Consider the following 232101-nt stretch of genomic DNA (forward strand, 5'->3'; position numbering starts at 1 on the left):
CTTGGTGCAGGGATTACAAACACAGCCCATCATCTGCAGCTTTTTTAAAGAATTTTTATTATTAGTGTTCTGCATGTATGTGTACCACATGCACAAACTGAAGCCACATCTTCCTCAAGAACAGGATGAGCTTTTAACTGCAGAGCTCTCTTTAGGCCCCATGCCTGGCTTTCTAAAGTGGGTCAAGGACTGAACTCCTCATGCTTGCATGGCAAGCGCTTTACTGGCTGAGCCATCTCCCCAGCCCTGGTGCTTTGGCTGGGAATGCCTCTATGGGCTCATCCACTTGAACACTTGGTCTCCAGTTGGTGGAACTATTTGGGAAGGACTAGGCAGTGTGGCCTTGTTGGAGAGGATATGTTGCAGGGCTTTGCGGTTTCAAAAGGCTCTTGTAATTCTCAGCTCTGTCTATTTCACAGCTGAGTGAAAAGATGTGTGCTCTTGAATATTCCTTCACTCTGCCATCACGGACTCTTTGAATCCATAAGCCAAATTAAACACTGTCTCTTCTAAGTTGCCTTGGCCATGGTGTTTTATCACAGCAACGGAGAGGTAACTAAGACACCGGCCCAGAAGCTACTTTTTGAATTCCACTTTCTGGAAGCCACCTGGAGCTCCTGGTCATTACCACTTCTTCCCGCTTCAAAGAGCATCCTCCCTGTCACTGTGTCTGCTCTCTGACTCTGGACTTCCTGCCCCCTCTCTAACGACCCATCTGAGCAATCCAGATTAATTGCCTCATCTTAAAATCCCTAAGCCAACCACATCTGAAAAGACCCTTTGTCGCGTACAATGATGGCCCCTTCACAGACTCCAGGGATAAGCCAAGCGCCTCTTTGGGGGGCCACAGCCAAGCTGCACCAGCTGTCTGAGAGCACTGTGACATACAAAAGACTTTCCTTTCAACCAGCGCTCTGAATTTTGTGCGTGCCCACGTCAACGCTGCTGGTCTTGGCTTTTGAGGGCAATTGGACACCACCAGCTATGGTCCTCTGTCTCCTATTTCTTCCTGCATGTTCCACAGTGTGGGGATGCAGCTGGGGAGCCCTTACCCTCATGCCCACAGTGCAGGACAGGGTTGACAGTTTGTTCGTCTTCCCTAGAAGTGTTTTAGCCTGGAGTAGCTGGTCTTCCAGGAGTGAGCTGACAGCGGGACTGAAGTGTGGGCTGGAAGGCCGGGGAAAAGGGCAGGCAGTAGGGGCGCCTGGGTGGGAGTTTGGGTGATGTAGGGAAAAAAAAAGCAAACTGCAGACCCCCAGGGCCCTCGCATGGATCTTCTCCCCACAGCTGATACTGTCCTGAATTTTGAGGCAGAGCTGGAATCCACGGAGATGCTTAGAAGACTTCTTGCGGTTTATTGATACATGAACAAACAGAAGAGTTACAGAGGCAAAGCAGATGTGGGGACCATGCTAACATGGTGCCTTTACCCCATGGGGGCATCAGGCAGTGCTGGGGGCATCAGCAGCGGGTCATGACCTTTGAGACCCAGGAGCACAAAGCAGTGCAGGGAGGAGGAGGAGGTCTGCAGAGTGGCATATGGACGGGAGCTCTGGCGCTGGCTCTAGGGAGGACACTGGTTTGGAGAAAAGGTTCCGACAGGCACTCAGGGCTGCTAGGGCTGCACACTCACATGGCTGCATGTTCACCTACAGATGTTCTCCATCAACACAGTCCCAGGCAGCACTGAGCCCGGACTTGGCTGAGCCACACACACACACACAGGCCCTTGCACAGACACACTTGTCATACCTTGGGGAAAAAGGCACGGACCTCAGGCCGGAAGCACCACCTACACACCAGGGCTGCCCAGAGGGGTGGGCTGTCCACCAGCATCTGGATGGGTACCTGGGCCCTTGCTGAGAAGCTCACTCTTCCCACATCTGCAAACCTGGCTTGAGGGTGAGCGTGTGACACGTGGAGGCACAGACCTGGACCTGCTCTTCTCCATACCAGAATATCAGGACACCCCCTGAAGCTAGAGGAGCCTAGCGCGAACTCCTCAGTCTCTGAGCATAGCCTCACAGATCTCTACAGACAGCTCTGAGCCCCCAAGCTCACCCTCTTTGCTCGGGAGTGACCTGGGCCTCTTGACATAGGCCTGAATGTTGGCTAAACCCCTTTTCCTTTTATTGTGTTTTTTTCATTGCTAAGAGAGCCTAGAAAAAAGCAGGCCACCAAATCTTAACCCTAAGCCAACACTGGGTTCTGCTTTGGTTGCAGTCTCTCTGGGAAGTTTCAGCCCCTCTACCAAGAAACCTGGCTAGAGTCTCAGAGGTACCAGGTCTTCAGCTTCCCGCCTGACCTCAAGCCATGAAGAGCTGAGTTCCGGAAGCCCTGAGCAATGGCACATTCCCACATGTGGAGGGACCCATAGAAGGAGCCAGGATGGACAGCAGAGCCTATTCTGGCCCCCTGTGGATGCCACTCACCATTACACGCACACACACACGCACACACACACACGCACGCATGTACACACAGCACAGCACAGACAAGCTCTCCACTTTAACCTCTCTCCCTTTTGTCAACTAGGCCAGCAGAAGGAGAACGGGAGGGTAGTAGGGGTGACCCGGCCAGCCCTGGCACCCAGGCCTCAGGACCACTGGCAGGCACAGTCCGTGGGCTCCTGCACTGTGTAGGGGACCCAGGTGGCGTTGGTGGCACAGAAGAGCTGCACGGAGCGGCGCTGCAGCCCCACCTCACGGCAGCACTTGCAGAAGCGGGCATAGGTGTTGACGTTGTGGTTGTAGATGCTGGCAGAGGGGCACCTCCCGTCACACGACACCAGGTTCACCTGGGGGCGGGCACGTCAGCACGGGAGCCTGGGCAATGGCTGCCTCCCCATCCCCCCGCCCCTGAAATGCCCCTCTCTCCACGCACAGGGGTGTTGCTCCTGCAGTCATTCTTGCGGATGGTCATGCGGATGGTCACCTTCTTGCAGGAGCGGCCGTCCTCCTTACCTGATAGGGGCAGGGTGGGCAAAACAGTTGTGCCCTGGGCTGGACTCAGGATGGGCGAGCCTGGGGTTAGGGTTAGGCTGGCATCTGGATGGGCCAGCCTGGGGTAGTTAATGTATGTGAGAGTGTTCCTTTTCCAAGTTGGTGCCCACACATTCATGTCCCTCTCCAGCAAGGGGAAACCCTTTTTTAACATGTTGTCTTACAAGGAAGTGGCACCAAGGAAGGCAGCAGCATAAGCTAGACAGAGAAAGACCCGTGGGATACCATCTAGAGCCTCCGAGCCCTGCAGCCTAAGAAGATCTGAGACAGGGTCGGCCGTCTCCACGCCCAAGCCTTAGCGCTTAGCTGTCACCCTGTTGGAGACCCTGGGTGCATGTTCACCCTCTCTGAGCATCAGTGTTCCTGCTCTTAGAGGACATGTGGTAGCAAGATTCTGCCGTGAATGGAAACCTTAAGCCCAAACAGGATGCTTCAAAGAGCAAGCCATGTAGAGTTGAGTTCCAGAAGCCCTGAGCAATGGCATGTTCTCACATGCATGTGGAGAGACCCAGAGAGGCAGCCAGGATGGCCAGTGGAGCCTATTCTGGTCCCCTGTGGATGCTGCTCACCATGACAGGCACACACATGCACACATGCACATACACACATGGGGTTTCCATAGCTCTCAAGCAGGGGCCGGGGTGGAACCTGGCAGCACAGAGGCTTTTCTGCCTGGAACATCTCTCCCAGACAGACAACCGCTCACAAAACTCTCTTCTGCCTCCCCTCTTCAGAATCTCCCACAACCCCCTCTGAGACCTTTCTAGATCCCTCTTCTGGAAACCACAGTTCCCCTCCCCAGCCCTCCCTGATCCCGCCTTGGCTCATTCTGTCGCAGAGCAATCTGTTTGGACAGAGACGTGTCTGTAATAGCGCTCTGGAGGCCTGAGCTTGTAAGCTTGGGAGCCTTCCTCGCTGTAGCGCGAGCTTCGATCTCAACCCAAATGTTCTTTCACACCTCAGGAGCTCAGAGAGGGTGTGAAATGTGCACAGGTCTCCAGCAGTGGTAATAGGTAAGCGCTGGGGCGTGTGTATGGGGCGGTGTGTGGACAGTGTGATGAGAATCTCTATGATGGACTCGCAGAGCTCAAAGCCTCAGCCTCTAATCTACTGTGCGTGCTCCTCCACGCCCCTCAAAGTGACAGCCGCAAAGGCTTTCTCTACACCATGCCCGCAGCTCTCGGGCTAGTGGCTGGCACACAGTGGTGCCAATTAGATGTCTGCTGGAGGCATGGATTTGCCTGGAAGCCCACCGAACCCACCAGAAACCAACTGCGTAGAATCCTTTCTCTTAACTTCTGAGACTCAACACAGAGCGGCAGGAGAATTGAGGGCCGCCCTGACGACAGCCCTGTGGGCCTTGGGAGGAGAAAGGCTGGGTGTCCAGTAGGGGAAGGAATGGTGGCCCAGGACAAGACTGGGTACCAGATAAGTGGGAGCTGCTGAAGCCCGAGAGCTGTGTCTCGGCACCCAGTGTGCATGTGGGCTAAGTAACCTTCACCGGGGGCAGGGAGTCTCCCTTTCCATCACCTTCAGAGTGTAGGGCCACCTAGAAGGGACACTTTAAAATAGCTGTGAGTTTGCATGCTTCCTGTCGTGTGTGTGCTCCAAGTGACTGAGGATCGGTGCAGGAGTGACTAACCATGCAGGAGTGGCAGGTCTAATAGGGACCATGGGAAGTAAGTAAGTCTCCTGGGAAGGAAGCCTCCTGAGGAGGGGCACAGGTCTCAGGGCACGTGGGGGAACACAGGACATTCAGGGAGCATGAGGTTATGGGTCATGGTCAGCCAATTAAGACCTGGAGCGGAGTGTCCTGTAGTAAGTGATGTGGGCATAAGTGGGCTGAGAGCATATCACCCTTTAGACACAGGTGTAAGCATCCTAGAAGGGTAGATATGTGAGCAAAGATCACGAGGCTGGTTGGTCCATTCAAGTACATGTAGTTAAGATGCTGGTTGTGGGGCACTGAGGGTTTCATAAGCAAAGTGAGAGAGAGAGAGAGAGAGAGAGAGAGAGAGAGAGAGAGAGAGAGAGAGAGACAGACAGATGGGTCTGCAAGCCTAAGTCTCCCCAACGAGGCAGCTTCAAGACCAGGGCTCCTGGCTACAGAGGGGAATCAATGAGAGGGACATGTGGGCTGGGGTCTTCATCGGGGACAGAAGGAGGCAGGATGAAACTGGGGAGTCAGGACTTCGGCCTGGAGTGGCTGCTGAAGCAGAGACCTCGTCCTGGGACAGAACTCGTGAACATTTGTCCTCTGGCCGCCTGATTGTTTGTCCCAGTATTTGACCTTCAGCTGGTGGATCACCCTTCGCTACTGACCTTAAGAGCCACCATCATGGATGCCAGGCCCCTTGGCCACCTGTGGGCACCCCCTCCCCTCTGCACACCGCACCCCGGTCTTCACCGTGCTCACTTACAGGTCCTGCAGCATCCCTCCAAGGATGGTACCACAGAGCCGCCGACCTAGAGGGAGCAAAGGAGTGGGTGGGAATCCAGGTTCCAGGCCAGAAGCCAAGGTCCCGGTGACAGGCAAAATCTGTCTTTGGGAGCTGGGCATGGCAAGTCTGTAACTCCAGGAGGATAGCTACAAGTTCTAGGTCAGCCTGGTCTATACAGTGAATTCCAGGCCAGCCAGGAAGGCAAAATGAAATCCTGTCTCAAAAACCAGCGAGATAAATAATTCCTAAAGACTCTAACGTCTCCCTCCCATGGTGCCCCAAAGCGAGCGCTCTGTAGGAGAGACTGGACCGAGGGCCTCCTGCATGCCAGGCAAGCCCTGGCCCACACAGCCGTGTGTGTCTATTATCTAAGGAGGCAGAGACCTCCAAATGCCCATTATTAACCTTCGGGACCTTAGCAGCTCAACTGGAACCCTTAGTCCTCCAGGGATTCCCTGTGAGTTGTGTCCACACTGACAGCCTTTTACACAAGTCATCTGATCATTCTATACACACGTCTGTGAACCCTGGTTCACATATGTGCAAGAGTGTGCCTATCTGCAGGTGTGCCCGGCCTGTGGTCTGTGCATGGCATGCTGAGTGCACTAATGTCCCTGTGCTGTGTGAGTGATTGGTGACTTGAGATGGATCCCGGAACACGTGACAGTGTGCTTGCCTCGGTTCGTGCTCATGTTTGCAGACATGAGGTGTGATTGAGAAGAATGTGCAGGATTCTGACCCAGATTTCTCCCACCCATAAAACAGCCTTGGCTTGAAGCCAGCTGCAGGGGAGGACACTGACCTTGGCACACTCGGTCTCATTAAGCGGAGGGCAGCTGATGGGCGAGCGGACAAGTACTGCGCCCAGGGGTGTGCTGCCGCAGTGATGGCGGGCACAGTCCGCAATCCAGGATGCCCCAGGCTGGAGAACACAAGGGCGGGCAGTGAGGACTTGGGCCAGATAGACAGCACAGCCTAAAGGCATGCACAGTCCCGGACCGGGCTCTGCTGCTGCGCCACAACCAAGTCCGGAGCCCGAGGAGAACCCTGGTCTGAGGGTCTCAGTGGACCCGTCCCAGGTGGACTTAGGGGCTGTTTACCAAGAACAGGGAAGTAGTGCCGTTGGGGAAGGTAAAGAGGCAAGACACATTCCTGCAGGAGCCGCAGCAGGCTGCCAGGTCCCGTGGGTGGTCATACTCCTGGTTCTGAGGATGGAGAAGGCGCTGTCAGCCTCACGCCCACACCCACCCTGCACGTCTCTGCTGGAGCCCATGGCTTCAGGAGAGCACCTACGGCTGCTGGCAAAGGCGATCCTCGGCCTCCCTCCACTTGTGACCATGCAGGCAGGTCTTGCCTGGCTTTGCCCGAAGCCCTATTACCACCACCCAGCACCTAGAGCCAGCCCCAGGGAACGCGGAGCCCCGCCCTTGAAGAGGCAGCATTGCAGCAGGCACCCTGGCGGCAGCACAGGCTGCAGACAGAGGTCACTTTGAATCCCAGTCCCTGCTCTTGATGAACAAGTCAGCTTCCAAGTCTCGCTTTTCTCACCTGGGAGACGGGCCTGATTTTAACCCCTTTTATCCACGCAGTGTTTCTGTAGACCTTGGTAGAAGCCTACCTCCCTGGCTTTCGCTTGGCCCCTCTGCTCTTGCTGCCCCTGCTCCGAGCTGGGCTCCTCTCCCCACACTGCTGCCACCTGCTCTCTAGCCTGGACTTCCGGAGCAGGCAGCAGCCTGCTGAGGCCCCGCCAGCCCAGCCCTCCCGACTACATGCTCTCCCCACTGTTCCTACCGCCTCACAGTGCATGTCACAGAGGACAGAGGTGACGTTGATCTGGTAGAAGCCGGTGAGAGGGTCCAACACGTCAGTGCATCGGGATGTGTGGCACACGCCATCCGCTGAGAGCTCTACCACAGTCTGGCCGGGCTGCATCACCCCCAGCTCACGGCTCAGGCAGACGGGGGCTTTCACTGGATGAAGGAGAGGGGAGGGACGTCCTGGAGAGCCCAGCCGCCCAGCCTGGCCCCTCCCGGCTGGCCCACCTGAGGCCCACCACCCTGACGCTCCCACATCTGCCCCTTTTCACTCACCACATTCGTACTTGGCACAGCCACATACATTCTCTATGCTGTGCATGAACACCTCATCCAGCTGGGACTTTTCCCACTGCGGGTGACAGAGGAGGTCAGTGTCCAGGGTGGGCAGCCCAACCCCACCCTCAGAAACAGCCTGCGTGCAGTAGGCAGGAAGAAAGGGCCAATCGTAAGGTCCGCTGGCAATGAGGAGCTCAGCCACTCTCCACACTGTCCAGGGAAGAAAAATGGATGGGGAGAGGAACAGAAGAGAGAAAACGTACGCTGGGACAAGGCAGGGGGCACATAACCCAGAAACAGCCTAGCGTCACTTTACACACACCATGAGCCATGCAGCCTGAAGATTAAGGGTGGAAAGATCCTAATCCTGCTTCACGCCCTCAGGTTCAGCTTCCTTGTTACATAATTGAGATCATTACAGAATCACTCTCTTGGACGTGTATAGTAATTAATAAGACAATTCATTAAAAAGACCTGGGAAAGTTGAGGCCTATGATAAGGTCTCAGCAGCTGCCACCGTTTATCACCAGCTCCACCACCACCACCTACCTCTGTCACCATTTACATCACCATCATAACCACCTTCATCATTTCCACCATCCTGACCCTCCTCCCACCAGCTCCACCACCAGCTCCATCTTCATTGCCGTCATCACTGCCTCCATCACCTTCACCCTTCCTACCATCCTCCCTACTGACCAGCTCCACTGCTGTCACCACATTCACCACTCACCAACCACAGCCATCATCACCCTCACCATCGTGACCATCCTCCCTGCCACCTCCACCGTGATCACCACAGCCTGAAGGATCAACCAGCACAGTTAAGCTGACTGTCCAAAGAAAGGACATGGTGCTGACTTGTAATCCAGAGCTATCTGCACTAGGTTAAAAAAAAGTCATCTCCAGAAAGGGGGAAAGAGAAGAGAGGAGAAAAAGAGGAACAGATCAGGAAGGCAGGAGAGGGCAGGGTCTCCATACCAGATGGCATCTGGGTACAGGAATTGTGTCACAGTCACACTCTGGAAAACAGAAGAGGCCGGACCTGCCTCACCAGGGAGGTTCAGACACTTGACTGCGGGCCAGTTCCTCCCATGGCACAACTCCAGGCGTCCCCCACCCGAGGGAGCCGAGCAGAGAGACACAGGAGCGCCTGCTTTTTTTTGGGGGGGGGGCAGTCCTGAATGCCCTAACTGGGAATGGAGGGAAATGAAGCAGGCGGGCAGGCCACTTGTACACCGCCCTTTGTCTCCTCTGTCACGCAGGGCTTCTCCAGGAATAAATGCTGCAAAGATGCAACATCCCTCCGCTTGCATTTCCCACAGGTATGGTCCAGACTGGGCAGGGCCAGCTGTGCAGAGTGGCCTGGAGGCAGCCGGGACTAAAGTAAAGGGCACACCAAGGGCCACAGGCCAGAGCAGGTGGGAGAGTCCCTTCCAGGTCACAGGACAAGGGAATCTAAGTGCTCCCCCTCCCCGCCCCCCCGGGAGAGGGGCTGGCTTGTTCTGTGCTCGGAAGCCAAATCCGAGTGTGAAGCTGAGTCTGGTTCTGCCCTCATGTAGTGCAAATTCTAGTGAGGTCTGAAAAAGACACCCAAAAGCCAGAAGCAAGGCACTCTCTGAGCTTTTTAAAAATAAGTTTCAAAGTTCTGTGTGAAGCTCACTGATTCAGTATTGGTCACTAGTGCTCCTGCTGACCTTCCAGGAAAACCCAAGTACACATCCATCCGGCGATGGCAAGATGGTACTCTGAATGAAAACCTAGCTGTGGCGGAGGCTGTCAGGCTGCTTCAAGCTCAGAGTGAGGCGAGAGAAGGGGAGCCCAGCCCTTGGCCAGGAGAGGCTGACCTCAGCAAAGTTGATGGGGGGGGGCTCGGGGGCTCTCCCCAACCCTGTCATACCTGACTGACACTCACCACAGGATTTGTAGGGGCAGCAGCGGTCTGGGCTCCACACCTCCACCAAGGAAGTGCCCATGCCACACTGTACCTGTGGACAGCGGAAGCTCTCGCACACTGGGATGCATGGGGCAGGAGAGGAGACAGGAGACGAATCAGTGTCAGGCCCCTCAGGATGCCGCACTGTACCCCAGCTCTTCCTGACACCCCCAGGGCCGGCGCCTCCCACAGGGCCAGCGCCTCCTCACACACGGCCCTCCCTGAGCCCCGTGGGGACATACCACACTGATACAGAGGGCAGCAGAGCTCCGTGGTGTTCCTGTGCACAGTGAGCGCCTCTCCCTCCTGACACTCAGGTATGGGATCCAGACACTCGCCACAGCCTGCGGGGATGGTGGGAACTGTCATGCAGCTCCCCTCACAGTGAGGGGCGCTTAGAGCCCCTTCCTGTAAGAGCCATGACCCGGAAGGACTTCCCCAGCTACTCCGGCTTGTGGTCCTGTACCCTCGAAGCTAAGACTGCTGTGCGCCTTACTGGAGTCCCGATGCCCCGGCCACTGTCCTGTAAGCTTTCCTCATAGTGAGCAGATTTGGGGTCTCCGGTATCCTGGCATCGGAACCTACACATTGTTCCACGTCTACCCACAGCACGGCCCTGAGAACACACCTGTTTGCTTGTGCCCAGCAGCCCCGGGGGAGCACAGGACCCATTTCCTTTATTGCGACTTCATCCTCTACCCCTCTACCCTCTCACACAGATCCCCCACCCTCTCCATCACCCACAGCATCAGAAACGAGAACGGGGCTGATGCAGAAGCCCAAGCCACCCACCGCAGAAGTAGGAGGTGCAGCAGGAGTCCCCCAGGCGGCCCGCGATCAAGACCTGGTCCTGGCGGCAGCTGGGGAGCTGCTCAGGCTCGCACAGCCCGGGGTCACACTCTGAGGAAGGAACAGAATGTCGGCTCTGACAGCAGGCCCTGCCTGGCCCTGTTGGGCCTCCACCCGGGGCTCGGAAGCGGAGCCCAGCTTCTCGGGCCCACGCACTGTCCCGCCCCCACCTCTCACCGCAGCTGTAGCTGGGACAACAGGAGTCCTCCTGGAAGTGGGTGACGAGACTGTGGCCGGGGCGGCAGGTGGGAGCAAGGCCCTCACACAGCGTCTGGTTGCACACTAGGCAGGACACGCAGCCCGTCACCTGGAGGCCAGTGTCCTCGGTGCTCACCGGTCCCTCTGGATGCCTGGCTCCTCACACTCCCCGCCGCTCCCTCGCCCCACTCCCGAACGGCTGTCTGTGAGGAGCCCACAAGGCCGAGTCTGAAGAGCAACAGACGCTCCTCCAGGTGTGCTGTGTGCTGTGCTGTGTGCTGTGCTGTGCTGTGTGCTGTGCTGTGCTGTGTGCTGTGCTGTGCTGTGTGCTGTGCTGTACTGTGCTGTGTGCTGTCCTGTGTGCTGTGTAACTGTGTACCATGTAACGTCCTCTCGCGGCCAAGCAGCCCCAGCAGAACCAGCAGAACCAGGCAAGTGCGGCTGTGATAGTGATTGATGGCGTCTACACGGAAAGAGCTGACGAGGGTCCCAGCCCCAGACCTCTGCCCACTCCACACCAACTCAGGCCTCTCCTCCTGCCCCACAAGGCCTGGTTCTCTACTTCTCCCAGTGAACACCCCAACAGAGGCTTTGATTTCCAGCCTTAGTCCAGCTGTGGGCACACAGCAGGCACAGCGAGCCTGGTGCTCGCTCACAGCTGCAGGCCAGGTCCGGGCTCACCGCAAACGCTCCCCAGGCAGCAGGGGTCCTCCGTGGGCTGCAACAGGAGCACTTCTCCAAAGCGCGGGCAGCTCTCGGGTCGGGGGCCGGGGCAGTCGAGGGGCACGGGCACAATGCTGTCTGGGGCTCGGCACTGCTGCTGGCAGCAGCCGCTGAGGGAGCTGTTCCAGGTCTCCCCCAGGGCATGCGGCATCCCCGCGCTGTCGGTGCAGGCTGCAGTGGGGAGTGTCGGGGCACAGGTCACTCGGCTAGGACCCTTCCCCCAAGCAGGAGCCACCCCAGGGCAGACCTGGACTGCCATGGTCTGCGGGAAGCCGATGAGGCCCTAGTGTGAGGCTAGGCGGGGGCCCACCCAGGGAGGACGGGGACCTACCACACTTGTCCTCGGGGACACACAGTGCAGCATGGCGCCGGTGCAGAATGGTGCCCTCCGAGCACACACAGCCCTCTCCCAGCACTTGGCACTGCTCTGGGTCCAGTGGGCCCAGGATCCCATCCTGGCATGTTTCGGGGGGTTCACAGGCTGCCACACAGGCCTGGTAGGTGGAGTCACTGGAGCACAGGAAGGCTGTAGGGTGTGGCGGACATCAGGCCTAGTGTAGTTCCCTGGCACGGAGCCTACTGAGGGCAGCAGTGGGGAGGACCGAGAAAGAGCAGAGCAGCCACCTCGCCTCAGCTGAGTGCCTGAGTCTGGGGAGAGGCACCGGACTCATCAAAGGACTGCTCCCTAGCCCAAATGCTGCTTATGGTCTGCTTTTCAAATAAAGTTTTATTAGGACACAGATGTGCCCATTCATTTATGGAAATGTTGGTGTCACTTAGGTTTTATGTTGTTGTTATTATTGCGTTAAGGTCTCATTACTTGAGGCAAAGCTCGTCTCCCAGGCTCATCCTTCCAGGTTACTAGGATTAAGGTGTCAGCTATCACAACCATTCACTCATATAGGGTCTTTGGCTGTTTCTGCACTGCAAGGGTAGAACAGAATCCTTGAGCCGGAGCCCACAGGACTCACAAATCCGGTGTTTGCTGTACGGCCCTTTGAAAACCTTTGCCAATCCCTGGCTAGAGATCCTCGTTTTCCAGCGGCCTTGACTGCAGACGGCGGATTTGGGGTTATGGCCCAGCACACACAGCCTGCAGTGCAGCCCTTTGGGCATTTTGGAAATCCCACTGCTGGGATTCCATCCCATACCAAGTGAACCCGATGGGGCTCAGTGCTTTTCCAAGCTCTCCATGTGGCCAGCTAGATTGGAACTTGCTACTAAGTGGAAAGAAAAAAAATCTCACTATACATGATACTATAGTTTGTATTTTGTTGCCTTAAAAAAAGCTGGTGTTGCCCTCCTCAAACTGGCTCCATACCCTATGTCAGGATTCACGGTCTGAAGATTACTGCCCTGGGTGCTTTGAGCCTTTTCCTTTTCACCTGTCATGTATAGATGTGGCCTTCTCTGGGGCAGTCCCTGTTCTTTCTGGAAATCAAAATGCTCTACCCCTACCTGACCCAACTCTAAGAACAGAGGTGAGGAAGAGGCAGGTCCCATTCCTGTCTGCAAGGAGGGAGAGAGAGAGATCCCAAGATGAGAAAGGTTAAGCAAAGGGAAATCCCAGCCAGTAATGAGGGAGAAATGGGCACCCATTGCCCCTATGGACCCAAGGCCCTTTAGGAGGAAGCAATCATCACTGTGCCCATTGCAGAGAGAAATGACTCCAGTTAAAAGCAATAAATTAAAATACAATTATTGCTTATTTTTCATTAATATAAGCTCACTCGTATAATCAGTGAGGAAAGAACCGACTAGGCTCGGAAAAGCATTGGCTTCAGATGGCCGAGAAACCCCTCCCCCCACTTACGGCAGTAGTCGGAGCCCCGCCACTCAATGCACACGTGGAACTTGTGACACATAGCCACGTACACGGTGAGAGCCACGCAGGGCTGCTGCACGTACTTGGTGTCCCGGATCCACAGCTCACAGAAGGACTCCGGGGAGACCTGCAGGAATGCGTGGGCAGTGCTGCCCGTCCGGCGCCCACATGCCAGCTCTGCCTGACCCTGCCCGGGAGGTCCCCCTGCTGCACCCCGGGCACCTACGAAGCTGTGGCAGGCGCTGAAGGTGCGGTTGGCCACCATGCGGAGGCAGGGCGAGCAGTCTGCCGTGGCACAGCTGTCGGGGCGGAAGCGGGTCTGGCCCTCGGAGGTCAAGGAGCTGGGCACCTGCCAGCTGTCAAGAAAGGGAGCAGGATCCTCTGCCTCACTCAGCACGGACCCATCCTTCAGAGTCAGGTCATTGGCTGCGTCTCCATCACAGATACCTGAAAGGGGCGTAATGGTCCCAGTGGGCACAAGCCCAACGGCTCCCCAGCGCCTCGGCTCTCTCTCAGAGCCACCGCAGACGGTTCTGAAAGGTGTCACTGCTATCTGCCGTGGGACAGAATGAGGAAAGGGCACAGCAAGGCATTTAGGGATAAAGGACACAGTGCTTTGAACTTTAAAATGGTTCAGGGACACACACGCACACACACATATACACATATGTATATACTACACACATGTATGTATTGTATGCGTATATGTTGGAGAGCAAGAGAGAGGCGAAATGTGAACAACAGTTACCTCTGGGGAAAAGGCAGTGGGGATCTTAGGCTACTTTTTCAATGTCTGGGTCTGACGTGTCAGAATGGAAAGTTATCCCCTCGGCCTGCTCCGAGGCAGACTGCTGGCTAACCCTAGCAGCCGCTTCCTTTTCTTTCTGGAATCAGTCATCCATTTCCCCAGATGCTCTAGCAGTTGGATGTGACCGTGTGGCTGCGGCCCAGCCAATGGAGTATGAGTTAAGGTGAAAAGCATTTGCTACCTGCTGCCTAGACCCTGCTGTCTTCCCTGTGTGGAGTGGACGCTCACACTGAACATCAAAGGGCTGTAAGAAGGGAGGAATGTGGGGCCAGGGACTGTCACTAGCCATTTGGGAAGTCACATTCTCAGGAAATATGCTTCCGGTGTGTTGGGCAGTGAGATGGAAGCAAGGACGCTCTCACAGCTCTCGTGGCTGCACCTCCGTGGACTCCCTCCCCTCCAGGTGAGCTCTCCGTGCCAGATACCCACGTGATTTCTTGCCTAAGGGTTCTTTTGTGTTACTTTCCAGCCCACAGCCTCCCACCTACCAACCCAGCTCTGCAACAGCCGCTGGGTTGCAGGATTTTAGCTAAGTGCCAAGGGAGACTCTCCAAGTCTCACTGACCTCAGCATGCCCCTGTTGCCTAGCAGGGGTCTCGGTGTTTGTGTCAGGGGTTACTTCAGATGGAGCAGAGATGTGAAAGACCTGACTTTCGTTCTGACACCTCCAACCACCACGTTTGCGCACATAAAGCATTACTTTGATCTTATTAATTTTCTTGATAGTGACATTTTGGATCTGGGTTTTGAATCACCAAGAGGTATCTCATAGGTATCCTAGGGAGAACATGGCCTGCCTGGATCCTGCCGCCTTTGCCAGAGGTAAACAGAGTATGGTAGAAAGGAAGACAAAGAAGATGTGGTGATGGCAATGGTGGTGGTGCCTGCGGTGTTACTGGTGAGGGCAGTGGTAGTTGAGGTGATGGTGGAAAAAGGAAAGATGTTTCGTCAGTGAGAGTGGAGGCTCTGGAGAACAGAACCTTGTTTGCTTTGTATTCCAGGTGCTGGTACTTAAAGAATGGAGAGAGACAGGCAGGCAGACAGAGACAGACAAAGAGACGGAGAGACAGACACAGAGCCTGAGTCGCCCACAGTCACAGTCACACCAGCCTACCATGCAGTGTCGCTGCAGGGGCAGCCTGTGCCCAGCTGCTCCTGCACCTGTGTTCCTAGTTAACAAGCAGCCGATAGGGTGCTGTCTGCAGCCTTGCTGTGGTCCGAGGAGCCCTAACTGTGCACATCAGAGGAACTCTGCCATGTGCCCTCACACAGCCTCTTGACCTGTGTGCCCCTGCTTGTCTCTGTGAAGATCCTGAGGGCCACTTCCCAGGACCATTGTGTGGGTGACCCGGGGCGAATGATCTCAAGGAGCGGCAGTGTCTAGCAAAGGGCCCCACCCAGCACATGCAGACAGGAAGGATTATCTGGCATTAGGAAGCTGTCAGGGATGCTGACAGAGGAACCTGGCTGAAGTGACAATTGGCAAGGCAACTCTGCAGTGTTCCCTGCTAAGAGCCTCAGCCCCAGGCATAGACATTAAGCCTCTGGGCACTGGCAGTTCTGCTGCTCCCACCTCGGGCCTGATACCCTGTCCCAACATGTCATTGTCCAAGGAAACCTTCCTGGTACCAGAGAGGAACCAGGGAAGCCCTCCCCCACCCACCTGGGTCCCACCTTACCACATAGGCCTCGGCCCTGGGCCTTGCTGGCTTTGCTGGCTTCCAGGATCATGAGTCCTGAGCTGTGGAGCCATTGAATCTGGATGTGTGACGGTGTCCGTACGATGTACATGTGTCCTGTATCCTCAATCCGGAACCCATATCGGCTTAGGGGTGCCCACACAACCTGAGAGTCCACAGTCACCTTAAGGGTAGAGAGTTCAGCATGAGCACAGTGCCCACACGCACATCTGTTTACATGTGTCCATCCATCCACTCATCTATCTGTCCACACATCCATCCATCCATCTGTCCACCTACTTACCGGGCCACCCATCTATCTTTTCATTATCATCTGTCCATCAACAGACAAGCTCTCACTAGGCACTCCTATGTGCCAGGCCCTTTGGAGCACATGCCCCTAGGGCATAGTCGATCAGAACATGGGAGAAATCTATTTTAGTGAACAAAACCATAACTGAAACAGCAGGAGGCAGCTGCATCTCGGTGCCCGCATAAACACAAACTTCCGTCCCTTCTAAATGCATCCTAACTCCCTGGCTCTGCATAGATAGCTTCTCCTGAGCGGTTTTCTCTGCAACCTGGGGACCCCCTTGACATCGGCTCACTTCTGTGCTGACCATCAAGGAAGAATCCTGCCATTCCCAGTTAAAGCTACCATTAGGTTATGGTTGTCTTTGGGCAAGAACTGTCTGTTTCTTTGAATTGTCAGCACCCCATCTTTGGGTTTGGCATCCCCTCAGGGCTCAAGGAATCTCTGTTAAGTGCTCAGCATTCCCCAGTTCTCACATACACCTTAAATTCAAGGCTATAGCTTCTTCTACAGATTGACAAGGCTAACAGTGTGTGTAAGTTAGAGTAAGAATTAAGTTTTATGCCATAAACTATAAGATGGAAAAGATTAAGATTATAAAACAATTATTATTATGATTTACCATTCTCCCTCCAGGAATGGACTGTTCTACCAATCATGCCACAAATTACCCCACGTGTGAATTACTGAGCTACAGGAAAGGGAACCTCAGTTCAGAAGCCAGAAAACCGTGACCTTGGGAAGGTCCCAGATCTCCAATAACCCCAGCCTTTCTATGTGCACTAACCAAGGCCTCAGCCTGGGGTTGTGAGTGTGGCCATCTCTATCTGAAGCCCAGGCAGCCTGCCTTGTCCATGGAGTTCTACAGGCATTAACAGTTCTGTAAGGAATGATGAGATTGAAGCAATCATAGAAAGTCTCCCAAGAAAGACAAAGCCAGGACTGGACAGATCCATGGCCAAATTCTGCCAAAGCTTTAAAGAATTAATGCCAGATGCTCCACAAACTATTCCATGAGACAAAGAGGGAGAGAATGACACCAAACTCATCTTACAAAAGCCAACATTACTCTAATAACACGTTGGCTAAGAACATGACAAGAAACCCCTGCGGACCAATATCGCCCATGACACACAAGGGCAAAAATCCTCAATAAAATGACAAAAACTAATCCACTCACACAACAATAAAAAAGGCGCACACTGCTTTCATTTCAGAGTTGGAAGGATGATTCAATACATAAAAGTTAGTAAATGCAGTACAGTGCATAAAGAGACTCCTGGGTAGAAATTACATGATTGTGTCAATGGGTGCAGAAAGACCTTTGACAAAGTCCAACATCTTCCGATGATAAAGGACCAGAAGAAACCAGGAACAGAGAGATCACCCCTCGACACAACGAAGACTGGATGATAAGCAACATTATATTAAACAGGAAAAAGCTGAGAGTATTCCCTCTAAAGCCAGGAACAGACAAGGCTGTCTACTCCCCCACTCTCATCAAGACAGCATTTGAAGTTACATCCAGAGCAATATGGCTAGAGAATGAAACGAAGGTAATAAAAATAAGAAAGGAAGCACAAATCGCATTAACCTTCCTTGTAGATAACATAACTCTAAATTTAAAATACTCTAAAGACTTCGTCAGAAAGTTCTGAGACCTGATGCTTTCAGCCAAGTAGCAGGAAAGTAATCCAATTCTCAAGAGCCTCAAAAAAAGCAGAAATAAATTTATTCAAGATGGTGAATATTTCTATAGGGAAAACTTAAGCATCAAAGAAAGAAATTGAAGATAGAACATGGGAAGAGTACTTATGCTCATAGATTCTCAGGATTAATAGTGTGAAAATGCTCATATTACCAAGAATGATATACAGATTAGATAGAGTTCTTATAAAAATTTAGGGGACTAGAGAGACGGCTCAGAGGCTAAGAGCACTGGCTGCTCTTCCAGAGGTCCTGAGTTCAATTCCCAGCAACCACATGGTGGCTCATGAGATCTGGCATGCATGCATACATGCAAACAGAACACTGTATGCATAATAACAAAAAATTATCTGTCATTACAGAAATAGAAAAAACAATCCTAAAATATATATGAGGGCACAAAGGTCTCTGTATAATGAAGACAATACTGAGAAAAAAGAGCAATGCTGGAGGTACCACAATACCCAACTACAAGCTATTCTCAGAGCATCGTGGGAAACACCAACAAACCTGCACCAGCACAGAAATGCCATCAATGCAACAGAACAGAGGATGCAACAAAATACCCAGCGATAGCCACCTCATTTTTCACAGAGGTTTAAAGCAGACTTTGAAGGAAAGATGGTGCTGGGAAGACCGGAGAGCCACGTGCGGAAGGTGACGGCCACACTTCTATCTCTCCCTACACAAAACTTAATTCAAAACGGATCAAAAGCCTTAATGTAAGACATGAAAAGTTTAAAGCTGCTAGAGGGAAGCATAGGGGAAATGACCCCTGACACAGGCAAAGACCTTCTGAAATGACTCCAGTGGCCCTAGAAATAATAGCAAATGTGATAAACAAGGTTTCATCAGATTGAAGAAAGCTGTACAGTGAATAAACAATTGCCAAAAATGAAGATGCAGCTTGCCGAAGGGGAGTGAATCTTGCCATTCATCTAAGAGGGGAATCAATATAGTGAGTATATAAAGAACTCAAAAAATTAAACGCAAAACACTAAATCATCCAGTCAATAAATGGGAAAGTGAATTGAACAGACAGTTCTCCAGGGGAGTAAAAGTAGCCAGTAAATATACGGAAAAAAAGTTGAACATGTTTAGTCATCAAAAATGCAAATAAAAATGAGATTGGGGGTCCATCTTATCACAGTTCTGAAAACAAGCAGGAAGCACAGGCACGGATGCAGGGAAGGCTGGTGAGGGGCCTGTATACTGCTCGTCAGAATTCAAATCAGTTAGCCACTACGGAAACCAGTACAGAGGTTCCTCAAAATCCTAAGTTTAACTAGCACACGGCAGATACTCCACTCCTGAATATGTCCCTGTAGGAGCTAAGACATGATGACAAGGAGCCCCCTGCACATCCATGTTTATTGCAGCCATTCACAATGTCCAAGGTGTGGGATCCGCACAGACGTCCAACAATGGACAAGTGGATGAAGCCAGTGTGTGTGCGTGTGTGTGTGCGTGTGTGTGTGTGTGTACTTGTGTATGTGCAATGGGGTTTTATTCAGCCATAGAAAGAATCAGATTATGTCATTTACAGGAAAATGGTTGGAACTAGAGATCGTCATGTTAAATGAATAAGCAAGACTTTCTCTCATACATGGTGCGTGTGTGTGATATATAGCCACACTGACATGAACACTGAGGGGACTGTTTGGAAAGAAAAAGGGTCCAGTGAAGGCAAGAGAGGATAGCGGCAAAATAAATGATCAAAACCCTTGATATTCATGTGTGAAAAATGTCATAATGAAGCCCACTATTTTATACAAATGATATATGCTAACAAGAAGGAAGACTATAGAAATACACTAAACATGATAAATGTTTGCGTGTGAATGATGCCTTTTTAATTGAAGGGTAAAAAGTGAAAATCAAGGAGTGGAACTTGGGAACTTTGATGATAGGCTTCCTTATTTGCACACTTGGTCCTCAGTTCTTGGTGCCGTTTGGGCAGGTTGCGGAACTGCCAGGCAGCACAGCCTTATTGGAGGAAGTGCGTCACTGGGGCCAGCCTTGAGGGGGTACAGCGTTGCCCAGCTTCCTGGCTTCCTGTCCATACACTCTGCTTCCTGTCTGTGGCTGAGATGTGTTCTCTCAGCTTGCTACTCTGGCTGCCTGCTGCCGGACCTTCACTGCCCTCTCTGGAACCATAAGCCAAAAGGAACTCCTCCTCGTACAGCTGCTGTTGGTCGTGGTATTTTTATCACAGAAACAGAAAGGCAACCAATGTAGGGACTTTATTTTTTAAATTTCTATCTCATGATAAACCCATCAACCAAACCTGGCTTTAGGCAACCTTGGCAACCAGGGAGAGAGGGCAGAGTCAAGCAAGAAGGTGTTGGTCTTGGAAACAGAATGAGGGAAATTTGCTGTCATGGACATGGAGAAGAAACACCTCAGTGCCTCTCACTGCCTGTGAAGGGAAGCCCGCACGTGGCTGGTCTTCTGGACACTTCAGCTTCTTTGACTGATGTGACCTTGACCTTGAGTTCATGGCATCTGACTTACACAGTCCCTTTCTTGGAAGGGGCTCTAGAAATGTGTTCCCGTGCCTCTATGTCCTCAGAAACATTGCAAAAGTGACACTTTGACAGCAGTTATTACTGGCAAGACAGCTGTCTTACCAGTCTGACGGCGCCTGTTATCTTCTTCCCCGACACAGAATGGGCAAAGCATCTGACATTAAATAACTTTCATGTATACCTTACTCTGCCTTATTTTTTTATGCTGTATTTTACTTTTTGAGACAGTCTCATGTAGCCCAGGCTGGCAACACAGAGGCAGTGATCCTCCTCTTTGCCTCTTGCTGCTGGGATTACAGGCATTATGCCATCATTTCTTAAAAGAGGGTGTCTTCCCAACCCCAGCCCTAGTTATGAGTAAGCCTCACTCCTTCATGCCCTGGCCCCCTGTGGCTGGTGCGCTGCCTTGCAGGCCATGTCTTTGGCGTGCTCACCTTCCTATTGAAGCGGTCAATGGTGACGTGATGGGCCAGATGAGTTACATTCAGTATCACCAGACAGAATGGGGGCCAGTTCAGGTGTCCCTGTGGGAGAAGACCAGCCTCATCAGTCCAGAACCCTGCCCCAAGTTCCCCTCCAACTGTGTGAGTAGAGGAAATACAAGGCCACCTGCAGGCCTGGGTAGATGGGGCTACCTGACCTCAGGCAAGTCCGGCTGAAGGAAAGTAGGAAGATGAAAAGCAAGAAAGGGAGGAAGGAAAAAAGAAAGGAAGGAAGGATGCTCAGCTCATGGGGTTACTAGCAGGCCAGCCCCAGCCCCCCCAGCTGACACCTGGGACCACAGGCCACGTTGGAATGGCCTCTCCAATCCTCTACACTTAGTGTATCAACTCAAAGGGATCTAAAAGCCACAGGGGCTAGGAATTGTGCAGATCCCAGGAAGGGCCTGGAGGTGGCGCACCCTGCCCCACTTGTCCTCTCAGTCACCTGGCCTGCTGAGCAGAGACCAGTTCCCATTCCAGGAACCTCCTGGGAAGCAGAGATGTGGCCATGACCCTCGCCAAGGTCTTCCCTAACTTCCGGCATTCCTTGAACTCCATCTACTGCTCAATCTCCCCTCTCAGCCTAGTTCAATTTTTCAGGTCCTGGCAGAAAGAAAAGCAAGGGGCATTTACCAGGTTGGCACTCTTGCAATCCAGGACATGCACGGAGATGATTTCATCCGGGCTCTGGCTGAGGACGTAGATGGCCTCCTTGAACAGAGCTGCATGGCTGCCGTCGAAGGTTACAAAGCTCAGGTCTGGGAAGACTGAGCACCGGCCTGGAGGCAAAGAGCAAGCGGTGGCAAGATGGGCAAGCGAGTGAGAGGTCCCGGAGACTGGACAGTTCCTGGGATCAGCAGTCTCAGAGAGTTCAGAGGTCACAGGGGAAGGAAATCTGTCACGTCAGGAGTCACAGTGTGATGGGATTTCCCACAAAAGTGTGGTAGGGAACACACAGACCAGGGGAAGAGGCATGCTGGGAAAGAGGAGGACCAGAGGCTCTTCCCAGCACCATAACTCACAGGCACATTCCCAGAGTGGGCAGCAGCGGTCCCCGCCCACTCGCATGGCGAGGCCCAGGACCCCACATCGAGGGCGTGCTGCACCCTGAGGACAGTGCTGGGTCTGGTTCACACGTATCAGCTGGCCTTCTAGGCATATGTGACGGACGCAGTCTTGTTCCGCGATGGGCTGTGGCACAAAGTGGGTGGGCTTGTGGCATCACCTACCTCACGCCTTCTGGACCAAGCCAAGCGCTAACAGGGCAGAACCAGAGAACTGATGCCCTGTGGTGGCTGGACTGACCCTCCCCCCCAAAAAAAAAATCACCCGGGAAGAGTGTCAGTGAGGGATAGTCTGGATGTGGCTGGACTGTGGGCAGGTCTGCCGTGGGTTGTTTAACTCTTTAGTTGGGGTGGGAAGACCCAGCCTGAGCACGGGCAGCACCCTTTCCTGAGTTTGAGCCCTAGAGCGCCTGAGTGTGGAGAAAGCTAGCCGAGCCATAGCATGAATGCACTCATTCTCTCTTGCAGGCCAAAGCATGCTCTCCTGACCCCTGCAAGACACTCCAAGCCATCCAGTCAGTTCCTGGACCCAACAGACAGGGTGGAACTCTCCTGTGATTTAGGGGGACCAAGAAGACCTGGGGATTTTTGAAGTACCAGGAACTTGAGATAGGGGTAAAATCAAGGACACTACCACCATTTTGCAGCACAAGGAGGTCCACAACTTATGAGCTTATGGTGATGGCCATCTTAGTGGCAGGGAGAAGGCCGGGTCCTGGGGAGGAGTCGCAAACACTGAAGAACCTCACTCACCACACAGGTAGCAGAAATGTTCTCTTCGGCCTCCATCAATCCTTCCGAGATGCTCTGGGCTGGAGCTGAGCTGCCTGACTGCTCCGTGGTGGCCTGGCGCCCTAAATCCTCCTGGGGTTGGAGACCTGCTGGGGTTCCATGGGCCCCTGCCAGCTGGGGCAGCAGAACCAGGGGGCTCTCCCGGGAGGCTGTCCTGGCTGAGACCTGGCTTAGGGAGGAGGATGTGGGCACCACTGGCACCATGCCAGCCTCAGTCACCAAGGGAGTCACAGAATGGCTGAGTGTGGGTGTGAGTTCTGTGAACTGGGCAGAGCCATGGATGAAGGTGGGTGAAGACACCTTCTTGGACAGAATGGCTGCTTTCTGGGTGGTGCTTTTCTGTGGCACAGCAGACACTGTGGGGGGCTCCCCAGCACCCACAGCTGGGGCCCCAGAGCTTGGCAATGTGGCTCCCAGAATCAGGTCTGGAGCCATGCCTGTTACTTGGGGAACCACAGTGCTAGGTAAGTGTGCCTGGTCCTCCACGGCAGAGTGGAATGGCGCTGTCTGACTGAGTGTCTGAGCAGGCGTTGTCACAGTTGTGGCCATGGCCGGAGTCATGGCCTGGTGCTGAGGTGGAGGGGTCGGGATATAGCCTTTGGAGTCAGGTGTGGCCACTGGGGCAGATGTGCCCACCTTAGCTAAGGGCAGGCTGGTGTCGGGAGGCAGGCCAGAGAGGAGCTGAGGTGGCCGGGTGGACTCTAGAGAAACTAAAGCCGTGGCCCCCAGTCTGTGAGCGTCTGTGGGTGGGGTGTGAGTGGCCAGGGTCCCTGGGGACAGAGCTGGAGGCCAGGGGGCTGTGGTAGTATGCTGGGCTGGGTGAGGCAGGTGAGTGGGGACTGAGCTTGGGTGTGGGGACCCTGGCATCTCTGTAGGCTGACTGTGCCCAGATTCTTCCTTCTCTGAAGCTGGTACCTCCTCCAAGCCCTTGGTGTCAAGGGGACTGACAGGAGCCTGCTGTGCTGTGCTCACCACAGCCAGGGGGCGGCTGGAACTTAAAGTGCTCTGGGGCAGGACAGACGGGGACATCACCGTCCTGTTTGTGGCCTTAGGTGTGGCAGTTGACAGGTGGGGTCCCAGGGCACTGGGGGGCCAAGAGCTTGCTCCAGGGGAAGTTGGTAGCCAAGAGGGTGGCAGGGGTGTAGTTTTAACAGGAAAAGAGTCATGGCTCATGACCGTCACAGCCTTGGTCATGAGTGGGAAGCGGGGTACAGGGGGTGACCGGGAGGAGACCGTGGTGTTGAGACTCCCTGCAAAGGTCATGGTCACTTTGGTTGTCTCTGTTGTCCCTGATACAATGCCAGATGTGGGTGTCTGCAAAAAACCCAGGAGGGGTGAGGAGGAGCCTGGGGCGTGAGGGGTGGCTAGGGTGCTGGCAGCCCCTTCCACTCTGGCTGGGGCCTCCGAGCTGTGGGCAGGAAGGTTAGATGTCGTGAGCCCCAGTGGCAGCTGCAGTGTGGGCCGGACAGATCCTGGAGACGGCACTGGCCCCTCGGTGGCAGCCCTCGGGGGATTTGGGGCTGAGGTGAGTGGGGCCAAAGGGGCCAAGACAGGCCTGTGGGTGGGGGCTCTAGGGGGCTCCTGCGGAAGCTGCTGCTTGTCCCCGGGGGTGGGTAGCACTTGACCAGGTGCCAGAGTCTCATTGCCAAGGGCTTCTGTGGGACCCCGCAGGGCTGGCTCCACACCTGGGCAGACAAGAGAAAAGGCTCAGAAGAAGGGTGACTGCCCGAGCTGTCCTCACGGGCAGCGCTGAGGTGCTGGGCTGAAGGAATGATGCCCTAAGTGATGGGACAAGCGCAGCTTCTGATGCCAGACCCCAGGGCCTCTGTCCACAGAAGCCAGCAAGACTGGGCTTCGTCCATCTTGCCTAAGCCTGGCTTCCCTGGGCATTCGGCACAAGACCCAAGCGAGACCAAGTTCACTTTTCCTGTCCCTGAACGAGAACCAGACACAGCCCCACAGATCTGTAGCTCTCTCCTCCCGGGGCCCCGAGCGGACTCTGTTGAAGGATGTGGGACCCTGAGAATGTCTCAGCGACGCCCTGGACTTGGAAGAGTCTGAAGGACAAAGGAGCACACCAGGCTGCTTACAGTCTTCCGGGTAGACACATCTCTGGGTGGCTTCATCCAGCACCTTAGGAGCGGGGCACACAGGGACACAGCCCTCTACCCTACAGACAGAGCAGGGGCTGGCTAGTGACCAGAACACAGCGCTGGTCTCTCTCCTTTACCTAGATAGAGCACAAGCCCCAGCCTTCGATATGGCACGCATGCGCACACGCTCGTGTGTGTGTGTGTGTGTGTGTGTGTGTGTGTGTGTGTATACGCATGCTTATTATGCAAACTCTCACGAGAAGCCTATAAAGACCTCGTCACACGTGTACAGTACCACCCACACCTGTACACGTGAGCTCCGTACTCTTACTCGCTGGCCAACGGGGGAGACACGTGTGAACCATGTGTGGCCATGTGTGGCCATGTGCGCACCTGTGCACATGCTCAGGCTTTCTAAACAGGCCATTCTCACACAGCCCACAGGCTGTCCAAAGCCGTGAAAAGCCAAAACGTACATTGCATATGTATGCAGACATCTATGTAGATGCTTACAAACAAGCATGTGGCGTCAACCACACTCAACTGCAGAGAATCGGCTCACACAGGTGTGTGAGTATAGCTGTGTACAGCCCATAATACTTAATACATACGAGGCTCAGCTACGCACACATCAAGCACCGGTATATAGAGTATGAATATGTAATATTTACACATGGCACACACACTGTTGTGATTTGAATGTGACAAATCCCCATGCCATCCCACAACAATGGGCTGGATCCCGTAAGCTGTGCCCCCAAATAAGCCCTCCCTCTCTTAAGTTGCTCTTGTTGAGTATTTTGTCACGTGAGAAAAATGACCAAACATAAAAGCACATTCCCCGAAACACACATTCCCATACCCCCTCCTGCATACACCCACACATGAACGTGTCCACACACGTGCTCACAGATGTGCTCAAACTCTGTTGACCCCTTGACTCCACACCCTTTGTTCCCTGGTCTTACCTGGGCACATCCCGGCAGCTGGCTGCCTGCGGGTCTCGGCAGGTTTGGAAGCAGGGACTGGCACAGGCATCGTAGTGCCACTCACAGATGGGGTAGGCAGCCCCCGAGGGCTTGGCATCTAGAGAGATGATCCCTCCAAGTCTTGGGACTGAGAGACTGGACTATGCCAGAGTTCTCCAGCTCAGCCCAGGCCTGCCCTGCCCAGCGGGGAGGACTAGGAACCACATGAAGAATAAGAGGAGGAAGCCAGGCAGAGGAAGCTGCATCCACGACTTCAGACAGGGTCTGGGGGTCCTGAGATCCTGATAGCTCCCTGGCCTGGTGTCCCCTGCTCCTCCCTCGGCAGGAAGCTGCAGCCAAGTGCCATAAGAGCCTCCACCAGCCTCACTTTCTTTCACTTCCACATGGGGCGCGTTAGACCCTGGGGAGCCTCCATTCCGCCCAAAGGGTGAATATTCTGTTCCCTGGGGACATGTGGAAGGGAGGAGGGGAGAGGGCAGGAAAAGCAGCTGAGGGAGGCAGAGGCCCCTGACCCAAGAGCAGGGCAGACACCTACCCAGAAGGCGGAAGAGTGCACCACCACGAAATGCCTCTGTGTGTTCATACGCCTGGAGAGCCAGCTCAAGGCCTGATGCATGGAGGAAGAAGCCAGGCTTTGCCAGGGACTCCAGAGCCAGCAGGCCAGCCTGCCATGTCCCCCGGTGCAGGGAGAAGGAGGCGTGCTGGTGGAAGGCCTCGCTGCGGTGCCACTTCACCAGTCCTACGGAACCATTGGCCGTGGTGTGCAGGAAGAAGTTGGGCCTGTCGGCTGCCTCCAGCGACACAGCATCAGGGTCTGCAGAGCCACGGGGAGCGGTCAGCGCACAGAGAGAACCAGATTTGGGGTGCAGCGTGCCAGCATGTGTCCTCACACACAGGGCATGAGGATGACAGCTCCCAGGGGAGCAGGTGGACCCTGCTGCCCTGAGGCTGCCTCGGCTCCTTTGACCTTCTGCCCTGTCTGCCATCCTCCCCCTTCCATTTACACTCAGGTCATCATCTCCATGGATGAAGGCGGGAGGTTGCACAAGCCCTCAACTGCTGTCTCCTGTCCCGTCCCTCCTCACTTCCCAGCAGAAAACCTGTCCTAGTGCCTGCTATGCCTGGCACCGAACAGATAGGAACCGTCCTTCTGCAGAGTGACGGACCACTGGATGTGGGGGTCAGCTGGACCTGGTGACCCGGAAAACTCAGCATCCTCGTAATATCTAATGTTCCCCCTTTCTTCCTGTCACCACAAATCTCCTGCCCCTTGAGGCACCATGCTTCCGGCCATGCAGACCCTGAAGCACTTTGTTGCTGGCCGTCTTATAGGCTGGAATGCCTGCCTGGCAGGGGACTGAGTCTCTTATTATCACTGGTTCCTGTGCTTACCCTGTGCCCAGTGAAAGGAGGGCAGGGAGAAAGGAGGAGAGAGGAAGGAGGGAAATGAAAGAGGGATAGAAAAGGGGGAAGGTAAGGAGGGAAAGAGAGAGGAAGGGGCAAGAAGGGCAGAGAGGACAGAAGAAAAGGACGAGAGATGGAAACAAAAGGAGGGTGGTTGCTGTCTCTGGGGTTCTTTGGAACAGTAGTGGGGGACCTGTCCTGGGCAGTTTGGAGTCACAGAGGTCAAGAAACTAGTCTGAACTAGGAACAGGGGGCAGGGATGGAGCCCTGTGGTGACTGCAGGCTTCAGCGCTCCCTTCTGTCAGCACCGAGAGCGCTGGACAGGAGCCAGAGGGTGGGCCTTACCGTGGGCCTTGGCCTTGTACAGAGCAGCTGTCAGCAGAAAACTTGAAATGTCCCCTGGCGCCAGATCCTCCGCCCTCACAAGGGCTGTGTCACCGTCTACCGCCTTCACGGCAACAAGAGTGCCGCCAGCCGCCGCGCTGGACAGCTGGTAGGGGCCCTTCCCTAGTGCTGGAGAGAAGAGCCCCCGTCACAAGCCCCACCACCCACACCAGTGTCACCAGAAGGTCAAAAGAGGCGCTGTGCTAGAAAGGGGCTTGGCTTCTCATCCCAGATGAGAACCACAGGAACCCTAGCAGCTACGGAGTGACAGGAACCCCAGGTGGCAGCCCCAAAGGAGATGGACCTTCCCTCTGTGCACAGGGAGTCCACGATTGTCACCCCTGTAGGCTTGAGCCATTACCGTGGCCGGCGCTGCTCCATCAGGGTCGCCTTTGGGAGAATACAGCACACTGGTCTCTGCCCACCCCGTCCTGAGGGGTGACACTGAAGAGCCCGGAGCTCAAAGCTTCTATTTGTTTATTTTCTGCACACATCCCATTAGTGTTTGGGGGGTCTTCAGAGTTGTGGGTGCAGGGTGGAAGGGGTGTGGGTGTGAGCTTTAGGAATGATCGTCCTGCTTCTGCTGTGTCTCGCAGCTGCCTGGGTCACCTTGCTGGCTCTCCTCGGGTGTTCTCATCCCCAAGACAGAATCTCAAGAACACAGCTTCAATTCAGAGCGCATCCATACTGAAGCCCTGCTTTGCACCCCACAGGAGCTGCTGTCACCTTGGACTTCCTGCCTGCCTCACTGAGAGAGCCACATGCCTGTCCTAGCTCATCTCCACACTGCCCACTCACTCAGAGAAATCCTGCTCCTTCTGTGCCTGAAAGTCAGTCACTGGAGACCAGCTCATACTCACCTCCTGAGGGGGGCTCTCCCCGCACCCTCTCCTGACACACTCCTCCCCGTGCCCCACTGCCCCTGAAGCAAACACACAGCTCTGTGTTATAGATATGCACTGGGGTCCCCATCTGTGTCCTTCACTAGAAAGAAGACAGTGTGCTGTGATTGTAAATGACCTGGCAAGCAGCTCTCAAAAAAAAAAAAAAAAAAAAAAAGAGAGAGAAATAAGCAAAACAAAACAAAAGATCACGCTGGCTGATTTCAATGGTGTGAACACTCAGGGCAGTGACCAGTTTCAACAAATGCAGGGTGCAGAACACACACATGGTAATGGGGTGCTCTCATGTACCTCTTCCAAGGTCCTTTTCCCAGAACACCATGAGGCCTGGGCCACTGAAAATGCCGGAAGAAAAGTGAAGCAAGGAATGGCTGAGTGGGAGGGGGGAGGGGGAGGATGCTAGAAGCAGCTTGTCCTTTGCAAGTTTCTGACACCCGAAATGCCGCCGAGGGAGAGGACTGCTCAGAGCTGAGCTGCTGAAATGTCTTGCCTGATGTCACCGGGCCGCTCCTGTCCCAGGGACTCCAGTTCTCCCAGAGGCATTCCCTTGGGCCCTGAAGGTGCGGGGCCATCAGCAGCCTCCGGAACCACCATTTGGCAGGACCAGCCCTCTGAGCTGTCATGTTGCAGCCTGGTCCAGCCCTCATCTCACAGACCTGTCTTGTCTCTGTGTCCTTGCTACAGGGCATAGTGGTTAGGTCTCAAACCAGGGACAAACTTCCAAAAGAGACTCCTGCTAACATGTCAAAGCTGATGCTGGCCACTGGGTTCTCTCAGCATCCCTTGGTCCCTACCTGTTACGGGTCCTCCTGACTGCCATACCCTGCCCCCTACCGAAACTTCCCAGTCCAGGTGCTGGGCTGCCCCCCAGCTGCTCTTCCCCATATAATCCAGCCATTTAGATTAATGGTCTTTTTTTGTCCTTTTACCTTTTTGCCTCCTGTCCTCTTGGGGCCCGGCTCTCCCCACCTCGCTTCTCCTCACGTGGCCTGGCTCAGGGTCACGTTCACTCTGGACCCTTTCAAATGCCTCTGCCTCTAGCTATATTCTCCCTCACCTCTACAATAAGCCTTGCTTAGGAACGATCATGTCCTCCCTTTTGTTTCTTTTTCTCATTCAAAAAGCTTCCCTGGAAGGATGCTTCTCAAACCCAAATTGATTCTAAGAAGTGCACAAAGCCTGTGCCCACACCTTCCCTGGCCAGCTCCTGCGGGCTGGGAGAAGACCTAGGGGTTTAGAGGTGAAAGGACCAGAGCACTGAATGCCTCTGGGACAAACTTGACACTAGCAGTTATTTGGGCAGCCATCTTGCCACAGCCCATTCAACCTCTGATCAAATCGGTTAAGTGACTCAAATACTGGACACCAATCTCCCTTGGTCCTTAGCAATGATTTGCTTTTTCATCATCATTATTAACCTAGATGTTGGTGCATATCTCAATTCCCTGAACCCTTGGGGATTTAATGATCCATCTAGGTTTTCAGCATCCTTTCTAGAAAAAGAAGACTGCGCCTGATTTTGATAACTCAGGTCTTCAGAGACCCCCCAGTGACAATCCATTAACTTGTTGCGCCCAGTTAGGAGGGCTGTGGGGTGAGTGCACTGAAACCAATAGATTTCGGGTGCCTGGTGAAGCTGCTGGGTGATGAAGACAGCTGAGGAGGTTCTTGCCCTCCCCAGGCTGCAGGAACAGCTGTGGATAAGGCCCTGGCCACCCCTAAGCCCAGCACGTGGGCTCCACGTCACACAGACCCTCATAGCTTCATGTCTCAGCTGTTCCAGGCAGCATGGGGGAGCTCCGGATTGACACGGCCCTGGAGGCTCTACTTGGGGGAAACGGGCTTACCTTTGTTGAAGAAGTCACAGTCGTATGCTAAAGAGGAAAGAAGAGAGATTTCCCCATGAGCGCGCACTTGCACCCAGCCTCCGCCTCCATCAGGGCTGGGTCTAAAACTTCAGGGTCAGGGGATGGACTTGGATCCATGTCTTTTGTTTGGTTGGGTTTGGTTTTGGAGACAGGGTTTCTCTGCCTCCTGAGTGCTGGGATTGGGATTAAACATGTGCCAATACCACCCAGAAAATCCATGTATCTTTGTTTGTTTTTCAAGACAGGGTTTCTCTGTGTAGTGTTGGCTGCCCTGCACTCACTTTGTAGGCCAGGCTGGCCTTGAACTCACAGCATACACCTGCCTCTGCATCCCTAGATCCATATATCTTAAGGGGAGGAAATATGGTGTCCCTTCATTCACCCCAGCACAAGGCTTGCTTAAAGCCTGGCTTGGAGTAGCACTCAGGAGCAATGTGATAAATGAATGAATGAATGAATAAATGAATGAATTAGTATATGTTAGGCAGAAGAATGTGTTCTGTGCGGCCATAATGAAGGAGTGTGAGTGAAGGAGCGAAGGTGGAGCCCAGTAGAGTGGTTTCCTACCATGTACAAAGTCCTGGGTTCAGTCTCCAGCTTTGCATTTTAGGGTGTGCACACCTGTAATCCCAGCACTCAGGAGGTAGAGGCAGAGTATCAAATTCAAGGTCATCCTTGGCCCTTAGGGAGTTTGAAGTAAGCCTGGACTAGCAGTCCTGTCTCAAAGACAAGAATAAACAGAACCAAAGTGTAGAAGAGCCCCAAAGAAGGAATGCAAGCCTGAGACAGAAGTTCCTCCGCCTTGGATGGAAGGGGACAAAGGGTCTCCCGGACCCCAGGCACCTCCAAAGCCCTCTGTGCAGTCTTTGGCCCCAGCAAAGCGCTCTTGGGCAGTAAAAGCCCCTAACGCATGGACCCATTGCGCCCTCTAGTGGATGAGATCCATCTATTCTGTAGCATCCTCAGTCCACAAGGGGCGAACTCTCGGGGACCTTGCCACAGTGAGACAACCAAGAACAAGGAACCAGCTGGGTGCACATGAGATAAAGGCTGAGGAAGGATTCGTCTCACGCACAGGGATGGTGTGAAGACAGTCACCAACTCCTTTTTATACCCTATACCAACAGTCAGCACATTTGCTTTGCCCTTTGCCCTCTTGCAAGGCCATCAAGGGTCAGGAGATGAAGCCCGGCATGCTAGTGTATGCTTTTAATCCCAGCACTCCGAGAGGCAGAGACAGGGGGATCCCTGTGAGTTTGAGGACAGCCTGGTCTACATAAGAAGCTCCAGGACAGCCAGGACTATTCAGAGAGACCCTATCTCAAAAACAAACGAGTGAGGAGCTGGCTCGCCATGGGGCGATGAGCAAGCGCTTGTTTGTGGACATAGAGTGTTGAACCATAAAACTCTAAGGTGGGGCTTGGGAACACAGAGGCAAGCGTGTCTCTGAGCTTATTGACCAGCCAGCCTAACGGCTACACACTAATGAAGGAAACACTTCTGTCAGGACATCTGTCCCCTCTGTGTTCACCCCTGAACAGGCACCCCTCGCTGTCAACGCCACTCATGTTAACGTGCTAGCCAAGCTCTTTCACTTTAAATTATAGCTACTTATTATTGAGGGTGGTGCACTGTGGCACTAGATGCCAGAGAACAGCTGGAGGGTCCCGCTCGCTCCTTCCATCACAGGGGTCCTGGGGAACAAACTTCGATCCTCGGGCTTGGCAACAAGCACCTCCACCTACTCAGCCGTCTCACTGGCCCAGCATGAGTGATTTTAAGACATTTTGTGTAATATTTCTCACCTTTTCCCTCCTTGCTTCCACTTCTCATAAGCCCATAAGCGCAGTATAGTACAGGCATTTCCACTGTCGCATTTTAATATCCACTAAAAACCTCATTAATCTTTGGGAAAACTGCCTCTGTTTTATTTAAGTCAGCAGCTAATTCTACTTGAATGTGACATTCTAAACATATCAAAACCAATACAAAAAGCTTATAATAAAGATAATATCAAAACAATAAAATAATCATTAATGGGGTCCCACTGAGATATTCTGGAATCTAGACACAGAGGAAACTGATACAAAGAAACCTTCTGTTTTGTTTTTGATTTTTCAAAACACAGTTTCTCTGTGTAGCCCTGGCTGACTTGGAACCCACTCTGTAGAACAGGCTGGCCTTGAACTCATAGAGATCCTCCTGCCTCTGCCTCCCAAGTTAAAGGATTAAAGGCGTGCCCTACCACCACCCAGCTGACAATACAGACCTGTGGTATTTGTTCACCAACAATATTTTTGCAGCAATTTTTAGTTTTTAAAGATACTGCATTAAGATGTCATTTTACTGGATCCCTGTGTTCTCTGGCCTCACTGCAAGTGCCACAGCCCTGGCAAGCAGCCTCAACCGCTTTGCCTCAGTCCTGATTATCGCATGAGACATACAGCTTCCGTGCGGTAGGCCCTCCACAAACAAGCTTGTCCCCCTTCTTCCTGAAGGCTGGTTATCAGGGGCAAGGCCAGAAGAGAGCCCACCAGCGTCTATGCTGAAGGGTCTCAGGGGGAGCAGGCAGGAGAAAAGGGAGGCCAAGGGAGGATGCTCCTCCCTCTTCTTCATGAGGGTCCCCTGCCTGGGGCCTCTGGGGATCTGGATATGCCAACACCCTGTTCCCTCTGTCAGTAGCGCCGTCCAGCACCACGCCAGCGCTGTGAGCCTGGTAACACTGATGCTCTCAGTGTCTGCAGGACTCAGCATTACCCCTGTGCTATGGAGAAAGGAATGGAGCCAGGCCCCAGACTGGAAAAACTGGGGCCTGAACCAGGTTGAGCTTAAGCACTTGCTACTGAGTCCAAAGCAGTGTCAGGAAACCTACTGGCGGACATTAAAATCTAAGGGAAATGAGCAATTAACTTAACCTTCTGCACATTTTATTTCACCTTATTATTTTGTATGTTTTATGATATACATTTGTACTCCCAATAGTATATGACTATTCCTATTTTTCAGATGATAAAAGCTGAGCCTCGGAAAAGTTGGGCAGCTTGTTTGAGGTCAGACAGCATGAAAAGCCAGCCTGACCCTGGAGCCCAGGGCTTGGGACTCTCTCAGCAATGAGATTAAGGACACAGGCCTGCACAAGCTTCTTCAGGGATGAGCTCTAGCTACCCTGCTATCCTGAGTGACCTTGGGCCACGGAAATTGTGTGCACCCTACGGGGTCCCCTGGGGCAGTCTGGCACACTCACGGCAGAGGCGGGGGGTCCGCCAGTCAATGACCACCCCGTGCTGGCAGCACTGGTGGGCGTAGGCAGACACGCTGGCACAGAAGCACTCACAGTCGCCACCGCGGCTGCAACCGCAAGTGTCCGTCAGGCAGTTTGAGTAAAACCAAGTCACATCAACCTAGGATGGTAAAGGATTCGGAAGGTCAAGCCCGCGTCTTTCCTAGTGACGGCACAGCATAAAGACGGTCACAGATAGGGTGAGCTGCCCGTGTGGGGTGAGGGCTGTGGGGAGAGGCAGCCAGCTTGGAAAGCACTGGCAGATACCCACTTGGTGAAGCTCATCCTGACCCCAGGATGTCTCACCCAGGAGACTCGGGAACTGCTAGAGGACAGTGACAGGGTGTGAACTGCCCAGCAAGGCTGAAGACAAAACAGCTGCAATAGTCTTTGAAGCCCTGGAGAAGCCATGTGGAGCTGAGCCCCAATTCTCATCTCCACGGAGGGCAGAGAAGAGGCTGAGGTACATCAGCGCTCACTCTGTGGCAAAGCTCATCATACACAGGGACAGGCAGGCCCACTGGGCTCCCAGAGAGCAAAGACCCAGCAGAGATGTCCTGCTGTCCCGAGGCATCGTGGGAGACTTGGGGAAGGCTCTGCCCAGACCAGAGGCAGGAGAATGGCAGAGATGGGTCTCCCTCTTTTAAGGGAGTCTCTGAACAGAAGGGGTCTGGGAGGGTGGGAGGGGCTTAGGAGGGGCCAGGGAGGGTCTTTATCCCAGGTGGCACTCACCACTGGATGGCAGGCCTCGAACACCTCACCGAGCAGAATCCCACACTCCTTCCTGGCAAACGGTTCTCGGAGAGGGTTTAGGACACATGTGTCCCTGGGGTCAGGGGTATCCGGGCACTGGAGGATAAAGGAAGGACTGAGCCTAGGGCACTGAGCAGAGAGGACCTCCCTGTCCCCCAGTGCCTGCGCCTGGACAGAAAGGCCCTGAAACTGCCCTCTAGCTATCCATCTCCTGCTCAATCCCCTCCCCTGGAGACTGCGAGGAGCCTCCAACTTGGTTCCAACAAACAGAACACTAAAGTACCCGAGGGCACCCTGGTTGTGAGTCTGTGATCACATGGTTGTGTCAGATGAGGTCTGAGAGGCCACCCTGCTGGGGTCTCCCTTGCTGGCTGTGAGGAAGCAGGCAGCTATATTGGGGACCCTACATGACAGGAAGTGGGGACGGCCTCTAAGAGCTGAGGTGGTCCCTGGCTGACTGCTGCGGGAGGCTACAGTTTTCAGGCATACAGGTCCAGGAGTGGAAATGACCTACAGCTATCCAAGTACAGAGCTAGTGAGAGCCCTGGATGTCAGCCCACGGGACACATAGAAGAGAGCCCAGCTTCAAGCTTGGACTCCCAGCCAGCAGGAACTGAGCTATGGCATGTTGCTCAGTAATGCTGCGCTGAACACCACTGTTGCACAGTCGGGGGTCTGAACAGGAATGGCCCCCGTAGACTCAAATGTTTGAACACTCATCCGTTAGGAGTGGCACCATTAGGAGGTGCGGCCTTGTTGGAGTAGGTGCGGCCTTGTTGGAGAAAGTGTGTCACTGTGGAGGCGGGCTTTGAGGTCATATATGTCCAAACTACTCTCAGTGTGGCACACAGTCTCCTCCTGCTGCCTGTGGATCAAGATATAGAACTCTAGGCTCCTCCAGCACCATCTCTGCCTGCCTGCTGCCATGCTTCCCACCATGATGGTAATGGACTGAACCTTGGAAATGGTAAGCCAGCCCCAGTGAAATGTTTTCCTTTATAATAGCTTCTCTGGTCATGGTGTCTCTTCACAGCAATGAACCCCTAGCTAACACACACAGCAAAGGGCAGTTAACACAGATTTCTTCAGAGCCTACTTCCCCAGGCCGACATTTTTATGCACTCTCTACACAGCAATGCCTAAAGCTACCAGCAATAAAGAAGCCTGGGTTGGTGTGGGGGATCACAAACAAAATCAAGCACCCTGCAGCTCTTCTAAAATGAGAATGAGTGCCGTGTCCAACTCTTCTGCCTGCCCCCTCCATCCGCACTCCTGCACAGAGCTAAGATCCACTTAGTGCATGAAGGCGGCATTTGAAAAGGTCGTGTCGCCATTTCCCGTTACTGTACCCAAGGCACATATCACTAATCAGTCACAGTCCTTAGGTATTTCTCGGTGACACTTTGGGGCTGGTGAGAGTTGCCGTGTGTCCCCTCCTGGTACAGACCCCCACTTCAGCAGAAGATGAAGGTCACTCAGCAAGGCCAAAGATAAGACCGGAAGTCAGGTCTCCCAATCTCCGTCCAGTGCTGTTCCTGCGACAGCTCACAACTCGACAGTGCCGGGCGGTTCCGGTACCCTAGGATTCTGCTCGCGCTCTGCCTCACAGAGGCTATGTCTTCCCTACAGCCACCTGTCTAAACATGGCCTGTCTGCTAAATTCCACCCTTGATCTCACCTTCCCCATGAAGCATTCACTGAGGACTGCCTCAATCTACAGTTCCCTCTTCTCTGTGAGCTAGCTAGTGCTAAAAGTGGTGATGGGGGAAGCAAGCCTGTCAGACTTCAACAAGCCCCACCTTCCAACCTAAGTGCCCACCTTGCCTAGGACAGCAACTCTGCCTCTCTCCAAACACTTTACTAGTCACAGAGGTGCCCAAGAGCGGGGGTGGGGGGCTGCTCGCCTTGTGGGGCAGGGACAGAATCTTAGGCTAGGGGTAGCAGTCAGGGGCACGGGCATTCCCAGGAAGAGCCTCACACCAGTGTTGCCTTCCCCAGACGCGGGTCCAGGATCCCAATGGACCATCCGAGAGAGTGAGGGGTACCAGCCACCCGGAAGGCCTCACCTCCACTGCAGCCCAACTGCTGCCAAACTCCTGGGGGTTCGTTAACTCCAGGTTCTCTGGGGTCCGCATCTCATTGATGGTTTTCAGGTCAAAGTTGCCACAGAGGCCCACCAGCTGACCCTGAGAGCAGAGAGGACCACCAGGTTAGCTCATGGTTCAGTAGGGGCTGAACTGCGGCACCAGCACTACTGAGCCAGAAGCCATTTCGGAAACCGCGGTTTAAAGAGGGATAGGGCGAGGCCAGACAAAGACATCAAACAGAGTGGGTAGCAGTGGACGGGACAGGGCTGTGCGCCTCCCGGCCCCTCAGAGAGGGACATCGCAGCCAAGGACAGCAGCGGCCTGCCTCAGCCCTGGGGAACAGCAGGGACTGTGGTGCTCAGCTCTCATGACTACCTGCCACTGAGGGCCCGCCTGGACATGGACAGTGGTTCTCTGGTCCCACAAGAGGGTGATGTGCTCTTGTGGGAAATGCACCAGGGTGAAGAAGCCTGCTCTCCAGATGTGAACTGCCTGCTTCTCATCCAGGAAGCTCTCAGGACTCTAGAGAGACAGAACGAGTCAGTCCTGAGGCCCAAGTGTCCCTCAACACCAGGTCAACCAGAAGTGGCCATAAATCATGGCCCAAGGACTTCACCAACACCTCTTCCTCCCCACACCCTGATGCTGACCTCTGCTCATACCCTTTATAAAGAGTCCAGCCAGAGCATCTGTCTCCATGACACCCTGGATCCCAACCCTTTCCTGCCCTCTTTGCCACCAATCTGTCCACAGCCCACACCATCTTCCCCATTGGGGTCCTTACAGGATCCCCTGACTCGTCGTCAAAGATGATGAGTGAGCTGCCGACATTGATGGAGATGGACTTCCTGCAGACGATGCCAGAGCTGTAGCAGTTCACATTTTCCACCACAACCGAGAAGCTGAGCTCTGAGGTACTCTGAGAAGAAGAAAAAGCCAGTACAACCAGGGAGAGCAACGTCCTTGGAAGAGTACTGAGGGGAAGGCATGTGGGCCCTGACGGCTTTTCCACCCATTTCTTTTCCTGTGTGTGTGTGTGTGTGTGTGTGTGTGTGTGTGTGTGTGCACGTGCGCACGCATGTATAGCTATGCACTGATATGATACATACACACATGCAATGTGGAAGCCAGGTGACAACCTTACGTGTCATCATTGGAGTCTGTTCACCTGGATAGTGAAACAAGATCTTTCACTGGCCTGGGGCTCACGAAGTTGGCCAGGTTGGGCCAGGGGGCCCCAGAGAGATGCCTGTCTTTGACTCCCCAGCACTTGGACTACAAGTTGAGCCCAGCTTTATGTGGCTTCTGGGGAGGGTCTCTGCCCCGTGCTCACAAAGCAAGAGCTCAGTTGCCTGAGTACTCTCCCACCCCTGAACACACTGTCCATCAGCTGTGCGGCTCTGGGCAGCTTACTGCAGTTCTCTGTCACTTCCTCGCTGCCTAGTGCAGTGTTTAGCAGGTGGTGGCTGCCCCCAAGGGTCTGAGGGATGAATAGTGAGTGAATTGATGTAATGGGGTAGAGGGAGGACCCTGTTTTACATGCAGTGTAAGCATTCTATGCTGGAAGCTTGCCAGTATTGAAAAGCATCTTAAATAAACATCATGTTTTTGTGCAAAAATTCCACTCCTAAGAACAAAGTGGCTAAAATGCTTAATCCCCACAGAAGAAGAAAACAGGAAACAAGTTAGGAGCCTGCCACAGAGGGCCTCTGAAAGGCTCTGCCCTGCAGACTATCAAAGCAGATGCTGAGACTTATGGCCAACTGTTGGGCAGAGTGCCTGGAATCTTATGAAAGAAGTGGGACATAGTAAGATCTGGAGAGGACAGAAACTCCACAAGGAGAACAACAGAACCAAAAAATCTGAGCACAGGGGTCTTTCCTGAGACTGATACTCCAACTAAGGACCATGCACGGAGATAACCTATAACCCCTGCACAGATGTAGCCCATGGCAGTTCAGTGTCCAAGTGGGTTCCATAGTAATGGGAACAGGGACTGCCTCTGACATGAACTGATTGGCCTGCCCTTTGATCACTTCACCCTGATAGGGGAGCAGCCTTACCAGGCCACAGAGGAAGACAATGCAGCCACTCCTGATGAGATCTGATAGACTAGGATCAGAAGGAAGGAGAGGAGGACCTCCATTATCAGTGGACTTGGGGAGCGGCATGCGTGGAGAAGGGGGAGGGAAGGTATGTTTGGGAGGGGAGAAGGGAGGGGCTTATGGGGGAATACAAAGTGAATAAAGTGTAATTAATAAAAAATAAAATAAAAATATTAAAAAAAGAACTAAGAGATACAGCCACACAAGTCTCTGCCACAGCACTGAAGTACCACGACCAAGCTGAAGCTCATCTATCCCCATATAGTATAGTACTCTCTGTAGAATGTTCCAGCCAGCATTCAAAACAGCATAGCACAGCCAGGCGTGGTGGCGCATGCCTCTGATCCCAGAGACTGGGAGGCAGAGGCAGGCAGATCTCCGTGAGTTTGAGGCCAGCCTGGTCTACAGAGCAAATTCTAGGACAGACAGGGCTACATAGAGAAACCCTGTCTTGAAACAAACAACAAAAACAACCAAACCAGACCAAACAACAACAACATAAAAATCATAGCATGTACTGACAGTGTGTGATAATACACAAGGGATGCTATAAAATGAAAAAAGAAAACTGTGGAATCTTATTCATATAAACTAAACAGTGTGTGAGAGAGAGAGAGAGAGAGAAATAGAGAGAAAGAGAGACACTATCTCAAAACTGATTAAAATTAGTTTTTTAAAAATATGGGCACCATGGTTTATGTCTGTAATCCCTTTGCCCAGGAGGCTGTGGTGACCTCAGGTTTGAGTGACCTCAGGTTTTGAGCAACATGGCAAGACCTTCATCTCAAAATAAATAGACAAATAACAAAACTAAAAATCAAACTGCACAGATTCAATAATGCATATCTCGTATGGAGTTATTGAATTTACGTGAAAGACTTCAGTACAATATTCATCCAGAGACAAGACCCTTTGCCAGCATGTGCAAACCCTGACCACAAAAGTCAATAATAAATAGATAGGTCCATGTTCTGCTCTGTCATTACAGATAAATTCATATGATACTCATATAAGGAGATAGATGTGACTAAGAAAATCAGTGTCCCCGGGAACATCCGGTCCTGCCCTGACCCTGCCGGTACCCTCTCTTCTTCTGGAAACTCTTGCCTTCACTGTGCTGCCCACATCACCATCCTTCTTCCTCCCCATCAACAAAGAACCTTAATGCATGACTCGTGCAGCCTACCACTTCTAGTCATATTTCCTGGTTCTGTGTCACCTCAAACAGGTTCCCGGAGTTCCCCAGGCCCATGGTGTCACAACTGTCCCAAGCAGACAGCTATCCCAATCTGTCCACTGCTGGGAGCACAAAGATGGCCAGTAGGCCAAAGCTCAGAGGGCACATCAGAAAACACGGGGAGTGGCCAGGCACTCTGACTGACTGCCCTGGGGGCTGCACTTCAGGGCTTGGATCTCCCCTCCCGCCCTCCCACCCACCCATGCCTCAGCCTGGAGTCCAGATCATCCACACATCCGACAGGCGCAGTCCCTGGTCACCCGCGGTGCCCAGAGCGGGCTGGGCAAGCACACCAGGCACTCACCTTCACCAGGTGCACTTTGCAAGCCCCTACAAAGTCGAAGGGAAGCCCATCAAACGTACGGTAGTGCCGGTCCCCGTAGGCAGTGCAGGTGGAGGCACAGGGGTGCAGGGCACACTGGAATGAGCCCCGCCGGCACACGCTGAAACACACACAGACACAGCTCACACAACCCACTTTACCCCATGCTGGAACGCTCTGGGCGAAGCCTTTGCCTCCTGAATGTATGTGGCACGCGCCTAAAGAAGGGGTTCAGCAAACACAGCCACCTCCAAAAGAAGCCAGGGGGACAGTCTGAGGTGCTCCTATTATTACTATTCATGTGCTCATTTCTCCATTCATTCATTCATTCATTCATTCAACAGGCCATTTGTGATGAACACATCTTGGGCACTCTTCCAGGAATTTGAGACACATCAGTAAACAAAACAGAAGAAAAGCCCTCTGGCTAGTGGAGCTTGTATCCACTAAGAAGAAGAAAAATATACCCTCCCTGCTTTAGCAGAAGGGCAGTGCTGTGGCAGGGGTGGGGCATGGAGGGGAAAGGGAGTGCTCAGGAGTGAGTTCAGATTTAAGTGGGGTCATCAGAGCCATGGGAGCAGAGACTTCAGCAAGCCGAAAAAGTCAGTTATATGCACATTTGGAAGAAGAGCATTGTGGGGGGAGGACACAGTCTACAGTGACCTTGAAGAACTCTCAGGTGATAACAGCCAAGATGGACAGCCAAAGGGTAGAAGAAGAGGGCAATCTTTCTTTTGGGGGGCTGAGGGAGCCGAAGCATGCCAAAATTCATTTTATGATGTGTGCTTCAGAATGCTTGTCCGTGTTCAGGATGATGTGGACTCCTTTTTGTTCATTAAAGCTTTGCTTGGGGGTGTGGAGAGATGGCTTAAGGGCACTGGTTGCTCTTCTAGAGGAATGGGGTTCGATTCCCAGCATCCACACGGTGGCTAACAACCATCTATAACTCTGGTCTGAGAATATCCCACACACCACCAAAGGGCAGTGGAGGGCTGCGTGGTACAGGTCCAAGAAGGTCATATGAGCCTGTGACCGCTTCCTAGGAATGAGAGAGGAGGACCGAGGTAGGGATGGCTCCTACTGGGCAGAGAGGAGGGAAAGGCCTCCAGGGAGGTGCCTGCAGCGAATTACAGAAAAGAGGACAAGAGTTCGGTACAGAGTCACGGCAGCTGAAAGCGAGGAAGTGCTCAGAATAGAAGCATGGCTTAAAGGCAGAATCAAGATTCTGTGACAGGTTCGAGTTACTAGACTCAGTACCTTAACCAGTCAGCTCTGGCCACCAGCCATGAGACATCCCCCCCCCCAGCACCCTGTACGGGCTCTGCGCCTTGGCATTTTACCCTGGGGCTTCCTAAGTCAGACGGCCAGGGTTCTGATGGCACACACATCCTGGTGTGTACAGAAACAGTCTGGGAGCTTGGCCTTGACTGTGGCCATACTATTGACGTGGGAAGACGTGTCATGCCCATCCTGTGGGCTGAAGACAGCAACTGGGGTCCAGGTTTCCCAGGTTGGGTGACCTTTCTGCGAGTCTCTGCGAGGCTCCTGGGCCCCAGCACAATCCATTGAAACCAACACAATCCAGGTGCACACTTCTGTACTTGTGTGATACTACTGCTGAATGAACAGTGTGGAAATACACCCACAGACACACTCATCTTGAATATGAGCATTTCTGTACTCATAGGCAAAACACAAATCGCATATTCACACATATTCATTCAAGGGAATACAAATATACATATATTTAATGCACAGTCACTCACTTTGCATGTATGTGTACTAAATAGATGCATTTGCATGTAAATATATATAAACATACCAATATGTGTATGTAAATTCCTAACTGTTGTATGAATGAGTTTATTCAATTCTATGGCACCTGCCTTCTTATGTATACCCATGTATATTCACCCTCACATGCATTTACTCATATCCATGCGTATATGTGCTCATCTAAATAAGCAAACACTGTCACAATTACGAACATGCAAGTGTGTATGTTCGTAGATATGTCTGACCATTCACGTAAGTAGTCATACATATTCTAAGTATTATTTCACATACATATGCTTGTGTACCTATACAGTGTAAATATGAATTTGATGAAGAGAAAATCATATCCTTTCCAGCAAAAAAAAAAAAAAAAAAAAATGAAGCCAGCGTGGGGGACTTACCAGGTGTGGCAGGCAGACACTGCCTGGTCCCCAGGGAAATACTCCTTCCCCTTCCAGGTACACGGACACTCCTCGGGTGGGAAGCATGCGTCCCCATGTCTGAGCAGGCTGGAGGGACACAAGAGTACTCTAAGTCCGCCAGGATGGAAGAAGGCCCGCCCCCCGTGGGCAGCATCATCCGCCAGGATGGAGGAAGGCCTGCCCCCCCCCCGTGGGCAGCATCATGGAGGAAAGCCTGCCCCACCCCACCCTGCCATGCGTAGCATCGCCCCTCGGCAGCCAGCCAGAGGCAAGGCCAGTTAGCAGCATTCCTCCATGGCTTCTTCTTCAGTACCACTTGAGTTCCTGCCCTGATCCCTCAGTGATGGACTGTGGCCGGAAGTACCATCCAGATAAACTCTTTCCTCCCCCAAGTTGCTTTTGGTCAAGGTGCTTCATTACAGTGACAGGAAGCAAACTAGGATAGATACAGACATCCCCCACCCATGTGATGGCCCCTCTGGAGCAATGCCCAGCCTGTAGATTCTTAGACAGATTTGGAGGGATGTGGTGACCAGGGAGTGCAGCAGTGACTGTGGGCTCAGAGGGTCCTGGAGAGGAGCTGGTGATGGTGGCATTGGAGCACCTTTGGAAGCCCTTTCCTATCAGGAGGACTGTTGGGGATGGTGGAACTGCCTCCTGTGTCATAGTTCTCTTTCATGAGTGCTCTGGAAATACAGGTGGATTTCCCACAGGATCTATGGTACACCCCCACAGAATCCTGAGCAGACCCAAACCCGGAGCCAGGATCCAGGCTAGGCCTCTTTCCCAGAATCTCTGTGTGGTTACATTCTGGACAGTGAAAGACTCCTGGCTCCTGACTGCAGAGACCTAGCCGTTGCTGACCTCAGACTGAGAGGCAGGCATGTGCAAACAGGACAATATTCTGAGAGGCCTTCAGTGACATACTTCAAGGCCTGGGTGGCTGTAGGTGAGGCCAGAATTCTATGCAGGCAAGTGCCGTGGCTGGGGAAGTCAGGCACATGCCCCACACTGTGGACTCCGCCACTCTGGACAGAGAGCAGAGCTTGCAATAAAGAAGACTTGGTCTCAGTCTGGTCTCAGCAGGCTATTTCCCTCCCTCCAGCCCTCGCCTGTTTTCTCTTCTGCTTTGAGATCGACAGGGGTGACATCAATGTCTTAGCACACTGTAAAGCTCCAGTGGGCTGTCTCCTGCTCAGCCCACCACAGATGCTCTGACTCTCCTTTCATTCCCTTTGGTTGTCAAGGCCAGAGCCAGGGCTCCCAAGTGCCTACTAATCTCAACACAGCCAGAAGGGCACAACCCTTCAAGGGCACTGCCAAGTCATGGGATAGAGTGGTTCCCAGCCCCCCCTTGAGCCCGACCTGAGAAGAACACTGCAGAGCTGAGCACTGGACCCTGGGTAAAGAGCATACCCACAAGCCCAGCGCCTGTAGCTCGCCACCACCTCCGAGAAGCATCTGTGACCCAGGAAGGAGGAGGCTGTGGGTGTGGCTTTCTTTTTGGATTATCTCAGGGGGACCGCTGGCCACCCAAGGGCTCTGATGAGCTGGCGCGGGTTTTCCTGTGCTTGGTCTTTGGTCAGTGAGTCCCTTGGGCATTCAGGACACATCAGACACCCTGCCCCCCATCTTGGTGCTTCCACATCGGTGCCTTGTTTAATGCCTGTTAACAAGTACTCAGGTGCCCATTTTACAGATAAAACAGAGTGTCAGAGGAGCAGGTGTCTTCCTCACCCGATGTCCCATGGCTCACAGGAAGCAGGGCTGACAGGCTCCATTCCAGGCTGAGCTCTCAAGCTCCTGCTCCTTCCCAGGCTCCCCACAGGCATCACAGCCTCACTGCCTCCTCCATCCCAGGCTGTGTGACGGCATCCCCGCTCCCTCACCCTCAAGTCCCTGGCCCTGCCACCCTTCAGGCAGGAGAGTTTCTGGCAATGTGGATCCTGGGGACATACCCCTGGGGACAGGCACAGCCCGACAGGCAGGGACCACGAGCCGGCATGCTCAGATTCAACAGCTGCTGCTCACACGTCCTCTCCCTGCTGAGCTCGGGGTCCAGGTTCAGCTCGCTACAGTTCACGAAGACCTGGCCAGCTGGACAGGCGGCAGCTAGAAGACAGGGGTGGGAAGGGTTAAATGCTGCAGCCTTTGGCCTGGGCTGGTGCTGCTGGGTGGGGACCGGAAGAGACACACAGCTTCTTGGCAATGTGGGTTCCCACATCACAGGGACGAGGAAGGTAGGTGCTGTCACAGGACAGCCTCCTCAGCAGTGCCCATTTCAAACAAGACCTCTAAGCCGGAGGCCGCACCGCGTACCCCCCACACAGTTATCTCACTTTCCGCCGCAAGCACTGTGCAGCTCCCTCCTCACATGATAGAAGGAAGAGCTATTCTGCTATCTAAAGGCAGCAGGAGCTGAAAGGAAGGGCCCCGAAATGACCAGGAGAGGGACCCAAAGATGGGCAGACAAGCGCTCTAGAACGGTGGCCGTAGAACCGTGAACGGCTAGAGCCAACCGCTGCTGCTTCTGTCTCTCTGAGACGGCTCTCCCCATCTTTGGTGAAGTCTGCCAATCATGGTCACACTTTGTGTGGGTGACTGTTTTAGGGAACCCAACAAGAGGCAGTTAAGACCCATGGCCAGAAGAGAAGAAAGCAGGACAAGAAAGAGCCAGATCCCAAAGGGGTAGCAATCCAAAGCCAGAAGAGAGCAAAGCAAAGTTGCTTCAGGGGCAGCACAGAAAATAAGAGTAGGAAGGAAGATTCAGGATTATCTATGAAAGAGAAGATGACGGTCACCCCGGACCAGCCAGCGAAGGTCAGGGTTTGAACACCGCTGATGCAGCCTGTAGGCCTGCTCTTGGCTTACTGCCACTCTCCTCCGCACCAAGCCCTGTCTTGTTCTCAATGGACTCCTCTGTCAGTGAGGCCCTCTGAGAACATTCCAACCCTCCGTGCTCCACCCACCTCCAGGCACCCCACAAATTGCCTACCACTGTTCCACACCTGGCCTATCTGTGCTATGGAGAAGCTTCCCACTCTGCAGCCTCGGCCCACCCTTGGGCTGGACAGAGCTGGCCTCAGAGGATACTCGGTAGCCCAGAGCAGGACCAGCAAAGACAAGCAACTGCCCAATCCCCAAATGCTGTCCAGCAGGCTGAGGTCAGGTTGGGGGGTTCCAGGGTGCCATTCTCTAAACTGGAATCTTTGCCGAGAGGCAGGACCGCCAGTGTCCAAGGCAGGGCAAGCTAGAGTAGGTTTGCCCCATCCTGACCAGCACCCCAATTCTTCATACTCTTCTCTGCAGCCACTTCCTACCACTTGGAGTCCCCTCCAACAAAGCCCCCCTCTCAGCCCTGTTTACCTGGGGCTCGGCTGTCACAGCTCATGACTCCATCCTTGCAGTGGCTGCAAAGAGTTGGGGAGTAATCAGCCCAGCCGGTCATTAGGGACCCCTGCTTACTAGCCCTGCTCCCCCCTCCCACACACAGGGCGAGGGGGTAGGTGCTGCTTCTCATGCAGCAGCCGGGAGACTTACCAATGGCCCAGAGAAGGGATGTCGCTGTCCCCCGGGGGATAGTCCACTCCTTGGAAGTGGCAAGAGCACTGGTTCCTATGGAAAGCGAGACGGAACAGAGCAGGCTCAGGAGTGGGGATAAAGGCACCCAGGGCAGGGTCATCCTCAGGGAGAGAGGAACAGCAATCCCTGGGAGGTGACACATCTTCAGAGAACCACAACGCCACCTGCAGCTGAGGTCAGAGGCAGGACTCAGGGCCAGGTCAGTGGCATATTTTGGCTTCTGAAAGCAATGCCTGTTCATCTCTAGTCTGCTGCCCCCACCAAAGATAGCCTAATTCAGAGCACAGAGCACAGAGGCAACCAGTTCAGAGCTCCACCCTCACAGTCCGTGCTAGAATAAACACTGGTCTGGCGAAGCGCAGAGCCATGCAGACCCAGCATCGGCCCTGGCTGGTCACTTGCCCTGGCTGACTGCTTGCCCTGACCAGTCACTTTTGACACTTGGCTGCAGACTCAGGCTCGGCCCTCTCAGGCCCTGTCAGCAGCTTCCTTGTCTTTCCTGATGTTCACAGAGGCTTTTATGAGGGGTATTAGTGGGCGCTTAGCTGACTTAAGGTGGGGGGGTCTCAGTGTGATAAGCCTCTGAGTGATGGCCATTTGCCACCTAAAAGGGGGCGAACCCTTCTCCTCATTATACAAACCTCCAAGCAGGTTATAAAACATTTCAGAGGCAGAGAAACAGGCCGAGACCCCAGGAGGCTTGCCAGCCATCGGGTTCCCGTGGTGTCACCATCATCACTCTTCCCTCTCTAGATCCAGCCCCATTGAGCCAGTTTCCTCCAGCCGGCTCTCCAGGCCAGATCTCACCTCAGACTCCCTCCCTGCCTTCCCCCACCTCAGGGCCACTCAGAGAAAGCCACGTGTGCTAAGGACCCCGCACCTGGGCCTCACCTGTGACAAGCCCGGGACTCCTGGCCTCACACTGTGTAGCTTTCCATGTCTTCTTACTACCCCAGACCCCTAAGCGTCTGTTTTGGGGCTCTGTCTTGCCACCCTAGGTTGTGGACTCGGGGACCTAGACTCTACTCTCTTCATACTGGAGTCTCGGCGCCTAGAAAGGTCCTGTTCATGCTGAGATGAACACAGATGTTTGTGGAAGAGGAGAGCAGCAGAAAGCAAGGTGCCGCTCTGGTTCAGTCTGCTTTACAGGAAGGAGAGGCCTGTGACTGGGAGCTACTCACCTCTTCCAGCAAGGCCTGGGTGAGGAGAGCCCCACTGTCCAGAGCAGACCCTAGCCTCACTCCCCACCCCTCCCAGCCGCCGGGCCTGCCACTCACCTGGGGACACAGAGGTCAGCTTGTGTGTCCAGGAATGTGTCTGGGGGACAGGTGCAGCCCTCCACACACTCATCGATGCTGTCGCTGCTGCCACTGCCGCCACCGTTAGCCCCACAGACATCGGGGCTGGCCAGGTCCTGGCATGTCTGTGCACATGGGGCCACACAAGGGCTGTACTCCTTGGTGGCCTCACAGGACAGTGCTGAAGGGAGAGAGCAGACGAGCTTGAGCTCTCTTCTCCCCACAGCTGACTAAACCCTGACAAGGAAAACTCAGAGGGGGTAAGACGCCTGCCCCACCCTGCTCACTCAGCCGCTCAAGGTCAAAGATGTGTCCAAACAGCATCCACGACACCAGCGTGTAAAAGCAGGCACTGACCTTAGGTGACGGTCCTGGGGAGGAGTAGAGCTCAAGCCCCAGCCACCCAGCCGCCAGCCTGCTGTGTGCACACAGACACGTGTTCTTCACAGGTGTGTGACATCACAGCCATGCGCACGGACACATGCTCCCCACAGTCGTGTGAGCATGCACAGCCATGCACATACAGACACGTTCCACAGGTGTGTGACATCACAGCCATGCACACACAACACACATTCCTCACAGGTGTGCGAGCATGCACAGCTATGCGTACACAGACACATGCTCCTGACAGGTATGTGAACATGCATAGTTAGGCACCACAACACACGTTCCTCACAGGTGTGTGAGCATGCACAGCTGTGTGCACACACCTCCTCCCCGCGCCACCATCCCACACCCCAGAACCCTCACACGGTGCCAACAAATGCACTGAAATGGCCAGGATCAGCTGGTTCCTACCCCAGGCTGCTCACCAAAGCCAGTTACCATGAGCTTAAGCAGTCTAGATGTCTGGAACCCACAACCAGAAGTGATGTTTTTGTGGATACAGGATGTGGATAAGGTGTGAGCATTTATTTTAAGTTCCCCTAGTCTCTGTGTATAATTTCAGCTGGGAACCACAGGTTCTATCCAAACACCTCTGGAGAAACTGATTCAGAGGCTGACAGAGCTTGGTCACTACCAGCCTCGCTGGACTAAAACTCAGAGCCCCTGGCTCCCAGCACAATTCCTTCTACTCTACATCACCGTAAACGCTCACAGGGATCCAGGCTCTGCGGGGTGGAGGGCAGTGAGGGCTGAGGCCCAGGGAGCAACAGGGGGCCACACACATTCAACTGCCAGTGACCTCACAGCAGCCTCAGAGCCTGTGTTCTTCAGAGCACCCGTTCTTCTGCAGTGAGAAAATGCCTCTGCCCACGGAGATGGCGGAGGGAAAAGTGAGAGGTGGGCTGACTTGAACTTGGCCTGACTGACAGGACTTGGAGATGGACTGAGACATGAGAGAAGCCATTCTGAGCATATGTCCCAAGTGTCAAGCCTGAGGATCACGTTGGCAGAAAGAGAAGTGGGCTGTGGATGGCCGTCAGGCTGGAGAGGCGGGGTACCATGTGAGGGCGTGAGGCAGGGGTTCCCGCGTCTGGGACCTAGGCTCTCGCGACACGAGGGGTGGGGCACTCACCGCAGGCTGGCAGGTGGGCACGGAAGTCAACCGGAAGCCCATGGCGCCGACACAGGCGTGCGTAGTGGGCCAGCGTGGCACACAGGCACGGCTGCCCGCAGCGGCAGGCATCCCTGCGGCATTGCTCGAAGTAGGGTATCGGGCTGAGATACGAGGAGCAGGGTGCAAAGAGCTCCCCCGTGAGCACGCTGCAGGACTGCAGTGCATAGGAGGCTGCGGTGTGAAGAGACGGTCGATGGGGGGGCTGGCTGCCTACCGCCCCAAGCCTCAGCCTCCCCCTCCCCTCGTCCCCTCCTCCCCTCAGTGTCTGGAGAGGTGTGTGTGTGTGTGTGTGTGTGTGTGTGCTGGGGTGTGAAGAGATGGTCAATGGGGGGGCTGGCTGCCTACCTCAGTCTCCCCACCTCCCCTCAGTGTCTGGAGAGGTGTGTGTGCACGTGTGTATGTGTGTGTGCACATCTGTGGCTTTACTAGCACATATATGTACATGTGCATGCACATGCACAAAGCAGGAATGTGAGCAGACATCATGTATATGTCAGGTCGTGATTCTACCTCACGCCAGGCAGGGAGCTATCTGTTGAGAGAGCCACAGAAATGAACACTGCTGACCAAATTCCAGAAGCTCCGGGAGCTGAACTGATTACAAGAGACAGCCAGCAAACAGTGTTGCCAGTCAGGTAGAAGAGCAGGAAACTGGGGCACTGAGAAGTCTGGGGAAGGGCTAGGTGTGAGGCACGGCAGTCACCACCTTAATTCAAGTCGCCGGAAAGGCCTCCATGAGGAGGTAATGTCTGAGCAAAAGTTTGAGAAAAGGGCTGAGCTGGGTTTCATCCTGAGGTGAGAGCGTGGCTAGGAGAGGAAGCCGCCTGAGTGCAGAGGAGGGCAGACCTGAGTGTCAGACGCCAGCAGGGTACTGGGCAGTGAGTGGAGGGGGAGGCCCAGTGTGGAGGGGGGAGGCCCGGCATGGAGGGGGTGTGAAATGCTTCTAAGGACCTGGCCTTTGCCTTGGGCTGGGTATTCAGGACTGAGAGGACTATGACAGTGACAACATGAAGCTTCCCCTGTGCCTGGAGTTCACCCCCCTCTTGTAACTCCTAAGAACCTGACTGGCACCTTTACTTCAAGTTGGCATCTTAGCCCTCTCCTCAGTTCCACCTCCGCTCACTCCCAAGCATCCCCCGTGCCCCTCCTCACCAGCTTGAAGATGTACGTCACAGGGGTCCAGAGAGGAGCCAGGGGCCAGCGGGGAGCAGGCAGACAGGGTTTTCCAAGAATTGCCGAACAGCTGCGGGGTGCTCTCAGGCACACCCACTGGAGACCTGTGGCCATGGCAAGGTTGCAGCTGCACACCTGTCCACGCACATCCACAGAGCATCTTCCCACACAAGCGCCATTTGCTTACACGGAAACACATGCTCACAGTGCAGGCACAAGGACGCAGGCTGAGCCACTGTCAGGTGAGCACGCTTGCACACAACACACGGAAATATGCATATACGCGCACACACTTAAATATGTGTGTGCACGTGTGTGCCAGGCACACCAGCTGTCAAGGCATTCTGCATCGACACGTCCAAACACATACAATTCAGGATGCGCACGTACACAATCATGTTTATCAAGACCCAAAGGAATCAAAATGAGCATAAGACTGTATGCTTTTAGCGCCCACCCTGGCTCTTCAAGTGAGAGAGAGCAACAGGACTCTAAGGAAGAACACCAGACCATAGTGATCTCCATCTCCCCTCCCAAGATGCAGGAAGGAAATGGATGGCGCATGGGGAGGCGGGGAGGGAAAGCTGACGTGAGCACGCTTCCACGGTGCAGCCAGGGCTGACGATCGCCAACGCCCAGCATGAGTGCCATAGTGAAGGAAGCACGTGTGAGGGGAAGGCTCGGCTTTCGTTCCTGCTGTCGGTGGTGAATTTTCTAACTACACAAGGTGGGGCTCACACATGCCCGGCAGCGGGGAGGAGCCCACACTCTAAGCCAGGGTCTGCCTCCAAACGCCAGCCCTTCTGGGCAGGACAGGAGGAAGGTTCACTTATTCCTGTGCACACACCGCAAAGCTGAAGGCTTCTTGTCTGTCAGGCCGCCTCCCACGTTTCTCTCTGCACCAGCCATTGTGTGTATCTTGATGAGCTGACCACATTCTCCAGCCCTGTGAGCACTCCCTCTCTCCATAGTTCTCCTTTCTGGGCAGCCTGATGTCTCCTCCCAAAACCTTGAGCTGTGGCCTTGCCCAGGAAAGTCGTTCTCACAGCTGTCAGCTCCCGGGAAAGGGGAGGCTTGCCTTGTACACACTCAAAAGCCTTCGAGCGCCATGAAGGGAAGGGTTACAGTGGGTTGCTGGGACAGACGGAGGGAATGCTGGTGTCTTTGGCTTGGGGTGGGAAGTGGGGGCTTAGCCTCACCTAAAGGTGTCTGCAGTCAAACCCAACCTGAGGTCTCAAACGTCAGGACGGCACTACAAAGCAGCATTTCTCATGGCACAGCCCATCTACCTCAGAGGCTGGGATCATGGAGGACTTATGCAACACGAGGCTTATGTGAGATAATTATACCTCCATTTAAATGTGGATCTTTATCCACATTTAACAGGCGGGGCGTGTGTGTGTCAGGCAGTGTCTCTGGATGCCTGACCGTAAGGGGCCCATGGGTCTCCCTCTCCTTCCTGTCACAGGGCAGGGACACGTACAGGAAGTCATCCTGTGTGTTGCCGTTGAAGGTGCCACAGAGGCCCACAGTGTCCTCCACCCATCGCTGGTCCACTTGCAGGTAGAGCCGCAACCCTTCCCGGTCATAGAGGATCCGCAAGCCCACGTTGGTCCTCACCCTCAGGAACACGGAGGACAGCCTCCGGATCTCAAAAGCATCTAGCCAAAGAATGGAAAACAGGCTGTAAGCAACCTTGTCAGCACAGTCAAGCACCCGGCCACCACCTGTCTGGCCCACGCCCAAGCCCGGGCTTCACCCTGCAGGAAACCCCTGCCTTGGCAGCCCCTACTGAGAAATGTCATATTGTGGGCTCCCAAAAACAACCCTGCTCTCCATGGGGGACTGTAGTTTCCTGCTCTAACACAGAATTCTTTAACTGCTCATTTTTACACAATCATGCAATCACAGTGGATTAGACTTAATGACAACACATTTTACAGCTTTGCTCTTTCACCCAGGCTCTCATGTAACCTAGGTTACCTTGAACTCACCATGTAGACAAGGATAACCTTGAACTCCTGATTTCCCTGCCTCCAGTTCCCATTATATTTCATGACCTTCAGGGCCTGCATGATCTTTTTACTCACTGCAGCCCTGCTCCTCCTGATCCCCCAGAGCTGCTCCTCTCTTTCCGTCTCTCTGCTCCGACTTCCCCCTCCCAGTTCTTTCTGTTGCTGGAGCTTACTTCTTAGCGGCTTTGCCTTTCCATTAAACATATTTCCTACGAGCTACCTGCAACTCTCCATTGGATTAAGGAATCAGAAAAGAGAATAAATACTGAGTCTAGAGACAGGAAGAGCCCCATGCGTGGCCTAATGTCACAAGGAACCATTAAACTGACATGTTGGAGTTAGAGCCTGATCCACGTGAGGAGCTGCCCATGTAGCAGACCCCTTGGGAAGAGCCCCCTTGCCCATCTTGAGCTATCATACCATCTTTGTAGGGTGGGGTGATCTTGTACTGGTCAAACAGAAGGACATCTCCTGCCTGGGTCAGGGTCACCTGCCTCCGGGGGTCCTGGTGCAGGACCACTGACACTGACTGGACACAGGCTCCATCTTGGTTCTGGAAAAAAACAGAAGGACCAACAGGCAGCATTCGTTGGTGCTGTGAGTCCTGATGGCCCAAACAGAACCCTCCATGACAAAGAGCCAGCCCAACGTGAGAAGCAGGCTCCTCAGAGTGAGGAGCAGAGTCCCAGAGGGCGTCAAGGATTGTCAAACACAGTGCTCCGTCTGGGAGCTCATCAGGCCCAGGATGGATAAGGTTGTATATGAAGCTGGAGAATAATAATGGACATGACGATTAGCTTTCATTTGTCCACAGACACAGAACAGGGGAGGCCCCCACATCTTGGAAACCATGGCCTCCTCACACCACTCTAAGCCAGAGCTTTAATCTCATTCTCTCACCAGATCTGCTCATACATCATATACTGAACCCAACGGAGAGGTAAACAGGAAGCCAAGTCTACTCAGGAAGCTAACACGGGAAAGCAACTAGTTCAAGGCCTGCCAGAGATACACAGCAAGTCCAAGGCCAGCCTAAGACACTGCACAAGACCCTTTAAAAAAAGAAAAAAACTGTAAGGGGTCAGGTCTGTATGGCTCACTGGTGCAGCCTTGCCTAGCTTTTATAAACAAGGTCAAAGTTCCATTCAGCCACAACGGAAGGCAGGGGTGGGGAACAGTAAACAGTCCCTGGACCTCAGGTTCTCTGCCCCTGGCATGGATGGTACACAGCAGGCACATACCTCTCTTTTCCTGAGCATTTGCCATGTGCAGACTACACCACAGCAGGCTTCACAGACACATGCAGAGCAAGGCAGGCACAGTCTCGTGCTCAAGACTGCACATGTGTGGGACAGGACATCAAATAAGTCCAGAATGGAATGACCATAATGGGAGCCATGGCCACTGTGAGTGGGGAGGGGGTGCTAGCAAAGCTCACAAAAGAACAGGGAGGGACTGCAGAGTCGGGAAACGCTGTCCCAGGGAACACGACAATAGTGAAGAATCAAGCAAAGCCTCACTCTGCTCATGCCAGACTTCATGACCAGTGTCCAGGAAATGTCTCACTCTCTGCCACTCAGCCCTCATGGGACTCTGCCCTAACACCACCTGTAAGCACCACTGTGAGCAGCAACACCATTTCTCAGATCAGAAAACTATGGCACAAAAAGCGACATGTGAGTTATGGGTGCATGATTTGGGGAGGAATATGTGGGAGCTACGTGCTGCTTTTGCCATGTTTTCCTACTCATTTCCTGTCCTGCTTCCCTGAGAATGTTGACAGACTCTTGCAGCTCTAGAGACATAAGATGGCATGAAGTATCATTTCTTTTGCTCTACCCTTGTGTGTATCTGCAAAACCTGCAGACACATGTGTATCTACCAGCATTTCTATATATCACATCTCTACAGATACATAGAAAGAGATCTAAAGCACAAAATCAACTAAACACGCCACCATCGGGTGGCTCCAGCTCTAACCCTCCAGGCATGGGTCGCTGCAGCCTGCCTTCTTTGCTCACCGGACTCCACTGTTAACATCCTACAGGAGCATGCTTGGACGTCTTCACAGGTGACCAGCCCCTACTGGTATGCTCCTACCTCTGGGGCCGGAAATGAGACCTGCATGGACGGCTGCACACACACGCATGGCGTGAGTACAGAAAAGGGAAGCGAGAGCCAAATGGAAAAATCTACCATTGTCCAATAGATTGTCACCTCAAATGTAAATATTCAGATCTCGTCATGAGACAAAACCATCAGCAAATCACAACAGAGCCTTCTGCAGAATACCTGACCAGGGCTCCACAAGCTTTCAAGGTCACCCTAGACAAGGAGAGTCTGAGAGACAGCCAAGAGCCCAAGACACAGAACTACATCTACTGTGAGGTGCTGGACCAGAAAAATGGCATTGGGCGAAACCTAGCAAAATCCGAGTACACCGTGGCCTTAGCTTACAGTGCAGCGTGCAGGGTTGGTTTGAAAATCTCCCCTAGGCTCATGTGTCTGAACTCTTGGTCCCCAGCTGGTGGTGCTGCTTTGTGGGTGGGGGGGAGGACTTTTAGGACAGGAGCATGGTGGATTGAAGTACATCACTAGGGTGGACTTTCTCTCTCTCTCTCTCTCTCTCTCTCTCTCTCTCTCTCTCTCTCTGGAACCATAAGCCCAAATAATTCTTTCATAAGCTGCTATTGGCCATGGTATTCTGTCACAGAAAAAAAAAAGTATCTAATATGCATTAGATAAGATGTTATCAAGGAAACGTGTCATTAGATAACATAAGACATTAGCAACAAAAATGGGGTGTGAGGGGACGTGTCCCGTCTTTGTAAGAGCTCTAACACCCTAAAGTGTAAGGTTGACTTTTTCGGCCCTTTGCAGACTGTCAACACACCACTGCCCGAGAGGTGGGTGTAGCACGACTCTGTGACAACACCCAGTCTTGGAGGGAGGGAAAGACTTGGGTCGTCGTGAAATTTCCCCAGGCCTCTTAGACACCCCGTTAAACTTAAACAGGAGGACAGCTTTGCCTACCTCCTTGGCGTGCATTTGCATTGGCTGCTGTGCAGAAAGTTATTTAGTCAAGCTAATGGGTATAAGTGTCGCCACCTCAGGCACACTCCATCCTGGCCATTCCAGCGACATTGCTTTCCTGGTACCATCAACACTCAGAGTGACCTCTTCCTTGTCTCTGTACCTATCTTTATAGGGGTGCCTTCAGGCCAAATTCTTCCTCTGCTAAGGCTTTCCCTTCTTCTCCGCTAACAGTCAGGACTATTTCTTCTGCTACAGCACTTCCCTTTACACCTCTGATCATGTAGCATGTCATGCCTGTAAGCTGTGAGCAGCTGAGAATGGGTTGGGTGTGACCCCTCCGTGGAGCCCTCACTGTGCTCAGCACAGAACAGGGATAAAACTTCCAAAGGTTCATCATGCAAATAGAATCACGAGGCAGAACCCTGTCTTGAGGCAGATAAAGAAAAAACATGCAATCAAGAAGCACTGTCCATCAGTGAGGCCAACTGGACAGACGTGGCTGGCCAGCTGCCTAGCTGGGACACAGAGAGGGCTATGCACCCTGAGGCCCACAGTCCTCGTGTGTCCTGAGGCCCTTGAGCTGCCTGAATGGAAAAGTGGGGCCTGTTCTGTGTCTTTCTGTACTTCCTATTCCTTCCCACCTGCAAAATCCACAAAATGACCACCCAGGAAGACAGTCTCCTGCATAGAGGACAGCCAAGAACGTGCTATGGTGAGAGAAGAAAGCTCACTCAGGTCGAAAGAAGAAAGCCACCTCATCCACTGCCCCCAGTCTGTGTGCCCAGACCTTCTAGCTGTGGTCAGCTCACATTCAGGGCCCTAGGGTCTGGGGCTGCAGCGAGGAGAGCAGGCATGCAGGGTGGGAGTGGCCCCCGGGCTGGGCACAAAGCTCTGTTTCTGCTGTGAAGAGAGGAGCTCGAGCTAGCCCAGACAGGGGCCAGGGGGTGGCTCAGCACAGTCAGCCGGGGGACAGCCAAACGCACAGCTGCCCCGACCAGCTGTGGTCATTGCCGCAGCTCTGCTCAAGGACGGCTGGCACAGCTCAGGGATCAGCTTCTTCCCCTTCCACACCCCCACGGCTGCTGTGACCGTGGCTCTCGGGTTGCTCACCTGCCTGGCCCACTAAGCTATTAGGCCCAGAAGACAGCGCAATCTCCAACTTCCTCAGCACAACCTCTGACCCCAACAGCTTTTCAGAAGTTGATGAATGAATTCATCAAACAAATGTGCCTTCCAGACATGAAAAAAGAAAACCAGTGATGCACAGAAGACTAAGTAGAGTTAGCCCACTCTAGAGATTTCTCTAAAATGAGGCCCAGGAAGGAGAACGGACTCTCAGCCAGCAGAGGGCCCGCGCTTGAACTGCCCCTGAGGAGCCAGTTCTGTGTCATGACAGAGGCAGCAGGCAGCTGTGTAGTGGAAAGACCGGGGGGGGGGCCTTCTGCCATGTTCCCTCCGCTGTGGGAGGTTTTCTGGAACACTGGAGACCCACCTGGCCACCCACCAGCCTTACCAGGCCACATGGGGCGTTCTGCAGCGTCACGGTGAAGGTGCCGGAGGAGCGGCTCTTAGCTAGGATGTACTGACACGTGGCAGGGAATGTGTACCGGCGCCCATCGAAGGTCGTGAAGTGGACGTCACCAGTCACCGAGCACTCGGCTGAGGGAGAAGGACAACTTACTCATGGAAGCCGCCTGTCCTGGGACTGTTCCCCTCCCCCAACAGGAACTGTCTCAGCCCCGCAGATCCAAGCCTACAGCAGGTGCCAGCCTCTGCCCTCTGGAACTGAGTAGGCTAGGATGCCTCTGTTCTGAAGGTAGACACAGCCTTGCCAGCGTGTCTCTCTGAGGAGGGACCAAGCCCTAGGCATGGGACCCAGTTTCAATGCAAGCCCCCAAGTCCTGGAAGGAGGTAGACAAGACCAAAATAACAGAGGAAATAAAGGGAGTCAGAGTTAGTGCGTGAACCACACACTCCTTGGCCCCTGAATGTCCCTGCCCCAAACCTATGAGACCAGAAGAAGAAGGCACGGCCAAGGTGAGGGTCAGATGTACCTGGACAGACAGAAGAGCTGCACACCCACTTCCCTGCAGTGCACGTACTGAAACACAGAGATTATGAGCATGGCCTGCCTGCCCTCGACGCCCAGACACTGTCCCAGGCCCCATCCCACAGCGTCCCGTTTCTAAAGTGGCTGGTAAAGAGCACCCCTCCCCCCATGAACCTGATGACATCCCTTTGGGTCTCAGAGGCTGAGTGAGTAATCCTTGTTTTTTTCAGGCTTCCCCACCCCAGCTAGGTAGCCTAAAGCTCTGGCTCCCCCAGGCCGTCCCTCCAGGCAGTGGGCACAGACCAGGCATGGCAGTCCTCCGTCACCACAGAGCCAGGCGGGTGTAGGCTCCCATGGAACTCACATGGACACTCGGCTGGCAGCATGCAGCCCCCATCCTCAAAGATCAGCCCTAGGTGTGACAGCAAAGGGCCACTCACTGCTGCCCCTGCTCACAAGCCACCGTGGCGGCTTCCCAGGTGCTCGGAGAAGGGTCCCCACGTGCAGACCTTTCTCCTCTGCATTCTGGCTCAGGCAAGACAACACTCTCCCCACACACACCAGCGGGCAGACTCCACACCGCACACCCCCACACTGCACACAACCTAACTCCCCACCACATCTCAAACCCTGCCATGCCATCTCCCACCACCTCCTCTGGTAGACCTGCCCAGCCTCCCCACATCCCACCAATCCCAGATCTCTCCTAAGACTCCCTGACCAGCCTTCGCCACACTGTACCTCAGGCTGGGGCGTCACATCCTTGGAAGCAGACTCTGTTCCTTAAAACCAAGGCCTGTCCCTTTACTTCTGTGTCCCAGGATGGCCTTGAACTCCTTATATAGCTGAGGATGACCTTGTATCCCTCCTAAATGCTAGTGTCACAGGCACTGGGAACCACCACACATAATGTATGCAAAGCTGGGGCTTTGCATGTGCTAAGCAAGCACGGACTGAGCTTGGGCCCCAGCTTTACAGTTTTACACTCACCCTTCCATCCAGCCAAGTTACTCATAAACATGCCACCAGACACAGGACAATGTAACTGAATGGATACTTTAAAAAAAAAAAGTGCATATAAACGAATGAATGGCTGTGTTCACCTGAAAAACTCAGGCCAGATGAACGCAAATTGCTTGATGAGTCAAACTGTCAAGAAGCCGAGGCCTGCCGGCTCACCTCAATAATCACTCACTTATTGGTTTAGTTGTTCGTTCCTTCACACAGCCCACAAGCAGGCATCCTCTAAGCCCCTGATTCCCACTCATCCATGCCAGGCCAGGAAGACACTACGAGCCCCCACTGACACCCCACCCACCCACCCACTCCCAGCAAACCGTTGGGGCAGTAGCAGCCATCCACACAGGAGATCTCGCTGTCCACACACGAAGCACGGGACCGGCAGGAAGCCGGGCAGCAAGCAACGCACTCGTTGTAGATGAAGGCCTTCTCCTTGCAGTGCACAGCTTGAGAGGGAGAAGGCTGTGGCCTGTCTGCTTGGCCGCACCTACCCTCCCCCAGGGCCCGGGATGCCAATGGGAGGACTCTCCTTCCCCTGATCCTCCAGCCCCCGCTGGAGTATTCGGTGGCCAAGGGACTGGTGAAAGCAGGGTGCACCGAGGACCACCTTCATCTCACTCTGTGGCCCCAGACCCACCCTTCAGGCTCAGCCTTGGCTCTCCCATCTGACACAAGGACGGAACCTCAGAGCTTAAGGCTCTGACAGCTGTGGCTCTGAGCGATCAGGACAGGTTCCCCTCCTGGCCCACCTCCAGCCTGCACCTACTGCATTGTGGGAGTTGGGTCCTCCAGCCCTGCAGGGGGCGCCCTGCCTGTGCACATGCCCGGGCATATTCCGTCAGTGCTCGGCACCAAGTGGCTTCATCTCCTCCTGATCTGTGCAAGAAGACTGAATGTAAGAAATCCAGCCTGTCACCATCCCACTGTCCAGTGGTTCTCAACCTTCCTAATAATACAGCTCTTCATGTTACAGTGATCCCCACCATAAAATCATTTTCATTGCTACTTCATGATTGTAATTTTGCTACTGATATGAATCATAATGTAAATATCTGTGTTTTCTGATGGTCTTAGGCCACTCCTGTGAAAGGGTCGTTTGAACCCCAAGGGGGCCACCCCCACAGGCTGAGAACCGCTGTCATAGCCACTCCCAGAACTTCCCTAGAAGGCATTCAGCTACTCAAAGCAGGAAGCCTAGATCTGAGCTCCAGCATTGTTGTTGATTGGCTGTGGGGCCCTGAGGGAGCTGAGCCCCATCTCTGGGCCTCTGTTGAATGGGACAGCTGAACCCCATCTTGGCAAATCAGAATTTCTGAGCTTTGGAAAGCAGGTCTGTAAAGGCTGAGTATTATTAGGCTCACTGGCCTGCATCTTGAACCCTCAAGTCTGTTAGGAGTCATTCTCTGTAACCCAAACCCACCCCCCACCTAGCTGCCCACTCACTGGCAGAGGTCACTGGTACAGCTGGCTGTGAAGGGCAGAGGGCTGACATAGGCATGGCAGGTGTCAAAGGGAGGCCTCAACAGTGCTTCGCACGCCTCATACACGCCCTGGGAGAGCAGAGGCAGGAGCTGGACTGGGAGAAAGGCTCTCCAGTCACCATTTCCACGGGGAACCCCAACTTAAGCAAGGGGAAGGCAGAGAGAAGGAAGGGGCTACCCTGGGCCCTGCCATCAATAGCTTTCTGCTGAGATGGGGGTCAGGTGCCTCCCCAGGACACAGACCTGCATGGATGCTGGGCTCTGCTGCAGGCATGGTGGGCGAGGCAGGGGAGGAGGCACAGGCCCTGAAGGGCCGTTGGGGGCCTGCTCCTGCCAGCTGAGCGTGAACTCCCCTACATCATCAGTCAGCTTCCCTGCAGGGAAACCAGCAGGACTGAGGGCTCTGAGCGGGTGACAGGGGAAAGCAGTTTGGAAGAAGCCAGCCTCGGTGCTCCCGGCTCAGCCAGTGTCTCGGAAAAGCCATTTCTTCAGAAGCGGTGCGACTGTCCTAAACCTGTACTGTCTCACAACAGCTCCACACTCAACAGAGGTCACACGGGTGAGGGCCAGTGTGCAAGCCTGAAGCAGCACCTGCATCTTCTCAGCCTCAGTTAATTTCTAGGGAGATTGATGCCAAGAACTAGAGCTGTAAAGTACTTAGCACACAGCAGGCACCTTGAGCTTTCTGCCAGGGCTGCCCTGATGTGCCTGAAGCTTCACTGGGCCCTGGTAAGAGGCACCTCTTACCAGCCTACCCATCAGAAGCTTTGGCTCCTGTCCGGCTCTGTCTCTTCCTGGCTTTCTCTGACCCTCTGATTCCCACTTCCTCCGGAAGCCTTGTGGGGTCAAACCCACCTGGCAAAGTGTGCAACCGATCTACATACAATCCCAGTCTTTACAGCTGAGGAGACTGAGGCCCAGGACATAGTTGAGAACATGTCTAAGATGACAGAACTTTGAAAGCGAGCCCTTGCCTCCCACGGGTTTTCACCACCATAGCCACGATACCAGAGATCTGGCCAGCGTAACACTTTCCATCCTGACTCAGTCTTCTTCGTCACTAGCAAAATATCCCACAAGGGACCATCTGTTAGACTCACCGTAGCTGGTCACCAAGTCATCCTGAGGGTCAGCATTGTTGTTGCCACACAGCCCGTGGGTCCAGCCCAGAAACTCAGGGCTCATCTTGATGTAGACAGCTGAGGCCCCGTCCCAGGCCAGCGTGAAGGCCGAGGGGTGCCTCGCGATGACGTAGCCAGCCAGCTGCTGCAGCTGCATGCCCGCCACGGCCTGTGGCAGCTGGACCCTGAGGGCGAAGCCCAGGGCTGCAGGGTGCCCCACAGCGCCCACAGGCCTGCCACCCCTGCCCCGTGACATGAGTTCCTGCGTCCCCCTCCTCCAAGTTCTCAGAATTCCTATGCACACCAAGGTGCATCAGGGTGCTTTCATCTTCAGAGGACTTTCAAAATCACAGTATCATTGGCAAGAATAAATGTTATCAATCCTCCAGCTCCTCTCTCCCAGGGGGCAGGAGAGAAACGATACCATACAAGAAGATTTCTTGTTTTACTGTGATGGTCTGGAACAGGAAGAGTGGAAAGAGAAGGGGAGAGATGGAGAACAGAGAGGAGCCTGTAACGGAAGTTTTGGTTTGTTTAAACCCTCAGTTAGGTTATGTATATATGTTTTTGTTTTGATTTTGGTTTTGAGTTTGGGCCTTATTTTGTCCACAGCTGATAACTGCCTCCTGTGGCAGTTTTTGTCCACAGCTGGTACTGCCTGCCTAGTGCGGCACAGAGAGGGGTGTGCTCTAGGGCTCTGAAGACTATAAGAGCCCAGGAAAAGAAGGTGTGGCAGTTTGGAGAGACCAGAGAAGGACTGTGTGGTGGCTTAGAGACAGACAGAGAGAACATTTTCAACGCAGCGGCTTGGGGGAGACTGCTGGCTGCATTTGCTGTTGACAGAGATTGGGATAGCCCCAAAAGAATCCATCGACCCTAAACAGCCCCCTCTCCCCACTAGCCCTCTCTCTCTTACCTCGGGTTAAAGGGTTGGTGGAAGGGAGATAGAGGCTTAAATACCTCAAATAAAATAGAGTTTAAAAAACGAACACAACAGGAGCTCTCCTATGCCCACCCCCTCTCAGCTTCCCAGCCATGGGGTCTAGAATCTGGCAGTTCCCACTCACAATAAGAGAAACAAAGTCCAGACAGCTGTGGGTCTGAACACCTGCTTCGTTTGCAGGAGAAACGCCTCAGGCCCAGCCTTGCTCTCTGCCCCGGGAAGCTTAGCACTCAGCTTCCAGCTCCAGAGGGCCGGGGCAGACGCTAGCCCTGCAAGAGGGGGCCGGCCTTAAGGCAGCAACTCAGGACATTAGATAGCAAAGAAGGAAAAAACATCGAGAAAGAGAGCAAGGACAATTCAGTCTGGGGCCATTTAGTGTGGGGCAGTCTTCTTCATACAGACGGCCCCTAGGAGCCCCAGCAAGAAAATTGTCACTCAAAATGACTCTCTGTCCTCAGAAAAGGTAAGTATGTGTAAGTGTCTGCTCAGAGGAACCATATGTGAGCTCAGGAGAAAGGTTTCTAGTGGGAGACAGCTTTCCAGGAAGCTTTACTGTTTTCCTAAACAGGAGGAAACCCACTGGGTCTGATAGTTGTAGGGAACCAGGGGGCATTCATCCATCTGCCAGTACTGTTGGCCGGACACACACTGGCCAGGTATGTGCTTCTGCCCCAGGCTGGAAATGCTGTCTGTCCCCAGTTCTCAGCTTCCCTTGAGCCTGATGGGACGGACATCTGCTGCCCCGTTTCAGGGAGGTGGGAGGGCATAGTTACCTCACACCTCCATGGGTGACCTCCTTCACCAGGCGGACCTCACGTTCCCCCGAAAGGAAGAGGCTGACAGACCTCGGGCAGGTGTAGTGGGCAGAGACACACTGTGGGTCATTGTGCACCTGAGGGCGGAGGCAGGAGGAGCGTCTGAAGCGACTGCCACAGGCCACCCTGAGCTTCTGGCCACCAGTGCGGGATGACTGTGTGAGCCCTGTGTGCTGACGCTTTCCCTCCACGACCCTTCCCTGTGCCGCCGCCCACACTGTAGCAGGGCTGGAGCAACCACTGCCCGTATTTCACGATTGTTTGAGGAACAGAGAGAAGGGACTAGGGTCACGTGCGCCCAAGACTATAAAATAGTGAAGCTGAGATTCTGACCCGGATCTGAATGGTTCAGAATCCAGAGCCTTTCCCAAATCACTGGGAGCATCTCTAAGATGCATCACATCAAAAGGCAAGACACGCACTCACCGAACCTCAGATGTGCATACCCAGACACAGCCACAGACACTGTCTACACACACGCTCCAGGCACGCAGCAGCTAGCCCTGCCCTGCGCACATGACACACCCCTCCTGTGCTGCTGGTTCCACACTCATCTTCTCCAGCCCCATTCCAAAACCCAAGATGCAGAGGGTGGGGCAGGTCTCTAGCGCTTAGGAAAAAGATTTTCAAGTGTCATCTGCCACGGGGGAAACACTCCCCGGAGCCAGGTCCCCACTCTCTTACCCTTAGACACAGTGAGGGGAATCAGGAAGGCCACCCTTGTCCTAAGTTAGCATCACTGGTTCTGTTCAAACAGAACCTTACAATGTGCCTTGGCCAGCCAGGAACTCACTATGTGGACCAAGCTAGCTTCAAACTCACAGAGGCCCACCTGCCTCTGGCCCCTCAGTCCCTCTATTCTGGGACTCAAGGGGTGTGCCACTAGGCCGTGAATGGTCAGGATCAAGTGTTTCTGACCATGACTCACACACGGCAAGAAATATCTATATATAAACAAAGCAAAGTTCTACAGCTTCGTAATAATGAGGACGTGTGTGTGTGTGTGTGTGTGTGTCTTTTTATTCTCCTTTTTTGGTGCAAGCTGTGACTCACTACATTGATTTCATAGCTCACTCACGCGGCATCTCATTCTACTATCTATTTGTAACATATCTGTCTTGGAAACAACACAGTTACAAAAACTCTGAGGACTGGAAGGCGACGCAGGCCATGCCACCTAGTCGCCTAGGACGTGCCCTTCAGTCTATGCCTGAGGCACAAGTCTCACATCCAGCCAGGGGAGGGGTCCCTGAGTGAGCGCTAAACACTCCCTAATCTTATCTTCTCCACTGCAGCTCACAGCTGACCATGGTGCCATCTGTCAGAAATGCCCATCAGACCCGATGGGCACAGAGCCTCCCACGGCATCCAGGTGTCCAGCAGGCTTTTACCAGACACTCATCCAGGTTCAGGGAACAAGCCCAAAAGACATGGTCTGGCCCCAGAGAGGTCACTTGCAGGGAAAGAGACCCACCAGGAAACAGTCCTTGTAAGACCCGTGGAGCTGAGGGGTGTGGATGTTTGCCCAGAGATGTCTCCTCGGCTCTTGGGATGTCGATATCAGCAGACATAGGAAGGAGGCCCTCAGAGATAGCAGCTGCACAGGGGCCCACCCAAGATCCCCGTCATCCTCTCTGAGGCACCACACTCTCCCTTGACATGTGTGTTCCTTTGTCTAGAATGCCTTCCACTACCCCACTGCAGCTTCTCTTCTCTTGGCTAGCTCCAGTGAGACTCCTTTTCTACCTCAGTAACTGTCACCTCTTATAAGAAACCTCTGTCATCACTGTCCTTCACAATAGACCAGATCAGTTTCCAGGGCATTGCCTTTTAGTCTTTGACATTTTGCCACCTCAGCTCTGAGTTGCACTTGAAATAACTCCTCTCAATTTGCTGTGGTTTCTCTATTAAAATCAAGTTCCTTGAAGACAAAGACCACATCTGTGCTGTTGTCCTAAGGCCTCCCTCTATGAAACTCTGTACTCGGGAAAAGAATACAGTATGTGCCATGGAAGCCTGACTAAATGAGTGGATGGCCAGGGGCAGCCAGGGGCAGCTAGGGGCCAGCAGCAGCAGCCAGAGGCAGCCAGGGGCAGCCAGGAGCAGGCAGCCGCAAGTGGGTGAGGAGAGGCTTAGAGACTGTGGCTCTTTCGAGAGACACAGTCCTTGAGTAGGAGCTGGGGAAAGTGGGAAAGGAAGGAAGGCTCCAGCCTTTCTAAGGGAAGCAGGTTCCAGCCTCCATGGCTCCCAGAGCCTGGGGGAGCCTGCAGGGACCAGCAGGGCAGGAGAGAGGAGGCCTCACCTGGATGGAGAAGCTCTGCCCCTCCGGTTCGTGGTATCCCACCAGCGTGTAACTGCCCTTCCCAGAGAGGTAGTAGTACAGGCCATCAAACGTCTCCACGTGGTGCTGCCCCCAGGCCCGGCAGATGCTGTCCCGCTCAGGGCCGGAGTTATACACTGAGACAGAGCACAGGGAGCCTGGATCTGTATGGGCATGGTGCTGGAGGCTGGTGGGCTCCAGATCTGGCAGGGCCGTCCCACTCCTCAGGCACAGCACCACTCCCAGCTCTCAGGCCTACAGCTTTTCTGTGCCCACGCACGGTCCCTTCCGGGGCTGGAGAGAGCAGACCTACCCAGCTGGCAGCGAGGCCCAGTGGCATTGAAGCGTCTGCAGTCACAGAAGGCTGGGTGCACACACTCGCCCCCGTTAAAGCAGGAGAACAAGTCTGCAAGAGAGGTGTTGCCCACTGCACCACTCCAGCAGAACCAAGACAGACGCACACCTCCTCCAGAGGCACCCCGGAAGCAAAGGCCCTGCCCACACAAACAGCCTCGTGGCGGCCGTACAGCATGCACAGGGCCACAGCACAGTCCCTTTTCTGATGGGAATTCGGGATGCAGTCTTAGAGCTTCAGCCTTCAGTAGCATAAGGTGGCCTGAGGCCACTTGACCTGGACCTTCAGTTCCCTAAGATTAGCTCCTGGCTAGCAAGCCAGACAGCAAGACCAAGAATACGAAGCCTTTCAGGATTGTGGGAGACGGCCTTGAGATGCTCGTGCATGTGCTGTTAAAGGAGAAGAGACCAAAGTATGAATGGGGATGGGTTTGAGAACACAGGAGAGAGAGTGAGCATATGAGGAGGAGACGGTACAGTGAGGGAAGAAGCAACAGGCAGGACAAACATGGTTCTCTGATGGAGGCCGCACAGGCATAGGACGTGATGAGGTCATAGACATCAGGGAGGGGAGGAGGAGGCCTTAGACATAGGAGGGTGAGGACAGAGACCATGGGAATTGACACACAGGAGGATCACCTCCCAGGAAATAGGAAGCAAGACTGAAAAGAGTATGAAGTGGGTTGAGGGTCAACGATCTTGTGAGACAGCAATCTCATGAATTAGACAGTGTGAGTAGGAGCCAGGCCACAGGGCTGTGAACAGGACAGAGAGAGGCCTGCAGGTCAAGCCGGGGAAGATAGGAAGAGACTCCAGGCACAGAAAGGGCATCACAAGCAGTACCCTCTCAGGCTCTCGGCAGGCTGGACTCCCCTACGCACAGGCCATGGGGAAGGCACAACTTACAAGGTGGTGCGCACTTGGCGCGGTGGAGCCGCCTCTCCCATGAAGACATGGCCACTGCATCTGGAGCTTCAGGCTCCTGTTAGGAACAGAGAACAGTTAGTTCCAGGCACCAGGGTCTTTTTACACAGCATCTAAGCATGCCCAGGGTGAGGCCGGCTCCCAGAGCGGACTCAGAATGTAAGAAATGTCCAGAAGCCTCCAGCTTGAAGCCCAGCCGAGCTTACTGCAGGAAGCTGACTCCCTGCTCACCAGAGGCTAGACCACCTCCTTCATGCCACGTGAGAAGTCCTGGACCCACCATCTTTCAGTTTTCTGTGTTCTTGCCGCACTTCGGCCCCTGATTCCTGAGATCTCCCCAGAAATCCCTAGCCCCAGAAATCAGGTGCCCTACCTTCACAGCCATCCTCAGGGCCTTCAGAGGCCACGGGGACTGGGAATGAGCATGTGGAGGGAGCAGCTACACCCTCCTCCCATGTCCCTGGACAGCTTCTAATTGGGCTTAGCCTTGGGGAATGCATACCTCATGCATTCAGATGCCACACACTGAGATCAGGAGGCCTGGTTTGTAATCATTCTTATGTCATGAACCCCTTTAATGCTCTAGCCTGTGATGGCACATTCTCAGAAAGTGTTTATAAATACATAAAATGGAAGCTTACAAAGGAAACCAATTATAATGTAAACATAGAAATGTTTTCTTTATGTGTGCTTTGTTAAAACTGTACTTCTTTAGTAACACACAAAATAAGATCCATCAGCAAGTCTCCTCACTGCCAAGAATGTGTAAGAGCGGCGGACATAAATGACACTGGCTGGTAACAGGAAATGCCTGTGATTTCCACCGGTTGTTGGCACTGCTAACACCCCCGTGGTTAGAGCAGCAATAGCTGAAAGTATACTAACTCTCACCTGGTGTCTGAAACAACAAGGACCCCACCCCCCACCCCTTGGCCTGGTTCATGGCCTTCTGATTATAGCTCAAGTCCTCTGGAGAATGTCTGTGCTCTGCAGAGGCAGGGAGAAAGCTCTGTGTGTTCAAGGCCAGAGGTCTACAAAGCCAGTTCTAGACCAGCCAAAGCTACATAGTAAGAACTTATCTCAAAAAAAAAAAAAAAAAAGAAAAAGAAAGAAAGAAAGAAAAGAAGGAGGGGAGGACGAGGGCAGGGAAGGGAAGAGAAGAGAAGGGGAGGGAAGAAAAGACCCACCGCTACTTTCTCAGAGCAGGCACTCTGCATGAAAGCCCCCAAAGCTACACAGTACGTGGGCCTTAGTCCTCTCTAGTCACTGTGGAGGGCAGCAATGTCGGTCCTTTTAACTCTCTGGAGCAATGGGCAGTGTCTGCCGCCATCACCTGGCCCAGATGTGCGGGACCCGTGCAGGGCCTGTGTTGGTTAGTTTTATGTCAGCAGTCACAAGCCTGAGTCCTTTGGGAGGGGTGCAGTTTGATGAGCTGGGGTGTATGGGAAAGGGAGGCCCCCTTTTCTGAGAAAAAGGGGGGAGGGAGAGGAGGAGGGAGGGAGGGAAAGAATGATGCTACAACAAGGATGTGAAGTGAATAAAAAATAAAAGATTTGCCTCTGGGCCAGTCTGTGGGGAATTTTTTGATTAAGGCGGGAGTGCCCAGCTCACTGGGGGCAGTGCCACCCCTGGGCAAATGATCTCGGATGGTATAAGAAAGCAGACTGAAAAGCCATGGGGAGCCAGCCAGTCAGTAAGCAGCATCCCTCCATGGCCTCTGAATCAGATCCTGTCTACAAAATCCTGTCTTGAGTTCCTGTCTTGACTTCTCTCAGTGATGAGCTGTGATCTGAGATTGTAGATGAAATAAACCTGTTTTCCACAACTTGTTTTTGGTCATAGCATCTTATCCCAGTGATAGAAATCCCAGGACACGTCTCTTCTCAGTGGAAAAGGACAAGGCTGTCTAACCAGGAAACCTGCAAGGGAGGCATTCTGCCCACTGGGAATGAGTGGTGTAAGAGTGATTATCTCCATGATACAAACTTCTAGAGTCTTGTGGGCAGAGGGGCAGGACTAGCTCCACCAACACTTTGGTCTACCTGCTCCTTGTGGGGTAGAAAGTCAGCTTCCCTAGCTATGAAAAGAGCGCCCTTTCAACTCTCACTTTTCATCTCAAACTGTACAGGACTCTGATCCTGAAACTTCAAGCCTAGAAGAGCAGGAAAAACAGGCCGGGGGCGGGGAGGGGGGAGCATGCCCACCTCTGCCCATCCTGGGCTTCTGCACCTAGTTCTGAAGGGCAGATAGCACGGACACTTCTTTCTATAGTATGTTATTTCTGCTGACTCGCTGACACAAGAGCTACCCTGAGCTGACCACTGGGCTGGACGCAGCTGAGGGTCAAGCCTTCTGAGGGAACATTGTGATGGGTGGGCTGGTGTATAAAGGGTCTGTGGTTGTGTGAGAAGGAAGATAAATACAAGCCAGGGTTAGAAAGTGAATCTGAGTCATGCAATCCAGAAATGAACCCAGCTCTGCAAGTGGAGAAAACAGACCTTCAGCCTCTTCCAGAAAGCAAAGGATCCTGAGTGGATGGGCCCCAGAGATGGTCAGGATGCTCACTCCTGTGTGTGTGTGTGTGTGTGTGTGTGTGTGTGTGTGTGACAATCTCAAGTGCCCTTCCTCAAGCTCCATCCACCTTCAGACTTCTCCTCCTTAGCCAGTCTTTCCTTGCAGCCCCAGCAGGTGGCCCAGTTTTTGCCTGCCTCTCAGAGTTGCCTTCCTGGGGCACTGCACAGGGTATGGAGAGGGGCCTGCGATAGGATTGCAGCGTCGGCAGGCCAGACAGAGAACTCCACTCTCTTAAACCCTCGGCTGCCTACTCTCCGCTGGGATGGAGGGGAAATTAGCTGTCTCCTGAAAGGGCCTTCCGCCTGCCCCACCTAAAAAAGACAAATACTAGGGACCCAAGAGACTAGAAAAATGCAAACAGATGGATTTCACAAATTTGCACACTCAGATACACACCAGGAGTGTTTGCTCTCCTTTGAATAACCCCCAAGGAAGACCTTTGGTTACCTCAGGCCCAGAAAAAGGCCCTCTCTTACCTGGTCTTCTACAACCTTTGTGACATCTTCGACTACAAGGGACATCTCATGGTAGCTGTGGCTAGATGAGAAATGAGCATGGCGTGTGTGAGGCATTAGGAGCAGCCACACTTCCACTCATCCCAAAGCCCGACCCTCCCTTTACACTAAGCCCCTGGGGCCATTTGCGCCAAGAAGAAGAGGGACTCACCTGGGCTCAGGAGCAGGCTCCTGCTGCGGCTCTGCACTGGTTTCCCACGTGAGCGTTGAGGCTGGGGAAGGACCATATTCTCCACTCCAGGTAAGGCCCCTTCACTGGGGCTTCCCACCGTATTCAAGCCTGACCCCCGGAACCCAGCACTGCCTGCACCCTCCCCCAGCTTTCTCCAGCTCCCAGGGTCCTTTCAGAGGATGTCTTTCTCTTTCCTTCATTCCTTGGGCCTCAGTTCTCTCTAATTCTCCACCTTGGGTCTCTTCTCAACTGACTTAGAATCGTCTGGGTCCCAGGCCTGGATGTCTGCCTCCCCTCTCACAGGTCTCCGTCCTTCCTCACACCGACTCTTTCTCTCTCCCTCAAACCAGCGCAGGCCTGTTCCCCCGGCCCCGGACTTTTCTACTTTACACCCCTTCTCACCCTGGCGCTGCACCCGCATGAACTCCGCAGCAGACTCAACCCTGAATAGATAAAGGCAAGAGAGAAGCAAGCACAGTCTGGGCGCACGGGCTCCCATCAGGGCGCCAGGGCACTGGAGAGCCTGGCGCAGGCTCTGCTCGCAGGTGGGTCACACCTCCACTCGGCAGCAGCAACCCCTGGTCTCTTGTGCCCTGCAGCTCTCTAAGGCCCTCCTCTCGTGCACTCGACTCCTCCCCTCGGCTAGAGTGACAGGACTGCCCAGCTCATTACCATAAATTACAGCCCAGCCTCTGTCCTTCACCGCCATTGTAACTACCCTTCCCCGGGGGAGCAGGGAGGCAACCTGGGCAGACTCCAAACCCCTCACCTGGGTCCGAGAAGCCCCTTCCACTACAGACCAGATACATATTCTAGTCCAGTCTGGTGCTACCTATACTCTCCTTTTACCGAGGGCCACACTGAGCCCCGGGAAGAACCACTCGGTAGTCAGTGGGAGAGACAGGGCTCAGGCTGGCTGTAATTCCCGACCCTGGCTTCCATCTGGGCCCCAAGTCCTAATCTGTGTTCAGTAAGAGCTCAAGTGGGGATGGCCATGCCTTAGCCCGGTGCTGGCTCAGGAAACTGTGTGAATAAGCGATGTGCTTTGTTGTCCTCATCAAGGCCAGAGTGATGACAACTTGGGATTTTTGGACAAGAGGTATTTCGTATTCAGGAAGAATTGGCCCCGCACAGCTCCCTGGGTAGGGGTGTAATTTGGGATGCATACATTCGTTTAGCAGATTTGTTGAGAGTGTTTTGTGCCACTTACTGTTCTAAACATATGGTGGGTAAGCTGGCCTCTTGAAGTCACTGGCTGGGAGGCTAGGAGAGCCCTGCCGAAGACAGGGTGGCTGCAGAGCAGAGACATCTGTGGAAAAGGGAGCGGGACCCACGCCACACTAAAAATCAAATGGGAAGTAGTTTTTAAAGGATGTCTATGGTCACAGGAAAAAAAAGGCTGGGTGGCTGTAGGCCGCATTCTTCTGGGTAAGGACATTCTTTGCTCTGTGTTCTAAATATGAAACCAACAGCCATGTGACATACTTAAGAAATTCAGAAGAGGCTAGAGAAATTGCTCAGTGCTTAAGAGTACTTGTTCTTGTGGAGGACTGAGGTTCAGTTCCCAGCGTCCACATGGCATCCAGATGCCCATACCTCTAGTTCCTGAAGCCCTCTTCAGCATCCTCAGGCACCAGGCATGCACACATTGTGCGTAAATATGTACAAGCCAAACATTCATAAAATATATATATACACTTTTTTAAAAAAGAGGAAGAAAGGCAGAGAATCAAAGATGTAAATCCAAAGAGGATTATATCTTATGTGGTCTTTTCTGGACCACTAAATGCCTCTTTCTATCTAGTTTCTGTCTTATCGAATTATTAGCAAAGAATCCTAGTTAGTATCAACTGTCAACGTGACACAACCTGCAATCATCTGAGAGGAAAGCCACGGTCAGATTGTGGGCCTGTGGGCTTGTCTGCAGAGACTGTCCTGCTTATTAACTCTTGCAGAAGGGCTAAGCCCATTGTGGGCGGCACCATTCCCTATACAGGTGGTTTATAAGCAGGCTGGCACGAGCCAAGGACTGAGCCCGCAAAAAGCATTCTTCCGTAGTTTCTTCCTCAAGTTCCTACTTGGGTTCCTGCAAGATGGAGTAAACCTTTCTTTCCCAAGGATGCTTTTGGGCACAGTGTTTGCCACAGCACCAAAGCGATACTAGATCAAAAGGTGCAAATCTGAATCACATGTTTAAGTTATTTTCCCAGGCATAATTCATCTCTTAATCTAGGCCATAGTTTAGCCCCCATGAAAGCAGGCTGCTGGCTAAACCCTGGCCAATGGCAGAGGGATCTAGAGAAGAGCCTTTCCATGTCTCTGAAGCTACACTGTGCCTACCTAGTTTGGGCCACTGTTGATCTCCTTGCTCAACCTTTGAGGTGGAATGAACATATGGGACACCTACTCTGTTAAACTCAGGCACCAGTCCGTGGGCCCCACCACCAGTGAATGTGCTGTTACTTTCTGTTTTGTTGGGGGCAGAGCAGCAGAGCAGCTAAGGAAGCTGGGAGGGAAAGTGAGTCAGGCTTCAGCATTCGAGTCCACCTACATGAAGAATCTCTTATCCTCTACACCAATGCCATCACAAAAAAGTTCCAAACCTCAGCCAGATAGGTGGACGAGGCTTGCAATCCAAGTGCTTTGCAGGAGAGGTAGAAGAATCAGGAGTTCACGGCCCTCCTCCTTGGCTACAAGCTGATTTCAAGGTTTGTCTGGGCTACATCAGACAACCTTTCAGAAAAAAAAGAAGTCTCAAACTATTCCCACCCGGCGTCTCCTCGGTCTTCTGCCTTAACCTTGGGTAACGCCGGCCTCCACCTTTAGCACCCCAGCACAGCGGAGCCCTTTGCTTCCAGGGCTTCCAGGGCTGAACTCCCGGATCGATGACTCCGCCTCCAGGCTGCCCTTTCTCCACCCAGCCCCGCCCCTGCTTCTTCCAGGCCCGGCCCCCAGCTCCGAGGAAGGCAGGTCCTCAGGGCTGCCGGCAGCCGGGCAAGGAGCGGGTTCGAGCTGCGACGCAACTGGATCAGGCTCCAACCATGGACCGGAAGGTGGCCCGGGAATTCCGACACAAGGTCAGAGCTGAGAAGTGCCGCACACAATGAGGACTGTGGAGCTCCTGGTCAGGGTGGTTGGGAGATGGGCAAGAGCCCTCTCCCTTTTCTGAGAAGGCCCTTAGGCAGGCTGGGACTCCTGAAGGTGGGGCTGGGATCCCCAGCTAAATGAGGCAGGGACAGTAGGAGCCCTGGTGTAAGGGCTTCCTCACCTGACTTCTCCGCAAAATGCCCTCCAGTGGCCGGGAACTGAACAGAGAACCCAGCTGGTGATAAAGTCTCATCCTTACTAGTGTCCTCAGCCCGGGGCTGTTGGATCTGAGCAAGAGTCTGGGCCAGGCAAGGGAGGTAGAAGGGAAACTGAGCCTTTCTTTGCCCTTTGGCCTCCACAGATGAGTTAGGAGTGACTGGGAGTCCCCTACCAGCACCGGGACATTTCAACAAGGCTGAGGGGCAGTTTTGAAATGGCACAGTCTTCAGGGGAAGGACCAAGGGGGTACTGAGGGTGTGAAGAGCCTGGCTTTGGTCGACAGACCCCTTGATTTGAATCCTGCCTCTCTGAATATGTCCCAGTAAGGGCCAAATTGGTTCAAAGTCCTCCAAGACCCTCACAGAATCAGGAATTTCCTGAAGCTTTTCCCAGACTGCAGAATCTGTGGAGGCCACCGAAGGCCACCAAGTGGCAGTGGACCCAGTAGTGGCCACCTCCTACCAGGCCCCAGATGGGGGTAAAGCCAGGGTCAACAGCTACTCACAGGCTCTGCCCAAGGAGTAGGGCAGGAGCTTGATAACATTCTGAACCCCTTCCCAGGCTGGGGGTTGGGGGGAGGCTAAAGCAAGGGCTGAGTGTCCCTCTCCTCCCTTCCCACATAGAGGCTCAGAGATGCCCAGAAGGCAGCCACTGTGGAAAAGCCAAGAGCTTAGGCCCAATGGCAGGGATCAGCCAGTCATTTACTTACTGTGTGCTTCAGACTCTGTGTCCCCTCATGGCTTGCCACATGGGTGGGAGGCAGGCCTGGGGCGCCGAGCATTGGCATCAAGGATTGGTAGGGGCAGCAAGGGCGGAACTCCCTAAACACAAGGCCAAGGCACGCCTGCTCTCACGGCTTGGGGAAACGGTGGAAAGTTCAGCGGGAGTGGGGAGCTGGTGAATGCCAAGGGGACCATTTGTGCTCAGCCATGCGTGTATGGAGAGATATCTTAGCTGCAGTTAACATTTGCTGAGTGTAGATTTCGGTCAACCCACTTTAAAGGCTCCTGTCCCCTGTCTGAGCTTGAGTTTCTCTTTCCTGGCCTTGGGCTGCGAGGAACTCCGGCTTTTCTTTCACTGTCTTGCAGTGCTGTTACCTACACTTTTACTCTTTTGAGAGAATCACCCCCAGGGTCCCTGAGGTCTGGCGTGGCTCACCCCTATGCTTCCTCTCCTGGTTCTAGAGAGCCTCGGGTTCTGCGTTTCCATGACTGGGCTCCTCCTCAGAATCATTACCTATTCATGACCCCGTGCCACAGGCAGGGCAGGTGTCTCAGTGCGCAAGGCCTGGGCTGAACTTTGTGCCTTGCTGTCTCAGATATAGCAACAGCCTGTCCCTCCCAGTCTGGGGACATCCAGGAACTGAGAGGGAAGCTGAGGCAGAGACGCAGGCAAGTTGAGTGGATCTTACAGCTTGCTGTTGCTTGTTCTACAGACCTCTCCCCCTTACTGAGTGTCCTGGGCAGAGGCGCCCCTAAGCAGAAGTTTGCAATCTAGATCTTTGTTGCTAGAGGCAGTGTTTAAGGTGATGTGTTGTCATGGATGACACCGTGACTTAGAAGAAGTTACTTGCCGTCTCTGTGACCCAGGGCTCAAATCTGTGAATTAGACATACTACTTAACTAATAGCATTATCACTAGGGCTGAATGAGATCTGCGTGTGTATGAGGCTCTCTGGGAACCCCAGCACCGAGGCCAAGTCTCACTCCTGCCACTCACTGCCACAGAGACCTGGAGTAAGCCGAGCAGTCTCTGCGCTTTCGTTTCCTTCGCTGTGTGTGTTACCATTAAGGTTCCAGTTGTTGCCTTGCATGGTTCTGGTCCAAAAGCAGCCAATAGTCCTCACAGTGCTAACTGCCCTTCCCATGAGGAGGGAACAGCCTCGGTTGGAAAGGGCAGGATGAGCAGAGCTGAGTGGAGCAGCTTTTCAAAGCAGCCTCTTTGTGACCAGTCAGCTTGGAGAAACCTAGTTACTCATTTGCTCAGAAATGTTTATTGCCTCTCCAGCAATCACACATTTATGAGCAGCTCCGTGTACCCTGCCCCAGGCTGGGCCACCAGAGACCAGTCATCGAGGGAGGGCTGGGATGAGTGAGGCCAGAAGAGTCCCTCCCTTTGCATGCATGCATTCATTCGTTTGTTTGTTCGTTCATTCATTTATGCATGTGTGCAATGAACACTCACTGGCCTCCTGAACTCCAGGCGGAGTTTGAAGCGATGAAGAGCAGAACAAAGCCCCGCCCTCCTCAGGAGCCTGCCCTGGTGGGGAGGACAGTTACCAGGGAAACTAACAGGAAGGGGTGCTGTGATGAATGCTGGGATAAAAGTAACCCCGTGAAGGGGATAGAGAGCAGCAGGTGGTATGCTGTGCAGAGCCGATAGGAAGACCCCCCTAAAGAGGAGACATTTGAACCTGGAAGAAGAGGGAGGAGCCATGTGGTGTGCGTAGAAGAGAGAACAGGGAAAGCACCTGCCTGCTGTGCTTCAGAACAGCGGGAGGGAGGGATAGAAAAGTGGAGTGTGGTGGGGGTAAGTGGGTGAGGTGCACACAATAGTGAGCTGGGGTTTTCTTCAGAGTTCAGGGGAGCCAGGTAAACCAGGCTTGGCCCTGCGGCTCTTGGAGTGGAAGGAGGACTTTACTCTGTATGAATTGGGACATGTGTCTTGCCTGCTAATTGAGGTTGGGAGTGGAGCTCACAGGCTTTTCTGTGGACTGGCTGTGGGTATGGAGGGAGTAAGGCATGACCACGTGCTAGATGAGGAGCAGGGTGGAGGGGACAGAACAAACCTGACTCTCCTTGGGATGGCTGAAATTTGAGGCACCCTGTAGCTACTGTAGCTGGAGAGGACTGTGAGAGGCTAGAGGTGATCATCTGGAGTTCTTGGGGTAGAAGTGGCATAAAGCCCTGGACAGATGTGGCCAGTTGAAGATGTAAAGATGTGGGGAAGACCCAGGATATCGCCACCAGGGGTCCAGATTAGAGGGGAAGGCAAGAGGAAGGAACACCGGATCCAGGAGAGCCAGACCTCACTTCCACACTCCCAGCGGAGCCACACTGCCAGCCCCCTTTCACTTTTGTTTTTGTTTTAAGACAGGGCCTCCTGTAGCCTGGGTAGGCTGGCCTCAAACTCATTCGAAAGACTGACCTTGAATTTCTAATCCTCCTTCCACCTCCCAGGGGCTAGAGATATAGACACACACCAGGAGGCTGGCTCTCCTTGTACCTTTTATTTTGAGACAGGACCTCGATAACTCACCTAGACTGCCCTTGAACTCTCTCCAGCACAGGCAGGACTTGAATTTGTATCACTGCTGCCTCAGTTCCTTAAGTATCTGAACTGTAATCCTGCACCACCAGGCCCAGCTAAGATGAGACTCCAGACAAGGCTATGTCCATAGCCTTGGTGGGGAAGGTCTCACAGGAAGGAGTACTGTCACTCCAAACTCTCCTAGTTGTGTACATTAAATGCAAACAGCTTTTTACATGCCCGCCACACTTCAATAAGGCGTTTGGCTTTCTGGTCATTTTTGTTGTTTTGTTTTATGATAGAAGGTGATCTCTTTGGTTGTAAATGTCAACTTGCCACGAGCTGAAATCACCTGTAAAGAGAGTCTCAGCTGAGGATTTGAGTGGATTGGGTTGCCCATGGGCTTGTCTGTGGGCTTAACTGAGGAAGAAAGCCTTGCCCATTGTGGGTGACACTGTTTTCTGGTCAAGGCATTCTGAACAGCGTAAGAGCACAAGAAAGCAAGCAAAAGGAATGCACTTGTTTTCTCTGCCCTCAACTGTGGCTGCAGCTTGACCAGCTGCCTTGAATTCCATCCTTGACTCCCACTAATGATGGACCAGAAGCTGGAAGGGTGAGCCAAATTAACCCTTTCCTCGCTTAAGTTGCTTTTGATCATTGGATGTTTTCATCACAGCAACATAAATGAAATTAGAACAGAGGATAGTAAAACATACGTCAAATAAAGCTGGGATATTTATTGCATGGAAGGAAGGCTGGGTCTTCACCTCACCTACCTTGATGGAGAGGAAATCACTAGGCAGCTGGTGAGAATGCAGAATTTTCATCTTCTCATTCTTACGTACTTTTTAAAATAAGCATGTGCTGCTGCCTGCTTTTCTAGGGACTGCTCCGAACTCCTCCTATATTAACTCATTGAATTAATGATGAAAACAATTATCCCTCATAAGATGAAATTTTGCTCTATCTTGGAACTCGCTCTGTAGAGCAGGCTGGCCTAGACCTCACAGAGATCTGCCTGCCTCTGCCCCCAAGTGCTGGGATTAAAGGTATGGACCACCATTGCCTGGTGGAAATATTTTTTGTTTGTTTGTTTGTTTGTTTTAAAGAGACTGTATGGGTATTTTACACATAGGAAACAGAGACAGGGAGAGGTACAGACACAGCCCAGGAGGTCTTTGCTGGCACACACTTCACACTTACATTCCAGGCTCTTCGGCTCATACAGGTGTGGAGGAGACAAGAGAGCAAAGGCAGAAAATCCAATACAACATGAGGGACTGAGGCAGAGCATAGGGACTGATGAAAGGTGTGGCCATGAAGAGGTGATGCTGGAGGCAAATTTTCAGGGTCCTGGTGCCATCTGGAATGCTACCTCAGCCAGGGCTGCAGCGTCTTAGATGAGCTCAGCCTGGAGGAAAGGGCGGGTCTGCCTGAGCACCTTGGACTGGTGGCGAGAGGCCATCAGGGACGGTGGACACACTCCTGGTGTGCGCAGAGACCCCACACTGCGGTCTCCTGCTTGTCTCTCGCACCAGCTGAACACAGCAGCAAGCCAGAGGGCATTGGAGGCCCCTCAAAGCCCCTAGGACTGGGAGGAAGCTGGGCTGGGCACACACAGGGAAAGGCAGGGCATGCGGTTGGCAGCCACACCAGCTGCTTTCCATGGCACCTGTTAGATCCCCACAGCAGCTCAAGGCTGTGTGCAGAATGCAGCATGAACTATTGAATTGGGTCTCACCCCCTTTCTCCCTGTTCTGAGAGGTTCACCCATGAAGTGAAATGTATAAGATCTAATCATGCCAGCCCCTGAGGACAAGCCCAAAGGCCACCAAGGCCAAACCTGCATTCTTCTCAGTGTCACAGGCAAAGAGCACAGAGTGGGAGAAGTGCACAGAGCACAGGACAAGCTGTGCATGAGCTGGAGACAGCTAGTGCAGGAGAGGGGGTGCTGGTGTGCTAGAGCCCCTTTAACAACCCCTGTGCACCGTCAGCTCCACTGGGGGTTCTCCTTCCCAGGGCAGGTGGGGGCCTAGGGAAGGAGGAGCTTAGTTTAGAGCTTAGTTAGAGAAAGGAGCTTGGTGTCTTGCACTCAGTAGGTTCAATAAATGCATTTGGAAAAGGGCACTCAAAGGGATGCACAGAAAATAAAGATCATGTGCTAGATGGGATTTTAGAGCCAGGAGGCTTAGGCTAGGTCTCAGAGTTGTCTCATCTCTAGGCCTCTGTTTCCTCATCTGTGAAATGGAGATAATGTGACCCATCTCCCAGGACTGTTGGCAGGGTAAGCTTGTAGATCAGTGAGCAGAGTGCAGTTAGGATGAATGGGTGAGATGAGAGCCACAGGCTGGGGACTGGGAAGGGGACTTTAGGCTCGACCTCCCAGGGGAGGCCCAGCCCTCATCTCCATGGGAAGAGGCAGAGCAGACTGCCTGACAGAGTATAAGACCAGCTCTTCCACAAGAAGGAAACAGGCCCAAGGCAGTTGCAGACGTGTGTGCTGAGTGATACAGGGTGACCCCAGAGCAGTCCAAGCGAAGCGGTACCTGCCTCCCTCAGGCCTTGATTTTGAAAGGGTGTTATAAGAGAGGCTGTGGTTACGCCTGCCGTCCCAGCATTCAGGAGGCAGAGACAGGCATATCTCTGTGTGAGGCCAGCCTGGTCTACAGAGTGGGTTCCAGGTCAGCCAGGGCTACACAGAGAAACCCTGCCTCAGAGAAAAGCAGAAAGAACAAATGGGGGCACAGCTGGAAGGTTCTGCCCTGTCCTAGGAAGTGCTTGTCTGGCTACGGTCTAACCCTGCAGGAGTGGGTAAACCAGGACAGGGTTGGTGTGAGATTCCTGGTGAGGCAGAGATGGACCTGGACCTGCAGGCTGGGCTGAAGTGGCCTGGTCAGGTTTGACTTGTGGGCGGGGTCCCTGGATGCAGCAGTCCACAGGACCTGGGGCCCCAGGAACAGGCTGTCTTCTAGGAAGACCATCTCCAGGTGTCTGTGCTTGACTGTAGGAAGACAGAAAAATGGAATCCTCACCTAAAGTTGCCAAGTCCTCTCTAATTTCCTATGCTGACCCTCTAGTCTCTAGTCAGTGTGTGTTAAGTGTCATCCACGAGGTCAGCCCCTTGCTGCTTAAGCCTAAGCATGCACAGATGCCGTTCTCCAGAGTTCAGCCCTCGGCTTCTGTCCAGAGGAGAGTCCCTCTCCTGTCCCCACCCAGGCTAGAGTTAGACTACATGCCTCACTCCAGCTCGACAGACAGGACTGGCACTCTCTAACCACTAGAGTTCTATTTTCTTTCTTATCATGGACCAGGTGAAATGGTACGTGTGTGTGTGTGTGTGTGTGCCGCGGTGGACATCCTAGTTATCAACCCAGAGCCTCGTGTATGCCGGCAAGCACTTCACCATCGAGCTCACAAAAGCTTCCACAACAGTGCAGAGAGTCAGGTGTGGTGTCGCATGCCTTTAATCCCAGTGCTGGGAAAACACGGGCGGGCAGAGGCCAGCTCAAACTCAAAATGTGTAACATTTCAGGCCAGCCAGGCTTACATAGGAAGACCTTGTCTTGGCAACAAACAGACAAATAAACAAGCAAACAAAAACGGAGAGGAGCCAGGAGAATTAGAGCTGTCTCTGCGTCAAAGGGTTGGATGTTGGGGCTTGAAGAGGCCTAGGGGGCTCTCTGCCCTGGAAGGCCGGAGCCCTAGCAGACATGGCACAGCGACCGCAATGCGGGCTTGGCATCAGACCTGGGCTCGGATCTTAGCTCTGCTTGCTAGCTGTGGCCTTGGCTCACCTCTGTGAGCCTCCCTGTATAATGGTGAGAATAGGGTCTCATAGGTCTGATGATGTGAACAAATAGGAGTTCCTGGGAGCCCTGCAAGAGCCATTCCCCTTCCCTTCCTGTCCCCATGGCTCCTACGCCTGAATGGTATGGTCAGACCACGAGGCAGGAGACTGATGAACCTGCTCAAGGCTATTTGGTTGAGTCTTTGCCTGCACTAGTCCCGAGGAACACAGACTGAAGTTGGCCTTCACCTTCTCTCCACTAAGACAAATTCCAAAAAGTGACCAGTCTTAAGTTACAGAGGGTTAGGAATGTCCCAGCAGAGCTGAGATATTTCCTGGAGGTGGGGGTCGGTTGGTTATCTAGTGGGGAGAGAAGGCCTCTGTGGGGGAGAGGAAGCCAGCCCCTTGGCCTTGGTTTTACACGCATCAAGAAGCCATGGAGCACTCAACTGACATGATCTTATAGATGAAGATTTTTCTGGCCCTGGTCCTAGGGGATTTAGTACCATCTATGTTGCCCCTTCCCCATCTTCTAGCTGCAGGGAGCTTCCTACAGGAGGGGGTGCTTCTCGGGGAGCTTCAGGAGTCATTGTCACATACTCTTTGAGCTCTTAGAGCTCAGCCTAGAGCATGGCCTTCTGGATTCTTCCTGTCCTCAGTCAAACACTGTTGTAGATATAGGAGAAGATGGACTTCAAGGTTAGAAACTGGGAATCTGCATTTTCTGCTCAGGTCCAAAGTCCCAAGGGCAGGGCTTCAGGGTCCTCACTACTTTGGGACAGATAGACTCTCCGGGGTCTCGCAAAGTCTTTGAGGTAGCTCTAGAGAAGGTTGCCCAGGTCCTGTCCCGAGCTTCAGGCAGGCAGGATAGCACAGCTTTTGCAGTAGCTTCTCCTGGGAAGGGCAGAGACTGGGCCACCATGATAACTACCCTGGGGACCAGAGGAGAGGAGGTCCCCATGTCCCTTCCAGCATCTGCCTTGCCTTGCTGCTTTGTCTTGGGCTAAAGAGAAACCCAAGAATGCTCCCTTGGAGATTTGCACTAAATTTTCCTGAAGTACAGAATCTGGGACTCCTGGCTCCACAGCTCCCCAGGGATGGAGGTGTTAATGAAACAGCTCCTGTCTGTGACCTCGGAGGCACAGCTATTGACGTCAGCAAAAGCTGGAATAATGTAACCCAATCTCCCCCTGGGGGGACACTGGGGATGGAGAAGGAATAGCCAGGAGGCTGACTAGTGGACGGAACGCCAGGCCAGGCCAGGCCAGGGCAAAGCGGCCCGGCATAGGCAGCACCAAGGAATTTGGTGGTAGGGTGCTTCTGGTGGGCAGGATGTGTTACCTGAGTGAATGGCCCAAATCCTTCCTCCGAGCATTTATCCGACACTACAGCCACCATCAGGTGAGACTGTGGGCTTCTTCCGTTCAAGGTGACACAGCTGTGAGTGCGGCAGCATGGAAGTGTGTCATTGCTGAATTGGGTCCGTGTGTGCACGTGCGCTCCAGCTGGGGTGTGCCTCTGCCACCTTGCCTGGGCATAAGGGGTTACCGGGCTGTTCCAGGGTGTTCTATACGGGTCTGATATGTCAGGCAGTCTGGTTCCTGGTTCTCCTCCTCTCTTTCCATCCTTAGCCTCAGGAGCTGTGGTGAGCTTTCTGGACAGTGAGCTCGCCTCCCCAGGTCTTCTGTGGGCGTGCTGGGTGCACCTGGGACCTGCAGCTACAATTCTGTCCTTTGGATTTTCAGGTGGATTTTCTAATTGAAAATGATGCAGAAAAGGACTACCTTTATGATGTGCTGCGGATGTACCACCAGTAAGTGTGTGTCTGTGTCGCCAAGCCCAGGGCAGGCCACCTGTGTCACAGGAACCCGGAGTGGGTGATGTCCTCAGACAGAACATGTTCCGGGCTCCTGAGAACCCGTGTGCATGCTGCTTACTTGCTCGAGGCTTAGGATTCTGTTCACACGAACACTTCCTGCTTGGCTCTGGGCTCGGGTTCAGGGGGTAAACTGTGAGAGAGACTGACCTTGCCTTCAGGATGCTTCCAGTCTGATGGGGTAGCTACCCCCACAGGTTCAGTAGAATATGAATGTTAGGCCAGAACAAGAAAGCCAGCTGTCCCCCAGCCCCTTCATCTGCTCTTTCTGGTCATCTGACTTCTTCTGATTCATTCTGTGTGTGTCTATAAGCTCTGTTAAGGCCCAAAAGGGCAGTGGGTGGGTCAAAGGTCACAGCCGGGGTGATGCATCAGACACTCGCCCACCTCCTGGCATCTCCAAAGGACCATGGATGTGACGGTGCTCGTTGGAGACCTGAAGCTGGTCATCAATGAGCCCAGCCGCCTGCCGCTGTTTGATGCCATCCGGCCCCTGATCCCACTGAAGCACCAGGTGGAGTATGACCAGCTGACACCCCGACGCTCCAGGTACGTCCCCAGGCCGCAGGCAAGGACCGGGAGGGGCCGGGACACAGTGTCAGGCCTGAGCCGGGCCATCACCAGCTCCACCCATCACTGTAACAGAAAGCTGAAGGAGGTTCGCCTGGACCGTCTGCACCCGGAAGGCCTCGGCCTCAGCGTGCGTGGAGGCCTGGAATTCGGCTGTGGGCTCTTCATCTCCCACCTCATCAAAGGTGGCCAGGCAGACAGTGTTGGGCTGCAGGTAAGTCAGCAGAGCCAGTAGAATGGGGCCAAGGTCTCTCGTACCCTATCTCCTCCTGTGGCACAGTGTAGACACCCATTTTCTTAAGCCTTTGGGGGAGGAGTGTTCTGATGAGTGTTTGAAAGCCTTCAGGATAAAGGAGAAGTGTGTGTGTGTGTGTGTGTGTGTGTATGTGTGTGTGTGTGTGTGTCCGTCCTCACACACGCTAGGCAAATACTCTATCACTGAATGCCATCTAGCCCCTGCCTGTTTTCTTAAGTCAAGCTGGGAACCTAACAGCTGCTCCTCGCCACTGCCACTGAACCCCTTCCCCGCTCCCCCACTTCCTGAAGGAGGGGCAGGGTTAGAGCAGGCACCTGCAGCTTGGACAAGGTCACCTTTTAGTCCAATGCAGTGTGATGCTTAAGAAGCTGGATACCGCCTCTGGACCATCTGGTTCAGAACCTGGCCTTGTCTTCCTTAAGCCATGTGACTCTGGCGAAGTGACTCGGCCCTGGACCTCACTTTCCTCATCCGAGGGAATGAGGCAGCGATCACAGCTTCTTGACACACCAGGGCTGTGAGGCTGACATGTTGATACAGAGGGGGAAGTCGGTGAATGCTCCAACCGGTCAGTGCACATCACATGAATCAGCCTCATGTTATAGTGTTAGCAGGGACCAGTGAGCAGCAGAGCCAGGCTTTGAACTTGGGTCTCCTGGGGCCAAGTCAGCATCCAGGCTTCCCTCTTGTGGTCTCCACACTTCTGCGTCTGAGCAGGGACAGGCAGACCTCCAGGTCTCAGGGTTGTTTTTGTAGATCCAGGTAAAAAACTTGAAGAGGTCTTTGTTATCAACATCCATCAGGGGATAAGCCAGGGGCTTCAAGGGGCTCCTGCGCTAATGGTGTGAGACCGAAGAGGAGGGGCGGGGACAGCAAGCTGACAGGCATGGCTTTGTTCACAATCCCTGTGTCAGGGCTCTCAGCGGCATCTGAAATTTCAGCCCCTTCATTGTTCTTTCCCTTGGTGGCACATTTTCCAGCCCAGAAACACGGCCAGAGGAGAGGACATAATGAGCTCCCCTCTTGGCGTCAGCGGGGGGGGGGGGGGAGAGCTCTTTTTGTCCAGAGTGAGCTCTCTCCTGAGGACAAGCGCTTCCTTGCAGAACCCCATGAAGGAGGGCTCCAGGCACGCGCATGAGACCCAGCATCCAGCTTCCTGCCTGCATCGGAAGGCTTAAGCCCCCCTCCCTTTTGGGGCTGCTGGGCCCATCTCTTCTTTGTTCCACTGTCCCTCAGATTGTCATGTTACTGTGGTCTCTGTACAAAGACTCTTTTGCTGGGTTCTGTGGGGGGCAGAGGGGGAGAGGGAAGTCGATCCTGCAACCCTACCCAGGGGCCGTGTGGGAATCATTCCGACTAGGGTCTGGGGCAAGTTCCTGTAGTAACACCACAGTGGACTCTGCTCAGGAGGAGCTAGGACAAAGCCTGTCTTCTGTCACTGATGGAGCCACAGTTCAAGTGCCTCATGCTGGAGGACAGCACAGAGAAGCTTCTAGAAGTCGAGAGGGATTGGACCTGAGCAGCTAGCTGCCCTGAAGGGGCTCAGACCCTCCCATAGGTCCAGTCCTGGGCCACCAACCACACTGCTCCTGGCCCCTCCTGGAAACTGAGGGTTCTCCACACCTGTGTGTTTGACTGTGCCCTTTCCTCACATAAGCATTCAACTCGCCATTTACTCGCATAGAAAATGGTTCTCTGCACCTGTCCTCTTTCTGCTATGGATCGGACAGAGCAGCCCCTGCCTTCCTGTGGGACTCAGAGCTCTGAACAGGAAGCGGGAATCCATAGAAGTCAAGATGCAGGGAACTGCAGCCAGGCTCGCCACGTGCCCTCCTTTTCCAGACACCTGAGAGCTGCTGCGTGTGATGCCTGTTGTCTGTCACGGAGACCTGACTGCACATCCCAGCAGCCTCTTTGCTCACTGGGACTTTCAGCAAATCATGTGGCCTCCCTGACTCTAGATTTCTTCACAGTGCACTGTGGCCCCCACAGAAAGGCCTTTCCTGCAGAGCAGAAACACAAGGTCCTCCTGCTCTTTGGGGTTGTAAAAAAAAAAATAGGTGCAAAGAGCTATCCCGAGGCTGTTCTCTTTGAAGTCAGTCAGTGTCTTCAGAAATGTAGAATGTCCTTAGTGAGCCCTCCTGTCAGGACACTGAGAGGATGGGTGCTTGTGTCCCAGGCAGAGGGCAATGGCAGGTGACCGTGTTGCATTCCGGGAGCTGACCTGGAGACCGTGCACCCTCAGAGTCCAGCCTGAGTCCCCCACGCGTGCCAGCCCTTCCCCAAGAGACCAGTGCATGGCGGCTCTGCCTCTGCAGGACGCCTGAGCGCAGTTCCTGTGTGGCAGCTACTGCAGTACATCCTCGCACCCACCCCCACCCTGCCTCTCGCCTGTCCCTACCCTAGCCCCACTGTCTTCTCTCCTGAGATGTTGACAAGGCTCCTTCAGCTGTTTGGTTACTCTTCAGGAGCTTCAGTGTAAATCGCCAGGGCTTGCAGGAGGCAGCGGCGATGGCCAGCAGGGGGCAGGCTCGTCACGGCCTGCCTCTTAGAGCTCGCTCCCTAGGCTCCTTAATAGTAACTACCATTTATTAAGAACCTGCTGTGGGCCCCGTTCTGGCTGGCCTTACACACTTACACACATCTCTGTTAATTCCCAACAGCTCCATGGTGTCTCCTGTTTTATATACAAAAGAAACTATGGTTCAGAGAATTCATGAGACTTGACTCATGTCATATAACTAATAAGAATTTTTAAAGGATTTGAATTTGAGTCCAGGAGAATCAGAGCCCAGAGAACCAGAGTCCTGTGTTCATTCTCTGATGTACGCCTGCTCCCAGAATCAGGATTCAGAAGTCGGTGTAACTTCACTGAGCTTCCAGGGGATGGAACAAAAGAGATTGTGCATTCGTGTTAGCAATGTGAGCTTAAGTCAAGAGTCCTTGGACCCCCTTTCCAGCTCACAGTGTGTGTTAGTCATTGATAGAGACAACAGCCTGCTTCTGGGGGCAGGGAAGGACAAAGGCCAGACAGGGCTGCTCAATTCCAGAGCCTGATGGTACCTCAGTAGGGTGACGGAGGAGCCAAGATGAGGGGACAGAGTCTGGAATCCTGCCTCAGTTCTGTTACTACACACACACACACACACACACACACACACACACACTGCCTGCTCCTCCCCACCCCCACCCCTGGCCTTGGTTTCTCCATTCTGAGACTGAAAGCATTGCCTGGCTCTGAAGGCAGTCGGGCTGTGACATGGTTCTGGAGCACACATTAAGGCTTCTGCCTGGTGACAGTCCTTTCTGAGGCTGGGAACATCTGGTATGGGCCTGCTCCACCACTTGGCGCCTCTCCTCCATGCTTGTCCCATCTTTCGATGTGCCAAGGTCGGGGACGAGATTGTCCGGATCAATGGCTATTCCATCTCCTCCTGTACCCACGAGGAAGTCATCAACCTGATCCGCACCAAGAAGACTGTGTCCATCAAAGTGAGACGTGAGTGAGGCCAGATGGGGCTGGCTCTTTGTGATGGGGGTAGGAGGTGGCCCCAACTCCTAGGGCACAGGAGCTCCCTAACATGCTGGGTTTTCTCCCACAGACATCGGCCTGATCCCTGTGAAGAGGTAAGCAGGCCTGTATGTGGGTCTCGACACAGGTCAGGAGTCCTGGGATCTGGCTCCCCCATGCCCTGAACTAGCATGCCTCTGGACTGGGGAGTGAAGCCACAGAGCCAAGATCCCTCAAGTGTGCTTGCTGACCCCCCTTTCCATGTCCCCTTCTCCTCAGCTCTCCCGAAGAGCCCCTCAAATGGCAGTATGTGGATCAGTTTGTGTCAGAGTCTGGGGTAAGAGACCAGTGCTTCCTGTGTCAGGGGGTGGCCAGCTGGTCTTGAAGGAGGGATGGTTCTGCAGAATGCATCCTCTCAGGCTCCCCATAGGCCCCTCGGGTGCCTGGCACACCCCTATAACGTGGTGGGCCTCCAGACCCACACCCCAGGGCTACAATGGCTATTTGGTCTCTGTGAATACAGGGTGCTTAACCTGGAGGTCGCAAGAGGCCACTTGAATGTATATAGAACCAGTAACCTGATTCCGCCCCTCCTTCAGGGTGTGCGAGGTGGCTTGGGCTCACCAGGCAATCGAACAACCAAGGAGAAGAAGGTGTTCATCAGTCTAGTAGGCTCCCGGGGCCTGGGCTGCAGGTGGGTGGCAGACATGGCACTCAGTCTCCGGTCTTAAGGTGGGTGGTATGCCCAGAGCTGTCCCAGTGACAGCCAGGGGTCCCCAACACTTAGCTCTCCCTTTCCTTGCTCCTGGGCATTCTTGCTTTTCTGCAGTTCTAGCACAGGGGAGGCAGAGGCAGAAAGAGCTCCGAGGCTAGCCTTGGGTAGCTAGACGCTGTCTCATAAAATAAAACAATAAGTGACCACACATAGGAGCCGGAAAACCCTGAGTAGGCGTTGGGCCATGGGGAGCCCTCCTGATGAGCCTGCAGGCTACAGTGGCTCGGATATCTGTCCCAGCCCTGCCAGGCCATGTGTCAGTTCTCAGACTTGCAGCAGTAACTGAGCCACGGTCTCTTCCTCTATAAATACCCGGGAGGGATTCTGTCGTGGTGCTGCTATAAAGAAAAGGAAGTCGCACGCTCAGTACCCAGCAGGTAGCAAGCAGCTGGTGAATGCCAGCTATCGTTAGTTAAGGTGTTCCTGTTATTTACTTTCTTTTGCATTCGCTTAACACTTTTATCAATGATTTAGTCTTTTAAAAGATTACATGTGTATGTCTACATGTAAATCTGTGCACTTCAGTGTGCGGGCCCACCAAGGCCAGGAGATGGCGTCAGATCCCCTGGAGCAGAAGTTACAGATGGTTGTGTGCTGCCTGACTGGGAACCAAACTCTGCACTTCTCTTCATGAGTACCAAGTGCTCTTCACTGCTGAGCCATCTCTTGCCCCAGAAATTATTTGTTGTCTTTTGTTTTTCAGACAGGGTCTCACAGTGTAGCCCTGGCTGGCCTCAGACTCACAGAGATCTGCATGCTTCTGCATCCTGAATTCTGGGATTAAAGGTGTGGTCCACCACACCTGGCTCCATAAATGGTTTTGTTTTGTTTTGTTTTGTTTTGTTTTGTTTTGTTTTTTTCCAGACAGAATTTCTCTGTGTAGCCTTGGTTATCCTGGACTTGCTCTGTAGACCAGGCTGGCCTACCACCACGCCCAGCTCATTAATGATTTTTAATGTCTGTCCTTGGGTTTGAGGATATTGCTTAGCTGGTGGGGTGTTTGCCTAGCATGCACCAAGACCTGGTTTCAATCCTTAGCTCTGTACACACTGAGCGTGGTGGTGCACAGCTTGAGAAATAGAGACAGGAAAGCAGAAACCCAAGGTTATCCTTAGCTGTATAGTGTGTTTGCTCTTAGTCTGGATTGATGAGACCTGTCTCAAAAAATGAAAATGAAATTCAAAGTTCTTCCTTTCTGGGAGAAGGCAGTCTGATACAGAAGCTAGCCACAGAGATAGTTACAATATTGTGTGATAAAGATGGAGTCTCACCCTGGGTGAGGGGTGGCAAATAGGCTTCCTGCCCGTGCCACCTCTCATCAGGTAACAGTGGCATCCTGGGGCACTCTTCTGTGAAAGGTTCTAAGTTGGTCTCTAGCTGGGTGGAAAAGAATTCCGTGATTGATTAGTGAGGTCTGCCACAGACCTGGGACAGGAAATAATAGTATAAGAGCCATCCTTGCTATTTATAATTTAGAATACCCCTGAGGCAGTTAGCTTAACTGGGGTCTGGTGAAAGTCTCACAGTTATAAGGAATGAACAGGAAAATTCTAGAAAGAAAAACAACAATACATGTTGTTTGGGTGAGGGGCTGAGGAGATGAAGTCACTAGCAGTTTTCTGTGTCTGCTGCCTGGGGTGGCAGTGGAAGGGGCTGGAAGGGAGATAAAGACAGGATGACCTGCATCCTGAGTGTTGGCCATCTAGACAGGGCCACGTGCTGGTCACTGAGAATGAGCAGAGCTGCAGGGGATGAGCCGCGAGCCTCACCCACACCTCTGCCTCTCACAGCATCTCCAGTGGTCCCATCCAGAAGCCTGGCATCTTCATCAGCCACGTGAAGCCTGGCTCCCTGTCCGCAGAGGTGGGGCTGGAGGTAAGTGCCGGCTTGGGGCGGGGCAAGCCGGCACACACTGACAGATGTTGCACCTCCCTACACAGCTTTGTCCTGGCAGCAGGGGCCGGTGACTCGCTGGTGGTCTCCTCTGGGGGAGACACTGCAGAGGAATGGGCCCCTCGAAGCCTTCTTCAGCTCTGACCGCCATTGGTCCTGAGTTTGTGGTGATGATAATTAGAGTTGACATTCTGAGCCCCAAAAGTCACGGCTCTGAGGGGTTAGGCACTAATGTTATCTATCCCACACTGAGGAAACTAACTCTCCAGAGACACTGTTTCCTCCAAGGCCATGTACCTAGGACTGGGAGTCAAACCTGCATGGTCATCCCTCAGGGCTGAGACTCTCAATCGCTTCTTGAGACAAATGCCTCACCTTCAAGATAAGGATTCTAGTACCCTCCTTCTAGAGTTGCTTTGCAGCTTAAGTTAACTTTCAGGCTGGATCCGTGCCAGCCACGTGACACTGATCAATAAATGTCAGCAATAACTGTGACTGTAATGAGGGTCCTGTAAGGCCTGTGCAGGGTGGAAGGGCCAAAGCCTTCTGTAAAGGAAATATCATAACTTAGCAAACGACATTAACATCTAATAGTATGATAGTTGATAGCCAATAAGACCATTATGGGATGGAGGGGTGCCAGGTGAGCTTGGGGCCCTCCAAGAGCCCTATTGGAATGTGCCACCTGGTCTGTTCCTTGGAAAAAGAATTTGGCTGCTTGACCACAAGCCTACATGTCTAGCATGCTGGGAGAACTTCCTGTAGATGAATGTAGAGATTAGACAGGCAGACAGACACACACACACTCTGACCCTTTTCTGTTTCTCCCCAGACAGGAGACCAGATCGTGGAAGTCAATGGCATCGATTTCTCCAACCTGGACCACAAGGAGGTGAGCTGTGTATCCCGCCATATCTCCTCCCACACACTTGTTCTAGCCACGGTGGCTGAGACCCTCAGGCTCTCAGCCTGCACGGCTCCGGTGTGACCGTCCCCCTGCCTCCACAGGCCGTGAATGTCCTGAAGAGTAGCCGCAGCCTGACCATCTCCATCATAGCTGGAGCTGTAAGTCCACAGCGAGACGATGGCCCCGTGACCCCTGACCAATGAAGATGCCCACATTCCCCAGGGGCTGAGTGTCCTATCCCACCCTGACAGGGCCGGGAGCTGTTCATGACAGAGCGAGAACGGCTGGAGGAGGTACGGCAGCGTGAGCTGCAGCGGCAGGAGCTCCTCATGCAGAAGCGGCTGGCCATGGAATCCAACAAGATCCTTCAGGAGCAGCAGGAGATGGAGCGCCAGTGAGTGGACCCTGCCGCTTCCCGGCCAGACTCAGCTACTTCCGCCTGCTTGTCCTGCTTGTTTCTGTTGTGCCCTCAGTGGCAGGACAGGTGTCCATCCTGCTCCTTAGGCAGCCTGGCTCCTCCTTGCTAAAGAGACCTGGCTTTCAGACACCAGTACTATACAAGAGAGGCTCCTGCCGGCCACAGTGAGCATGCGTGCGCATGCCTGTCATGTCACTGTATTCAAGACTTTCTTTGTTACTAGTTTAGCGCCTGTGGTGTCCCTATGAGGTAGATGGTATCAGCCCATTATATAGGAGAGAAGGCTGAGGCTTAGGAAGGTGAAGCTGCCTGTGTCCAGAGCCATAGGTGGCCAGGCTGGGATGCTATCCAGTCTGGGTCAGGAGCCTGGCCGTTGCCATGGGGACACCTACCTGTGGTGACAAACCCCACCTCTCCCTGTGTGAAGTAGCGGACTGAGAAAATCAATGGGATAAGCAGGTCGTAAATCAAAACCCGTGTCAGACTACCAACTTTGATGTCTTTGGGTGCTCACTGAGCGTTTGGGAGGGGAAAGAGCTCCATCTCCTCCGTCACACACTTAGCCTGGTGGGTGGCCCTGCTTTACCTCTGCATGGCACCTGCGCCTGCTCCCGTGGCACACAACCCCTGCTCAGCAGCGCCAGGCGAAACTACCCAGGAGTACAGGGCCTAGACTTAGCAGAATCGCTTCCACACCAACACCGGAAGAGCCACAGCAGAAGACAGTTAAAATGTCTCTCAAATCAGCAATCAGCCACAAGAAGAGTGAAATCTCTGTGCATACACTCACACAGGCCAACCTCTGTTTGTTTCAGGAGGAGAAAGGAAATCGCCCAGAAGGCGGCTGAGGAGAACGAGAGATACCGGAAAGAGATTGAGCAGTGAGTGTGCGGGGTCCAGCCCTCATGCCCATGGCCACAAGTCCCGAGCAGAGCTAGTCAGATTTGTAGACACATCTGTGTAACTCCACAGCATCACATTGAATCACAAGAAATTCACAAGACACACTGACTTCGTTGCCTCAAATCCACCTAATAGTTCCAATCCCCCCCGCTTTTTCTTCTTCCTGAGACAGTGTTTCTCTGTGTAGCCTTGGCTGTCCTCGACTCACTTTGTAGACAAGCTGGGCTCAAACTCACAGAGAAACGTTTGTCTCTGCCTCCCAGAGTGCTGGGATTACAGGTGTGCGCCACCGTGCCCGGCTCCATTTCCCTCCTTTATTCCAACCATGAGCAGAAGCCCCGGGGCCGGTGGGAAGGGCCTGGCTGGCTGTCCCCTGTGCACGTCTGTCGATGGACCTGTCGCTGTGACAGTATCGAGTGTCCTTCTCTTTATGGGGTTCAGGTTGGGATGTTGCCCCCTTCCCTAGTCTAGTGTGCTGGGTAAGTTTCGGAGCTCGTTTCTCCGATACAGTTCTCAAGACCCATATGCCCTGTGTTCCCAGCTTACTGTGGGTGTTTCTAGGTGGTACCGCTTTACTCTTACGAGCGAGCTGTCATGGGTGGTCCTGGGTACGTGGTAGTGTCTACCTGCACAACAGTTGCAGGGTCTCCCCACCTCTGCATTTCTCCTCACAACAGAGGCAAACACTGCTTTGTGTCATGGACTCACTCAGGGCAAGGCACAGCCCAAAGCTATTGTTCCAAACAAGGTGGAGTAACTCAGTCTGGGGCTGCTCTCGGCACTGCACCTAAGTGTGCCCACAGGAACGTGGCAAGCCACCTGCCGAGCCAGCTCACTCCGCTCTAAATCCTCTTTTCTCAAAATCCCTCTTTAATTCTAATGGAGCCTTTCATCTCAGCAGAGCACACTGCTGAGGCTGTGTGCACTCAGTTTAGACACACACACACACACACACACACACACACACACACACACACACACACTGCAGATGTGGTTGTGGTCCTGGCTTGCCCTAGAGCCGTAAAGCCTCCTTTTCCAAGCTGGCAGGGTCCTCTGGTAGCAACAGGTGAGCCTCTGGAGGTTCTGCCGCCAACCACAGGTATGGGGTCTCCTTTCAGGATCGTGGAAGAGGAAGAGAAGTTTAAGAAGCAGTGGGAGGAAGACTGGGGCTCAAAGGAACAGCTCATTCTGCCTAAAACCATCACCGCAGAGGTGCACCCGGTGCCCCTCCGCAAGCCCAAGTGTACGTATTACCTGTCCGGGATGAGGGGGCCCTTCATGGCCCGAGGCTAAGGGGCTCAATGGAAATACGGTCTTCTGCACTCATCGGGCCCTCCCCACGTGAATATCCCAGGGCTGCCTGGGCTGCACTTCACGTGGGGAGAGGCAGTGTGGAGGTGACCACCAGTCGTGCCTTGGAGTGGGAGGTCCTTGTCTGGGGCATCTGGTTCACGCACCACCTCCCACGCCGTACCCCACGACACAGATGCCGCGGATCTTTGGAATGCTGCAGAGGGGACAGAGAGCTTGGCGGGTGTGGGACTGGCTTCCAGGATGACTCCTTGAGCCTGTTGGATGCCGGGCTGTCTTTTGGCCTGGTTCTGAACTTGGGCTGGCTTGCAACGAGCATCAGAAAAGAGGCTGTAGATCGCTGGTGGTCCAAGGTTGACAGGCAGCTGGGGGAGGGGCTGGTCAGAGCACCAATCACAGATATTCCTGCACATGGGCAGCTGAGGGTAGAGGCAGGGACAGGAGCACGGGAGCCCGAGGCTATACCATGCTGGGCCTAAGCCGTCTCCTCTTCAGCAGGCGTGTGTTCCTCCAGTCTCAGCTCAGGCCTCCATCAGAGGCTGCCCACCCACTTGCTCTCAGCCCTATCTTCCAGGCTGTCTGAGGAGCGAGAGGAGAGGGACTCCAAGCAGTTTGGGGCCATGGTCATCACAGGGCCCTCATTCCTGACTAGGTCTTCACTCCCACCCCTATGGGCAGGTTCTCCTAGCCTTATCGTGCTCAGGCCTAGACTGTGGGAGCCCCCAGCTGGGAGTTTCCCCGGACGCTAGAACCAAGGTTCCTCATTGCGATGGGGTCTAGGTAGCTCACCCAGCTGGCAATCCCACCAGCACCGTTCAGAGAAAGCCCCTTGCCAACACCAGGACAGCCGTGCGGTACTGAGATTCCTCGTTTCATCCTCCCCCGGCCTGTTCCTTCCTGGCAGCAGGGCACAGGTGTCATCTCTCAGCACGACAAGGCACACTCTCACCACCTCCCCCTGCCCATCCATGCTTGCTGAGGCTGTGGCCCCAGATAAGTTTCCAGTGAATAGCTCGTGTTTTAGACGGGAGCTAGTTTCTCTTGTGAGTGAAACGGGAGCTTCAGAAGGAGAGAAATCGATTTTAATTGCTTCTCCTGAAGGTAATCTGAGTCAGTGCAGTGCCCTTCACAGAAGCACACCCTCTCAGGGATTGTGGAAAATAAAAGCCCTTTCACAAGCTAGGTATTTATTTAATGCTTTTTAACCAAATTAAATTTCCTGAATAAAAGGAGCAAGAGTTTTCCCTGTACTCAGCTCCACTATCCTGAGGCAGCACACAGCTTCAGATTGATGACTGAGTCCTCTGCCCACCTGGGCGGCTGCAGCCAGCTTCACGGTGCAGGCACTAGCCTCATGTTTGCTCTTTCTTTTGTTGCTGTGACCAAAACAAGTTAAGGACGTAATGGTTTGCTTTGGCTCACAGTTTGAAGATACAGGCCATCATGGCAGCGAAGCCATGGCAACCAGAGTATGAGGCAGCTGGTCATGCCATGACACACACATACAAATAGGCACACACAGAGAGACATACACAGACACACACACACGGTGAGGCTCAGCTCACTTGCTCCTTTTTATTCAATCTGGTACCACAGCCCATGGAATGGAGCCACCCACATTAGGATGGGACTTCCTGCCTCAGTTTACCCAGTCTAGACCCTTCCTCATGGAAGCACTCAGGGCTTTGCCTCCCAGGGGCTTCTAGATCGAGTCAAGTTGACAGTATCTGCGATAGCAGTCAGGCCTCTGAGAAGCTTCCTCTGTCTCTCCCCAGCCCCACTCCACAGAAGGCCTCAGAGGTAAGGGAAGGCTGCACGGCTAGCAGAAGCACCCCCCCCCCTTGTTCAGCTCTGGACCCAGATGGCCAGCCGGTTAGACCTTAGACCTGGCAAGGGCTTCGTGCCTGTGAGGGGGTGGGGGTCCCTGCCTCTCTGAGCCTGGAGCATCCAGCTCCGGGGACAGGAAGCAGCCTAAGCGTGCAGCCTGCACTGACAGCTTTCCCAGCCCTGGTCTCCCAAGGCCATGACAGCTGCCTCAGCCATCACCCATGGCCGGCCACACGGCCCAGTCCTCAGAGCATGGACACACGGTCACAGAGATGCCTCCTTAGCTTAGCAGCAGAGGGTGAGGGAGGAGAGTTTTCTTTCTTACTTTTTAATCAAAGACTCCTCCCGTTAGCTAGAAGATGAGGGGCTTCATTGCAACATTGCTAGCACCCTCTCCCTCAAGAATACCCCCAATTATTGCCCATCCAGCAGACCTATGATTTGAAAGTTAATGGGAGTTTTCTCTCGAACCAAGCAACCCTTTATGTCTCCATTGTCTTAATCGTCCCTCTATCCAGTAAGTGTGACTGGAGCTGACAGCAAAGCAACTGAGCACCAGCCCTGAAAAGGGAGACCTTATGAAATCTCAAAACATAGTTCATAAGCAGGCTTCTATATGCCCTTCTGGGGTCCCGGGGAGGCCAGACTCCGGGTTATAAATAACTGGAGTGGGTAGACGTTTTTCCCACACGATGTTGAGACTCCTGTTACCCTAATGGCATATGCCCTTCGTATGTCGCTTCCTTGGGAGTCCCAGCCTTCATCTGCTGCCCCCATAGCTCAGGTAACCCCCTGGGGGATGTTAAGCCCTAAGGGCATGAGAAGTAAGAAGATCCATTCCCCCCGTGAAAAGCCCTTCTCCTCAGACAGAGCTAATGCTCAGCCTGCCTTCTCCCTGCACCCCCAGCTTTCACCCCACCGCCCCACTGAGCAGTTCTAATGCTGGTGTCGGATTAGAGGCCACTGAGGCTCAAGGCACTGTGTGCCCGGCCAGAGCAAGAAAACTTGCTCTTGAGCTCTGCTGCTGCCCCTGCCCCCATAGCTTCCTGGAGACAGCCCCTCTTCTAAAGCCTCTTGGTTCGTCAGCTTGCCCCTCTCTTCCCTGGGTAGATGGTCAGGGAGTGGTGGCCAAGCTGGAGCCTGCAGACCACCTGGACGGAAGCACGGAGGAGCAGGGACAGCAGGTTGGCGCCCATGCTTTGCTCCCCGGCTTGGCTGCCCTGCTTGCTCTGCCCAGCTCCTTCAGAGAGAGTGGAGAGTCCAGCTGGAGAGAGCTGGGCTACGGTGGGAACCGCTGGGGTCTGTGAGGGTGCTCTGAGTGCTGAACCTTAGGGACAAGGCTACATGGCAGTGCCGCAGAGCCACTAGCTCAGATGTTTAAATGCTGCCCACCCCAGTCCCCTCACCCCAGTGCTCTGGCCTATCCCACAAGGCTGACTCCCTACCCCCTCCCACATCGGCCGCTGAACTGGGATGCCTGATCTAGCCCTGTGCTCAAAAGGCAGCCCTGCCAGGAGAGCATGGGCTGTTGTCACTATTAGCCTTGAGGGTTCAGGTCTGGGGTTCTGCCCACTGCCTGGGCAAGGGGAGTATGCCTTGTTTATCTGGCTTGGGTGGGGCATTTGCTTTCTGGAAGCTTCTCTCCTGCTTATTGTTACCACAACCACACTTCCAGAACCTTCCAGAATGACTACCTTTCTTTGGTGCTAAGAGGGGCTGTGATCTGAGCTGTGAGACACTTTGGCCCTTTCTGGCAGCAGTTCCAGGCAGAGGCTTAAGCTGCCTTTTTTTCAAAGCCTTTTCTTAGACGTGGAGACCAGGCAGCAGCTTAGGGAGTGCTTGTCTCTCTTTCCTGGGGCCATTGTGTTTGCTGTCATGTTTTGCTTTTCTGTGATTTGGAAAAGCATGTCTTTCCAGAAGGACGATCTTTCTGGTTTTCTGGCATGAACTTCCGGAGCCAGCGTTCTGGGGAGGCACACTGGTAGTGACCTGGGAATCAGGGCGGCACTCAGGCGGCCTCTGCTGTGCCCCAGATCCATCACCACTGGGTGAGGGGAAAGCGGGCCAGAGAGCATGATTTCGCTGCCGGAGTTCACAAAGCCACACGCTCCTTGGGAACCTAACTCCCAACTGTTGCCCACGGTTTCCGAGTCTCATCCTTTGTCCTCTGTCATTGTAGCCTTTGGGTGGTTTTACCGGTACGATGGCAAATTCCCAACCATTCGGAAGGTAGGATGGGCCTGAGCCAGGTGTGCCACTGAGTTTGATGTGAGCTGTGGTGTTTTCCATACATTTCTTTTCCTCTCTGCTTGCAAAGCTGACCCTTCGACCCCTGTCAGTCTGATGTCTGGCATGGGTGCTGTGTAGAGGTGTCATGGGAAGGGACCGTGCATTTCTAGCATGAGATTTGCCTAAGCCCTGGGTGGTTCTGATGGGCCTGGGCAGGGGCGAACAGCTTCAGACTTGCTCTGCCAAGCAGGACCAGAGCCAAGACCGGAAGCCTGGGCTAGAAAGGGTGAAAATGCTGGCAGTGGGGGAGGTGACATAAAGCACCTCATAACAACCCTGCCAGATGTCGCTTTTGTGGAATTTGGCACCCCAGTCTGGGAAAGCAACCATATTAATTCCAACTATGCTCTAGACCTATCTCTACCCAGGGCTAGGATTATGTATCTTTCCATTTTCCAAGACCTTTAATTTTCTGCCTAAATCTTATTATGCTATCTCCAGGCCCCATAAAACTCTCATCTTTTGTCTTACTGAATTTCATCAACATTTGATTATGAAAATGCCATGGTTAGTATCTGCACTGTATATTGGACATTCAAGATGGCTTGGTATTTGGAAATCAGGCTGCCAGCATAAATCTGAGTGAACTCAATTTATGACCTCACTGGACCAGCTCAGCTCTCTCTAACAAGGTTCCTCGGAAGCAAGGCTGCAGCAGCAATGTGAGGTTGGGGCACTGCCCAGCACACCCCAGTCACACCAGCGGTGGTATCCCGGCACAGGTGTGCGCTTTCCCTGGGATCCCAGGTTTGCAGAGCAGCGAGCAGGCTTAGGCCACAGCTTCTGCAGGACGTCTTCCCATCCCCGTTAGTCTCCTAGGGTTATCTGTGCCCTCTGTGTCACAGGCTAGTCCACGGCTTGAGGTCCTGTCCAACCTTTTGACACTGTGACACACCGTTGTCATCTGTAAAACTCACATACAGCTGAGTTACAAAAGCCTTGCAAAATAATCTCGTATTGTTTTAGGCAAGGCTATGGTTTTGTATTGGGCTGTATTTGTAGCTGTCTTTGCTGCAGGATAAAGGCCGGACTCTGGGGCAGACTCTCTGAGTTAGACTGCTGATTCTTTCCATCACAGTCTCTATTAGAATTTGATCCTCCAAATTCTCTAAAGAGAACAGTGTATGCTGTACACACGTGTGTGGACGTGCTCAGACATACACACACACACACACATACATTATTACATACATGAATGCACATACTGAGTGCATAGATATATGCACATACCACACACACAGACTTCACTGGAAAAATAATAAGTGCAAACAGATAAATCATGTGTTCTTCAGACAGGAATAGCAGTGGAAATGGAAGTGAGCTGGAATGTCCTGCACACACAAGTCGCCATCCCTGGATGCTGCCCTCGGGGAAGGGGTCGGGCTAGATTCCCCATCACCGACTGTCGTTGTGCTAGATTCAGCTGATATTTTGGTTTCTGTTTTCATTTCCCAAAAGAACAGCTGTTGGTCAATAGAATCTCTTCTCTCAGCCTGGATGGAAACAGATATTTGCCATAAATGTAACTGATGATTAAAGGGCCAACATGAGCACCTCCCTCACACCAGCTCTGAAAACCCGTCATCACTTTGTCCAGAGCCACTGGGGATGGTTTGTTTCTCGTAGCTGGAGCGAAGGAATGGGGGGGGGAGAGTGATGTCCACAGCCATAAGCATCAGGAGGCAAAATCTCCTTATCTGAAAGGAGAGATTTCATGTCTCTTATTTATACCCTGACAAGTCCTCTCAGTTCAAGACTGCCAGTTCATGTGGCCCCAGGCTCTGCGTGGCCTGGAGGAGTCATGGCTCAGTCCAGGACCCTTCACAAGAACTGCTTGAGTGACCTGAGACGGCTCAGTAGCTAAAGCATTTGCCTCTCAAGTGCAAGGACCTGAGTTCAGATCCCAGAATCCACATAAAAACTTGGGCAAAATGCACCTGTGATCTCAGAGATGACTGAGGTAAGGGCAGAGACAGGCAGGGCCCTGGAGACACACAGGCCTTTGTGGTAAAGTTCCAATCCAGGGAGAGAGCCTGGCTCAGACAAAAGGTGGAAGGCTCCCAGGGCTTACTGCCTAAGGCTGTCCTCGCCCTCCACATAATATGTGCTGCAGCAATATGAGTGCACCATGCCCACCTCACACACATGTGCACAGGCACACGCGCACACACACACACACACACACACACATGCACACATACATGCACACACACACACACACACACACACACACGAACTGCTTCAGTAGGTCATGCATGGCCTAATGTGCTGGAGCTCCCAGCCTGGCACGGAAGGCAGATTTGTGGGCAGCTAAGTTATCTGTACAAGGGGTGCAGGCGCTCACGGGCGTGCTCCGTGGAAGCTTGCTCATCTGCATCTGTCAGCAGGGAATCTTCCTGGGGATGAGACAGGAGTGATCTGTGTCACTGCCCATCTCACGAGCCTGCTCTGGCTGTGAAATCTTGACATTGCTGTAGGTTTTGTTCTGTTTTCTAATCAATAGACTGGCCGTTCCTATCATGGTAGCCTCTGAGGACATCATGGCCTTATTCTAATTGGCTGCCACTAAGCAGACTGTCTCTGGCTCCTTTGAGGATGGCTGTCTAAACCTACATATGATGCGGAGGTTCACCTCTGAGCTGAGCCAGGGGCCTGGTGAGCAGGGCTGGCCTTGAGCTGAGCAGAATTGAAGCAGGGAGCAGCATCTCCTGGCGATGTTGAGGACCACTCTGGAGGTGGGTCCCAGAGGCAAGCATTTCCAAAGCGTGTTAGACATTCTTGGAGATAGGATTGTCTTTAGCTGGGGCAAGATGAACCCATCGAGGCCTGTAGAAAACCACTACCCTCAGCTGATGTGAGAGGACACTGTTGAGAAGTTCAGCTCCTCACTCCAAGCCTCCATCTCTGAGATCACGAAGAGCAGAAAAGCAGGAAGCCTTGTTGGAGAGTTATTCTGGAAGTTAGTTGCCCCAAGGGCTGGCTCTGTGTTCCTGCTGTGTTCCTTCGTACCCTGATTATCTGAGCACTGTGGGAAACTGGGACCTGGAAGATTCAGGTCTGAGCCTGGCTTCATCACTTCCTGGATGCCTGTCTTTGTGTGAGGGACTCACCTCTCTGAGCTGTGGCTTCCTCCTGACCTTGCACCTCCTAGCCCTGGAGTTTTCAGATAGTCCTCACGGAAAGATACAGTTTAGAGGGAACACTGGCTCCAGTCTCTCTAGGTGACAGGTCAGGACAGAATACCCCATGTCTAGACCATGACAGCTGACTTCTGTACATCAGGCTGACTAGCTCTCTCTGATTTTCTAGATTCTCCCAGGATGCATCTCCGGCATCTGACCAGGAGCCAGCTTTCTCCTTTGATACCAGGGAAGGCAGGCACCCAGGTCCTAGGAGGGAAGTGTGATGCCTTTTCCTAGGCAGCACTTTGAGAGTTTTGAAGCCCTTTCATAGAGGGTATTTCACGAGCACTCACTGGAAGCATGTGGGCAGCTGTTTCCCACACTTTAGAGATGTGGTGGGTCCAGGCTGAGAAAGGGTTCTAGTGGGTGAGGCGGTAAGCTGGCTGAGGAGGGAGATGTCTCCCCTCTACAGTGGGCAGCCATGGCCACCTGACCGCAGCCTGAAGCTGGATGTCCAGTATGACAGGACAGAGAGGGGAGTGGGGCTCACTGAGGCAGGCTTTGTATTGTCTTGTCTGAGAACTGGATGCCCTGTTTGCTGTCCTGTGCTAGTGCCAATGCCACTTTTTCACCCTTACCGCACGCACAATGCTCCCTCTGCCCAGAAAGGAAAAGAGAAGAAGAAAGCTAAGTACGACAGCTTGCAGGACCTGAGGAAGAACAAGAAGGAGCTGGAGTTTGAGCAAAAGCTGTACAAAGAGAAGGAAGAGATGCTAGAGAAGGAGAAGCAGCTGAAGATCAACCGCCTGGCCCAGGAGGTGTGTGCACAGTCCTGGGCCATCCTAGTGCCCACCGTACTGCCAAGGGCCCATTCTCCACAGACAGAGAATAAACACAGCCTCCCTCCCACCTACGCAGGGTCATCTGAGGTCAACTCTAGGTTAGGAGCATGTTGAGACTAAGACTAGCCTCCTGGTTTAGAGACAGGGTCTGAGGCTAGCCTCCCTGCTCAGACTAGGTCTCAGGCTAGTCCCTGATACATGATTCTGCCTCCTTTACTCTGCCCCACCACGGTGTGATTCTTGGCACTTTAGGTTTGACAGTGGAGCTGGTCTTCTGGCTCACAGTCTATCTGAGGTCAACCCCTCTGCCTCTCATGAATGCCTGGCTACCCTTGCACTCGCCTGTCTGATTCAGTCTGCTCTCACCAAGCTGGCTTGGCTCTCCATGTTTGGGTCCAACTTTTTAGTGTAGATGTCAAGTCTGAAACCTCCTCCAGGAAATTGTGTGTAGAGTCTGAGGCTTGTCCCGTCACCACAGTGTGTCTGAGGCTAGACCTCTATGACCTGGGAATGTATCTAAGGCTAACCGTGCGAATAGTGCTCTCACAGTAGTTTCTGTGTGCTGAGTGAGTTGGTTGGCCTGAAATTCCTGGCTGCAGGCAGTGTTCTTTCTGCTTCTCTTTAATGCTCCCATGAATCACAATGCCAAGCTGATTAGATTATAAAACCAGAGAAGTCCTGGGAAATGCGAAGTGTATTAGGTCTGGCATTAGGAATAGATTAGCTTCAAAATGAAGAATAAGATTGGACTTGGATTTCTAAGGACAGAGCAGCCTTGATGGGAAACAAGAATAAGGTTAAATCCATAAAAGGAGGAAAGCTGCTACAAAAGAACCCCAAGAGCTTCAGGGTTCTGTGGATGCTGGGAGCCAGCATCATTAGGCAAGGCATGCAGGTTTTCTCAGCACCCGACTCCCCAGCCTCTGCTTCCTAACTTCTGTTCTCAGGTCCAGGTGGAAGAAGCCTGATGCTTTTTCTTTATGCTGACATGCGAACCAGTACGGGGGGGGGGGGGGGGGGGGGGGTTAGAGCAGGGCCTCTGTGTGTTACTGTCCACATCACTCAGTGTACGCTTTGTCCTCTCCTGTTGACATGGATCCTGGGTCCCAGGTGTCTGAGACTGAGCGGGAAGACCTTGAGGAGTCAGAAAAGACTCAGTATTGGGTGGAGAGGCTCTGTCAGACGCGCCTTCAGCAGATCTCCTCTGCCGAGAATGAGATTGCTGAGGTAACAGAAATGTCTTTTCACATGAATTCTCCCGGCACCTTCAGAACCCTGGGGACAGGGGGAGGCACGATGGCCATTAGTGATCATCACTGGCCACACTGATAGATGTTTCACTGTCTACGACTCATCACCTCCCTGGAGGGACGTGAGTCTGTATTTATGAATTTATCCTCTGAGGGACCACAAGTCCCTTCTGTCCTCCACTGGGCTTTGTCCCTGCTGTCCTTACTGAGGGTTGCCTCTAGAGGGTAAACTGTCTGATCATGCCCAGATGGCAGAGCTTGGACTTCTGTTTGGCTTCCTCTCTCCCAGCCCTACTTGGCTCTGCTGGGCAGCTGGGTGGCAGCGCCCGCGGTTCTGGTTTGAGTGACAGGGCTCCACAGCAAAGGAAAGAGAGCAGAGCATTGCTGTTGATGTGCTGTGGGATGAACACTGACAGAACTTCTTCACCCCCAGATGACTACAGGGCCCCCACCTCCCCCACCTTCTGTGTCTCCTCTGGCCCCACCCCTGAGGCGCTTCGCTGGTGGGCTCCACCTCCACACCACTGACCTGGACGACATCCCCCTGGACATGTTCTACTACCCCCCCAAGACCCCCTCGGCACTGCCTGTGATGCCCCACCCTCCGCCCGCCAGCCCACCCCCCAAAGTTCCCGCCCCTCCTGTGCTCCCTTCAGCAGGGCACACGAGCACCTCATCCTCACCTTGGGTGCAACGCACTCCACCCCCCATCCCCATTCCTCCGCCTCCATCCATTCCCACCCAAGACCTCACTCCCACCCGCCCACTGCCCGCAGCACTGGAAGAGGCCCTGGGCAACCACCCCTTCCGCATCGGAGACCCAGGTCATCCAGGAGATGACTGGGAGGCAAATACTCACAGTGGGAGGCCCACCAGTTCCCCCACCCCTGAGCGGAGCTTCCCCCCCACCCCAAAGGTACCGTCTGATTCTGCATGTTGTGCTTGCAAACAAAGTGGGGTATGGGTGCTGTTTCCCGTGCCCTCCGCGGCTGCAGTGAGCGGAGATGGAAGGAAACATCATCTCGCCCCGTCTCCCATGTGTGCTGTCCTGCCCTGCATGCGTGTGCTTTCTGCTGGTTTTGAAGCCCCGTGTTTGCACGGCGAATTGCTGTGACCACGAAATGAGCAGCAGTGTGTTGGGTCAGTGGTGTTGCCCTCTTAGGTAGCTCCTGAGATAGTGAGGGCTGGTGACCTGCAGCTCGGTACTTTTTGGTTGTGCAGATGAGTAGCCAGCTGGGTTTTCACAGTGACGGAGAAACCCTCCCATGTGGGCCGTGAGCCCCTGGTGTAACTGGAGAAGGGGGACGTGGGGAAAGCTGTCGGGTAGCTAGCTCTGAAGATGAAGGGATAACAACCCAGGACAGGCCTACGACATTACAGCTCGTTTTCCCACAGCACCAGCCAGCAGCCGCACTGGCTTGGCGTGGAATACTCAGACACTTCTGGCCACTGCCCAAGAAAGAAACACTGAAGATGAGAGAGTTCTTAGAGATCCTCAAATTTACTATTAAAAGATGAGGAATGTTTTTCTTGGATGTTGAGAGACTGAGCGGCTGTGCTTTGACAAAGACATATTTCCCATTGATTGATCTTTATCCAAAGACGGCTTTGGAAGAGCCAGTCCCTGAGGGCCGTGTGAGACTTTGATCCTGGTAGCCAGTGGCCAGGCTGGAGATTCAGCAGAGGAGGCTCCTGTCCGCTGGGGCAGCATGCCACTCAAGTTCCTGAAGGGAAAGAGGGTTCAGTAGGTCAGTCAGGAGAGTCAAGGGCAGTGCCAGGAGCCTGATGCTAACTGGCTGACAGTCCCGGCAGGAGGATCACGGGGCAGGGAGGATCACAAGGGAGTGGAATCCTGTGGACCTCTAGTGAGGGACTTGATTTCTGAAGCTGAGATAGGGAGAGAGAGGTCTCCTTACTCCTGGAACATCTCCCTGGAGCCCAAGCAGACATCAGGTTTAGGAGACTGTGTTGGCCTGGCGCAGAAGGCCCTGTGCTGCTCTGTAAGTGAAGAGAAGGTAGGCAGTCAAGCAGACATCAGGTTTAGGAGACTGTGTTGGCTTGGTGCAGAAGGCCCTGTGCTGCTCTGTAAGTGAAGAGAAGGTACGCAGTAGCTTCTCAACATTTCTGATTCTGAGATCAGACAACACGTTCAGACTTTGCACTTCTTGGTGGACGGAGCCAAGCTGACAAAGCTTCCACGAGACTGTGCACCTGGACCCTCCAGAGGTTAGCATTTCTCTTCAGAAAGTGACTACAGAAACAGCTCTTCTCTGAGCTAGCACAGTTAGCCCCAGCTGCCTTGTCAGGCCTTAGAGCTAAGCCTTTCGGGGTTCACTACAGAGCGGGCAGAGGCAGGTCGTCAGAGCAGCGAGGAACATAATGATGGCACCAGAAATGGTAATGGGTTGTCCCTTGAAGTCTGGAGTCTTGCTCTGCGTTCCCTGGGGAAATGGCTTTGGCACCTATTACTCCGTGTATGTGAGCATGGAGGTCTGTAAAATAGGAAAGCAAACAGCACCTGCTAGAGCCGTGTGCGTGCTCGGAAGGCACTGTACCACGTGCTCCGTCTCCACCCTGAAGGAATGCACTCTGAGTTAATACTTAAAAGGGTGGCATGGGCACGTCAGTGCTCAGCAGGCAGCGATGGTGGCCATTAAGAGTCCCTAGTCCAAGAAAATTAGAATGAAGTAAATTAGAACAAAATCGTGAATGGGAGATCACTTCAGCAAACACCGAGTCAAGGCGCAAAACTGGCTCCGCTCTCTCTAACTCTCCAAGGAACTAAGAAAGCCCCACTGTTCACTGCCGACCAGAGCAAAGGGAAGGTTAAAGTCCCCACAGAAAGCACCTTAAAGGACTGGGCCACCATGAGCGTCTCACAGAAAACCTGGGGCTGTTCTTGTCTGGAGGCCTTCATCCCATCCGTCCTGCCCGTGTACCGCTGGCAAGTTTTCAGTGCATTCAGCCGGGAGCGTAGGTAACGTCTACACAGTCACCCGTGCCTCAGCAGGCCTCAGGTGGTAGAAAGAGGTGCTGGGTGTGCCCGGCACGGCAGCGCCTGCCCGAGGAAGGTCATGTCTGCCCAGGTGCTGCCGGCCATGCCCGCCACACTGTTGAGTTATTTGTTTATTCAGTCAACACATATTTGTTGTTTATTAAATTAGCTGCTACCATAAGCCAGAGACTCTGTTGGGCACTGGGTATGTGAGGATGGTGAGGAGAGAGGTGAAGAAGGCAGTAATTTCCAGGCTACACTCTGGGCTGGCAGAGAAGAGGTGCAACGACTTCCGGGCTGAAGCTGGGCAGTGTGAGGAGTCTGAGGACAGTGGGAAAACAAGAAAGGATGGTAGAGAATCCCACTGGGGATTTTAGAAGTCAGGCCATGAAGTGCTGACATTATCTCAGGACCCGTCACAGGGCTGGGGGTTTGGGGCAAGGCTGTGCCTTGATGAGAGATGTTTTACCAGGTTAGAGCAATGCAGACAAGTGCTGTCAGTTCCTGAATGGCCCTGTCCTGATGGGTCCTCACCCCAGGGTTTGTGGATACTGTGCCCAGACACTGGGAACCACAGATACCTCGTGTGACACTATGTGGACTTGAATTGCAGCCAGAAGAAATAGCTCTTTAAGGACGGGGACACTGGGTGACCCATGCGAGAGAACCTTGAAAGTGTGCGCTCTGACTTGACCCAAGGGGCTTGTTCCCTAGAGCCACTCGGCCACGCTGAGGCAGTGGAGTTCTGTCTGTGTGGCCAGTCTACCCCAGACCTCTGCTGGGGAAGCTGAATGGGGCTGGCTCTTGTGCATGGGAGTGATTTGCATGTCTGTAGGAGTGTCTTGGCTGTCTCCGACCAAACCCTCCTGGACTTCACACTGGTCTCTCTTAAACTAACCCCTGTAGACATTTTGCCCAAGCCCACAGCCTCCACGGGGCCCTGGCGTGTCCACCATCTCCAAACCTGTCATGGTCCATCAGGAACCCAACTTCATCTACAGGCCAGCTGTGAAATCTGAGGTCCTGGTAAGACCCCTGGGAGCAGTGAACCAGGGTTCTCCTGCCTGGGCTCTGACATCTCTGGAAGGGAAGTGAGGTGTGGCAGTCAGATCAGGTGTCATCTTGGCACCTCCTTATTGGGCCAAAAGATGAATCCACGTGGTTTGCAGTAGGTGTGGACCTGTCCCGTAAGATTCTTGTTCTTTGATTGACCACACAGCCTGAAGCTCCATGTTGAGTGTGGGGCTGAGCTGTCAAGTGTTCACTGTGTGAGTGTGAGGACTTGAGCTCACCCCCAGGGTTCACATTTTTAAAAAGGTTGGGCATGATGACGTCATTTGTGTACAGAGGAGACAGACACAGGCAGGTCCTTGGGGCTCACTGGCTGGTCAGCCTACCCTACTGTGACAGGTCACTGAGAGACCCTGTCTCAAAGGACAGGGTGGCTGGCATTGAGGATGACACCTGAGGTGGCCTTTGGCCCCCATCTACACGCACACACGTGCACATTTGCACACGCGCACACACACACACACACACACACACACGTGAATACAAATCAGAGTTAATACTTGAGACTTCGGGGTTGGGGGAGCTGCCATGTATTAGGCTCTGTGTGGCCTCAGAAGCACCCTGGCAGACAGAACTCACAGCTGAGGAAGCTGAGGCGTGAGGGGTTGATGATCCTTGGCGCATCCTGGATGCTTAACCCAAGTCTCTGGAACCCCAAGCCATGCTCTTGCCCTTACTGCCATGCCTAAGAGATCGTGGTGGCCCTGACTGCATGCCAAGACCTACATGGCAAGGCCTGGAGCATCTCCACCGGGAAAATAGACAAGGATTTGCTCCCCCTTGCTTCTCAGCCCTCAGTAGGACCAGGTCTGGGGGAATAGAAAGGTCTGCTCACCCCAGTTCCCACAGCTAAGGGAGCCGGGGCTCACAGGCACCCCACAGGGCTCCAACCTCTGACTGGCCTCCCACAGCTATGGCAGAACTTTCCTTCCATTCAGGGTAACCCTACACAAATGTCAGGGCGGGTCACTCCAGCTCTTATTTTGAGCTTTAGCACAAAGGGTAAAGGTCATGCCCTGAGTCAGCCTGCTGAGTCCGCTGGTGCTCTCTGGTTCACGATGGGTGGTGTCTGTTGAGCTTCACAGTGACTGCTGCGTGGGAGGCCTCCAGGGTCCCTAACATCAGTCTGTGTGGGGAGGGATAGGCCCCAGGCTGGCAGCCCCAGAGCCCGGCACCAGGGGGCAGACGACACCCGTTTTTAACGTGGTGGGGACTGTTTTTCGTTCCTGACAGCCTCAGGAGATGCTGAAGAGAATGGTGGTGTATCAGACAACGTTCAGACAAGTAAAGTGACGCCCGTGGTAGCTGCGTGCCCGTGGCCCTGTGTGTCTGACCCTCCTCCACCCGTCTCACTCCCGACTCCTCCTTCTCCACTCTAGTTCCTGGCAGTTTCAAGGCAGCTCCAAGTGCCATCTCCCGGGAAGCCTCAGGCCAGCACTGTCTCGCCCCAACACAGGGGGACGCACGCACGGCTTTTAGAGTTTAAGCACTGAGAAAGATTCCCCATCCCTGCCCTCTGGTGGTCCAAAGAGGAAGTAGGGCAGAGGGAACCCTGGAGGCCAAGATCAGCCCTGGCTCCGTCCTAGGAGAGAAGGAAGGGATGGGGCAGGGGAGCTGGCTGCCACCTTGCTTCTCTGGTCTGTGCTTGCTCCAAGCTGATCACAGCTTTCCTTGGTCTCAGGACATGGAGGCAGCTTGGCTCCTCCACTTGTCTGAGTCTCACTGGGACTTGGAAGTCCCTGCTGGCATCTGAGTTAGGTCAGACAGGTAGCCATCTAGCTACCCTACATCCTGGGGTTTGCATCCAGAGCCAACTACTGGATAGACAGTTTCACCACCAATGAAAGAGACCCCCAGATCAAAGGCAACCTGGCCACAGTCTCCCCAGTTCTCCACTCACAAGCTGACTTGATAGGCAGAGAATAGAAGTATTTGGGGTAGGAGGTACAGGCAGAGGGCCTGTAAAAGAGGCTGATGGCCCAGGACTGGGGATGGGCAGAGGACAGCCAATCCTTAGAAGGTGTGTGTGCCAAGCCCACTTTTAGATTCATCAAGGGTCTTAACTTCACAGCAACCAGGGATGGGGGACACAGGGAGCCATGGAGGGTCCCTACTGGTGTCAGACCCTGGATTTAGATCCAGGACATTGGTTCTTCTGTCTGTCATAAGCATGATGGCCACCTGCCTCTCAAAGCATTGCCCTTGCCCAGTAGACACTGAAAGGCCCATAGCCGGAGACACAAACAACCCTCAAGAGGAAGAAGACAATGGCTCAGGGTGATAAGGCTTCAAGCTTAGTGTTAAGCCCTTGGCCTCCTCCTCTGACTCTTGTGACTTTAAGCATTAATGTCACCTTTCTGGCCTCAGTTTCCCCATTTGCTGAACAGAGGGCGTGGCTCTCTTAAGGGAGACCAGCAGTAATGTTTTATAAGTCTCAGAATTTGCATAAGACCTGCCACCCAGCCATCCCTGAGAACAGTGCTCAGGGTCCCACCACGGGATGTGTGGCCAGCATGGCCCAGCATTTCAAAAGGAACAGCCAGGGATAGAACAGCCTCTCTTGGTGACAAGGACACGGGTCCCAGATTCTGCCTAGTAACCTCCCTGGTGCTCAGATATGCTGTGTCCCTGTTCTATGCGCTGTCTGATGTGTGCGAACAGATCTGGATGTGGTCCCTGACCTTGGCCACACAGATCCAAGGCCTCACGGGGGTTCAGCCTAGAAGATAAAAGGCTATGGGGAAAGGGTGCAGGCAGATATCAAGGGCCCGTGTGCTGAAGGTGGGCCCTCATCTTGTGCCCGAGTTTCATGGCTGCAGTCTGGGCAGGGGCAGGATCTCTGGCCTACTCACAGTGCTGATTTCAGGCCTCAGGAGACACTTGGTGTGACCTAGGGAGCTGTGTGGCCATCTCTCCTCTGGGGGCTGGCTGTGGTTTTGTCCTAACTCAGGAATAGCCTGGCTTCTGAGGCCCGTGGGTGCCCTAGCTCAGCCGTGTGTGTGTGTGTGTGTGTGTGTGTGTGTGTGTGTGTGTGTGTGTGTGTGTGTGTGACTCCTAGGCCATTCGCCCTGGCTTTGCCTGCTTATCCTCACCATGTTATTTCCAAGTCCTGGCTGTCTTAGCACAGCAACCCCACCATGCCAGGGCCCCAGGGTTTGTGCCCTTTCCTTGGGGAGGGGGGGGGTTCTTACTTCCTAGATCAGCAAAGGAGAGCCAGGCACTTGCCCCCTAACGTCAGCACCACCTCCCTTCCTTTGCTATGGAGAGCCGTCTGCCTTCCTCTGTCACTTTGTGGCCGTGTTCTCCAGCACAGGCGGCTCCTGGACAGAGCCGCTCCCCTCTGTGAGGGCAGAGCACCGAGCAGAGAAGCATGGCTTCTCCCTTATGGCTTGGTCACAGCCTCCAGTGGGGACCTAAAAGGCCAGCTTGGGCCAGACAGGCCAGCAGAACGAGACTTCCTCTGAGACGAGGACCAACTGCATAGGCACCCAGATCCCAGTGGTATCTCCGAAGCCACAGATGGCCACCCACTGAACAGAGCAGAGACAGGCCAGGCTCCTCCAAGTGCTTCCTGCAGCTTCCTGCCTGCCCCCTCCCCGCTCCGTTACTTCAGCTGCTGTGGCTGCCAACCTCCTCCCCCCACCCCCGGCCTGAGCACAACTGTCCCAGTCCCCTGCTCACCTCTGACCTCTGGGGATTTGGCTCATTTGCCTCTTCCTTGCCTGTCTGAGTTTGTGGCATGCCTCCGTGGCCTCTTTGCTCTATCCTAAAGCCCTGCCTTTGCTTCCAGGATTTCCGAAAATATGAAGAAGGCTTTGACCCCTACTCCATGGTAAGTGGGAACACTGTATCTCAGGGGGGAGCAGTCCCCAAAGGAGGAAGAATGGGAGGTTTATTCTGAACCTGTGGCTCGCAGAGAGCCCAGCAATGTCCCAAGATGTTCTTTCCTGCAAAGGCTCCATTTAGATGGCCTTAATGACTGACAGCCATGGCATGTGTACTGTATGCGTGTGTATACATGTGCACTGCATGTGTCTGCTGTATGTGCGAGTGTGTGTCCCATGTATGCGTGTGCACAAGCTTCCTGCCAGGCCCCAGCCATGTGTTCACATGCTTTCTGCACCCAGTAACCCTGTAACAGTGGGGCTGGCTGGGCCTCATGGCTCTGTTGGGGGGGGGTGTCCATTGTCGAGGCCAGGGCCACTCCCACCCTCCCGCAAGCTCGCAGCGGCCCCCACCCTGCTTTTCTGTTTCTAGTTCTCGCCAGAGCAGATCGCAGGGAAAGATATCCGGCTTCTGCGCATCAAGAAGGTACCTGGTCGCGGGGCAGAGGCTGGTCACCGTCCTTATCTGCCCTTTGGTGACCTGAAAGCTTCCTGCTCCTCTCCCCATCTCCCCCCGCCACCGGGGTTGCTGCTCCTTGTGTTTGGGGGGGGTGCACACTCAACCCAGACCTGTTTTCTCCCGTGACTCTCCCTGGCCTCTGCACTGGATGACCGCTCTGTGAGACTCCCTGATGCCCACGGGCTGCTGTCTGTGTGGTCACCTAAGCTCTGCTTTCCTCCACCCAGGAGGGGTCTTTAGACTTGGCCTTGGAGGGTGGAGTGGACTCCCCTGTGGGGAAGGTGGTCGTCTCTGCCGTTTATGAAGGGGGAGCCGCTGCTCGGCATGGTGAGTACGGACCGGCTCTGCCCATTTGGGAGATAGTGTGACGACTGCACCACACGCACCAGGAGAGCAGGCAGCCACTGCCTTAAATGGCCTCCCAGTTGTTCAAGAATGTCGGGTGCATCCAGCAAACCATATAGCTAGTCTAAGACATTGTCTGGGCCTGGGCCATGGTGCCAGGACCTGAGGTGGCATGGCCAGATGCCACCCTGCCCCCTAGGGACCCCTAGGCCAGTGGCAGAAATGGGCTCAGAGCCTTAAAGTAGGATCATCAGCCAAGGATCGGAGGGAATGATGGCGGGAGGAAAGCCATGAGAACCAGGGGTGTGGGATGCAGTGAAGCCTACAAAGATGGCTGGTGAAGAGAAGGAAGCCTTCCAGGGAGAAAGGGGGAGGTGCCACCATAGAGCAGGTGGTCTGTGGAATGAGTCCCATATCAGGCCTTAGACTACGGGCCTGGCCACGGCCCTGGCCACGGCCTGGGACTGAGGAGTTCATGGTATTCACCCATGGAATCCGTTCATAACCCCACTCACAGCTTAGGAACAGATGAGGTGAGGTCAAGCCATGTCTTCAAGGATCTCCAGCCAATGAAAGATGCCAGGCAGGACTTGAATCCAGGCAAAGTGGCCATGTGGTTTAGTGCCCAGTATAGGTAGCACCCCCAGGTGCTTCCCCAGCCTGGCCCCTCCCACAGCGCCACAGACCTCCCACCCCTATGCCATACACATTGCCCTCCCTGTGCCTTCCTTCCCTTTCGGGAAACACCCAGTGCTGGGGCTGGGGGTGTGGCTCAGCTTTAGAGCGATTGCCTAGCATGCATGAAGCCCTGAGTTCCACCCCAGCACTGTATAAACCAGTATTGGTGGCAAATGCCTGTAATCCCAGCACTTGGGAGCCGGGAGCATGAAGATTAGAAATTCAAGACAACTTGGTGAGTTTGAGGCAAGCCTGGGCTACATAAGACCCTGTTGTTGTTTAAAAAACAAAACAGAAATCGCCATTTACTGTCTCAGGCCCCAGGCTGCCTCTTGCTTCACACTATGAACTCACTCACCTGTCAGCCTTTGAAACCCTGTGCCTCCAACTCCATTCTTTATTGATGCTTCTGCCACACAGACAGGGCTCCTGTGCCCCAGGGGCACTTTGTAGAGCCCAGGTCCCCTTCAGTCCTAGGCTAGAGCAGAAAATCCGAGGATCAGATCCCTTCAGACTGCAGCAAAGCCCGCCTGTAGGCAGAGAGGGCTAGGACAGGCGCTGGAGACAGGAGTCTGAATGAAAGGCAGCTGGGCTTCAGCAGTCACTGAGCTGGGCAGTGCACCCGCTGCCCTGGGCGCTGTCCAGCCCTGCCAACCTTGGCCTCAGAGAGCCCCCAGACAGTCCCACTCAGATCCTTGATCTCAGTCCCTCAGAGGCTCTGCTCAGACTGGCCTCTTGTAACTTCCTGTTACTGGACATTCCTATCCCCATTTCTGTGCAATCTGAAGGATGGTTTGCTGCCTGGCCACCTTTGTCTGTCAGGGAAGGACCTGTGCTGCTCCCTGGGTCCCCTCGTGGCCTCACTGAGGGTCACTTATCCTCAGTCCCTCTGCACAGAAAAATCTGCTGCATGAGGTTTGTTCTCATGCTGGTTTAGACATCTCAGGACATTCCCAGGAACACGAGTTCCAAACTATGGCTGCCACCTTGCTAACACACACCGCACACCTGTGACCTTTGCACTTGCAAGGCTTCCAAGTGATTGATTTCCATGAGACAAAGTGTTAGTGTTCTGTGCACACCAAAGCCAGAATTCTTTGCAGAGAGGAGGTTTGATGGCCGAGAGGTGTGAGAGACTTACATAAGCTGTGTGCTTACAGAGCCTCGGTGCGTATCAGCACAGCCGGGGCTCTCAAGGGTCGTGCAGTGACTAGCTTGTTCAGTCTCCACTTCACACCTGCCTAGAACCACTAGATCCCAGGACCGCTTATCCAGCAGCGTAGCTCAGCGCTTTTCTTTTTTAAAAACCATCCTGCTGTTGAGTCCCTATTTTGTGTTAAGTGCTACGAGAAGTGCTGGGTGAGCCAGGAAGACGGTCCTGCCTTTGAGGCGCTGGGCGTGTACCGGGAGCAGTCACAGCACATATGTGACTCGCTGTGGTCACTCTGAAAAGTGCTGAGCATGCTGGGAGGGAATTAAAGGGACTTGTTTCTAATGGCGCTAGCATGGCCAACATTGGAGGGGTGTCATGGCCTTGATGGTTCAGGCTCTTTGAATTGCACCCGAAATGTAGGTCCATCCTGCTGCGGTGTGCAGTTCCGGGGTGCCAAGGACTCCTCTGTGGTCTCCTGGCTCTGCAGAGCCTATGGCGAGCCTGTGAGCTGGACCTTTGAGGAGCTGAGCCTGGTTTTGCCCTTCAGGAGCTTTCAGGCCCAGGGTGGAGCCTCTTCCCTGTCCCACAGCGGTGAGCCGCACTAACCCTGAATCAGGCACACATAACAAGTAGTCAGGTGACCTGTCTGCTTCTTCCCGAAGGCGGTGTTGTGAAGGGGGACGAGATCATGGCCATCAATGGCAAGATTGTGACAGACTACACCCTGGCTGAGGCAGAGGCTGCGCTGCAGAAGGCCTGGAATCAGGGCGGGGTGAGAGCCAGCCCCTCCCCTCCCCCCTCACCACCTGCCTGAGACCAGACTTCGAAGCCTGGCCTTACAATGGCAATGGCCCAGGCCAGGGCTGGTACCCAAGGTCCAGAGAGTGGAGTGGACCTGGAAGACTGAGAATTGCCACTTCGTGGTCTTGAGTCCCAATGACCAGTGCACAAACACAGAGTCCAGAAGACTGGGTGTGGCTGAAAAGAACTCCAGGGTCTTCTCTAAGTGTGTGCTAAGTAGGGATCAAGAGAGTGTCGGTGGGCCTGCTGGGGTGAACAGGCTAGAGGGCAGATGCCAGGGTCTGGTAGTCTGCTCCGTGCCAAGCAGGTACCCCACACGGATGAGGCCTACACATGAGGTCTCTCAGGGTGTGCAGTCTGAGGGGGCCCTCTTCAGACTACAGTGCAAATGGTACCACTCAGGTTGTGCAGTGCACACCTGTGCCACTGTGTGCAGACAGCTGAGCCTGAGGTATTAAGTTCAGTGCCGAGGAAGCTGACCAGATGGGCCTGGGACCCACATGAAAGGATGTGGAGACGAGAAGACCAACGGGTAACACGCTGATGACTTTGGTGATCTGAATGGCTGTGTTAGGACAGAGGGAGCCGTTGTGTTCCGTGCTCCCAGAGCAAAGGGAGGGAGGCCACAGGGTGGGGGAGAGTTCAGCACAGGGTCGGGAAGGGGGGAGCAGTGCTCTTTTAGGTCTTGCCAGTGAACACACCCGAGGCCAGGGTGGACAGTGTTGGGCAAGCCAACAATGGCGATGATGCCATTGGGGGAACTGAGCACCAGGATCAGAGAGTGAGGCCTAAAGAACCCATGTTTGCTATGGCTCAGGGTCACGGGTACAGCTTGTCTGTGGCACCTTTCCTAGATGTGCCCAGACTATAAAGGGTCACCTCTATCAGTCCATATATGATTGATTCTGAAATGGCTGCCCAGCCCTGGTCCACAGATCTGCATTGGGAACTTAGTGCCACCTGAGAGTCTAGCAGCCCTGCTCTTGGGGAAGTGCTTTCCGAGAGTGTGAGGCCCCCAGAAGGGCACCCCAGCTCTCAACTGTGTCCTTGGCTGACCCTGAGCTACGAAGCCCAAGAGTGGACCAGAACACCAGGCAGGTCCATAACTCACCCCTCCGTGTGCCTGCGGTCACACGGTTTCTCCCCACAGGACTGGATAGACCTTGTGGTTGCCGTTTGTCCCCCCAAGGAATACGATGATGAGCTGTAAGTATGCGCAAGGTACCCTGCCCCTGCACCCCGTGTTCTCCCAGGGTCCTGCCACCTTCCTCCAACCTCCCCCAGTGAAAGCGATGCCCTGGCATGCATCTGCGGGCAGTCATGGGGCCTGGAACACCCTGAGCTAACTCCAGAGCAGAGTCAAGGGCCTTGGCAGTGTTAGCTCATGGTTGCTGGCCCATCCCCATCCGCCCAGCCTAGTCTCCATCCTACATGACCTGAGGGTTCTAGAGTGCCTACTAGGGCCTCCCCCAACAGTAATCGAGCCCCTTGCCTCCTGCTCCACCCTGCTTTCGTAGCTCTTCTCTTCCCTCTGCAGCCGAAAGTCCCCAGCCGGTCCGAGAGCAGCTTGACGCCCATGAGCCCGTGTGTAGACACGGGTTCACCCTGCAGCTGGAGCCCACGGTGACTAGGCAGGCAGCCGCAGGGCCCTGTCTGCCCATGCCGCGTGCCATGTGCTGCCCACAATCCTGGCAGGTTCTTTGGACTGGTATCTGAAGGGAGATAGAGGCAGCCTACAGGAATGTCTGCCCTGGGGCTTCTGTCAATGGCAGGGATGCCCAGCTGGGAACCCTGGCTGAGGACCTGGGGTCTGATGCCCACAGCCCTCGGGACCTGCTTTGGGTCACACTCGGAACCTAGTTGGAGCAGGGCAGCACTGAGCACAACAGTGCCTCCCGCTGCTGGACTAGGCTGAAGAACACTGAAGCCGCTGAATCTCCACACGGGGCCGGTTTCCCGTGAGAGCCCCCGCAGGAGCCCCACGCCCTGCTCGGTCAGGCAGAGCCACGACATTCGAGCTCTTTAAGCTGGTCCAAAGAACCAGGGTTGGTGGATTCCATTATGTGCCCTGTTGTGCCCCAAGCCTTGCTCAGCCCATGCTGTCCTTGGTCTCCTTCCCTCCGTGATCTGGGCCCTCTCTGTTGAGCCAGGGAGCCAAGCTTTGGAGTGTCCCCATCCGTGTCCTGTACTTGCTGCCGGTGACCCTGGAGTGTCATGGCCTGAAACCCACAGGCAGGGCAGCTCCAAACATGGTTGCTTCTGTCAAAAATTTCCCAAAACATCGCTCATGCTCATGCTTCATGTACTAAGACAGTGGACCTAGCCCACCATGTCCTCTATGGCTGTTTTGTCACTTGCTCTTCGTGACAAGCCATTCCTGTCCTTCCTGATGCTCCCATCCCCCTCACCTTCTGCTTCCTCCCTGGCTCCTGTGTGCTGTGGCTGGTGTGTTGCTCAGGGCCGAACTGAGAGGGCCCCTGAAAGCTGGAAGGGCCGTGTGCTGCTACGGTGGGGCCGGCCGTCACCTGAGAGTCATTTACAAGGCCTGTCTACCCCATCTGGTTCCTCTTCCCCACAGGACCTTCTTTTAAAGTCCAGAGACAGAAGCCAACCAGACTCCATCCTGGAGGCTGGCAAACTCTGCACCCAGCCCCGGCACGCAGCCTGAGAGACGCCCGTCACCAGGTGTAGAACGAGTCCCTGGAAACTGCCCCACAAGAAGCACAAACCCCGGTGGCCTGGCCCACCTCTGACGTCGCCAAGAGGTGGAACAAGGGGCAGCTGCTGTTCTGGAGGTGGCCTGTGGGATTCTTGCTCCCACTTCTAGCTCTACTGAGAAGGCCCCTCCCAGCCTAAGTACCCCTTCCTTCACTCTAAGGACACCTAGCTCCTGCATCTCTCCTGTCCTCTCTCCTGCTGTAATCACCACTGAAAATCTGACTGTGGGCTCCCTAATAAACAAGATTGACTCCTTTTCCAACTTATAAGGGTGAATTGCATGGACAGCAGACTCAAAGCTGTTGAATGAAAAATGGGAAGGTCCCACAGCTATGATCTAGGCATAGCATGCAGAAGTGACTGGTGGCCAGGGCTGGCTCAGAGCTAAGGAGGAGGTAGCAGGACCCAAGCTGGGCTTCTTGATGTCCCTGCCATAGAGGTGGGAAAAGGGAACCTCAAGGTATCTCGGAGGTTTCCAGGGTTGGGTGATGAGAACAGAGATCCACCCATGCACAGAGTGTAACCCAGCAGAACCTCGGGAAAGAGGGGAGAAGGTGCCAGTAGGGACAAGATAGGGACTCATGGATAGTCCCTGGAGAGAGTCAATCCCAATTCAATCCCATATTGAATCCCAAACATGGGACAGTAACCAGGTAAGAACTGGAAAGATCCAGACAGCTTTTGCAAAGTAGGGCTTAGGGCAGGCCCTGGGGGACAGCTGAAGGCAGAATGCACAGCGGGGCTGGACCAGGCAGTGGCCGGTCCTGCTGGGGCTGGAAGTTCACAGCCGGCTTTAGCAGAGTCGAGATCTGCTGGCTACACACAGTCCCCATCTTAAGAGGGTTCCGTTTACGTGATTCCGCTTTACCATGGTGCAAAAGCTCTGCTCCTGCCACAGAAACCAGACTTCAGTCTCAGGCTCTTCCCTGGGCAGAGGAGTATGTGGTATGACAGCTCTGGTAGTGTTGCCAAGGGAAGAAAGCCGTAGCTCTGAGGCAGCGGGAGACCAGGGAGGAGGAGGCAGATGTTAAGGACAGAAAGTGCGTTTTGTTCAGTATTTTCCACTTACCCTTTGGCTCAGGAGGGTCTCTATAAGGCCTGCAGGCTCTGCTTGGTGCTAATCTAATGTGGGGAAACTAACCGTGGAGCCTGTGGGGAAGGTCTAGGTCTATGAGGGTTTACGGGTTGGAATATGAAATGTCTCCCACAGACTCCGGTGTTTGAACTCTTGGTTCCCCCAGCCGGTGGCACTGTTTTGGAAGGCTGTGGACTCTGGGAAGTGTGGCCTCTTGGAGGAAGTAGTTTGCTGGGGGTGGGCCTTGGGGCTTTGTAAGCTCTAGTTTCACTTCCTGTCTGCACACTAATTCCTGACGGCAGAGGCTGCTGTGGCTCCTGGCACCGCGCTCCCTCCCCATCAGGATGGGTTATATCCCATCTAAAGCTGGGCCCCCAAAGCAACCAACTCTTCCTACTTTAGTTGCCGCTGTCAGGTTTTTGTTTTTGTTTTTGTTTTTGTTTTTATTTAGTTATTTATTTTTGTCCCAGCTATGTGAGAAGTCAGTGACAAAGGAGTGTTTCCCTAAACCGGAGTATTTGACACCAGTCTCTTCCTCTCTTTTTCACTTCTGGCTCCTCTGTAACGGGTTCCCACCATAGCCTTCCTCACTGCAGTCTGGAAAGCAGCTGATCATAGACCAAAACCTCCAACACTGAGAGCCCAGACAAATCGTTCCTCCTTTTAAATTGACTTTTTGGTGATAGTGTACAGTTACAGATACTCTGTTACAGTAACAGAACGCTAACATAGGTGTCGCAGGGGTCGTGAGCTGCAGTACGGCTTGTAACTGGTTGAGATGCTTCCGGGATTCGTGCACCCAGCACTGTGCTGGGATCCAAACCTGGAGTCAGTCACTGTGTCCCTGCAAAGGACCGCAGGAGGGAAGCAGCGCTGTTATCTTCGGTAGGAAACTGAGGCACCAAGTCTGAGCCTTCACGGGGAGTCGGTGGTAAGCTAGGATGTAGAGCCAGACGCCGCAGCACCAAGAGCGCTTCAAGCACGTGAGAAGGAACCGGCTGCATGCAGAATTAGATTATGGGAGCATCAGGGCAATCATTCCCCCTGCTTCTATTTCTCTTGTGTCATCTGTCTTCCCACTGCAGAGCGAGTGAGCTAAAACTGCAGCCAGGTCATGTCTGCACCATTTGAAACTCCTCAAGGTCTCTCTCCTGCCCCAAGGACAGAGCCCAAACTCCTAGCTGGTTCTCAAAGTCCTATATCCCTGGTCCCTGCCCACTTCTCCAGCCCTGTCTCCTTGGCTCTGGCCACACTGGACTCTCCTTGTGCTCTCTTCATTATATTGCCTTCAAACCCAAACAGACTTTCTGTTCACCCTTCCAGGCACAGACTGTCGATGAAAGGAAGCCTGGGGATTGGGCGTGGTTGAAAGTTGAGCCAGCTGTTACTCTGACCCTTAGGGCTGGAACTGACAGAAATGCAACTCCAGAGGACAGTTTAAGTAGTGAAAAAAATCCAGGGGTGTTTGAGGAGGTTTTGCTGAGCTAGATGCTCAAGCAAAGGCATTGGGATTCTGTTTTGGATTCCTGTAGCAGCCAAAGTTCTCCCAAGGAACACACACACATGAGTGAAATACACACGTTACAATAATATACTTATATGTATGGGGAACTTTTAAATGCTTTTTGTGTTGCTTTTTAATTGTTTAATGTTTTACGGTTATGGGAGTTTTGCCTGAGTGTCTGTATACCACATGCATGCAGGACCTACGGAGGCCAAAAGAGGGCGTCAGATCCCCTGGAACTGGAGTTATAGATGGTTGTAAGCCTCTATGTGGGTTCTGGGGGCATCACACCTAGGTCTTCTGTAAGAGCAGCCTGTGCTCTTGACGGCCAAGCCCTCTCAACAGCCCCTGCTCTGTTGACCTTAAGGAATAAGCCCACACAGTGTGGCCTCAAACAAACTCAAGGTCTCTGAGGAAGGCCAGCATGATGGGGGTCACAGTCAGCGCAAGTGTAGACTGCTCATCAGCAGGATGCCCTCTTCCTTGGAAAATTGGCATTTTTAAGTGTGTGTGGTCAGGGGTGGGAGGCATACACATGTGTATGCAGGGGCACACATGGCCTTTTACATAGGTGCTGGGAGTTTGAACTTGGGTCACTGAGATCAGTTTTTTTGTTTGTTTGTTTTGGTTTTTTTGTTTGTTTGTTTGTTTTCTATTAAGACTGCGAACTGATTAAGCAGGGTAAGGGCCACTTACATTATGGAGGGCAATCACTCAGAGTCCATGGATGTAAATCTTAACCCCATCTCAAACATACCTTCAGAGATAAGCATCTAGACGTGTTTGCCCAAATGTCTGGGTGCCGTGGCCTGCTGAGCTGACACACAAAATCAACCACCACACCATATCTTGGCTCTGCCCCACTCTGGTCAGCCTCATTCTCAAATGCCAAGGGAACTGCTGGTTCTGAACCTCTGTCCTTGCAGTTCAGCATACAGCAGGGCCCGACGGCCCCGACCTGGGTTACAGCAGAGGTCAGCACTGCTGCACCATGGACCCCATAAAGAGGAAGGGTCTGTTCAGAAGTAAATCGGGGAGGGAAGTGGCCCTGAGCTGCTGCCCAGGGCATCTCCCCGTGTCCCTCAGCCTTGGAGGAGCCTTCCTCCCAGTGTGTATCCGAAGCTTCTAGGTGACCCGGCCAGTGCTTGGGATGAGATGTGAGCAAACAAGAGTGGATCCTCAAACGCCCTGAGAAGTGAAACTTGAAGTGTCACCATAGCCACGTTTCTTCGCCACTTCCTTGGGGTTTTTAGTCACAGGAGAGATTGGTACCACGTCATAGGGTTGGGAGTGTGAGAAGAATCAGAGATAACGCTCTTGCCTCATCAAGTGATGTTCTCGAGGACCTGGGATACAGGCCATAGAAGTCGGCTGGGCCCACCTCCCCGGAGGACGGAGCTTCCTAGAGGAGGGCAAAGGGCAGGCCCTTACTGTGCTCGGTGCCCTCACTTGCACTTGCATCAGCTGAGGGACCCTTCCCTCTCCATGTGCAGTTCAGGGTAAAGCCTTGTGAACGCAGACACACTCACACACACACATTGACACAACTCACTCATACACACTCACACTCATACACTCACACACACTCACTCATACACACACACCTTTTCTTTCTCTAGCAGGGTTGCCACTGGCTGTGTGTGTGTGCTTGCACTCACGCCCACGTGTGGATGCCTGGTTTAAGATGTTCGTCTTTATCCATTTTATCCTGAGCTCGTAGAGCCTTTGGCAACCACCGTCCTCTCTCTGCCTGCTGGAGAAACCCCGTCTAGTGAACTTCTAAGGCATTTGACCCTTCGTGATTTGTGTATTTTGCTAATTGTAATTCCTCAAGGAGAAGGGAAATGAAAACGAGAGGAAAGGATAACGGAGAGAAGAGAGGAAGCCTGTGTCAGCGCACACCTGTAAGCCCAGCACTCCGGAGGCAGAGACAGGAGGAGTGCTCAAGGGCATCCTCAGCAAGTTCAAGGCACTGTGGCCAGCCTGAGCTACCCCTGAGTTAGAACAAAACAAAAACCACAAGAGACAGAGGGATGAATATGATCAAAGTGTATTCAAACCCCTTTCCTGTGTAGTTAATACATGCTCATTAAAATGTTTAACATTTCTACCGTGATTTAATTTCTTTTGTGTGCACATATGTATGTGGTGCGCAGTACCACAGCACATGTATGGAGGTCAGAGGACGGCTTTCAGGGGTCAGTTTTCTCCTTCTGCCACGTGTCACGGCATCCAGCTCAGGGCATAGGCTTGGTGGCAAACGCCTTGACTCGCTGAGCTGTATCACCTGCCCTCATAGAAAACATTTTTAATGGGACAATTATGCCCTTGTTGTTCACACATTTGTGCCATGTGTTGGAATTTTCTTTACTTCTCCCCGTCTGTGGTGCTGGAGACGGCACTCTGCGTTTCCACTCGCTGGACGCCATCACTGAGGTCCCCTCCCACCGGGAACGCCCTCCCTTCTTTCCTTTGACGTAGTGGATACCGCATACCCCACTACATGTGAGCATGTTTGGTCTAGCCAGCCTGCCCCGGCCGGGCACGGGTGGCTCCTGCTGCCCAATATGAGGAACAGGGCGAACACCGACACTGCAGCCATGCTCGCCTAGCTCTTTGCGATCCTGCTTCAGTGCTGGGCACCTGCTTGGAAATATGGTTCTGTAGGACAGAACCATCACCCAGACAGATGGCTACCACCTGATCCTTGTGTCTGCAAAGGGCAAAATGTCTCCGGGGATGTGTCAGTCTCTCATCTTCACACCAGCTTTCCAAGTCTCCGGAGGCTCCGGGGCCTCCTGTGTGAGCATGGAGAGACCTCGAGGCTTGGTCTCTGCATAGTCCACACGAGGGAGGGTGGCAGCGTGTCCTCGGCATGCTGGGAAAGCAGTGACAGCAGAGATCCTCTGTCTGCCCGCATGGGCACGGTGACTACTCCGACCGTAGGCTCTTTACCAGGTAAGGGGGACCCTAGGGCCCCACCCTCCAGCTTACAGGGACCCCTGAGCCAAAAGCAAAACCACTGACACAGACCGACAGCCCCCCAGCCACCCGGCCTCCTCGGGCCTATTGTTTCCAAGTGAGGGTCCACAGAGAGGTTTATCCATCTCAGAAGGGATTCCAATGCTTTTACCAGACTTTCAAAAGTGTCTAGGACTCACAAGAGCTTACATCCACCCTGATAATTAAACAGAATAAACAAAAGCCTGAAGCATGGGCTGGACACACACACACACACACACACACACACACACACACACACAGGATTAAAAAAATAGTGGATTGGTGGTTTGAATAGGAACATCCCTCACAGACTCATGTGTGTGAATGCTTGGCCCACAGGGAGTAGCACTATTAGGAGGTGCAAACTTGTTGGAGAAAGTGTGTCACTGTGGGGGCGGGCTTTGAGGTCTCCTATACTCAAGCCATGCCCAGTGTGGCACACTGTCTCTTCCTGCTGCCTGCAGATCAAGATGTAGCTCCTCCTCCAGCACACGTCTGGGCGTCTGCCTGCATGCCACCATGCTTCCCACCATGATGATAATGGACTAAACCTCTGGTCCTGTGAGTCAGCCCCAATTAAATGCTTTCTTTTATAAGAATTGCCGTGGTCATGGTGTCTCTTCACAGCAATGAAACCCTAATAAGACAGTGGGGTGCTGGAAAGACCCCAAAGGTGAAACAACACTTTAGATGCACTATGCACTTCCCCACATTTTCTTTAGCAATTCTTATGGTGTCCAGCACACAGGAGCAGCTTAGTATAAACACATCACTAAATAGGGAATGATCTGCTAAAAGCAAAGAGAGCTCATGACTAACAACATAATGCATATCAATGAGAAAGCTGAACGAGATAATAAACATCAATTTTCCACTTCGCTGAGTGAACAAATAGCTGTTACACCCGAGGAGAAACACTGTCCCTGACTGACTCAGTCATTCATCTCTCCATTCATTCATTCATTCATTCATTCCTCCAGTTAACAAATATTGATTGGGATTACTTAAACCTGTGCCAGATCCAACACCTCATGAGTCTCAGCTGCAGCACTAGAGACACTCCCAGCACAACAGGACATCCCGACCCATGTGTGAACCACTGCCATTCGGGGTGATGAGCGCTGGGGACTGAACTAGGTGAGCACTAGGGACCTTTCAGTGGATCCGCCTTGGGGCGGACGCAAAGAAGGGACACTGGAAGCCAGTGTTGAGAACTCAGAATCTGGTTATCAGATGGCAGGGAGAGCAGAGACGCTGTCCCCTCAGTGAGGACATCTTGATGTCACAGGTGGCTTGTGGAATGGGTGGTGCCCATTGCAGGGGCGGGGTCTACATTCGGAACCTCAGCTGGACATTGTGGGGCACCAGCACTCCAGCCCCTCCCCCACACCATGCTCATGGCCTTTCTCAGAGTCCTTTATTCTGCCAAGACTCCCAAGCCCACTAGCCTGTCTGCCTAGCACATCCCAGATCCATGCGTGTGGATGCTTCGGCAGTCTCTTCATAACCTCCCTTTTGTCACCTCCAGAGATGGGCACCACCACGCTCGCCTGAAGCTCCCGGAAAGCTGTGTCTGCAAGCTCAGTCAATTTCTCTCTCCCCTTCTTTTTCTCTTTTCCTTTCCTCTTCTTTGCCACCCTCCACCATTTATCTTCTTTGCCTAGACAGACTGTCTTAGTTAGGGTTTTATTGCTGTGAAGGGACACCATGACCACAGCAACTCTTTATAAAGAAACTATTTAATTGGGGCTGGCTTCCAGTTCAGAGGTTTAATCCATTATCCTCATGGCAGGAAGCATGGTGACATTGGGGCATAGTGCTGGAAGGACTGAGAGTTCTACATCTTGATCCACTGACAGCAGAAGGACAGCAGCACACTGCACATAGACTGGCCATAGGAGGCCTCAAGACCCTCCCTCAGTGTCGCGCTTCCTCCAACAAGGCCACACTACACCAACAAGGCCACACCTCCTAACAGTGCCACTCTCTGAGGGCCGAGGATTCAAACACTTGAGTCCATGGGGCCATACCTACCCAAACCACCCTCAGACCATGGCCCTGGGAGCAGGGACTGCCTGTTACTGTCCCTCGCTGGGAGGCAGTGTGGTAGAGTGCAGTGTTGTTTTTGTTGGTCGGGCTGCCTTCTGGGGCTCGGATGAAAGGGTGGCCGGGAAATCCAAGTCTGGGGATTTCCAGACTTGGGTGCCACAAATCCAAGTCACGAGGACTGGGAAGGTATCCCAGCTCTGAGTGGGACAGAGTCCCAAGGGTGTCCTGAGACATGGGAGCCCAGGAACCACACGGCTCTGAGTGGGACAGAGTCCCAAGGGTGTCCTGAGACACGGGAGCCCAGGAACCACACGGCTCTGAGTGGGACAGTGTCCCAAGGTCATCCTGAGATACGGGGAGCCCGGGAACTGCACAGCTCTGAGAGGAGGTCTCCTCAACAGAGACGCTGCAGCTCCCAGGGAAGAACGGCCCCAAACCCTGAGGAGCCTAGGAGCCTGAGATCTGCTCCTTCTTCATTTCTTCTTCCTTCCATAAGGGAGTCACAGCAGGCAGTAAATCTTTTAAGAGATTTATTGAAGGGACAAATTCAGGAAAGGAGGGATGAATCCAGGAGTGGCTGCCTCTGCTCTTCGAGAAGCAGCGGGGGACTGGGGCAAACACAGGCTTTATATAGGAATTCTTAGGGGCAAAGTTTTCTGGGGCAGGCACTTCCAGAGTGTGGATTGGTGGGATTTTAAGTCCTGAGCTGTTCCATTTTCATGGCTTCATCCCTCTACCATGATAACCCTTGTAATTGTTGACCAGCTTCTGGAACAGCTCACACCAAACTCTTCCAATCTTGGGATTCAAATAAGTCTGTTTTGCATAGCCCAATTATTTAACACTTGCTTAACAAATGGTTAATGCATCCCATACCTTAAAATAGACTCTTTAAAACGTGTTAAATCTAGCATGTATATTGGATGCCAAGCCATCTCATCATAAGCTCCACCACCATCAGAGCAGGCACAGGCTGCACAGAGACGGGGAAGGCTCACGGTGCCTGTGTAGCCCTAGGCCACTCCTCTGGCGGTGCACATGGATCCACAGCAACCCGATTATCTACTGCCTCCTGCTCTTCCCAGCCCCGGGCCTCACGGAAGTGCTCCGGGTAATGAAAATGCATGGAGCAGGGCAGGGCGGCAGCCTGCCTTCCAGCCTGTTTGCTTCCCTCTTTCATCCTGCAGGAAAGTCCATGTGTCGGACACCAAGCCTGTGCTCCCACCGGCGCCTTTTGCTTTCCAAGCACCTCAACCGCTATTTGCAAACTCTAGGTGCATAGCCAAATCTGCAATCCTTTCCAACACCAGAGAACTGAGCGACCCTTCTGAGTTTTCGGCTTTCCCTCCAGTCTTTTTCAAAAAGATACATATGAAGACCTCAAAGCAAAACCAGAACCCCCGAGAAGTAATACAGGAGACCAGCCAACAGCAATAGCTGGTATTTTGCCAACCTCCTTAAACACCATTGCCAACCCATCAAAACCTGCCAATCCCTCCACTGCATTAGAAGCAAAGTTACCCACTGTGCCTAAGCCACGGCTGGGTGCCACCTGGGCGCTGAGATTTTTCACCAAACCTACTTTATTTAGGGTTCTTAAATACCTTTACCTCCCCTCCATCTCCCCCAACCCCTGCAGCAACACAAGTCAGCATGACGAGTCAGAGAAAATCGCAAGACTCAGTTGGATTACCCCGAGAAGCTCTCTGGAAATTTTTACTCTGCAAAGTCAAGTGTCGAAGCACGAAGACAGTGTAGCAATGTCGATCCAAAGAGCCGAGCCTCACTGTGTGCGGGCCTCTGTGCATCTCTTTTCCTCAAAGTCCACCCAGCCAGTTCTCAGATGGTCAAAGTCACGCGCCTGAAACCAGAGAGCGCACAGCAAAACATCACAGGACAAAACTGAGTCTCCAAAGAAACCAGAAACTTCCATTTTGTTGTTTACTGTTTGCTACATTGCTGGTTGCTGGCTGACAATATCCTGACAATGACGACTGGACTTGCCCCAAGGAACTCAATGCCCATAATCAGCAGGAAGTTCTCTAGAGAGATCTACACCCCCTCTCCCTCCATCCTTCCTTCTCTCATGCCTACTGTTGGGGAGTTAGAAAGCACTGGAGTGAAGAAGGGTGGTAGGAGGTAAAAAAAAAAAAAAAAAAATATATATATATATATATATATATATAAAAAATAGCCTGGCTACAGGCTATTTAAACAGTCCAACTTTATGTCAATATTTTGTGCAACAACTGCTAGAAATAATTTGCAGACAATTTTCTCAATCCATTATTTATCATTACATGTATGATATTTTGTTGGCTGATTCTGATGTAGATATTTTAGAAAAAATGTTTAAGGAAATACAAAGAATTCTGCCATACAGATTGCTCCTGAAAAAAAAATACAGAGAGGAGACTCGATTAATTATTTGGGCTATAAAAAAAAGTCCACAAAAAAATCAACAAATAAAGGTACAGATCTATAGAGATCAGTTGCAAACTCTTAATATTTTTAAAAATTAATGGGAGATATTAATTGACTACAGCCTATGATTGGATTAATCACTCATGAGTTAAATAGTTTCAAATGTTACAAGGAGATTCAGACTTAAACCGTCCAAGATGGTTAACAATGGAGCAGAGAGAAAATTAACTCCAATAGAACAGAGACTTTGAGATGTACGTGTGGGTTGAATAGAGATTCCAACTTGATTATATTTTGGTTACTTTGCCTTCAACTCATTCTCCTACTGGATTCATTATGCAAAAGAAAGGTGGTATTACAGAATGTACTTCCTAGCATACAAAAAGGTAAAAAATTAAAGACTTACATGGAAAAGTTTGCTATTTTAATTTTAAAAGGTAGAATAAGACTGCCAATTGTCAGGAATGGACCTGTCCAAAATCTTAGTGACTTTTACTGATTCTGAGATTAAGTCATTATGGGTAACCAATGAAGACTGGCAAAGAGCTTGTAGTAACTGGGAGAAATTAACAACAAATATCCTAAAAACAAGCATCTTCAGTTTTTGTTGTTTTTTTTTTAATTTTTTTTTTTTTATTTTTTGGCTTTTTTTTTTTCAATGCAGTTTATTCAGGAACCTTGAACAATCCTCGGACCCTGGGGAAAGCCAGCCCACAGCTTAAATAGCCTCTGGGTAGCCAACCCAGGCGTGCCACATGGGCAATGCAGATAGGTCCACATACATGGAAGCAAGCCAGATCCTCAGCCTTAGCCAAATGTGGAATTGTTCGTGACAGAGAGCACTCACCATCGGGAAGGTGGAAGGCGGAAACCAGCATGGATTGCTGCAGCCATGAATCATCTGAAGGAATGGGCGGGCATGGGAGCGTTAGCAGGCCTTCTGGTGTTGGTCTCCTTGGTTTGCCTGTGGTATATATGCAAGATTAGAGTCTCACAACAGTGTGATGCAGCCATGATCATTCAGGCCTTTACAGCCATTGAAGCAGGACATTCTCCCCAAGCATGGTTGGATACCATAAAAAGCTAAAATGATACGCTCAGGATGCGAGGCTAAGCACTACACTCAGGGTCAGCCGCTTTGGACCCAGAGAAGAGCATGTCTGATTGCATGCGGGTTGATGCCCCAGGTCCCACCTCTGAGAAAAAGGTATTGGACGGGTCTGATGCTCTTTGGGTGGATGACACCTAAATGAACATCGGTACAAAGTCCCAATTTATTTCTAATATCAGAGATCAGACCTCTACTCTTGCCTGATGCGTCTAAAACAAAAAGGGGGAACTGTAGAGAGCTGCATCTTCAGTTTTTAAAAAGAACCAGTTAGATTCTTCCATGTTTTGTAAAGTGAATACCAATTCCTAAAGCACCTTCATTTTATACTGATGCAAATAGGTTGGAATGGCAGGCTATAAGCCAGACACAATAAGCAAAGTAATCCAAAGCCCATATACTTCAGTTCAAAAAATCAGAGTTGTATGCAATCCTAGTGATATTATTAGATTTTCCTGAATCTCTTAATATAATTACTGGCTCTCAGTAGTTTTACATATTAAAAACTGCTGAGTTTATTCCTGATAATTCAGAACTAACTTTGTTATTTATGCAACTGGAAGAGGCATTCAGAAATAGAAACTATCCATTATATTTTACCCATATTCTGTCTCATACAGGTTTACCAGGTCCATTGACAGAAGGAAATGAGGAAACCGATCAATTGTTAATAGGAAATGTGTTAGAAACTATAAAATTTCACCAAAAAACACCATGTTAACAGTAAAAATTTAAAGAAAAAAATTTCAAACCCTTGGCTACAAGCCAAGAAAATTATAAGAAAACGTCCCGCTTGTTCTCTGTATAACCAAAGTCCATTACCCACTGAAAGCAACCCTCGGAGTACCAAAAGGAATGAAATCTGGCAGATGCTGTGTTTCGTTTTGCAGGATTTGGAGAACTGAAGTTTGTACACCGTACTACTCACACTTATTCAGAGCTTTAGTGGGCAACTGCTTTGAGTTCTAAAAAAGCTGATCCCGTAATTACACATCTTTTTTCAAATAATGGCAATTATGGGGATACCTGCACAAATTAAGACTGATAGTGTCTTCGCATATGTAACCAGTAAGACAAAACAGTTCTTTCCATATTATAATATAAAGCACATTGTGGATATACCACACAACCCTACAGGACACGCAGTTGCAGAAAGATCCACTCACACCTCAAAAGAAATGCTTATAAAACAAAAAAGAAAGAGCAAAGGTTCCAGGGATAGATTAAATAATGCCCTGTTAACTTTAAAATTTTTGAATGTTAATGAAAAAAGAACAACAGCAGCCAAGAGACACTGGGTTATAGGAAAAACTGTGGCATTAAATCAGCCTATATGCTACAAGGAAGTGCTAACATCAGAATGGAAATTTGCAATAGTTTTTGCGCTGGGGGGAAAACAGGTTTGTTTATGTTACTATGGGGAATGAAATATGGGTACCATCAAAACTTATAGAGATTAGAACTGAGCAGGAGAAGTCTTCTGAAAACATTGACCACTGGTCTGAAAAGCATTTATTTAAAAAGTCTGTTTATAATTTATCACTAAACACAGTACAATTAATGGCTTAAGACAGAAAAGGGGAAATGTAGTGAGAATTTTGGTTTCTCATATCCCAGGTGTGGTATGCTGCTTCAGATTGTCTACAGCAGCTAACTATAATTTATCTCCTGGTCTAGATGGGGCATAATTTTGCCATAATTTGCCATAATTTACTTTTGGAATTCTGGGGACTCTTGAGGGGCCATAAAAAGTGCCAGAGCCCCAGATAAGCAGCAGCTGCTGTTTTCCTGCTGCCACACTTGCTCTGCTGGTCCCTGCTGCTGCTTTTTTTGATGGTTGCCGCTGATGGTGGTCGCTGTTTCTTTACTGTTTGCCACATTGCTGGTTGCTGGTTGGAGATATCCTGACAATGAAGACTGGACTTGCCCCAAGGAACTCAATGCCCCTAATCAGCAGGAAGTAGTCTAGAGATCTCTGCCCTCTTTCCCCTCTATCTTTCTTTCTCTTCTGCCTAGTGTTGGGGATTTGGAAGGGATTGGGGTGAAGAAGGGTGGTAGGTAAAAGAACCCAATAAAGTAACCAAATAGCTCAGCTCTAGTGGAGAGCTGCCCTGAGCACAGGTGCCTCCGACAAAGCAGAAATTTGATGCTGGGACACTCTGAGAGACACTGGGATGGAAAGTACACAGATTCTGCATTAACCAAACTGGGTTCCAACACACATTCTCTATCTCACTGGGCTGTGTGAACCACAGCGTGTCACTTGGCTTCTCTGGGTCTGTTTCCCAAGGACACAGTAGATTAGAGAGGAACCCAGCCTGCACACAGCAACTACAGAATAAATGCCTATTGCTGACTTTCTCTGGATGACTCGTCACACCCACTGGCCGACCCACACCATTCCTCAAGTTAGATGAGTAAGCAGGACACCTGCCCTGCCCTCTGCAGCACCCTCGCTCCCATCCCTCCAGAAGCTGGTCTGTGCAACAAGGGAAAAAACTGAAGTGATTTTCAAGCTCCCAAGGAGAGGACAACATCACTCTTTAAAGCACTGAAGTTGCTGTTCACTTTAACATTAAATACATTCACCGACTTAAATTTTTAATGTACACATTGCAGCTAAAAATAGATTTGGCTATAGGTCATAAGGGAGCACTTCAGTAAGACAGTCATGGAGCAGATAAATTTTAGCTCGTGGCGGTGAGTCTGCCTCAAGCCGTGCGTCCGCCTGAGTTCCCCTCTGGTGAAGGGGCCTCCTCCCACACAGAATCACAGGCATGGGCTGCCCAGGCTCAACACTACCACATCCTCATGGTCAAACTGGTGCACAAGCATCTAATTCCACTGAGCTTCCCTCTCAGCCTGTTTCTGCCCTGGGTCATGATGCTCATATCATCTGCCTCATAGAGAGGTGGTGATCAAACCAGGAAGGCAGTGACATTGGATAGGGGCTCAATCAAGTGTCTTGGGAGTTCAAGCAATGGTGCCTCACGCCTCTGCTGTCATGGTTTCTGACTTAAGAACCATGTGAGAGAGATGATTTCTCCTGTTTATAGCTGAGTCCTGGGGAGATTGATGTGCCCATGCTCCCACAGACACCCTGTTCCCACAGTGCAGACTTCCATCAGACTCCAGCCAAGCAGGCTCGGTCCAGGAAACCGGAGCTCAGGTCTCTCTGGCAGAGATGTCCGATCTTGGGACACTGAAATACAAATTGTCTTCACTCACAGCCATCTTGGCTCTGTGGCCTCCAAGCCTCAGGTGAGGCACCCTGCCGAGGAGGGAAGAACGTGGTGGAAAGATGCAGGTCAGTGGTCTCAGCCCACAGCGGGCCAGTCCTCCAGGCTGACGGCAGAGTCCACGGAAGGCCTACCAGAGACACACGTCAGGGCTTAGAGAAGGATGTCCTCTTCAGCCTCACCTTCCAGGATCTCACATCACTGGACTAGCTTGGGAATTAGAGTCTAAGAGAAACAAGAATCTGAACTTGCCCTTACGTGTTCTCAAGAGGGTAGGTAACCAGGATAAAGGGACAGCTGGGCTCGTGCAGCTCCTATGAGCCACAGTGCCTCACGGTAAGGAGCGTGGTGGTAGGAGCATGGGCTGGCCAGCCATGTTGTATCTACAGTGAAGATACCCCACAGAGAGAGGGTACGGGAAGCAAGGCCAGGGCTCTGCTCCCCAGCAACTCTGCAGCAACTCACTCTCTCTAGCGAGGACCCACTTCTCAAAAGTTCTGCAAATTCCCCAAATAGATGGGGACCAAAAGCCAAAACATGCCAGTCTATGGGGGCATTTCCCAGGTCACGCACGGGAGTTGCCCTTCTTGGTTGGGTGACTGTAGATCACCTTTTAGATCAAAACACTAACGCCACGGGGTAGGGTGGCATGTCCCTGCAATCCCAATCCTAGGCACTGAGGCACACAGCAAGTGTGGTGGTTTCAATGACACTGGCCCCCAAAGGCTCATCGAGCTGAACGCTGGGTCACCAGGGAGTTAGGAAGTTTGGCCTTGTTGGAGGGAGTGTGTTACCGGGGGCGGGCTTTGAGGGGAGTCCTCTCTCTTCCTGCTACCTGGGGATCTAGATATAGAACTGTGAGCTACTTCCCAGCCTGTAGGCCACCATGATTCCCACCATTATGATAACAAACTAAACCTGTGAGACCACTAACCAGCCCAGATTAAATGCTTTCCTTAAAAGAGTTGCCATGGTCATGGTGCCTCTTCACAGCAGCGCAACACTGACGAAGACAGCAAGCTTGAGGCTATCCCGGCCTACACAAATCCTGTCCCAAACAATCTTAACTGGCAAGAGCAACATTTTAATTTGTATGTATAAAAAGCCTTCATCTCAACAGGCCAACAGAAAATAAATGTTAGCCTCGGTTGCTGCCAGGAGTTCCCTCCCCATTTCTCTCATCAGAGACTGGGGTAGGCTGCCTCACCAGCCCTCCGTTCATGTATGGCCGTGGGCCCCCTTTGTCCATCAGTCTGTGGTTCTTCCTGGGGGTGAGGGAACCTTGATCTATATGGATCATCCAGTGCAGCCTGCACATGCCATCGTTGATGGCTAGGTCCCTAGCCACTTCTTCACTAGGCAGGTAGCCAGGCACCATCTGGCTAGAACTTTCTCTTTTCTCTCCTGACACAGCTAAGAAGGGCTGAGAGGGGAGACACCGCTGCTCCTGGTATTTCAGGCAAAATATTTGTCTCTCCCTCAGTCCCCTCATCTAGTCTCAGTTTCTCTGAGGAACCACAGAAGCCTTGTCCGTCTGCTTCCCACCTGTCCACAGCTCCACAGTCATCGGAGGTGAAGGGGGCAGGAGGAGGCGTCTTTCTCCACTGGTACCAACAGCCCTGCATTGTTCTCGGTACCTCCGCCATGACGTTCTACCGAGTGGAGGGGACTGTCCGGCACCATCTGCTTGACAGGATCTAGAATCCCCAAGGAGGAGCTGAGCAGCGGTCCGTCTCTTCCTGCTTCCTGACTGCAGAAGGAATGTGACAGCCACCTCATGCTCCTACGGCTGCACTTCCCTGCCAGGAGGCACTGTACCCGCTAACTCTTCCTTCCTTAAGCTGCATTTGTTACAGCAAAGTAAGTAACTGTGACACAACAGACACACATTGATTATTGCTTTTGGTTGGGATTACTGGAAAGCCTCAGATCCTGAATCGCCACTATTCCATTGCCGGCACCGTCACCACGAGGATCGCCTCTGCCAGGGCCACTAGTTACCCAGTTAGCCACACAGAGGCCAAAGCAACATCAGCACCAGAAGAGACACACACACCCTGCCTGCCAGCAAGCAAGAATCCAGACTCTTAAATCCAGGCCAGTTTTTGTTCTGCAACCGGGTGGCTGAGAATTCTCAGGGTGTGTGTCTGACCTTCCAGTCTTCCACGAGAGAAGTGGCAGGGTCTCCAGAGTCAGCAAGCCAGTGGCTGGCCCCTCACTGGACAGACACATGCTAGTCTTTTTCATCCATGAATGATGTCACATAGCACATGCTCCTCCATGCCTGTTTCCAGGAGAGTTTTGATGTCCGTGTGCAGCCTTGTTCTTTCTCCGTGCTTGCCCGCCGTAGTCCCAGGAAGGCCAGCACCACTATTCTGCTTGTGTTTACACCGGCCCTGTACTGATGTGCGTTTGAGGTAACGCCACGCCCCAACTACAGAGCTCTCTTATCACGCCTCTTTGGGCGGCTGACATCATACTGCTTTCCAAGAGAACTCTCAACCCCATGTGTGTCAGGCAGTGGGCTGTGTGAGCTTACTTTAGAGCCAGATGGGGGGGAAGTAGTGTGTGTCCCTGAGGTAACCGGGCCCCGAGACTGCAGACTAAGTGCTCTTCAGCCACCTGCGGCTCTCCTCACTAGGACTGAACGCTGGACCACACCTTTGTTTACTTTAAGGGTCCAAGAGAGGCAAGTGTTGGGTTGTGGTGGACACCGAGTGACCAGAGAGGACCTGCCTCAGTGCCTGCTAAGCCCCTGTGCACCTGTGATATCATCCACAGGATTCCCTCCATCCCCATTTAGAAATGAGAAAACTGAAGCTCAGAGAGGCGACTGGCCCCAACCACATTAGAAGCTGGGGCAGAGGCAGATCAGGGGGTTCTGTGTGGTCATCTGCCGCCTCAGCATGAGGATATGCTCAGAGGAACGTCACACGGTGCTGCCTGAGCACACAGCCTATGGCGAATGCTATGGGCCAAGATGCTCGTGACAGCAGTAGGCAGTCTGGCTTAGCAGGGGGCCCTGTTATGGATACAGTTGCTGGCTGCATGAAAGGTTATGCTCTATGACTGTGACCTACTGAAAGTGACAGCATGGCTGAGCACGTAACTGCACAAAGAAAGAACACGGCAGGAAATGTGGAGAAAATACAGAATAAAAGAAAAACCAAGCCTAGGGCAAGAAGGTTGTTATGAGTTTGAGGCTAATCTGGGACACACAGTGAGTTCAGGGCTATATAGCAAGAGCCCATGGATGACGATGATGATGATGACGATAACAATAATAATAATAATAATAATAATAATAATAATAATAATAATAGAAAAAGGACAGATAGAGCCCCCAGCAATAGGAGTGGATACATCCAGGCGCTTATAGCATCACATCCACAGGCAAGAACAGAAAGAACAAGCCCTCGGACCTCGCTTGCTTGCTCTGTTAGCGCTGGCTCAGCTTTCTCCACTCTTGTACCTCCGATGAAACTGTTGCCACAGCGGCCTTCTTCCCACATCAAGGCAGACACCGCAGACATACCCACCGGCCAGCCTTATTTAGGCAATTCCTCATCTCAGGCTCTTAATTGCTTCTAGGTTGTGGCAAGTTGACACTTAAAAACTATCAGGCACTGGAGAGATGTCTCCGTGGTTAAAGCACTCCCATGGGGCTCTCAAGGAGACCCTGAGTTCTGTTCCCAGCAGCACCCATGCCAGGCAGCTCGTGACCACCAGTAATTCCAGCTCCAGGGGAGCCAAGTTCCTCTTCTGGCCTCCGCTGGCACCGGCACCCCCGCGCACACACACGCGTACACGCACGTGCACACGCACACACTCATAAAAGTGAAATCTAAAAAAAAAAAAAACCCAAACCAAACCAAAACAAAGACCTAACCATCACAAGGGAGGAGGGGCTGGGTTCGAGCTAGCTTTCCCACTGGCTACCAAGCACACCTTGGATCTTTTTGGGAAAGATCGGGACAGGCTCTGAGGTCCTTCGCGACCCTGCGCCTGAGACACTTAGAAAATTCCCAAGCACCCTCCTGCGTTCAAGTTCTCCACAGCATCTCTGGACTGAATCGGTGCCGCTCTATTCCCGCGGGACCATCTGATCTCCTACATCCATCGGAGCCGTGCTCGGGCGAATTTACACTCGGGAACCCCAAACCCACGCTCTCCCGGCTCACCCGGCTCATCTCGGTTACGACTCCCACTCAGACACCGCCTTGCCCGCACCCAGCGCACGTGCGCATTGGCGAGACCCCACCCTCAGCCCACAGGAGCAGCTGGGGGGGCGGGGCCCGGCGGCAGGTGGGGGCGGGGCGGGCCGGCCGGGGCGGGCCCTGCGGGAGAGCAGGGTGGTGCCGGGCCAGAGGCGCGGGAGGCGCGCGGAGCCGGAGGCGAGCCCGCGCGCGCGCCGCCATGCCCCTGGCCTTCTGCGGCACCGAGAACCACTCGGCCGCCTACCGGGTGGACCAAGGAGTCCTCAACAACGGCTGCTTCGTGGACGCGCTCAACGTGGTGCCGCACGTCTTTCTGCTCTTCATCACCTTCCCCATCCTCTTCATCGGTGAGCGCGCGGCGCCGCGGAGGGCGGGAGGGCGCGCGGGGGGAGGGCGCGCGGCCCCGGCGGTCCCGCGCCGGCTCGCCAGCGTCCCCGGGTCCCCCGCTCTGCGTCTCCGCGCTCGCACCCGCTTCCATCCCTGAACCCGCTCCAAACACGATGGGCACTCTCGGCCCTAGGGAGCCTTAAGTTTCGCTGCCGTAGGGCCTGACCCGGGATGGGATTCTGCAGGCGCGGGGAACGTGTCGAGGGGTCGGCCACACCCGGAATGGTGCAGCGGCGAGAGCCGGGCTACCCCCCCACACACACACACACACTCCCCGGCCTGAGCTGTCCCCGCCGCAGCTGGACTCGGACGGGGTCTGGCGGCGCAGGCTGCGGCTGGGGAGGTTGGTGACGGTGGCCCGCGAGCACCGCGCGGTCCCGGCGCGGCCTGACAAGGTAGCAGACTTTCCCTGGCCCGGAAAGTCTGGGTGCACGCTGGGCGAGGAGATTAGAGTTCGGGTGCCAGTACCCCGCCACCCAAGGCGCTAGTCCTCCGAGTGCAACTCCTCCAGGGCCGGGTGGACCAACTCAGACTGGGCTTAGCAATTTCCAGCGAGCTAGCCAGAAAGTGGTCTACAGAGTTGGCCACCAGTCTTCCCAAGTCCCCTCCTCTCCCAAGACCTTGAGTCTCCCAGGCCCATCAGCTCTGTTCTCACAGGATGTTGGCATGATTCCTCAACTGTTCATTTACTTCCATTGAGAGAAATAGCAAATCCTAAAAATTATTTGGGGAAGGACGGCAAAGTGGCCGTCAAACTAAATTAGTAAAAAGTTGCTGAACCGGGCGACCCTGGAAACCCTGGTTCCTGAGAGGTGGAGGCGGGAGGACCAGTGAGCTTAAGGTCATCCTCGGCTACATAGGAAGTTCAAGGCTGGTGTGGGCAACCTCAGATCCTGTCTCAACAATAAAGAGTGCTGCAGAGGAAGCTGCCGGTTACTCACAGAGACGGACGATTGGCCAAAAATAGCAGGAAACCATGCAGCACATGTCCATTGCAGCCTGGACAGCCAGGCACACAGAGGACAGGGGGTCCCTGCGTGGCCCAGGCCGCAGACTCCTGCCTGGACATGTGCTCCATATGCTCATTCCTGGGGAAGTGGGGTTTGCGCGCTCTCCCTCCTCTCGCCGCAGCGGTCCTCCTCTCGCCGCCGCGGTCCTCCTCCACGTTCCCACCGTCTGTCTCTCCCGGCAGGATGGGGCAGCCAGAGCTCCAAGGTGCACATTCACCACAGCACCTGGCTCCACTTCCCAGGGCACAACCTGCGCTGGATCCTTACTTTCATGCTGCTCTTCGTCCTCGTGTGTGAGATCGCGGAGGGCATCCTGTCTGACGGGTGAGCTGGTGACTAGTGGATCGGCAGTGCTGGGGAAGCCAGGGGAGACCCTCCCTGCGTCTGCCCTCATGCCTTCCACAGATCAGTGCCATGGCTGTTAAATCCCGTAACCCTTTGCCTGCTTGAGCTGTGCCAGGCCCTAGACACAGCTGAGGCACAGGCTTCCTCAGGAAGATAAAGGGAACGCAGCTTTCCAGTTCCTTGTGAAACCACTCGGGGGCCTGTCAGAGTGCCCCGGCTGCTGTGGAAAATGCTTGGTCTCTTCCACAGATGATTGAGGTGGGCGAGAGGACAGTTAAACATGTCACTTGCTCTTTCTGAAGGCCTTTCCTTGGGTCTCGTTTGTTTACGAGATCAGTCCCTGGCTCTCTGAGCACTCCTGTTTGTCACAGTCCAGCCCCACCTGCCTCGAGCCCCATTCTTCTCCGAACACCCGCCCCTCCCCTCCCCTCTCCTGCAGATCAGAAGCCATGTTCAAGTTTCCATTTGCAAAGCTGTCAGAAAGAGTCCACGAGTGTGAGATCTTGGGTGTCCATCCTCTTTGTATTCGCAGCGCAGGGCACACGAAAGCTCGACAAAAATTTATTGACTCCTACAAGGATAAATAAAGTCATACCACAAGGACATGATCTGGAAGGAGAGCAGGCGGTAGACAGGTTCCACGGTGGAGGGGGCTTTAGAGCCGAGCCTGGAAGGATGGCACGTGTCTGACAGGGGGAGACTGTGGCACTGGAGGAGGAGGGCTGAGGAGCAGGCTTTGGCAGAAGTAGCAAGCATAGTCTGGGCAATCACGGTTTGAGGCCTGGGGGAGAGCTGTGTGTGCACGGAGATGGTCCAGCCAGCTGGGGCTGGAGGAATGGAGAGGCTGAAGCAGGAGGTTCCTGGGAGAGAGCCATGAGGCTGAGGCTGAGTGTCAGATCTGGGACTAAAGGGAGGCTTTGGATGGCAGACTGCCTGTCTGGGCTGACTGAGACTCACTGAGCCCAAGAGAGATGCCCTCGCTCTGCACAGCACTCCTGGGTGGGGGGTAAGCGTGTGCCGGACAGGCCGGAGGCAGAGGGAGATGCCGTGTATCCTCAGAGGGGTCAGAAGGGGAGCAGCCATCTTCAGACAGAATGGAGGAGTCGGTGAGCCTCTGGGCCGTCTCAAGAGGCAATGTCACAGTTGTGGGTGGACATTGGCTGGAACATCTGAGGGCCAGCTCCTCTGAGCTGGAATTCGGCTGTGCTCAACCCTGCTGCCGTCCCCACGGGGCTGGATTTTTGTCCCTCCACCTCCTGCTCCCTCCTATCCACACATCCAGGTGTCAGCACTAATGTCATGCCTCGCCTCCTCAAGGTGTCGGGTCCCACTGCTGATCAAAGCCTTCCAACAAAAATACCATAAGGCACTCTGATACTTAATTGGGACTAGTCTGTACCCCTCCCCAGGACCCTCCCAAAGTCATACTAAATCCTGAAGAAATGGACTTGTGAGCCCCCAGGCCAGCAATACCCCCTATAATTGGCTGGATGATGGGGGGGGATCCTGACAAGAAGGGAGACCCTGGCTTCTGCTGATCCCTCTGCTCAGCATCAGCCATAGGACTTGTCTTTTCTAGCTGTGAAATGAGCTCTGCAGCCCTCACTTGCCAGTTTGAGGAGGGAGAAATGGAAAACAGACAGGCCCAGAGCCCAAGGCAGGGGGGTGTATGCCCGGGAAATGGAAGAGCAGCCCAGACACCCACTCTTGCTACCATCCACCATGTGTGTCTGCACCTGCACCCTGGGCCTGCTGAGCAAGCCTCCTCCAAGTCACAATCTTGTCAGAAGCTGGACATTAGGGGCCGACACCCCCGAGTCAGCAAGCATGAGGAAGGACATGAAAAGGGGGCACACCTGCCCTGTGGCCCCCATTTTCACACTGGCCTGTGTCGTGTGGGGCTGGAGCCTGTAAAGATAATGGTCTGCAGCTGGATCTGAAGCCACATTTAGTGACCAGCTGAGGCATCTTCAGTCTGGAGAGAAGCTGCCTCCTGGGGCTGGGAGGGATGGTGGTGGCTTGTTCCCGTGTATGATCCCGTTAATTCAGAGCAGCCAAAGCAGTGCAGGTTAACGAGAAGAGAGGAAGGGGAGTGTATGGGTAAGTGTTTGCCCAAATCACAGTACACCCTACAAAAGAAAGAAAACTTTCATCTGATTTCTTTCCTGCTTCCTTCTGAGTCACCCGGGAAAGTGTCTCAGAGCTATTGTAGCAGAGACTGTGGCATAACTGTTCCAGTTCCCGTTACTATTGATCTCACGTCAGCATCGCTTCTAGTGCAGAGCAGAGTTCTGAAGCCCCTCCCCGGCAGTGATGTCTGTCCTCTGCCCCTCTGCATCTCCTCTCTTAGCCGCAGTTCCTTCGGCTGAGACTATCAAGGCTTAAAGGACATCAAAGACAGTCTCACTTAACCATCCAGAAATCCAGAAATTGGGCTTCTCTGGTTGGTTTTGTAGTTTGGTATTTCTTCGGGGACCACGCCTTTCCCCACTGTCCTCTGCGGGTCAGCCATCCCTTCCTTGTTGGCTACCCTGTTGTGAGTGTCCTTTAGGAAGGAAGAGCAAGCCTGGGTAGGCACGCTCCTGCCATGTCTCTTCTTTGCAGGAGAGCTCCTGCTCCCCTGGCTTTACACCCCAGGGGCCAGAATTGCATGGCCACCCTCAGACCAGCCCTGGCCCAGGGGTATGGAACTGGCAGTCCTTGGTCACCATCTTTCTCCTAGGAGTGGACAACCTGTGGTTCTCCGTCAAGCCGCAGGGGGTGCTGTTCAGGGAGGCAGCCCATGCTGTCTCCATGCCTGCACTTGGGCCCTGCCAGGGTCCCCAGAGTCCTGGCATAGTGCGCTTCTCCTCTGCTAAACAACATTTAGCCTTCAAAGCCCGACCTGGTTCTACCTCTTCCAGGGAGCTTTCCCTGGTTGCCACTCCCTCCTCAGTCCCTCAGCCTTCTGGAGTAGTCCTTCTCTGGACGGTTGAGTCAGATAGCAGCTTTGGTCTTCGCCTGTGCTTACCTTCTCCAGGGCAAGGACTCTTGGTCCACTGGCTCCAGCAAGAGTGTAAATAAGGACATCCCTGAGACAGGAGGCTGAAGCGGACCCTCTGGGGATGGAGAGGGTTTCCAGCACTGCTGCTGCAGAAAGAACAGGCTGGGTGGTGCCAGGGCTTGCTGGAGGCCCTGTTGCCTGGCCCTCTAGTGCTAGGCTGGGCTGGGGCTGTGTTTTGCTGTCTGCAGGAAGAGCATGATCAGGCAACCCCTGCGCTTCTTGGCAGAAGCTGAGGTCTGAGAGTAGAGCTGGCCCCAAATGTGGACTGTCACCATGCCCCTCTCCAGCACAGGGGCTTCTGGGAGTCAGAGCAGTAGTCTGTCACCAGCCCAGAGGAGGAGAACGAAGACATGGTCTTGGGCGTGTTGCTAGGCAGATCTGTGCCTTGGTTCCCCTGGTTACGGGATAGCATAAGGAGGCGCTCACCTCACGGGGCTTGATTAAACAGTTGGCCGCTCGTCAGGTACTTAGGATCAAGCTTGGCCTGGATACCCAGCAAAGGCGGCCCGCCGTCAGCATCGTTAGTGCAGTGCCCGCAGACACTGCCGGCGCCACCCTGTGCCGCTCCTGTCATCCAGGGCTGGTGCTGAGTGAATCTGGATGCGAGGAATGTTTGGGATACAGGCTGAGAGGAACCGCCAGCATATGGAGGGATGCCTGGGTTACCCGAGTGTGGTGAGCCCTACTGGGTGCTGACCACATCCATGTCCTCTCTCTTATTTTCTCTCTTTCTTCCCCCGTCCCAGGGTGACAGAGTCCCGCCATCTCCACTTGTACATGCCAGCTGGGATGGCGTTCATGGCTGCCATCACCTCTGTGGTCTACTATCATAACATTGAGACCTCCAATTTCCCCAAGCTGCTGATCGGTAAGGATGGGGGAGGCCTTTCTTCCTTCAGCCAGCGTCCTGAGAACTTACTCCAGGCAGCCAGTCCAGCCTAGGAATAAGAAATGAAAAGGACTTTGCCTCCATGGAGCTTGCAGTGTGGAGGAGACAGAGGGGCAAAGACTGGGAAGGAGTTAACCAAGGAGCAGGTACTGAGACTGCTGTGAGGAAAGTTGATGCAGGGCGGAGAGTGGTGTCGTGGCTCTCTGTACAGGGCGGCAGGGAGACTCCGCCCAGAGTCAGCTTGCAGACATCTTTGTCCATGTGCCTGGCAGTGAAGGCAACATGGCCATGCCTGGGGAGCGGGACCACGGGTGGGAATCTGGAGTCTGACCCTCTGCTGAAGGGTGTTTCTGGTCACTAAGATGGCCCCAGGGTAGGAGGTGGAGACAAGATGTAAATCAGGACTTTAGGCATGTTGGATTTGAGATGTCACCGAGACGGTAAAGTTCAGGGTCAAGCAGAGAGTTGAGTAAAAGATTTGGGTGTTTGGGGAAGAGTGGGCAGGAGATGTGATCAGCAGATGTGCGATTATGGGTGGCATTTAATGCTTGAGCCTGGATGAAGTCTCATGGGAGCAGAGGAAGGCCAAGGGCCAAAGCCTGAGTCTGGCTGACTCTTAGCTACTACAGCCTCTGACATGAATGACTGGGGTCGCAGGCAGAAACAGCAGCCTGCCCTTTGTGGAGTCTGCACCTCGGGCTGGGCTCTGTGACCCACCCTCCCTGTGTATTTGGCTCACTAATATAGTAGCTCCCCAATGCTGCATACAGACGTGAAACAGACAGGCTTAACACCACACCAGAAAACACTCATTGAGCGTGTCTTTCACGCCAGGCTCTGGCCTACATATATTAGCTCAGTCCTTGCGGCTGCCCTGTGAGGTGGGTCCCCCTGTCATCCTCCCTCCACAGGCAGAAAGCCTACATTCAGGGGCGAGGGACTTGGTCTAGGCTACCCAGCTACTCTGGTGCATCCCCCAAATCGGGCATGTGACCAGGCTCCTAGCTGCCTCTGTGTTCTTGTCACCAGAGCCGCAAGCCTGTAGCTCTGCCCCCATGTGGCCTCCAGTCGTTTGCAGGTACAGCCTGTGGCAGAGCTGAGCCTCTGATGGTGTGTCAGTAAGTCGCTGATGTGTAAGGGCGACAGCATGCACCCAGCTCTAGGATCTGGAGCCCTCTCTGTCCTGGTGGTGATTGGCCACCTTATCTTGAGGCAGAAGACATTTTCCTACTGTCTAGTCCTAGGTCTAGCTTCCTATGTTAGAGCTGATGCTCCATTGGGATCCTTCAGCCAGGCCCCTGCCCCAGGACCCTGTGAGAATGGGTGAATATGTCTGGAGTCGCAGCCAGAAGGGCAGATGAAGCCCCACGCTGTAGACAGCAGTCCCTAAGAGGACCCTCCCCCTAAGACCACCAGGGCCTTGCTAAGTTCTGCGAACACTGTTGGCACCTGGAAGCTAGTATCCCCATTTTCCAACAAGCACACAGGGTTCCATCTTCCAAGCACATATCACCACCATGGGTGCCTCCACGTTTTCCAAGAAACCAATGACTTCTTCCCTCTCCTCAGCTCCCCTGGCTGGAGTTTTTCTCCCAGAAGAAGCCCCACAGGTCTAGAAATTCTAGATCACACAAAAGAGGATGCTAAGCTTTAGGGAGAGAAGGCAGTTCATGGAAAAGCCACTCCCTTCGGAGGCCCGCCTCTGGTCACAAGCCTGGCATCCACAGGAAGGTAAACCATGGTGCGGCTTAAACTAGCCCGTGAAATGTGATCCTGGGCTTCAGGATCACAAAGAGATGTGAGCTGAGAAGTGGAACTGACAGAAGGGAGAGGGGGCCTAGAGGAGAGCTGGGAGCGTCTGTGAATGGCGCACACCAAGGGATCTGAAAGAGAAAGGACGGCTGGAGTGGGGAAGGCGGGAAGGAGCCAGATTTGGCAAACCAAAGGCCACCCCACGGACTGGTGATGAGCAGTTGTTTTGGTTGTTATTGGGTTGGTGGTGGTGGTAGTGGTTGCTGCTTACTCTTCTTATTTTTGCGACAAGGTCTCCCTGTGTAGCCCTGGCTGGTCTCAAACTTGAGGTTCTCCTGCCTCTGTTTAGGTGTTGGGTGTGTTTATATGTATATCGCATAGTATTGCCCGTGTTAGCCGTTACAGGCGCATTCCTGTGGCATTAAGACCTGCCACGTAGCCGTCACCACTGTCTGTCTCCAGGACCTTCCACCTCCCAACCAAAGCTCCAAACTTACCGAACTCTAATCCCCTCGCTCTCCCTTCCCTAGCCTGTAGGCCTAGCATTCTGCTTTCCATCTTCATGAAGCCTCGTTAAGGACTCTTCTCCGTTAGTAACTTACTTACTTCACTTAGGTTAATCATTCACTGTCTTCTGTTCATGCTGTAGCGTGTGTCAGAATGTTCTTCCTTTAAGGGTGAGTGGTATTTGCTATCTGGCTATGCCACACCTGCCTATCCAGTCATCTGGTGGTGGACATTTGGGGGTACTTCCATCATTATTATTTGTTATTATTATTGTGGAGGTTTCCCAGCTTTAATTTTTTTTTTTCAAGACAGGGTTTCTCTGTGTGGCCTTGGCTGTCCTGGACTTACTTTTTAGATCAGGCTGGCCTCAAACCACAGAGATCCACCTGCCCCTGCCTCCCTGAGTGCTGGGATTACAAGCTCTGCTTTGATTTTTCGTTTTTGTTTTTGTTGTTTGATTGGTTGCTTGGAATTTTGAGACAGGATCTCATGTTGACCAGGTTAGTTTCAAACTCACTATGTAGCCAAGGATGACTTTGAACTTCTGATCCTCCTCTCTCTACCTCCACGCGCCAGGATTATAGATATGTGCCACACACCTGGCCTTGAGCCTGGGGGACAACGGTTGTGAGCATGGGTGCAATGAGGGCTTCCTCTGAAGGTCAGAGTGGAGCAGAGGGAGGGCAGGGGAATGGCGGCCAGTGCCCAGGCTCCTGAGGTGGTCAAGACAGGAGGACATGATGGTGGTCTAGATGTGGTGGAGCAGGGAGGGTGGCGAGCAGTGGATGAGTGTGGGATGCGCAGGTGTAGCGCAGAGAACGGGCACGGGAGAAAATGGAGAGGAGGCTCACCCACCTACCGCCTGGCTTCTGCTTTTCTCTGCCCAAGCATCTGACGGGCGCTGCTGCGTCCAGTGACAGTTCGGAGCTTGGCACTGTGGGAGGAGACCCTCTGGGCCTCAGCCTGGCTCCACCAGTATCTTCCTGTGGGCCGTTGCAGGAGACACCCGGGTTCTTTGAGCCTTGGTTTCCTGTCTGGGTAGGAACACTAAGTCCTCTTTGCCCAAGTCAGAGACTGGTTATAGAACCCTAGGGGGCCAGACACAGAGGCACAGCTCAAGTCCCTGCCCCAGGAGGTGATCCTCTCATTCTGGGAAAAGATATTCCAATCCATAGGAAGTAGTCCCTGCCAGGGGGGGAAGTAGTCCCTGTCAGGGGTGGCCTCCATCTGCGCGTCCCTGTGGCCTGGAGACCAGCACCAGTGAGGGGCCATCGCCACGGTCCCGGGGGCCTTCCCGCTACCCTCTTGTCCACACTCATTCCTGGCCCCATGGTGAGGCCTGCTGTCTTGACATGTTTCTCAGCCCACAACCAGCCTAAATAGATTTCATCTTTTTCTCAAACAATGGCTTGATGACTCAGAGGTGGAGGTCAGAGTGCGAGTCTCCTCTGCTCACTGTGGCCTAGCTGGGGGGGAGGGGACAGGGAGCTGAGGCTGGCCTCGTTGTGTATGTGTGTATAACTCCAGGGATGAGGGGTGCTGGCGCGGCCTTCATCAATGCCCCCTTCCTGGCCACTTAACTAGCTGTATTGGGGTTTGCCCTCTCACAAGCTGACAGTGAAAAGTGTAAGAATTTAGGACGGGATCCACCAAGGACTTCTGAAGCCTGCTGCCCCAAATTTGAAACCCAGCTCACATAAAAATGTCAACAGCTAATGTCCAAAGAGTAGCCATGGTGCAGGCCGGGTTCCTTGTGCTAAATGCTTCCCACACATTGTCCCAAGATACCATTGAGTGGTGCTGTCACTGTCCCCATTGATGGATAAGGAAACTCAGGTCTGGGTGGTTTGTGGTGCCACGTGTGCTCGACCTTTTGACATTACAGTGTGATATTTCCAACTATGAAATCAACACTTGAGGACTCTGCAGTGACTTACAAAATAAAATCAATAGTGTTTTAAGTAAGTTTATGATTTCGTGTTGGGCTGCAGCCATAGCTTTCCTGGGCCACAGGTTGGATGCGCTTGGTACCACGTGGCTTATCCAAGGCCATCCAGCCATTGTGTGTGACTCTGGGTGAGTCTGGCGGCAGGCCTGTCTCCAAAGTACTGCACTGCCTCACCGTGCGGAAAGTCCCTCTTCCTGTGCCTCCCATAACCCCAGGCTTCCAAATTGGGACGCTGTGGCCGAAGGGCAGTGAGGATAGGGACCGGGGCTTTCCCCACCTGTGGCCATCCCCAGCTGTCAGCGAACAGCCTAATTCACCTGATGTCTCCCGGCCTCAGAGTCCTTATTCAGAACAAAAGGGCTGGATAGAGTGATTATTAAGATGTCCCCAGCTTGAGAATTCCAGCTCAAGTCGCCATACACTGGCAAGCGCAGCTCTGCGGCTTAATGTGGCCGTGACCTTGCGTGGGTTACCCAACCTAGCTGAGCCTTGGTCCCCTTGACTGGTTGAAGAGGGGGTGACAAGCCACTTCCCTTTCAAGACTGTGGGAGGAATAAATGAGAAGACATGTTTAGAGTGTCCACCTGGCCAAGTGCCTGTCACTTAGTTGAGTTCAAGGAGCTATTTCCCCATCGTCGTTGCTAATTTCCTGACCTGTTGGACTTATGATATCATCCATGTTTCTTGGCATGTCTGTCATGAGTGTTATGATGCCTGTTCTGCGTCTCAAAGGGACACTGGAGCCAAGTATGGTGGCTCATGCTTGTAAGCCCAGCACCTGGGCAGCGGAGGCCAGAAAACCAGAAGTTCAAGGTCATTCTCAGATACCCACCTCTCAAAAGTCAGCCCATCGACTGGCTGATCAAAGGAATGACCTGAGGGTCTCACATGCACACACCTCCCCCCTGTGTTCTCCCTCATGCCTGCATGCTTGTAGAGGTGCCCACGTGCATACCTGAGTCCGCTCAGGATCCTCTTCCTCTCTCCTCCGCAGCTCTGCTCATCTATTGGATCTTGGCGTTCATCACTAAGACCATCAAGTTCGTCAAGTTCTATGACCACGCCATCGGCTTCTCGCAGCTGCGCTTCTGCCTCACGGGGCTTCTGGTGATCCTGTACGGCATGTTGCTGCTCGTGGAGGTCAATGTCATCAGGGTGAGGGTAAGCGGAGATGTGGGGGGCGTGGCTCTGACCCAGGAATGCTTTGCATGTGGACACTGTCACCATTTGGCAGCACTCAAGAACCCTCGCTGGCTTTCCCTGCCCTGGACAGGGCACTGATACCTTAGGCAGCTTTCAGGGGAGCCATTTCGTCTGCCCCCAGCCCTCCACCCCAGCTACCCTGAGAGAGAGGGAAGCATGAGATTGGGTTCACTCTTGCAGAGAAGGGGAGCATCAGGGAAGCTTGTGGTACTTTTGTTGGGGTCAGGGGACTCCATGGAACACTCCTGAGCAGGGGCCACTGTTCATGTTCTGTTTTGTCAGTTGGGTGTTTTGAGACAAGGGGCTGCAGCCCAGCCTGCTGCCATCTGTTCACCCTCCTGCCTTCATCTCTTGCATGCCTACCTGTGTCATGAGCCTTGTCATCCTTTTGTTTCTTCTCCCTTCTCTCTTCTCCACCTTAGACTAGTACCTTATCTTTATCCTACCCTATTCCTGCTGTCCCAGGTAACTCAAACTAACAGCCTACTTACTTCCCATATTATTTTTATTGCTATGACACCACTCACACAATTGTTGACATCCAAACAAATATCTCCTCAGTGGTTTCCCCTCCACACACATGCGATGTTTTTCCCTTCAATATTCTTTTCATGAAGATGGATCATATACCATGGTCAGAGCCATGCTGCTCTCGTCCAGGATTTCTCGGGACTCCCTCCAAGCTGCCCGAGATGCAAGCGCAGTCTCTCAGTGGCTGTATAATGTTCCACTGTGGATGGGCTGTGACTGGTCAGCCATGGTTCTGTGGGTGGACGCTCACCCGGCCGCCGAGGTCTTGGCTTCACACAGCAGTGTTCTGAGCGCTTCCCTCTCCGAGTGTTGCCACCCTGCTCTGCGGGAGAGATGCCAAGGAAGGGAGCTGCTTAAGCAAAGGACCTGTGCGAGCATTTAAAGTGAAGCCAGTGTTAGAGGCTGCTGCAGAAGGCTGTGAGCCGCCCGCAGCGGGTGAGATGGCCCTTTGCTTGCCCTCCAGCCCATCGCAGGCGTGGTGACTCTTTCTCATTTGGGTTTCCACTGGCTGTAAACTGCTCTTGAATTTGCCTGTCAGGCTCCTTGCTTTTAGCTAGCGGTCCTCCTTACATTCCCTCCCACAGCTGATCCTCACAGTGACCCTCCTTTCCATATCACGTTAGATGAGGTTTGCTGGCCTGTGCGCAAGGCAGGATTTGAACCAGGTCCACGCCACTTCAGCTCTGTAAACTCCATAGGTATTCGTTGCTTTTATTGTTGCTCCAAGGGAGTAGCTGATAAAAGCAGCTTCGGGAAGGGAGGCTTTTCTCTGGCTTACCGTTTAAGGGTGGAGTCACAGTGGCCGGAAAGGCATGGGAGAGAGAGGGGAGGGAGGGAGAGAGAGAGAGAGAGAGAGGTGCTAATGCTAGTGCCCAGCTCAGTCTCTCCTTCTCTCCCTAGATTTAAGAGTGTCTTAAACTTATATTTCAATTATCCAGGCGTGGGGCACACACCTTCAATCCCAGCCTTAGGAGGCAGTGAGTTCCGGGTCTCCACAGCGATGGAGAAGGGGTCTCCGTGTACATGAGTGCAGGTGTCTGGGGGTGCAGAGAGCAGCACAACCCCGAGTGTGAGCCACATGCTTGTGAGCCAGCCACACAGCTGTGCGCACAACCACACTGGGGTCCTCTGTGAGAGCAGTAGGTGCTCTTAGCAAGCAGTCCCTTTCTCCAGCCTCTGCTCTCTCCTTTGCATTCAGCTGGGAGCCCCGATCTTGGAATGACATCACCCAGCTTTCCTCCTCAGTTAACCCAATGTGGGTGTGCCCTGCAGAGGCTTGTCTCCTGGGAGATGCTGACAGGAAGTATTATCCACCGCACAATGGTGACCCCAGTTCTTCCCTAGCTCAGCTTAAATGCAGCCTCAGTGAACAGCCACAACGCAAGGAAACCCTTTTGGAGATGTTACAGGGCCATAGATGGTCATGTCTCTTGATGGTCAAGCGCAGGCCATCACCCCTTGACCCTTGCTGGGCGGCGGGGGGAGCGGTTGCACTTGCCCACCCTCCGCCCCCGCCCACACCCATGCGCCCCACAGAGGTACATCTTCTTCAAGACGCCGAGGGAAGTGAAGCCCCCGGAGGACCTGCAGGACCTGGGCGTGCGCTTTCTGCAGCCCTTCGTCAACCTGCTGTCGAAGGGGACCTACTGGTGGATGAACGCCTTCATCAAGACAGCCCACAAGAAGCCCATCGACCTTCGGGCCATCGGGAAGCTGCCCATCGCCATGAGAGCCCTCACCAACTACCAGCGGCTCTGTGCGGCCTTCGATGCCCAGGCGGTCAGTGGGTCCAGACACGCTACCACCCATCACCTGACTTTCCGTGGAGTCGCAGAGGATCTCAGAGGGCAGAAGGCCAAACCCCTGAGACCTGGGGAGGGGAGCAGGCTCACCCTCCATCACACAGAAGTCTAGGGCCAAATAGTCATAGCTGAAAAGGCCCTTACAGTTTAGGTCAGCGTGTCCAAGTTGCTCACTGTCAAAATGGGGAAGCTGAGGCTTGGTAAGAGAATTGGCTTTACATGACTCTTCATCTTAAAGTACAGTGGCTCTAATGAAGGGGATTTCTACCCAATATGAGTACAAGGCGTTGCCCTGGTCCTTACAATATTTCTGCAAAACTAGCCAGGCTGGAGTCAGCTCTTGGCAGTAAGGAAGAAGCTGAGACCCTGCAATTCCATGACCTGCCTACACTCCTCCACTGTGTCTGCCTGTCATTCAGGGAAACATTGGAACAGCTGGTAATGAGTGAACATGGCAGGTGCCAATCCGTCAAGATGGTGCTATGCTGGTCACGCGACCCCTGCCAGCCCTGTGACTTAATTGATGCCTCTGGCCTCAGTTTCCCCATCTGACCTGCCCTGTTATGCATCTGTTGACACCACAATTTCCTACTGAAGTTTGCCTGCCCACAGACAGCGTGGCCACAGGATTTCCTGAGGCAGCAGGGTCCAGGGGGGCCCGGGGAGGAGGGTCTCTCATGGCTGAGCCCACACCCACTCTGACCTGGCTATGGGGTTCTCTCGGCAGCGGAAGGACACGCAGAGCCTGCAGGGTGCCCGGGCCATCTGGAAGGCTCTCTGCCATGCCTTTGGGAGACGCCTGGTCCTCAGCAGCACATTCCGCATCCTGGCTGACCTCCTGGGCTTTGCTGGGCCACTCTGCATCTTTGGGATCGTGGACCACCTCGGGAAGGAGAACCATGTCTTCCAGCCCAAGGTGGGTCATCCTGGGGCCGGACTCGGCACCCTCTGAAGGTCCCCCACAACCGCCTTGTGCAGGTTTGAGAGGCCGCGTGAGCCCAGGAGGTCGTGGTGCCTGGCTGTGCCCTCTGCTTCAGCTGGGGTCCTGGGTCTCGGTGTGTGCATCTAGGATGACTGCTGGTGGGAAGCCGTGCAGGCCCCGCGGGCAGATCAGGTTTTCCTCTCTTTATCCCTCCCCCTCTCTCCTTACCCCTCGGTCTTTCTCGGGTTTTGGAGATAGGATGATCTTGAACTCCGTCTAGTGACACACCTCTTGCAGTCTGATCCTCCACACCTCCTGGATGCTCAGTGCTGGAGGTGTGCGCTGCCCTCCCTAGCCTATACCAAAGCTCCCCAGCGCCAAGATTAGATGATGCTCAGTGGTCTTTGCACCTCAGAGGGTGCTACAACTCAACTGTCTTGGACGAAAGAGTCAGAAATGTATCTATTTATACTGTCAACACAATATATATTGTATATTAAAAACCTAAAAGCAAAAGGGACCTATTAAGGGGCACAGAGGACCAATAAGAGCAGGAAGAGGAACAGATGAGGGTGATGGGATGGATATGAGCAAATTACTTTGGTGTATGTAATGTAATTATCATGATGTATGTAATGTATGATATTACATGATGTATGATATTACAGTGAAACCCATTTTTTGGTACAATGACTTAAAAACTAATTTTAAAAAGGCTCAAAGTGGCTGGAGAGATGGGTCAGCAGTTAAGAGTGCTTGTTGCTTTTGCAGAGGACCAGAGTTTGTTTCCCAGCGTATACGTTAAGCAGCTCACTACCACCTGTAACTCCCGGGCAGGCATGCACGAATGCACACATGTGCGTGCGCGCGCGCACACACACATACATGAGAGGAAGAGGGAGAGAGAAGGACTGAAAGGGTTCAGCATCCTCTTCTAGGAGTGGTTTTGTCTACTTGGGGCAACATGGCCCGCATTGGGGGCCGGGGGTATTTGATTCTCTGCAGCTGCCGCAGTGAGAAATCCCCCGTGAGAGTCGGCCTTGTAAAATCCTGGCGACCCTGGCGACAAGGCTCTTACAACGTTGCAACCACAAGCAGGTCCCGGTGACAGTGAGCGATAGCAATCAGGGCTGCGGTTGCTGGTGATGTTCGTCCATCCCTGAGCGCTGACTAGCAATTCCTGTCAGTCCTGGGGCGGTTTGGATAGTTTTCTCCAAGCATGACCGGTCCGCTGAGCACTGCTGAGTCAGGAAGCCCAGCCAGGCCAAGTGTGTGGGTCTGTCCTGCCCATAATGTTTATTGACCCTAATGTATGCTGGCCCTAGGCAGGGCTGTACGGTCATGGAGACTTATGATCAGACTTACGATCAGAAATGCCCACCAACAAGCACTGGGCACACATCAGGCTATGGGCACCGTTTCCCACTTTCTTATTTATCGCTAAGGGAACACTATGGGGTGGGGACAATGGAATATTCAGATATAATTCCCACGCCAGATAATCCATGCGGTAGATAAGCTTATTTCCATTGAAGGACGAAAACCTAATGCTGAGCCATATTAAGCAATTATAGTCTTTTCTGGCTATAAATATTTTGTGCATGCATGTGCGTGTGTACCATATCATGCATGTTGGGGTCAGAGGACAACCTGCACTTCTACCATGTGTGTTTCCGTCAGGGCCCTCTCATTGGCCTCTTTCTCTGGCTCTTTGAACCTCCCCCAAAGGAGAGAGAGAGAGAGAGAGAGAGAGATTATTTCTTTGCCTCCCACCGTGGCAACTCCAGTTTTAGTCTGGCTGTAGACAACCCCAGAATCTTCTCCACCTTCTCCATTCTGCATGTTAGGGGAAATTAGCGCACGCCGGAGCCCCCATCAGCTTGGGCAGTCATCTTCTTCCTGTGTTTCCCCAAGCCCTCGAATCGTGTGAGAGAAGCCCCAAGAGGTTTCATTCGCCTGAGCCTCCCCTCCCTGTCCCAGCCCTGGTGTTTGCCCAGGCTGCCTAGGGTTTATTGCCTCCTTATTGGAATGCTGTTATCGCCACACAGATCCCAGGGACAGATGGCTCTGCCTCAGTGGCAGCAGGCATTATCAGGTTTAATAGTTGTTTCCTGCAGCCCAAATATAATCAGCAAATTTCCGACACAGAAATGAGGGCTGAGAGAAAACACAGTCCCTAGCCTCTGGAACATTCCCTGGCGCTCCATCCCAAGGTTGCCTCCTGCAGTTTAATTCTCACTTGGACATCATTCGGTGCAGGCATTTTGTCCCTCGTCCTGCCTCCCAGCTCTATCTAAGAGCCAGTGTTTTTGGGGTTGTTAGGGATGGAGCAAGGAGGAACTTGCCAGCCCCAGGCTGCAGGACTTCAGCCTGGCAGAAGGACGATTCCAGCCCATGTCCCCCGGCTTCAGTGTGCAGAGCTGGCACCCATTGCTGACTCTGTCAACAACTGTCCTGTCCTCTCTTCCCTTCTAGACACACGATTGGCAAGGAACAGAGCTCCACTGGCACCTTGGGCAGTCTTGATTGTAGCCCACAGAACCTTGCTCTGAAGCTCCTGCCCCCACCGTTTCTCTTCCCAGAGAAATCTGGGCTCTACCCGGGCCCTCTTGCCCAACCCCCTCTCCAATCTGTCCCCTGCCAGGGATACCACTGATCTGGCTGGAGGGCAACGGAATTGGGTTCATAAAGAATGGCTGGTATCTGAAATCTGCCAGCACCACTCTGGAATATCAGCTGAGCCAAAAAAAGAGCAACCTGGGTCATTTCCAAGGCCAGAGCTTTGGCCCTTCTAGGCTACAATGGGAAGAGCTAGTTAGGTCTGTTTGCAGAACAGTCTGTGAAAAGGGTCGATGGTTCTGTGTGTGATCTCTCTCTCTCTCATTCCTCCTTCCCCTCCTCTTCTCTATTTCCCCCTCCCTCCCTCCTCACTGAGGTATTTGTGGCTCTCACTCCAGGTGGCATAATGATCGTTAATGTCTTCTGTTTCTGTGGGGTTGATGTCACTGGCCTCTTGGTGCCGATGCTCACAGCCTGAAGTGGCTGCCTTCGTGTCACTGACTCCTCATCGTGTCTCCCTCTTTAGGAAGTCCTTCTTAGTTGTGTTGGACATCCTGTGCTCCCACCGAGAAAGCCTCCCTGGTGGAGGGCTGCACCTCAGTGCAGAGTGCATGCTTAGCAAGCCCGAGGCTCTGGATTCCAGCCACAGCACAGCACACAGGCATGGATACATGCATAAACACACACCCCACACACACACACAACACACACACACACAACACACTGGGGAAAACAACCCTTCAATGAAGAATGAGGATGTTACCACACACATTCAGGAATCAGGCAGGAGGATCACCACAAGTTCAAGGCCAACATAGGCAGAATTAGTTGCTAATGTGCACAATGCGTTGGGTTCAGTTGCCAGCACTCCGTGCAGAAGTTATCATAAATGCTTCTGGATGCCATTTGCACATGGTTGCACGGCTCTCTGTAATAGAAATCCTTAATCATTGTTTTACAAATGATGAAACTGAGGCTTGGAAAAGTTGAGGGACTTCTTTAGAGAAACCATGCCTGATGAGCCTCGGGTACGGCTCCCCTCGGCCCAGGCTCTTAACCTGCATGCCAGGTGGGAGTGGTGAGTGTGTGGGTGTGACGGGTAGGTGTGGGTTGATGGTGACCTGAGGTACTTTTATTCAGGCTCCTAGATAGATGGTCCACTTTTTAACCCCACTCAAACAGAAAGTGCCCAGGGACCTTCATTAGGCTCCAGAGGACAAGGAAGGAGCCTTTTGAGGGCATGTCCTGGTCAGGCAGCATTAGGACGGTACCAGCAGGAGTGCCGCTGTTTGTCCTGCCTCTGTAATCAGTCCACTGTGCTTTCAGTGGCCACTCCACTGCCAGGCAAGAGCACGGGGCATGGACAGCCTGTGTACCGATTCATTTAAAAGGCTATTTGGGGCCAGAGAGATGGCTAACGAGTGAAAGTGCTTGCTGCCAAGCCCAGGAGTCTAAAGTTAACCCCCGGGACACACACTGCTGGAGGAGAGGACTCCCTCCCGAAGTTGCCGTCTGACCTCACGTGTATGCCGTGACACCTGTGCATGCTCTAAGTAAAAAGTTAAAATGTAACTAAAAAGTTTTAAAGAATATCTATTAAGCATCAATTTGCAAATAGCTTCCCGGAGAGCTTGTGAAAACACAAGTCCTAGGGCGTAGGATGTTCCAAAGCTTTTGTCCATCTGACGTCAGGTTGTGGTTCTGGTCTCTTCTCTCCTGCACGGGCCTTTCACCCCCTCCCAGGACCCAGGATGTCCTCTTCTTGGCCAGACTCCACCAGGGTGTCCTTTCTTGGGCCCCTTGCCTGGCCTGGTAGCCTCTCACCCCTTTTCTTAGTTTTGGGGGCAGAGTTTCCATGCTGCATAGGCCAGACTCAGACTCCCGCGTAGCGAAGGATGAGTCTGAACTCCTGCTCCTGCTGCCTCCCCCTGGATAGCAGTCTGTACTACCGAGGTGCCCCAGGCCCGGGTACCCACTCCACCAGAGAAACTTAGCTGCCTGGGCTCCGCCCCTTTGAAGATGCCTCAAAACGGCTGCACAGATAAGCACAACCCAGTGACATACCCAGTGGCAACATTTCCATTTTTAATAGGGCACAGATTGTTTCATCCACAGCAGCGTGATCTTTAGCCCTAGAGTGCGTGTGCCTGGGAAAAGAGGGCTGCAGGTTTTGCCTGTGGAGCTACAAATGAGGAATGTGTCGGTTTGTTTGAAAATTTACGAATATGGACGAATGCATTTGAGAGGGGTCCTCTATCCGACCAGCAAATGTGCTCAGCTGAGTTTCCTGCCTTTGTCTGGGTGTGGTGTGTGACTGTGGCATAGCAGGTCATGGCTCTCCATCGTGGTTTGCAGGGATCTTGGCTGCATTATTTTCCTGTGAGTATCTCAGTGTCCCTAACAGTGCCTGCGGCTGACACAGCTTCTACACCCTACCCCTGCTGTAATTCAGAAATAAGTATCTTCATGTGCATTTGTGTTATATGGTCAGGATGATATTGATAATGTGCTTGGCTTCAAAATAGCGGTTTCTGTTCTCCAGAGCTGGGAATCGGAGAGGGTATTGTGACATGGAGTGTGAGATGGGGCTGGTTTTCCCTGAGCCTACTTTGCCGGGATTTTTTTTTTTTTTTCTTGACTCAGAGCCAGCCAAATGGGCATATTTCCATCTGCCACAAATCTGTTCATGACAATAACTGTCAGAGTGTGACTCCGAGTCAGAGGGCAAATGAGACAGTGGGTCTGGGGTAGTGTTTTAGCAAGTTCACATGCCGTGTCTGAGCAGCCTTGGGCTGGCCACTCCACCACGACGAAACTCTGCTCCTCGTGTGGAGAGCAGGGGCCTTGCCCCTGTGTGCCAGAAGGATGGAGCACTGTATTTTCTAATGTCTTATCTCTCAGCCCATCCAGCCCCTAAGTTCGGGTGCGGCTGCCTCTAGCTCGCCCCCGCCCTTAGGCCTTCCACCCTAACCATTGCTGGTTTGGCATGTGACACAGCAGCTCTGAATCTCAGCAGGACCTTCCTGAGAGCAACTCTCATTTGGCCTCCTGTGCCTACTTCTTGCGGCCCCAATGGAGAGGCGCCTGGCCTGTGAAGCTTTAGAGAAGCAGCTGTGGGCAGGACCAGGCAGTTTCATGAGCTGGGAAGGCTGGTAGACAGGTCATCTGTGACACTGTAGAGCATCGGTTCTCAACCTGTGGGCCACAGCCCCTTTGGGGTCCCATATCAGAAATCCTACATGTCAGATACTGACATTATGAATTATAACTGTAGCAAAATTACAGTTATGAAGTAGCAATGAAATAACTTTAAGGTTGGGATCATCACAATGTGAGGAGCTGTGTTAAAGGCTTGCAGCATCAGGAAGGATGAGAATCACGGCTCTAGAAAGTAAGGTCTTCCACCATCTTGGCCCCTAAGCCAATATCCAAGAACTCTTGATTCTCCCTGAGAGAGCATTTCCCACATCGGCCTGATCATGACCCAGGTCATGATCTGGGTTTCTTCTCATTTTGTTCCCATCACTGTCTATCCTGTAGGACCTCCCACATCCTTCCAATGTCCACTGTCCTGGCAGTGTCAGAAAGGTGAGCGTTCTGTCGTCATGGGAAGATGAGTGTGTTTGTGCTAGAGGGTGATGCCTCATCAAGTTCAAAGCTTTCCTGGGAGCTGGTGATGCTGATTCTGGAAACAGGCGTGCGGGTGCTCTCGGAGACCTTTAGCACAAATGCGGAATGTTTTTCCTGATTTTTATCTGGGGTCTTGGTGGGGTACAGAAAGGGTGACTTAAACTTAAAAGGAGGTCCTGGGAGCCTGAGGGTTCTTCTTGGCTGCTCTGAGTGCTTGTTCCCATCTTCCCACAGGAACAGTCAACGCCAAATCCCCCACCCCCACCCCACCCGGCCCAGAAATCACTGCTCGGCAGATTGTTGGTTCCGTTTCGGAGGCAGAGAACATTGTGCCATTTGCCGTAGCTGCTCTGTTTGGGCTCCTCCGTGATCTGCCCTATTTATTCCTGTTCCATTCAGAGTAAACTCCCAAGGGCATGGAGGTAGAGATGCTGAGAGCCGTGTGTGCCTGGGGCTTGAACTTAGCCGCATTCTCCCCCAAAGCAGGGAGATGATGGAAGCAGAGACAGTGCTTTCTGAAGAACATTTTGTTGGATTTATTGGTCCAAGTGTGTGTATACAAAGTTTATTCTACACATTTGTGGGGCCAGAGATCAATGTCGGGTGTCTTCTCCAATAGCTTTCTACTTTATTTTTTAAATTTTAAAATCTTTTATTATTATTATTATTATTATTATTATTATTATTATTTGTGTGTGTAGTGTGCTGTGTATGTGTGGGTGAGCGTGCCACAGTACACATGTGGAGGTCAGAGAACAACGTTTTGGAGTTTCCCCTTCCTCCTTCACGTGGGTTCCAGGGACTGCACTCGGGCCGCCAGGCTGCACAGCAAGCACCGTTATCCACCGAGCCATCTGACTCTCAAAAATGAGAGGCTCTCGCACTGAGCACAGAACTCACTGAGTCAGGTACTGGCTGGCCAGCTACCCCGCCCCCCGCCGTCTCCCCAGCGCTGGGATTACACACTGCTGTACCCAGCTTTCTCCTGCTGGGATTGAACCCAGATGCTCAAGCTTGCATGGCAAGCTCTTTACCAACTGGTCCAGTCTCCCAGCCTCCTCATTCTGAGTGTTTATTTACCAAGAATGGCACAGGCTTTGCAAACACGGAGGCCCCTGCAGTGATCCAGGCATGCCCCGTGGCATGTGCTGAGTGTCACTCTCCTGGCAGCAGCAGCCACCCCTGGCCCTCTCTCTCCCACAGACACAGTTTCTCGGGGTTTACTTCGTCTCATCCCAAGAGTTCCTTGGCAATGCCTACGTCTTGGCTGTGCTTCTGTTCCTTGCCCTCCTGCTGCAGAGGACATTCCTGCAAGCCTCGTACTATGTCGCCATCGAAACCGGGATCAACCTGAGAGGAGCAATCCAGGTACTGGCGTCATAACTCTTTTTCATTTTCACGGCAGGCCTGCTTAACTCTTCTTGTAGATCGGAATAACTCTGCCGTGGGTTTATTTTTGATGTTATTCCCCGTGCCGTGTGGGGGAAAGTGCTGGGGTTAGGACTTGGAAGCAATGGTAGCTCGGGTTCTGCCTTGGACCACGCCGACACAGATGTCAGCTGCTCAGTCGCTGGTTCCTCCTCACCCTTGAAAGTGGCAGGCATCACCAGTCAATCGCAGAGTTCTCTCTCGCTGAGCACAGACTGTGGCCTCAGAATCCTTCTCTAATTCTGGAGGCCTAGCAGAGAGTCTGCTAAGTGCAGAAACATAAACTTATAGCATAGCAGATCAGCAAAACATGTAGGGCCATTTGAGCTCTTAAGTCTGGGGTCCCTGATGAGAGATTCATGACAGATAGGTCTGAGCTCTTGGTCCTACTTTTTAGAATTGATTGGCAGGATGATCAAAGCCGGAGAGGACTCAGAGCCCACTGGAGGATGGCAGTGAGGAAGCCCCAGGCTTCCATTAGGACTTGAGCTTGGGGCTGGCATGGAGAACCCTGGATGAGAGCGGGCCACCTGGGATAGGAGCTTGTCAGTGTTTCCCATCCAGGACAGTGCACAACCACACACTCCTGTGAGACTTTCACTTTCAGGGGCACTCACATGCCCCTGGCTTGACATTCTCCTTGTGCCGAGAGGAGAGGGAGGCCAAGCAGCCGATCCTGCCACCCTGTTGATCTTCACAAAGCTGTACAAAATCCCTAAGCTGCCTCATCCGTCAAAACTATTCTGCAGACAGATTAGAGGCTGGGTATCTTTTCTCTGTATATGGTTGTTGTTGTTTTTTAACAAAAATAGTCTGTGGCGTCAGGAGCACGGGTTGATCCTGTGAGAGTCATTCAGAGGAGAAGCTGGGAAGAGTCTGAGCAGAAGTGAAGGTTCAGCTTGAACTGGGGCAGAACCACACTCAGCTCTGCTCACCTTGATAGTATCAAAGGTGCAAACGATGCTTCCGTGCCCCAGTGCATTTCCATGGAGAAACAGTGTTTGTTCAAGGATATCACGCCCCCGACAAACCAAGACCCTCTCAGGACTCAGAGCTGAGAAGAGCCAGGCTGTGGGTGAACCCCACCCTTGGCTCCAACCCCTCAATGATAGGCCAGCTTGTACCACCGCAACCAATTTTGTGGTTGGATAGTTTTGTCATCAGATCTGTTTTCTCTCTATATGTCATCAATCTCATACAGCAGGCCAGGATTTTCCAATTATACTAAAAGAGCCCCCAAATGGGTTTTTAATATATCAGCTTGTAACTGTTTTTTTTTAATCATCAATCTGAATCTTGCATTAACCAGAGAGATTAATTCATATGCCACAGAAAGGAAATGGTAGCATTCATTATGGAAACAAAGTAGATCTTTTTAAAAGACCTCTTTTCTTTAAGATATTTGCAGAAAGTTACCTACAGAAAATGTGGTAAGAACCTGTAAGTTACCAAACAGAAACCTGTTACACACACACACACACACACACACACACACATGCATCCTGTGTGTATTTGCTTTATTTAACAGGTTACTCATGCTTCTTTCATTGAAAGCTACTGGTTAGCCCCTAAGGCTTAATTTCACAAAGCTGTGAGGCACATGAAAGGGCATGAATTTGTCCAAAAATATCACCGACATTATTTCCAGCCTTCCCCCTGCCGTATACAAACCCCAGAAAGACGTAGAGGAGACCCATGCTTTCAGAAAAACCTGACCCACAAACAAAAGCAAGCTGAGCTTAACACAGAGATGGATTAAAGGCTTTGCAGCAGAAGTGCAGTGCGGTTGTGTCCAAAAGCAGGCGCCCTGTGGCCACTGGCGACAAGACGTGGTTCTTCCTTGTTCCAGAGCACAGAGCTTGAAAATCCAGTCTTTTTGGAAAGTTCTGACAACCAGAACATAAAGCTTTCAGGTCCGAGCCCACAGGCAGCCATTACCCTCCATGCTGCCCTGTGGAGATTTTCAGACCAGCTGGGCTTCTACTGCAGGCTGGCTGACCCTCGTGACTGGACCTCACTTCAGGTCTGACCCCCTGCTCTGTTCCAAGGCTCAGTGACTTGGCCCCAGGCTAGAATTGATGCGATAAAACGGGCTACTTCTCGCTTCATCATTTTTATGTCTCTTAAATGTGTTCTGCATTGGTCCCCAGTAAATCAAGAGCACAAATAGATACTGGGACCTGCTTTTAAGATTTAGGAGCTAATTATGTCTTGTCCCTCCGGGGAAAGGTCAGGCTTGCTGGGGAATTAGCTTGCTGCTTCAGCCTTGGATCCCTGCCTCCTGGCTTACTGATGTATAGTGTAGATCATTGCGACGCTGGAATGACAGCCCTTGTGACACTGCTCTAGGGCTCTGTAGAGATGTCCGAAGCCTCTGGCCCCTTCCAGGTCTGGAGTGGTGATAGAGATGGCGGTGATGACAAATGTGGCACTCTGCTCTCATTTCTAGACCAAGATTTACAACAAAATCATGCACTTGTCCACCTCCACCCTGTCGATGGGGGAGGTAACAGCGGGGCAGATCTGCAACCTGGTGGCCATTGACACAAACCAGCTGATGTGGTTCTTCTTCTTATGCCCAAACCTCTGGGCTATGCCAGTGCAGGTACCAGATTCACGCTGGGGGAGCGCTCGTGCCAGGGAGTTGGGAGGCAGTAGGACACAAGGCCCGAAGCTACCTGTGTCTATTCTGTGTTCACCTGTGTCTTCCAACCCTCGGGGTCTACCCATGCCGTGCCCCATGCACGGCAGGCCATCTGGACATCTCAGTGCTCAGAGAAGGCAGTATCGTTAGGGCATTGGCAGGGGTAGCCAACTTTAAGTGACCTGTAGGATAATCATACAAGCAACAGTTTTGTAAATACGAAAAGCCGTACCTTAGGGATTTGGAGTATAGCTCAGTGGTTCGCGTGGTTGCCTAGCATGTGTGAGTGCCTGGATTCATCACCAGCAACACACATAAACACGGATAGCGGCGGAGGCAGGAAGGTCAGAACTGCAGATCATCCGCAGCTACAGAGCGAGTTCGACACTATTCTGTTGAAATTATTTGAAGTGGGGTCTTTGTTCAGTTGCCCAGGCTAGCCCCAAGGTCTTGAGTTCATGTCATTTCTGACTCAGCCTCCTGAGTACCTAAAACTGTAAGTGCAGAGCACCAGGCCCAGCTGATTTTCATTTTTAGCACATCAGAGACTGTGCCTCAATACTTACAGAATTGACCAACACACAGGAATTACTACTGTGAGTTCCTACAAAGACATGAGGGCTGGAAGGTAGCTCAGTGGTAGAGTGTTTGCTTAGCATGCATGAGGTCCCCCCATCCCCCCAACACAAACAGATGATGTAACCTTAGCTCGTGGCAAAGAACCCCCCACCTGGTTGGGATTTGGGGGCAGCCTGCTGACATAGGCCTTTTATGATTGTGAAATTCACTCCTCTTTTAAAATCAAACATTTTTTAAAAATGACATTTTGGTGGACTGTGCTAGAGTATACTTGTGCTCCCTGCACTTGGGAGGCTGAGGCAGAAGGATTGCCTCAAGTTTCAGAACAGCTGGAGTTGGTGAAGGTACACCTGAAGGTCCCTACAAATGATCCTGAGCACCCTAGAAAGTTTCTTGGAGTCTGGTGCGACCCCAGGGGATGAAGGACCCCACTCATCCAGGCGAGCGCAGCTCATGTAAGAATGAAGGGCTGTGCCAGGCAGCGCTCCCAGGAAGGTAATCGGTGGAGCTATTAAGTAGGAGGCTCGTCTCTTAACGTGGCCCCTGCCCACTGTGCCAGCTTTTAATGTCAGTTAAACACAGGGAGAGTGGTGTTGGGCTCCTTTCACAGTCTCTCAGTTACCGGCTAATGAAGAGGGCTTTCTGTGATTAATAGAAAGTGTGCGGCCCCTGCCTTCTCCATCCTGGAGCTGAGGCAGGGAGCCTCACGCCAGATTGGCTCAGGGATGTCAGGACCAAGCCAGGCAGACAGACATTCTTTTCTCTCTTCTTTGAATTAAGGAGGCCAGCATATCTGTTCTTCTAGAGCAAGCCATGCAGTTAAAGGTGCTTGTCTTTGACTATAGCCTGGAAAATGTCATCCAGGAGCTTTGGGGACTGGCAAGAGAGATTTACATTTCTCATGAATAGTCATAAGTAGGCAATCATTTACATAAAGCTAGGAGCAGAATGAGTTCTCATCTCAAAGAAAGCCTGTCAGGCTCAGTGAAAGCAGAGATACCAGACCCAGGTGTGCTGGTTCTCACCTGTAATCCCAGCCAGCGCCTGGCAGACGGAGCAGGGTGCTCTCCCGCTCAGCTTGGGACACACCACGAACAGCAGAAACTAGACCTGCAGTCGCAGCCACTTGGGAGGCTGAGCCAGGAGGATTACAGGTGAAGGGTAGCACGGGTTAAAGAGCGGTGGTTCCACACCTGATGCCTACACAGAACACTCAGTGGGACCTTGTCTCAAAAAAAGTTGTTGTTTTTTTAATGGGCGGGGTGGAAGGGTACAGGATACCTTTTCTGGGTGATGTAGCTCAGTTACAGAGCACTTGCCTGCATGTGGGAGGCCGGAAGTTTAATCTCCAGAAGCACAAAGGGGGTTCGATATAGGTAGTTCAGTTGGTAGGGTGCTTGCCCAGCATTCTGTAGTCCTAGTACTCAGGTGGAGGCAGGAGGATCATAACTGTAAGGCCACTTCAGCTACACAGCCTGTTCAAGGCCAGTCCAGGATATAAGAGTCAGATAAACGATAGATAGATAGACAGATAGATAGATATAGATGGATAGATGATAGATAGATAGATAAATAGATAGATAGATAGATAGATAGATAGATAGATAGATAGATAGATAGATAGATAGATAGATAGTGGATAGATAGTAGATAGGTAGATGATAGATAGATGATAGGTAGATAAATAGATGATAGATAGATAGATGACTGATAGTCACCTAGTACTTAGGTGATAGATAGCTGATAGATAAATAGAAGACAGAGAGACCCACCCAGCACCATGAATGCACAGCACATTCTCAGCACCTGTGTAGTTCTGCCTTGTCCCTTCATTCCTGGCAGCTTATTTTAAGTGAGATGTCAGTCTTAGCAGATAAAGTCAAGGGAGCAGTCTCAGCTCCAGACCCTCCTTGGGAAAGCGGACTCAGAGGGAAACCAGTCCTCCAGCTGGCTTCCGAGTCAATGCTCTTGGTTGCCAGCCAGAGCCTCCGCCGCATGTGTAACGAATGTACTGCTTTCCCATACCTGGCCCCGTGCCCCACTCCATCCCCAAGGCATTCTGAAGGCCTGGGCACCGAGGCATGCCACGCTCTATGGAGCTGGCGTCAGGGTCCTGCCAGGCCCCGGAGCAGAGAGCTCAGCCCCTGTCGCCCTCTCAGATCATCGTGGGCGTGATGCTGCTGTACTACATCCTGGGGGTCAGCGCCTTGGTTGGCGCAGCTGTCATCATCCTGCTGGCTCCTGTACAGTACTTTGTGGCCACCAAGCTCTCCCAGGCACAGCGGAGCACCCTGGTGAGTGTCCCAGGATATGCGTGTTCCATCTCTGCGGTCCCCGAGTCCATTCCCCTGGTCCTCCCCTTAGCAGCCTCTTCCACACACTCTTGGGCCAGGCCTCGCTTTCCATGAGACAGACCTGACAGCCTGGCTTGTGGGCACAGGAGCTGGGCAGATTTGGGGCATGGATTTGGTGCCTTCTCCAGGACTGAGCCAGGGCCACAGGCATACCCGCTCAAACTGAGCACACCACTCCCACCCCCAGGAATACTCCAACGAGAGGCTGAAGCAGACCAATGAGATGCTCCGGGGCATCAAGCTGCTCAAGCTGTATGCGTGGGAGAACATCTTCTGCTCCAGGGTGGAGGCGACGCGCAGGAAGGAGATGACCAGCCTCAGGGCCTTCGCCGTCTATACCTCCATCTCCAGTGAGTGCACTGCCCGAAAGCCTGGGTCAGGTGTGGGTGATGGCTGTGTTACAGAAGCCAGAGGCCCCTTGACTGTGGTGGCAAACTCCCAGAAATCAGTGTCCTTTAGCAAGTGGTCCCTTTTTGCTGTCTGTAGGTTTGTGTGTGTGTGTGTGTGTGTGTGTGTCCAGGAGTGCAGGTGTCTGAATACCAGAGGCACGGCTTTCCCTGGAGCTGCAATTGCAGACAGCTGACCCGCCTGGTGGAGATGGTGGGAACAGAACTGGGCTTCTCTTCAAGAGCAGTCCATGCTCTTAACCACTGAGCCATCTTGCTGGCCTGGAAATCAGTTTCTGTAATTCACTTATGCAAATGTGTCCTGAGAGCCTGCTGCGTTCAGGGTTCTGTGCTGGCCTTTAACACACAGATCGTTCTTCATGGAGCGGCCACAGTGCAGACAGGCAGCAAACGAACAGCAAAGGTTTCCAATTCTTCCGGGCATGAAAAGATTTCAGAGTCAGAAGGACATGCCACTGTCCCAGGGAAGCCATCATCTCCCTAGGGCATGCAGAGGAAAGGACTAGCTGTCCGTACAGAGCAGGAGTCCAGGCTAGCCTTTTGCTCTGCATAAAACCGTATGGGTTTCTAGAGATACACATATGGAAACCACTTCAGAGAACCTGTCAGACACAGCTAACTAACAACAAAGAAGTTGAAATCCAGAAGATTTCACCGTCAAAGAGAGATTTGGCAGGTTCAAAACCATAAGAGAAGGCTATGGGGCTGTCTCAGGGGGGGAATGACTGCTGTGCCAGTGTGGGGACCTGAGTTTGAATTACCAGCACCCCGGCCCTCCAGTTCTCAGAGCAGGTATGAGGCACTTCATGAGATGGGGATGTTAGTAAAGACATCTAGAGAAGCCAGGGCCCCAGACCCAAGCCCGCTTTGTCTCCGTCAGCTCTGACTGCCTTCCCAGCCTGGAGCTGATGCATAGCTCTGCCCTGAGGACAGCCTGGTGAGCGATAAAGAACCAGATACTAAGGAACGAGATTAGCAGGGGGAGCGTCTCCCCGTAGCTAGAAGACACCCTCTCCCAGCAATACCGTGGCTCAGATAATGAGGCAGTTTCAGCATGGCTGACATGGCGAGGAGGAAAAGAAACAGCAAGGAACTGGGGGCCACTGTGTCGCCAGAATTCTAGGCACAGTGGGCATCGAAGTAAAGGCAACCCTGAAAGTTTATATTTACTTTCTGGGTTCCAAACTGCAATCTGTATTGTGAGTAAGCAGCATGTTAGGATGCCTGCCTGGTCCCTAGGCAAATACCGGGCCCACTGAAGCCCATCTGACAGGTGCTATTTGTTGTATCAGGATCTTGGAAGATGAGCCAAGGCCTTGGGACTCAGGGTCAGTAGGATCTGAGGAAAGGACCAGAAGGAGAAAAGGACCCTGGAACCAAGTGGTAGCTTCCCAGAGCCCTGGACCTAGCCTAAAGGGACCAGCAAGGCAGCACAGGCTGGTCCCTGGAAGGGGAAGAGGCAGTATTGGTGTTATTCTAATCATACATAAGTACGAACTGCTACACGATAATCCATGCGTACACACGTGTGATGATTAAATCAGAGCTGCCAGCATTTCCATATCGGTAAGCATTTGGTCTATAAATTTTGATTAACATAAAATAATCGTACATATTTATGAGATGCAGTTGAGGTTTCAATGTGTGCTCAGAGTGGGCATACATCAAACCAGGTCATTAATGTACCCATGCCCTTACTGCTGCTCCTGCTAAGCTCTTTGGAGATACAGTTAAGTCATTCAGAAAATATATTAAGATGTTATTGTGAATCGTAGTCCCCCAGATGTGCAGAGCAATACTAGAAAAATAAGTCAGACCCAGAAGAGAGCTGGGGGGAGTTTTCACTTGTGTGGAAGCTCTAAGAAGTCCGCCTTGGGGCTGGGGACGTAGAGGATTAGTAAAGAGATGGCCACACAATCATGTGCCCTGAGTTTGATCTGCAGCACTCACATATGACACAGCAAGGGGAGGGGGCTGTGCTTGAAGCTCGGCCCTGGGGAGACAAATACAGGAGGTTCCCTGAGGAAGGCAGTCCTAGTGAGCAAGCCCAGGTCCCGTGGAGAGAGCTGTCCCAAACAAGCCAAAACTGAACAAAGGACACCTGATGTTGACCTCTGGCCTTCTCTGTCTCTCTGTCTCTCTCTCTCTTTCTCTCTCTCTCACACACACACAGAGACAGACAGACAGACAGACAGACAGACAGACACAGAGTCTCAATGTAGAACAATGGATGGAGAGAAGATAGTGAGAGGCTCCATAATAGTATAAAGCCCAGCTAAGTGTAGCTCCCCTGTCCTTCAGGAGAAGGCAGAAAGCCCAGCATTGTTTGCATGGTGTCTTTGTCCTTGCTGGGGTGTCTCTTCTGGGAGGGAGTGGTCTGGGGGAGGCCTCTCCTGTCTTCAGACATGTGCTTCGTGCTTCAGTGGGTTTTTGCTGTCCCTGTCTGGACTCCTGGCTTCTGTTTCCAGGGATCAAGGCACAGGACATTAGGCTGAGCTAATGGGAATCTCATGTTCCTGCCCCTGGTGCCAGCATGGGGTACGTGAAAGAGCCGGGTGTTTGTTTCCAGATAGGCCCATCCTGGGATTCTGGATGGGTGTCTAGTCTGGTTGTATACACACCCTGCAGGCAGGCTGTGGGGCAGACATGATTCTTTCTGATATTTGTGATGGTTTCACTGACAGGGTCACCAAGAGTTCTGGTGTCCTGGCAGCTCCTAGGGGGAGAGGAGCTAATCGAGATCTGGGAACATCCGTATCCAGCACTTCGCAGAGGAGTGACAATCAGCCAGCCAAAAATGCCGCAGTCCACGCGCAGGCATGCCAGCGCTCTCTGTGCTGAGCTGTGCTGGAGCCCTGAGCATGAGGAAGGGGTGGGCACAACTCACAGTCTCAGGGCTCATTGGCTATGACCACCAGCACGGCTGTGCGCGTGTTAGAGCCACGAGGTCAGCCCCGGGCGCCCCGTCTCCTGTGTTTCTGGCCTGGCCCTGCCCGTGGCTTTTTTTTCTTTCTAGCACTTCTTGGCCGTCTTACTTACTTACGGTCTCCTAGATGCCAGGCCTTGTGTTTGGCACAGGGTGAGAAGACATGCTGGCCCTAGCCAGGTGCTGTTCATAGGGAAGCCCGCCATGCAACAGTGCAGTGATTGACAGAGCGGAAGGGGCCCCTAAAAGTTAGGAGTCTTAGGGGGGGTGGATGTGAGGACGCTGGAGGTGGCGCCCTTAGTGGTTTCCCCGGGATAACCATGAGTTACCCACGGCTTTGAGGTGGGGAAAATGATGGTGGGTTCCAGGACAGCCTTTTCAGTAGAACGAGAACAACTCTGAAAAAACGGTGTGTCAGCGGCCAGGCTTACCCCTGGGGCAGGGAGCTGGGAAAGAGCTTAGGTAGCCTAAAGACATGATTGCCATCTCTCCCAGGGCTCTGTGCTCAGGGGTCTGGACCCCAGACAGGCAATGCGAAGGTCTCCGGCTGTGTCTTGGAAATCAAAAGCTGGAAATCAGCTCCGACATGTGTGAGGACTGGGGACAAGTGTCCACAGGAAGCAGCACGGTGGCCCTCCACATGCCCCGCACTGCCTGTCTCCCTCTATTTCCTCAGTGGAAGCATAAGCCTTTTGTGTTGTTCTTGTTTGTGCCTTTGTCTTTGTGAGAGCCTTTCTTACTGGCCCGGAACTTGCAATGTAGCCGAGGATAGCCTTGAACTGTGAGCCTTCCTGCTTCTGTCTTCTGGGATTCCAGGTGTGTACCACTCCCAGCTCCTGGCCCCTCCTTTCTCCAGCTCCCCTCCTTCATCACTTGCCCTTCCCTCTGCCAGTCAGTGCAGAGGGCCACTGGTGTGCATCCTGACCTGGTTTGGCAGGAGGCTGGCTGAGGAGGAGCAGAAGTCAGTCCTGCTGGGGCCTTCTGATACTCCTGTCTCCCCAGCATTGGGGTACCAGGCCCGGGCTTCCCTCTCTACTCTGCTGGCATCAGACAGAATGGAAAACAGCCCCCATGTACTTCAAAACACATTCCCCTTCCTCCTGGCACAGCTTGCCACCAGGACCAGGCTGAGTGCCTACCCCCTGCCCTCCCCCGCACAGGAGGCAAAGCTGGGGTTAACCAGGGCACGAATGGCCGCTGTGCCTCCCTGGCACATGAGTCCTGAAATATTTATAGTAACTTAGGAAATGAAAAGCTTCTGGTATTACAGTGCCAGACTGGTACCCACAAGGCTAGAGTACATTCCTCGGACAGAGCCAGGGGAGTGGGACTGGGTCTGCCGTGGCCTGGGTGGGTTTCTTCTCTGAGATGGGAGTGGAGAAAGCTAGCACGAAGGTCAGCTCAGGGCAAAACTATAGCGAGGGAAGGATGCTGAAAAGTAATTGCTGAATTGAGAGAGAGGAACTTTTTGCAATGGCCATGCCTCTATACCATTGCAGGTGGACCTCACTTTTATAGTGGCTTTTCAGGCCTCTTCGCTAATGAGCTAGGTGTAGTGACACACACCTGCAGTCCTCACACTTGTGACATAGAGATAGGAAGTCCAGGAGTTCAAAGTCATCTTCAGTTACACAGTGCATTCAAAGTCAGCCTGAAAACACATGAGACCCTGTCTCAGCCAGAAATCACACATACACACACACACACACACACACACATACACACACACACTGTTCTAGTTAGCTTTCTGCTACTTTAGTAAATACCATGACCCAAGGCCAGCTAGGAGAAGAAAGGATGCATTTTGCTCACACTTTCAGGTCACTGTCCATCACAGAAAAGGCAGGAACCATGGGGGCACTGTTAGCTTGCTGCCTGCTCTTGTTCAGCTTGTTTCGTGCTCAGCTCGTTTCTTAGCAGCCTCGCCCCTGTGCCTACGGATGGTGCCGCCCACAGTGGGCGGATCATCAGTCCAGACAGTCTCTCACAGAGGAGGCCGCAGCCTCTGATCTGGACGGCCCTTCAGTGGAGGCCCCCTCCTCCTGGGTGACTTAAGTTAACAATCATAGCAAACCAGAGCATACACCGTTCTGCCATCCACTTCACACTTGTGTGTGGCCCAGGAAAGTGGGCCCGCAACCATTGCCTTCCTGCTGCCTACCCCCCCATTGCCCGCCATACCTAGAGAAGGACAGAGCCCCCTCACCCCAGTCTGCAGCACTGACACCCCCAGGCGAGCACATTCCCCCCTGGGTGTTGACAGGATCTTCTGAGGGTGAGCGGCTGAAGTGCAGCAGCCCCACCCCCCAGCTCCCACACCTAAGGGGACCCAGAACTTCCAGCAGTGGTCATCCCTGGGGGGGAGGGAACTGGAAAATCACATTCTCGTCTTCTCCTGCAGCAGCCAGCACGACACAGAAATTAATTCTGTCACCAGCAGGCTCCACATTGCTGCATCAGCTCTGAAATGTTCATTTTTTATGTATTTATAGCTTGTCTTTTCCTCAAAGGAGTCCAGGCATCTCTAAAAATAAAGACAATAAAACAGAAAAGTACACATATTTTAAAAATCCTGACCAGGGGGGAAACTGCATTAGAATAAAATGTCAGTTATCACACACTTTCTGCCTGCCAAGTGTCCCCAGAGCTGTTCACTTACTAAGGTGCCCCTCCCCCGCCAGGAGTTTGCAGCCTGCCTCGTTCTGGGTGGTCTGTTGCTACAGCTGGAGCTGTGTTTTGTGGTGACCGTGCCAAGGCTGTCCCCACCTTGCTGGCATGATAGCCTCCCTTTCTCTTGAGTGATTATTCGGGATAAATGTTCGGGAGGCGGAGTGCAGGGTCAGCAGGTTGCGACTTCTCTGTCACTCTGGATTCATAGCACTAGATTGTTTTCTCTGTGAGTTGTGTCAATCCCTGATCCACATCACAGCGGGTTTCTGTGTGGACGGAGGGCTGGTGGATTGAGGCAGGACTGAGAGGGTGAGGCACGGGTGCCTCTGCCACTGAGCCCTTCACCTTAGCCTTGTCTTGATGGACTGGACGGGGCAGAAGAGAGGCCTCTGTTCCTCTCCAGACGGCACCTTGGAATAACAGGCTCCGTGGGCAGGAGCCATGCCAAAACAGGTGTGTGGCGATGTGGCTGCTGACAGTCAAGGGTGCAGGCCTGACAGGTGAGTGTTTCCCCGCAGGCATGGCTACACTGTAGCCTATCCCAGACCCTCCATACTGTCAAGGGTGCAGGCCTGACAGGTGAGTGTTTCCCCGCAGGCCTGGCTACACTGTAGCCTATCCCAGACTCTCTGGTAAGTGGCTGTAACCAGTAATGTTTCTACTCCTCCTGAGATAAGCCTCCAGCAGGGTGGTGGCACTGTAGCGGGCAGTTGAAACATGGTCGTGGTTAATACTGGTATTGATTAAATGCCTTGGAGACTTGCAGGAAGATTACCACCACTGAAGGGCTTCAGCGGTAATAGCAGGGCTTTGCCATTTCCCCTTCCACGTTAAAAAATCCCCTCAGAGAAGATAGAAATCTCTTTCCTACCTGCTTGATAACTCCACCAGGAACTTGCTTGTCTTCCCAGCAAGTCAGGGGCTTCCTGGGAGAACAGTATTTGCCCCCCTTGACTGCAAGGACCTTGCATGCCCTTCCAGGTTGGGAGTCTCTGAGGCAGTGGCTACAGCTCCAGACATCTCTGGGAACTAGCTGCTGCAGGGTTCTCGAAGTAAGGAGATGGCCAGGCAGCATCTGGACTTCAGAGTTTCAAAGACTTTGCTGTTTAGCAGACAGGACCCATGCAGGAACTAAGCCCTTGGCCTTGGCTACAGCCCCCTGCGTCCTGGTCTTTGGGCTTTAATCTGGGTAATTCAGAACCAGCCTCCCCGACTCCTGTCCTTAGGCTTGCCTGAAAGAATGACAGAAGGGTGAAAGAGAGCCTGAGCCCACACTTTGAATTTTCTTCATTAGTTAATTAGTGTGTGTGTGTGCTCACACATGCACACATGTACACGCACATGCCATGGCACACGTGAGAGGACAAGCTGTAGGAACCCATTCTGTCTCTGTACCTGGTGGGCTCCAGGGATTGACCTCTGGCTGTCAGGATTGGTGGCATTACCCATTGAGCCAGCACCTCCGCCCCTGAGGCTGGACTTGTAGCAGAAAGAGGAAGAAGCCGCCATGTCAGAGAGCAGCTACCCACCCTGAGCATGGCGTCCAAGCCCTAGATCTAAGGAAGACCCCGATTTGTGCCCTCAGTCTCTAGTCTGAAGGAGTCTGAAATCCTGCCCAGTCTAGAAAGCATCTGCACCGCACAGGGTCCTGCAGGCTCTCTAGGTACAGGGAGGAACAGCCTGAGGCTCCAGCTGCTCGGCGCTGCAGCTGTGCAGCCGGTCCCACCGTGGAGCTTCCTCTGCCGCTTCTTCACAGGGCAGAAGCCAGGGCCCGGGGAGGGGAACAGGAAGCCCCGGGGAAGCAGGGAAGGATCTGTGCCTTCTCCACAGATGCGCTCGCCACGCTGGCGGCAGCCACCCTGGCCGCGCTCTGTCCTCTCCCTCCTCCCTGACCTCACCTTGTGCTTCCTCCACAGTATTCATGAACACAGCCATCCCCATTGCCGCCGTCCTCATCGTAAGTACACCTTTCTCCTCTGCACGGGGCTGGGCGGGGGGACAGGTGCAGCGCCGTCCAGGTCCCACCGTTGTACACAAGGACCTCAAAAGTTGTGCCCGCACCCCACACAGACAGGGCCTCTGCCTCAGGCCCTGGGGTACACAAGACAGAATAAAAGAATGAAGCCTTTTACAAATACTATCGGGGCCGGGCCTGAGGCTCAGTCGGTAGAGTATTTGTCTAGTACGCAGGGCGCCTGAACTCCAGGCCAGCACCACACAAGAAGAGGAGGGGCAGCATTGTGGTTTATGAAAATTTTAAATGGCTATGCATTAACACATAAAAGTGAGACATCTGTTGTGAAAGTGATGGGGAGGTCAGGAGAGGGGTGAAAATGGAGGTGAGTCCTCCACAGCCTGTACAGCATCGTCAGGGCGTTTCTTTCTCCCCCTTTTTAAAGCAAACGATATGTCACTTCTACAGAAATAGGACTGTGTCGCACACACAGTTGTGTAACCTGCTTTTTTAGCTTTAGGAACATGCCTCGCACAGCTCCTGTATCGTGGACACGATGTGCCTCTGACCAAAGTTATGCACAAGCCTTGCTGTGGAGGCAGGCCACGTGGCCTACAGCAAGGCGGGGTCCCCGGAGCCCCCCACCCCACCCCAGCCTCCCCTCTGTGTCTGCTCCAGAGTGGAGGTTCCTTTAAAAGATATCATTATTTCCCCTGAGGCCGGCATTCCCACACAGCCTGAAAGTGCGGGCTGCAAGGCATGCTTGGAAATTCATTTTCAGTGTGATTTATTGAGTGGATTCCTGGCCGGGACTCTGGGAACTGCTGCAGAACCAGCCAGGTAGCCGGGGAGAGAACAGGGAGGCCACACTGTAGCAACTCTTTTTCTCCAGGCTGAGTTCTAATTGGAGCAGGAGCAGGTTCAGCTCTGGGGCTCCTCCCTGCGTATTCTTGGCACAGAGGGGAGGGACTGGAAGGCAGCAGCCCCACTGCCAGCATGATTTCTGGGGACATTTCCATGGGGTGACTAAGGAAGATGACTGTCTCTAACTGAAAGATTCCCCACAGTCCTGATCATCTCTCAAGCCTTCTTTCCAGGGCCGTGGCTTCCGGTGTGTGGGGGGGGGGGGGTAAGGGGACCCACACCCTGAGTCACCGCCTCCTCCCAATGCCTTTATCCACAGACTTTCGTGGGCCATGTCAGCTTCTTCAAAGAGACGGACTTCTCACCCTCCGTGGCCTTTGCCTCCCTCTCTCTCTTCCACATCCTGGTCACGCCGCTGTTCCTACTGTCTAGTGTGGTTCGGTCCACTGTCAAAGCCCTAGTGAGGTGAGAGAGGGGTCCAGGCAAGGATATCCCGGAGCTGTCCTTCACAGGACACACCTTTCTGAGATCTGGGCCTCTTCTGAGTGTAATGGGGAAAACTATGATGCTCACATAGCAATTAACATGGTGTCTGGCATGGAGTTCATGCTCCCCAGACACTAGCCATTCCGAATAATTGGTCTTAATCCCAAGTGATCTTGATCTAGCCAACCTTAACTTGAGTGGTTTAACCAATAAAACCCAAACGTTCTGAGCCCTAACATGCAACTAACCATCTTTAACATAAAACCGACCCAAACGAAACAAAGGTGCCGCCAATCCAGACTATTCCAGATGGCCAGTCAAACTTCTTTAAGTCTCAGGGGCTGTGGAGTGTTAACTCAAGCCAGTATGCTCACCCAGCATAGGCAAGGCCTGGATTCATCCCCATCGCTGTAAAATATAAATGTTATATAAGCCTGGGTGTGCATTGCACACCTGTCACCCCAGAAAGTAGAGAAGCCGAGGCAGGAGGATCCGGAATTCAAAGCTGTCCCTAGCTACACTAGGAAGTTTGGGGCTAACCTGGGCTACTTGAGACCCTGCCTCCAAAAAAAGCAACAGAAAAAAGAAGCGGTGAGGGGAGGGGTGTCCATATGGCTTAGTGCCAAGCCCGGTGACCGGAGTTCAGTCCTTAGGACCAGTTGCCCACTGCTCGGCTTCTGGGCAGCACAGACCGAATGGGACACACTTAGAACCAGCACTCACCAAGAGCTGTTTTCTCAGCGCACACCTCCTCCCCTCCCCTCTCCTGCCCCTAGGGGTGAAGGGTATGTCTTTGTTTCCTCTGCAGCGTGCAAAAGCTGAGTGAGTTCCTGTCCAGTGCAGAGATCCGTGAGGAGCAGTGTGCCCCGAGAGAGCCTGCCCCCCAAGGCCAAGCCGGCAAGTATCAGGCAATGGTAAGTGTGAACCTCCCCCTGACACTGCCAACCTTTCATCCGAGTCCTGCGCTGGCCTTCACATTTCCCCCAGAAGGGGGCGCCTCACCTCTCCCCCATCCACAGCCCCTGAAGGTCGTGAACCGCAAGCGCCCAGCCCGGGAAGAGGTTCGGGACCTCTTGGGCCCGCTGCAGAGGCTGGCCCCCAGCATGGATGGGGATGCCGAGAATTTCTGTGTCCAGGTGAGTCCTCAACCCTAACCCAGCCTCAGCGCCATCTTCCAGGAGAAGCCTAACACCCTCAAAACCTGGGTTCTGAGTCCTCTGTACAAAAGCCCTCCCCTACCACCTGCCAGGGGGAGACGAGGCCAACAGCAGGGGACGCCCCCTTACTCTCTCCTTGGTGCCTCGGCAGGACTCAGCCCCCACTGCCCTGCCCGGGAAGCGCTGCGGGGCTTAGAAGTAGGATCCACTGATCTTCACGGGGGAGGGCAGGCAGGGGCACTCCACACTGAAAACCCGCTTGCCTTTCTGTCGTCCTCTGCACTGTGGCGGGGGTGGACGATAGATCATCGGAGGCTTCTTCACCTGGACCCCTGATGGAATCCCCACTCTGTCCAACATCACAATCCGTATCCCCCGAGGTATGACCCAACTCACCCCTCCAGACCCCCTCCAGATGTGGCTGCATGTCCTAGACAGAGAGGAAAAGCCAAATCAGGGTTTGCCGAGCACCTGCCCTCTGCTGCCTAGCTGGGCGTTCTGAGGTCTGAATTCTAGACAGAGGCTACCACACCCAATGTCAGCGCAAGACAGTGACACCATGATGTCAGACCATCTGTTGCCAGTGATGGTTTAGCAGGTGTCAGACTTGAGGAGTCTAGAAGGATTACAGAAATGGAGGTTCTGAACACGGGCGTGCTCCCATCAGCCCGGAGGCAGAGGGCCATGGGTAGGAGCCAGGGTGGCTATTAGAGGGACTGCAGGGAGCTGTGTTCCCATGAGGGAGCGGTGCGGGGGGAGCAGGGGTGTCAGGAGTGGGGGGCGGGCCTGGGAGGCCAGAGAAGAACTCGGGCAACTCCAGAAGGGAAAACTGGGGGGAAAAGGGATTTCGTGGGGATTCCAGGCCGGGGAGGGGGTGAGAGTTGCTCAGGCTCCGCCCAGCACTCTCCCCTGCTGCCCTCCGTTGCCACAGGCCAGCTGACCATGATTGTGGGGCAGGTGGGCTGCGGCAAGTCCTCGCTCCTCCTCGCCACCCTGGGGGAGATGCAGAAGGTCTCGGGGGCCGTCTTCTGGAACAGGTAACGTTTGCCTCTCTCCCTCATCCGTCTCTGCGGAGCATGCACCACTCATTTACTGGATGCCTGTGAGCACCGAGTGGGCACTTGAGTGCTGTTGTTTTTCTCATACTGTCTTTACTAGTGACCATTCAGCCCTTGCTGTGTGGGGTGCCCGGCTCTTTGCACAATTCTACAGATGCATGGCTATCAGCAAAGTATTATTACCAGTCCTCAGACTGGAGGACTGGAGCCAGGATTCTTGTTCCTCAGAATCTGCCTTGCTCTCCTCCATGGCCCAGCTCCCTTGAGGCAAAACAGGTTAATCATAGCCATCCCTAGGTGGCTGTGAGAACCCATTTCTGGATCAATTCAGGCTCTGGCTTCTTCATACCAACACATTAACTCACCCCAAATATGCTGATCTGTGATGCCAGACTGTGCGTAGCAACAGGAATGCAACAATACTTAAGACTTGTCTTCTTGCTTAATCTCAGCACTAGGGAGGCAGAGGCAGGCGGATCTCTGGGTTCAAGGCCAGCCTGGTCTGCAGAGTGAGTTCCAGGACAGCCAGGGCTACAGAGAAACCTGTCTTGAAAAACAGAATAGGGAAGGCAAGAAAATCAGTGTGCCAGCAGAGAACCCAGAGATCAAGGAAGCCTGTGGCTGAGCTGGGGGAGGCCCACTGGGAAGTGCCTTGAGGATGGGTAACGGCAGGGGTGGAAGAGGAAGGCATCCCAGAGAACCCCAGATGAGGTCGCTGCACAGGCAAAGGCTTGCCGGCATTAAAGTGCGTGGCTCTGGGTCCTGGAGCACTGGGTGTGTGGGATATGGTGAGGAGGAGCTGATGAAGTGAACCCCAGGTAGATTACATGTGCCGGGCATGGCAAGTAACATGGAGCTGAAGGGCCGTACAAGTGGCTGTTTCTGATAAAGGATGATGGAGTGGGGGAGGGGACCAAAGGGGAGGCCAGCTAGGAGCTCATTAAAATGGCTGCACAAGAGAGTCTAGCTCGCTGTGACCCTGTTGGCTTCTGTTATTTGTCCTGCAAAATCCCGGGGTACCCCTGTCTCCGCCTGTATGTCTATCTCGGGGCAATGAGCTAAGAATGGGAGCTGTACGTTGAACCTCTCTCATTCCTGGGAAGAGATCTGAACCTAAGATATTGGACCTTAGTTCTTCAGAGAGGTGATGCACTTGCCAAGTGCGCCAAGAACAGAATAGCTTTTGACCCAGAGGCCCTTCCTGACAGTGCATGCCTTTCAGCTGGAGGCAGGGGCCATGGCAGGGTGATCTTCCTTACCAAGGCCAAGCCCTGGTGACCAGGCTGCCAGAAAGAGTCCCGGGGAGCACAGGGCAGAAGCTGGGAGATTAGGGAGGTGCGGCATGGAGAACGCTCCCAGGAGATGGAGCTCAGCATGGTGGTGCAACTGCCAGGACCAAATGAGCTAAGTATGGCTGAGCAGGCAGGAGCAGATGCTCCGGCCCAGCTCCCTGAGATCAGATTTGATCTGCGTGTTTTGGAAAATTCCATAAGCGTCCTGTACCAGTTTCCCCTTTTAACCCATGGGGGTGATGAGAGGATTAGCCTAGCATGTAGCAAGAGCCCTATAAATATTATGATAAAGTTATTATTCAGCCATGTGTCTCCTGCCAAGAACAAAATCCCCATGCTGTACCCCAGCCTGTCTCCCAGGAGGGGCCATCGAAAGCTCCCTGGAGACAAGCACCACATTTTATTTTTCTCTCTGAATCCATAGCCACTTTACTAAATGAATTCGTTTACGAATGAATGAACCAGGGACAGCCAGGGACTGTGTTAATGCTTCTCTCTCCCACAAGCCTTTGCCCAAGTTGCTCCCTAACCCAAGCTCCTAACTTGTGCGCCCACTTTGGGAAGGAGCCAGCCCTGTGAGTTCACCTCATGCTCTGTGCAGTGATTGGTCTGAGTGGCTCTGGGCCCCTTAAGGACCCATGCTGTTCTCCAGGAGCCCAGGACAGGATCTTGGCAGCTTCTCCATCTAACTAAGGGAAGGAAGTCTGGCCCTTGCCCCCAGGTAACTCCAGGTAGATAGAACTGTGTGGAAGGACCCCCAGGATGGAGAGCAGACCGTGGTGCTGGGACTCAATACCTGAGGAAATAATTTAAAGTGTGACTCCCACGCTCTCTCTTTCATGAGTCATCAGCTTCTCCCTGGCTTCTGGGGGCAGTGAACTGTCAACCTGGGAATTTGAAACTCTCTGTGTTATCTCTAAGAAGAAAAGATGTTAATAAAAGTCAATATTAGCAGACACTCAGGTACCATTCGTTTCCCAGGAAGTGAAGAATAAAGCCGTTACTCCCTACACTAGCCTAATTTCTATTGTCCCCCAAACCGTCAGGAAGTAGGCCTCCAGAAAGTGCAGGGTGGGGGAGAAAGTTCCCACCCATGAGGAAGTACAAACCTTGTTTTGCCAGGACTCCTTGCTACCTTCTTCCTACCTACCATCTGCTGAGGCACCCACATGTGACCTATGAGTGTGTCTGTCTATGCCCGTTAACGGCCTTCCTTGCTTCTGGGCCTTTCTCAGAGCCTGCCTTTTGATTTGTGATATTTGGCTCAAAGTTGCCTGACTCCCACTCTTAGATGTATCCAAGTGTGCCAAGGAGAGACTGGGGACTTGGGTGTCCCCTGAGTCTCCTGGAAGTGGCCAGTGGACAGGAGAATTAGATAGGGCCAGCCAGGCTTGGGAACCAGGTGGCCTCTTGAGTTCTGGCTGGGCCACTCCCTTGCTCTGAGGCCGTGGGCAGGTAACGCCAGCTTCCTGGAACTTACTTTCCTCCTTTAAGGCAGTGAAACATACCCTGCCTTTTTCTGCCTTGGCACTGACAGCGCAGGGGGCTGTGGGAGGGAGAGACAGTGGAGTTTAGAGCTCTGGGAGTCCTAACCTCCACGTCACTTTCCTCCTCGCCCCCGTTATTTCATTGACGGGGTCTTGAACGAAAGCTGGGGCTCTGAGTTACTCTGCACCACTGTAATCAATACCTGAGGAAATAGTTTAAGGCAGGAGAACAAATTGTTCTGGCTCATGGATACAACCCTTTGGATCTCTGTGAGCTTGAGCCAGCCTGGTCAACACAGCAAGTTCCAAGTCAGCCAGGGCCACACAGTGAGACTGCCTTTAAAACAAACAAGCAAAATCCACAGCCTTTGGCTCAGTTGAGTCGAGTGAGGCATACCTCATGGGTGCTGAGGAAGGGTGAGAGAGCAGGCAGCTTCATGGCGGACAGGAAGCAGAGGGAGAGAGAGGGCAAAGAGGGCAAGGACAAGACAGTTACAGGTCTCAACCTAGTGAGCTACTGCCTCCAGCTAGATCCTGCTTCCAGCAAGGCCTCTACGGCCTCCCCAAACAGAACTCCCAAATGGGGACCCAGTGTTTGGTACCTGAGCCTGTGGGGAACGTTTTATATTCAGAATACAATGCCCATTGGGGCGCTTGGTTCCCCCGCTGCCTGCACTGGGCAGAAAGGGCATCCCCTCACCCCCCTCACCCCAGCTCCTCCCCGTGTGCTGGGCTGAGAAAGCTTTCTCTCACACTGTGCCATCTGTGCCTTCTGTGTGCCCAGTGGAAAGGAAACAGGGACTCCTCAGTAAGGGGCTTCGCACGGCGTACGGCTGTCTTCACACCTCCTCACTGCCTGTCTCCATGTGCTATGTCCCTCTCTACCATACCCTCCTTCCCTATCTGTCCCTTGGTCCTTCCCACCCATCAAGGTTCAGCTCATCCGACTTCAACGAAATGTGCCTCATGCCTTCCTCTTCCAAATGACTTTTAAAAATTACATTTTCTGTCAGACCTGGTGAGTGAGTCTGTGATCCCATTTTCAAGGCCTGTGAGTTCAAAAACAGTCAGGGCAACTCAGCAAGACCTCATCCCAAAAGTAGGGATGGGGCCGTTGAGGCCTGGATTCAGTCCCTAGTACCACTCATCCCATATTGTGTGTGTGTGTGTGTGTGTGTGTGTGTGTATATATTGTAATTCCAAAAAGAGAAGCATTAGGGGCTGGAGGAATGGCTCAGCAGTTACCGCTCAGAGGACCTAAGTTCTGTTCCCAGCAGCCATATAGGGAAGCTCACAACTGCTGGAACTCTCGTTCCTGGGGATCCAACGCCCTCTCCTAGACTTCCTAGGAAACTGTACCCATGTACACAGACACACAAATACACATCATTAAAAATAAAAGTTAGATGCAGCTTCAATTAGGAAAGATGCGCAAGTATAAAGAAGCTAAACACATGTCCTATCTCACCTCCCAAGTTACCATCTTTTTCATTTCGTACATTTGAATAGCTTCCTCAAAATTCTCTAACTCTTTGGTTCCCCCTCCCTTTCTCGGGGGTCTCTGCCTTTTGTCTGTCAGATTCACCCATCCGACTGTGAGCCCCTGCAGGCCAGGCTTTGTGTAGCTTGGCATGCGGAGTGCAGGCCCAGAGAGGAGGGGACCGCAGAGAGACTTGCTCAGCAGCCGCCTGCTGTCGGGGGCAGCGAGGGGTTCTCTGTCCTAGCAGCACTCAGGAGGCAGGCGCGTGCGTTCCTGGGCTTTGCTGGACAGTGAACTCCAGTTTGCAGGAGTCCCTGTCTCAAAACACAAGGTGGAGGGCAACTGAGGAACCTTAGGACCTCTGGCCCCTAGCTGCGTGCAGCAGCATGAGACAGGCCCGCAAGAAGAAGTACATACAAAACACATGCACAGGTGCATGCCAGCACACACTCCAGCAGTGAGAAGAAGGTGCTGGCCACGTGTACTACTCCATAGTTTATATACACAAGGTCTTAGTGAGGCCCTGCCAGGCCCCAAGCTACAGTAGAAAGAGGTGAACCCTGCTCAGCTCTCCAGCTTCTCCTCTTTGACTCTGTCCCACAGAGCCTCTTCTCCAACCCAGAGAGCCTCAGTGTGCTCAGCTGTAACGTGGGAACAGGATGCAGTTGTAGGGTGAGACCGTACTGAGTGCAAACTCCTTGGCACTGTGCATAGAAATGGCCACCAGCAAGAACTCAACCCTCGCTCTCTCACTCACTCACTTACTCACTCCTTCTCTCCCTCTTCCCTAAGGATTAGTAAGCCTGTTAACAAACTTCATTTTTCATCTTTAAATCTTTATTTTTAATTTTTAAAAATACTCATTTTACATCCTGATCACAGCCCCCTCCCTCCTGTCATCCCAGTCCCACCTTCCCACCCTCTTCCCCCTCAAGCCCTTCCCTTCTCCTCAGAAAAAAGGAGGAGCCCCCCCCCACAAACCCACCCAGGCCCGTCAAGTCACATCAGGACTTAGTACATCCTCTTCTATTGAGGTCAGACAAGGCAGTCGAGCTAGGGGAAAGTGACCCAAGAGCAGGCAACAGAGTCCATGTCAGATATGACCCACGCTCCCCTTGTTGCTGGGGGACTCACATGAAGACCATGCTGCCCGTCAGTTACATGTGTTATGGATCTAGGTCCAGTCCATGCATGCTCTTTGCTTGGTGCTTCAGTCTCTGTAAGCTCCTACGGGCCTAGGTTAGTTGACTCTGTTGGTCATTTTGAGGGGATTTGTCTGCTCTGGGACCTTCTATCCTTCCCCCTACTCCTCCACAAGATCCCCCTAGCTCTGTCTAATGTTTGGCTGTGGGTCTCTCTCAGTATCTGTTTTGTTCTGCAGCAGGGTGGAGCCTCTCAGAGGAGAGTCGTGCTAGGCTCCCGTCTACAATCATAGCAGAGTATCATTAATAGTGTCAGGAGTTGGCTCTCTCCCGTGGAGTGGGTCTCAGGTTGGGCCAGGCGTCGGCTGGCCATTCCTTCATTCTCTGCTTCATCTTTATCCCTGTACATCCTATAGGCAGGGTAAATTTGGGATTTAAGGTTTCTGGGTAGGCTGGTGTCCCCCTCCCTGCACTGGAGGTCTCGCCTGCCTAGGAGTTGGCCCCCCAGTTTCCATGTTCCCCACAGCTAGGAGTCTCAGCTAGAGCCACCCCCATATCCTCCCAAGAGCCTACTCTGTCTCAGGTCTCCAGCTTGTCTCAGAGATTTCCTCTCCCCTCGGTTTCCCTTCTCTCTCCCAGCCCTCTCGCCTCCCACCTGTGCTCTCCCCCATCTGATCCCCACCCTCGTTCCGCTCCCCACCCTCTCTCCCACCCAGTTCCCTCCCTTCATCCACTTTCAGCATCCGTTCTTTCCCCTTCTGAGTGAGATTAAAGCATCCTCCCTTGGGCCTCCTTGATACTCAGCTTCTTTGGGTCTGCGTATTGTAGCATGGTTATCCTGTACTATACGGCTAATATCCATTTTTAAGTGAATAGCTCTACCTCAGGACCGAGCTATACCACTCCTGGGCATATTCCCAGAAGGTGCTCCACCGTACCACAAGGACACTTGCTCAACTATGTTCATGGCAGGTTTATTTGTAGTAGCCAGAAACTGGAAACAACCCAGATGTGAACTGTGGTACATGGTACATTTACACAATGGAATACCACTCAGCTATTAGAAACAAGGAAATCGTGCCATTTACAGGCAATGGGTGGGACTAGAAAGCATCACCTTGGGTGAGGTGTCCCAGACCCAGAAAGACAAACTCCATATAGTACAGATCTGTCACGCGCTAAGCACCGTGGGGGCTGGAAAAGATGATCTTCCTGCCTTTAAATCCCACTGGGCACACAGGCGCTGATGGAGAACAAGGAAGTCCATTAGAGAGCTAACAGAGCAACATGATCAGGGCTGAGTCAGGGCTACGGGGGGAAGGGGTGATAAGTCCTGGGAGAGGCCATAGAGATGCAGACCACGACCTTTGCTACCTTAGAGGAAGTCTTCCGAGAGAAACTGTGGCCACGGCCACAGAGCAGGTGCTTGTCAGCTCATCAGTGGTCTGCCTAGGAACTGTGGATCACCTCGATAGGTTCGGGGTTGGGAGGATGGACAGGGACCACAAAACCCAGGGGACAGGGCCGGGGACTGTTGATGACAAATGTGTCACAACCTCACTTGGTCCTGACCCAGAGCAGGCTCTTGTCATTGTCAGACTGTGGGACTTTAAATAAGTTACCCAGCCCCTCAGAGCCCAGATATATGGGCAAATGGAATTGAGAAATCAAAACAACTCAGTGTGGTTATCTGGTACATTCTAAGTTATCTGGTTATCTGGTACGTTCTAAGCTTGGAAAGATGGTTCCAAAGTTAAGAGCTGCTCTTCCAGAAGACCCAGGTACAATTCCCAGCACCCCCAGGACAGCTCCTGTCTGTCACATGTGTAACTCCAGTTCCAGGGATAGGGCGCCCTCTGCTGACCTCTGGGGTTAGCAGGCACACACATGCTAAATAGACGAAGGCTAAATACCCATACATAAAAGTAAATAAAGAAATATTAAGAAATTAAGTGACCATTCTGTTACAGTGCTTATCAGTACTTCTAAAAGCTCAATAAGTGACGGCTGCCTTCACTGTTATTAAAATAAGATAAGTGGGTGCAGAGGTTTGGGTCCGTAGTCCCAGTGCCCGATGGGCTGGAGCAGGAAGACCAGGAAGTCAGGGTCATCTTTAGCTACGGAGCAAATCTGAGGTCAGTCTGGGCTGCGTGGAGGCCTTGTCTAAAAATACTACTACTACTAATTTAGGAACTGTAGGCATCAAGCACGAATACAGAGATGGTTGGTTTTTTCCTTGTGTGTGTGTCACAAGTCACATTCCATCGGTGGAAGGTTGAGAGGTGCTGAGCGGGGACAGGAGAAAGACCACAGAAAACCTGGGCCCCACGATTCAGATTCCTGATTCCGAAGGTGCCTCTCACTGTGGGAGGATTCCCCTCCCTGCACTCACAGACTCGAGAAAACCCCAGGTCTGAACTGCTTGTCATGCTCGCTGATACTTTCCACTTCTTAAAGACGGTTGCTGCGGTTATTTCTGAGCCACTCTCAGAGTCCGCAGCGTGAGAAGCCCAGTGTGCAGCGATGGAGACTGTGGTGGCAAAGTCCCGCTCCTTCCCTGAGTTCAGTTGTCCCTGGTGGGAAACCACCTTGGTGCCCACCCAGCCTTGGTGCTGCCCCAGGACTATGCCAGGGGCGCCAGCTGAGCCTGCGCTGCCCGGAGGGTCCTCAGCCAGGTGCTGAGATCCAGACGAGTCAGTTCTGCAGCAAGGCCGCCACCTGGGGGGGGGGGAGTAGGGACTCCTGTGACGCTGTGCTGGAAAGCAGTGGGAGTAACTGGTGTTGATCTCTCTGTTTGACCCAGCAGCCTTGCAGACAGCGAGGGAGAGGACCCCAGGTACTGCCTCGGGACGGGGTTGGCATGGGTGGGGTGGTGCGCTCTGTGGGTGGGGATCCTAAGAATGAGTCTACAGTTGCCCTGTCACATGTTCTCAGGAAGCATGAGCTAAGCCATGCAGTTCTGATGAAGGAAAAAAAAAACAAACAAAAAACCTTAGCTGTGACAGTGCTTTGTGCTCATCCCAGGCCTGGTGGGGTGAGCCTGTGATCTCATTTTCAAGGTCCGTGAGTTCAAGGACAGTCTAGTACCTCATATGTGGCTGCAGGCTGGGTGCCAGGGGCTTGCAGAATAAGGAGGCTAGTTTGAAGGATCTAGAAAACCCCATGGAGGGACCAGACCATCAGGAGAGCCTGACCTGTGTCTCTTCTCCACTTCAGCAGCCCAGAGCGGGAGACGGCGGCTGACTCGGATGCTAGGTACCTGTGCTGACCATACCTGCCTGGCTGGCAGGCTTTCTCCGAGGCTCCGGGACTGTGGCGCCATTGTGGCTGCAGGAGGAGCTCTGTGCTCCACTCCGGCCTGGGAGTATGCACATCTCTGCTCACCATGAGTGGTCATTCTCAGCAGCTTCTGCAGTGGAGGGAGTGGGAACGGGCGGGTGGGCTCTGGAAGGTGCGACACACTGAATGTGATTTCCTCGGCTCTGCTTCTGTGAAGAGCCCAGCAGCTGCCGAGGCCGTAAGGAAGCCGGGCTAAGGAATTGCTTGGTTTGGTGACACTTGGGGTTCTCTCTGCCTCAGGGTTGAGATGGGGCTGGAGAAGGCCCCTGGGGGAGGAGGAGAGAAGTCCTATACTGCCTGAGGCTTGGGCTCTCCAGGACTTCCTCAGAACATTGTGCCAAGCCTTGCTGGAAACTGCAGAGGCTCCTCTGACCAGGGAGGTTTTCCTCCAAAGGCCTGTGTCATGAAGGCCCTCCTCACTCTCCTTCTTAAATGAGCCAAGTCCTGGCTCTCCTCGTATACCATGTGGTCAGTGAGGCTCCCGAGTCTGGCTGCCCCGAAAGCCTTGTGTGTGGCTTCGGAGTGGGTCCCTGGGATGGCAGAGGCACAAAGTGGGGTTGGAGGGAAGTAGAGATCTTTCTGGAGGACTGAGTCCATCAGGAGGAACTTGACTCGTGTTACACAGTACCCAGCACAGATTCCTGCAACATGCCCTGACTATCAGCATGTCCGCCCTCTTGCCCCAGTCTAAGCCGCTGAGTGGCCTGACAGCTCTGAGAATGAGCCCCAGGAAGACCCTCACCCTCACCACCAGTTTGTTCCAGGAGCAGAGGCCCTGTGGCCTATGCATCACAGAAACCATGGCTGCTAAATGCCACTGTGGAGGAGAACATCACCTTCGAGAGCCCCTTCAATAAGCAGCGGTAAGAGCCTCCGGGGGAGGCTGCGGAGGGCTGGCTGTGGCTCCGGCCCAGCATCCTGCAGTCCAGCCAGCACCAGCTAGTCCATCTGGGAAGGGTCCAGATGTCCCGGGTTCCAGCATCCCTGCCCATGTGTTAGAGGGGGAGCGGGCACTGCTGCCTTGTCTAGCTGGGACAGAAGTGGGGGCGAAGTGGGTTTCCCCCACTGTCTGCTCTAGTCCCCCCCACACACACCATGACGCTCCTTGATGGCAGCCAGCACCCACTGATCACTTAGCAGTTACCTAGGTGCCAGGCTCCTCATATCTGTGCTTGTCCCTGACACAGTAACTCTTACGCCCATTTTACGGAGGAGGGAAAAAAGGCTCTGAAGACTAAGTAACCTACCCAAGGCTAGCCAGTAAATAGCTGACATGGGTCTCAAAGCCAAAGCTGCCTAAGGGCACGTGTCACCAAGAAACCCTGAAGTCTCCAGGGACGCTGGCTGGCCCCTGCTCAGGCTAAGAGCTGGCCAGAGAAGCATAAGAACAGGCTAGGCAAATATTTGATCAGCCACCATCAGTACCACCTGCAAGCACTCAGCAGTGATTTTCCCAGATGGTGCGCCAGCAGGAGCTCTGGTCGCGTTTCCCGCTGCTCAGGGGCTTCACGCCCCCCTCATCCTTCACTCGGCCTATTTGCTCCCATACAATTTCATCCTTCAAATATTTGACTTGCCCCAGGCTGTGTAAGCGCTGCCCTTAGCTCTTTCCCGCTCTCGTGGTGTTTGCTTGCACAAAGCAGGAAGTGCATTAAAGCCATCACTCACGGGGGCTGTCAGCCACAGCCTAATGACCACACAAGGACTGAGGCCCTGCTCTGACCAGGCCAAGCAGCTGACTCCCTGTCCTTACTCTCCAGGTACAAGATGGTCATTGAAGCCTGCTCCCTGCAGCCCGACATAGACATCCTGCCCCACGGAGACCAGACTCAGATTGGGGAACGGGTTAGTGGCAGCAGCCCAGCCCCTACCAGTGTTTCCACTGCGCCCCAAGGACCTGAGTGCCCTAAATGAATGGCAGAATAGGACAATGGAAAGGGCTGAAGAGCTTCAAGTAGAACGAAATTATGATGACCATTGTCCTAAGTTGTGTGACTTCTCCTGGGGAGACATAAAAAAAAAATCTCTGTTCACCCCGGATATTGTAGCAACAACAGACTAAAACACAGTTCCATCCGAGTCTGTCTTAGGGAGCCCATGAGTCTCTTGGGGTTAATTACGGGAGTGTTAATGACTCACCCAAAGCCCGCTCCGGTATGGATGTTAACTCACAAAAGCTGCTTCCCTGCAGCAGCCTGCACAACTTACTGCAGCTTTCCCAGTTGGAGTCTCCCTTCCACAGCAATTGCTCCTGCTGATATAGCCATGGGGAGAGTCCTATAAATCTTGTAAGTTTCCAGAGCTTTCTGAACCTTGTGAGTTTTCCTTGCTTCTTGAATACCATATAGTTCCTTAGCTCCCTGAGTCTTATGTCTCCTTCCTCCATCCAGGAGAGGATGCTTCAATTTGGAGGAATAGTTACACGGCATCATGGCTGGTGGGAGAAGCCAGCCATCCCAAGCTGAGGATGACTACATCTCTCTGCACAGTGAGAGCCTGAAAGATTGAGGGCACAATCTTTTCCTCTCTCTTGATGACAGGGTATCAATTTGTCTGGTGGTCAGCGTCAGCGAATCAGTGTGGCCCGAGCCCTCTACCAGCACACCAATGTTGTCTTCTTGGTGAGTGTCTCAGATGACCGCTCCCTTGGGCCCTCACCTCTGACTGACTGCTTACCTGGTTCCCGACACTCATCATCATCATCACCATCATCATTATCCAGCAACCTCTCTAACTAGGAACAAAGCTCTCCTACTAGAGATACTGCCTTTATCTTACTTACGGAGAAACTGAGGCAGGCCAGAACAGTGCTGATAACCCATTGTGTATTTCCATTGAGCCCTTCAATAACCTCGAGAGGAGGCGAGCTGTGGTTAGAGACATTGTCTCTGAAGGACAAAACTGTCACTACAGAGGCCCAGCTCTCAGAAGGCAAACATGGGAGGTGTGACACCACTTCCCAGCTTGAGCTCAGGTTGGATATGGGGAACCAATTACCGAGCTGTTTTTCCAGGAAACTCAAGTTGCCCTCACAACCCTTCTCAACACAGCACTCAGCCTCAAACATGAGATAAAACCTGCTTACTTCATGCCAAGCTCTGTCAAATGCCTTGGTTGATACTGAAGAATCTTAAGATCCAGCCCTTGACCTCGAAGATTTGATGTTTGAATAAGGAGACAGACTCACATACATGGAGGAAATACAGCTGGTTCAAAGCTATGCTGTGTGGCCCAGACCATGAGAAAGCTGTGATGGCCAGAGTGATCAGGGAGGGCTTCCTGGAAGAGATTCTTGTAGAGCCAATTAAACCAAAGGGAAATGGGGCATTCAGACAAAGACCCAGCACAAAAATCCTCGGCTCTCTGGTCCTGGCTTCGCCTCTCCCCCTGCCCCTCGACACCCACAGCACTCCTCACCAGCAATGCTTCCTGTGCACTTCTTAGACCTAACACACTCAGCAGTTGATGAAGTTCTAGGTCATCCAAGGCCTGACTCAGTCCGGCAGGTACTCTCCCCTCCCCCGCTCACTGAGTCCATCTCACAGGGAATGAGATCCCGGGGGCCCTGCAGGCAGGAGTGTACAGATGATCAGAGCTGGCTTTACACAGAATTGTCCCTGGGACAGAGCTGCTCAGGGAGGACACAGAAGGACGCGAGTTTGAGTGGGTGGAGAGTGCTTCAGTATGCACAAGGCAGAGTGCGCCACACGGCAGGGGCAGCTCGGGCGAAGGTGACCTAGAACGGAGGGAGCTTGGGGAGGACAGGGGGGAAGTGAGGCTAGGAGGGAAGACGGGGCAGACTGGGAGAGCCTGGGGCATGGTGCTGATGTGTTCATAGGAGGTGGGTAGCACTGATGGCTTAGGGGACAGGAGGTGGCCTATTTAAGGGAGATAAGTGAGACAGTGGCGCTCCGCTGAGGTCAGACAGGTGGTCCACGGCCACACAGCTGACCAGCGTCAGTGCCTAGATCAGCTTCTCCTCACACCCACCCATCCCCCGCGCACCTGCCTCTACCTGATTGTCTCTCTCAGGATGACCCTTTCTCCGCTCTGGATGTCCATCTGAGTGACCACCTGATGCAGGCCGGCATCCTTGAGCTGCTCCGGGATGACAAGAGGACAGTGGTCCTGGTGACGCACAAGCTGCAGTACCTGCCTCATGCAGACTGGGTGAGGGAGCACAGGGCACCGGTGATGGAGCCGTGGGGGTGTGGCTCTGTGCAGGCTAGGAAATGCTTACAGTCCAGAGACTCGGTGTCATCGAGGCCCGCAGATACTCCCTGCCTGGCTTGCTTCCCTTCTGGCGTTCCTTGGGCCAGCACCAGACGGCCCAGGGAGAAGCAGACACTCTGTCTCTACCTTCTGGAAAGCCTCGTCCAGCCTGTTTCCCCTGGCTGTAGATGCTCCCGTCTAGAGGGGAGAGTCAGCTCCCCAGGCCGTTGGCCTTCGGGATGAGTGGGTCGGAGCCTGTCCTGGAGAAGACAGTAGTCCTGCAGACAACACCACTCCCGCAGAACATGGTGTTGTGAGCCCCGTGCTGACCAAGCCCCTCCGACACCCCCTTCTCCAGTAGGAAGGGATACAGTTACTCTCCATCTCACCGGGAATCACTTAACACCAAGATAAAGATAGTGGGCCCTTGGAAATCTACACCTGCTTGCTCCTATACCAAAATAGCCCTGGACAGCAGGGAATCTGAGACCCTCTCAGATCTTCAAGTCTGAGCCAAATAGGCCTGTTAATTAATTTCTCTCAAAATAAATCTTCCTTGTGGATGAGAGCCTCCTCCACTATGAAAAAGACAAAAAAATAATTCTGAAAGCTCTTAAAACAGGTAAAATGGCTTCACAAAGCAAGAGGGTTGTAGTTGAGAATGACCCAGAGTCCAGAAGGCAGACATGGAAGTGCCTGGTTCCTTGAGGTAGCTGTGCACAGGACCCTAGGATGGGCTGGGCGCCAGCTACTGGCAGCTCTGCGTGGTGGTGTCATTGGGTGCTTCATGTAGTTTGCCGGATTTCAGAAGGACACAGCACATCCACTTGGATTAACAGGTGTGCTACCACCAATTGATAGAACCTACCACAGAAGCAGCTCAGGACAGCACACAGTAGGCGTGCTGAGCAGACAGAAGCCGATGTTGGTGGGGTCCTTTGGGTAGCCTGCCACGCTGGCTGTGGTATCCTTACTCTCTCTGCAAAGGCGCCCAGTGAGAAGAGTGTTGGCAAGGATGGGCTACCTGACCACACAGGCAGGGGCTGGAGGTGGAGATCCTCAGAGTGTGAGGGCTGCTACAGCTGTCTCAGACCCAAGCGAGCACACCTGCTTCCTGGCTGCCCTGACAGATCATCGCCATGAAGGACGGCACCATCCAGAGGGAGGGGACACTCAAGGACTTCCAGAGGTCTGAGTGCCAGCTCTTTGAGCATTGGAAGACCCTCATGAACCGGCAGGACCAGGAGCTGGAGAAGGTGAGAGTTTGGGGGCCACGCAGCTGCCTCTGGGTACACGGTACAGCTAGAACTCACAGGCCTGCCTGACTTCACTGCCTCCACGAAGTCTCCAGAAGCAGGGGGGAGGGTTGTCTGGAGCCTCCTCTGCCAGGGCAGGCTGGCAGCTGCACAGGGACCCAGCACAGAGTCAGGTGCATGCACACACCACATACCATGGAAGACTTTAGTGAAAGGGGGAGGTAAGGAAACCAAGAAGTCCCAGAAGAGCTGCGGCTCCCTTCGTCGCTGGGTCCCACCAGGGTTGTTTCTCTCTGTCTCTTTGCCCCACGGCCCTCGAGCCGGCCCCAGTCTCACAGCGGCAGGCTGGGTCGCAGCCCCAGGCTTTCCTTCTGCAACCAGCAAGTATTCTCATGGTTCAGCAGAACCTTGTCATCCAGTCTGGTCACATGCGCCCTGACTGGATGGTTACAGCTAGGATGCTGGAATGTGAGGATTAGCCAGTCTGTGCTTGTGTGTCTGCCTAAGTTGCTTGAATCTCAGAGCCTAAGAACGGGAGGAACGGATGTGGTGGTGCACACCTGGGATCCCAGCACTGGGGAGGCTGAGGCAGGAAGATGGAAAGTTCAAGCCTAGTCTGGGCTACAGAGACTTCCTCATACACAAAAGAATACCCCCCCCCCAGGTGTAGGGCTGCTGTTAGTTGATGAAGAGGAGAAGATAATTCTGGCAGGTGGAGCGTGTGTGCGTGTGCACCCTCCCTGAGGCAGAGACACCGCCAGTCATCACTAGCGTCGTCACCCCAAGCTCTACTTTGCACAAGCACACTCTGGACACATTGTTTTTCAGGAGACAGTCATAGAGAGAAAAGCCTCCGAGCCGTCTCAGGGCCTTCCCCGTGCCATGTCCTCAAGGGACGGCCTTCTGCTGGAGGAGGAAGAGGACGAAGGTATGACCACCAGCCTGGGAGAGCAGTTAACAGCATGCTGGCCGCTTTCCTTCTTGCCATGTCAAAGTACCCGACAAGAAGCCCCCTTAGGGAAGCTTTGCTCGGGCTTGCAGGTCTAGGGATGTTGTCGATGGTGGCTGAGAAAGCGTGGTGAGGGGTGTGGGCTGCTGGCCAAGTGGTGTCACAGCAGGGAGCATGAATACTCAGCTCTCTGTCTCCAGTTCAGGACCCCAGGCCATGGAGCGGCACCACTGGAGGTGCGCAGGCCTCCCACCTCAGTTAGTGTGCTGTAGCCAGCCCCGCTCAGTTTGCCCAGAGCTTGTCTCATAGGTGATTCTGGTGAGGGTGTCAGCCATTGCCCAGAGAGCCTGGACGTGGCTGGGTGGCGTGGTTTCATTCAGCATCTTCTTTCTCTCTATATGCTTTTCCATCTGTAAGTGGGAATAAGACGGCCACTGGCTCACCCTCAGAGGGTTGTGATCTGTGAAGCTACAGGGTGGGTTCTTGCGACCCGCAGAGGAGGCAGCCGAGAGCGAGGAAGAGGACAACTTGTCTTCCGTGCTGCATCAGCGGGCCAAGATCCCATGGCGAGCCTGCACTAAGTACTTGTCCTCTGCGGGTATTCTGCTCCTGTCCCTGCTTGTCTTCTCCCAGCTGCTCAAGCACATGGTCTTGGTGGCCATCGATTACTGGCTGGCCAAGTGGACTGACAGTGCCCTGGTCCTGAGCCCTGCTGCCAGGAACTGTTCCCTCAGCCAGGTACAACTGTAGCCCACAGCAGGGCTGACAGGAGGAAGGAGGGCCGAGCCCACAGACAGCCCCGGGACACACTCATTCTCCTCCCACCTAGGAATGCGCCCTGGACCAATCTGTCTACGCCATGGTATTCACTGTGCTCTGCAGCCTGGGTATTGTGCTGTGCCTCGTCACCTCTGTCACTGTGGAGTGGACAGGGCTGAAGGTGGCCAAGAGGCTGCACCGCAGCCTGCTCAACCGCATCATCCTGGCTCCCATGAGGTAACCGACCAGACCAGGGCAGAACCCCCATCTGTAAAATGAGCACAGATGGCGTCTGTCACGGGCTTGTGAGGGTGACAGCGTGTTAGAAGTGTCCTTATGCAGGAAGCAGGGAGAATTTGCACTTACTCAGCAGACCCTGAGAGCATTTTACAGGCTTGGCTCATCCAGTGTCACACCAGCCTTTAACATGAGCGTGTGCAGGCTTCAGGTAACGGGTGATTCCCTTCCCTGGGTGCTACATGAGCTGCCCACAAGATCCACTGCAACCTCTCTCCCCTCCCTCTGCAGACTGCACTTTTGGGGAGCAGGATTAGCTGTTTGAATCGCCCTAATGAGATGGAGCAGAGCCCTCACAGCACCTGGTGCTTTAGCATCACGCCTGACCGCCTGGCAGACTGACTGGAAACACACGGGCGTGCTGGTCACTTGGCCTCATGGCTTCCAGACTGCCATGACCTCATAGCAGCCTCCGTGCCTGGCTACGTTTCCACCTTCCAGCCTCGCTGTCTCTCTGTGGCCAGTGGACATGGTGGCCTCATTGACTTACCCTCCGTTTGCCCCCAGTCTGAAGTTCAGAAGCTCTGTGGTTGGGTTGGGCCCACTCCCAGGCACAGCCAGAGTGCTGACAGCCAGCATACCTCTCACTGTCAGACGGTGGACAGGCTGTCCCTGGGGACGTGCTCTCCTGGGAGAGGGCTCCGTGTCCCCAGGGAACAGTTGCCAAGTGAGTCAGGCGGATGAGAATATCAGTGGTCACGGTGAGCTGCGGGTCAGGGAGGCTACACGGAAGGACACGAGCCAGATATTTGCAGACCCACGAAGGCTCCTAGGAAGCCAGACAGTTCTAGAAATATTTGAATCAAACAAATAGCTGCCCCATTCCATAAACAGAGGCAAGTCCATCAATAAATAATGGTTCTGCTTGCCTCTTAGGTTCTTTGAGACCACGCCCCTGGGGAGTATCCTGAACAGATTTTCTTCTGACTGTAACACCATTGACCAGGTACTGACTATGTCATGCTTTCGCTGGGCATTGGGAGCTTTTCCTCTTAGATGCTGACTGCTCTAAATAGATGTTCAAAGCCCTGAGTGAGGAGCCCAGGGTTCCTGTGTGAGGAGGGGAATACAGTGTCCCTGTGTGGGGGATACAGTGTCCCTGAGCTCACTGGCTCATTTGGGAAGGTTCCAGGGTATTCTGAATATCCGCTTGGATTTGGCCTATCTCCTTTCTTGCCATCTTGCTGGATGGTGAGAAGCAGAGTATTGGTTCCTGCCCTCAGATTCCCCTGCCCTTCAGGGGACAAACACAACAAGTGAGAGACAAGCATGGTGGCAGGTGGTGCTCCCAAGAGTCTCATCCAGAAACATCTCTGCTGCCCCCTCCTGCCTCCTCAGCACATCCCGTCCACGCTGGAGTGTCTGAGCCGATCCACCCTTCTCTGTGTCTCTGCCTTGACGGTCATCTCCTATGTCACGCCTGTGTTCCTCGTGGCCCTCTTACCCCTAGCTGTCGTGTGCTACTTCATCCAGAAGTACTTCCGAGTGGCCTCCAGGTGACAGCAGCGTTTCTGGCCTGCGGGGGAGGTATGGGAACAGGGATAGCAGTGGCAGTGGCAGTTGGGTACACTTGCCAGACCATGATAATAAAAATGATAGAGTCGTGTTTCCCAAAAATCGAAAATAGAAAGAACCAATAGAAATGGAGGAACTACCCCCACCCCCAGCGCATCATCGGCCGCACATGCTCTACGGGTGCTGTCTATCGTCTCCTTGGGAGATGTGGTCAGGACTGGAATTGCTAGGGCAGGGCAAACAATGTTCGCGGCCTTCCTGCATGTCCCAGACACCCGTGAGAGCTGCACGACTCCAGAATCAGGCTGCATCCAGTTTGGTGCCGGGGACATGGAGCACCTGACATGAAAGGTGTGATAGATTAGCACACTCCTCAGTCCACGGGGAGCAGAGTGTGGCCGGAACCTCGACTGGACTGAGGCTCTTGCAGCTGCTCTCAAGGATCATATTTGCCCTTGGGAGCACAAACACACACGCACACACACACACACCTTTCCTATTCAAAGTATTCTAGAATATTCTCTAGAGAGTTCTTAATAGGAATTCTGTTAGACTCACTGATTCAAAAAATTAGAATGAAAACTTAAAGGACCCTCTAGGCCCCAATTACTCAAACTGCCGATTACAGCCACTCTCCTGACTCATAACCAGCATTTGAAAACCAGTGAGGCTGCAAGTGAGCGCTTGCCTATCGTGGCGGGTTCATTCCCAACACTGTAAAAAAATGTGTAAGCATGTATGTGTACACTCGTGTACATGCACACACGTGTGTGGGTACATGCATTCTGTTTTGATCTGTGGCACAAATTATCAGGCTGCAGTCATACCGTATCAGTTCTGTGCAGCCTTTGCTGTGGGGATGCGAGCATGTGATACAAAAACGTGCTTTTCTTACTCTGGGCACTGATCATAAAAGTTAAGTATCCTTCCCAGGGGCGTAGAGTTGAAAGAATCAAGAGTCAAAACTGCTTGGCAGCAATAATCATTATGTCTAAATGCATTTTTTGCCCTGATCACCTGCCCATAAGAGTCGCCATTGATATAAATGGCTTTTTGTCTGAATGGCCCAGTCTCTCTAAGCACCCATGCAGAACTCCCTGCACTGACGTGAGCAAAAACGGTGTCTTTTGAACATGACCCCACTCCACCCTTCAAGTGCGCCCACCTACTGTAGCACAAGCCGTCCTGCACGCTTCCTCTGTGCCAAAGAAGACATGTCGGCCCATTCCTCGGATGCCTGCCTCTTGCATCAGTGTCTCGGGATGCTGCTTCTTGTGTCCTGGCTGGCCTACCTGGCATATGATATGTGGCTGCGGGGAGCAGGAGGCCCCTTGTTGCCATGGAGACCTGTAGTCTCCTCTCCCCACCCAGGAACTATTTAGATCCTGGCCTAGGATGCCCTAAGGCCTGCCGTGGTTCTTAGAAAACAAGGAACTGAAAATGTCAAAGCTGGCTTTTCTGTCCCTTTGGCCAGTTGTTCCATAATCTGTGAAGTGGAATCAGTGTGTGCACACACTCACACACACACACACACTCACACACACACACACACACACACACACAGACCACACACAGACATATACATTCACGCACTCATACACACACACATATAAACACATACACACGCGCACGCACACCGCCCCTCTCTCGGTGCCCCGTGTGAGGTGGACGGTGCCCAGGATGATCATCGGGCTCCATGGAACACAGAAGCTTCTCCTGTGGCATTCCCCTTAGCGTCACAGCAACAGCAGCTCCCAGTGTTGCCCTCAGCAAGTGAGAAAGAGGCTGAGAGAGGCGAAGCTGCCCGAGCTGGCCGCTGCCCACTAACCACTCCTCCATCACAGGGACCTGCAGCAGCTGGATGACTCCACGCAGCTCCCGCTGCTCTCACACTTTGCCGAAACCGTGGAAGGACTCACCACCATCCGCGCCTTCAGGTACATGCCCAGATTCCCCATGGTGGGAGTGGAGGAGCGCCATTAGCCCCAGGCTCGCAGGTCCCGGAGCGTCCGGTCCATGTCCGCCAGCAGGGACAGGCAGGGTAGATGCCGGACGTAAAAACCCCGCTGTGGCTGCAGCAGGAAGGCAGGGCATAACAAGAAGCGAGCCCGGGGCAAATCCGTCCATACTGGGAAGGCCCTAACGCCAGGAGCCCGCCCTGAGGCCTTCCTCTGTCAATGTTCTGTCACCAGCACCATGCTAGGTGCCACTTCTATTCATTCTGTGCCCCACGGGCTGAGCATGAGTGTTCCCGCTGCACAGAGAGGGAGAATAAGGCACTGGGCAGTCACACAACCCTCTTGGAAATGCCACCACCGAGCCCAGATTCCAGCCACCTCACTTGAGCCAGTGCCAGGCGCTGAACACGGGCCGTGTGGCCCACAGCCCCCGGGGCACACTCAGTCCTCACAGACCACGTGACCCCTGCTCTACCACACATGGGGACACAGGCTTTGGGGGTGTAGGAGGGAAGCAGTCAGGGAAGGCTTTTTAGAGGAAGACTACAGAAACTGGGACTCAAGGGACAGGAAGGAGTCCACCTGCCCAGAGTTCTCTGAGAGTTCAGTGTCCCTCACACCATGCCTCCCCCTGAGTGGTGGTGTTGGCTTTCAGGGAGCAGAGGAGACCCTTACTCTCACAACCAAGTATCGGCTGCATCTGCCCAAGCCTCTGACCCCCTCCCAGTCAGACCATGGACCCCTGGCCCACATAGTTGGGTTCTCATCTCCAAGCCTAACCCAGAGGGTGACAACAGGTTATTTTTAGAATGGCACAGCTGCGTGACAATAACCACATGACATGAAGCCCTGGGTCAGGAGCTACCCTGGGGCTTAAAAGGAGGGTCTGAGAGCTCATCTCTTCCCTACTGTTAAGTGTAAGGTCAGCTCTAGGGGAGGGGCCCTGGGCTTTGGCAGGCCATACTCGCTCTCGGGGCAGGTGGGCCTGTGGGAATTCACCTCAGATGTCATCTGAGGGGAGCAGGACAGAGCTGTGCCCCAGCTCTGTCACATTCCCCGGGTGCCCCTACCCCTCACAGGCCTGTACATGACCGCACAGAAACCTGAAGCCTGACACAGAGCCCCAGGCTCAGCTCCCAGCTGCTCTCGGTTGCTTCAGCTTTGGGAAACTGGTGTCCAGAAGCCGTTAGGTTGGGTCCTGGCATTGCAGACTGACCTTCGTCAGCGGTCTAGACTTATGAGCAGATCCCAGCTCTGTCCTTTAGCCCCAGGCCAAGGCCAGGGCTCCGACCAAGTCTGTGGTCAGCCAAGGACCTGCTGCCTAGTTCCTCACACCCTGCCGTCATGGTGAAGGAATCCCAACCCTGAACAGATGACTTTTACTCACTGCTGTCTGTCTGGTTTGCTGGCTGAGCCCAGAAGTCTACCCTGATGGGAGCTTGCTAGCATTATTGATTTCACACTGGTGGAGTGCTAAATGCCGTATATGAGTTATTAACAGTCATCCTCACAGCAGCCACATGACACAGGTGTGAGCTTACGTCCAGCTGCTCTGCACTGGGCAATGGTGTCAAGACAGCTTTTCATGGTCCATCATCAAATGAGCACTTCTTGGAGCAAGTCTGGGGAATGTGGCCGCAAAGATCAGCACAGCCACCCCCGTTGGAGGAGGCAGTCCGTGATGGCGATGCAGTGGGAATATGACGGGGTGGGACGGAAACAGCAGAGTGTCCACTGTGCCCGGCACTGGGCTTGGCGGGGCCCTCGGGCCCTCAGTCCATATAGAACATCAGTGGCCTCTCAGCCGTGAGGAAACCATCTTGATCCTAACACGCCCATGTGCTAGGATGCCAGTCTGGGGCTCTTTCTCAGTCCCCAGGCACGACCTGCTTCAACTTTCCTGCCACCCACACAGGTTTATCAGACCCCCACACACCTTCATCCAGGCACAGATGCATTCATACACCCGCTCACACACACACACCAGCATGCAGTTAAGCCCTTCTGAATCATGCCGAGAGTTACACTCACCTCAGACCTGTCACCCACCCACACTCATCTACCACTTAAGCTGTACAATGCACACTCCCCAACACTTCAGAGATGCACTTTACCATCCTCAGATGCTTGTCCTCTGCCCGGAAATAATTCAAGCAGAACAAACAGCTCAGGGGTAAGAAGCATGTGCCCAACAAGGCAAGGGGTCCTCTGGGTCTCCACGTTTGGTTTTTCTTGGTTTAGTGTTAAGATGGCTTTTCACTGGTTCCTTTGTTTCTCATCAAACAAGCGCTTCTGTGCCACCTCAGGGCCTGGCTGGTGCCAGCAGGGTCTGAAGGAGGTGACATAGGAGTCCAGGCCATCAGAGGATGCAGGTGCAGGAGAAGTGGTACAGGAGAAGTGTGACAAGGTCTTGGGACAACAGCCAGAGATCCTTGTCCAGCAAGATACTACCTACTGGAGAGAGCAAAGCTAGGAGGGCAGCTCGCTTGTTCCGCCAGCATTTTCATGGCAGTGCCAGGCTCTGGGAGCTGGGCACACACACTTCCCATGCTCACACATGCCCCAGTCTGGTGGATAAGATGGACCATAAATGGCTAGAGAAGTGGGTGTTCAAGCAGACCCTGAGCAGCTAGCAGGCTGCAGAGACACAGCTCATAGAGGTAAGGGGTGGCCCCTGGAGGGAAGGGAAGAGCCAGCCAAGGTATGTCTAAGGAGGTGCAGTTAGGGTCAGGCATGAGAGTTGAGCTGGGACCAGGTTTGTGGAAAGCAAGGGAGAAGCTTCCAGCTGATGGGAAGATCATGAGCCAAGGGAGATGATGCCGTGAGCTTCGAACCGGCTGGGGAGGCTGCTGCAGAGTGAGCGGCTGGAGAGAGCTGACCATCCCTGGCCCCTGCCGGGGAGGAGGTACTGAATCCCAGGTGCCATTCGATGTCTTCAGCGGGGACATATTCTGTGGTTTAGAAAGAATTAGGAAAACAGAACACCTTTTAAGGGTTTGATGTGCCCCGAGGCAGGAGAGAGGTGGCAGCAGGGACCACACTTGGGATCAGCCTGAGAGCTGGCCTGATCGGGCTGCTGAGGGCCCTCTGAAGGCCTGTTCCTACCCTGTTCCTCCATCCCTCTTGCCCTCCAGGTACGAGGCCCGGTTTCAGCAGAAGCTGCTAGAGTATACTGACTCCAACAACATCGCCTCCCTCTTCCTCACGGCAGCCAACAGGTGGCTGGAAGTCCGAATGGCAAGTGCCACCCCTGCCTTGGGGCCTGGGCAGGGGTTCTTTAGGAGTGTGGAGCTGCAACAGGGGTCAAATATAGATGAAGACTAGAAGAGGGCATGGCTGAAAATGGGCACCAGAGCCTTCCGTCCCTGAAAGTCTTCCCACATTGAGCCCTGCATCCTCCTCCATGTGTCCCAGGGGTGTTCCAGGACAAGGAGAGTGGAAGTATGCAGGGCGTAGACATTAAGAACAATGGGGGCAAATCATGACATTTGCAGGCAAATGGATGGAAGTAGAAAAGATCATCCTGAGTGAGGTATCCCAGAAGCAGAAAGACATGCATGGTATATACTCAATTATAAGTGGATCTTAGCCATATAATACAGGATAAACATACTAAAATCTATAGTCCTAAAGAAGCTAAACAACAAGGAGGACCCTAGGAAGGATGCTTAATCTTCATTCAGAAAGACAAGCTGGATAGCACTGGAATTGGTGGAAGAAAGGGAACATGACAGGAGCCTACCACAGATGTCCTCTGAAAGTCTCCACCCAACAAGGGATCGAAGCAGATACTGGGACTCACAGCCAAACTTTGGGCAGAGTGCAGGGAGTCTTATGGAAGAAGTTGGGCATAGAAGGACCTGGAAAGTACAGGAATTTCACAAGGAGAGCAACAAAGCCAAAAAATCTGGGCCCAGAGGGTCCTGCAGAAAGTGATGCATCAACTAAGGACCATGCATGGAAAGGACCTAGATCCCCTGCTCAGATATAACCAATAGGCAGCTCAGTTTCCAAGTGGGTTCCCTAGTAACGGGAGCAGGGGCTGTCTCTGAACTCTTGTTGCCTGCTCTTTGATTACTGCCCGCCTGGTGGAGTGGCCTTTCCAGGCCACAAAGGAAGAAGATCTAGGCAGTCCTGATGAGACTTGATAGGCTAGGGTCAGATAGTAAGGGAGGAGGGCTCCCCCTTTTCAGTGGACTAGGGAAGGGGGATGGAGGAAGAGAGAGGGAGGGTGGGACAGGGAGGAGATGAGGGAGGGGGCTATAATCAGGGTACAGGGTGAATAGATTGTAAAAAAAATAATAAAATAAAAAATGTTTATAAAGAGCAGTAGGGTTGGGGAGTAGTAGCTCAGCCAGGAGAGCGCTTGCCTAGCAGGCACAAAGCCCTGGGTTCAGCCTCACATAATCCCAGCACCCTAGGGATATCGACAAAAGGTTGCAAAGTTCAAGGCTTGTCAGAAGGGTGGGAGACCGGCAAGCATGTGCCTTCTGTTGCTCATGTGATACACACACATGGGCTCGTTGGGGCTGGCCGGTAGGGCACCTTTCCTCCGGGAGTAGGGCACAGTCTGGAGGCTCCTAGGCCTCAGCTTCTGCGAGCCTTGAGTGTGAGTGTCGGGCTGGAGCTCAGGTTGGCTGAGTGTTCTCCGCCTCAGGGGTGAGGTGGGATGAGGCACCTGTGGCTGGCTCTGACGCACAACAGGCCAGCTGCTGTCCTTCCTCAGGAGTACATCGGAGCATGTGTGGTCCTCATTGCGGCTGCCACCTCTATCTCCAACTCCCTGCACAGGGAGCTCTCTGCGGGCCTGGTGGGCCTGGGTCTCACCTATGCCTTGATGGTGAGTGGTAGTGGGCCAGGGCAGGGAGGAGCCTGATCCTAGCTTGTGGGCATAAGGGCAGTTTCCGCTTGTGGGCATCAGGGCAGTTTCTTCAGCTGAGGGAGGGGGCAGATGCTGCATGCCCGCACGGGCTTTGCTGAAGGGACAGCAAGCGAGGTGAGGAGCGAGGACTGTCACTGTGCAGCGGCAGTTTATGGCTCCTAGTCCTCCTCAGCATAAGGGGAGCCATCCTAGAGGCCAAGGGGGAAATGGTGACTGCTAAGCAGTCGTGATGAGCTGGTCCCCCTAGGTCTCCAACTACCTCAACTGGATGGTGAGGAACCTGGCGGACATGGAGATCCAGCTGGGGGCTGTGAAGCGAATCCACACACTCCTGAAAACCGAGGCAGAGAGCTACGAGGGGCTTCTGGGTGAGAGCCTGCAGAGGGTGTCCCCAGCAGGGCAGGCGGCCTCTCCAGGCGCTGGCCTAGCTAGTGGCCTATGCCTAGTGCTGACCCCCAGCCTGGCCCTCAGCCCCGTCGTTGATCCCCAAGAACTGGCCAGACCAAGGGAAGATCCAAATTCAGAACCTGAGTGTGCGCTATGACAGCTCCCTGAAGCCGGTGCTGAAGCACGTCAACGCCCTCATCTCCCCGGGACAGAAGGTCAGCGAAGTGGGAGCCCACCGGGAGGGAAGCTGTCAGCTGGAGTCCTCTCCTCCCCTCGGGCCCACCCGCCACAGAATCAGCCATCCAGGACTCCTTGGTTTAGGGGGCTTTGTCAGGTCCTTCCCTGCAAGGGAGCCGGGGCGCTCCCTGGGCATCTCCCTCATACTTCAGAGCAGAGGTCTGGGATGCTGCCACTGTCCAGCACTCACCTCCCTCCTCATCCAGCCCATCTCTGACACACACCTCTCTCTCTGCCTTTGTCTTCATCTCTGTCCTCTAGGTGTCATTGTCTTACTGTGTCTGGCCTCGGGGAAATCTGTCCCTGCCTGTCCACACTGGCCCTTCTGTGTCACTATCTCAGTCTGTGTGACCCTCCTATATGTAAATTTCTGCTAGGAGCCAAGAACCAGGAAGCAGTAGGATTAGGCATCCCCTGGCCACATTCACCACCCCTCATTGTCCTGCTGTATAGCAGGGTCCTCCCTCACTGACAGCTCCCAAACAGGATGTGGGTCTCCCCACAGACCCATGCCAAAGCCTGCACAACATATCATGTGTATGGGGCCCCAAGAGAGGCCCCTGTGAACCCACCACAGCAAACAAGCTCAGCCCTGGGTCCAGCCTGACCAAGGAGGAGCTGGCCAGGAAACCAAGATGAGAGCCTAAGATGTGACCCCACGCCTGTGCACACCCCAGGGCCACAGATGCACCTGCTTCTCTTCCAGATTGGAATCTGCGGCCGCACAGGCAGTGGGAAGTCCTCCTTCTCTCTCGCCTTTTTCCGAATGGTGGACATGTTTGAAGGTGATTTGTGCGTTAGCTGCCATGCATGTGCACATATGCCCACAGCAACCAGGGAGGACCTCAGCCCTGGCCTCTTGTTGCAATGTCACAGCAAACCCAGCAACCATTGCCACTCCCGCCCTGGTGGTGCTTGACCTGTGACATCACCCCCACACAGGGCGCATCATCATTGATGGCATTGACATCGCCAAGCTGCCATTGCACACGCTCCGCTCACGCCTGTCCATCATCCTACAGGACCCTGTCCTCTTCAGTGGCACCATCAGGTGAGACCCTGCATTCTGCTCTTCCTGTCCCAGCCCCAGCTTTGCTCTCTCTGCACAAGAAGAGGACCATCGTCTGCAGAGAGAGGCCACCTTCACAGCCAGCCTAAGCAGCCACTCACGGCTCCCCACCCAGGTCCCCCAAGTGCACCCCACCCCCAGCACTGCTCTGGAGATGAAGGCTGAAGCCCGATCCCTGAGGGCTCTCTGTGCCTCCCCCGCCCCAGATTCAACCTGGACCCGGAGAAGAAATGCTCAGACAGCACGCTGTGGGAGGCTCTGGAGATCGCCCAGCTGAAGCTGGTGGTGAAAGCCCTGCCAGGAGGCCTGGGTGACTGCTCCTTGCACGGAACGGTTTGCGGGAGAAACTTCACACCCACGGTTAAGATGAGCCCAAGTGTTAATCTCCAAGTCTAGCTGGAACTCAGTGGCCATGTGCCCCCCCCCCCTTCACCGTACGGGTGTCTGGAGGTCACACAGTTTGCCTCAGGTCACACAACTTACCTAGCTCAGAGTCTAGCACAGGGGGCAGCCAGGTTTCCTGGGAGACAGATTGCCCTAGCCCACAGCGTATCTTCAGCCCTGCCTTGTCCATCCGCCTGCTCTGGGAAGAGAGGTCCCAGTGGGCGTAAGTGTAGAACAGGCACCCAACAGCCCGTTGAGTCAGCCAGAGCCCTGGTGCAGGCGCTGTGAGGCCAGACAAACCACGCCCTCACTGGTTCATCGCTCTGGCCAAGGCTTCTAGCAGGACTGCCCTGGGCCCCAGCGGCGCACAGCGCCAGGATGACCACTGCACATCTTATCCACACAAAGGGAAGCCCTGTTGTGTCAGATACAACACGCCGACACAGCCACATGGGTGTGCCCTGCACGTGCATCCCCTTACAACCCACAAGCCATGGGGCTGCCCTACTCACAGCCAGAATTAACCCTGTCCCTCCCCTCCTGTGTCTGCTTCCAGATGCCATCATCACAGAAGGAGGGGAGAATTTCAGCCAGGGCCAGAGGCAGCTGTTCTGCCTGGCCCGGGCCTTTGTGAGAAAGACTAGCATCTTCATCATGGACGAAGCCACTGCCTCCATCGACATGGCTACGGTTGGTCCGGAGGGCATGTTAGAGAGCTGTTGGCACGGAGGGGTCTTAAGCCTCACATCAAGGCCTATGTAGCAAAGTCAAGCCCAGCCCCTAAGTACTGGGAACATGGCCCTGGGTCCAGAGCCAGAGGGATGATGGGCATAGAGCTAGGTGGGAGGCAGGTGGGGGCTGGGCCACCTGGTGCCCTTTCCCCAGGTGCCCAGACACCATCCCTGGAGCAGATGAACCAGCAGCCACTACCTCCACCCTGACAGGAAAACATCCTCCAGAAGGTGGTGATGACAGCCTTCGCAGACCGCACTGTGGTCACCATCGCGGTAAGAGGCCAGCTAGCACGTGGAGGTCACCAGGAGGGAAAGCTCGACGCTGGCACTGTCACCAGAGGACTGATCCCTGTAGTCAGGAAACGATCCTCGAGTGCTCAGCACGGACAGTCCAGAGAGCTGGCAGGAGGACAGAGCAGGGTTTGGGGGTGTCTACTTGCCTCAGGCCTTCCCCCTATTTCTTTGGATTCCAAGACAAGCCCTTCCCTAAGCCCCATGAGCCCTGGGACTGCTTCTCACTGAAGGTGGGAGCCTGGGGAGGGAAGTCCTAACGCCCGGATGGAGGTGGGGGCAGGGCGGAGGCTTGCTTGAGAAGAGAAGGGTAGAGAGCTGGAACCACCACCCAGGACAGGACACGGTCAGGCTGTGGAAAGCTCATTCCTACAGATATGAAGCGGTGTGTTCAATCCCCAGCACTGTAGAAAAGGGTGTGGTGCTGACACTAATCCTAGCATTCAGGAAGTAGAAGGGAGAGTGGGGGTTCAAGGTCATTGTGGGCTATGTAGTAGTGTGAGGTCTGTCAGGACTACATGAAGAAAAAGGAGGTGTGGGGGAGAGGAGAGAGAGGACATGGTGGCCATGGCTTCCCTCCTGGCTGGGGAGGACAGCTTCCTCGCTGTCCTGCCTGATGCACTAACCAGCATCCCCTGCCCACCCAGCACCGAGTGCACACCATCCTAAGTGCAGACCTGGTGATGGTCCTGAAGAGGGGTGCCATCCTGGAGTTTGACAAGCCAGAGACACTTCTCAGCCAGAAGGACAGCATCTTTGCCTCCTTCGTCCGTGCGGACAAGTGACCTGCCAGCACCAAAGTGCCCCGCCACACCTCACTTGCTTGCCTAAGATTTCTTACTGTAAATCACCTGTAAATAAATTAATTCTTTGCTACCAGAGGCCCTGGCTCTGTGGAAGGGGCAGCGGTACCCTGGGGGTGCAGGGGACCGGCCTGCCTTTGGCACCATGTGAACAGAAGCACAAACATGTCCCCGATCCGTGTCAGGCAGATCCAGCTGCCGTAACGGAATGCCACAGACTGGGTGGCTTTTCACAGCAAGCGTGTGTGTCTCCTAGTCCCGCAGGCGGGCAGTCAGGATCCAGGTATGGGCATCTTCCGCTTCTCCTGAGGCCTCTCTACAGCTTTCCGCTGTGTCCTCACAGCCTCTCAATGCTTGCTTCCCCTCTTCCCACCCCTCTGTTATTTTCCTTTAAGTCACTAGTCATATTGGATTAGCTCCTGCCCACAACCTCATTGAACTTTAATTACCTCCTCATGGGCCCTGGACCCAAGCACACAGAACGGAGGCTTCAGCCTATGAATTTAGGGATGGAATTCAGTCTGCAGCAAAGGTGGTAACTCAATGAAGCCCCAACAAACAAAAAGGCAGTCTTCAGCCATAACTGCAGGGTCCAGCACCCAGCTGGGACTCCCTCCTGCTCACCTGGGTCACAACTGCGGGGTCCAGCACCCAGCATCTTCACTGTGCGTCTGACTGCTCAGAGTGACCTGGAGGAAAGCTACTTCAAACATGGGTGACTCCGGGTTTCTGACGTCAGGATGCTATCCCCATTTCTGAATCCCACTTCCTTGCTCTCTGTCCTCTGACAAATGGCTAGTAGTAGCTTTCACTTATATCCTGTCCCACAGCAACAGGAGAAAAATACTTCTAGTAAAGTCCTAGGACTGAATCCCAATGGACTCACCTGGTCCCATGCCCGCTCCCACCCAAGCAGGGACACTGCTGGCTAGGCCGTAATCTCATGCCACCATTTCTGCCTCCCTCCCTCCCTCACCCCACAAGCCTTCAGCAGTGGGAGGAATGTGGTCCCTGAGCAGTTCCTGTACAAGTCATCCAGGTGGTGGCTCAAAGATGCCAGGGACCAGATACCCAGAGACCAAAACAACAGCTTGTCCCAACCCCATTTGCATTAGGAGACAGGAGTGTAAACCTCTCCTCAGCCAAGAAATGGCAGGTGTTCATTTACATACCATTTGGTTCTAACTAGCATCCTGCCTGCAGGACTGGCTTAGGAGACCCTTGGGCTGCAGACCTAGGAATCTTAGGTCTTCATCTCTCAGGGCTGCAATCAGGTCAGAGCGTGGTGATAAAGGGAAAGTTCTCGGGCCACCAGAGGGAACCCATCACAGACTGTTCCTGGGGTGCCGGGAGCCAGGGGAACTCACGAGTGAGCTCAGTGAGGCCTGGCAGGCTGCCTGGGAAAGGCAGGGTTTGTGTTGGGTGTAGGAGGGAAGAAATTGGATAGTCAGAGGGACAGGGGGATGGAGAGGAAGGCAGGGATCATGCAGCAAGAGTGAAGGAGCCACAGCGACTGGGTACCTCAAGTACCCTCGTGGAGGGGTGTGGAACCACCCCCTGGCGGCAGGGAGGCATCAGAGACCATTAACGCTAGGATGGAGAGTGTGGGGGAAAAGGACTCCACGAGGACAGTGGGGAGATGGTTGTGAGCCAATAAGGAATCAATCGGGGAAGGAGCTGAGCCCCTTGGACAAGACACCCAGCCTCTTCTCCCTGGGGTCAGAGACTAGCTAAGGCCGTACCAAAGGGGACTTCTGTGGGACCAGAAGTTCCTTCCACTCTGGACTTCCAGGAGCAGGCACAGGGAGGGTTAGAGGACTCTGCCCTGCCCAGGCACGGACTCCAAACCGCAGGGAAGCAGCAGAGGAAGAGCAAGGAAGTCTAAGAACGACCACGGCCATCCTGGCCCAGATCTTTGCATAATGGTCGAATTAACAGTCCACCAGCTGAGACTGGGCCCTCCACCGTGTGGGCCACCTCTGGTCACTGTCATCAGAACAGACTCCTGCAGGTGTCAATCAAAGCCTGCCTCATTCCATGCCTGGATGATTCATTGGCCCAGGCAAACTGACTAGCTGTTCCTCCTTTAACCCCAGGCACTTCCGCAGAGATGTCCAAAGTTCCTGGAGCTCTCCAAGGGTACTTTTCTCATGGCTAAAGGTTGAAGTGGCCCCACAGGTTCCCCGTCTGTCTCCTGAAGCTCTTATTTATACTCAACTTGTGTCACCCTCCCTGCCATGGGCAGTTAGTACAGTCCCACCTGCGCTCAGGGTTTGTAGCAGGGTCCACTCAGCCGTCGGTGGACTTGGAGGGAAAGAAGAAAACTCCACCTGGAAGTCCCCCACTCAATATGGAAATGCTCCATGATGGCCCACGTTCCCGGTGTCCCAGCCTCAAGCCTCAAGCTGCACGGAAGGCAGAGGTGTTTCTCAAAGGATCTGAGCCCCGGGCAGGCCACTACAGCCCAGCAGCCTTCAGGGGCCAGCTGGTATTGTAATGGAAACATCACCCTTGCTGAGGACAGTAACCTGGGACACCCACTCTCCGGCTAAGCTAGCCCTGAAACGCTGCTCAGGCCTAGACCCTCCCCCCCACCCCCTCGGGCTAAGGGGGAAGAAATCAGGCTAAAGGTGTACAGAGTGCCGAGCAAATGCGGGCAAAACAAAGCCTCATACAGTGCAGGGCAGCACCCAGGGCCTTGTTATGCACTTGCTCTCTGGAGGTGGAGGCAGGAGGATCAGAAGTTCAAGGTCATCCTCTGCCACATAGCAAGTTTGAAGCCATCCTGGGCTACAAGAAATCCTGTCTCAGATAGACAAACAAACAAATAAACAAATGTAGACTCAAGAATGACCCTCAAATGGAAGAGGCATGGTCAAATGAGAAGTCCTGGGGCTAAGCCAGCTCCGGGACTCAAGTGCTGCGGGAGAGGCAGGTAAGACCCGACTCCGGGAGGGGGAAATTGGAAGTCAGGGCAATAGGGGCTGCCGAGCCAGACTACAAGAATTTCACAAAAGGAACTTCCTTAAAGCCATCATTTATAGAAAGCCCTATGACTGAGGATGCTGAGCAGGAGAGGGCGGGACGAGAGCCCTCTGTGGGCGGGGCTGACGTCCAGGTCCAACCCTGTCCCCGCTCGGGAGCCGGTCTGGCGCCCCCTGGCGGCGAGGCTGCCCTTGCTCTCCGGAGCCCCCCGGCCGCGGCCTCCCACCCCCACCGCGCACTGGTCCGTGCCCGGGGACCGGCTCGCAGACGCTCGCCGGGAAGCTGGCCCGGAGAGCGCTCCCGGAGTGGGAGGGGGGTAGGGAGGTGGCCGCGGCTTGAGCAGCAGGAGCAGGTGCGGCGGCGGCGACAGGCGGGGCGGGCACGGAGCGGCGGGGGCCGCGGGCGGGCGGCCGGGCAGCAGGGAGGCCGTGCGCGGAGCCAGGGGGTCTGGGCGCTGGGGGGCGAGGGGGCCCGGAGCGCAGCCGGGGTGACTCGAAGGGCGCGGGATCCCAAGGAGACAGAGAGGGCGAGCTGGAGAAGGACCCGGAGAGCGGCGAGGGCGCTCGGCGAGGGGTGGGGTAGGAAATTGGGGGCACACCTGGAGGGCACACCGGGTCAAGAAGTAGAGCTGGTGCGTGGAGGGGACGGAGGAGGGCGAGGCAGGGAGCGGCGCGGGACGAGCAAGCGGGGGGGACCCGGAGGTGCTAAGTTGTGAGGTGGTTTGAGAAGAAAGGCTGGGCCCGCGGAAGGGGCTCCAGGGGAGGTCCAGGCGTGGTGGAGGAGATCCGAGAGGAGGTCTGGGCCGGGCAGAGCGCAGGCTGGGCTGGGCTCGGTCAGCTACGAGCAGGCGGAGCCGGCGTCTGAAGCCGGTGTAAGGGAGCAGGACCCGGCGGGGAGCGGATCCGGGGAGAGGGGGGCACGAGCTTAGGGTAGCCTCAGAGAGAGGACCCCGGAGACAGGCCGGGGCCAGGCCAGGGCAGTGCCCCTCATGGGGGAAACCCCCTCCCTGGGCCACCGGAGCCATGCTGTCCCGCAAGGGCATCATCCCTGAGGAATACGTGCTGACCCGGCTGGCGGAGGACCCGGCAGAGCCCAGGTACCGTACCCGGGAGAGGAGGGCCCGCTTCGTGTCCAAGAAAGGCAACTGCAACGTGGCGCACAAGAACATTCGCGAGCAGGGCCGCTTCCTGCAGGACGTGTTCACCACGCTGGTGGACCTCAAGTGGCCCCACACGCTGCTCATTTTCACCATGTCCTTCCTGTGCAGCTGGCTGCTCTTCGCCATGGTCTGGTGGCTCATCGCCTTCGCCCACGGCGACCTGGCCCCGGGAGAGGGCACCGCCGTGCCCTGCGTCACGAGCATCCACTCCTTTTCCTCCGCCTTCCTCTTCTCCATCGAGGTCCAGGTGACCATCGGCTTCGGCGGGCGCATGGTGACGGAGGAGTGTCCCCTAGCCATCCTTATTCTCATTGTGCAGAACATCGTGGGGCTGATGATCAATGCCATCATGCTGGGCTGCATCTTCATGAAGACGTCGCAGGCCCACCGGCGAGCGGAAACCCTCATCTTCAGCAAGCACGCCGTCATCACGCTGCGCCACGGCCGCCTCTGCTTCATGCTGCGCGTGGGAGACCTCCGGAAGAGCATGATCATCAGTGCCACCATCCACATGCAGGTGGTGCGGAAGACCACCAGCCCCGAGGGCGAGGTGGTGCCCCTCCACCAGGTGGACATCCCCATGGAGAACGGCGTGGGCGGGAACAGCATCTTCCTGGTGGCCCCGCTCATCATCTACCACGTCATCGACTCCAGCAGCCCGCTCTACGACCTGGCGCCCAGTGACCTGCACCACCACCAGGACCTGGAGATCATCGTCATCCTGGAGGGCGTGGTCGAGACCACGGGCATCACCACCCAGGCCCGCACCTCCTACCTCGCCGACGAGATTCTGTGGGGGCAGCGCTTCGTCCCCATCGTGGCCGAGGAGGACGGCCGCTATTCTGTGGACTACTCCAAATTCGGTAACACCGTGAAAGTGCCCACACCCCTGTGCACAGCCCGCCAGCTTGATGAGGACCGCAGCCTGCTGGACGCCCTGACCCTCGCGTCCGCGCGAGGGCCTCTGCGCAAGCGCAGTGTGGCCGTGGCGAAGGCCAAGCCCAAGTTTAGCATCTCTCCAGATTCCCTGTCCTGAGCCGCAGTGCCCTGGGCTCCCACTCGCGCGTGTGAGCACACGGAAAGTCAAGCGTGGTGTGTAGAGTGGAAGGAGTGCCAGCCCCTCGGCCAGATGAGGTCTGGATGAGACAGGCCCCTCTCGGCTCAGCCTCCCCGCTGCTGTGTGCCGGGGTGTTCCGAGGCACTTGTCGCTATGCTATTTCTGGCCCCAGCAGGAGCCTGAACCGGGTTATTTTTGTTCCTGCTCCTCCCAGGCCCAGTCAGGCCTGGCTTACCCTTGAGTCTCTGCCCAACTTTGGGGGAGGCTACAGAAGGCTTGGGGCTCCCAGAGCTAGGGTCTCAAAGCCAGTCTCGGCCTCTGTGAGTCATCCTGCCACAGGCAGACAGGTAACTGGGGAGAAGCAACCCCAAACTGGGAGTCTATCGCTGTTTCTGTTGCCACTGAGAAGTACCTGGCCAGGCCCCAGCCCTGTTCATGCCTGTAAAAAGTGATAGCTGAGGAATCCTGCCAGCCGGGGAAGGATGTGGGTGACAGAGCATGGGAGCTGAGGGGCCCACACAGACATGGCAGGAGAAGGCTTCCTAGGCAGCCAAAGCAGGAGGAAAGTGCTTGGAGACCTTGCTGCCCCCCCCCCCCTCAGACTTGGGTCCCTGTACTTTAGCCTTGACTCCAGCCTCTGCAGAGAGCCCGGGCTGCGGCCTCATTTTGTCCTCACCCTGAGAGGCTGCTGGTGAGGTGGGGTGCTGGGCAGACACTGATATGCCTGCCTAGGGGGCCAAGAAGGGTCCTGTGCCTGCCATACGAGACCCACTTCAGGCAAAACTCGGCTCCTGGCTGCCCATGGCAGCTGTGAGTCCTGGAGGACGGTGCTGGGTAGCCATGGCTTGTCTCCGTCACTAGAAAAAGAAATATTGGAAAGTTCAGCCTGGCGAGGGGAGAGATCCCTTTGGCGAAGAGGCTTTGGGGCTTGCCCTGAGCCCGGACTCTCAGAGCAGTGCCCCCTGTGTGCGTGCCCCGAACACCACTGCCCCATTGTCAATAAAGCCTCCTCCCATCCCTGACCTGAACTCCGGGCTTTTCTTGCCAGGGAGGCAGTGGGCATGTCACTGGAAAAAAAAAAAAAAGGCCGCTACCAGCGTCTGCTACCCAACATGGCCCTGGCAGGCAAGAAGCCAAGAAAGCTGCTTTAGGCTGGCTCTTCTTCCTCACCTCAGGAGGACTTCACTTTCCACCTCAGGTTCCTCCCACTACCAACTCTCTCTGTGTCTGGCCAACTTGGCTGCTTGACACCCACCAGATACCCTAGCCATAGGCCTGGCCTCCATCCCAAGATTCTGCTGGAAGGCCAAGGTACCCACGGGGAGGGGCGGGGAGGTCGTAGGCTCTAGGATACTGATCGGTTCAAATCCCGGCTCCAGCCGAACGACCTTGTAACTCGCTTGCCTCATCCGTGTCACTAGGCCCTACCTCGTTGAGCTGGCTCAGGAGCAGATAAAAACACACATGCTTCAGAAGTGCCTGGGCTCTAACAAGCACTCAATAAACGTTAACTGTCATGATCGCTGCTGAGCTGGCCGGGTGGTGGGAAAACCCACTGAGCCTTTGTTAAGACGAAAAGGTGCTTTTTACACTGCGTCTGCGTGATTTGTTGCTGTCTGGACTTACTCCCAGCATGATGGCCCTCGCCTCTGCCCCTCACTGCAGTCCGCCTACCTGTCACCCGCCCCAAAGCCCCCCAAGCGAGCTGAGAGGGGTTGTGAACTACACTAACGTGTGAAATACGTTTAGCTCCCCATCTCCTGGGTCAGGAGTGATGACCCTGTCAACACCCATAGAAGTCCAGGCCAGCGCTGCTCCTTGAACCATCCCTGGAGAGAGACACCCTTCTTTCCTCTCCAGGCCTAAGGGTCTGTCCCCCTCCCTCAGTCCAGTCTCCAGTCAGCATCTGGAACTGAAGTGGGTGAGTGGATGGGTTGTGCGCATGACCACAAACCAGGGCTGTGGCTGTGGTGCGGCCTACGATGGCTGCCCCTAGGTCAGGGAGGGTCTGTCTTGGGATGCGCCGGAGGAAGGGATAGGTGAGCCAGGAAGCTGCTGCTGCCAGTCTGACCTCTGAGCTAACCCTCTCCTTGCCCTCCTCCCCTCACACAGCCCCCTTAGCAGACTGGCATGTTTCAGTTTAGAGGAGAGAGAGGTAAAAAGCCCCTCAGAACCGCACTAGGTCTGGGAGCAGTCAGTTCTTGGGACTCACTTTAGCCATCCTTAAGGCCACTGGGAGGAGCTAGAGTAACTAAGACTTGCTGAGTGGCAGCGTCTGTGCTGTCCCAGCCCGTGGAAATACGGTGCCACCTGCTGGCCACGGGAAGACCTACAAGAGCCTGGAAAATCTGCGCTGCTGGGCCAACTTCCACCGAGCCTTAAAGTTTAGCTCAAAGAGGAACTAGAAAACTCCAGTGTTGAAGAGATAGCTTGTTGCCTCCTGCCTAAGAATTACAGGAAAAAAATGTTTCCAGGGAAGCCCATAACTTCCATATTTGAACATGGCAGCAGGGTCATGTCCAAGATACCCATGCAACCAACCGCAGGGACCTTACTGGCCTCCCGTCCACTTGCAGAGAGACTCCTCTATCCTCTTGCCTTTGCGCCTACTGTGTGCCAAGCCAAGCAGTGACAGTGCAGCCTGGGCAGGCACACATCCTGCCACTCGGTCCCGAGCACATTGTCGTGGTGTGACAGGCCCAGAGCACGTCAGCGGGGGGAGGTGGAACGGGGAGGGACCTGCTCTCCCCCTCTTGGGGACCGTTTACTGGCCTGGAAGTGGACTGTCCCCACGGGTGGCCTCTTTCCACTTGGGTGCCTTCCTGACCTCTCGTTGTTGCTGGGGCGACAAATTGTCTCACGGTTTTGAGTGTTAGCGATGCATGCAGGTGACTCTAAGGAAGGAAACATGAACCCTGCCCAGCAGCCATGTCCCTGGACTGCCCGGGTCTGAAGAAGAATGGTTCCCTTCCTGCTCTGTAGAGAGGAAGAGCCTGGCAGGAGCGCTGTCTAGACTGAGAGCCCCACCTGCTTGGGGCTTTGTACTCCCACACGAGAAGGGACAGTGGTCCCTGGCACGAGGACCAGGCTACCGAGGCTGGGCAACCCGAGTCCAGCGTGTGATCCTCTGCCTCTCCTGACCTTGGTTCTCCCTAGATCCTGGTGGTCGTGAGCAGAATGTTAGATCCCTGCCCAGACCCAGCCCAGGCCCTGCCCATTGCAGCTTTCCGTCTCCCCCTTCACAGCTTTGTCGGTGCCTCCTAATTTTCGATACTACAGAGATTTGACAAGTGATCTGCTATGAAGCCTTAGCTCCCATTTCCTCGAAAGAAGTGCGCCAGGTTCCCTCGAAGGTCGAGGGCTGCAGGTGACTGTCCCACATGAAGGGCACACATTAAATAAATCCTTCCTCGGCCATACAGCAATCACAGACAACCAACCTGCAACCGCATCCTGTGGCTACGTACGTGGCATGGGACCTCGCTCCTTTCTCAGAAATCTGTCAGAGAGAAACCCCACCTTGTCCCTTCACACACACACCGGCCTGCTTGTCTATGGCATTCATAATTCTCCAAATAGATCTTTTCCTCACAAGTGCCACCTGATTCAGCATCCCTCTTGAACCCAAACCTCACAGAGACTGTGTGAGTCAAGGCGTATGTCTAACTCCACAGTCCACCTGTGGAGCAGCTGTGGACAGGCCCTCCCCGATAAGCTGCTCTCTTTCACTCCTGGCTGCAGGGAACGGTCTTGTGTTAGCTCGGAACCTCACCACCATGAAGCCATCTCGTTGGTGGCAGCACAAGCTCCTCCCCAGACCCATGCAGCTAAAGCAATCTAGAATCGGGGCAGCTCTGCCTGTCTGCCTGTCTTCCTGTCTACCTGTCTACTCTATTTCCATCTGGCCAATTCCAGCTCTAGTCAGATGACATTATAACTGGGAAATGAGGTGGGGTATTTCCTGGTAACTAAGAAAGAAACAAATGCCAACCATACGGTCTCAGGACAGTTTGCTTGGGTCCACTTCCTGCTATGCCCTTAGTTTTCCATCCATCTTGGAGGTAGCGGAAAAATCCTCTACAATGGGCCCTCATTACCTCTCATGGGTCGTCGGAAAAAGCCACCCAGCGACTGATTTGAAATCGGTTGAAAAACTGGTCTGTGCAGTCTCCGGGTAAAAACTGCCGCTATCCATCTTGAGGTAGCTGGCTATGAATGAGCCGAATCTTTCCATGGAATTCTTCAGTCTGTGCTGTGTCGTTTTGGGTCCTCTGCCAAGCGGTTATCAAGATGGAGCCTTAAGTGTATGATGAAGCCCTTCATTTAGCTCATAGTACAGGCTGGTGGTGAACGGAGAGGCGGGAGGGAGGTGGACAGAGGAGAGAGGGTGAGAAGAGCCTCAACAACAGGGGCTCCAGCTGTGCTCAGTTAGTGCCTGGGGCTGTCAGGATGAGCACTCTAGCTGAAGTGCTGCCTTGGCATGAAGCTCCTCGGAAGGATGTCAGCTGACGACAGTGCCCAGGGCAGACACTCTCTCAAAGGAGGCCAGGTAGCCTCTTGTCCCCTATCACCTCTTTCTCAGGAAGGTCAGCTTCCTGAGAGACTGTATCAGTCAGTTTTTTGCTGTGTAACAAGCAAACATAACAGAGGCTCTAAAAATAAGTATCCATTAAAAAAAAAAGTGCTTCTTGAAATCCACATAGAAGTACGAAAGGCCTAGAACAGCCCCCAAAACAATCCTGAACAAAATTGGCTGAAAGCCACAGTATCACCCCCAGCATGCTCCTGGAACAGAAACACACCTAGACAGATGAAACAGGATAGAGGGCACAGAAATAAGTCAACACAGCATAGTACCTGATTCTCAATAAAGGCATGACAAAAACATGCAGGAAAAAGACAGACTTCAATAAATAGACGTGGGAAAACTCAATATCAGCATGAAGAATGGCACGGTCCTTCTCTAGCTTTCACCCCGCACAAAAAGCAACTCACGGTTCATCGAAGACTTAAGGGAAGATGTGGGCAATTGAAACTGCCAGAGAAACGCATGGGAATGGCATAGACAAAGATGACTTGGAAAGACTTCAGTGCCCTGCAGAACAGCACCAATAGCTAGGAAATGGAAGGTACTGGCTAGCAAAGGAGACAGCGCAGTGAAGACAGCTGTTTTCCTTAGGGTTTCTCTCTTAGTCAGGGTTTCTGTTGCTGTGACGAGACGCCATGGCCATGGCAACTGTTATTAAGGAGAACATTTACTTGGGCTGCTTTACAGTTTCAGAGGTGTAGTCCATAGTAAGAAGCATGGCGGCATGCAGGCAGACACGGTGCTGGAGAAGGAGCCGAGAAAAAGACTGTGTGCCACACAGGGCATGCGTCAAGTACAGGGGACCTCAGAGCCCACCTTCCACGATGACATGCTTCATCCAGCAAGGCCACACCCACTCCAGCAAGGCCACACCCACTCCAGCAAGGCCACACCCACTCCAGCAAGGCCACACCTACTCCAGCAAGGCCACACCCACTCCAGCAAGGCCACACCCACTCCAGCAAGGCCACACCTCCTGATAGTGCCACTCCCTATGGGCCAAGTGTTCAAACACAAGTCTGTGGGAGCCATTCCTACTCAAACCTCCACAACAGCCCCCAGAAAGAGGGAAAATCTTCGCAGCTATTCATCTGGTGGGGATTAATATAGAGAAAGTATATAACCAGAAGAACCAGCATTCCTTTCAACAATGAACAAATAAATAGAATAACAAGTTCTCAAGCAGAGTGTGTGGCTGGTGACTCAGTCTCAGTCCTTGGAGGCTGAGGCAGGAAGATTACCATAAGCTTAAGGCTAGCCTGGGCTACAGAGTAAGACTGCATCTCAAGACTCAAACAACAACAGCAAGATCACAAATCTCATATACATACATACACACACACACACACACACACATACACACACACACATATACAAAGTCCCGAAATCTCGTAATATGTAACGAGGCTGGTGAGATGCCTCCGTGGATGACGGCATCTGCCGACACGCCTCACAACCTGAGGTTGCCCTAGGACCCACCTGGCGGGAGGAGCTTGCCAACTGCTTCTGAAAGGTTCTAAAACTTAGAGTTAATTCCTGCGACTGGGGTGAAATCACAGTCCTTTCAGAGCAGAGGTCCAGCAGCAGCCCCCTACCCAGATTAACCTTAGAGTGTGACTAGGGTCACGTAGGCCCTAGGAAAGCCCATGGAATGTGTTAATTTCCCCTCCCCCTTGCTACAGCCTGCACGTATGAGGGGGTGGCCAGGTGTCCCCCAGGTAGCCAGACCTAACCGTTTGCAGTTTTGGCGCCTAGAAGCAAACCAATCATTTTAAAGGTCAGCTCCCCTAGAGACCCTTTCACCCAATCCTGTAACGTGAAGACCTACACTTCCCTGCTTGCGTTTTGACCCCTTAAAAACCCTGTTCCCCCAGAGTTGGGGGTTGCTTGCCCCTTTGTTCTTGTAAGGGCAGCCACCCAGCTGGAGTTTGTAATAAAGGACCCTCGTGTGTTTTACATCGGATTCAAAGCCTGTTGGTCTTTTGGGGACTTGCGATCTGGGTATTTCACTTCAGGTTGCCCTCTGCCCTCCACATGCATGCCAGGAGACGTGCGCACCACATGTATACACAGATAGAGAAATGTAATTTGAATGTTTTAATATGTGAAAAATATTCGATATTTTTATATCAGAAAAGTGGAAATCAAATACCTGAGGTTCCATCTAGATCCATCTAGGTCAGAACGGCTGTCACCAGGCCTAGGAGTGGTGGCGGCTCGTCTGGGTTGTCAGCTTGACGACATCTGGAATTGACTAAAACCCCCAAATGAGGACCTTTTGCTTAATTTAGAGCATGCAGATCCACTTCTAACCCTGCTCTTTGAGGCTGGAAGGCACATCTTTTTTTTGGATCTTTGAGTGGGGAGCCCACCTGAAATGCGGGCCCCTCCTCCTGCTGGAAACTATAAACGGACAGGTGTCGGCAGTTTTTAATCGGGGTTCCTTCTGCCTCTACCTCTCTTCTAACCCCCAACCCTAGGTAGAAGAGAAAGAAGGTTAGAAGGGAAAAGGGACAGAGACCTCTTTAGACTTAGTTCTGGCTGGTTAGGACAGCAGGGTTCTTTGAGACAATACCAGTCTCGGTCAGGATATCCAGCAAACAGCAGCATGAACAAGAGGCCTTCCTCCTCCAGCCCGCTCTCAAAGACCCCCTTTCTCTGGGCTCTCATATTTCTACCCTTTCAGAGAGCTCAGAATTCCACTGTCTTCAGCTGCCAAAGGTCACACAGCGCCCCGAGGCCCCAAGAGGCAGACCCATTCAGGGTCTGTGAATATCACTTGAGCCTCTGTGAGCCCATATGAGCCCTGCTTAGTTGATTCTGTGGCTCGTGTTCTCATGGTGTCCCTGGCCCCTCTGGCTCCTAGAATCCTTCCTCCCCAACTTCTGTGGGGTTCCCCTGGTTTTGCAGAGTGTTTGGCTGTTCCCATTAGTTGCTAAATGATGTCTCTCTGAGCTAAGCACCAATCTGTGAGTACAGCAGAATGTCATTAAGAGGCATTTCATTGACTCCTTTTCTTTTCTTGTTTTTTGCCAATTGCATTTGGTTCTACCTGGGTCTCTGGGCCACCCAGCCCCTGGGTCCTGGCCATCCACTGTGTCAGGCTCGGGCTTCCTCCGTGGTATGGTTCGCAGTTAGCTCAGCCGTGGCTTGGCCGCTCCCACCAGTTCTCAATCACCGTTACCCCAGCACATCCTGCAGGTCGTAGGGCAGGTTGAAGGTTTGGGGCTGCGTCATGTCCCAGGCTCCCTACTCGGAGACTTGCCTGGTTTCATGCTGGGTGTCCCCATGAGGGTGAGACCTCATGAGGGTCACGCTCACAGATCCCAGGGAGTCTCCGCTGCCCTAGGTTTCTCCATCCCCACAATGTCCCCCAGTCCTAGTCATCTCTCCCTGTACTCTCTCCCTCCCTCCCCTCAGTCCTGTTTCCATCCCTCACACCCCCGGTCTACCCTCAAAACCTGTTCTATTTCCCCTTCCCAGGGACAGTGTCTTCTCTAGAGCCTTCCTTGTTCTGTGGCCTCTCTGGACCTGTGGATTGTACCATGATTATCATTTACATAACTGCTAATTCCACTTATAAATGAGTATTACCATGTTTGTCTCTCTGGGTTCCCTCACTCGGGATGATTTTTCCATTCATTTGCATGCAAATTTCATAATGTCATTGTTTTTAATAGCTGAGTAATAATCCATTGTGTAAACGTACCACATTTCTTAATCCAGTCTTTGATTGAGGGGCATCTAGGTTGTTCCCAGACCCTGGCTACTGTGACTAAGGCATCTGCGAACATCGCTGCGAGGATAGAGCGTCCTTTGGGTAGTGGTGCCCAGTAGTGGCGTAGCTGGGTCTTGAGGTAGATACATTCCGAGTTTTCTGATAAACTGCATATTGACTCCCAAAGTGGCTGTTCAGCTGTGCACTCTCACCAGCCATGGAGAAGTGGCCCCTTGTTCCACGTCCTCGACAGCATGAGCTGTCACTCGCGTTCTTGATCTTGGCAATTCTGACAGGTGTAAGATGGACTCTGCGAGCCATTTGATTTGCATTGCTTTGATGGCCAAGGATGTTGAACATTTCTTTAAGTGTTTCTTGGCCACCTGAGACCCCTCTGTTGAGAATTCTCTGTCTATACCTTTTAATTGGGTTATTTGGCTTGTTAGTGTCTAGTTTCTTGAGCTCTTTATATTTTGGATATTATCCCTCTATCAGATGTGGAGTCAGTGAAAATCTTTTCCCTTTCTGTAGCTGTCAGTTTGTCCTTCCCCTTTCAGAAGCTTCTCAGGTTCATGAGGTCCCATTTATTAGTCGCTGCTTTTAGAGCCTGAGCTGCTGAGTTGATTTAGAAGTTGTCTCTTGTGCCAATGTGTTTGACACTTTCTTCACTTTCTCTTCTAGCAGGTTCAGTGTATCCACGTTTATGTTGCGGTCTTTGATCCACTTGGACTTGAGTTTTGTGCAGAGTGGTAAGTATGGATCTATTTGCCTTCTTCTACATGCAGACATCCAGTTAGACAGCACCATTTGTTGAAGATGCAAAGAAGTCCATAGTGTAATTTTGGCTTCTTTGTCAAAAATCAGGTATTTGTAGATGTGTGGATTTATGGGGGGGGGGGGTGTCAGTTCAATGCCATTGATCAACTTATCTGTTCTGATGCCAGTACCGTGTGGTTTTTATTACTGTGGGTCGCTAACTCTCATCAATGCCCACTGCTGGTGTTGTCTGGGGGTACTTCCCTCAGCAGTCACCCCAGTGAGTGTGTCCAGGGATTTTCCCACGCTGCTAAGGGGATTGAACTCTGAGAGAACAACCCCTACATCTGCCTTCGCTGCTGAGCCGGTGGGTGCCTTCTAACCCAGAAACAGAGAATGTTTTGTCAGGCTTTTCCGGGAGTCAGATAAGCATGATGCAGACACACACTCTAGAAACGTCCATCCCGTAGGGCTGGGGAACAGCGCCTCTTCCATTCTGGCTCTTTAAGTTGGAGTTCACAGGTCTGGGTGTTTGCGGATGGATATGTTACTGCTTCATGAGAGCAGGCGTTCTGGGTGAGTGAGGGCTTGCTTTCCTTGGTGAGGTCTTGGGCAGCTCTCTTGGACAGAAGACAAAGGCTGTGCTGGGTACTTTTATGTCAACTTGTCACAGCTAAAGTCACCTGAGAACATGGTGGAGCCTCAGTTAAGAGAAATGCCTCAGAGGGATTAGGGCATGGTGAGCTCTCACCTTCTGCAGCCATTTCTCCACATCTCCAGAGACCTGTCCTCCCCTCAGGCTGGCTGAGCAGCTCTCCCCAAGGGTTGTGCTCCGCAGTCCTCATAGTGGTCTCCGTGGGTTCCGTGGCTACAAGGTTTTCACCCCCAGTACACTGCCAGAAATGCTGCGCTTCCTTCGAGAAATGCTTGGCTGCCCGTCTGTGCACAAACACGCTGAGGAGGAGTGAGTCTGGGAGTCACAGCATGCTGCCACACGGATTCCTGCAGCTGAGTCCATCATCACAGTGTCCCTTCTGGATGGTCCAGACGTTAGTGTGGGCTTGCTGAGAAAAAGACAAAGGAAGCCAGGTGTGGCGCACGCCTTTAATCCCAGCGCTCAGGGAGGCAGAGACAAGCGGCTAACTCTGAGTTCAAAGCCAGCTTGGTCTAGAAAGCGAGTCCAGGACAGCCAGGGCTACACAGAGAAACCTTTTCTGAAAAAAAAGAAAGAAAAGAGCCAAAGGACAAGAGCTGTTTGATCAAATTATGTCTCACCTGGACTTGATAGAAATGACTATTTAGGGCTGAGATTCCTGAATTCAGCCCAAGGAGCACATTGGCTGGATGGTACAAAAACAAAACAAAACAAAACAAAAAGTAAAAACTGGTTCACCCGATTGACTTCATCTTCCAGTTGAGTTTTTATTCCTCGGACCCGAATAATCCTCGTGAGGAGCTAACCAGGTGTTCATTTGTTCTTCGGCTAAGCAAGATGTTCTCGGTGGCAATTAGAGTGGTACAGCGCTCAGCTGGCAGCTTCTACCGTGCCAGCTGAACTTGGCGACTACGATCTTGCTGAGCACAGTCCTGAACTTGTTCAGGTTTGTGCCAGTTCAGACTGAAGAGATGGGACTGGCTGTTGTTAAGAGGTGCAAGGAATCCAGAGGCTTGTGCTGGTGTCTGAAGGAAGCCAGATGGCTAGAAACGTGTGGTGCTGATATGCATGTGGCCAAAGCTAGCCATGGGAATGACTATGGCTTGGTACTAACTCCAATAGCACTCCTTGTTTTGAATAGAGAGACCAAAATTGGTGGCTTATTTTTCTGGCCCAGAAAAATATTTTTCCAATAGCCAGATTGGATTTTAAGAATAATAAATGAACTCTAGTGGTCGTGGAAGATGGTGAGCAGGACAGAGCACAGGTGAATGCCTTTGTGTTTAGACTGGATCATCAGAAAGCCCACGAACACGTATGGAGACGTGCTGTGGAGCACCACGCCTTCTTCTGCCTCTGAGGACCTGTCCAAAAGTTCTCATTGATGAGGATTGGTTCAACCAGAATCATGAAATAGATACAGTGGGCAAACAGTATCAGACCACGGAAACTAATAAAGCAAGAAGCTCAACCTCCTCTGAAAGAAGGCCGGGCAGGCGACACCCCCGACGGGCCCTCCGAATGAAGCAAGCACAACAAAACCTGAGGTCTGGGTGTTTGTAATTCTTCAACCAGAACTGTGACTCCCAACAGGCTTGGGTGTCAGGTCTCCTGTGTCTGTGGCTCCTCCTCATCCTCTGTCTGTGCTGGTGGAGATGGAGACTCTTCCACAGAACTCTGCAACACACTGCCATGACAGGAAATGGCTCTCTGCTACCAGTGGCCACTGTCAACATGGTGGAAAGCAGAGGAACACGAGGGCCTTGCCCCCAGCCCAGATGCCCCTAGAAACTGCACAGGTATGTGAGCACAGTGGGAAGAATGCAGGAGTCCATCATGATGCTCATGTAGCCATGCAGCCATGACCAATCCACGAACTGTTACACATTTTAGGCCATGGACCGCTGTCATCCAGGTCGGGGATGTATTTTGTGGCATTTATAGAGGACTGATTCCATTAGGAGAATTGAAGGGAGCTTATTTCATCCTGGAGCTTATTTCAGTACGTAAGCACACTGGAGCTGACTTCTGCTGTGGGAGGGAAAAGGACGAGAAGCTGAAAGCCATCACTGGCGATGGCAGACGTTGCTGTGTTGAAAGCGTGCCACTGTGCGTACCACTGTGGCCTTGGGAAGCGTCTTCATCATTTCAGCACTTAACGCAGCACTCAGAACGTCTCTCAGGAGGTTTGTGTTTATGGTAAACATCACTTGTCAGTTGTTATCCTACCATGTACCATTTGAGTAGACAGAATTTAAAGACTAAGACGCAAAAAGCACACCCAAAGGGAACATGCTCAGCCCTGGTGTATCAGCCTTTTGTGGTGCTATAGGAATACTGTTCTCGTGTACTGCTGTCTAAAGTAACCAATCCATGCCTTAATCTCACCTAAGTACCTGTCGTTTTAATAAGAAATTACTGTATTCATTTTTTAACAAACATATGTTGTTACCTCGGTCTAGAAGTGGCAGTAACAGTATGATTCATGTAGAGAGATAAGTCTGAATTATTCCTTTGGATGGTTAACTGATAGTTATGGTTCCATCACTAGCAGGTAGTTATGCTAAACACAAGCTGGCAAGCTTTCTCAGCTCATTACTCTTCCCTCTCATTGAAAGTCATTGACAGGTCACCCAGGTTTCAACACCCTCATCACCTGGCCTTATACAACTTTTAAAATAAAATTTAAAAAGAAAGAAAGAAGAAGCAATCTCCATAAGATTGCTCTACAGGCAAGCTCATATGGCATTTTCTTAATTAGTGATTAATTCAGGAGCACCCAGCTAATTGTGGGTGGAGCCATCCCTGAGCAGGTGGTCCTGGGTCCTATAAGAAAGCAGGTGAGCAAGCCCCGAGGGCAAGCGAGTCAGCAGCACCCCCCCCCCCCCGTGGCCTGCCTCTGCATCAGCTCCTGCTGCAGCGCCCTAGCCTGTTTAAGTTCCAGTTGTGACCTCTTCGATGATGACAGTGATGTGGAAGTCTAAGCCAAATAACCCTTTGCTTTGCCGGGGCGTTTCCTCACAGCAGTGGCATCCCTACCTAGGACAGAGACTTCGGATGGTTAGAGATGTTTATTCCTCAGGAAAGCCACCTGGCGCCCAGTCTGCCCAGGACAGAGTGGCTGACTCTTGGATTGCTTTGTCAGGAGTCAGGGTACCCATTAGACACCATATGGGTATGAAAAATAGAAGAAACAAAGAAACCAAAGTAGCATGCCCAAGAGAGCAGGAATTCCTGGAGAGAATTCGCCAGCAATGTCCCAGACAATCCAATCAGTGTCCCACAAAAGCGGTGGCCACAGGGTGCAAACAGTCTAGAACTGCCACCAGCAGCCTAAGGGGTTCCTTAATCTTTGGGGACCTTGACTCAGGCACAGCTGGATTCTTAACTTCGTCCCAGAACACTCAGATTCTGACTTCAATGAAGAGAATAATTCAAAACAAAACAATGTGAAGGATATTTGGAGTTTATTATAAAGAGATGTTACTAAACATTTCAACACAAGGCACTTAAGAGAAAGAAAAAAAAAATCCTAGCCGTGGCTTTCCAAAACTAATACAGAAAATCCACTGTTTATCTTATTGTTTGAAACAGGGACTTGCTATGTAGACCAAGCTGGGATCAGACTCACAGAGATCTGCCTCCAGGTGCTAGAAAGGTGTGGCTCCTGGGTCTGGCTAATACACAGAATTCTGGTGACTCTGAAGTCACTGTCTCCAAAGGGTGACGCTGTACCTGGAAGGGAACAAGTCGAGATCAGATTCGGACAGTCAACACATCCTCCTGTAAACAAAGCTGTTCTTGTTCTTATCTGGGGGGTTCCCAAGACCACGTGGGAAAGGAGGGAGGCCTTCCCCGAGGCATTGGATACACTGGCCTACTTTTAACATAAACATCCCTGCTGTCCACAGCCTTCAGAACCTCATAACTGTGAATGGTCCTGACACTTTCTTGTAAGCTGGTGAGAGGCTCCAACCAGACTCCAAAGGAGGGGGTTCCATCCTCTCCCCATTATCACCTCTGTTTTCTCCCCGGCCTCAGCACCACTAACAATTCCAGTCTGGAGGACATTAACTTCCTGTTCTAGGCTTTACTTATGTAGCACAGCAGAAACAAATCCCTTCAGCATATAAAGGAGCCAGCCCTGACTGTCATCACTGCACAGAAAGCCTTCGCTATTAACTCACCATCTGTTTTTAAAGAAGGATTTTGACTCTTTGGCCAGAGGACAACAGATGGACCCTGTAAGATGTCTTAGGATTCTGGCCCTGTGCCCACAAAGACATCCTTTCTCTGCAGTGTGAGTGCATCTCACATATAACAAAACACATATTTCAAGGCAAATGGTCAGACAAGAGCTTCAAATAGCAAGGCTTTTCAAGTCTTTCCTCGGTCACCACACATTTCATATAAAAGAGAGCAAATGCTGGTCCCTTGGCTTTAATTTTGTAAGCTTTTGAACAATACACCTGGTATTCAGATGGTCACAGACACACATGGTCTCAGAGGTACAAAAGACACGTTCAAATGCTTGCACACAAACAGCTCATTGTAAACACATCTACAGTTTTCTGGTGGAGGGCTCACCAGCAACCTCTAGCCTGGCTGTTCCTTCTGCCTTTTCAGGGTTGACCACAAACTTGCATCAATGTTTTCCTGCTTCACTTAGCTGGACCCTGGGCAGATAGAGGGAGACGTGTCCTCGTTCTAGCCCCAACAAGGACTCATTGGCTCCAGGTCCTGTAGGTATAATGTTCTTGTCTAACAGATAGATATGATTACATGAAGATAGGTAAGTCTTCAAAAACCTCAGAGACCTAAAGAATATGTCATTTTAAAATGTCTTTATTATTTTACAAATTCTTGACAATGAGACAGGTCATCTCCTGGCAGCACCCCACCTACCTCAAAGATGATGATGAGCATGGAAGAGCCTTCATATGGAGATGGCTTCAAATGTGGCAAATGAGCCATCCGGGCAAAAAGAAAATGCCCTCGTTTCATGACAGACAGAATTCTGCCAAAAATGGGCAAGCTTAAGTGCAGGACAGGTCAACTGCCAAACTCTGCCAAGACAGGGTAAGCAAATCCTAAATAGTTCCTGCTTAACATATATGTCTATCAAATATACTGAGCCAGAGGCTGAAGATAATGCTCCAACGTTATAGAGAATTTTGGTTGATTATTCAGGCAGCAAACTCTCTGTCAATTTTTTTTATTTTTTTGGAAGCTGCTAGCATGCACTTTCTATTTACTCCAGCAACTAATTTTATTCCTTCTCAAGTCTCTGGTGGGGTTGAAGACCAAATAATTATAGTTCCACAATTAAACTTAAGTTGTTTAGAACTTAAGAAAATGTTTTTATATAGGTAATATCAATAAGGATAAAAGTTAATTTAAGTATAGAACTCTAAACTTGTTGAGATAGGATAAATAATCAAATACTTTCTCCCAAGTTGCCAAATACACATGGACTGGACATTGCACATGTAAATCTTACCTAATAGTTTTCATAACTGTTTTATAATTATTATTGTATTAAAAGAAAAGGAACCTTTTATTGGACTTAAAAGGGGAATGTTGGTATAATGTTCTTGTGGAATGTATACAATTTGCCCTTGTTCATTCAAACACTGATTTCTCTACCCCACTATCTGGTTTCAATTCGGACATTGCATTGTGATGCTTATTCTCAGCATCATCTGTCTCAAGTTTGTGTAAACGTGCCACCATTTGTTCTCTGTATTGTCAATAAAACAACCAGCCAATGCTGTGCAATGGAGAGAATAGGGTGGGACATCCTGGTCCGGAGGGGAGGAGAAGGAAGGGAGTGGGACATGCTTCTGGGTCTTTGACAAACTGTACATAGCGGACTCCTTCCTGGTGATTTTAATGGCTTATTGGTGGGTAGAAGTTTGTCCATTTGTAAACTCCGGATTGCGTTCCTCCCCATCTTTCTCCTTTCCCCAAATGATGGGCCTTTTCTGTTTTCCTTTTAGTTTACCTGGTTTCTTTTTTAAGTAATGTGGAAGAAAATGGTTTATTTGTATCGTGGTATTAAATATTGTGTTCCTTCCAATGAGGCAACTTGATTGTACACTTCATGCAACTATAGACTGGAAAAATGAGCCGTGCCGAAGTCTCCTTCTGTTTCTTCAGCGCACCAGCCCATAGCACACATCACCACCAGCGCTTGTGAATGTATTTTCTGTTAGCTGGGTTTCCACGTGATGTCTCAGTGCTTTTGCGAGTTCGGTTTGTTCTTGTATGAAAGATTGGGGGTGGGTGGGTGGGAGTTAAGCATGTGCCATTAGCTTTTTCCATATGACACCCTTCTGTAAATATCTGTTGCCATATTTATCCATTTGTAATTAAATTATGGTATTAACTTGCTACAGAGGAAACAATATTTATAAAGAATGTTTCTTTGTATATTCTTTGTAAATATGTACAATTGTGGGCATAAACTGTTTCAGATTTTTTATTTGAAGGTTTAAGTGATTTGATCATTTCTTGTGATGTTTTGAGAGTAATGCATACAGAAATATAATAAAATGTGTTGAAACTGCAAAAAAAAAAAAAAAAGAAGTGAGTGGGAGGAGAGGAGAGAGAGATTGGTAGGAGAGGACTTGGAACCATGAGGAGAGATGAACCAGATCTAAGATATGAGTAAAAGCAAGTATAATGTGGGAAAATGTGAATGGGAGGAAACTATGTGGGCTTGGAGGTTTAGGATGGAGTAATCATTGCCGAGCATTGTGCTCTAGGTTAATTAAGTAAATCCTAGTCTCTGTGTGCTGATTTGGGTATACAGCTGTTTTAGGAATAACTAAAAGATAAATCAGTAATGAATATTAATAACCAACAAGGTCGGATTGCCTTTAGGTGATCTCCATAAAACTCAGACACCAGGACCTCAGACTCATCGCTCTCCTTCTTCAAAGACCAAATGATTCTGACAATATTGAGGTCCAGGTCCGGGGAGCTAGGGATTGCGCAGGCTGTGATGATGTCATCGAGCAGGAGTGCCACCTGTGTCACCCCTGCCGTTTCCACTTCCAGTCCACCTGTGACAACGAAAGCACTCAGTTACAGGAGGCTCTTGGTGCCCAGTCACTGTGAAGTAATGGACATTGCTTGTTTTTTACCTTGCATAGCTCAGAAAAGCTCTGAGCTTGTTAATCTAGACAGACACCCACACCTGTCCTTTCTTTACAAGATTGTTTTGGCTGTTAGGGGTCCATGGGCATTTTAGAATCAGATAATTAACTTTTTAACTAAAAGATTACATTTATTGAGAATGTGCATTAGTATGTGTATGTGTGTCCGTGTGCAGCATTTATCTAGGTCAGAGGACACTTGTGGAAGTAAGATCTCTCCTCAAACTACATGGCCTACAGGGAGCAATGTCAGGTCTGTTGTGGAAATGGACAAGTTTTTGTTTTGGTCCCAGGTGTGAGATGTGGGACTGATTCAGATGGTCCACAGCAGCAGACTGTTGGCTTCATGTGGGCTCTGAATCATGCTAAGAATGACGAAGGTAATTAATTGCAAGATTAAGCTTTACTACATGTATTAAAAGTTAAGCAGAAAGTGAATAGAAACAAGCAAAGTTTGTCTAGTTAGATCTACTTTAGATAGACAAGTCCTCCTTGCCACATCATTATTCTCTTTATTTTATTTTATTTTATTTTATTTTACTGTGCTGAGAATTGAACCTGGGACCTTGAAGATGGGAGGTAAATACTTTACTACTGAGCTACATTCCTAGCTTTTTGGGAGCCTTTATTGTAAATACTTTCTTTAATAAGACCCGTACTAATTTAAAATATGAGACTTGTTGCTTTCTTAGTCTAAAAGAAGATACAATAGTAAAGTGAGCGTTCATTGGGACTAAGAAGTTTTACGGTTGTTGCTTTGTACCACGTGGTCATCTTAAGACGATGAGGTCACATGGCAGGTGGCAATCCACACGGCCGACTTGGTTGCTATTTAAAAACACTTGTGTTTCTATTGATACATGCTATGTTGCCCAGGCAGTTCAACTGGCCTGCCCTCAGTGGCCTTTCAGGGTCTGACAATGTCTGAGTCACCATCCCCAGGGCTCAGGGAGGATGGAATGAAGACCAAGCCCTTAAGTGAGTCATCACCACACCAATGGCGGGGTGGGGAGTCGGGTGTCAGTGGCTGAGAGGAGACTTGGAGCCTGGTACCAGAACCCAGGAGGTAAGGGAGAAAATGGAGTTCCAGCAGTAGGGTCTCATCCACGGGGAAGGACTGAGGAGGCAGCCGAAACCGTGGTCTCTGCTGTTAAGCTGATAAATCTTTACTAGTCTGGTCTTTATACCATCTGAGAAAGATAAATTTTACCTGAGTAAGCAGGAAGTGCAGGCCAGGCAGCTTTCAAGTCTATGAAAAATGACAGAGGCTTGCCAGCCGCCTGAGAGTCCCCCAAGACTCCCCTGTGTCCATGGGGCATCCATCTTTGGCCACCAGTTCAAAATCAGACTGGCTTTTCTGTGAAGCAGGGACGTGGAGGGGCTTTCTTAGCAAAGTGAGGCAGTCAACTTCCCAGCGTCCCAAAGGGCTGGCTACAGTAGCCCAGTGGCCTGCTTTGCCACATTCAAAGGTTCTTCTGTGTGCATCATCTTCTTTGGAGATTAGGGGTGCTGTCAGGAGCTGGCAAGGCCTATCACCAAAAGCTTTTTTTTTTAGGTCTGAACCCCCAATGTCGAGACTTGGAGCCTGGTGCTTTACCAACTGAGACACATAAGGCTTCCTGACGAAGAGCTTTTTAAATAAACATTACAAGCAAAGTCTGTCTATTTGGATCTACTTCAGATAGACATGTGGTCCTCACGCACTTCAGAGATCTGCAGACTATGGATAATTTCTTAGGGGGTACACCTTGGCATGGGCCCGCCATGGTACCCCTCATTATATAACATAATATTGGTGCTGTGACCTGGGGTTGGGGTAGGGCGGTGTCAGGACACACTGGGATCTCTTCTGCCGATAAACCCACCAGCAACAAATCTGCTTTCCGGCTCACCTATCGCTCATCCCCGCACCCCCACCCCGTCCTGTAATGGAAGTTTTGGCTCTTTGTAAACTCAGTTATGCGATGTAAATATGTTTTTGTTTTGATCCCAAGTGTGGGAGTTTAGTTGGGCTATAGTTTGTCCACATTCGTTAATTGTCTCATGGGTAGTGTGGCTTTTGCCAGCTGGTAACGGCCTTCCATGTCTGGCACAGACAGGGTCGTGGTCCAGGACTCCCGAGAGTATAAAAACGAGGCCGAAAGGAGGTTCGGTGTTTGGTGTTGGTGTGTGGCGTGTAGCAGTTTGGAGAGACCAGAGATGACGGTGTGGATTGCAGCAGACAGACTGTAGAGAAATGCTTCTGAGTGCAGCGGCATGGAGGAGCCCGCAGGCTGAGGCCGCGGTTGATGGAGATTGTAAATATGAGAGAGAAAACGCCCAGAACATCAGGAAGAGTCTGGAGTACAGAAAGAAGTAGAGTGAAGGTGGCCAGACGACCGGACCTGGCCAGGAGAGGAGCAGGAGCAGAGCGGGGGAGGGAGGTGGGCGTGGGTGGTCCCGGGGTGAGCTACCACACATGGAGAGCGTGAGACAGGAGGATAAAAAGGGAGCATATCCAGAATAGCAGGGTGACATGGAGAATGAGTAAGCTGGGGGAGGGAGCCTGTGAGCTGGGGCAGTGTAGGGTGGCGGAGGAGGTGAGAAGAGCTAGTACTGCAGCTCCCCTCCCTCATCTTTCCTGGACCTCTCCTAAGCCTGAATGCTCCTGCTGAATCTCTACTTCCTGTCCTCTAACTCCGCCTCCCGCACTTGGCAGGAAGTCCAGCCCTATTCCCTTTGCTGCTCAGTGACTGGCTGTAAGCTACTTCATTGACATAGTAGGGGACCATTGGGGAGCAGAGTTAAGACGTTAAGCTAGGAGATTCTCAGAACAAAGTTTGTAACTAGATATGGGGGGAGGGGTGTCTAGAAATCAGCATTTGAATTATACAATAACCTTATGCCTACAGTCTACATAGCGAGTTTCAGGACAGCTGTGTAGAAAGACTATCTCAAAAAGTAAGGGAGAGAGGGAAAGAGAGACTGGGAAAGAGAGAAAGGAGAGAGAAAAACACAGAGACAGACAGACAGACGGAGAAAGCAGCACCCTTAAGCAAATTTATGTCAGAGGTAGTTTGGGGTGTGTGTGTGTGTGTGTGTGTGTGTGTGTGTGTGTGTGGCTAAGCAGTAGAGCATTTGCCCTGGATTCCATCCCAGAACTAGTACAGGGGCAGAGTGCTGGTCCAAACGTAATAGAAAACGAGTTCAGACCTAGCAGGAAGGCGGAATCAAATTTAGAGCGATGCTCCTTTTTCCCTTTGTCCGTCTTTCGTGTGTGGATGGGACCTGCACATGCGTGTGAGCACTTGTGCGTGTGGCAACCAGAGGCTTGAGGTGTGGCCCTCCACCTTGTTATCTGGGGTAAGGACTTCCCTAGGGCCTGGAGCTTGCTTGGTAGACTACGCTGGCTGGCTAGGGGCTACCTGTGTTCTGTGCCCTGTGCTGGGATCCAAGCATTCGCCACAGGCCTGGCTTTTCTCATAGGTCCAAGCTGGGGACCACACTCAGGTCCTCATCCTTGCACAGCCAGCACCTGGCCAGCGAGGCTGCCTGTCCACGGTCCCTTAGGGCGGTGTGATAATCCCAGCTGTCACCAGTCAAGCTGAAGCTGTGTCGCTGGACTTCTTAACATGGGGAATTTCTCTAGACTCCACTGTTCTTCTTTATTGTGAGAAGGCACCACACAGCCCAGGCTGGCCTCCAACTTTCTGAGTAGCCGAAGATGACCTTAAATTCCTGGTCCTCCTGCCTTTCACGGGCCTGGACCATCACGTCCAGCTCAACCTCAGTATTCTTTAAGCTTGTAAGCCCCCCATCAAGATAGTGGGTGAGGCAGAGGTCTTTCCGGGTGCCTAGTCAAAAATACTAATAATGAAACCATTGTATAAAGCTGCTAAGTTAAACAGCTCTGTCTCTAAATTAAGCCTCGAGTTGAACAGGGTTGACTGTGCCAGCCTAACATTGTACTGGTAAAGCAAGGGACGGGTCCCAGTGCTCAGACCCGAAAACCAACAGCAAGAACAGCAGAGATCCACCACTGAAGGAAGTTCAGTCCTAGAGACAACCGAAAAATGGCAAATCCAAGAAAGCTCTGCACTCTGGCACTAGAGGCTCCATCCTGCTGGCTTCCGGGAGGTAGGCACGATGCTAGGCTAAGAAGCTGACTGGCCTGCATTCATCCCTTCTGGATTCAGTTTTAGCTTTTAGTGAATGAGATGAGTCAGCATTAACCGTCAAACAACACCAAAGCCCATTTTGCTTTTGAGTAATTTTCAAAAGCCAGAGACCGAGATTTTAAGGAGAAATATGTGGTTTTCAAACCAAATATAACAGTAAACTCAATCAAGAGCAAAAAGAAACATGTATTATAGGAGTTAATTCATGTAGAATGCCCCAAACTGTCCAATCAGCAGAGGAGCAGGTTACTGCTGTTTAGGGCTGACGGCAGGTGGAGCGGAAAGCAGAAATAAAAGCATATGAGGAGAAGAATTATTTGGTGTGAGGAAACTGTACTAAATTAGATATCAGCTGTACAACATAGTGTACTAAACTCTCAAGCGGACACTTTAAATCAAGACAGACTGTAGCTCGGTATGGCACGCATGCCGTGAGTCCAGCTTCTGGAGGCTAAGGCAGGAAGACTGTAAGCTTGGGGCCAGCTTGGGCTACACAGTGAGCTCCAGACCAGCCTAGATGGACTGCGTGTGTGTGTGTGGGGGGGGGGGGGAGTTTAAAGTCGATGACATAAAAATCATCTTTCAATTTTACAAAAAAAAATAAAGCTAAATGTTTTTAATGGGGAGAAAAAGATACAATTTACAACCCACGCTTAACATCTACACTAATCATGCTTTGTAATTTTCCATAATCCAAATTGTACATTGTGACAAATTTAATTTTTCTATCACTATGAGAAAAAAACATAATCTGCTTTCTTTATAATTTTCTGGATAATTCTGTCAATTTTTTACTTAAGTATAAATGAGGTGGTTTGAATCGGAATGCCCCCCCACACACACACACGCACATAGGCTCATACATTTGAATGCTTAGCCAGTAGGGAATACAACTTTTTGGGAAGGGTTAGAAGGATTAAGAGGTGCGGCCTTGTTGGAGGAGGTGTGTCCCTGGGGGTGTGGACTTTGAGGTCTCAAAAGCCCATGCATGCCAAGCCCAGTTTCTGCTTTGCGATGATCTGTGGTAGCTCTCAGCCTGTCTCCAGCACCTGCCTGCCACGTGCCACGATGCTCCTGCAGTGGTGTTAATGGACCACACCTCTGCAGCTGTGTGCAGCCCCAGCTAAATGCTTACTTTTATGAGAATTGCCTTGGTGACAGCAACAGAACAGTGACTAAGACAATGAGGTTCCATAAATGTAAGATTTTCCCGCCCTCTGGCGGACTAACATGATATTCAAGTGGCTTTGTGTATCAGCTTGCCTATTTTATTTGAAACCGGCATAGCTTCAAACTCGTTGAGTTTCTGGTAGTGTGGGAAAGTTAAGTGTGTACGTGTATGTACACAGATGCGCCGTTTATATAGCTAACCTCTGTCTTGTTTTATTTATGTATTTACTTACTGTGTTTCTGTGTGTCTACATATGTGTACCTGTGTGCCACAATGACTGTGAAGGATTCACAGGAGTCAGCTCAGTTCTGTCCTTCCACAGTGCGGGGACAATCTCTCGTTCTTTTTAAACTTTTGGATTTATTTATTTTATGTGTGTGTTTTGTCTGCACGTGTATATAGATATACATAGGCGAACAGCAGGTATACTTGGGTAGAGCCCAAGAAGGTCAGAAGTGGAGGTGGGATCCTCCGGAACTGGAGTTACAGGCAGTTGTGAGACATCGGGTCAGGGCTGGGAGCAAAACCTGGGTCCTTGGCAAGAGCAAGTGCTTCTAACCACCAAGCCACCTCTCCTAACCCAAACATTTCCTGTTTAAATTTCCTCAGATCACTGATTCTGTACTTAATTACTTAGTACATGGTCCTTAAGCTTAATATCATAGGAATCAGGGGTTATCTTTTAATGAGTTGGAAAGGAATGATTGCCCAGTTGGTAGCGACAACCTGGGCTTTGCCTTCACATCATAAACTTTATTGCAGTTTTCATACTGCCATAAACCCAGATTTTCTCCCTTATTGGTCATTTGATCTTCTAAAGGACTAAACTAAGTCAGACCCAGTGGTCCACCCCCGCGACTCTAGCACTTGGAAGGCTGAGGTGGAAAGACAGAAGAGAGTCTGAGGCCATCCTGGGCCACAGACAAACAGAGGGCTGGGGGGTAGCTCAATGGTGGGCTGCTCACCTAGCATGCATGAAGCCCTCAGCTCAGTTTCCAGACCCACAAGGAAAACAGTTTTAAGGATGCTCCAGTGTCCTTCTGTACAGAGGAATGAAGCAGCTGGCTCAGGGGAGGCAAGCAATGCTGTTGGAGGAACAGCCCGACCTTCTCACTTATGAGCACTGACTGCTGTACTGGACGCTGACAGGAAGTCACCTTTCTCTTTGTTCTGAGACAACAGGGCTACCTACCGGCAGACAGGAGCACAGCTGAAGGCGCTGGAAGCTGACTATACCTCTTTCACAGATCATCGCAAAGCAGAAACTGGGCTTGGCATGCATGGGCTTTTGAGACCTCAAGTGTTTTCTCAAGCAGCTCGGCTGATGTGACTATTGCTAAGGCAAATATCCAGCTGTCAGCAACATCTGCCTGACACTGAGCGGGTGTTTCATAACCATAGCAATAGTAAGAAAAGAATGGCTGAGGATATTTCAGTGGCAGAGCGCTTATCCAGCAGGGAAGAGGCAAAGGTCTTGATCCCAGCACCACGGGAGGCGGGGCCAGAACAGAGCTGATTTTAGTCAATGGGAAACACTGGCAAAGTTCTGACTCTCACATGCCCCAAAATAATGCAGGACCACTAAAAGTGGGAAAGAGAATGGCATAAGAGTGGGCTTTTGCTCTTTTGGAACAAGGTCTTTTCATGTAGCCCAGTTTGGCATCAAACTCACAGCAACCCTCTTGCCTGGGCCTTGTGAACGCTGGGATTACAGCATGCATCCATGTGTCTAGTGAGAACAGGGCTTGCTGTGCCCATGGCAATAGATGGCTTCAACACTGGAGGAAGGCACTACCGGCACGAGCCAGCAGCAAGATCAGGCACAAGGGGCCATGAAGTGCCTGGTCTCTGGCCAGCTGCAGCAATGGCTCCTTTTGTCAAAGTTACTCACCCAAAGCAAGACAGGGACATGATAAATGTTGGTCTGGGTAACACGAGTGAGTGAGGCATCCTACGTGGGGCCCTTTCCCTGACAGGACTTGTCCCTGACAGTCTGAAGACCAGGGGAAAGCTCAGAGCCCCCAGTGTGAGAGAATGCTCAGGAAGCTTCCAGGAACCCACTGCTCTCTCAAGGTCACGGTGCTTCCCAAGAAGCTTGTGGGTCGGCAAAGGACATTCAGGAGAAGCCCCACTGTCCTTGTCCCTGAGCAGCGGGTGAAGAATGTGTTCAGCCATGAAGCCTCTCCTGAGTGACCCAGAAATGTGCCTCAGACACCCTACCCTTCCTGAGCACCTCACACACACCAAGCTCTGGCTAAGGGTAGGAAACAGTGACAGTATTTATAGAGGCACAGTGAAGGATTTTTTTGTCTGCCTGTTTCAGTCTTTCACAGACACAAACAGGACCAGATTTCCCAGCACTCCTTGCATCTAGATGGAGCCTCTGTCCTTGGTTTAAATCGGTGTGATAAGATGGAACAAGCCACTTCCTGTCATAGACCAGGAAGGCAGAGATTCATGAACATGAGCATCGAATGACTGCAGGACAAAGACATCCTCTCATAGGGGATAGGGAGGCAGTTCCATCAGCAGAGCGAGCTGTGCAAGCACGAGGACCTGAGTTCAGATCCGAGCAAACATGCAGATACCAGCACAGCACGAGACAGAGGCAGGCAGGTCTGTGGCACTCACTTGCTAGCTCTACCTAGAAGCAAGGGCTGCTGGGAAAACTAGCGCTGTGTGTGTCCAGGAAAGACTGAGAGGAAGGCAGACAACAGATCCTGCTCTGTTCCCCAGTAACTTCTTAACTGTTACTCACCCCCACAGTCCTTGTCTATAAACCCACAAGCTCTAGGGTCAGAGAGAAACTGTCTCAAACAGTAAGGCGGACAGCCATTGAGGAGGAGGTGACATTGACCTCTGGATGCACAGGTACCACATGCACACACACACACCCTCAGGCTAGGGAGCAGCAGATAATCCACCCCGACAGAAACACTCCCACGCTGAAATGGAGGCAGGAATGAGGGCTAAGGGCAGACTTGAAGCTAGGTGTAATGGCTCTCGCCTATAATTTTAGGATTCAGGAGGCTGAGGCAGGAGAACCTCCAAGAGTTGAAAGCCAGCCTGGGTTCCATAGTGAGTTCCAGGCCAACCTGGGCTACAGACCAACACCCTTATCTCCAATTAAGAAAGAAAAAGAGTTGGGAGTCTGAGGGCCCTGAGCTCCAGCCCGGTGATGGTGCTGACTATCTTCAGGAAGGCGCTGAACTGCTGTAGCCCTCTGCTTCCTTGTCCATTTGTTCTGAAGATAAAATGAGACGCTGTGAAGCCCTCAGGCCCCAGCCCTCCACTTAGATGAGACAGGGTTCGGCTTTGGTTCAGGAGATCCT

The 232101-nt window shown here is 53.0% G+C and overlaps 4 protein-coding genes, 1 long non-coding RNA gene and 1 pseudogene across 10 annotated transcripts; 4 read left to right on the forward strand and 2 right to left on the reverse strand.

Moving 5' to 3' along the window:
- Nucleotides 1–1362: 1362 nt before the first annotated feature.
- Otog (otogelin) lies at nt 1363–69633 on the reverse strand. The gene is made up of 56 exons (XM_021640356.2): nt 69422–69633; nt 68999–69059; nt 68809–68869; nt 65741–65816; nt 64794–64886; nt 64463–64617; nt 62119–62237; nt 60382–60587; nt 59525–59655; nt 59244–59350; nt 58567–58676; nt 58118–58246; nt 57084–57192; nt 56785–56831; nt 56244–56389; nt 52115–52247; nt 51163–51340; nt 49659–49783; nt 48465–48677; nt 46922–47123; nt 45603–45677; nt 45429–45472; nt 44021–44174; nt 42042–42149; nt 39847–39985; nt 36985–37119; nt 36576–36722; nt 36180–36299; nt 34093–34209; nt 33325–33481; nt 30060–30086; nt 27272–27439; nt 26058–26336; nt 25502–25619; nt 24531–24610; nt 22402–24125; nt 21607–21775; nt 21218–21363; nt 20537–20626; nt 15555–15738; nt 13294–13514; nt 13056–13194; nt 11574–11768; nt 11201–11413; nt 10499–10603; nt 10265–10372; nt 9715–9816; nt 9452–9550; nt 8518–8558; nt 7534–7609; nt 7235–7413; nt 6544–6648; nt 6246–6365; nt 5423–5468; nt 2884–2963; nt 1363–2797 (listed from the first exon to the last, which is right to left on the reverse strand). The coding sequence occupies exons 1-56, from the start codon at nt 69516–69518 to the stop codon at nt 2597–2599; spliced, it is 8709 nt and encodes a 2902-aa protein (XP_021496031.1). The 5' UTR covers nt 69519–69633; the 3' UTR covers nt 1363–2596.
- Nucleotides 69634–71971: 2338 nt separating this feature from the next.
- Ush1c (USH1 protein network component harmonin) lies at nt 71972–115478 on the forward strand. The gene is given in 28 exon segments (XM_021640368.2): nt 71972–72096; nt 81107–81174; nt 81643–81786; nt 81883–82021; nt 85454–85562; nt 85666–85690; nt 85854–85911; nt 86174–86268; nt 88140–88224; nt 89075–89134; nt 89251–89307; nt 89401–89543; nt 90383–90448; nt 91589–91713; nt 95788–95837; nt 99685–99837; nt 100972–101088; nt 101545–102027; nt 105013–105132; nt 106411–106461; nt 108968–109009; nt 109435–109488; nt 109749–109848; nt 112360–112469; nt 113649–113704; nt 114016–114121; nt 115077–115115; nt 115117–115478. Coding segments are annotated over 28 exon segments (2826 nt in total). The 5' UTR covers nt 71972–72060; the 3' UTR covers nt 115252–115478.
- Nucleotides 115479–123320: 7842 nt separating this feature from the next.
- Nucleotides 123321–134191, reverse strand: LOC132652867 (uncharacterized). The gene is made up of 3 exons (XR_009590383.1): nt 134080–134191; nt 126119–126235; nt 123321–124708 (listed from the first exon to the last, which is right to left on the reverse strand). It is a non-coding gene; the product is annotated as an uncharacterized LOC132652867 (long non-coding RNA).
- On the forward strand, nt 133967–201436 carry Abcc8 (ATP binding cassette subfamily C member 8). 4 transcript variants are annotated; one of them, XM_021640376.2, is made up of 39 exons: nt 133967–134182; nt 135415–135556; nt 139367–139488; nt 144711–144877; nt 146987–147229; nt 147980–148168; nt 155567–155731; nt 158241–158396; nt 161174–161308; nt 161556–161718; nt 169288–169328; nt 170509–170654; nt 171484–171589; nt 171695–171811; nt 172137–172212; nt 172764–172869; nt 181095–181127; nt 181508–181546; nt 182395–182493; nt 183391–183475; nt 184171–184251; nt 185663–185800; nt 186973–187098; nt 187927–188026; nt 188544–188785; nt 188877–189043; nt 189980–190049; nt 190442–190599; nt 192463–192555; nt 195711–195813; nt 197303–197416; nt 197706–197826; nt 197930–198060; nt 198789–198867; nt 199025–199133; nt 199358–199461; nt 200092–200225; nt 200480–200542; nt 201208–201436. In XM_021640376.2, the coding sequence occupies exons 1-39, from the start codon at nt 134035–134037 to the stop codon at nt 201343–201345; spliced, it is 4749 nt and encodes a 1582-aa protein (XP_021496051.1). In that variant the 5' UTR covers nt 133967–134034; the 3' UTR covers nt 201346–201436. The 4 variants fall into 4 exon arrangements, with proteins under 4 accessions (XP_021496051.1, XP_021496053.1, XP_060234774.1 ...); XM_021640378.2 differs by having other exon boundaries at nt 181098–181127; XM_060378791.1 differs by having other exon boundaries at nt 171484–171811; nt 181098–181127; nt 201208–201434.
- Nucleotides 201437–204559: 3123 nt separating this feature from the next.
- On the forward strand, nt 204560–207586 carry Kcnj11 (potassium inwardly rectifying channel subfamily J member 11). Of its 3 annotated transcripts, none has more exons than XM_021640361.2 (2): nt 204560–204700; nt 205616–207586. In XM_021640361.2, the coding sequence occupies exon 2, from the start codon at nt 205632–205634 to the stop codon at nt 206541–206543; it is 912 nt and encodes a 303-aa protein (XP_021496036.1). In that variant the 5' UTR covers nt 204560–204700; nt 205616–205631; the 3' UTR covers nt 206544–207586. The 3 variants fall into 3 exon arrangements, with proteins under 3 accessions (XP_021496036.1, XP_021496035.1, XP_021496034.1); XM_021640360.2 differs by lacking the exon at nt 204560–204700 and adding an exon at nt 204721–205444; XM_021640359.2 differs by lacking the exon at nt 204560–204700 and having other exon boundaries at nt 204722–207586.
- An 8942-nt stretch (nt 207587–216528) lies between these two features.
- Nucleotides 216529–218146, forward strand: LOC110550482 (band 4.1-like protein 5; annotated as a pseudogene).
- Nucleotides 218147–232101: the final 13955 nt, after the last annotated feature.

The sequence above is a fragment of the Meriones unguiculatus genome, chromosome 1 (assembly GCF_030254825.1).
Source record: "Meriones unguiculatus strain TT.TT164.6M chromosome 1, Bangor_MerUng_6.1, whole genome shotgun sequence".
NCBI classification, from domain to species: domain Eukaryota; kingdom Metazoa; phylum Chordata; class Mammalia; order Rodentia; family Muridae; genus Meriones; species Meriones unguiculatus.

Coding starts and splice junctions, on each gene's coding strand:
- Otog (XM_021640356.2), bottom strand. CDS start 69,518: ATGGGAGCCCGTGCGCCCAGACTGTGCTTGCTTCTCTCTTGCCTTTAT. Junction 37,120..39,846: donor GCAAAGTGCACCTGGTGAAG/GTGAGTGCCTGG, acceptor TCTTCTTCTCAG/AGTACCTCAGAGCTCAGCTT. Junction 8,559..9,451: donor CTGCCCCTACAAATCCTGTG/GTGAGTGTCAGT, acceptor TCTGTTTTCCAG/AGTGTGACTGTGACACAATT.
- Abcc8 (XM_060378791.1), top strand. CDS start 134,035: ATGCCCCTGGCCTTCTGCGGCACCGAGAACCACTCGGCCGCCTACCGG. Junction 188,027..188,543: donor GGAGGAGGAAGAGGACGAAG/GTATGACCACCA, acceptor TGCGACCCGCAG/AGGAGGCAGCCGAGAGCGAG. Junction 200,543..201,207: donor GCACTGTGGTCACCATCGCG/GTAAGAGGCCAG, acceptor CTGCCCACCCAG/CACCGAGTGCACACCATCCT.
- Kcnj11 (XM_021640359.2), top strand. CDS start 205,371: ATGCTGTCCCGCAAGGGCATCATCCCTGAGGAATACGTGCTGACCCGG.